We start from the raw sequence: 288,358 nt of genomic DNA, 5'->3' as shown, positions 1-288,358 counted from the left end.
TTGGGGTAGCCTGCCCTGGGCCCCAGAATCCCCAAATGCCTGAGACCAAGAAGCGTGCCCAGGAAAGGTGACCTCATACTATCAGAGCTGAATGGATGCTGACAAGTGCTACCATCCATCCCTCAGCACTAACTTTATGACTATGTTAAGCTCTCCGTAAATCTACTATCTCATTAAATCCTCTCACTACCCCACGAGGCAGATACTGTTAGAATCCCTGTTGTAGAGATGAGAAAACTATGGCACAGAGAGGTTAGGAAACTTGCCTGATGTCACACAGCCAGGAAGCAACTGAACTGGGAAAGAATCCACTGGGACTGTCTGAGGTAAGAGCCCCAGGTCATAACAGCCACGTGACACTGAGGCAACTCCCAGGAAAGCAATGAAAGAAGAGAATGGATGCATGCATGGATTGACCAGGAAATCCGTAAAGCTAGAGAATGAAGGCTAGGGAGGAAACTTAATTCATCAGTCATTGCCATCAACTCAACTACAGGACATAATGCACTAGATTGAGGCTCTTAGTAGTAGAGATAAAACAACCACATTTTAATGCCATAAAATAAAACCCAACTCAGTGCCAAGGAGTCCTAGACCCCTTTGCTTGCTTTTTCATTTTATTCTTCCAAAGACACACAAAAAAAGCTCAAAGGGTCTTTTCTGCGATGAGGAGCTACCTTTTTTTTTTTCATTCGAGGTTATACAGACACGCTGATATGCAGAGAAAATAATTTTCTAGATAAATTTTCATCCTTACTTTTCTTTCCCCATTCCTACCCCACAAAGCCCAGCATCCTGGAATAACAGTTACAAAAAAAAAATCCCACTCCCTTGTAGTTGAATGGCTGTTCTTAACTTTTACAATCGATTTTGATATCTACTCGATAATAGTAACAATAATTTTTTTAGCGCCTAATAGATGTCAAGCCCACCTGTTTATCAGCATGAGCTGATGTGATTTTAACAGCAGCTCCAATGTGGTAAATATTATAGCTTGCATTTGCCCAGTTGAGGAAACAGGTTCAGGGAATTAGCAATTAGGACCTGGAGAGGAATCCAAATCCTGGTGGGCTGGACGCCACAGTCACACCCTTCCCACCAGTTTTCTTTAAGCCGGTAGTTCTCAACCTTGACAGCCCATTATAACATCCTGGGAAACTTTTAAAAATGACCAATGTCTGGGCCTTTATTCAGATCCGAAGAATGAGAATCAATGGGGTAAAGGGACGGCATTTGAAAAGCCCGTCGTGTGATTTTTGTTTTTAATTGGGGTGAAATTTGTGTAGCATAAGATTACCCATTTGAAAGCATACAATTCAGTGTCAATTTAGTGCATTCACCATGTGGTTCAACCATCACGTCTCCCTAGTTCCAGAACATTTCCATCATCCCTAAAGGAAGCTGCACCCCCATCAGCCGTCACTTCCCATCGCCTCCTCCCTCCAGCCCCTGGCAACCAGCAGTCTGCTTTCTGTCTCTATGGATTTGCCTATTCTGGATGTTTCATATAAGTGGAATCATACAATCTATGACCTTTTGAGTCTGACTTCTTTCATTTAGCATCATGTTTTCAAGGTTCATCCAGGTTGTGACATGTGTCAGAGTTTCATTCCTTTTTATGGCTGAATGGTGCCATAATTATGGAGAATCACGGTCGTGTACTGAAGGGGAGAGTGATTTACTACCCCAGGGTGTGTCTCTTTGGCAGAGGGGTTATTTTGGGCTGATTCGTTTTGAGAGACGGCAGATATAGGAGCAGCTCTGAAAGCTGAGTGGAAATCACCCTTGTGTAAGAGACGTTTACAGGTATAAGGGAGATCTCCAATTGTGAGGGCCTCTCCCTCTCTGTATCAGGAAGAAAAGGACGACCCTAAGTCTATCAGTGAAGAAGGCAATGACTTAAATCTGTACCGCAACCAGACCCTTGTTTTCTGTGCTTTTCCTGGTCACCTCCCCAAACTGGCTCCCCCATCCCCCCCCAACATCCTTTGTCTTTAGCTGGAGATGGTATTTAAGGTGATGGCTTGAACCATTTCAGGGATTTGCTCAGTTTTCCTGGGTCTCTTCCATGCATACAGGAGATATACATGTTATTAAACTTCTGCTTTTCTTCTGTTCATGTATTTTATTACAGGGAGGTCTCAGCCAAGAATCCAGAAGGGCAGAGGGGATATTATCTTTCCCCCCATCACAATACTACCCGCCCCAATCACCATGTGAGGTTTGGGGGAGCACATGTTTGTATTTTCATTTTCAAAGGTGAGAAACTCGGAGAATGTGATGTGCACAAAATCTCAGGAAATCTGTCTACTCTTTTCCCCAAGCCAGTGGTATTATCACTACATGGCCTTTCCTTGACCAGACTCAACAAATAGACCTCTTCTATAATTTGGGGGTTTTCTCCCCTCTGTTTTTGTTTCAATAACACCCACATAAAGCTCAGACAGACCCTCCAGGGTGCTGGTGATGCATGTGTTGGAGCTGAGGAAAGGGCTGGCCTCTTGTTATGTCTTGGTGGCCGCTCATTACCCACTTATGAAGATTTAGAAGCCCTTGGCCATCATTCCTTCCTTCATTTCTTCTTTCTTGTTTGGGGCGGGGGACCAGCAGTAAATTATGCTCAGAGACTGAGATTGTCTTTGCCAATAATTTATTTACTGCAGTTTCACTGCGAGAATTATAATAAATAGCATAGAGGATAATGTCTCTTAATAAGCCAATAAAGAAATAACATACTCCAAACTAATAATAGGTTAACAATGAACTATTTTTCCAGGCCAGGGGGAGATGAAAGAAATAAAGTCCAAATTTAGTCGAGGGGTACCCTCTCTATGAGTTGGTTCTTGGGAGAGGGGTTTAGCCAATCGCAAGCTGACTCCAGCTTCTGGGGCAAAAGAAAATGTCCCTGTTGCTGGAGCACGTTGCCAGGGAGCAAAGATACGGATGTTGGCGGGCAAGGTGATTTCCTTCTGGAGCTGCTGCACAGTTCTCACCACTGCTGACAACAGTCGCTTTGCTCAAGCTGGAGCTAATGCCCCAAGGTCTTTAGAGAGCTATTTAGATCTGCATAGAGTCGCCTTGCCCAGGCGTAACACTCTCGAGTTAGGGTCAAACCTCTTGGTAGTTAAGGTCCCCTGGTCATAGTCACTCCTCCACGTGGTCTAAATAAGCCCCCAGCGCGGCTCTCAATAGCTGAGCTACTGCACGGTTGTCGACAACCACAGATACCGACAATGGACACAGCAGCGTAAACAATTTCCTCCTTAGAACAAAACAACTGCATTCCTAGACTTTTTTTAAAAAGTGAATTTGACATCATATCAAACTAATATAGAACCTCTAGTAATCACACCACAGTTGGGGGTTATAGAGGTGAACAAGGTAAACCCAGACCCTGATTTTGAGGCGTCAACTCTCTAGTAAGAAAAGGCTGAGATCAAGCAAAAAAATGTACCAGACACAGGTATCCCCCCACTTTTCAAAAGATTGCTTTTCACCACCTTGCTTTTATGAAAGATCTACACCACTACTGTAATAGAGAACAGATCTGACTCCATATTGGATCGGTTTCTTTTACTTTTTTGTATTCTATTGATTTGCTACGCATTTGTCACTAAAGGGATGCTGACTGTAGCTTAAAGTATACATAATGGCTCATCTCTGGGAACCCTGCCTCCCATGCCTGAGGATTAAGCTAAAATACCTTTGTTTAACCCACTGGGAAGCATCTTGTCCAGGCCCACCTGTGAATGACAGCAGAAAAGAAGCAATTAACACATCCCCTTGGGAGTCTGGTTGGAACCAGGAAATATCTGCAACAACTTATCACCTTTTTACTTTACCTCCTCCCCTCCCCCCCTCCCCCTTCATTCTAGGATAGGAAAGAAACTAGCATCCCAATGCTGGCAAGATGGTTCTTTGGGACACCCGCCCGTCATCTTCTCAGTCTGCTGGTTTCCAAATAGTCACGATTCCTTGCCCAACGACTCATCTCTCAGTTTACTGACCTGTCACGTGGCAGGCAGTACAAGCTTGGACTCAGTAACAGTACGTGTTTTTGCTAACTGAAAGAAATCCCAAGAGGATTTCTGCTTTTACAAAAAAAGGTATATAATTGCTTCTTCCCTTTATGCCATTTCAGCTTATGAATGGTTATATAGGAAAGCCCTGCTTTCAGATAGGAGGGTTAACTTGTAGCTAATTGTTTACAGGAGAGAAGGATGCCACAAAGAAGATATACAGGATCCTTGAGAGGATGTGATGCGGAGCCGACTTTGTCTAGGGCTCAGGGCAGTGCTTGTCCAATTTCAGGTGTATGTGCGCTTCAGCAGGGACCTTGTGAATGTGCAGATTCTGACTGGCAGATCCAGGGTGGGAATGGGAATCTGCATTTATAACAAGCCCTCAGATTATGCCAACGCTGCTGGTCCACAGGCTACACTTTGAAGCAGCAGTGGGTGAGTTGGGGCCTGGGGGATGGGTAGCAGTTATCCAGGGATGTTTCCCCTGCTGAATGAACCCTTTTGTCACTGCGTTTAGAAGGAAGAGCCATTTTCTGGCAACCTTTCAGTCCTGGACCTCAGCCTGGCAGACACTGTTGGAGAAATAGTGAGAGGTTCAGGTGTAGAAGGGCAATAGATTTCCCAATTTTTTAGAGATATTTCATAAAGTCCTTGCTATAGGAGGGTCTGGAGACATGAAATTTGTGGAGACTGAAGGAGCCAGCCTTTTAGAGAATTTCTGGTCCCACCCCCTCATTTTAAAATTAGAATCTGGGACCCTGTCCATCCTTTGGTATTTGTTAGCATTTACTGGGCACCTGCTGTGTGGCAAGTCCTATGCCATCATGTTGTTCATTTGTGCAATTCTCAGAACAACCCAGAAGGATTAGTATGAATATCTGGGGTTTATACAGAAGAAAATATAAATAAACGCTTATCTAACACTACACAGCTAGTAAGTGACACAGCTGAACGCAACCCCAGTCAGCCCAGCTCCAAAGCCATGGTCTTTGCACGGCATCTACTGATCTGAATCTTTATTCCAGCATCTGCTTACTTTTGAGCCTTGACTTGGGGAAAACACCTGGTGCTGGGATAGAGTCAAGAAAATGGGGACGAGGGGGTGGCGGATGGGAGGGGCTGGCTTCATCTCATGAATTACAAAATGCCTCTCCTACCCATGCTCTTGCCACAAGAATTCTTCCAGAACTATTTACTGTGATGACAACTTCACCTGGAACTTTTCAGTAGCGAATTTGGGAGGAAGAAAAAAAAACACAAAACTCCAAGTAGCTTAAGCAATGTCCCCATGTGTCCCTCTCCCTGGCCCTTTTTCATTTTTTCCTTGTTTCTCCTTGGCTTTATCCCCCTTGCTGTCGGCAGCTTGTATCCATGAAAGCCATGCCAAGGAGTTCAATTTTTACCTTCCAGAAGACAGGGGTGCGTTTTGTAATGTCTCCCTTATCCCAATCCTGGCACGCTCACAGGCAATTGAGCCAAATGGCTCATTTACTAGGAAGTTCATGACAGCAAATCAGACCACTAGCACTGATTCAAAAAGATACAACAGATTCCAAGCCCCAAATTGATCCTCAGGCACAGAGTGTCCCTTGTCAAGCCAGTCTTTTCTGGACCAGCCTTGGACAAAGGAAGCTGGTAAATTAATTAGAATCCGAGCTCTTTGGAGTAAAAAGTGATCGTTTTTCATGGTGGCCTGAAGGATATCATTTATCTGGCAGGTCTCCACTCTCTTCAGAATCGATGGTCAGAAATCACCAGGAGCCTGACAGGTGATGTCACAGGAAGGACACAGGGTGTGCAGTTAGATGGAGTTCCTTCCTCGGAAGCCAGCATCCTGGGCACATCAGGTCATCACCCTGGCCCTCACCTTCCCAATCTGTAAAGTGGGATGAATCATAAGTCCTGCTTTGACTCATTGTCGTGGGGGTTCTGAACACTGTGTGTGAGGCGTCCACAATGTCCCTGACCCGTAGTGGGCACTCAGCAAAGGGTGGCAGTTCCTGGAGCAGCGTCTGCGTTAGCTGGAAGAAACTCACTCTTTTTTAGCTGGTGCTGCTCTGATATTCAGTATGCACCAGGCACTGCTCTAAGAGCTTCACATGCTGAACTCATTTAAAAATTCATGGCCACTTTTTCTTTATTTTTCTTTTTTTTAAAAAAATAAATTTATTTACTTTGGCTGCATTGGGTCTTTGTTGCTGCGCGTGGGCTTTCTCTAGTTGCAGCGAGCGGGGGCTACTCTTCGTTGAGGTGCGCGGGCTTCTCATTGCAGTGGCTTCTCTTGTTGCGAAGCACGGGCTCTAGGTGCGTGGGCTTCAGTAGTTGTGGCGCGCGGGCTCAGTAGTTGTGGTGCACGGGCTTAGTTGTTTCGTGGCATGTGGGATCTTCCCGGACCAGGGCTCGAACCTGTGTCCCCTGCACTGGCAGGCAGATTTTTAACCACTGCGCCACCAGGGAAGTCCCCACAGCCACTTTTTCATGTGGAAGCGTTATCATCTCCATTTTGTCAGTACATATGATGAACCTGAGGCCCAGAGCGGTCACCCAAGGTCATAGAGCCGTCCTTGAACTGCAGGGTCTCCGCTCTCAAACAGGACACTGTAATGATTCTACTGCTTAAAACTGGAGGTACTGAAATGGGAAAAATAACAAGAGCTGATGTTCACTTCCTGCTTAATCAGCCGGGCGCCTTACGTGGTTCATCTCATTTATTATAACCCAATAAACTAAATCCTGTCATTACTACCATTTTACAGATGATGAAACTGAGGCCCAAGGAGGCTAATTAGCTTGACCCAGATTACATAGCTGGTAAGTGGATTCAGATCCATGTCTGAGTGAAGAGCCTGTATTCTCAGCCTCTGCTACTTGGAGTCCTAGACAGGCTCTGCTGCCTCGGTACTCCCTCTGGGCCATTGAAGGAGCTGCTGGATAGAGGGGCCCTCGCTGGAATGACCTCCCAGGAGTCCCGGGTCAGGGTCAGCTGCCCTGTGCTGATAGTCTGAGCCGCCCCAAAGAATGATGGTGCCTGAAAATGCTCAAAGATCATTGCATTTAGAACCCAGTCTACAGACAAGTAAACTGAACTGAGAGAAGGCCCTTCCCCAACAAAACCAGCACTGAGTCCTCCTTTCAGTCTACCTTCTCTTTAAAAGAGGAAACTTTCTAGTATTCTCTAATACTTATTCTCCAAAAATGTCTCAAATATGGGAGAAGATTTAAGTCAATATATAATAACTGTAGCATTTTTAATAATAGTGACAAATAATATGTGAACCAATTCAGCGTGCAGCCATGTGGATTGTTTAAATTCATTGTGGTGGTATATGGAAATAACTCAAGTATCCATCGACAGGTGAATGGATAAAGAAAATGTGGTCTGTTATATGGGGAGGGGGAAGGGTAAGCTGTGACGAAGTGAGAGAGTGGCAGGGACATATATACACTACCAAACGTAAATTAGATAGCTAGTGGGAAGCTGTCGCATAGCACAGGGAGATCACCTCTGTGCTTTGTGACCACCTAGAGGGGTGGGATAGGGAGGGTGGGAGAGAGGGTGACTCAAGAGGGAAGAGATATGGGAACATATGTATATGTATAACTGATTCACTCTGTTGTAAAGGAAAAACTAACACACTATTGTAAAAAAAAAAAAAGAAAGTGTGGTCTGTATACAATTATTATACTATTTAGTCTTAAAAAAGAAGGAAATCCTGACATTTGTGACAACATGGTTGAACCTGAAGGACATTATACTAAGTGAAGTAAGCCAGACACAGAAGGACAAATACTGCATGATTCCATGTATATCTAAAATAGTCAAACTCATAGAAGCAGAGAATACAATGGTAGTTTCCAGGGACTGAAGGGCGGGGGAATTCAATGGGTATAAAATTTCAGTTATGCTAGATGAATCGGTTCTAAATAAATAAATAGACAGATAGATAAATAGATAAATCAACCAACCAACCAACCAACCCAAGGACCCTCTGGGAAGTGTTGGGTGAGTCTATTACTTTGATCATATTGATGGCACCATGGGTGTTTGCAACTGTCCAGACTCATGAAATTGTACACATTTAATATGTGCAGTCCTCTGCGTGACAATTATACCTCAAAAAAGCTGGTTTAAAAATCATACTGCATCGACACAGTAGAATACTGTTCGGCTGCTCTCAATAATGTGTGTGAAGTTTATCATGGAGTGGGAACTGCATGTGAGGTAATGTTAGATGAAAAAACAAACATCAGTGGACTTCCCTGGTGGTCCAGCAGTTAAGACATTGCACTTCCACAGCAGGGGGCACGGGTTCAATCCCTGGTCAGAGAAATAAGACCTACATGGTCTCTGGAGGGCCAAAAAAACAAAGCAAAACAAAACAAAACAAAAGTTAGCGTTTCTTCTACTTTCAGTTAAAACCCTTCTTGTGCTCCTGGGACTACCGAATTCTGTTTCCTTTAAAAAAAAAAAAAAAATCAGAACTCAAAACTAATAGAGGTCATAGTCATTGCCTTCGGGGAGGGTGTCACTTGATTATTCAGCTTCCTAATTATGTCCCATATTGTCCGGTGTCTGATCACTCACCCAGAGAGTGGCTTTTACCACTGTAACGTGCCTTGGCCTGTCGCCTGGTCTCCACTTCCACTGTCAATACCTTAGCCCAGGTCACCTTCACCTTTCACTTGGGCAATGGCAGCAGCCCCCCAGCTGGTCTCCCAGACGTGAGGTCTGCCCCCTTCATTTCATATCTCACGTCGCAGCCACCGTGATCTTTATAAAACATGACCATGACCGTGGTCTTCCCTCGCTGAATGCCTCGGGTGGCTCCCCACTGCCCTCAGGATAAAGTCTGAACTTAACGTGACACCCAACTTCCTTCTGCAATCTGATTGCATTTTCAGCATTTTCTGTCTCTCACTCTACATGCCAGCCAAGCAGAAAGTTCCACAGCCCCTCTGACCTTCCAAGTTCCTTCTAGCCCTGGGACACAGTCACATGGCCTTCCTCCCGCCTGGCACACACCCCCTTCCCTCCACTAACTTGTCCTTCTCATCGGCTTAGCTGTCGCTCCCTCTTCAGGGCTTTCTGTGTCCCAGAGACTAGGTCAGCGCCCCTCCCTTGGGGCTCCATGCTCCCCCTCCCCCATTCATGGTGCCACTTTTATTTTGTTGTAATTACCTGCTAAGATGCAACCTCCACAGGGGCAACGTCTTTCTTCAATTCCAGCCGCAAACACCAGTGCATTCAGTAGGCACTCAGTTTTGCTGAATTGATGCCTCAGACAATACAATAAGGAGGCTGGTTTGGGAGTCTAAATTATCCAGATATTTGAAGGGAAGGAAACTTTGGGGGGAAAGCTTAAATGACCCGTATCTGTTGTATTAAAGGAAACTTTCCTCTGAAATGTAACTGTCTTTCCTTCTGTGCTATAAGGATTTAGCCTCTCCATAATCTGAAATGCATACAAACCACCAGGTGGTCAAAGAAACATTTAAAAAATACAGATGCCCAGGCACTACCCACAGGGATCCTAATTCAGTAAGTCTGGGATGAGGCCCAGGAATCTATATTCATAAGCAGTCCTATGGGGGACTTTGACACACACACCCACCAAACTTGGGGTACCATTACAATATAGATGAGCCCAGCTTTGTGCTTGGCAGTCGGGAGCAGGTCTGTTGCCTCCTAATTCCTTTCTTCTCTGGTCCCACATTTTCTACCTATTGAGTGATACATGTGAATTAGCTCCCAGAGCTGGAGACCCATTCTTCCTTGAGCCCGCTTGGAACAGAAATGTACACCAAGCCCATCAGACTGCAGAGTGGATGATCCTTCCTGCTTATTAACGATATTATAGAGGCAGCTGGCCGACCACGTTAGTATGACAGGTCTATTTTCATATGGAAAAGAAAATTATAGAGAGGCATAAACATTTGCTAACTAGAGAGATGTTATTATAGCTTGTAAATTGCATTCAGATGTTCAGTAATACTGGAGTTAATGGATTTCTGAGAGTTCTTCAGCAAGCCAGCCCATCTAAGAAAAAACCTTTCTTTTCTGTTTTTATTAAAAGGGTGTTGCCCAGCCTCCCGAATCAGCAAGCAGGGAATCCTGAGTTTCCAGGGGTCTGGGAGCTGCAGGGGCACAACACTGCCTCTGCTTCCGTTAAGTGTAGGACAGTCAGGGAAGCCCCTCCTGCATCCTTGCAGAGAATTAAAGAACAGAGAAGAATTACTGACCCAGAACCTGTGCTGAGCACATCTCATTTTATCCTCCCTGCAACTCGGTGAAGTGGGATTATCTCCTTTTTATCGATAAGGAAACCGAGGCACAGAAAGTTCAGGAGTCTTGCTTAAAACCTAACAGTTGATAAGTACAAGAGGTGAGATTGGAACTCATACCATCCAACCTCAGAACCCAGACTCTGAACCAGCAAATTCTAGATGCCAGGCTTAAACAGCCCTGCGGGGCAGCTACTGTCGTACCCATTTTACAGATGCATCTGCAGAGGCTCAAAAGTTCATTCGTCCAAGAGGTGGAGCCAGAATGTGAACCAGATCTGTATGACTTACCTGGACTGCCAGTCAGCAGATACTGTTTGAAATCTCCTCCATGCCAGGCTCGGAGACACGCAGTCGTGTGGGGACACAACAGACATCACCCCAGCCCCAGGATTTATACTCGGTGCTGCTCTGGGACTCCCTCTGGTGTGGCAAGCCTGTGGAAAAGATGTCAAGGATGTTGCTGTTGATGATGATTTTGTTCTCCCTCCCCTCTCTCTGCTTATCTTGATCCACATCCCTTGGTCCCAGGACACCTTGTCCTGGGCCCCATCTAGAATCTGACCCAAAGAGTCCTCCCCACTTCACCTTGAGGGCCAATTTCTGGGATATGAACCCATAAAATCCAATGGTGGTCAGCAACCCTTCCCCACTGGGCAAGCCACTGAAACTGGTATACCTGACTTGCTCCAAAAGGTCTTTATAGGGTTCGTTTGATACAAGAAAAAATAAGTTTAAGGAAAAGAACATGGAGAGTAGTAGAAAAGATGGAGCTAAGGGCCATCTACACAGACCAGATGGAAACGGTGCTAAAAATGGATGGCACAGTTGGGTTCTGAGCTTCCTAGTAGCTGATGCAAAAAGAAAACCCCAACATCGTACATGATCCACTGTACCTATGAGAAACAAACATAGTCACACAGAATGAGCACTGAGACCCAAGTGGAGTAAAGTATTCCCTAAAAAGAGAAAGGATCAGTTGTGATTTCTCAACATTCTTTTTTTTTTTTGTGGTACATGGGCCTCTCACTGTCGTGGCCTCTCCCGTTGCAGAGCACAGGCTCTGGACGTGCAGGCTCAGCGGCCATGGCTCACGGGCCCAGCCGCTCCGCGGCATGTGGGATCTTCCCGGACCGGGGCACGAACCCGCGTCCCTCACATCGGCAGGAGGACTCTCAACCACTGCGCCACCAGGGAAGCCCTCAACATTCTTAATAAAAGTACCTAGTATATATTTGTTGAAAAAAAATCAAGACTTTCCCCCACCGAGGAAACAGTTCCAGAGACCCTTAAGTTTCAAAGCATATACTAAGAGCAGAGAGAAACGGACTAGTGTGTCCTGGAGATAGATTTTTAAAATACATAATATTAAAATATTAAACAGGCCTCCTAGGGGCACACTTCCTGCCATTTCCTGTTCAGACCCTGGGCAAGCGTCCTGAGTGGTGGTTGCCCACTCCTCCCCACTGGCAGCAACAGAAAAGCCAATTGTCTCAACCTGCCCTCAGCAGCTCAGTGGGGACTCTGGGCCCTGCCTGGGCTAAGCAGAGTCTGCCCTCCCACAGGCTACGTTTTCCGTCTTCCTAGAGGGACCCTGTCTTTAAATTCATTTGTTTCTTTATTTATAAATTCAACCATGCATTTGCTTGTCAGATGCAAGCCTGGACCGAGGTGCTAGGAATTCAGTGATGAGAAGAACAGATCGGATGGGAAACACAGTGCCCAATGCAGTGGCTGGAAAACAGCAGATGCTCAAAGATCATCGTCACCTTTCTTCTTTTATTGTCTTCCCCTGGCAAACTCTGGGAGCTATGAGGCTTGCTGGGTGGTGTGGCTAGGGAGCTTTGTAAAAGGTATATCATTCCGTTCAATCCTCTCAATGGGTTAATGTTGGGTCACAGGGCGCTCCTGGGTACAAATCCTCTCTGTGTCCCCCATTTCTTCTTTGTAGGAAAAAAGGCTTCACTCAACCTCCTTGACCTTCCCTGGGTTCCAAAGGGCAGATTCAAACAGTTGCTAATCAGAAAAGGCAGGGAATGCAGAAACAGGGGAGGAGCAGTCAAGAAACAGTAGTGCAGAGCTTCCCTGGTGGCGCAGTGGTTGAGAGTCCGCCTGTCGATGCAGGGGACGCGGGTTCGTGCCCCAGTCCGGGAAGATTCCACATGCCGCAGAGCGGCTGGCCCGTGAGCCATGGCTGCTGAGCCTGTGCGTCTGGAGTCTGTGCTCCGCAACAGGAGAGGCCATAACAGTGAGAGGCCCGCGTACCGCAAAAAAAAAAAAAAAAAAAAAAAAGAAAAGAAACAGTAGTGCAGAGATAAAGCAGCATCCTAGTCCCTCCTCAAGGGATGTACATAACCATGTATCTCTGAGTTCTTCTCCAGGAAGGAAGGCCGCCCCACCCAGGTGGAGGATGGTGACCTCAGGCTGAGCCCAAGCACATAGGCCCCAGCCTGGCTGGAACCAGAAGGTGATAATTGAGATGCCTGGAACACTATGTTACCTCCCCACCAACAAACAGCCTGCATCCTTCACCACAAATTTTGCCTATAAAAAGACCCAAGAAGTTAGGGTCTTTAAAGCACAAGTTGCCCGTTCTCCTTGCTTGACCCTGCAATAAAAGTTTCTCTGCTCCAGACTCTGAGGTTTCAGTTTGTTTGGCCTCACTGTGCAATGGGCACGCGAACTTGGGTTTGACAACAGTTTTAACAGATATTATCGAACAGTGCTCCAAAATATTTGCATTTTTCACACTCCTTCCTACAGTAGGTAAAGATGCCTATTTCTTCACACCCTGGTCAAACCACAAATGACTGGCCTTTTCAACCTTTGCCTCCTTAGTGATTTGACAGTTACTCATCATGCCCTCATACAAATCCTTCTGAACAAGAGAGACATTCTAAGCTGTATTCATGAAATTAAACACCTTTCATTAAGGGCCAGGTTCAGGGTAAATTGAATCCAAATTCTGTACCATCTCAGCTGTTAATTTTTTCACCAATCTGGGCTGCCTTCTCTAGGTTGGGGCTTAGTGAGCTCCGCTCAGATTAGAAGCTTGGGTGTTATTTGCGTAGCCTGTGGCACTGAAAACAAGGCCAAGGGCATCACCATTAATTAGGTTGTTCCAACACGGAGCTCTGTGTGCTCATCCAGATGTGAATCATATTTTACCCTCTTGTATTTTCCCCTATGAGGCTTTCAGAAGGAACAATTCGTATGTCCTGGTGAGGGTTGAAGATGGAAAGTGTCTGGAACGATTATTGCATCAGTATAGAGTCAGTTCCTGGGGCCACACTGTACGTAGTTCAAGGATTCCCGAGGTAGATAAGACTTTGAGAAAGTGGGCAGGTCCATGGCTCTGCTCCTCGGCTCGAGTTAGGGAATTTCAATTCAACCCAATTCAATAGAAATGTATGCAGCCCTAATATTCTGTTTGAGGCTCTGGGATGCATTGTGAGAATACATGGTAAGCTGAAACAGACAGGTGCAATCCCCAGGTTAGGGTCTGTGCAGCCTTTAGTTGGGTTAAGGAGCTCCATTAACTGTTTAAAATCATGTACATAACTATGCATGTATGTGTGTGTGTTTATGTGTGATTGTATGTACTTTCTGGGAAGAAGGCCCATAGAGTCTACTCTATTGTCAAAGATCTCTCCCTTAAAAAAAAAAAAAAAAAAAAAAAAAAAAAAACTTATGAATCCAGGAGTAACGGTGTATCTACCTTCACCATAAGGACTTTTGGAGCCATTTCCAGGATTTTTATCATCTCAACAGCCACGAGGTTCTTGCTTTTCTCCAACTACAGTACACCCTGCTTTGCCATGCCCCCGTGCCTACTCCTTTACCATTGGAAACAAAGTCTTCCAGTCCTTAGGGAAATTATGCTAAACAATGCAGTGATTGGTGGGTACAGAGGGTATCCAAGTCTGGGTGGTAAAGGAATTAAACCGTTAAAAGTTCAGAAATATCTTTTTGAATTAGCGTTTTCGTTTTCTTCTGATAAATAGTCAGAAGTGGAATTGCTGGATTGTACGGTAGTTCCTTCTTTGGTTTTCTAAGAAACCTCCATACTGTTTTCCATAGTGGCTGCACCAATTTCCATTCTCACTAACAGTTCATGAGCGTTCCCTTTTCTCCACATCCTCATCAACACTTGTTTCCTGTCATTTTGATCATCTCTATTCTGTACCCCTTTGTTTGTCACAGCACTATTTACAACAGCTATGGTATGGTAATAACCTAAGTGTCCATCCATAGAAGAATGAAAAAAGAAGGTGTATATGTATATATATATATATATATATATATATATATATATATATATATATATATAATATATAAATATATATATACACATACAATGGACTATTACTCAGCCATAAAGAAGAATGGTATCTTGCCATTTGCGGCAACGTGGATGGACCTGCAGAGAACAAACTGGTGTTTGTCAGTGGGAGGGAGGTGGAGGGACGGATGAAATAGGTGAAGGGGATTAAGAGGTACAACTTCCAGCTCTAAGATAAATAAGTCATAGGCATGTAATGAACACACAGGGAATATAGTCAATAATACTGTAACAATTTTGTATGGTGATGGATGGTGACTGGTCTTATTGTGGTGATCCTTTCATAATGTATAAAAATATTGAATCACTATGTTGTACACCTGAAACTAATATCATATAGTATGTTAATTATAACTCAATAAAAAACAGAGACAAAGAATGACTTCTGAAATCTGATGCTACTCATATGCTTTTCTTCATTCACTCACTCATTTGCCCACTCAGTAATCAACACAGGCTCTCATTTACACACACACCATCACACACTTGCTGTCTTGTTCATTCACCATTCAGGCAACACACACTCATTTGTCCGCTTTCACACTTATTCACTCTGTCACATACTCACGCAGTCATTTATTCATTCTTCAAACCCTCACAGAGGACATACCATGTATCAGGCAACCTTGAGACTATAGAGACAAATGGCCCACGTCCCTCCCCTAAAGGAGGTCATAGTCTAGAGGGGAATCAGATGCTCAAAGTAAGAACTATAATACATTGTCTTATGTACCGAGAGAAAATGCTGTGGATAGGGTCTGTGCAAACTGCTGAGAAGACTCCAAGGTGTAAGCAACGGACTCATCCTTGGGAGCAATGAGGAACGCTTCCTAAGCTGGGTCTTGAAGAGTGACTAGGAGTTTTCTAAGCAAAGGAGAGGGACAGGCACTCTAGCAGAAAGAACAGCATGATCAAAAGTCCAGAGGTGGGAAAATATCAGAACCTGGTATACATTTAAGAGAGCAAGGTCTTCTTTCCCCAGTTATAACCTGATTTTGTTTTGACCTGGGAGTGTGGCTGCTTTGGAGAGAAAGTGCTCAGCTAATGAGCCCACAGAATATTGTGCAGCTCTTGGTGACGGGGCCCCAAGACCCTGGGTGTTTGCTTCCCTCAACATTATGTTGATTGGTCTCTAGCTGTTCCTTTTACTTGATGAACTCACTCCAGAAACACATATGGCCTTCAGCGGTGGTGACAGAAGCCCTGCCTGCAAGTCACTGATTTACTGTGAATGAAATAATCTCTTTCCATCATTAGGACTTAGTTTATGGGACTCCTGCTATGATTGAGTGCCTGCCCTTCTAGCCTTTTCCATGGCCCTGCTCTTTCTCCTTCCTGGAACTCCTGCTGCACAGGGGTGGGACAAAGAAAACCTCATAAACAGAAATTACATTTAGAAGAGCTGAAATGTACAAAAGTTCGTTGGAGTCAATACTCTTGGCAATGACCTATATAACCTCATTTTCAAAGAGTGGCCACGTGAAGATCTTGCCTAGAGACACTTCAAGTGACTCAGATTCGGGGAAATTTTGTTTAACTGGGGAGACAATATAACATGTGGAGTAAGCTCATGGACTCTTGAATCACAGAGGACAAGGTTCAAATCTTGGCTCTGCCACCCGTACATCCCAGTCAGGACTCACTGGGTGCAAGTGACAGAAAACCCAACTGAAGCTCACTTAGGGTGGGGAGAAAAAGGGTCACCTCTCCAACACTGAGAATGCACCATGCTCTTTGTTATCACCAAGATAACAAACACTGTTTGTTATCCTTCGAATGGTCTCCGTTTTCCCAGCGCTCCACGGGGTTAACTCTTACTTACCTCTTTAGACCATAGCTTAGATAGCACCTCCTCTAGTAGGCTGTGGCAAGCCACTCAGATTCACTTCCAGCTACTGGGATACAAGTGGCTGACAGCTCTCACCTAGGTCTCTGTCCAGGAAATGTCTTCAGCCAAAGAGAACTATCCCACCCAAAGTCCCTCCATATTCCTGGGGCCAACCCACATCCAATAATTATTCCACATGGCTGTGTAGCAACCTGACCTCTTTGTCTCAAGAAAGTACAACTCTTGGGCCGTCTCAGCTCCAGAGCTCGTTCCATCCAGAGGGATCATCTGAAGCCTTAGAGCTCCTGCATCACAGTTCAACTCCTCCTTTGCCTGATTCCACTTCCCTCACTCCCCAAAGGTGCTGATCTCAAGGGCATTCCCTGAGAAATCTCCTGCATGAAAATCTGCAATTGAGAATCTACTTCTTGGGGAAGACAATGGGAGACAGAAGCCTCCCTCAACACCCCATAAGACTAGGTCAGATATCAGGTCCAGGAAATTTTCAGCTGCGTGTCACCAAAACCCTAACTCAAAATTACTTAAACATTTTGATATTTATTGTCTTCCATGGAGAATCAGAAGTACAGGCTTCAGGGTTAGTCGATTCATCAGCACAATGACATCTTCAGAGACCCAGATGCTTCTCCTCTCTCCACTCAACTGATCTTAAGTGCTGACTTCATCCTCAAGCTGTTACAAGATAGCGGCAGCAGTTCCTATGTCACATCTATACATGACCATGCCTAGAAGCAAAAGAGACCATCTCTTCTAGGAAACAATACGATCTTCCCAGTATCCCCTCAGTAAGCCCTCATATCCTAATTGGCCAGAGTTGGGTCACATGCCCACTCCTGAACAAATCACTGGCAAGGAAGTTCAGGTCCACATGGGGATGGGGTCTCTGCCCCATGAGGGACTTGGCTACAGGGGAGGCTTGGATACCTGAAGGATATTAAGATTTTGTAAGTAAAGAAGCGGGACACTAGATGAAAGGTGGACCACCAAGAACAGCATCCTCCTTTGCATCCCTTGGCAGGCTATCCTTCCCTCTTATAACACCTATCCTAATGCAGTGAAGAAATCTGCTCACTCCCCTGTCTACCTCATGAGACAGAGCTCTGTGTGATCAGACAGTTCACCTGTCAATGCCAGGCACTGGAAGATCCAGTGATGAGTACATCAAAGCCTCTGCCCTTTGAAATTTACATGCAACACACAAATTGAGGGCACAGTGTAACATCAATGCTAAGTACTAGGAACTGAAATAAAACAAGAAAAGGTTATTGGAGTGATTAGGGTTCTTCTTCAGAAAGTGTGTTTCCGGGAAGACGGCTCTGATAAAATTACATTTGAACAGAGACCTGGATGAGGCAAAGGAGGGAGCCAAATCTGTGCTAAGTGAAGTGCTCTCCAAGATTAGTAAACAGTATGTGCAAAAGCCCAGAGCATGATTGCCTTGTTCACAAAGAAACAAGAGGCCAGTGTAGCTGTCAGGAAATGAGCAGGGGCTAGATTAATGCCACCTAGTAGAAACACAACGTACTCACAAATGTAATTTTCAATTTGCTAGTAGTCACACTTTTTTTAAAAAGATAAAAATACCCTTAATATATTTTATTTGAGTCAATATACTTAAAATATTATCATTTCAACTGTAATAATATTTGAAAGTCTTAATGAGCATTTTCACATTATTTTCTTCAGATTGCCTTCAAATACAGGAATACACGCCCACTGTGTATTTCACACTCACAGCATATCTGAATTTAAACTAGCCATATTCTAAGTGTTCAGTAGCCGTATGTAGGCAGCATAGAACAAGATCATATAGAACCTACTGTGCAGCTTTTACTCTAAATAAGGTGGGAAGCCACTGGAGGGATTTGAGCAGCAATGTGGATTCATTTACTTGTTTTAAAAGGATTGCTGTGGCTGTTAACAGAGATTTTCTCCTATAGGCATCAAAGAAGGAAACAGAGAGAAACAGACTCACAGACATAGAAAACAAACTTACAGCTACCAAAGGGGAAAGGGTGGGGAGGGATAAATTAGGAGTTTGGGATTAACAGATACACACTACTATATACAAAATAGATTAACCACAAGGACCTACTATATAGCACAGGGAACTATATTCAATATCTTGTAATAACGTATAATGGAAAAGAATTTGAAATATATATATATATATAAAACTCAATCACTTTGCTATATACCTGAAGCACTGTAAATCAACTGTATTTCAATAAATAAATGAATTAATTTTTTTTTTTTAAGGAAGCTATGCTTGAGTGACAAAAAGCAGCAGGGAATAACCCCTGTCCCTAAATGCAGAGGTGGCTGGACTCACAGTTGGGATGACCTACCCTAGATCCATTCCCATCCCATCCCTCCATTTGCACTGGGGGTAGGGGGCAGTGTTTGACCTCCTGCAGATGGAATTTCCATGAGGGAGCCTGGCCTACCCCGTCATTTGCTCAGCTGTCTTCATCTCAGAGTCTTCATTTGCCGATCCATAAAGGAAATCACAAATGGTAATTACTATAATTAGTGGAAAGTCTAGAAAACCAAATCAGATTCTGGGATGCTGGTGTCCACCCTGCATATTCTGGCCCAGTGCTTCTCAGGCATTTTCAGCTTATGGATCTTGTCCTCCAAAGAAATCATCTACTAAAGTCCAAATCAGGCAGTCTTCGACCTACAAATGGATTCGGTTCTGTGAAGCTTTTTGTGGGTCCATATGTGCCAAGACCCCAAGACCCCGCCATGAGTGACAGATGCACATCCTTGTAAATAAAGCCAAGCTCTATCTGCCGAATCGTCTTGCTCTGTTCCATTCCCAAAGAAGCTGCATTCAAAGTTGTTTACACACTGACCTTCTTTTTATCATAAATGACGCATGAGTCACCTTCATAAATAAACCATGAGACCTAGAGGTTAAATGGTCCCACACAACGGTTCATGCCATCAGCTGATGCTGGGCAGGGCGGACCCGCCTTTGCTCTGGTGGGTAGCTTTGTTCATTTCTAGCAATTTCCATGTTTCTACGTTGAACTACTTCTAAAACAAATAAGGGCAGATCAGAGTGTTGTTGAGTCAGCCCTAATGGGCCCTTCTGATATTTTGTCCTTCAAAGTGGGCAGCTATGATGAACATAATTTGAAAACCCTCTTACTGTTACTGTCTAAGTCTCCAAAACTCTAAGCATCAGGACTTCCCTGGTGGCGCAGTGGTTAAGAATCTGCCGGACAATGCAGGGGACACGAGTTCGTGCCCTGGTCCAGGAAGATCCCACATGCCGCGGAGCAACTAAGCCCGTGCGCCACAACTACTGAGCCTGCGCTCTAGAGCCCGTGAGCCACAACTACTGAAGCCTGTGCACCTAGAGCCTGTGCTCCCCAACAAGAGAAGCCTCTGCAATGAAGAGAAGCCCACACACTGCAATAAAGTGTAGCCCCTGCTCGCCACCACTAGAGAAAGCCCACGCACAGCAACGAAGACCCAACGCAGCCAAAACTAAATAAAATAAAATAAAATAAATAAAAAACAACAACAACAACAATCTCCAAGCATTCACATGCGCTCTCACAGTTTTTCAACAGTTTTATTGAGGCATAACCATGAAATGAACTCGTTTTAAGCGTACTAGGCAACGATTTTTAGTAGCTATATGGAGTTGTGCAACTATCTCCACCATCTAATTTTAGAACATTTCCATCACCCAAAAAAAGTAGCTTCCCTTTTCCATGCCTAGCTCCAGGCAATAACTAATCTGCTTAGTGATTTGCCTTTTCTGGACACCTCATATGGATGGACTCAAGCACTATGTGTCATTTTGTAGGTGGTTTCTTTCACTTAGGGTAAAATTTTTGAGGTTTATCCACATTGTAACAAATATCAGTACTTCATTCCTTTATACTACCCACTCACAATTTTCGCCATATCCAAGTGCCACCTATCCTATTCTTTACTTGCTATTTTCTTTAAAAATCACTGTTTTTAAAAAGCAGTATTGAAAGAAAACTAAACATTAGTACTAGGACTGGAAAACCAATACTGCTTACACTAATGGAAGGGAACTGTAAAATAAAATAAAATGTTGTTGTGGATTCTATCTCAATAAAAATCAATCAATCAATCAAACCTTATGTAATTCTAGTGGGTTACCGACCTCTTATGAGGTTCTAAGCCTGAGACCTGGTTTCAGTGTGTTAAAAGGAGAGATTAATGAGTGTCATTTGGACTTGATTTGTTTGTTTGTTTGTTTGCTTTTTGTCCCCACCATGCATGGCTTGAGGGATCTTAATTCCCCAACCAGGGATCGAACCTGTGCCCCCTACAGTGGAAGTGCAGTTTCCTAACCACTGGACTGCCAGGGAATTCCCTGGACTTGAGTTAGATGGCAAGATCCTTGGACCTAATGCTCTAAATAGATGAAATTTTTAGGGTAGGATCTTGGGAGAGTTTCTCTATTTTGCATGTGGGAGGAATATAAGTGACTCGTGGCTAGAGGGTAGACTGTGGTGGGTTTTAAGATGTGTCCACAATTTTTTTTTTGTAAATTACCATCAAGGGATGGAGTCTAATTCCTCTCTCTTCAGATATGGGCTGGCCTCTAGTGAAGAGAATGTAGCAGAAGTGATGCTGCATGGCATGTAGCTAGATCATAAAAGTGATGTAGCTTCCATTCCATTTTCTCTCTTGGAATGTTCATCCTCATGACCAAGCCACCATGTTGGGAGGAAGCCCAAGTCACGGAGAGGCTACATGTAGGTGTTCTGGCTGCCGTCCCTAAGGTCTTGATCAACAGCCAGCACCTACCACCAGACGTGGGTGAATGAACCTTTAGATGATTCCTGCCGCAGCCTTTGAGCCCCCACAACAGACGGCAGGAAGAGCATTAGGAAGCTGTCCGCCCTGGGCCCTGCCCAAACTACAGACTGGGGACCAAAATAAATGTTGTTTTAAGCCACACACACAAAAAAATGAGACAAGCAGACACTTGCCCCTAATCTCTAAGGGAAACTAAAACATCCCTGGAGAGGTAACACGATGGAGTGAAATGTGTGATAGAACTCTGGTCATAGAGAGCAATGTAGTTGGGTGGGAAGATGATTGGAGAAATCGGAGGGAGTGGATGCCGCCTACTGTAGGAAAGGCAGATGAACGAAAGTGCACACTATGGAGGTCAAATCTCAGATACTGGGGGCCACTTTTGTTTGTTTGCTTTGGCTAAATGGAGTGTTGGAGTTTCCCATTGGCTGAGTTCCTCCAGCAAGAGAAATTATAGCTGCTTCTCAGGGCAGTGCCTCACCCTCCCCTCACGTGTTACACACCTTTCCTCTAAATAGATGCTAAGCAAGGTGGAAGGACACTAGTTTGAAGGGGCTGCTTCGTGCTCCCACATGTCTTAACCTGCCCTTCTTTTTCCATTGGTTTCCCCAAATTTTGAGAATATCCTGTCTTAAGATACTCTTTCATTGTCCAAACAATCTAAGGCAAAGTGTACCGTAGGCAATAAAAAAAAAAAAAAAAGTGAAAGATCCGTTAGCACTAAACTGAGCATTTCTCATTGAAGTGTAAAAAAGGATGGCAAGATCATTGAAAAGGGAAATTATCTTGTAAAAACCTATAACAGAGTATAATCTGCAAAAATACTGAGTCACTGTGCTGTATACCTGAAACGAATAGAGTATTGTAAATCAAGTATGCTTCCATTAAAAAAAGGAAAACTTTGGTTCTTTAAAGCTTAATTTGAAGAACAGTTGTATCACAGTGATGCACAAGACCTTGGCATGGTACACAGTCATGAAACAGAACACCCTTCCTCCTCTTCCCATAACTGTCTCTGGACCCCCAAACCCTGGATAGTGCTATAATTCAACTACAATATGTGATAAATAGGCTAACCTATTCATTCACTGAGGGAATGCCTTGGAACCTGACCACTGCTTTTTTTTTTTTTCATTTATTTTTTTAAGAGGGCTTGAGTTTTGTTTTTATTTTTAGCTCAGTTTTTTAAATTTATTTATTTATTTATTTTTGGCTGTGTTGGGTCTTCGTTTCTGTGCGAGGGCTTTCTCTAGTTGAGGCGAGTGGGAGCCGCTCTTCATTGCGGTGCGCGGGCCTCTCACTCTCACAGCCTCTCTTGTTGCGGAGCACAGGCTCCAGACGCGCAGGCTCAGTAGTTGTGGCTCACGGGCCCAGCTGCTCCGCGGAATGTTGGAGAGACAGAATACACACAACAGACTTGAATAGTAAGAGAGTGATGTTCATATACTAATTGTTGTATGAACGGATTCTTCTCTGCAGCCTAGAACACTCAAGATGATAAAAGAGTAATAATGTGACATCTTACATCCTCCTCATAAAGCCCTTTTAAACACCTTTATAGCAACTTCTAGGACAGTAGATGCAATGTTCCCCCCACGTTATAGATAAGCGATGGAGACTCTGAAAAGGAAGCATACCTACAATGTGCCAGTAACCAACCACACTACGTGCCTCTGTGTAGAAGACCCTATTTTCATTAACCTGCCCAAAAGCCTTGCGAAGTGTGATCTCATTTCATAGACGAGGAAAGAGCACCTCAGAGGTGAAGAAACTAGCCTGACAGCAAGTGGCAGAACTGGGGACCCAAGTAAGTGACTTAGCATCTCACCAAACCCAAGGCTCGGTCAGAACTCACTGCTGGAGCTCAGGGCCCCAAGTCCAGTGCTCAGTTTCTGACCCAGCTGGGTGCCCCCTCTGCCTTCAAGCCATGTCTGTCATCTGGCATTACTCTGATCCGTCATTAGGCTGTGACTCTTGCAACTGGACAGATAGCTATCATCAGCCTTGACCCAGAGGAAGAACAAGGTTTCCTTTCTGCTTTTCTTGCCAGAGCCTTGCAGCCCTGCCCCAGAAATGCCAACCTCCTTTTCCCCGGGAGTTATTTCTGTCCCCTCCATCACTCATCGCTAGCCCTGTTCCAGAAGCTGGGTGGTGACGGCGGCAGTGGCGTGCAGCCAGCCCCGCCAGGGCTTGGCTGGGTGTGTGTGGCAGCCGAGATCTGGCCTATTTTGCTCATGTGATGAGCAAAGGCCTGCTTGCTATTCTGCCAGTGTGTCGTGAGAGAAAGGGAGGGGTCGAGGATGCCGCTGACATTTTTTGTCTGAAGAACTAGAAGTTGTCGCTTACTAAGATGGGGAGATGTTGGCCAAAGCAGATTTTGAGCAGGATGGAGTCCAGAGTTCAGGTTTGTATCCGTTAAGTCGAAGATGCTTGCTTAACATCCAAGAGGAGACATTAGGGGGCAAATGGATATGGAAAGAGGATGAGGCTGGAGATAAAAATGTGGGACGTGTTGTCATAGAGACAGTAATAAATGCCATGGGATGGTTGAAACAACTAAGGAGTGGGAGTTTAAAAAAGAGAATGAGTTAGAGGATAGCATGGAGCACTTCGACCTGGAGCACTGGAGGATAAGAACCAGGGAAAACTGAGAAGGTGTAGTGAGTGTGTAGGAAATTACCCAAGAATCAGGATGGACGCCAAGTGAAGAAGGGATTTCGGGCTTCCCTGGTGGCGCAGTGGTTGAGAGTCCGCCTGCCGATGCAGGGGACACGGGTTCGTGCCCCGGCATGGGAAGATCCCACATGCTGCGGAACGGCTGGGCCCATGAGCCATGGATGCTGAGCCTGTGCGTCCGGAGCCTGTGCTCCGCAACGGGAGAGACCACAACAGTGAGAGGCCCCACATACCACCCCCCCCCCCGCCAAAAAAAAACCAAGAAGGGATTTCAAGGAGGGAGCAATTAATTGCATCAAATGCTACTGCTTAATTGGGTTCGATCAGAACTGAGGATTTACATTGGTTTAGCACATCAGATATCACTAGTGACCTTGGGCGGAGTAGCCTGGTGGGGAGGTGGGGAAGAAAGCAGGAGAGAACGAGTTGCAGGAATACTTTCCCAGAGCGGCTGGACGGGGTAGGATCCAGTGGACCACTGGGGTTTTGGCCTTAGATTCCAAACCCAGGCTCTCTCTACCCTGCCAGGGAGCCTCTCCCCACCAACACGGTGCGTTCTTGTCTTGTCTGCTCAGAACCACTCCAAACTTCCTGAAGTTTGGAGTGGCGTACCCCACAGTGGGCAGGGACCACCTTTGCATTTGCTCATCCTTGTCATCCCAATGCTTGCCATTCAATAAACAGTTGGGAAAGGAAGGACTCTCTAGTGCCTTGAAGGTTTCTTTTTTTCTACTCCTTTTTACACATGTAGTTTCACGAGGAGTCTCCCAACTTCCTGCTCCCGAGGAGTCCCCAGGTTAGGGAGAGAGACAGACCCAGCACCTACTGGTGGCGGGTGTCTGTGCTTGTACCTGCACTTCTTTTAATGAAAGCCCCAAGACTTCTCTTTGGACAACTCCTCTTCCTCACTCTCAGACCACACGGTTGGGGGGTGGAGAAGGACTCACCCAAGAACTAGCTAATCAGTATATTTTTGTTCCAAACACAGTGATTGGTGTAGAGACAGTCACATGACCTGGGTCAGACCAATGAGACACAGCCTTGGGATTTTTGACTTCATCTGTTGAGTAAGTGAAACTCTTTGCTCTGGGACTGTAAGCAGAGTAGAGAAAAGGGAAGAGAGGCTCTGATGAACCCCCAATGACATCATTTCAGTCTCTACCTCCAGCTGTGTCTGAAGTCCCCAAACTGTTCAGTTACAGAAGCCAATGAGTTCAAATTCTCTTCCTTGGCTTTAACTGCTCTGAGTAAGGTTCCAGTCAATTGCAACTGTAAGAAGGCAGACTAATTTCTAGCTAGGATACACAGTGGTGATGGCACTGCAGGTGGAACAAAAGAGTAATGTAAGAGTGAGTAATTGTGTCTGAGGGCACCAGTAAACACGGGTGACAATTACCCTTGAAAGGGCAAATGAAGTCTCAACCAGGCAACCTCACTGTAACCCTCTCTTGCTGCAACCTAGGTTCTATTCACTTTACATGTAGTGTGTAAACTCCCCATGTTCTGATTTGATATGCACACAATATTGAAGAAGGAAAGAAGAGAGAGTTGAAGAAATGACAGCCTTCAGGGGAGCAATATCATTTTAAATGTAAAACTGCTGAGTGTTGACAATGGGAGTATGCAAATTATATACAAACTGTATGCATATTTAACTTGCAAATCCCTTGTGACCTTCCTACACTGTCTTCCACACACCTGGTTTGAGGCCCCAGGAGGAAATCCTGGTGGGAACTTTCAATCAACAAGTATTTATTTAATAAGCTCTTATTCTGCAACTCTACAAGGTGTTCAGACTACAAGACTTGGTCTGTGCCCTCGAGGAGGTGGCAAATGAGCCAGGGAGAAGGGAGGAACCACAAGAGACAATTAGTGCATAATAGAAGACAAGATGTAATTAAGTGCTAAATGCTGGGCTGTGGACTGGAAGCAATTGTGTGAAGTTGTAAAGAGGCCAATTTCAGCTCAATGCAAGTGAGAACTTTCTGGTAGATGGAACTGTCCCTCAAAGACAATGCAAAGCCTGCCTGAGAGAGACTTGAAATCATAAAAATAATAATAGCAATCCTAGAAATAGGAGTCATACCAACAGGGTTTGAATCCCAGCCTTGTCAAATAACCACATGACTTTGAGCAAATGCCCTTGTTTCTTCATCTGTAAAATGGGCCTTCAGAACAACCACCTTGCAGAATCATGAGCATTAGGGATGCTGCAGGGAAAGCATGGGAGAAGCCCGGACCATCACAGAGGCAGTAGGACGTCAACAAGTAAGGGTCAGGTGGATCTGAGTTCAGACCTCTAGCTCTGCCATTTTTAAGCTGTGTGGCCTTGGGTGAGTCATTTAACCTCTCTGAACATCAATAAATAAATGAGTGATGATGATGATTATTATTGCTATTAGTATTGTTGTTGATGTGCTTCCACCAATCTCATTAAGATGCTGAGAAGATACTTGGGGCAGCCTCCGGTACAGGTCATTCAAAAAAAAATTATGTGTATGTGTATATGCACACACAAACACACATATCTGTACTTGTGCGTGCATGTCTCAAACAATCAAGCCCCATCCTCTGTCTTCTTCTAGAAGCTTCCCAACAGCATGTGGGTGACCCCAAGTCTCTGATGACTGAACTATTTGAAAAATGAAACCAATCAAAAAACACACTTACATGTTCATTACATGAACATATCACAATTTATTTTTCTTCTCCATTCATTCTCTTATGAATGGACATTTGGGGTTTTTTTGTTTTTTTGTTTTTGTTTGTTTGTTTGTTTGGGTTTTTTTTTGTTTTATCTTCTCACTCAGTGAGTGATTCTGCACCCCAGAGTCACTTCTCCAGAACTCCTACAGGGATGCCCAAGCAGACACATTTCCTGAGGTTTCCACCTTCCCTTTAAAAATCAGGCTGTGTTTTTCTTAGAAAAGTAACACACACAAATTGAGGAGTTTTGAGACATTTTGTAAAGGTATAAAAATGTCAGTTTAGATCACCCACAATTTCTCCATCCACCCACAAATAAACACAACTTCCCAGACGTATGCAGACAAAAGTACCACAGGAATCTCTGTGAGCTAAACAGTGCCCAAGGTATGACCACAAAATATGTTCTGAGAGTATATGAACTCGAGGGGAACTATCAAATCAGGTGCTGAGTTAATATTCAAGAAGTACTGGGGGACTTCCCTGGTGGCGCTGTGGTTAAGAATCTGCCTGCCAATGCAGGGGACATGGGTTTGAGCCCTGGTCTGGGAAGATTCCACAAGCCACAGATCAACTAAGCCCATGTGCCACAACAACTGAGCCCACGTGCCACAACTACTGAAGCCCCCATGCCTAGACCCTATGCCCCACAACAAGAGAAACCACCACAATGAAAAGCCCACACTGCAACAAAGAGTAGCTCCTGGTCTCTGCAACTAGAGAAAAGCCCACGCACAGCAACGAAGACCCAATGCAGCCAAAAATAAATAAATAAATAAATAGATGTATTTTTTAAAAAAGAAGTACCTGGGAAACTGCAATGAGATACTGCTACCTTCCCACCAGAATGGCCAAAATGAAAAGACTGACAACATCAAGTGTTGTCAAGGACATGGAAGAACTGGATTTCACACAGTGATGGGACTTTGGTACAATTTCTTTGGAAAACTGGCAGTACCTGTTAACACTAAACATCCTGTGACCAAGTGATGTCAGTCCCATGTACGTGGCTGTTATGGGCTAAATTGTGTCCCCCCAAATTCATATATTAAAGACCTCACTCCCAATACCTCAGGATGTCACTGTATTAGGAGACAGGGTTTTTGAAGAGGGATTTAAGGTTCAATGAGGTCATTAGGGTGGACTCTAATCCAACATAACTGGTGTTTTTATAAGAAGAGAAGATTAGGACAGAGACATATACAGAGGGAAGACCCTGTGAAGACACAGAGAGAAGAGGGTCATCTCTACAAGCTCAGGAGAGAGGCCTCGGAAGAAACCAACCCTGATAGCACCTTGATCTGGGACTTCCAGCCTCCAGAACTGTAAAAAGATAAATTTCTGTTGTTTAAGCCAGCCACCCAGTCTGTGTACTTTGTTATGGTAGCCCTAGAAGACTAATACTATGACCAAGGAAAAGGAGAATCCATGTTCACTACGAGACTTACACAGTAATGTTCACAGTGGCTTTATTTCTTTTTTTAAATTTATTTTTTATTGAAGTATACTTGATTTACAAAGTTGTGTTAATTTCTGCTGTACATCAAAGTGATTCAGCTATACATATGTATATATTATACATTCTTTTTTTATATTCTTTTCCATTATGGTTTATCATAGGATATTGAGTATAGCTCCCCATACTAGACAGTAGGACCTTGTTGCTTATCTATTCTCTGTATAATAGCTTACCTCTGCTAACCTCAACCTCCCACTCCATCCCTCCCCCAACCCCCTCCCCCTCGGCAACCACAAGTCTGTTCTCTATGACCATGAGTCTGAGGCTTTATTTCTAATAACCCCAAACTGGAAAAACAAAAAAACCCCAAATGTCCATTCATAAGAGAATGAATGGAGAAGAAAAATAAATTGTGATATGTTCATGTAATAAAAAAAGAACAAACTACTGATTCATGCCACGATATGGATGAATCTCATGGGCAGTGTTGATTGAAAGAAGCCTAATACATACTGTCTGGTTCCATTTATATTAACTTTCAGGCAAAATTAATCCACAGTGACAGAGGTCAGACTGATGTTACCTCCGGGAAGGCATTAACCAGGGAAGAGCATAAGGGAGCCAGTTGGAAGCTGGGAATGTTTTCTATCTCAATCTGGATTTTGGCTACACATTGTATATTATGTAAAAATTCGCCAAATGTAACATTTCAGAGTTTCTGTTTGAGATGATGAAAAATTTTGGAAAAAGTAGTAATGATGGTTGTACAACATCACAACTGTAATTTAATGCCACTGACTTCTACAATTAAAAATGATAAAGATGGCAAATTCAGGATTTATATATTTTCCCACAATAAAAAATTTACCAAAAAATTAATCAGACTGTACACTTAAGATGTGTGCTGTTTACTGTATGGTATGCCTCTACATATAAGTAGGGAAAAAAACCTGTCAAGGAGTATTTCACAACGCCTAGATGATACAGCTGTGAGGTGCACATTTCTTTTTTTTTCTATTTTTCTTTAGGAAACCGCATCCTCAATATCATGCTGTGACTTTTGTGACTTTGAACACAGGCAGGGAGGTCTGGTTGATTTCCTTCTTGATTCTCCTTCTCCAAGGATTCTTTATTTTATCTCATTTTTTTTAAAAGTTCAGCGAATCATCTTCCCCAATGGTCTGGGGGAAGGTTTGGCAGCCTTGTATGAACGAGGGTATCGTTGGACTCAAGGAAAATCTGAAAATCTGTTGTACATACGAATCCTCTCCCTCCAACACATAACCCCTCCCCTCAAATGCATTTTTGGTTGGCTGGCTGGAGAGGATGTTTATAAAAAGGGCATAATTAACGTGGCAGGTGCCTTTGTTCCATGAAAATAATAAGAGCGGAGAAAACACGCATATAATTACTGGGCTTTTTTGGTGCTTGAGTGTTACTACTGCTGATATTAAGTAAAAAACATGACATCGAATTGTACTCTGAGTGTGAGGGGGTGATTCACTTTCAGCTGGTGGAGATGTGGGCTTTTGGGGGGACGTGAAAAGTGGACTTGAATTTTTTTTAAATAGAAAAAAAAGATTAACCCCTTCATGACACATGGGTGCGTGGCTGGATCCTTTGTGTCTTCCCTTGCAGGGATCTTCCCAGGACCACCCCTTGTAGGTCCCACCCCCTCTCACTTGGATAAGTGATGCTTTATATTCTTTCTTATAAACTCCCACTGTCACACCAGCTTCTGTCTCTTGTCTCTTCCTGCTCATCAGATAAAGTAGGGAAGAGACAAACTGAGCCCAAATATCTCACTCATCCCCTACAAAGACAGAAAGCAATGGAAGGAAGGGTCTTCCACCGCCCTGTGATGTCAAGTCCAGGTATATTTCTCCATGGGCTGCCAAGTGCACAGGGGTCTGGGCACTCGCTGACCCGTCTGTTGTGAAATTCTGCCTGCACCAAAAGGTGCTGCTGGTCTTGCCTGAGCTCTTTGGCTCAAATCCACAGAGCACATATTTCAAGTCAGATCATCTGCATCATTTAGGCATGTTTTGACCTGCAAGTGACACGCTGTGGCTTACACAGACAAAGGTCTATTTTTCTCATGTAACAGGAAGTCTAGCGGTAAAGCAGCAGCTGCTCTTCATTCGTGGCTTGATTATGCCAAGGCTGGGGTCTCAGCGACTCTCTACGACTTTCTTTCATGATTGTTATCTCGCGTTCTCAAGTGGCTGCTGAGGATCCTGGCACCTTGTCCATATTAAAGGCTGAAAAAAGTGGGGAAAGAGGTAGTGCTGGGCTTCATCTTGTCTCCCTTTATCAGGAAAGGAATTCTCAACCCAAAAAGGCTGGGAAATGAGTATTGAGGTTTCCCAGGCTCCATAGCAGGAATAAGCAAGGCAGTGGATGGGAATAGGTAGGGAGGAGCCAGCCAGCCAGCTAACCTTGGTGCCATCTTTGCTACATGCTCCAAATGCAGTGAAAGCCCAGGCATCCACATGGATGGAGGACCATGAAGCCTGCATTTCTTTTTTTTGTTTGTTTTTAACTGAAGTAGAATTGATTTACAGTGTTGTGTTAGTTCAGGTGTACAGCCCAGTGGTCAGTTTCATATATATATATATGTTTTATATATGTATTCTTTTCCAGATTCTTTTCCCTTATAGGTTATTACAATCTTGGAGTTCTTGAGTTTCAGAGCATCAGGGGTTCTAAGAAAGTTGAAGATGTATGTCTCTATTCTCATCTTCTGCTTGTGTCCATTTGAGTTCTCTGAGAAGCAGATGTCCAGATGAAATTAGAAGTGCAAGAGATTTGCTGGGGGGGATGCCTGGGAAGCATAAAGAGAAAAGGGCAGGAGAAGGTGTGGAGAGTCTTCAGACCATGGTGCAGATCTGACCCCTGTGAGAAGAGAGAGGGAAGGAAGAAGGAGTTGGAAGGAGCTCCTCAGCCTGCAGAAGGAACCAATCTTTCTGGCACCTTGATTTCAGACTTCTGGCCTCCTGAACTGTGAGAGATCACATTTCTGTTATGTTAAACCACCTAGTTTGTTGTAATTTGTTACAGCAACCCTAGGAAACTGACACACACCCCTGGTGCACCCCAGGCTTGTTCTGAGACCCTCCATTTGTTGCTTTGTAACATGCAAGGTCTTCAACTCAGATGTGTCTGAGAGACTCCCAGTCTTGCAACTTGAGGCTCCAGGTCAAAGTGTATCTCTAATATTTATTAGAGGGACCTCCTGGTCTCAGGAACCCAAATGTTCATGTTGAGCTAAGCTTTGGGTTGAGAGCCTGGGCTTTGGGGTCAGGTGATCTGAATGTGAATTCTGTCTCCAGCTGCTTGGTGACCTTAGGCATCGACACAGCCTTTAGTTTTTCTTACCTATAAAATGATAAGAGTACTTCCTTAAAGAGCTCTGAGAGGGATCCAATAAAGAACCTGCTTCACTGTATATAGCCAGTATGTGGGTGATTTTGTCATTATTGTCACTATTATTTAAAAAATGATCATGACGATGATGGTGGTATTGTTCCAGAGACCTCCTGTCTTCTTTAAATGTTCCTTGTTCTGTTCTCTTTCAATTCCTTCTTCTTTTTTCTAAAAAGCCCATGATTGACTCCAGTTGCCAGAATTCTCGACTGGCAAATTAAGTACAGGTTTAGGGGATCAGAAAAACAGGGACCCAGAGAGACAGAGAGCAAAAGAGAATGAATTAGAAAATCTTAAAGGAGAGAGTGAGAGCAAGCAAACAAGGGGAATGATTGATTTGAGCACAACATAAATGTGTGTAATTTGGAAAAATAAAATTGTACGTTGTAGCCTACTGTTAAATTGCATATGGCAGCAGTGTGTGGTTTTCAGGGCATTGGGCCTCTGCATGTCCTACCTTATTGACTGTGCCTCTTTCTCTAACCCAAAATGTTCCAATGCACCTCCATCCAAAGGAAGACTAGCATGTGAAATGGCCCTGTAGTGGAAGGAAATATGCAAAATCAAGTTGAAAAAAGCAGGCCAGTGTGGCTTGACTAAAGAGGAAAGAGAATGTTTCTCCTTCTCACTACGAGCCCTGGGAAGGATTTCATCTTTATCCTGAGACCAGTGGAAGCCTCTGGAAGGTTTTGAGCAGCAACAAGATGCGATGGGGCATTTTTAAGGATTCTCAGAGCAATTGGCAGCTGCACGGAGAAAAGATTGGAAGAAGCAAGCATGAGCTCAGGAGACCAGTTACAGCATCCCAGATGAGAGACAATGATGAGACCCACTACTGACAGTCTTGTGACTTTAAAAAAAAAAGAAAGCCCAGTCCTTCTCTCCCTCCTGCCCCACAAACAGGCTGCAGCGTGCATGGCCTCTGCTCAGAACAAAGTCTGCAGCTGTCTCTCTGCACAGGAACCAGCCCCAGACGAGCAGAGGACGGTAAATGTCAGAATCAGGCAATTTGCAAAGACGTTAAGTCCCCAGGCTCAGAGCTAGCTGCAGCTCCATATGCGAGAAGACAGGAGCATAATTTTCTTTAACGCGGAGCAGACACGAAATGTGAGGGCAAATCCCAGTACAGGTATTTGACAACTAAGATCAGTTACTTATAAGGAGGAGGAGAGAAGCTGTCAAGATTGAGGGACAGTTCTGGGCTTCGTACGAGTGTCACCTAATTTTAATCTCTCAGCGACCCTGCAAGGAAGCTTTTATTCTCCCCATTTCATAGGTGAGTTAACTGAGGCCCAAGCGCCTGAATGCCTTAACCAAGTGGAGAAGTTATGGCCATAGCTGCCTTGTCGTCGATTTCTGAGTCTCTGATTTCTAACCTTAGCCCCAGTGCTGGATAAATCCTTTTCCCAGGGTTGCATTGACCTCCAGGGAAGAGCCCCATCCCGTGATCAATGCACAGGCCTGTGTGATTCCAAAGATGATTAAGTATTAACATCTAGTTCACGCCCACCCTATGCAAGTCCCTAAGCTATGCATCATCTCGTTTAATCCACACCAAGACGCTTTATTGGAGTCACAGTGATTATCGCTCCAATTTAACAGATGAAGAAATGGTTCAGAGAGGTAAAGTTACAGGTGAACAAGCCTGCTAAGTATGGATTTGATCCAGTGCTGTCTTATTCTGCCCAGGCAGAGATCAGGCATCATGCACAGGTAACATGATTGGGGATCTCAAACTGCTTTTTTATAATTTGCACATCAATACTGAAGAGTGGCATGACAATTAAGGAATGTATCATTCTTATGTCTTCTCCTTACCGCTCTCTCCTCATCCAATATAGCCAAAAACCCCGTTGATTCCTTTTTAAAGTATAAAGAGAATCCAACCACTTCTACCACTTCCAGTGCTCACACTCTGGCCCAAGACCCCTTTGTCTCACCTGGCTGATCACAGCATCCTCCTAACTGGTCTATCTGCTCCCATCCTCGCCCCGGCCACAATGCACACATAGCAGCCAGAATGGTCCATCAAAATAAAATCAGGTCCTATTACTCACCTCCTCAAACTCCAGCTTACTCAGGGTAAATCCCAGTCCTTCACAATAGCCCATAAGGTTCTGTACAGTCTGTCCACTTCCCATTTCCTCTATAGCTCATCTTCTCTCCCTAATTCTCTCCTCACTCTCTGGCCCCCAATCATGTTCATGCCTCAGGGCCTTTGCACATGCCTTTCTCTAGAATGCTTTTCCTCCAGAATTCTGCACGCCGCACCTCCGTGTCTCTTTCAGGTCTCTACTCGCTGCTGTCTAATCAGAAAGTCCTTCCCACACCATCCTATAGGATAGACCCACCCCCCCAACACTATCTTCAAAGTCTACTTTTCCCCATAACCCCGACATAGCACTTATTTACTTCCGTGTTTTTTTAAAAAAATTGTCTACTTCCCCACACTTCAAAGTGAGCTCCATGAAGGAACGGAGAAAAGGAGCTTTGCTTGGTTCACTGCCCTATCCCCAGTACCTAGGACAATGCCCGGCACAGAAGAGGGGCTCGACAAATATTTGTTGAATAAATACATCCTCAGTAGAATAGCTCAGATGAATGGAAAGGCAACTCACAGAATGGAAGAAACTATTTACTAACCACATACCTGATAAAGGGTTAATATCCAAATAATAAAGAATTCCTACAACTCAATAGCCAAAAAGCAAATAACCTGATTGAAAAATGGGCAAAGGAACTGAATAGACATTGCTATTCATCAGTGTTAGTGCTGTTGAGCACGTTTTCGTGTGACTGCTGGCCATTTGAATGTCACTGGCTAGCAGTCACATGAAAATGTGCTCAATAGCACTAACATCATGGAAATGCAAATCAATACCACAATAAGCTATTACCTCACATTTGTTAGGATGCCTATTATCAAAACACACACACACAAAGATTACAAGTGTTGGCAATAACAAGTGTTGGAGAAAAAGGAGCCCTGTGCACTGTTGGTGGGAAGGTAAATTGGTGCAGCCACCATGGAAAACAGTATGGAGGTTCCTCAAAAAATTAAAAATGGAACTACCATATGATCCAGCGATCCCACTTCTGGGTGTATATCCAAAGGAAATGAATGCAAGATCTCGAAAAGATATCTACACCCCCATGCTCACTGCAGCATTATTTACAATAGCCAAAACATGGAAACAATCTAAGTGTCCACTGACGGATGGATAAAGGAAATGTGAGGAGAGGGAAGGGGGGAGGGGCAAGATATGGGTGGGGGGTTAAGAGGTACAACTACAATGTGTAAAATAAATAAGCTACAAGGATATATTGCACAATGCAGGGAATAAAGTCAATATTTTATAATAACTGTAAATGGAATACAATTCTTTAAAAATTGTAAAACACTATGTTGTATACCTGCAACTTATATAATATTGTGCATTAAGTATACCTGAATTAAAAAATGAACACACCCTCAAAAAAAAGAGAAAATGTGGTGTATGTATCACACACACACACAGTGTGTATGTGTGTATATATATATATATATATAATTGAATATTATTATTATTACTGAATATTATTCAGCTTGAAAAAAGAAGGGAATTCTGACACTTGCAGCAACATGAATGAACCTGGAAGACATTATGCTCAGTGAAATAAGCCAGACACAAAAAGACAAATACTGCATGATCCCATTTATATGAGGAATCTAAAGTAGTCACTCACAGAAGCAGAGAGTAGAATGGTGAGAGGCTAGGGAGGAAGAAATGAGAAGTATGAGTCCAAAAGTCCAAAGTTGCAGTTATGCGAGGCAAATAAGTTCTAGAGATCTCCAGGACAGCATCGTGCCTGGAGTTAACAATACTGTACTGTATAGTTAAAAATTTGCTAAGAGGGTAGACCTTATGTTAAATGTTCTTACCGCAAAATAATAGTGATAATTAATTGAGTGAGAGAAAGTTTTGGAAATGATGGTTACGCTTATGGTATAGATTGTGGTGATGGGTTTCATGGGTGTGTATCTCCAAACTCATCAAGTTGTATGCATTAAACATGCACAGCTTTTTGGTTTTGTTTTTTTATAAAATTTATTTTATTGAAGTATAGTTGATTTACAATGTGTTAATTTCTGCTGTACAGCAAAGTGATTCAGTTATATATAGTCATACATTCTCTTTCACGTTCTTTTTCATTATGGTTTATCACAGGATATTGAATGTAGTTCCCTGTGCTATATAGTATGACCTTGTTTTTTATCCAGTCTATATATAATAGTTTGCATCTGCTGATCCCAAACTCTCAATCAATCCATCCCCCACCCCCCACCCCCCGCCCCTTGACAATCACAAGCCTGTTCTCTATGTCTGTGAGTCTGTTTCTGTTTCATAGATAAGTTCATTTGTATCATATTTTAGATTCCACATATAAGTGACATCATATGGTATTTGTCTTTCTCTTTCTGACTTACTTCATTTAGAATGATAATCTCTAGGGCCATCCATGTTGCTACAAATGGCATTATTTCATTCTTTTTTATGGCCGAACAGTATTCCATTGTATATATCTATATACCACATCTTCTTTATCCATTCATCTGTCAGTGGATGCTGTTTCCATGTCTTGGCTATTGTGAATAGTATGATTTTTGTATGCCAATCATACTTCAATCGAGTGCTTTGAAAAAATGAAATCAGATGATGAGGACATAAAGTTTCTCCTCGTTAAAAGCCCCCTATGAAAGGGGAAAGGAAGGGAAAATGTGTTGAGATGATACCTACTGTGTATCAATACCAGCATAGCAAGCATAGCAGCTACAAGGGCAGATCTGACTCAGAGAGCCCTGGATCCAACTCCTGGCTCTGCCACTCGATGGCTGGGTAGCCTGGGGGAGAGGGGTCACCCACCCACTTTTAGCCTTAGCATCTTCACCTACTCAATGTTCATGACCACAGTACTACCACACCAGGGTGTCCTCAGGGTTTAATGCAAGATGCTTCCCCGTGCCTGATGCCTGATAAGTGGCAACAAACATTAGTTATTCAGATCGTCATACCATGTGACCTCCCTGAGATGACAAAGTTGCCTGTTTCCTGAAGCACCATCAAGACTACTTCCAAATCTAGTTTTTTTCGGAGATGAGGTAATAAGCGTGCAGAGAGGAATCCCATTAGAAAAATCCAGGAACTGGCCTAAATGAATATTCCTCCCTAATGCCATTTTTGACTTTTTCTACTTCCACTTTGAAATGATACAATATGTGGAGGCTTCACCTGAGTTAAATGGACAGCAACTGTCCCCATCATTTTACCCCTGATTCCAGCCTTTGATGGCTCAGAGTTATTCTGGAAGTGGTTTTCCCTGATAAGAAGATGATCAATGCTTAGACCGTACGCAAATAGTATTGGGGCTTGAATGGCCATGGAAAGAGGGTATCTGGGAACATGTTTGTTTGTGGTAGAGATAGTTGGTTGGATGAATTCTGGTCAAGGAATGTAGTGAGTAAGGCCCAGGGAATTAGCACAGATTCCTCGTGTTCTCATATGGACCCCCTCCAACACCCCTCTCCCTGGGATTAGCACTTACACTTAGGCTGAGACCCCTGAGCTTGTACTCATCACTTTGATACAGGATATATTTCTCCTATTCTGGCTCTGCCTTACTTGTCCATTATAATCACCATCATCTGGGCGAAAAAGCAAATGACAGAACATCCTGTATCATCTAATCCCACTCTTGTGAAGTATAGAGGTGTGTGTTTCTTTAAGCACTAGAAAGATGTCTGGAAATAGGCTCTTTAAAATATGGAAAGTGGTTAATGAGTTATTTAGGACTGCTGGGAATTTCAGTGAGGGTTTTTTTTTTGTCTTTTTATTCTTTCCGGTATTATTTGAAGTTTTTAATATCACCACGAATTTTCTGTGTAATAAAAAATAAATAAATAAAGCTATTTTCACTGCCAAAGAACCCCTGAATCCAAATCCTAGCATTAGTAGCTGTGGCCTTCGGAAGTGTCCTTATCCTCTCTGAATCGGAGCTGAATCACCTTTTATACGGGGTTAATAATAGTACCCGTCTCACAGAAGGGTTGCATAGTTTAAAATGAGTTAATATATGTAAAATGCAACTGACACAAAGCCAATTTGGTATTAGCTATGACAATCTTTCCATGAACTACATCAGGAGCTGCCAGAATCAGACTCAAGATTTAGCAAATTATGATAACAAGAGATTACCTTTCAAATGGCCCATAATTTGAGGAGCTATGCACAACCTCATATTTGTGAGAAGCCAGAGCAATGTAATTTCTCCCCCATTTTCTCAGAAAGAGTCACCGAAGAAAGTCCTACAGACTTCTTCGAAGATTACAAAAGCTGTTCAGATTCTGAAGCTAAATAAAGAAGAAAAAAATCACAGAAAATACGGAAGGTAACGAGGTTGGGACAGAAATGTGGTCTTTCATTATAGCTGCAGCAGGAATTAATCAGCTTGACACCAAGTGGCAATGTTCTTTCCCAAAAGACAGCAGTTTAGCGCAGCCCTAGACAAGGGAGCTGATAAGACCAAATGTGTGTTCGTGTGTGTGTGCACGTGTCTTGGCTCCGCCCCTCCCAGCTCTGTGACCTTGGGCAGACTCACTGAGCCTAAGATCCCTAATTTGTAAAACAGGCTTCTTCCCTAAGAGTAATAAGAATATGATCATCGAACAGATGTAGCTTCTTAGTACAATGCCCCACAGCCAGTAGCTGAACAGTCCACATTCGTTAACAATTATTTATCTGTCATGGCTTGTTCTATTCCATCTGCGTCTTACTCCTTGTATTTGCTCCACGAAGCTGAATTCATCTTCCTCTTGCGGATGCCTCTGCTTCTCCATCCCAGTCCAGTCCTTAAGACAGCCTCAGATGATGGTCCCCGCGGCTGTCAGTTTCCTCCAGATAATGCAACAAATATTTCAAACTGGCCTTATGGCCAAAACTCAACACTGCTCTAATGTCTAAAAGGCTCAAATGAACTGAGCATCATTCCCCTAGAAGACCAAGAATTCACATTCTTACTGCAAATGCATTTATTGGCTATCTTTGCCACAATGCAGTAAGGAAGAAGAAAACTGCAGATAATAGAGGTGGATGCATTCATTTCCTGTGGCTATTGTAGCAAATTACCACAAACTTGGTGGACAGAAGTCCAAAATCACGTTGCTCCCTCCAGAGGCTCTAGGAGAGATCCTTCCTTGCCTCTTCCAGCTTCTGGTGGCTGCTGGTGTCCTCGGCTCGTGGCCTCTCTCTGCCTCCCTGGTCACACTGCCTCCTCCTCTCCTGTGTGTCTGTGCTCTCTCCTTTTGCCGCTGTCCTACAAGGACACTTATGATTGCATTTAGGACCCACCAGAATAATTCAGGATAACCTCCTTAATCATAAAATCCATAGCATAACCACATCTGCAAAGACCTTTTTCCCAAATAAGTTCACATAAACAGGTTCTGGGGATTAGGACCTGTTATCTTTAGGGGCCATTATTCAGCCCACTACAGTGGGTTACATGAGACACCAGATGAGATGGGAATTAGCATCTGTTATGCACCTACTATATGCTGGATGCTTTCCTCAAAACAGCCTGCTGTGCTAAATATGATTCCTGTCCTATCGATGGTGTTGGCTTTTAAAAAGCAATACAACAAACTTAGAATAGTAGCAACATTTTTTTCATTTCACATTAAATGGTAATTAATCAGCCTGACACGAGCACACACTGTTTTTCCTGCTTGCATCACCTGTCCCCACTATCCTGAAACTGGCTAATACTTTCTTGCCTTTCAAAGTGCAGTTCAGTCCAGTATCCAGGGGGCCCTTTCCTGTACCCCAGGCTGGGTGGTGACCCTTCTTTGGGGCCCCTGATACCTGGTTTGTCTGTTCTCTCTGATCAATGACTCATTTTCTGTCCAGGAGACTGGCTTCTCTGAGCCAGGGGCTCATGCAACTTACACAGACAACACAGTAACCATCTGTAGAATTATAAAGTGACAAGACAGGGGCTCAGAAAAGTTTATATTATTTGTCTGAGATCATACAGCCAGAGTTTTTCTTGTTATAATAAATGAATCTATTTCCCTTTTAGAAAATTAAAATGTGTGGATAAAAATCTCCCACCTCCAAACAATGTTAAGAACATCAGAACTTCCAGACCTCTTTTTATTTCACATGCTCATAAATATGTCCATAAAATACACGGTATCCTCTGTGATTTTTTTTTTTTTTTTTTTGCGGTACGCGGGCCTCTCACTGTTGTGGCCTCTCCCGTTGCGGAGCACAGGCTCCGGACGCGCAGGCCTAGCGGCCATGGCTCACGGGCTTAGTTGCTCCGCGGCATGTGGGATCTTCCCGGACCAGGGCACGAACCCGTGTCTCCTGCATCGGCAGGCGGATTCTCAACCACTGCGCCACCAGGGAAGCCCCTCTGTGATTTTTTTACATAAATGGTATCATGCTGAATTTATTCTTAGGCAACTCACATTTTTACTCAACAATATGTCTTTGAGATTTACCTCTCCAGCTGATGTAAATTCATTCCTTTTGATGATCATGTTTTATTCCATTATATAAATATACCGTATTCTATTTTTTTTTTTTTTTTTTTTCCGGTATGCGGGCCTCTCACTGTTGTGGCCTCTCCCATTGCGGAGCACAGGCTCCGGACACGCAGGCTCAGCGGCCATGGCTCATGGGCCCAGTCGCTCCGCGGCATGTGGGATCTTCCCGGACCGGGGCACGAACCCGTGTCCCCCGCATTGGCAGGCTGATTCTCAACCACTGCGCCACCAGGGAAGCCCTACCGTATTCTATTTATTCTTTCTATTGATGAACTTTCAGGTAGATTTCAATTTTTTTATTACAAAGAGCAGTTTTGCAGTGAAGATTCCTGTGCACCTCCTTAGTTTCATATAGACAAGTGCTTCTCCAGAGCAGATACTTACAAGCACCACTGGGGTTTGAACCCAAGTCTTCCTGCATTGAACCTCAAGCTTCTGCTTGTGGTTCTAGCAAAAGATCACAGCTGAGGGGAAGATGGATTACCTGGAATCCTGAGAATAGAGATTCTCACAGCATCCTTAAAGGGAGAACCAATTTCAGCACATACATCATCTCAGAACTGGTCCTGCACCTTGCCTTTGCCCCTCTAGCTGTATAACATTGGATAAGTCCCCTCTTGGGAACTGTTGGCCCCTAAGGAAGATGTAGAACAAGATGATCACTAGGATCATCAGGACCCTAATACTCAGGGATACTCAGGAAGCCCCCCAATTTTGTTACTATGCTTCTAGCAGTGACCTCATGACCAAGCCCCATCTTTTTCTTTACTTCCCATGTACATTCTACAGAAGGCCCCTCCACCCCATTGCTGTTGCCTGGGTCACCCCAGCCTGGTCCCCATCTTTTCTTGCCTGGACTACAGCAACAGTTTCCTCATTCCTCTTTCTCTTTCTGCTCAATTCCTCCTCCCAGATCCTTCTGATCAATCCCTTTGAGCAATTTCAAAATTCATGCCTGATCTGTTCACTCCTCCTTTGCTTAAAATAGGCAATGGCTGCCCACGGCTCTTTAGACAAAGCCTTGGAATCCTTGACATGCTCTGTGAAGCCCTCTGGGATTTGACCCCGACACCTCTCCAGTTTCAGCTCACACCTCCCTTTGCCCCTGCCACTTGTGCCTTCTTTGCTTTCGTGTGCCATGCTCCTCCTGCCACAGGGCCTTTGCACAGGCTGTTCTCTTTGGCTGGAGTGCCCATTACCCTTCCCCTTGAACTAGCTAACTCCTACTCACCTTTTTCATATCATTTCAGGGTCACCTCCACACAGAAGCTTTCACAGAGTCTCAATCAAATTCCCCATTTTCTTAACACCCACATCTTTTTTTCTCATAACTCCTTTCAACAAATTGGAATCCTGTTTATCTGTGGCATTACTTTGATTAATGTCTGTCTCCCCCTAGACTGTATGCTCCATGAGGGCAGGAAAAATGTCTTTTCCCCTACTTTAGCCACAGTGCTTTGCACATAGTGGATGCTAAAGAAACCGTGGCTGCAGGAAGGAATAAAAAGGAGGGTGAATACAGCTGGTGCCCTCACATCTGCTCCCACGTGGCAGTAACAGGGGCTGGGGACAGATTGAATCTTCTCAGACCCTTGGTGGTTTTATTAAAAGAGGAAGATGAGAAAGCCAAAGAAGGAGAATCTCTTTACCATGTCCGCTAAAAGAATTGTTAGATTGTTAATAATTCAACCCATTTAACCTCTCTGAGCCTCCATTTTCGCATCTGCAAAATAGGGGCAACAGTTGTTCCCATCTCATAGGGCTGTTGTAACGAGTAAATAAGATGCTTGCGTGTCAAAATACTTAGCACGTTGACTGACATATAGAAAGTTACTTCCCATTGATTCTCATAAGAGCGGCTCCGTGAATGACAGCTGTTGTGAGGAACGCTTCGCTGAGCCAAGATCTGTGGATTCAGGGCTTTAAATTCACGGTACCCTTTGATCCTCACATCAGCCTATTAATTTGTCAACTTGCTCCCAAATCTGAATACTCCCCGATGGCCCAAGGCTTGAATCTGCCACACCTGACCCCACGCTACTCCGACTGGGGTCCTCAGACTTACGGCATCAGCGTCCCCTGGGAGCCTGTTGGAGACGCAGCATCTCAGGCCCTGCCCAGACCTCTCGAACCAGAATCTGAGTTTTATACGAGATCCCCAGGAGTTTCAAATTCTCTTCAGAGTGTGGGGAGCACTGAGGCCGGGCCCAGGTCACTTATGTGCCTGGCCTGAGGTCACACAGCCAGTCAGGAAACAAGGTGAGGTCTGAACCCAGAGTCTGGGAGTTGACCACTCTACCATCTGTCGTTGGGAGAACACACAATAATTGATGGAACTTTCTCATGCATTTCCTTACCTGATCTTCACAGTAACCCTAAGAGGTAGGCAGGGAGCCCTGTTTTACAGGAGACCAGGTGGTGCTCAGAAAACAAGTGACCCATTACCAAGAGGCAGGCTTTTGAGTGAAGACACAGTCCAAGATGCCATTTTCCCTTCCTGTTTTATCAAGCAAAGGAGTAGCTCCATCCTCAGAAGGGAATTTTTTAAGTGTTGGCATATCTGCTTTCTCTGCTTACCCTTATGGTGTTCCCATGAGATGGGCTGGAAGAGGTATCTCAGCTTAATGATGAGGAAACGGAGGCCCAAAGGGCTAAATGACTGGACTAAAACCATGCAGTAAGTGACAAAAAGCTGGGGAAACAGTAATAATAAGAACAATATCAATAATAATAGGGATTCCCTATTACCAATAATATCGTAAGCCAGGCATTTTGCTAGCCTTGTCTAAGTTTCTCATCAACCCCAGCATTGGGTATTGTGTTTGTGACAATTGTATACTTGAGTTAACTGAGTCTCAGGGCATTAAAGATTTAGGGAGAACCGTGCTCGGAGCCCAGGTCCCAAGATAGCAACAGGCTGAGATGACCGACGTGGCAACCCCGAAAGTCAGCTCGGTCTGTCACTTCCCAAATAGAAACATGCCTTTAATTATATCCCTTAGCACAGGGAGGGGTCTGGCGACAGATGATCCGAGGCTGCACACGGCAAGCCTTTCCAAGCAGCACATCAATGCCCTGGAGCCCTTCATCCCATTCGTCCCCTGCTTGGCAGCTGTTACTCCGTGATTGAGCTGGAGTAGCTGATATCATGCATTTAGACAAAATCGCCAGGTTTCCATGTTTTGATTTTTAAGCTCATTGATGTCTAAAAGAAAAGCAAGAAAACCTAATCTCTCGGGATCAGAGTTTGAAACTGTTGGGCTGAGGAGAGAGAAAATTCAGTTTTGTTGTGCACCAGCTATTGGGTATCATCTTGTAGCTATAATAGCACCGTGATCTTTTGGAGATAGCGTTTCATTAACTTGCACGGTGAGACAAACCGGCATCAAGTGACCAGTACCCCACCTGGCACAACCCATGAGCTCAAATAATGAAAATCCATGTCAGTAACACTGTTGTTTTGAGCAACAATGTAAATCTTCACAATAAGTCTTTATTTCCCAGCAGTAGCCCAGCCTTAGCACAGTGCCTGGCACATAATAGGTGCTCAGTAAACACTTGTGGAATGAATGAATGAATGAAACAAAGCAATGAGGATGATTCTTTACATTGGTAGTGAGTTCTCTTTTTAGCTACCCAGCACCTGAAGCTCCTTCCTTCACCCACCTCGAACATTTTCCCACCTTTTGAGGCAGAGCCCACCTCCCACTTCAGAAGATAAAAATGCCAAGTACCCACTCTCACGGGTCTCAGTGGCCGCCAAGCTCTGCCAATCTGTTGCACCAACTCCAAAGTGGAACTGGAGCTGCAGGCATCAAGAAACTGGGGACAAGTGAAATCCATTTTGAAAACGGATGATGGCTGTGGTGGTGGCTTCCTTCAATTTCCCAAGCTAACAGCACACCCAATGTCCAGGGCTGGGGCTGAGGACCGTGAAGGCTCTTAGTGATGCTGGGAGAGATGACGACTAGTTCTGCTGGCACATTTGGGTAGCTGACGCTGCTTCATGGTTCTGAAAATGACTCACTGGTCCTCTGGTCGTGAGCTTCCTTATGACACCCAGGCTTAGCTTCTGTTACCTGCTACCAAAGTCCCCGACCACTCATTCCATCCCTTATAGATGGAAGAAACGATGCTGACAGGGTGAAGTGACTTGCCCAAGGTCACACAACTGCTAAGTGACAGAGCCCGTTTACAAACTCAGGTCTAGAAATTCTAAAGCTCAGGCCCTCTGAATTTCACTGAACTTCTGAAAAGAAATGCCTTCCAGTTAAACAACTTGGCTGCTGAGAATGTAAGGTCTGGTTGCAGGAGTCAAGAGTCTTTTCCCTGATTGGTGCACATACACGCCATGTAGTCACGCGGACAAGTGGGCGTGGGTGGGTCCATCATGCAAACCCATGTGGACACTCTGTACAGAAGACAGCCTGGCCATCTGGACTTTGGAGCTCTGGTTAAAAGGAGAAATCCATGTGTCCAGCATTCATCAAAAGAATCCCTCTAACTCAGGCAGAATGGACTCAATTTTTAATTGGGTTCAAGTCAGATAATTACTCAGCTGCCCATAAAACTCATTTTAATTTATTAAATGGAGCTTCCAAAATAGCATTGCTCTGGAGTGTGGCCAACTGCATGGGCAATTTGTCTAAAGGAAAGTGTTTGGGGCTGAAACCCGCATCCTTTCTTGCCCAGCAGCTGAAGGACTTGGACAAGTGACTCAACCTCTCTGAACTACAGTTTCCTTATGTTTCTATAGGTACGATATTTTTACCTGCCCTGCGGCAGTGTTGAGGATAAATGAGAAGTCTATGTAAACTCTGGCTTGGCACAGAGAAGGTGCTCAATAAATGACACAAGGATATAAGAAGGATACCCTTACAATAAATCACCAGAAGTCAAATTACTGAGTAAAACAGCATGGAAGAGTCTTAAGAATTCTTGATTTGTATCCCAACTTTTTTTCCTAAAAGGTAGCACCAATTTTCACAGCCACTGGCAATTTATAAAAGCACCTGTTTTATGAAGGATTTTAACCAGATCCTTTCCAGTTGGCACAGGTTGTTGAACGATGGCATGTCAGAAACCAAAACCGAGGATCACATTTCAGGTAAACTTGGGTGATTCATGAACTGATAAAGGATTCACACAGGTCACGTTCAACCAAAGTGCAGGGCACAGGGCAATTGTCAAAACACCCTGCCTTTTTTTTTTTTTTTTAAATTATTTATTTATTTATTTTTGGCTGTGTTGGGTCTTCGTTTCTGTGCGAGGGCTTTCTCTAGTTGCGGCGAGCGGGGGCCACTCTTCATCGCGGTGCATGGGCCTCTCACTGTCGTGGCCTCTCTTGTTGCTGAGCACAAGCTCCAGACGCACAGGCTCAGTAGTTGTGGCTCACGGGCCTAGTTGCTCCGCGGCATGTGGGATCTTCCCAGACCAGGGCTCGAACCCGTGTCCCCTGCATTGGCAGGCAAATTCTCAACCACTGCGCCACCAGGGAAGCCCCACCCTGCCTTTAATGGTGGGTGCAGAGTGCTGTCGAGCTTCTTTGGTTGGATCGGTAACTCTTAAATTTGCAAAGGACCTTTCAGGCTTGATCCTACTTGCGCTCAGGGCAGGAATGACTGAAGCCAAGGTCTGTGTACAGAGGGGAAGGAAAGCCAAGACTTCAAAAGACGAAGCATCATTAGGGAAGAACATGGCAGATGATGGCGTTGCCTTTGTTGGAATTCCCAGAGCAAAAGGCTTTAGAAGAGCAAGAAAAATAGAAGCACGTGGGATGAATTCTGCAGCCACCAAAATCCTTTTTCTTCTAGAACGGAGAGGACCACCACTTACCTGTCCATGAAAAGTTGGAAACATGGATTGATTTACAACAGAAACCCCTGGCCATTTGTTGACTGACAAAGCTCATCGCACTTTATCTTGTGATCTGGGTCATGAACAAAAGGATTTTTGAAAACTTTGGAGCCAGACAGATCTGTGTTCAAAGCCTGGCTCCATCATTAAGACCCGTGTGTCCTGGCTGTCCTGCCTTGGGTTTCTTGTTCACGTTCCTCACTCAGCCTGCTTTGATTGTTCTCATTGTGCCTGTGGGCATTTGAGCACATAGGGGGCGCTCTGAGAGCCAGCACCAGCTTCCTTCCTGTCCTCTGCCTAATCTGCTAATTGGGAGAAAACCATTACAGGTGCCCCGGCTCTCAGCTTGCCGCACAAGTAAGAGCAGTGCCCCAGTTCTGCTGTTTCCGGTGACTGCACCTGTGCTGTCAGAGGACCTGTCGAACGTGCTGGTCAATCCATGCTTTGGAGATCTGAAGAGCGCACACCTGCATGCACGAGATCCAGGTGAATAGAGATGTGTGCAGTACAGATGTGGGCCACCACCTTTCATCCTGTCAAGCGCAAAAGTACTGACCTAACGTAATTTGTTTGGCAGCCTCTCAGCAGGGGCTGCCAACACTCCCTAAACATTAAGTGTATTTACGTCCCCCTTTGGAGATGTTCGCTTTTAACCAATGTTAAACTCTTCATCAGCCAGTTGCTGGCCAGGAAATCTGTCCCTGCTGTCGGGGGAAGAGATCCAAGTGTTCAGCTGAGCAGCACTTCATGAATAATTTTAATTTCTTTTAAAAAAGGAAAAACAATAGAGTTTGGTTGCCTTTGTTGCTCAGCGACTGCTTACCAGGGTTCTTTGAACCAATGGTTCTGACCCGGTGGGGCGGGGGTCACACCCCTGCCCTGCAAGGATGGTACTCAATAATTTATGGCTGTGGACCATACACTCTAATGCTTGGCTTTGGAAATAAGGCTGGTAGCAGGAGGAGATGGGGAAAGGATGATCTGATTGCAAACTTCTAATTAATGTATGTTTTATCGATGCTTATGAAGCCTGAAATATTAATAGAAGCAAGTGGATGCATAATTGGTATATGCCCCATAGAAAATGTGAATTATTGGACATGGACAGGAAACCCCAAATGTCCTTCTGTCAAAGACATGAGAAGGATCCTGAAGCTGCTTGAGATGATGGAGGGCTTTGTGTTGCTGGGAGTCTTGAAATCTCTGTGTACTCTGGCAGCTGCCATCAGAAGGATGTTCTTTTCAGTATCTTGTCTCTTGGATGAATATACCATTTCACCATTTCTTTAGGGGAGGAGACAGGGACAAAGAGAGATCTCGTATTAACGGCATCCTAAATGTGTGAGGGGCATTTTTCCAACCCTCTCACTCATCATCATGATGATAATACCAACCCTATTATATAATAATACCAACGCTATTATAAATCCCATTTTATGGGTGAAAAACTAAGATGCAGAAAGGTAAAGTGACCTGCCTAAAGTCACATAATTAGTGAGTGGTGAAGCTAGAGTTCAAAGCCTATTCCTTTTACACCACAGTGGTAATTGCTGCGGGCAAGATTCACTAGTGATGCTAAAAATAGTGGATGACAAAAGAGTGTGGGGGTGGGTACCCTGGCCCATCACTTCCAAGAGGTAGATTGTAAGCAAGCCACCTAATCGCTCTGTGACTCAATTTCCTCACCTGTAAAACCATAGTACCTATCTTATAAGATTGTTATGGGATTGAGCAAGCAATACATCTACAGCCTTAGCCTCTGGCATGTGATCACCTTTAGGTACTACAGTTATTATGACCACAGAGGATGAGAAATGGGTCAGAGAGATAGCACGACTGCCAGTTGTAAGAAATTAGGTTTCTCGCCTGAGTGAGTTGGAGCAACATTGCAAGGTTTCAAGCGAAGGAAAGAGAATAAGAAAGATGCAATTTGACTTAGGTTTCAGATGGCTCCCTCCAGGTGTTGTGTTGAGAATAGACCAAGAGGAAGCAAGGAGATGATTTGGGAGGCTTGATGGAAATCCAGGTGAGGGGTAATGGTGAGTGAGATCAAGGTGGGAGCAGAGGAGGCAGTGAAAATTGCTTAGATTCCAGATATGTTTTGAATGTATAGCCAACAGGATTAGTTGATAGACTGGATGTGGGGTGTGAAAGAAAATGCAACCAAAGATGAGTCCAGACAACCGGGAAGATGGGGTTGCCATCGAAGATGGGAAGGATATGGCGGAGCAGGTGCGTGGAGGTCTAGTTTGGGGCTCCTTGAACTTGAGATGCCAGTCAGACATCCCTCGGGAGAGGCCAAGTAGACAGTTCTGTCCATAAGTCTGGAAAATGCATATTCTCCAAATCTCTTCTTTTTGTTCCTAGCTGCAGTTCATTCTCTCCTGGCAAACATCCAGGAACGAAAAAGAAGAAAATTAGAAATGCACCAGCAAATCCATTTAGGTCATGCCCCACACTTTGGATGTACATTTGTAAAGAGTATTAAATTATGTCATATGACTCCCTGAAAAATGTACTCACTAGAAAGGCAGAGGATGATGACGATGATGATGATTAGAAAGAGAGACAGAAAAACACCAACCAGCTCAGAGAGAAACAAATGACAAGGAAAGAAAAAAGGAAGGAGACAAATGTTTTTAAACATCTAAGTGGCAATGTGATTCTTTGTCTTTAAAGAAAAATCAGCCTCGTGGGGCATTGGAATAACAGCCAAACGAATGTATTGGGTTTGCCTGTTTCTCAAAACTCAGGTGAATGCTGATCAAGAAATGAACTCTATCAGAAATCCCAGAAGCTTCATTAGAGTTGAGTTTCCTTATCTACCCTGGGGACAGCAGGATGACCAAGGTCCTCCCTGAGTCCCCGAAATGCAAAATAGCCCTTAATGAGAGAACACAGTGAGAGAAGAGAGGAGGGGGGAAACTTGCCTCTGCGGAGTAGGTGCCATGGGCTCAGCCGTGAGCCTGGTGCATGGTGTGCCTGGCCTTACTGAATCATCACCCAAACCCCATGACATAGGATCAACCTCTTCTTGCTAATGAAGAAAGGAAGGCTTAGAGGGTCTGAGTGACTTCCCCAAGTTTGCAGGGCTCTGAGAGGGGAAGGCTGGATTAGAACCCAATTCTTTTCTGACTTCAGCTTGAGTATTTTTCCATGGTGTCCAACAGGCTCCCTTGATGGGGACTTGGAGACCGCTGTGAAATGCCCTGATAATCAGAAATCTGAAGAGAGTGGGGAAATATACATGGGTTTCCTTGGGAGGCATGAAGGACCCTGAGCCCAGGCACCAGCTTCAGGGACCAGCAGACCCCGCCGTGCTACATTTGTAAAAGGCCTCCACTTGCACAGCTCCACTGTGAGGCCCCTCCATTCTTGACAGTGCGCTTTGTCTTTGAAGACAAGGATGATGTCTGTTTTGTCACCACTGTAATCCCAGTGTCTGGAAAAGCCACGTACATCGTAGAGGATAAATAAGATAAACAGTAGTTAAAGGCATAAGTGAAGCAAGGTCCTGAATCACCAAATATTTCCGTATATTCGTTATAGTTGTAACACTATGAAAACTTTATTTTTAATGCAGGATCCATGTTTCCACATTTATCAGGCACCTGCTATGTCTGGGCACTGCTAGAGATTCGGTAACTAACAGTGCAAATTTGGCCTCTGTCCTCGTGAAACCCACTTAAAAGAAGGAAATGCTGTCATTCACAGTGACATGGATGAACCTGGAGGACATTATGCAAAGTGAAATAAACCAGACACAGGAGGACAAATACTGCATGATTCCACCTATAAGAAGAATCTAAGAGTCGAACTCGGACTTCCCTGGTGGCGCAGTGGTTGAGAATCCGCCTGCCGATGTAGGAGACACGGGTTCGTGCCCTGGTCCGGGAAGATCCCACGTGCCGCGGAGCAACTAAGCCCGTGAGCCATGGCCGCTAGGCCTGCGCGTCCGGAGCCTGTGATCCGCAACGGGAGAGGCCACAACAGTGAGAGGCCCGCATACCGCAAAAAAAAAAAAAAAAAAAAGAGTCGAACTCATAGAAGCAGAGAGTAGAATGGTGGTTGCCAGAGGCTGAGGGGAAGGGGAAATGGGGAGTTAAAAACAGGGGGAGTAAAAGGGGTTTTTTTTATTTGAAAAGCAAAGTCCTCCAACTTCCTTGATGTTCTGGCTCCCCAGACATAGGGGGTTTGATGACTGAGATGCTGGAGGAGCTGATGTCCACAAGATAAAAGGCGGCCAGTGTTAGTTTCCTTCTCTTTTCCCCACCCCCACCTGTTCTCATCAAATAAACAGATTGGGGGAGGGGACCACTTCCACTGCTACATTCAACAGAACCCTCCTTTTTTTAAAAAAAAATGTATTTTTGGCTGCGTTGGGTCTTTGTTGCTGCGCACGGGCTTTCTCTAGTTGTGGCAAGCGGGGGCTACTCTGTTGCAGTGCGCGGGCTTCTCATTGCAGTGGCTTCTCTTGTTGTGGCTCACGGGCTCTAGAGCACAGGCTCAGTAGTTGTGGCGCACAGGCTTAGTTGCTCCACGACATGTGGGATCTTCCCGGACCAGTGCTCGAACCCATGTCCCTTGCACTGGCAGGCAGATTCTTAACCACTGTGCCACCAGGGAAGCCCAGAGCCCTCCTTTTTGACACCTATCCTCTCTTCCTACCACCACCCCCAACCCTGACCCAGGCACAGAGAGCCAGGCTTCAGAGAGGAGATGCATGGAGGCGCCCCCCTCTCCAGCCAGCCCCTCCCAGACTTCACGCAGATGGGGGTTAGCATCAATGTCCCAGCCACGGTTGTAATATTTGACAGGGACAGCCCAGTGTTGTTGTTTGCTTTCCTTGCACGTACAGTGGCCTGATTTACTACAGCTTTGGCCAAAGTGCACAGTGAAAGCGGGGCCTCAGAGGTGGGGGCCTGGACTCCCACTCAACCTCTTCATCGGGCTGTTCTTGCCCCAGCTCAGCTCTGCTTTACTCATGGCTGTAGTCTCCAGCCATGAGTCATTTTCTCTCAGACCCTGGACTGGCCATTCCCAATGGACCCAACAAGAGGGTCTGAGGTCAGCCTAGTGGAGTGATACATGCACTGGCTTAGGAATCAGTCCCACCTCAGATGCATGGCCTTGGACATGTGACTTCCCACTTCCATGCCACCATATTGGAAAATGGAGTTCTACAAGCAGGGCTGGCTTCCTGGGGTGATTGTGAGGTTTGAAGGAGATGTTTATAAAGCACATGGCTTGGCCCTTGGCAAATGCTTGACCTAATCTTTGAACATCTACTACCAGTTTGGGATACATCTTTTCAAATAATACTTCTCTTCATTTATACAAATATATATATGCTTGTGTGTTTTCCCTCTTTTTTTTAATATAAAAACTATATGTAGGGCTTCCCTGGTGGCGCAGTGGTTGAGAGTCTGCCTGCTGATGAAGGGGACATGGGTTTTATGCCCCGGTCTGGGAAGATCCCACATTCCGTGGAGTAGCTAGGCCTGTGAGCCATGGCCGCTGAGCCTGCGCATCCAGAGCCTGTGCTCCACAACTGGAGAGGCCACAGCAGTGAGAGGCCCGTGTACTGCAAAAAAAACCCAACCAAAAAAACTATATGTACATATTGGAGATTAATCCTTTGTCATTTGCAAATATTTTCTCCCATTCTGAGAGTTGTGTTTTCATTTTGTTTATGGTTTCCTTTGCTGTGCAAAAGCTTTTAGGTTTCATTAGGTCCCATTTGTTAATTTTTGGTTTTATTTCCATTTATCTAGGAGGTGGGTCAAAAAGGATCTGTGATGTATGTCATAGAGTGTTCTGCCTATGTTTTCCTCTAAGAGTTTTATAGTGTCTGGCCTTACATTTAGCTCTTTAATCCATTTTGAGTTTATTTTTGTGTATGGCGTTAGGAAGTGTTCTAATTTCATTCTTTTACATGTAGCTGTCCAGTTTTCCCAGCACCACTTATTGAAGATGCTGCCTTTTCTCCATTGTATATTCTTGCCTCATTTGTCAAAGATAAGGTGACCATATGTGTGTGGGTTTATCTCTGGGCTTTCTATCCTGTTCCATTGATCTATATTTCTGTTTTTGTGCCAGTATCATACTGTCTTGATTTCTGTAGCTTTGTAGTATAGTTTGAAGTCAGGGAGCCTGATTCCTCCAGCTCCATTTTTCTTTCTCAAAATTGCTTTGGCTATTCAGAGTCTTTTGTGTTTCCATACAAATTGTGAAATTTTTTGTTCTGGTTCTGTGAAAAATGCCATTGGTAGTTTAATAGGGATTGCATTGAATCTGTAGATTGCTTTGGGTAGCATAGTCATTTTCACAATGTTGATTCTTCCAATCCAAGAACATGGTGTATCTCTCCATCTGTTTGTATTGCCTTTGATTTCTTTCATCAGTGTCATTTGTAGCAAGGTGGATGGACCTAGAGTCTGTCATACAGAGCGAAGTAAGTCAGAAAGAGAAAAACAAATACCATATGCTAACATATATATATAGAATCTAAAAATAAAAAAAGGTTCTCATGAACCTAGGGGCAGGACAGAAATAAAGACGCTGCAGAGGTAGAGAATGGACTTGACATGGGTGGGTGGGGAGGGGAGAAGGGTAAGCTGGGATGAAATTAGAGAGCAGCATTGACATGAATACACTACCAAATGTAAAATAGATAGCTAGTGGGAAGCAGCTGCATAGCACAAGGAGATCAGCTTGGTGCTTTGTGGCCACCTAGAGGGGTGGGATAGGGAGGATGGGAGGGAGATGCAAGAGGGAGGGGATATGGGGATATATGTATGCATATAGCTGATTCACTTTGTTGCACAGCAGAAACTAACACAACATTGTAAAGCAATTATACTCCAATAAAGATGTAAAATAAATAAATAAATAAATGCCCCACGATTTTCAAAAAAAACCTGTATATATAATACTAATGTATATATACATATACATAACACACAGAATTTATCATTCTGCAAATTACTTTTGTTTACATAAAAATATCAGGCTTCTGTTTCACCCAAGGAGATCTTCAGCATCTTTCCATGCTTGCCCATGAATATCTCCTTCATTCTTACCCTGATGTCCAGTATTCCATAAAGTGGAACCCCATAAGGTGTTGATGGACATTTAGGTTGTCTTTGAGCTTTTACTGTCACAAACAGTGTAGCTATTAGCATCTTCACACATGCTTTCTTATGCCTATGTGTGAGGATTTCTCCAGGACAGGTCTTAAACAATGAGGCATGCATGGAGGATTTAGACCCCCCCTTCCCACATTTGAACATACATCATATTTGTTCTTAGTATATAAAAAACTGAATCAGATACTGTGATATTTGTGATTAAAGTATCTTTTCTTGTTTTTACTTCTCAGTGTATTATTTATTATTATTACTTGCACAATTTGTAATTGTATATACTATAGAGCTCCTATAACCTACTAGTGTAGGAAACTTTCCTAATTACATTTTAATTCCACATCTTGAAATATAGATTCACAGGAAATAGAAAAAAAAAGTACAGGGATGTCCCATGTACCCTTCACCCATTTTCTCCCAATAATAGCATTTTGTATAATTCTAGTACCATAGCAAAACCAAGAAACTTACATCGATACAATCCTCGGAGCTTATTCAGAACTTACCAGTGTTATATGCACTCATTTGTATATGTGTGGTGTGTGTTTCCATTCAATTTTATCACATGTATAGATTTGTTTAATTACCACCAATCAAAATACAGCACTGTTCCATCACCAGGCTCCTTGGTGCTACCTTTTTCTAGCCACACCCACCTCCTTCCCACCATATCCCTAACACCTGGCGACCCCTAATTCATTCTCCATCTGTATAATTTTGTCATTTAAATAATGTTATATAAATGCAAACATACAGTATGTAATCTTTTTTTAAATTGAAGTATAGTTGATTTTCAATGTTTTAGGTGTATAGCAAAGTGATTCAGTTCTACATATATATGTGTATATATATATATATATATATCCTTTTTCAGATTCTTTTTCACTATAGGTTATTACAAGATATTGACAGTAGGTCCTTGTTGTTTATCTACTTTATACATAGTAGTGTGTATCTGTTAATCCCAAATTCCTTATTTATACCCCGCTTCCCCCTTTTGGTAACCAGAAGTTTGTTTTCTATGTCTGTGAGTCTGTTTCTGTTTTGTAAATAAATTCATTTGTATTACTTTTTTAGATTCCACATATAAATGATGTCATATGCTATTTGTCTTTCTCTTTCTGGCTTTCTTTAGTTAGTCTGACAATCTCTAGGTCCATCCATGTTGCTGCAAATGGCATTATTTCATTCTATTTTATGTCTGAGTAATATTCCACATAATAATATACCACACCTTCTGTATCCATTCATCCGTCAATGGGCACTTGGGTTGCTTCCATGTCTTGGCTATTGTAAATAATGCTGCTATGGACATAGGGGTGCATGTATCTTTTCAAATTAGAGTTTTCATCTTTTCCAGATGTATGCCCAGATGTGGGATTCAGTATGTAACCTTTTGAGACTGGCTTTTTAAAGTCAGCATATTTCTCTTAAGATCCATTCAATTTGTTGCATGTAACAATAGTTTATTCCTTTTCATTGCTGCATGGTATTCCATAGTATGGATGTTACAGTTTGTTTAAGCAGTCACCCATCACAGGATATTTGAGTTGTTTCCAGTTTGGAGCTAATATAAATAAAGCTTCTATGAACATTCATATACAGGTTTTTATATAGACATAGAATATCATTTCTCTGAAATAACTGCCCATAAGACAATTGCAGGGCTGTATGGTAAATGTACATTTCGTTTATAAGAAGTTGTCAACTATTTTCCAGAGTGGCTGTTCCATTTTACATTCCCACCAGCAATATATGAGTGATCTGGTTTTTTCACATCCTCACCAGCATTTGGTGTTGTCACTATTTTTTATTTTAGCTATTCTCTTAGGTGAGTAGTAAAATCTCTTTATGGTTTTAATTTGCATTTCCCTACCAGCTAATGATGTTAAGCATCTTTTCATGTGCATATTTGCCATCTGTATATCCTTTTTAATGAAGTGTCTTTTCATGTCTTTTGCCCGTTTTCTAATTGGATTGTTTGTTTCTTTACTGTTGAGTTCAGAGAGTCCTTAATAAAAATTTCTCTTTTTAACATTCATTTTGGAATACCAGAAGTGCTAAATAAGAATTCTGGTCAGATGGACGCTGCCTGTGGAAATGGGTAAAGACCATCTTGAGCCTCATTTACAGAATTATCATGCTTCCCAAGGATGTGTAGTTCAGTCTCACGATCTCTCTTATATCCTATTTTAAACCAACAATGGACTCATTGCAGGTATGCATTAAAAATATCTGATTGAGAAAAAATTTTTTTAACTACAATGGCCAAAATTCTCTGGTGGCCAGTGCACTGCTGAGTGGTCAGCCACCTGTTGACTGAGCAGTAAGTAACCCATCTGTTCTCCACTACCTTCCATGCAAGGCCACCTGATGTGCACTAGAAGACTCCCATACATCTCCATTTTTAAAAAGACGGAAAACTATTCCTACATATTGCCAATATTTGAAATCTGTTATGGTCAAAAGCATAGGTTCTAGAATCAGACAGCTTAGGGTCAAACCCTAGCTTTGCTGCTTAGTAGTGGTATTAGGTCTACTCAGTACAGTTGTGCAGGTTGTGCACTGCACACATGCATACAGATGAGGAGGTGAGTGAGTGGGGGCTGAATTCCAGATTGCCCTGTATTTGTCAAGCTGGCTTGGGGTCGACTCCGTCTGGATCAAGGGGCTGCTTCTTTCTTATGTAAAGATGCTAACCATTTGCCAAGCTGTACACTGGTTGAGCTGTATCTGCCCAAAAGGGCATCTTGTTCTAATTCAAAAGAGGTGCCATTTCCTGATTTGCCTATAGACTAGTAAGGCTAGCAGAGGCACTGTACTGTGTTACCTTGGACAAGTCACTTAACCTCTCTGGGCCTCAGTTTTCATGTCTTTGAAATGTGGGTAATAATAGCACCTTTCTCAAAGCATTGTTGCAGGGAGTAAGTGGGTGAATTCCTATAAAGGGCTAGACATAGCATCTGGTGTATGATAACTGCTCAACAAAACTTAAGTCATTGTCATTAGTATTACTATCATTTACCAGTATAGATGGACTGGATCACCTGTGAGCCAGTTTGCAAAGCATCAGTTGGAAAATGCTAGTCCCGTGTACTGCACAGGATTGGGACAATATGGCTATTAAGCAGCGGGGCTTCAGATTTACAGTTGCAAAATGCTTCAAAATTCAAAATGCTCTCCTGATGCAGGGGCTGGGGAGATGAATCAATAAGGAGAGGCTGGAGGCATGTCCTTGGTCCTGGAGCCCGGCCAGCCTGGCTTTGAGGGCCAGACCCCCAGCCCTAGGCTCTCTCCTGCTAGCCTCCTGTGATTCTTCCTCAAACAGTTTTTTTCTATTACCTGAAAGATGGAAAATTTTCATTTCTTTTCCTTGAGAAAATCCCCACGGTACTCTGCGAATATTTTCTCTCCCAGAAAAATATCCAGAGTATCTGAAAGGGACTTCAGGGGGCGGCTTGTCCATTTGTTTCCAAACTCTAGAGGATGGAAGCCTCACATGGGAAGCATGTTAAAAATACAGGACCTCAGATCTTGTTTCTGGAGATTCTGATTCAGTGCTTCTGGAGTGAGGCCCAGGTAGTTTTCTTTTTAACTAGTCCTTTTAGGTGTTTCTAATGTTTACTCAACCCCTCTAAAGCTCAGAGAGGGATGTGACTGGCTCAAGGTCACACAGCAATGAGCAGCAGAGCCAAGACTAAACCACAGGCTTTATTTGGTGGCATTTCCCAACAGGCACTGCTTCTCTATGGTTTTTTCCCTCATCCCCATGCTCTCATCAACTTTTTATTTCCTGATGTTGAACAGAAAATCCTCTTAGTGGCTTTGCCATTGTAAAGACCTGTAAGCGAGCTTTGGGGCCTCAACTGGATGGCCTTGGATGCTTTAAGGTACACCCATCACCTCCAAACTGGAATACAACTTGCAGGCTCAGGGTTGCTTCTGCAAAGGTCATAAAATCTTTGGATTTAAGGGCAGGAGACTCATCCCTTCCTAACTGGGGATTAGCAACAAAATTGCCGAAGACAAAGACATTTGCATCTATCTGGGGCACGGCAAAGAGAGCAGGACAAATGGAGAATCTCCATGCTTCTAGACTACACCAGGAGGTGAAGGATGGTCTTGGGAAGAGAGGAATGAGAGGGGTTATCTGGGAGGCTTATCTGGTGGACAGCCCATGGGCCATCCAGCCACTTCCTGTGACATTCTGTGCATGAAATATTAACTGAAGGGGGGCAGGTATCAGTTACTGTGCTAAGCCCTGGCTGGGACTGCCTCTTGACTATGAGAAAAAGAGAAAGAGATTAGTCTTTGTGCAAAGACGACAAAACCTTTCTAAAGACAGATAACAGGGACTTCCCTGGCGGTCCAGTGGTTAAGACTCCGTGCTTCCTCTGCAGGGGGTGCAGGTTCAATCCCTGGTTGGGGAACTAAGAACCCACATGCCACTCAGTGAGGCAAAAATAATAAACAAATAAAGACAGATAACACATTCATCTAGGAAAATGCATGTGCAAATTGCTCATGGATATAGACACACTTGTGTGGACGAAAGCAAACACATGGATCTGCACACCAAGCGTGTACACATTCACACTGAGACTGGCAGGGCTGGACATGTGCACGCACGAGACACACACCCGCAAAACCACAAGTGTAGTTACACGTGTACCATATATGCACAAATGTGCTTAAGACGTGCCATCGTGCACTGAATTCTCATTTCCACCACTGGACTGTGAGTTTCTTCGGGTGGAAACAGTGTCTTATGCATCTCAGTAGCCCCAAGGCTCAGGACAGAGACGGGAATAGAAGAGACATTCAGCAAAGTTTTATTCAACTTTACTGAACACAGACCCACACACTTGAATCTGAGCTAAAACTGTCCTCGCATGGATACACCACTGAGTACAGATGTGCATTCACTCAGAGATTTTTTTTTCACCGCCTCAGCAGAAATCAGGCCTAACTGTGGATCTAAATATCGAAGTAAAATCGGATTGCCTCCCTTGCAGTCCTATTTGAGGAACAGACAGAATGCTCCCACGGCTCCAAAGCTGACAGCCAAGAAGGGAAAAGTCTACAATGGCTACTGGGTTTGCAGCCAGTGTGGGAGTCCAGCCCACCTACAGGGGTACTCAGCTGCCCTCCGGATCCAGCATTTATTTCTTTTTATTGGAGACTGTCGGATCCCTAAGCCCCTCCGGGCTTTCCCGAATACTTTTTTGTCAGAGTCAGCCCTTTCTGGTCTGTACAGGGGATATGGAAGTTTAGTTCCTGTATTAGTTTCTTGAGGCTGCTGTAACAAATGACCACGAACGAGTGGCTTAAAACAACAGGAAATTTGTTTTCTCACAGTTCTGGAAACCAGAAGTCCAAAGTTAAGGTGTCAGCAGGGCCTCTTCCAGGGGCTCTAGGGGAGAATCCATTTCTTGCCTTTCCAGCTTCTGGTAGCTGCCAGCATCTGTTGCTTGTGGCTGCATCACTCTAATCTCTACCTCCATGGCCACATCACCTCCTCTGTCTGTCAGATCTCCCTCACTCTTGTAAAGACACTTGTCATAGAATTTAGGGACCCCCAGAAAATTCAAAATAAGCTTAATTCATTTACGTCTACAAAAACGCTTTTTCCAAATAAGGTCACATTCATAGGTTCCAGGGGTTAGGACATATTTGAGCGGGGAGAGGGGTACCACTCAGCCCACTGCAGGTCCTACAGTCCCTAAGCTGGTAAACTAACAGGAAAATCTCCTCCATTTCAACTTTTTGGGTGGGAGTTTTTCTGAAAAAAACAGGAGATCTAAGACTTTTTAAGGAAATGCAGATTCAACCCTTTCGTGCACTGGCTTACATCATGTAGGACTATCTTAGACAGTACCAATTGGTTACTATGCTACTCATACCAGAAAGATATTAGTATTAAAAAAAATACTTTCGGGCTTCCCTGGTGGCGCAGTGGTTGGGAGTCCGCCTGCCTATGCAGGAGACGCGGGTTCGTGCCCTGGTCCGGGAAGATCCCACATGCCGCGGAGCACCTGGGCCCGTGAGCCATGGCCGCTAGGCCTGCGCGTCCGGAGCCTGTGCTCCGCAGCGGGAGGGGCCACAGCGGTGAGATGCCCGCATACCGCAAAAAAAAAAAAAAAAAAAAAAAAAAAACTTTCAAATCCACTACAGTCCTGAGCAGAGAGTGTGCCTGTGTTATTATGTCCCCCACTCTCTAGGATGGTCGACCAGAATGGCATTAGTGAGTGTATCCCATGCCCCCCCAGAGAAGTCCCTCTGGGGACTTCTCGTTGGTCCCTCTTTTGACCAACGAGCTTTAGCGAGCCTTAATTTGAGCACAACTCAGTCTGTTCATTCCAGTATGGATGAAACTTCTGCCATGATCCGTCCTATGATCCACACTTCCGACCCAAAAAAGGCTGGAGTAGCCACCGAGGAGTCTGGGAGGAGTTCCATGCTAGATGTGATACTGTGAGTTTGACAGTGGCTTGAGGCAAATGGGCATTTTCAAAGAACTGGTCCAGGAAGAAAAGGGAAAGATGGACAGTTCTTAGAATTCGGTGGAGACCCTTTGGAGTTATAATTAGCCTCTAGGCACCACTCACCCCAGAGGAAGTGGCCGACAGGCCATGCATGACCAGTGGCTGGATGAGGCTCTGGCCCAAAGCACACCATAGCTTGCTTAGGGAGTTTGAAGAGAACCAACAGGGATTGCCAATGTGCTGTTTGGAAACTCACCTTCATGGGAACTTCAGAATCGCCTGGGAAGAGGAAAGAGAGAGAGAGAGAGGAAGGTAGACAGGAGGGATAGGGAGAGGGAGAAAGTCTCCAAAACTGGCACCCCAAAGATTCTGTCCCCGTTGATCTGGGGTGACACCTGGAAGCTCTACCTTTAATAAAAAAGCAAACAAAACCCAAATATCCTCCTGTCCTCAGGTGCTTTGACCCAGAGCCTTGTTCAGGAGCCACTGCCTCAAGGAAGCCACCTTCATGAACAGATAAAAATTGTTGGTGCAATGCATTGCTTTTCTGTCACTCAGATTTCTTAAGGGCAAGGTCAAGTCTTATTCATATTTGAACCCTTCATTGACAGCACAGTGACTTTCACATAATGAGTCAATAAAATTGTTGAAATTGTAGATGTAAGGGATACGTGTTCCAATATGTTTGGCGATAATTTATTGAGTGACTTGGCCACCTCCTAGCTTTGCTTCACAGAGAAGCAGTCACAGCAGTGGTTAAGGAAGAAGAATCCAGAAGGAAGCAGCTTTGGTCAAATCTCCACTCTGGCAGTTACCCTACGACTTTAGACAAGCCGCTTTACTTCTCTAAGCCTCAGTTTCTTCATCTGTTAAATGGGAATAATAATAGTACTTACCACTTAGAGCTGTTGGGAGGAATCCATGGGCACAGCCCAGTGCCCAGCACCTTGGTAAGCACTCCATAATTGTTGGCCGTTAGTATTATAATTATTGCTAATTTAAATAAATTAAAACAAGTATGCACTGTCCATTATCCTCATGGTTAAGAAGTCCTTCACCATTGCATGGCAGACCCTTCTCAAGAGATTCCTCTCTGGCTACTTTGTCCCTCACCCCTGACCTTCTGGAAATTGCTAATTGTCCCCCCACACTTTGACTGCTCCTTGATGTTCTGGACTGTGCATAATACTGATCTCGCTGCTCAGAACGCCCTCGTCTCACTGTCACCCCAGTTCTCATCTGCCTAGTCATCTTCTACTCCACTTTCAAATGGCAATTCAGATGCTCCTTTCCTCCAAGAAGCCTTCCTTACCTGCTGGTTCTTTCTCTTCTCTGTAGAATTAATAATCCTCTCCTCTTTCCTAGAGATCCATACTTTATTCTTACTTGTATTTTTAAACATACCACACTGCATTGAAATGTGCCCTATTTCATTTGTCTTAGTATCCTGAAATTTAGCAGAGGGTCTAGAATGTCAAGTGCCTAGCCAAAAAAATATCGTAAATGAATAACCAATCCATGCCAACACAGGCTCTGAATTAGTGGGTTTGGAATTCATGTACTTTTATAGCATACAGTGTATCATTTATGTATTGCTGTGTAACAAGTCACCCCCAAACTCAGTAGTTTAAAATAACAATCATTTATTCTTGCTCATGTATCTGTAGGTGAGGTAGGAGCTCTGCTTCAAGCCTGGGTTCAGGTGTGCTTGACTGCTCACGCAGGTTTGGTTTAGGTTGACTGCAGGTACGTTTATTCTGAGCACAGGTTGAAGCACCAACAGCTACCAAAGGGAAGCTCCTATCATGGTGATGGCAGAGGTGCAAGAGGACCAGCCCAACGTTGAAAACACATTTCACACCTCTCTGCTTGTATTGTGATTGCTACTATCTCATTGGCCAAGACAGATGACTGAACCCATAGTCAGGGAGCAGAAAAGTGCACATTGCCCATCATGAGGCCAAGCAAGCTACAAGGACAGATTCAACACAAATGGGTCCAGTGAGCATATTCTTCCCATGGAGGTGGGAGGGAGTGGATATTTGGGACAATAAATAACTGATCTAACAAAATAATCCTCAGTCTTTTGATAATTCATTTGGCTTATCAAATGTTTTCATCACCATTTAGACACCTGTATTTCCTTGTTCAAATAACCTTATTGATGACTGCATAATTATAATATTCTGAATTAACAAGAAATTAGATTCTCTGTTCTTTGTTCCCATTACATCTTTGGTTAGGGGATGTGTATGTGTGTGTGTGAAATCATTAAACAGCCTGTGTTGTAATTCTGTGTGTCTCAAGGATGTGACATTACTGAATGGTGCAACAGTTTCATTGATTTATCAACATTGAATCTCATGCCCCCTTTCCCTCCTGGCCACCACCATCATTAGTGATAGAGTTGACAAATATTCACCTTCCCAGCCTCCATTGTAGCTGGGAGTATGACACAGTCCAGCCAATGAAACATGGGAGACATCTTCAAGGAGATCTGGGGAAAGTCTTGGCTCTCCTAATAAAAAGAAACACTTCCATTGACTCTACCCCTTTTCTCCTTACTGTCTTGAATGTGCCTGTTATATGGTTGACAAGTGTTAAGGAAATATGTAGAAAATCATAAAAATTGTAGTTGACATCTTTGGACCACTAAATGAACACCAGTAACTGTGTGCCTCATATAAATAGGGCTTTCTATTACTTGTAGCCAGAGACACCCCTAACTGTACAATATTTTAGGACAGGGGTTGGCAAACTACAGCCCATGGGCTAAATCCAGCCAACCACTCATTTTTGTAAATAAAGTTTTATTGGCACACAGCCATGCCCATTTGTTTGTTGTCTCTGGCTACTCTTCTGCTACAATGGCAGAGTTGAATAACAGAGACAGGCTGGCCTACAAAGCCTAAAATATTTGCTCCCTGGCCCTTTTCAGAAAAAAAATTTGCCAACTCCTTGCTCTAGGACAAAGGTTATAAATGATTTCTTTCTTATATCCCTCAATGCCTAGCACAGTGGTGGTACACAACAGACATACAAAAATTGTCTGATATAACAGCAATAGTATCAGCTGTCATTTATCAAGCACTAACTTTGCCAGGAGCTGTGCTAAACGGTCTTCATTTATTACTTTGTTAAACCTGCACAATATCGCAGTTGGTTGGAACTACTGCCTTCCCACTCTACAAATGTGGAGAGTAAGGTTTGGGGTCATTACATAACTAGCCCAAGGTCCTAAAACTAGTGAAGGGCAGAGCCAGCCCTCTAGTCCAGGTCTGGCAGAGTTCAAAGACAACACTCTTAACAACTCTCTTAACCTCTTGGCAAATTGAAAACAATGACTAAATCTCAGAAACAGAGGGATTTCACAGCCACCAAATAAACAGAAGGTGTTATAAATCTCCCCATGTGTGTTAGCTGAAAAGGGGTGGTTTTGCATCAGTCAGGACTTCCCAGCGGCATTCTTTCTCTCTGCTCATACCAAGGTGTGGCAGACAAAGAAAATTGTGTTGCCTGCCTGTCAACTGCCTTTTATTTTAAGACAGGTATCTTGCCTCATCTTAAGAAAAAAATCCTTCTTGCTCTTTGTGAGATTTCTCCCAGCATGACTTAGATTGAGGCATACGGCGGAGGATGAACACCACCCCTCCACTCATCTCAGAGACCAGCCTCCCGGATGCCCCAGGTGATTGAACACAAATCACTCAGCTGCCTCCGGGGGGAGAAGAAAGACCTGGGTGGGTATATGTCACACCAGAGTCTCTGCAACAGCTTGATTCAAAGGTCTTATCAGAAGGTGGGGGACATTTTCAGATCAAGTTAGTTCAAACATTGTTGGTGGAAATCCCACGGGTTTCTCTTAGTAGACTACAAAGAGATGGAGAAAATCAGCCTGAGGTTTAACTTGAATTTCTGTTCAATTCATCAATGAACACATTTTGAAAGAAAAGGGAATGAATATTCATTGAGAGCCTACTATGCACCTGAAACAGTGTACTAAACAGTACCTACTAAACACCCGAAACTTTCATCTATTGATAAATTATACATTTTATGCACCATGTGTCCAGGCATGTTGAAAGCGCTGGGCACATACTAATTCATTTAACTCTCACAACCACTTTATATAGTAGCTACTATTATTATTTATGGATATAAGGAGAAGTGAGCATGGGAAGTATATCAGTTATCTTTTGTGGCTAAGAAACAGCCCCCAGCCATAATGGCTTTAAAAATCAAGCATTTATTTAGCTCTTGATTCTGTGAGTCAGTTGAGGGTTTTTCTGATCCAAACCACTTCAGCTGATGTTGACTGAGCTCTCTCGTGCAGATTCTGTGAGTCAGTTGAGGGTTTTTCTGATCTGAACCACTTCAGCTGATCTTGGCTGGGCTCTCTCGTGCAACTTCTGTCAACTTGGGGATAGGCTGATGGCTGGGGTGAGGATGGTCTCACTCATGTGTCTGGGGGTTGGAAGGCTGTTGGCCTGGAGACAAGGCATCCTGTCTCTCTCACCATCCAGCCAGCTAGTATGAGTGTCTTCACGTGGCATCAGTGTTCCAAAGTAGCAAGAGGGGACAAGCACTTCTCAAGTCTCTATTTGCATCACGTTTGCTCTTGTCTCATGAGGCAAAGCAAGTCACATGGCCAATCCCAGAGCCCTGCAGAAGGGATGACCTAATTGCATGTAGAGAGAGAGAGAACTGAATCCATTGGGGCCGTCACTGCATCCATCTCCCACAGAGAGGTCATGTCACTTATCTAAGATCACACAGCTCATAAGTGGTGGGGATAGGATTTCAACCCAGATCGTCTGACTCCAGAACCTGCATTCTCAAATACCATGCTATTCCATAATATGTTATTTTGCTTTATTCTCAAAAAATTAAATTAAATGTAAAAATTCTAAAGAGAAGGGTTATTCCTAACTATTTTCGATTTTAAAAATGAAAATCTGAACCTCAGTGGGGTTAAATAATTTTCCTGTGGTCACACAGCTAGGGAATAAAGGAAGCCGACTCACTCGTAAAAGCTCTCTCTCTCCCCTGCATCATGCCAGTACACACCTGTGCTTGCTGAACCAACCTGTGGGCAGAATCACCAACCAGGGACCACTCTCAGAAAGTACGAGAAGGCTTATGTGGGGTTGTCAACACGGGCTGAAGTCTTCCCTAGCCACTGGTCCCAACTACTGCCCTGAAGTTTTATTCCCATTCAGGAAATTAATTTCTCCTTAGCAGAGTGGTAGGTGTTGTGGCATTCAAAAGCAATGAAACACCAATTTTCAGCTCCCTGGGTGCTTGCAAAGTGCAAAGTTATGAAACAGCAAATGCCAACACACAATGAAGTAGGTAGATGTGTGAACGGATGGAAGCAATTATGGGCAACTGGAAGGTGAGTGTAAATAGGGTTAATCAGAGAAGACTCCCCAGAGGAGTTGGGCTGGAGAAAGAGTGGGATTCAGATTGACCAAAAAAAGAAGGAATAACCTATCTTAGAGCTACACCTTTCTTAGAAAAATGTGACCACGGGATACTTAATGGTTCCGTCTCTTCACTACATGTAACAGTAGCCACTTGAAGCCAACTTAAGCCAAACAAGTAGGTTTCCAAATTTAATATGAGAATAGGGGCTTCCCTGGTGGCGCAGTGGTTGAGAGTCCGCCTGCCGATACAGGGGACACGGGTTCGTGCCCCGGTCCGGGAAGATCCCACATGCTGTGGAGCGGCTGGGCCCGTGAGCCGTGGCCGCTGAGCCTGCGCGTCCGGAGCCTGTGCTCCGCAACGGGAGAGACCGCAACAGAGAGAGGCCCGCGTACCGCTTAAAAAAAAAAAAGAGAGAGAATACAGAACCCAAGATGGCAGTGCACCAGGGAAAAACTGGAATCAAGGGATCAAATGCCACCAGACTGCCCTCTGCCTTTTCTCCCTGCTTTATTATTTCTCAGCCAACAAGCTTCCATTGCTTCTTACAAGGTGGAGGATGGCTGCCTCTCAATTCATCTCCAATTTCCCAACAGAGTGAATCTGATTGGCCTAGTTTGAGGCATCTGTGCCTCCTTCATCCAATGAGCTTCTCCAAGGGGGCTAGCATCACAAACATGGCTGCCGGGGAAGCCAGCTGGTGAGTTTGAGGGCATTGGCTTCTGGGTTGGGCAAACACCACAAAGTGGGTCTACTAAGGGTATACCGCCATCAGTATAAATGGCGGTGAGCCTGACTGGATCTAGGAAGTTTTGAAGGATGGGTCGGTGGGAAGAAAGCTAGGAACTGCTGATGAAGACCACTGAATTCTAGCCAGGGTACATTAGTCTAAGACTCATCAATAATCATGAGCCTTGAAAGGGTTATCACAGAGAGGTTTATAATCAGGAAAATGATGCAATTGAAAATTATGTATTTCTCTTGCGAAAGCAACACATATTCATTCTGGAAATTTTGGCAAATACAGAAAAGTATGCTATTATTTCCTTCCATTTTTACACTCACACAAACATGCTGGCATCTGGCAGTAGATGAGGGTCACTTTGAGAACCAAATAGTTTATCCAGAGTGGAAATCACCTATTAAGTTCTGGATCCTGTTATATGAAAGTATTATACCTTACTTGTACTCACTTGATATTATCATTACTTGGGTTTTTGGGTTAAAATGATACAAAGTGTCTTTAGATAGCATGACTTATGAGTATTTCCTCATGCCATTTTGTAGTCTCCAAAATTAAGCTATTTGATCTTAAGATCGCCATAGTGAACTTAGCCATTCCTCTTTGGTCAGACAATTGGATCATCTCACCTTGTTGCTATTATAAATGACTCTGTGATGTATATTCTCATTTCTAAAACTTCATCCCTATTTGTGATCGATTCCTCAGCAGTGGAATTATTGGGTTACAGGTAAGAATATTTTTAAGTCTCTTGACACACATTGCAAATTGTCCCTCCAGAAAAGATATGCAAAAGGAAGCATTCCAGCCAGGCATGAAGAGAGTATTAACAGACCAGAAGGCAGGCATGGGCAGGTCCATTGAATTACTGCCCATGAGTAATGGCACCAAGCTCTGTTAGGGTGGATGCATCCATTTTCACACTATGAGAGGCTTCTCGTGGGGCCCTAATACTCAAAGTCTATTGGTGAGGACACTCTCTACCCTGGAGTAGCTTTGCCAGGATTGATTGTTTCTCTGACACGTTTTTTTTTTTTTTTCTCTTTTGCGGTACATGGGCTTCTCACTGTTGTGGCCTCTCCCGTTGCGGAGCACAGGCTCCGGACGCGCAGGCTCAGCGGCCATGGCTCACGGGCCCAGCCGCTCCGCGGCACGTGGGATCCTCCCGGACCGGGTCACGAACCCGCGTCCCCTGCATCGGCAGGCGGACTCTCAACCACTGTGCCACCAGGGAAGCCCTGACACTCTTTTTTTTCACATTTTTATTTCTGGTCAGTGTATCTTTTTATAGACACATGGTCTTTAACTATTAACAACTTCAGCAAAGTCTTTTTTCAGCCTAGAAACTTGAGCTCTTTTTTGCTATCTATCTCTGCCCTGATCCATTATATTGATTTCATAGTTTGATTACCAGACAACTGCCTCTTTTCTAACATACAGGCTAGTTGTTGGGAGGGGATAGGAAGACATCTTACTTTCATCACTAATCTGCCTGCAACATATGTGTTCCTTTGGATTGTCATCATAGCCATGTGAAGTGGGCAAAGAAAGAGAGAAAAACTGAGAAGTTCTCCCAGGTGTTCAGATCTCATTAGTGGCCCTGCCAGAACTTGAACCTGACATTATTCTTTCAACATCGTCTCCCAAGGCGGAGAGATTGTTTCCAGAGCCACCAGTTAAAGAGCTGTGGGGTACAGGAAACTTGAGTGAGGGGTATGATCACAAAAAGGAGAGGAAGTGATTGAATGTGAAAGTCTTATAAAGGAAGAACCAACACCGGGAGAAGCGTGTCTGCAGTGGGAGAAAATAAAATCCAAAGACAGAAAAAAGGAGAAAACAAAGAACAAGGAGCACTTTCAAACAAGTGGATCCAGTTGTCCTTAAAGCAAATAACTCTACCCCTGCCACTCCCAGTTACGTTAGCCAAGAAAGCCCCAAATGATGTTGCCCGTGCCAATTGGAGTTGAACTTCTGTCTCTTGCAATGGGAGAGTAACTTATGTATGAATCTCACTGCCACTCCAGACCTATATACAGAAACACAGAGAAAGAGGTGGCGGAGTCCTTGGACAGGAGTGAGTGTGCCTTGATGACATCCAAGACCTTCCGGTCAGCTCAATCTGCCTTCCTTCCATCTCCCCATTGAGGTCTCTCATAATATTAATAAGAATTTTCTGAGCTTCTCCAGTCTGGCTGGTTCACCAAGCAACAAAATCTCCGTGCCAGAGTTTGTGTTCTTGGCAGCTCTACAAATTTGCCCCCTTGGGCTGAGGGAGCAAAGGTTAGGGCTGTGTTGGGCTTTAATCAGTCGTGCACAGTCCCGAAGAACAGGCAGGAATCAATGATATATTTCCACAGTCAACTTTTTTTTTATTCTCAAAACAACAGCATCAAAAGGTTCATGCCAGACTGCAGTTGAAAAAGTCAATTAAAAATATTATTTTTCCTTTTCTTGCTCTTTCATGAAAGGAATAATGAATGTGTTTACCATATGGAGATGAGGAAGAATCAGCTAGAACAACTCAGAAAGTCTGGTGTTTTGTAGTGGGTTTTTTTTCCCCCACTTTTGTAAAGAAAGCCAATTGCAGTTTCTAGGATGTGTTTGTTGGATGAAGGGTGATGGGTAAGAAAAAGGAAGAGAAGGTATATTCAGAGTTCAGGATGTGTGCAGAGAGAAATTCTTCTGTTAACTCATGAAATACATAGATGTCTCAGTTCATGACACACACAGGGCCTGCGGTACATATGGCAACTGGCTGGTGGTAACCGCTATCATGGCCCAACGGTGCCAACGGGCAGCTAGTTTGAGAACCACTGGACTAGCTTGTTTCTCCAGCCCAGATATCTTTTATATAAGCCAATAGCCCTAACTAGCCTTTCCAAAAGTAGATGATGATCTTAGCACTGAGGTTTACGTTTGAATGAATGAGTAGAGAGATCTATTCTAGTAAAGTCTTTGACCTCCATGACCTTGACTTTTGGGAAATGTGTTTCAAATGGGAGAAGGTGAGAAATAGAAAATACATGAAATCATCCCTCCATTTCATTTATTTATTAATTCACAAACTCATATTTTTCATGTGTCGAACATGTATTATAAAGTAGACACTTTGGGTATTGCCTTGGGTAAGACAGTCTGTGACCTCAACCAAGACAATTAAATTAGAACAACAAAGTGGTAGATTAGAATACATCTGATGAGTGCCATGAAAATAATAACACTCACAGGGCATGAATGGATCCTGTAGCCGTGGAAGGAGGAAAAGCAAACACAGGAAAACCGCTCGTAGGAGGATGAGATTGAAGTGAAGATGGAACCATGATTATGGAGACATGAGGAGGTGAGGCTGGTGAAACTGGCGAAGGCTAAATCAGTGATTCTCAACCTGCCCTCACGTCAGAACCATTGGGGGGGCATAAAAAAATACCAACACTCAGTTCCCACCCAAAATCAATTAATTAGAATATTTTGGTGGTGAAACGGGAACGCAAACATCAGTATTTTTTTTTAAAAAATCTCCCCAGGCGATTCCAGTGAGTTGCTAGTTTGAGAAACACTAGACTTGATTATAAAGGGTCTTGTTACTAATCTAAGGAGTATGTGCTATGAATTATTTTTTAAAATAAAATAAAATAAAAGACTCCTGATACTGTGGAGGTAATTAGATCAAAGAAAGCATTAACGTTTCAGACCAATTTTAAAAGTCTCCAGGTCATTTTGCTCTTTGAACCCTGCCAAACCGAAGGTCATCGTCTAGAAGGAGTCAGGATAACATAATGGTTAAGGGCAGCGCTTTGTGAAACAGGACCGGATTGAAGACCTGTTAGCAGGTTATTCAGCCTTCTCTCTGTGCCTCAGCTTCCACATCTATAATATTTGATTAGTAATATCTGCCTCTTTCATAGGGACGTTGTGAGATATTTATTGAGGACCTACTGCCTATTGGGCTCTTTGCTAAACCCTGGGAATATAACAGCGAGTTTAACAAATGACACAATGCTTATTCTCATGGAACTTAACTAAAGAAGAGTTGGACATTAGTCAAATAACCATACAAGCAACTATTGAAAAATTACGTAATTATAACTCTGTAAGTATGAAGGGATATACTTATTTAGGAGAAACACCAGGAACTAAGAAAATGTGTAATAGGAGTGCTCATCTGGGAACACTAGGCTGGAATTTGAAGGAATAGAAGGTAATCTGAAGACAGTGCAGAGGAAGGGGAATTTGATGGTAGTGGAAGAGAAGGGAAGTCCCAACAGAGGGATGTGTAGAAGCAGAGGCAGTCCTGAGAGGTGGGGCAATAACGGACGGAAACGACACGCGAGATTTCATGTGCAGAGACAATTCCCAGGGCTTATCAAAGAGGCTGACATGCAGTAGGTCCTCAATTTTACAACATCCCTATGAAATAAGCAGATATTACTAATAATCAGTTAGTAGCAGCAGCTGTCTTAGAATTTAGACTTCAGATAGGTGAGAAATAGAAGTGGAAGAAGAGATTCATTGCACCAGGTAATTTCTAATTTTTAAAACACTTTTCAATATGCATGATGTTGAAGGTAAAACGTCCATGCCGTTTAAGACCAGTGCTTTGTGTTAAATGAAGGTCTCAAGGAAGAAACGTTGGCTTTCATTCAAGCCCAGGGCAAAAGGCTCCCTCATGAGGGCCATGTTCGCCACCAAGGAGAACTCCTGGCTGAATGCTGAGACAGCCTTTTTCCAGAGTAAAGAAGAGTGCTTCAAGCCAGCCCGCACCCTGGGAGATTACCAGCGACTCTGGCACATTTATGGTTGTTTGCCCAAGCAACATCAAAACATGCTTGAAAGCTGTCCCATCTCTTCCCTCAAGCCCTCCAGGAATGGTTTGAGTGACAAAATGCAATAATACCCTTCCTGGACTTCCTTGGAATTCCCACTGCCGGCTCAAGATGAAGCAGTGAGCCATAGCCAGCCATGATCACTGTGTATTCCAGCAGCTGATAGTACGCATTTGATCAATTATTTTAATGTAAGTTGCACGAGGAGCTTTGTGCATCAAGGCAAGCAGATTTTGTACTTCCTGCCTACAGATTTTTATTTCTTTACTCTTTTGTTTTCTCAGTCTCTGAGGTCTGAGGTTTACTTCGCTCAAAGGAGAATGCCCATGAGGGGGTCCAACCCTGTGCCCACCTCATGGTAAGCCCATGTCTCTGCTTTCCCTCCTACACTGTAGTGTGTCTGCCAAGAGGCCATACAGAGTGTAGTTAAACAGCATGGGCCTTAGAGGCAGACAGAGCTGGACTGAAATTTAACCTCCATAACTTAACCCACTGGTGTTACCTTGGACGTGACCACTAATTCTTTGATTCTTGATTTCTTCAGCTGAAAAACAGAGATTGTACTGTGGGATTATTGTTAAATTCAGTGATTACTATGAAAACCACCTGGTCCAGGACTATTTAATAGCAGACATTAGGTTTACGGAAGTTATCTTTCTCATGACTAACATACTATTTTCTCTGTCTTGAGTGTTCACCTCTTTTCTGCCAACAAATTTCACTTGACTTTGAGGAAATGCTATTTTGCCCATGGATATTGTATTAGCTAGAATTCATCAGGACTCCCTTTTTCTGTGATGAAAATATTCATCACAAATTGGTTAAGGCAAAAGCATACAAAAGTCCAGCTGTTATGGGCTGCAGGCATGGCTGGATCCAGATGCTCAGATGATGCTGTCACAAATCTGCTTCCTGTCCTCCCTCATCTCCACTTTGCCCTGTTTTCATTGTCAGGCAGTCTCTCCCCATGTACTGACAAAAATGGCCTTTAGCAACTCCAAATTAAGACAGTGCCAGTTTAGCAAGGCTAATGAAAAGTAACTATTTCCCCAATACTTCCAGAAAAATTCCTGGGCCTAATTCTCAGAAGAAGCACTTTGATCATGTGGCCATTCCTAAACCTGTTTCGGTGGCCAGGGATGCAATGTTCTCATTGGCCAGATATGTGTCAGGAGGCACACCTGGGGTGGGTCCCCAGAGGAAACATGAGATGACTTCCCTTGAAGAACAGTACCTGGAAATGCAGACAAAACCAATTCATGTCCACTAACTATAGGCATTTTTCAATTATTTCTCCTAAATATCAAATCCCTTCCCCATAAACCAGCTGTTGGCAGAAGAGGTTCACTTTGATCAGCTGCTCAGCTAGTCGCCCTCCTCCCAGCCTCATCAGTTCCCTCATCCAGCCTTTACCTCCGTTCCAGGAGACACTGGGCCTCCAACCCTTTGCAGCCTCCACATTTATCCTAAACTGCACGGCAAGAAGAATTGCCAGTGAGGGAGATAATTGTAGCCAATCATTTGGTTTCAAATCACCCACTGCCAATACACGTTAAACCTCTCAGTAGCAGAGCCATTCCACCACTAAGAACTGCCAATTTAAGAGAAATCAGCAACTTTTCTTCCTTCCCTGATTTCTAGCCTCCCCCAAACAAAGGAGTATTCTTTACCTTGACTTTACAGTGACCTAAATAACCAACAAGAGCAGTAATATGGTTTCCATTGACTGTTTACTCTGCAGCTGATCCTAGCAGGGAAACACCAGGTACACCTTCCTCCTCTCCCCATGCCTACACCCATGTCAGACATCATTAATCAATCTGCCACTTTTTTCTGATAAACATAGGCCTGATCTCTGAATCAATACAGCATCTGGTATGAAAAGAATGGAGCTGATTTCATTCATAAGAAAGGACACCTAAACCTCTCAGTTTGGGGCATTATCTGTGTTTATGTCTCTATCTAACGAGTTTTAATCTTCACAACAATACCCCCACTTCAGGCATTAGTATCCCCATTTTACCGGTAAGGAGTGGAACTCAGAGAGGTATAGCCACTTACTATCACATAGCTACTAAAGCCATCTGATTCCACAGCCCATGTTTTATACCACTCCTCCCCCTCCCTCTCCTCCTCCTCCTCTATTCATATTAAAAACAGCAAACTGTTCACAACTGCCTGTTGCCTACTCAGCAGCAAGGGGTAGAGCAAAGGCTCAGAGCTTGATGGCAGCCCCAGGAAAGGCTGGCTCCCACTTATCATCTCCAAAGGCTCCAGGTGACTCACTCACTCACTTGATAGCCAGCCCTGCCCCCCAGGATCACCCGAGGCCACAAGGAGATGGTCCCCAAGCACAAATGTGTTACAAGTGGTCCCAGAGCTGGACCAGCCCTGCCCTGCTCAGTGGGAAGACCAATGATGCTATTTTGGTCCCCCAAACCTGCAGCAACTCTCAGGTTCGGTTTCCTGGGCAAAATTGGCAACAGCGGCGTGTCAGAGCAAACCCCAGTCTTGGCCCCTAACCCCGCCAGTGATGGAGGCAAGCAGGAAGCAGCTGGAAGGAGGGCCCTGATGCCAGAGGAAATTTGACAGAACTGAACTCTCACAGCAGGGGCTTGGAGGAGCCGGCCTGGGGGAAGGACAGGGAGGGAAGACTGGTGTCAGTACAAGCTAAGCAAAAACTAATACAAAACGCACCGTAGCTGCTACCCGCTTTTTATTTTCCCGGAACAGGTCTGATCCCCAGTTCTTCCTCTCCCTCCCTGCCACAACCTTTCTTACTAAACCCAAGAGGCTGGCGAGCCACCGAGGGTAAGCACGTGAGCTTTGCGTCTGAATCCAACATCTGCAATTTACTGCCTGAATCACCTAGAGAAAGTGCTTTAGCTTCTCTGTGCCTCACTTTTCCCATCAGTATAATGGGGATGATAATATTTCATACTTTATTGAAGTGTTTCTCAGTCTTGGCACCATTGACACTTCGAGCTGGATAATCCTTTGTTGTGGGGCTGCCCTGTGCACTGTAGGATGCGGAGCAGCATCCCTGACCCCCACCCACTACATGTCAGTACCACCCAACCATACAACACCCCCCCCCAGTCATGCTAACCAAAAATGTCTCCAGACACTGTTAAATATCCGCTGGCCAGGCATGGGGGGCAGTAGATGGCAAAATCACCTCTGGTTGAGAACCACTACCTTGTTGGTTTCTTATGAGGATAAGCCAGGTTAATATTACATATTATAAATCACTTAGAAGAGTGCCTGGTATATCATAAATGGTAGCTAAATGTTAGTTATTACTGCCATGCCTTTGCCCATGCTGTTTCTGCTACCTGGGGCACCATTCCCCCCTTTTCCACACTTCTCACACCCTCGTTTATGACAGACATTGCTAATCAATTATAGCACCGTCGCTGCTGTCCTTAAGTATGACCTCTAAATCCTTCTCAACACAGCAGCCATTTTGCAAGATCCAGGTACTTGCCAGGTAATCTTCAAGAACCAGGAACAGTGCCTGGCACCCAGAAGCAGCTCTGAGCAGTTACTTCATTCTGACCTCATGACAAGCTTATGAAGGTTCTTAGCAGCTGGAAAGGTTAAATAGTTTTCCAGAGGTCATGTGGGTATTAAATCACAGCACCAGATGTGAACCCCAATTCTTAAAATCCTCAAAGCTTATTTTTTGGGCATTGCATTAATTTTTATTTGTAGATGCGTTTATATGAATAAATCCAACTTACATGTACACATACACATAAAACTAGAAGAAGGAAATGCAACTGTTAATCAGCTAATAAGCTTATTAGATAATTCTATTTTTCAGTACTTTTGTGTATTCCAACTTCTCCACCATGAACAAGGTGAATTTAGAAACCAGTTTCAAATTCCATTTGTCCATTACTCTTTCTATGATTTGGGAAGTTACAATACATAAGCTATATTTTTCTTCACTTTAAGGTGAGAACAATAATACTTGCCTCATATATTTGTTTTTATGATGAAAAAAATATAAAACACTTAAAATATTGCCTGTGGCAAAATATCAGTGCAAAAAGAAAAATTACTATTATTAGCATTTTTCTTTTTATTGTTGAACATTAAAAAATAAGAGATATTATTGAATGCCATTACACACTAGGTCAAACTAATGTGCTTTTTAAAGTCTTTTAAAAAGTTTTCTTATTGGTATGCATTTTTTAAAGGTTACTTTCCATTTACAGTTATTACAAAATATAGGCTGTATTCCCCGTATTGTACAATACAACCTCTACATCTGTCCTGCCACTAGGTTCATCAGTACCATTTTTTTAGATTCCATATATATGCGTTAGCATACGGTATTTGTTTTTCTCTTTCTGACTTACTTCACTCTGTATGACAGACTCTAGGTCCATCCACCTCACTACAAATAGCTCAATTTCCTTCCTTTTTATGGCTGAGTAATATTCCATTGTATATATGTGCCACATCTTCTTTATCCATTCATCTGTCAATGGACACTTAGATTGCTTCCATGTCCTGGCTATTGTAAATAGAGCTGCATTGAACATTGCAGTACATGACTCTTTTTGAATTATGGTTTTCTCAGGGTATATGCCCAGTAGTGGGATCAGATACAAACTATTATATATAGTATGGATAAATAACAAGGTCCTACTGTATAGCACAGGGAACTATATTCAAAACCCTGTGATAAACCATAGTGGAAAAGAATATGAAAAAGAATATATATGTATAACTGAGTCATTTTGCTCTACAGCAGAAAGTAAACACATCATTGTGAATTAACTATACTTCAGTAAAATTTTTTTTTAATCTCAAGGTATTGAATGCAGTGGAAGAACTAGCAAAGGCAGAGACTGTTCCATTCCTAAAGTCTGACCTCTACACACAAACCCATGTTTGGGTTTGAATTCCACTGTGCTTTTATAACCTAACACAGTAAACTCCAGTTCCTCTGTACAGAAAATTAATCCAGGCTGACATTAGCTTTGCAACCTCACTAATTGCCTGCAAATTCATTTGTGGGAGGGGAAAAAAACCTTTCTCCTTCGGCTGATTGTTTCTGGCAAACAATTCAAGAATAAAGATTAGCAGCAGGACAGTGAGTCTGGGCTGATGCAGGTTGGCAGCCCGTTTCTGCTCCAGAGAGACCCTGCAAGGTATGCTTCAATTAGCCACTGTAGCTCCCAGGCCGGGAAAGGATGCATCGAGAATGCCGCTCAGTGGGCTCTGTTGTAATGCACGCAGCCCTTATGTCATTAGTATGGAAGTTCTATGCTTAGTTAACTGAATGAGCATTAACCGTGAGCCTGCTCTGCTCCTAAGCAAGCAGAGGCTTCGCCCCTCTCATCTCTGCAGCCCAGCTCCCCATCCAGGAGGCAGAGATGAGTGACTTCATCTTGTCCCTGCCAGGCAGTTCCTCGTCCTCCCTGGTGAGTCCCCTTGCTCCACCAGACTCTCAAGTGGGCACGTATAGTTGCCTCTAAACATTGGATGGAAACGCATCCTAGTGGTTTTCTGTGCATTCAGACTGCATTCTGGAAGTGGAGGTATCCTCCCTGGAAAACCTGGGCTTGACATGGCCATTTCCCATGCAAGGCACCAGATCTGCTCAGCCTTGCCCTGTGGCCACAAATCTCTGTTTCTCAATTCTTCCCAAGAACCCCCCTCACATCAATAAAGAAAAAAAAAAAAAAATCAGCCACAATCACCAAGAGGGTGAAGTTTAAAATGCTGAAGGCAAAAGGCATGTAATTCATTTTTCCTATAGGTTCTGCCACCAAGTTTTAATGGGCGGAGTCAGAGAATTCTCTGGAATGTGGTTGATGGATAAATTATAGAGAAGCAGCCAGGACGAGGAGAAAGACATGGATGATGTAGTCAGACAGACATATTTGTTCCAAGTCTGGCTCTGCCATGTGCTGGTTGTGTGTCCTTGGAAAGTTAGTTAAACTTTCTGTGCCTCAGTTTCCTAATCTGTAAAATGGAAACAGTTATACTAACCTCATAGGGCTCCTGTAACTAAACAAGAAAATAGGAGTGGAGGTCCCTAGCCCAGCTGAAGCCCTTGCTGAGTAAGCACTCTCCACCAGAGATTAAAAACACATCAGGGGGCTTCCCTGGTGGCGCAGTGGTTGAGAATCCGCCTGCCGATGCAGGGGACACGGGTTCGTGCCCCGGTCCGGGAAGATCCCACATGCCGTGGAGCAGCTGGGCCCGTGAGCCATGGCCGCTGGGCCTGCGCGTCCAGAGCCTGTGCTCCGCAATGGGAGAGGCCACAACAGTGAGAGGCCCGCGTACCGCAAAAAAAAAAAAAAAGAAAAAAAAAAAAAAAAAAAAAAACCACATCAGGGTATGGGGATATATGTATACATATAGCTGCTTCACTTTGTTGTACAGCAGAAACTAACATAACATTGTAAAGCAGTTATACTCCAATAAAGGTGTGGGGGAAAAAAAAAAAACCCAACACACATCAGGGGCTTTGGGTCTGAAGACCCAGAGGTCCGCACACAAATTTTCCTTTTCTTCCATCATAATGGTCTGAGAATGTCCCTAATAATCTTCAATGCCCTTTTTGCCTGTAACACTTTATAAGCCTGATAGGGACTTAGATTGCTTCCTGGTCTGAAAAGTTTGTTTGTTTGATAGCCAAGACATGGAAGCAACCCTAGTGTTCATACACAGATGAATGGATAAAGCAGATGTGGTACATATATACAGCCATAAAAAGGAATGAAATAATGCCATTTGCAGCAACTTGGATAGATCTAGAGATTGTCATAGTGAGAGAAGTAAGTCAAACAGAGAAAGACAAATATCATATGATATTGTATATATATGGAATCTTTAAAAAATGATTCATATGAACTTATATACAAAATAGAAATAGACCCACAGACATAGAAAACAAATTTATGGTTACCAAAGGGGACGGTAGGGAGGGATAAATTAGAAGTTTGGGATTAACATATACACACTATTATATATAGACTAGACAACCAACAAGGACCTACTGTATAGCACAGGGAACTGTACTCACTATTCTGTAATAACCTATAAGGGAAAAGAATCTGAAAAGAAATAGATATATATGGCTGTAAAATTGAATCACTTTGCTGTACACCTGAAACAAACACAACATTGTAAATCAACTATACTTAAATAAAAAATGAATCAATCAATCAATAAAATTTGTTATATCATTTAAAAAAAAGTTTGTTTGCTTTTTAATGGGATCTTCAAAAGCCAGATGCCTCTCCTGGCCCCAGAAAGACAGAAGGCATCAAGAAAGATGCTCTCTACCATAAATGACATAAAGAAGATATGATTCCACTGAAAATGACCCCAATTCTCCCCATGTTGTGCTTGTATTGTGAGGGAGCCTAAATCCATTTAACCCTGACTTGGAAATTTTCTCCAGTCATCACACGGCTCTCTCTGGAGACTTGATAAGGATATTAAATTTCCCCCAGGCATTGCGAACCAGCTTTGTCTTGGTATTTTCAAGTTTCTAAGGAATGCTTGGGAGCTATTCAGTGAGGGAAGATGTCCTGGCGTATCACAGACTCGAAGCTGATAAGCCCCCTGCCCAGAAGCCACCACATTTATTATCTTGTTCCCATCTTTTCTGGTTTATAATCAATTTCTGGGAAAGCTCTCCATTAGAGTTTGCCAAGAAATCCTCCTTAGTTCTTCATGCTGGGACACAGAGGACAGGGTGGTTGTGTGTCTGATTCTTGGTAAGGAGTGTGGCTGCAATCAGAAATCTCTCTAGGTCCCTCCACCTGGCCCCATGAGTGGACCTTGGGGAAGATGATGAAGCAAGACAATATAAGAGCTATATTTTATCCAGAGATGCAACATTGGAAGCCCACGTCTACAAGACCGTGAGAACCCCATTACTAAGTGTGACCCTAAAGGCAAAGATTCCCCTCCCCTCTCTGCACTGACATTTCAAAAATCTCATCTCAGAGAAATAAAAACACGGAGAGATATCTTATTTCAAATATCTTAAAGATTGCTATATAAAGGTAGGAAATTGGTCTCATTCATGTTAGTTGAAGAGTAGAAACACGAATGATGAATGGAATATACATGAGAGGACAATGTCCACTTGACATTAAACAGAAGAACGTAACAAAGTATCTCCAAAAAAGATTTAGGGTTCATACATCTTTTAATGCACTGAACACTAACTGTGTGTCAGGCACAGTTCTAGATGCTGGGGACTTATCAGTAAGCCAAGATGTGCATATTTCCCATGGTTCCACTCTTCTTTCCTTCCTCCGTTCATCAAGCATTTCAGTACTATCACCAAGAACTGGCAGGACACTGAGGACTCAGAAGATACCAAACAGATAGACAATTGCAAGGCAGGATGGAAAATAGCTAATGTACACAGGGCACTTCCCATGGGCCAAGCAGCATGGATGAGCTCACTTTGTCCTCATAATAAACTCTATTTGGTGTAGAATTATTATCCTCCTCTCACAGGTGAGGAAACCGAGGTTCAGATGGGCTAAGAAACGTACTCGAGTTTACTTCAAAGCAAGGAAGTAGCCCAGCCAGACGTCAAACCCACAGAGTGTGATTCAAAGTTCACTGTCTTCCACATGACTTTGGATAATTCGTGCATGTATAGCCTACTGTTGGGACGGGGGTGCTGGTAAACCACCTCTCCTAAAAAAGCTTTAATTTGTAGCATTTGCCAGTTCCCATGGTGTAAATACTCCCACCATGGCTGATTCGAAGTTAGTGTAAGTGCTGATTCATGAACTTTCTGAAATTTTCATAATTGGCTCTTGTGAACTATTAGTTAGGCCCTAACAAATGACTGAGGGTAAGTGTGAAATACGGGTAGATCCAGAGGAGAAGCCCACCTAACCCAGCTCTGGAGAATTTAGTTACAAAACTCAAGAGGAATGAGGCACAAACTCCTTTTACATAGGTCCCTGGAGCAGCCTTTTTTTTAAAATTAATTTTTATTGGACTATAGTTGATTTACAATGTTGTGTTAGTTGCTGCTGTACAGCAAAGTGAATCAGTTACACATATACATATACCCACTCTTTTTAAGATTCTGTTCCCATATAGGTCATAACAGAGTATCAAGTAGAGTTCCCTGTGCTATACAGTAGGTCCTTATTAGTTATCTATTTTATACATAGTACTGTGTATATGTCGATCCCAACCTCCCAATTTATCCTCCCCCTCACTTCCCCCTTGGTAACCGTAAGTTTGTTTTCTACATCTGTGACTCTGTGTTTTGTGAATAGGTTCATTTGTACCATTTTTTTTAGATTCCACATACAAGTGATATCATATGATATTTGTCTTTCTCTGTCTGACTTACTTCACTCACTATGACAGTCTCTAGGTCCATCCATGTCACTGCAAATGGCATTATTTCATTCTTTTTTATGGCTGAGTAATAGTCCATTGTATATATGTACCATATCTTCTTTATCCATTCCTCTGTCGATGGACATTTAGGTTGCTTCCATGTCCTGGCTATTGTAAATAGTGTTGCAGGGAACACTGGGGTACATGTATCCTTTCAAATTATGGTTTTCTCTGGATATATGCCCAGGAGTGGGATTGCTGGAGTAGCTTTTTTCTTTTTTTGAAGCCATATTTTTTTTAACATTTCCTTGAATTCTCTGAGTTTCCCCAGTATCCTTCCAACAAATTACTTCTTGCCCAAAATGATTAAAGTTGAGCTTTGTTATTGAAAAACCAAAAAATCTTATTAACAAATGCAGAGGGACAAATCCACTGAGGTCTTTTGTTACTGGAATCAGGAAAATGGTCTTCCGAAGAGCAGGAGCCAGTGTATTGATGACAATTCAATGTGGCTTCAATGGATACGTTCTTCTGACAATTCAGGGACCTGTACTCCCAGAACAATGGAAATCGTCACTCTACCAAAGGACAATCTAGCGGCAAGATCCTCGGGTGCACTTCAGCATTCGTTTATACACCATTTACTACTTGGCAGAGAAAATGAGGGAACATTATGACCACAAATAACATAAGCCGATGTTGGCAAAGCTGGTGCCAATGGAAGAGATAACGGTGATGAAGGTGAATTACCTTCAAAATTATAACAGAAGCCAACAATAAAGTACAATTCAATTTCAAAGGGAAAAGGCCTACAAACATTGTAGAAATTCAGCTAGAGAGGAAAACAAGAAACAAATGTCTGTTCCGAGGGCTACCTGAACTTTGCTGTCAGGTGGATCTGAGCTGCTCTCTCTGCTGTTTGCCAGCTCTGTGACCTTGAACAAGGTACGTTCCATCTTGAAGCTTCAGGCTCCACTTTTATGACATAAATAATTCAAAATGGCTCAGAGAAATAAAGGCAGAATATGTGGATCACTTAGTGTCATGCTAGCCCATAATTAATATTCAAGAGGTGATAATTAATGTGATAACAGTGACGATGATGATGACAACAGTGTTGATGAGGAGGAGGCTTACAGCGCAAGGTCTGCCTCGTCCAGAAAGCCCTTCCTGACCACTTTACTCCTGACCAATTTTCCTGACCTTTGTGGGTGGTCCTGATGTAGTCCTTGCCTCCGCAGTTAAGTAGATAATTACCTGTATGTGCAGGAGCAAAGACTGGGTTTCAAGTAGCTTCTGTGGCTCATGTGATAAGGAAAAGCACAAGATTTGAAACCAAATTGCATTTCAGAGAAGTTTAGCCATTTGCTCAAGATCACACAGCTAATAAGTGGCAGAGTTCAGCAAATTCAAACATAGGGCTGTCCTACTGCACAGCCCAAGCTCTCACCCTCCGCTTTATCTCTCCTTCCCAGAATGTTCTTATCTATCAATGAAGCTTAGTGTTATGCTCTTGGGACCCACTTCTGGTTGTTGATAATGATAGTCTTGTAGGTGTGTGTCCAAATCCCATGTTGACCTGTGAGAGGGACCTTTGGATGGATTATGGCTCCAGTCAAGTCAAGTGCACTTAGAGGGCGGATTCTTGCCCTTCTCTGAGCCCCAGCATGATGGATTCAGAGCAGCAGAATTAAACTGGAAATCGTCCAACAATGTGTAATCTACTGTATTGGGGGTCAAGGATGATGCGGGGGGACAAAACCTGCAGAGGTATCAGCATTGCTTGGTTGTGCCTGGTAGACAATTAGGAATCGCCAAGTATTTGCACCCCAGTTAACTCAGATTTGTTTTCCTTACTGAAAGTCGCGGATGTTTGACCTGTCCATCTGATGGATGCGTTACATTGTCTCCTTGCAAACAGGGCCAGGGAGGCTGCTTGAAAGAGTGGCTGCAGCTCCTCCAGGGTCCATACATGCTTGGCACTGGCCACGTTCTTTGGTTTCAATGTGGGCCAAGAGCTAAGGTCTCTCTTTTTTTTTTTTTTTTTGAAGTATAGTTGATTTACAATGTTGTGTTAATTACTGCTATATAGCAAAGTGATTCAGTTATACATATATATATATATATACTTTCTTTTTTAATATTCTTTTCCATTATGGTTTATCATAGGATATTGAATATAGTTCTCTGAGCTATACAGGACCTTGTTGTTTATCCATCCACGGGCCCTTGATCTAGGCTGCCAGGGCTCTAGTCCCAGTCCCACCACCTGCAAACCACGTTCCCTTATCTACATTATAAGGACAATACTCCAAATGCATAAGCCTTTTGTAAGGAAAAGCCACACATCACACGTACCCAATGGCCAACCGTCTCACTTTTCAGGCAGTCTATGTCCCCCGCTCCCCACCCGCACCGAGCGCTCAGGTTACCAGCCACCAGGAAGGCCCAGAACAGAGGGAACAGAAGGAACTCAGATGACCTCCATCCTTCCATCCCTCCTTTGACTCCACCACCCACCACGTACCCCTGTAAAACGCCCAGCTGCATCCCCCAGCTTCCCTCCGCTGGGAAAAAAACACGTGCTATGGGGTCAGAGCTCCGAATTCAGATACCTGTGCCTCCGAAACCTGTGTGTCCCATCACAAGCAGCTCTGGAGTGTGTTTCAGCATTTCTAGAACATGAATGGTAATGCGAACTGAATAAAAAGAAGGAAAACTGTGTATCAGCGTTGGGCACGTGCTGTCATTACGATACACACTACTGTTGTCCCAGATATTTTCATCTTGCATGAAGGGGCCGTGCTCTCTTAGCAGAAGTCCTCTCTGTGTCTCTCCATCTCTCTCTCTTTGCTTCTGTTTTTCTCCATTCACGTCAATTATCTCAGTCCTTGTCTATTTCCTTAACCCTGTCTTTTTTGCATATCTCGCTGTCTCTCTCTCTCTCCAGATCATTCTCTCTGTCTCTGTCTTTTTCAGCATCTCTATGTATGTGTGTGTGAATTCTTCCTTTCAGTTTCTCATACCCTCTCTATCTCCCTGTCTCTCAACCATAGTAATTAAAAGTATATCCTCTGGATCCATCTGCCTGAACTTGCACACTGACTCCACGCTTTAAGAGCTGTGTGAACTTGGGCAATTTATTTAGTCTCTCTGAGCTCTTTTTTTTTTTTTTTTTTCATTTCAAAAGGAAGGAAAACAACAGTACCTACCTTATAAGGTTGTCACGAAGAGTAAATGAGTTATTGCAGCTAGAAGCACCCAGCGTGGTGCCTGGCACAGAGCAAGCACTCAATAAATATTAGCTATTAATATTATTATCCATTTCTCCTATTTCAGGTGCATTCTCTCCCTTCCTCTATCTCTGTATTTCTGACTCTGTGTTTCTCTGTCTCTCCTTGTCTCTCTCTCTCTCTCTCTCAACTCCATCCTTCCCTCCTTCCTTCCTTCCCTTCTTCCATCTCTCCCCACCTCCCTCTTTCTCTCTTCCTCTCTTTCTGAACAGAGGCTCACTGTAGCTCCTTTCCTAGACTTGTTTACTCACATCAGGTTTTTGATCAGGTGTCGATCTCAGGCCACCCACCAGAAATTTAAAAGTAACCCTTGTGGTGCCGAGGTGAGGGAGAGGTGTTTCAGGAGCATTTACTGGGTTGCTCACGAGATGGCCCAGGTGTTCCGTGCCAACAGGAAGGATGCTGGTGCTGTTGTCCTATGCCATGGAAACCACCTGCCGTGCACCACTGTAAGATGAATGATGCTGCTGGGAAACAGAAAGATGAAGCGTGTGCAGCACAGAGAGTGAGTTTTCCAAAGGGAGCAGAACGGTCGACCATGATTCATCCAAACTTGCTTTTGAACTCAAAACTCAAATTCAGTTGCCAGTAGAAGTCTGTAAAGAATTAATTAGGGAGCTTCACAAACAGTCAAAACTCATAAATTTGTCATGTCGAGAAGCATCATTTCGCCTGTCAGACATGAAGTATGGCTGTCAGAAGATGGAAAGCAAGGAAACAGTCAAAGAAGCAGGTCTGCTGGCTGTTTCCTTCCCATGCGTAGAGGAAAGGGGCTAGTTAAGAACTTGAAGAGCTCAGAGGGAGGAAGTGGCAGTGCCCCTGGACCGTAGCTCCATGAGGGCAAGGCTGGTCACATCACTTGTGATCAGCTGTGCCCCAGAGCCCAGCTTGGTGCTTGGTACGTAGGAGAAACTTAAAATATTTTTTTAAAATTTATTTTATTGACGTATAGTTGATTTACAATGTTGTGTTAATTTCTGCTGTACAGCAAAGTGATTCAGTTATACATGTTTATATTCTTTTTTTATAAATTTATCTATTTTATTTTATTTTTTTTTTTGGTTGCATTGGGTCTTCATTACTGCACGCAGGCTTTCTCTAGTCGTGGCGAGTGGGGGCTACTCTTTGTTGCAGTGCATGGACTTCCCATTGCGATGGCTTCTCTTGTTGCGGAGCACGGGCTCTAGGCGCACGGGCTTCAGTAGTTGTGGCATGCGGGCTCAGTAATTGTGGCCCACGGGTTTAGTTGCTCCATGGCATGTGGGATCTTCCCGGACCAGGGATCGAACCCATGTCCCCTGCATTGGCAGGCAAATTCTTAACCACTGCACCACCATGGAAGTCCCATATATATATTCTTTTTCATATTCTTTTCTATTATGGTTTATCACAGGATAATGAATATAGTTTCCTATACTATGCAGTAGGACATTGTTTATCCATTCTATATATAATATTAAAATACTTCTTGAGGTGACTAAAGATTCAAAAGGAGGTAGTTGGCAAGGATGAGATGGAGGACCCCAACATCTGGCATTGAACCTGGTGTCCCTCCAATGCTCTCCACACCTTCCTGTTAAACAGGTGATGTGGAGGCATCCTCTCCTCCTTCTGAGCACTGCCTCTTCCCACTCAGCTGTTACCATGGCAACCCCAGTAACAATGAAGAGCATGGCTATGGAACTCCAACCGGTCCAGTGCCATCCTCACTTCTGTTAGCGTCTGTTTCTTCTCCATGTGTAAAAAGACTCTCATAATTGCATCTACATTATAGAATTCTTATGGAGACTAAATGAAAATTTCATTTGAAGATGGATATTAGCTACTGCTGTTTATTACTATGAGAAATGAAGGGAGATGCATTTGTCTGCTAGGGCTGCAAAAATAAAATACTACAGACTGCATGGCTCAAACCACAGACATTTATTTTCTCACAGTTCAGGAGGCTGGAAGTCTAAGATCAAGTTGTTGGCAGGGTTGGTTTCTTCTGAGGCCTCTCTCCTTGATTTTCAGACAACTGTCGTCTCCTGTGTCCTCAGTCTTTTCTCTGTACAGTACGTCCTGTGCCCAAATGTCCTCTGCTTTAAAGGACACCAGTCAGATTGCATTAGGCCCACCCTAACGGCCTCACTTTAACTTAATCGTCTCTTTAAAGGCCCAGTCTCCAAGTATATTCTGAGGCTCTGAGGTATACTAAGGCTTCAGTATATGAATTTGGGGGAGACAAAATTTGCTCATCATAGGGACCTTCAGTATATTTATGCTTTGGTTTAATCAAGCTTCCTAGTAGCTTAGGAGAAAACAAATATACCTTCCTACGGGCCCTGAACTGAGCTCATCCTGGTAAAATATTTAACCTAAAAGATGTTTTTCAAACCTGACCTGTTAGCTAACAAAGAGCCAGGCAGACCAGAGATCTAGGTGTCCGCCTTGGCTCTGCTCCCAGCTGGCTGCATCATAGCATTTCATTCAAGCATCTTGCTCTCTCTCTGGTCCTCATTCAGGAGAAGTGAATCGTACCACATGGTGCCCAAGATCCCATCTTCTATAATTATCTCTAGATGATTCCTTAAGACACTGAAAGGATCTGGAAAGGGTCACATACAAAATATGAGTTTGTACACAAAATTTTGTTTGTTCCCCTCTCTGTCTTGAGAAGTTGGTTTCTTGAGTTCTCCATGGCGGTAAGCATGTGGTAGAGGACACTAAAACCATGTGAGAAAAACAAACAAATTTGTGGAATAGTACTTTTCAGAACATCTTTTTCTTAATACTGACTTTCTGAGCCCAATGTAGTTTTGTTAATAAAACCTCAATCTCTTTCTTCTGTCTCCCCACCAAGAATAGAGGGGAAATCTCATCCTGTTACTAATAAACTTTTTAAGTCACCAAAACACAACCAGAAAGATTGCATCTGAGAGAGAGAACGAAAGACTGGGATGTTTAACACATAATAAATCAGGAGGTATGGCTATCAGACAACCCATTTCTATTTGCCATCTCCTGCACATTTTCTCCCACCCACCTCCAAACCCGGTTTTCAGTGATATACATATCATTTTGTTTCACATTCCCTCTATCGTGCATTTTCAGGGAAAAGCTGCAGTTTTCTGCAACTGCTGTTTTATGCTAATATCCATGTCTGATTTCAGATATTGACTTGCAATTCTTGAGACCAACTGTGTTCACAGAATTCCGTGTAATTTGGATACTTACCTTGGAAATAGCTTTGGGCTATCTTGTTCCAATCTTCCTGTATCACTTGAGGGGGGGATTTCCTAAATCCACTTGCCAATACCCAGAATTGTATAATCTTGAGTTTCTTCATATAAGTTTGTCCCAAGGCACCTGTCTCTTACACACCTGCCTTCCTTATGTTAACTGGAATCAGCTGAAAGTAAAGGGGACTGCTCAGGGTCGGGGAGATTGATGGTGAACTCTATCCCTAAAGGAGAGTTTCTCAGCCTTGGCACTATTGGCATTTGGGGCCAGGTAATCCTTTGTAGGGTCTGCCCTGTGCACTGTAGGATGTTTAACCGCATCCCTCGTCTCCACCCACTATTTGCCAGTAGCATCCCTCCTAGAATCATGACAACAAAAATGTCTCCAGATATTGCCAGTGTCCCCCTGGGAGACAAACTCATCCCTAATTGAGAATTCTGTCTTAGAAGTAGTCAAGCAAAAGGTGAACACCACCCCAATTTCCTCAAGTTCAAGTGCTAGATGGGAACTTGAAACAGATGCTAAAGTCCCTGGACACTATAAAAGTCTACAGTGCCATAAAATGGTTTTAAGTTAGTGGTGGTGGTGGGATGAGGTAGGAGAGAGAGGAAAGAGGCAGGAATAGGGCAAGTTTAGAATCCAAGTCAAACAGATTTGGGGTCCCCCAAGGCATCATCTGATATTGTTCCTGTTCCTCTCCCCCGCAGCGATCCTGGTGGAGGTCCAGTGGGATGTTGGAGGAGGAACAAGAGGCTGATTCAGGACTTTGAGATTCATAGCAATGGGTGATGCCTCCAGAGGTAAGTACCAGGTGGCTGAGTCTCCCTGAAGTGGCCCTCAGGGAGCTTTTGCCCTTTCATTCAAAGGAGGAGGTGCATCTCTTAAGTTTTCCACCCCTTCCCCCCGCCAGGCTGTGTACTCCAACATCTCTGAGTACCGGGAGTCGCTGTTAGCGGGTGGCATTCCTGAGCTCTCTTTTCTGCTTTAGCACAATCAGCTTCCTCTCCGGGCTGCTGGAGGGACGTCAGGAGATGTGGGAAAGGGGGACAGCCACGGTTTTGCCCCCTCCCTGCCCTTGGATCCCCACAGCTGGCACAATCCTCATGGACATTCACTTTCCAAGGTAAGAGGTTCAGGAAGATACAACCCATCATTTTCATAGGAAATGACATGCAATCTGAGAGGCATAGGCCAACTGCAAAGCTATAATAACCTGCTACTGACTATATCTCGGATTATTAAATAACCATCTCACTGGAGCCTGGGGATTGGGGGTTTTTAAAGGCCAGCCCCCAGCTCTGAAGTTGACATGACCAAGATAATTAGACCTCACCTCAAGGACCTCATTCCGCCTACCTCCCCACAAAGTTAGCAGTTGGGTTTCTTGACATTCCCGTTAGAACAGCTCTTAGACTCAGGTGGGCCATATTTCAATTTCATTGTCCTGCCCACGACAGACTCACTGTCTCGCAGGCTGGAAAGAGAATGAATTAGAAGTCTCCCGTTCTGCCTCAAAGAGTCGGTGCCCTCCTTTATGCTATGTTTAGCACTTGTGTGGGCACTTGGCTGATGCCAAATACATCTTAGCTTTAACTCCTGTTTTGAGGCGACACTTTCTTCACTGAGGGCAAAGCTCAAGGTGGAAGAACTTGCTGAGATATTTATTCCATTGTCTTCCTCACTTCCTGTAGACTGGTAAGGCTTGGTCCGTCTGGGAAAGGAGAGAGCCTTCTCTCAAACGCAGAGGCAGTCCACTTCATTGGAAGCATTGCGTGCAAATAAAGGGATTCCGGCTGGCTGTCCTGCACTTGTGTTTTTCATTTAAGCAACACGCACCGCACATCCGCTGAGGCCCACGCCCTGTGCTGGGCACGGTGATGCAGCCATGAAAAAGTCACAGCCCCTGGCCTCAAGGAATGACTGAGTTTGATGAGGAAGCAAACTAGTAAGTGGATATTACAATATGACACTGTAATAAAAACAAGAACAGGGCTTCCCTGGTGGCGCAGTGGTTGAGAGTCCGCCTGCCGACGCAGGAGACACGGGTTCGTGCCCTGGTCCGGGAAGATCCCACATGCCGCGGAGCAACTAAGCTCGTGAGCCATGGCCGCTGGGCCTGCGAGTCCGGAGCCTGTGCTCCGCAACGGGAGAGGCCACAACAGTGAGAGGCCCGCGTACCACAAAAAAAAAAAAAAAAAAAAAAAACAAGCAGTTCTCAATTGTTGAGCCTTTGATATGGGTCCAGTATGGGGCTTAAAAGGAAGGAACAGGGGCTTCCCTGGTGGCGCAGTGGTTGAGAATCTGCCTGCTAATGCAGGGGACACGGGTTCGAGCCCTGGTCTGGGAAGATCCCACATGCCGCGAAGCAACTAGGCCCGTGAGCCACAACTACTGAGCCTGCGCATCTGGAGCCTGTGCTCCGCAACAAGAGAGGCCGCGATAGTGAGAGGCCCACGCACCGCGATGAAGAGTGGCCCCCGCTCGCCGCAACTAGAGAGAGCCCTCGCACAGAAACGAAGACCCAACACAGCCAAAAGTAAATAAATAATTTTTTTTTTTTTTTTTTAAAGGAAGGAACAGAGGGTAGTCTCTGGAGTCTGACGCCCCAGTTTCAATGCCATCTTGGACACTGATCAGTGATGTAAACTTGGAAAAGTCACTTCCTCTCTCCTAGTTTCTAGATGTGGAGTCTTGGACCAGTCATGTAACCTCTCTGAGACTCTTTTTCCTCATCTGTAGGATGAGAATAGTCCCCACATCCTAGGGCTGTGTTAAGGATTGCATGCAATAACACATATAATCTAATAACTGCTCGATAAAGATTAGCTATCGTATATCAATAACTCCATGAGATGGGGCTTCTTATTATTCTCGTTTTATGGATGGGGAAACTGAGGCTCAGATAAGTTACATTACTTGTCCAATATCCCACAACTGGTTATCCTTGGATTTGAACCCCTGTTTGTAGGAGGCCAAAAGCATGCTTTGGACCTGAGTTCAATAGGAATGAACTAGAGGTTTTTGAGGAGCATAAGGATGGGGCATTTGAGGAGAGAGCTTAAGCCTCTACCCTGTGTCCTGCAGCATGGAGACAAGGGGGAAATGGCTCTAGATGCCACAAGAAAAGACAGGAGGGAACTGAGCATCCTCCCCTTGTTGTCTTCCTTCCTCTCTGCTCCCTTTTTCTCTCTTACTTCGTATCATCATCATTCTCTGTTCCCACTTCCCCACTTGAATGTCCAATTGGCTTCTTAGTCTTGAGATAAGCAAACACAGACTCGGGAGTTCTAACCACCCTTCCCAACCTGCACTTTCCCCAGCAGTCTCCCATCTCCTAGCCACTGAAGCCAAACACTCACAAGCCACATTTTTCTCACCAGCAAAACATGGCCACCCCACTTTTCTTTTTATTGAAATATATTTGACATATAACACTGTGTAAATTTAAGGTGTATAACCTGTTGATTTGTTACATTTATATATGGCACTATGATTGCCACTGTAGCATTAGCTGACACCTCGATTACATCACATAATGATGTAATCAGTTCTTTTTCTGGTGGGAATAATTAAGATCTAGTCTTTCAGCAAGTTTGATGATTATAATACAATAATCACTATACAGGGCATTAAATCTCCAGGACTTCTTTATGTACTCATTGCAAGTTTGTATTTTAAACATCACTCCTATGCCCTCACCCCAGTCCCTGGTAACCACCATTCTGCTCTCTGTTTTTACAAGTTTAGATTTTTTTTTTAGATTCCACATATAAGTGGGATTTGTCTTTCTCTGTCCGACTTATTTCACTGAATGTAATGTCCTCAAGGTCCATCCATGTTGTCGCAAATGGCAGGTTTTCCTTCTTTCTCATGGCTGAATTATATTCCATTGTATACATACACCACATCTTGTTTATTCATTCGTCCATTGATGAACACTGAGGTTGTTTCCATGGCAACCCCACCGTCAAACCAGTGACTGGCTCCTCATTTCCCTCCGCCTCCTCTACCCCCATCATCTCTCAGCTGGACGGCTGCTCAGTGACCTTCCCGCTTCACTCTTGCCCCTCTCCGTTCTGTCCCTCGCATGATATCGGAGAGCTTTTGAAAACAAAACAGATCTTGTTATTCCCAATTAGAAAACTTCTAATGATCTCCACGTACATTTATAGTAAGATCCAAACTCCTTTGCCTTCCCAAACCCAGCCTCATCCTGTCCACTCCTGCGTTCACTCCCTCTGCATCTGCCACGTGGCCTCCTAGCGCCGCCCCCCTTGCGTCCCTTTGCACCATCAGGCCTTTGCATTCAAGTTCCTTTCACCTCAAATGCTCACCCTTCGATTTTTAGGTGTCTGTTTCCTTATTGTCTTTGAATCTCAGCTCAAGCCACAACCTCTGAGAGGACTTCCCTGACCTCCCAACACCCTCTGACCCATTCCCAGCCGTTATTCTTGCATCCAGGTACCATCAACTCATGTTTATCCCGTTTTGTTTCTCCCAACCAGAAAGCAAGTATGTGAAAAGAGAGCCCTCGTCTATTCTGTTTATGTTTCCTCAGTACCTTGAACACAATCTGGCATGAAATAGGATCTAGCACCTAAGTGCTCAGTAAATATTTATATGATAAGCACATAAATGAGTGTCTTCCTCCCTTCCTCCCTCTTGTCTCCCCCTGCCTTACCTAGTTTTTCATCTCTTAAATTCAGTATTCAGAGGAAGGATATAAAAGACATGTAATGTCTCATGCTTAGTCATTTGTAACCTGTAGGTAAAATCCTAGAACTCTGCAAATGTAATGAAGAAATCTAAATTCTCAAATGTAACACGTGGATGGGTCCGCCGAAGGGTTTAGCCGCCTCAAGAAAATGGTTCCTGTCCCCATGAATATAAATGAAGCAGGGTCGCCCAACGATTACCTTCAGAGAAGCCGCAGCATCTATAATCACCATCAACATCTCTGCTCGGGCTCTGATGCACACCCCTAAATCCACTTCATTAGTTTTAATTATCCCCACCCTGAGCAAGCCAAGACTTCAGAGCTATTTTACAAATGGAATTAGCAAACTTGGAGATGGGATAACTTTCTGCAAGGTGTTTAGGCTGTAATTGTTCTCATGTTGCATAGAAACCAAAGTAGCATTCGCTTATCCATTGGCTGAATTTGTATTGCATTTTTTGAGGAAGTCTGATGAGTTTCTTCATTTTCTGGATTCACGACTATCAAATCTACCCAGACCGTCTCTAGTTCTGGCTGAACTGTTCCTACTTTCCCCTACTACAGGATGCCAAGTCCAGCCACATTTATCTCTCCCTTTCACAAACACACATACACACACCCCACCACCACCACTACGACCATCAGCAAACTACTCCAAAAACTCACCGTCACTCACACCTACACACTTACACACTCAAACACACACAGACCCCATCGCTTGCAGTAGCAATGGCAGAAAGCCACTCCGTGAAATGCACACATATATACATTCACACAAAACAACACAAAGCACATGCCCATTCTGAGCACTTTTGACCTCTGTTTATCACCGCAACACTGCAGCATGAACCATTGTCATCTTTCACTGGGACCCTGTAAGAGCGTCCCCTCGGTAGCCATGCTCCACTCAGCTCCCTCCACCTGCTCAGCTGCTAACATGCTGTCTACACAGGGAGCATTGAATCCCTTCACTGCCCCCAAAGCCCTGTAGCAGTCCCTCTTCACGTGCACATAAAGTCCTCACCACCTCCTACATGCCCCTAACTGATCTGGCCCCTGCCTTCCTTTCTTTTTTAAAAAAATTTATTTGTTTGTTTATTTTAGGCTGCGTTGGGTCTTAATTGCTGCATGCGGGCTTTCTCTCGTTGCAGAGAGCGGGGACTACTCTTTGTTGTGGTGTGCAGGCTTCTGCTTGTGGTGGCTTCTCTTGTTGTGGAGCACAGGCTCTAGGAGCGCGGGCTTCAGTAGTTGTGGCATGCAGCCTCAGTAGTTGTGGCTCACGGGCTCTAGAGCACAGCCTCAGTAGTTGTGGCGCACGGGCTTAGTTGCTCCGCGGCATGTGGGATCTTCCCGGACCAGGGCTCGAACCTGTGTCCCCTGCATTGGCAGGCGGGTTCTTAACCACTGCGCCACCAGGGAAGCCCTTGCCTTCCTTTCTGACATCATCTTGTATTACTCATTCTGCTTCAGCCACTCTTGCCTCACAGATGTTTCTGGCATCCACCACCTCCACTTCTGCCTCAGCACCTCTCTGCCTGCTGTCCCATCAGCCAGAACACACTTACAGCCCACATCCACGTGGCTCGCCCCCTCACCGCAAGCAAGCCTTTGCTCAACTCTTCCGAAAAGCGTTCCCTGATCACTCCGTCTGAAATAATCACCTTGGTGTCCTTTACCCCTCCCCCTTGATTTGTGTTCCATATCACCATCAGCTCACAAAATTATGTTATCTAAATATTTGCTTATTGGTCATGTCTCTATATTATACCTAAGAATGTGCCAGCAGGAAAAATGGAGTGAGGAAAATAAAACCTGGTTTTAACATCTATAGACATATAGAGGCTATCCTTCTGCAGAAACTTCCACTAAGTAGAGGGAAAATATTGCGGGGAAACCCAGCCAAAAGAAAGTTGTAAAACAGGCACAGACATAGATAGATGATAGATATGTACATACATACATACATAGAAAACATGGATTCATATATAGAAATAGAGATATAAACAAAAAATATCATAATTAATAATTAATGCCAGACCATCTGCTAAATATATTACATTTATTATGTCAAGCCCTTATCGAAATAATTCAACATAATAATTATTGTCCCCATTTTAGACAGGTGGAAACTGAGGCTCAGAAAGATTAGGAAACTTCCAAGGGTGATTTCACTGGGAAGTGACAAAGCCTGCATCTGAACCTGGACTCACTTCATTTCAAGTACTTTTGATCAGGCACCGGTGTGATCTGCCTGGATCCATTGACTTCACTCTTTCTTATTGAGAGTCTGCCCTTCCTTAGTAGAGAAACCTAGGAGGAAGATGAAAAGCACTTGTAAAATCGTTTCGCCCATCACTGACTGCCGGGGGCTCCCTAAACAGAAGGATTTCGTATGTGTTTGCAAATGCCAGTCCATTCTGGAGTCTTTTGTTTTTTGGAAAAGGGGGTGCTGGGATCCATGAGAACTGAGATGTGATTTCATCGTCATGTTCCTAAGCTCACAGTAATTACGCATATTTAACTCTTCTGGTTTTCCTAGTACTAAATGCAAAGGAGTTAAAAAAATTCCAGAAGTTGCCATGCACCATGTTGATTCAGCAGGAAGATTTAGACTCTACATAAAGACAAAACAAACAAACGAAAAAACCAAGAGGCTTACACAGGCATTATGAATGAGGTTTTGAGGTATTCCTAGATTCACTGCCCATATATTTATAAAGTACCTACTATATGCTGGGCACTGAGGATATAGAAATGATAACACCTAGCCTCTATTCTTAAGGACATCAGACGGGATCCCCTCTAGCAGACCCATAGGGGACACAACGTTGCTCAACAACCAGGCAAAGAGATGAGGGGCATCCCTCCATCAGTTAACCCAATACAAGCTCAACTCACTGAGTTGCCTTATTGGTGGGCTTGGTGGGTGAGCATGGGCTTGAGACAAAACTTGAATCCAGTTCTATGGTTCACCTGCCAGAAGCATAGCCTTCCTCATGCTGGATAACCCCTCTTAAGCTTCAACTTTCCTGTAAATAAAATTGAGATGGTGTTGACTACCTGTTGGTGTTGTCGAGAGAATTAAATGAATAATGATACAAAAAGCCATGCACAGTGTCTGGCTCATTGTAGGCACTCAACACATGGTCATTATTGAAAGCAAATTTGGAAGGAGAGAAGGAAGGAAGGAAGGCAGGAAGGATTTTATGTCAAGAAAAGTAAAATGGCAGAAAAAGGCAGAAAAGTAGAATGACTTCAAAAATGCTCTGACATGCATGCTTTGGCTAATACCTCCACTGTAGTGAGGGAAATTAACAAGAAGCCTATTTCAGGAAATCTAGACAGGACTGAAATGTACTTTTATGGGTGACCTCAGAATTTGATTGTACTTTCCATTCAAGAAATGTCCAAACGTCCTTCATCCATTATCCCAATGGCCACATCCCTCTTCATCACGCTTGTCTGACTCTAGGAGGATTGCACCAAAATACCACAACATCTGTACAACAAATACCAAAATGCAAGCTTCAATTTGTCAAAGGTAACAATGTCCAACTGTTTAATCCAGAAATCCCCTTCTAGAAAATACTATAAGGAGATATTCTAAAAAACAAAGCTTTGTTTTCAATGTGATTTACAATATAGAGAACAAGAAACGACCCAACTGTCCGGTAATAGGGTACTGGTTAAACAAATGTGGGCACATTAATATGATGGACTGTTATAGGGTCATTAAAAATATGTTTATGAGCATTTTTAATATCCTGATGAAATACTTATTCAACAATGACAAGCAAAATAATGAGGATGCAAAACTGTATTACTTTAGTCTCAACTCTGTAGCAGAAAGAAATGAAAATACACTAGAGGAAATATGCTGGAGTGGCCGACCCTTTGTGTTGTGTTTAAGAATGATGTTTTGTTTTGTTTTGTAATATATTTCATATTTTTGCAGAGTTTAAACTATGGCATGATGTAGATTTTTTTCTTCATCTCATTCCATTGCCAGTAAATAATCTACCCACTGCTGTTCTAGGATCCTGGCCGTCTTCACCTAGGAATATGAAGGTGTGGATTGAGAAAGGTGGAGAAATACAGAGACTCATTCAGAATTACGATAAACTGGAATTATGCTAAGAGTTGATCAGTCATTACCAGGAGAGAGCTTGTCTTAAAACTGCTTCCTGAAGCTGAACTCTTTATCCTTTCCTCTCTCAAACAGCTCTTGAATGATCTCAGATTTCCACCCATCCCCAAGCTCAACAGGGAGAAAACTGGGTGGAACTTAAAAACTGACATCCTGGAGAAAGGCTGGGAGGAAGAAGTGGGGTGCAAATTAAAAAAACCAAGGGAGCCACTGGGGAGGAGAAGGAGGGAAAGAAGGCCACAAGAAAATGAAATGTGTCCGAAACCATCTACCTAACAGGGTCAAACAGATAACCAAGCTGTGTGAAGCAATAGGGCTTAGTGGGGATTGCAGCAAACTAAAGAAAGAGTTCATACCCTGTGGAATGAGAAGAACTAACTCAATTGCAGGTGACTGTTACCATGTAGGAATGCAAGCCCAGGGTTTGCCAAGCTTTTCCCATTTTTCAATCCAGAAATCCATATTTTTATGTAAAAAAAAAGCCTCTTGTTTTTAAACATTGGCAAATATTTAAACATTTAAACTCCATTTACAAAGACATGACATAAATACAATAAAAATATTACAAGTTGGTTCTTTTTGGTTGGTGGTCACATTGGATGTTGTTACTTTTCTCTACTTTTTAAGTAAGAAAAAAGAAACAAAGACAAAATTTAAAACACCTACAAACCAAGTAAAATATTGACAAGCCATATTCCACTTTCAACCATACCGTAGTATAAGAATTCTCTTTTACCTACATGAGGTAGACCTGGTGTGAACCAACAGTCAATTAAAAAAGAATCACAAAGATGTTCAATTATTTTCACTGTTCTCAATGTTTTTTTCAGGAATGGACATCACTATCCCACCCTTCCAGATTTTAAGGGATGACAAAACAATGAACATCCTTTAACAATCAGAAAACAAGAGAAGACTGGGAAAAAATGAGGCATGGAGTGAAACTTGGCGAGGCTCCCATCTCTCCAGCCTTCCATCTTACCGGTCTCCAGCTCTATGAGTGAGCATCGCTGTTGTGTTTAAAAGACACATCCAGATTAATTTGTTTGACAAATGAAGAGAAGTGTGAGGCTTGTCATGTCAAGGAGATGTTAATGTTGTCACTGTCTTTATAAATCATTCACACCTCTCCTGAGACAATACAAGGTTAATCTGCGGGTGCCTCTGATTCGGCAGCAAAGCTGAGAACATATCACCATTTTGCTGAGGAGTTCAGGTAAACAGATTGTGGGAGCATCTACTGGGCCAGAAATAATGGGAGTCTTACAAATATAACACAGGAACATCACAGTTCCTTGATGTGACTGCCTCATTCCAAGGACTGCCATCTGGTAACCAAGGGAAGATAAGAACCGGGCCATCCTACAACTTGGCTAGTGGGATCCAGGTGTCCTTGGCTATAATGACTCACCTTCCATTGACCCATCACCCCAGGGTCCTCCTAGCCCAGCACATTGGTTAAATGATTCTGCTAATGACTGTAGAACTGATGATAACCATTAACTGTAATGATAACCATTAAACCATAGATTTAATGATAACGAATACCCATGTGAAGCCAATGATGTGCTAATAGATGAACTTAGATTTCCATTTAATATTGCAAATCTTGACACGGGTATTGGCAGCCCCATTTTACAGGTGATGAATTCGAGATTAATGGGTTGAGATTCTCCAAGCCACCAGCTGGAATTTGAATGAGAATTCTAATCCCATTGTCCCAGCCCACCTCACAGAGACTGTCTGGATGGTCAAGACCACAGATGTGAAAGCGTTTAGTCAATTACAGGAAGATGTTTTCCAGATATTTGCTGTCTGTTTCCCAGAAGATCAAATCCTTCATCAATTTGATCCTTAGGAGAAAAAGTTGTTTTAAAATACAGCTTCAAAAGAAACTGTGGGCTGTGGTAGAAAAAGGGAAGTTCTAACATCAGACAAATCAGGAATTTGCATCCATGACCAGCCACTTCCTTGCTGTGAGATTCCAGGAAACTCTCTGAGCCTCAGGCGTCTCCTCTGTGAGTGAGAGATGGTCTAAGGGTTAAATGGAACTGTCCAAGGAAAGCACCTGGCACAGCAATTGACACAAGTGAAGGATGGTTATTTTTTTTCCTAATGGGAGACTGGTAGGACTGTTCCCCACAGAAAGCACCGTATGAGAGCCCAATGTCAGTCCCTGAAATCATAGTGACCATTGGCGAAAATACCAGCCTTATGCCTTTCTCTCCTCTCTTTTGATCCAAGGAGGAAATTCCTTAGAATCTTGCTGCCCAAACTGTGGTCAGTGCCTTGTAGCATCAGCGTCACCTGGGTCAAGGAAGCAGGATGGAGGGAGAGAGTGATGGAGGGGTGTCTTCGCATGGGGTGGGCAGGGAAATCCTTTCTGGGGCATTTGGGATGAGACCTAATGGCAAGAAGCCCACCATTTACAGATCTGGTAGAAGGTGTTGCAGACAGAACAGAATGTGCAAAGGCCAAAGTCAGGAGTAGCTTCAAGTGTTCAAGGAACAGAAAAAAAAAAAAAAAAATGGTGTCTGGATTCACAGGAGAGAGCAAGGTTGAAGGGTAGGTACAAGATGAGGTTGGAAAAGGAAGCAAGAGCCAAATTAAAGTAGTTTCTCCCAGTGCTTGGGGGAGATTTCCAAGCTTACCAGGTTAGTCTCAAAGACACACACACACACACACACACACACACACACACACACACACACTTTGTAAACTTTCGTTGCACCTTGAAATTCTTCTTGACAATTATCGCAATATAACCAAACAGGTATTCATATATTTATCTGTTTGACATCTGGCTACGTTGCCAGCCTATAATCTTCTTGAGGGCAGGGCTCTCTATTTTGTTCACCATTATATCCTCAGTATCTAGCAAAAATGTAGAATGTGGCAGATGGTTGATTACTTTTTAGGGGTGAGAGAGAGAAAGAAAACACCCAGCTTACAATATGTTTCATCAGATGGTAGTTATTAAATTATTTTAATATTCTTAACTAAATTCCCTTTGAATTGTATTTTTCTGTGCTATGAAGGAATTGGGTTCCATTACCACAAAAATTTAAGAGGATTTCTTTAATTTGAGTTATATGAACCTGGGTATAAAGCAGCTATCATTTTTCTTACACTGTTATCACAGTGAAAACAACTCAGAGAAATTTGTGAAAATTTTGAGGAAAGCACAGAAAGGTTTCTGCAGTGCCCTATGTAAAAGCGTGGACGTATTCAGATGATTTGCGGCATATTTTAAATCTTTTTTTAAATTAATTTATTTATTTTGGCTGTGTTGGGTCTTCGTTGCTGTGCGAGGGCTTTCTCTAGTTGTGGCAAGCGGGGACCACTCTTCATCGCGGTGTGTGGGCCTCTCACTATCGCGGCCTCTCTTGTTGTGGAGCACAGGCTCCAGACGCGCAGGCTCAGTAGCTGTGGTTCACGGGCCTAGTTGCTCCACGGCATGTAGGATCTTCCCAGACCAGGGCTCAAACCCATGTCCCCTGCATTTGCAGGCAGATTCTCAACCACTGCACCACCAAGGAAGCCCTAACTCATTTTTTTGAGTTACAATTTTCATATACAATGCATGCATTTTAAGTGTACAGTTTGATAATTTGGACAAACATGTACACTTACATCATGAAAGGGCAAATACGAGTTTAAAATGTTGAGGCTTCCTTCTCCGTGTTGGAAATAAGGGATGAGATTTCTCCCCAGTCCCACTTGTTAGAGTGTAAATTTACTTTCACAAGCTTTTAAGCTGAAGTTCTTTGTCTGTCTCTTTGAAATGTGTGTACCTCTTTTTAAAAGCTAAATAAGTCTTTCCAGCTTTAGGTAAAAGTAATGTCTTTCTCATGGACCTGTGAGCCATCTCTTTGAATACATAATCATCAAAGAGGACGGAGGTAGAAGCCTAACTCCAAGGATCAAAACTACCCTTGTCGTAAATATGTGAGAAGTTTATTTTCCCTTTGGATAAAGCCAATTAGCAAACACAAATGGCCACCCAGTTACCAGGTGAATCTAGGATGGATGATGTGTGATGAATGGTGCTATCGGGTCCTCTTCCTTGAGAACTACTTATCCTTTATCTTGAGGATGTGTATGGAATAAGTCATGTATCCTTGGCTATAGAAAAGGGAGAATTTTTTTTTTGCAGTCTCCTTGTAGATTGCCTGTGATATGTATCACATTCCAGTTTAATGCTTATTCAATAGTAAAAATTGTTTTCTTTCTCTTCTGCCTTTGTGGAGAGATTTTCTGGGTTGGAAAGACATTTTGCTTTAAATTATACTTTTTCCAACAGTTACCAAAACCCTAATCAAGATATATAACATTTTCATCACCCAAGAAGCTTCCATGTGACTCTTAAAAATGAGTCCTCACCCCTCCTCCCCAGGCAACCATTAAAGTTATTTCTATCATTATAGATTAGTTTGACCTCTTCTAGAACTTCTTATAAATACCATATGGTATTTACTCTTTGATGCAAGGCTTCTTCCACCCAACATGTTTTTGAGATCCAGCCATGTTCCTGCATGTAGCAGAAGCTTGTTCCATTGCACTGTAGAGCACTGCTCCAGAATTTATTTTTGCAATCACCTGTTGATGGACAGTTAGGTTTTTGACTCTTACGGACAAAGCTGATATGAACATTCGTGTACAAGGCTGTTTGTGGCCCTACATTTTCATTTCTCTTGTATAAATAGCTAAGAATGGAACTGCTGATGGGTCAGGGAAGGACTGAGAGTTTGGGGTTAGTAGATGCAAACTATTACCTATAGAATGGATAAACAACAAGGTCCTGCTGTATAGCACAGGGAACTATATTCAATATCCTTGGATAAACCATAATGGAAAAGAATATAAAAAAGAATATATATATATATATATATATATATATATATATATATATATATATATAGGTATAACTGTGTTACTTTGCTGTACAGCAGAAATTAACACATCATAAATCAACTATAATTCAATAAAAGAAATAAATTTTTAAAAAAGAATGGAACCACTGAATCTTATGAAAATGCTTAACTTTCAAACTAACTGTCACACTCCTTTCCAAAGTGGTTGTACCATTTACACTCTCACCAACACTTAGTATGGTCAATCTTTTTAATTTTACACCTTCTAATTGATCAGTATCTTGTGGTTCTAATTTGCATATTTCTAACAAGTTGGACATTTTTATGTGTTGTTATTGACTATTTGTAATTTTCTTTAATGAAGTATCTATTCAAATATTTTGCCCCTTTTTAAATTGTTTTTGTCTTCTTATTGAGTTGTCAGGATTTTTTTTATATATTCTGGAAACAAGTCCTCTGTTGGACACATGTTCTGCAAATATTTTCTCCTCTTCTTAATAGCCAGTGTTTTTTGTGCTCAGTCTTAAGAAATCTTTACCTGTCTAAAAGTCATGAGATTTTTCTCCTACATTCTCCTCTTAAAGTTTTATAGTTTGGGCTTTTACATTTAGGTCTATGATACATTTTAAATAAAATTTGGGGTGAGGCAGAGGTGGAGCTACACATTTCCCTCTTCTAAATATCCTGTTTTTCTATCACCGTTCATTGAAAATGCATTCCCTTCCCCAAGTGAGTTATGTTAGTGCCTTTGTCTAAAATTGATTGATTATATCTTTAGATAATATTAATTATATATAAATATTATAAATACAATATATAAATGTAAATGTGCAAAGAAAATCAGTAATTTACCACTAGTCGTCCAACATAACTAGTAGAAATGGAGTCTGTGCTCCTTTGACAGCCATTTTTTACTCTCACCCTCAGTATGGTGTATACCAGGAAATTCCACATTTATTATCTCTTTTATTTCTTTCAATGACCCAGTAAGGCAAATAATCTACAGATGAGGAAGTTGGGGCTCAGAAAGAAGGAATTAATTTTCCCAATTCCTTCACCTGGTGAGTAGAAGCTCTGAGCTTTGAGCTTGAGTTTTTCTGATTCACATCCAATGCTCTTTTCTCCAACCCCCCTTTGAGAAAGCCCAACAGCCCTGGGGAAATTCAGCAGGAGAAATGCTACCTTTGTCTTTCAACATCTGGCATTGATGATTTACACCATCAATATGTCTCAGCAGCAGGAAGGAGAAGTGGGGAAGAAGAGGTATTTGGGCTCAGGGTGAGCATGGAAATAGACCAGGGTCTACAATGGTGGGTCTCACAGGCAGGGAAATACTGTTTGCACTTGGAGTGGAGATCTGTTTTTATCACTATGCTGGATTGGATTGGCCTGAAAGGGAGAAAATGTTACCCATTTTATTTCACAAACTGCTTTCGAAAGCAGACAAGTTTAGCATTGGCAATTTTGGTCTCTCCACAGCAGGAGCTGTTTTCAATTTTGTCTGTAATAGTTATCCTTTCATAAATAACACCAGTGTCGATTAGTATAGCTTTATGGTAAATCTCAAGTCAGATAGTGTTAGTCTTCCAACTTGATATTTTTAAATTTTTTGAGTATTTTTAGACCATTGCATTTCCATATAAGTTTTTGAATCAGTTAGTTAATTTTTACAAAAAGTCTTTTCATATTTTCATTGAGATTGCATTGAATCTATAAATGTATTTGGGGAGAATTGACATCTTAACAGTATCGACTCTTCGGATTCATGAATACGACATATCTTTCCATTTATCTAGGCCTTCTTTAATGTCTTGTAGCATTTTTAAATAATTTTAAGCATGTGCGTCTTACCACATATTTGTTAGATCCATCTCTTACTATTTTATAGTTTTCAATGCTATTATAAATACTGCAAAAAATTCAATATCTCATTTTTTGTCACTAGAACAGGACAGTCATTCTAAACTGTCCTGTTCAGTTCTTGTGGCTGTTTTTTGAGATTCTTTGGATTTTTCTTTGGATCTTCTCTGCAGCTGGCCATGGTATTTGTGAATAAAGATAGTTTCATTTCTTCCTTTCCAATCTGTGTGTCTTTTATTTCATTTTCTTACTTGATTACACTGTATGTTGAATAGCAGTAGTGAGAATGGACATCATTGTCTTGTTCCTATCTTAGGGAGGGGAAACATTCAGTCCTTTGCCATTACATCCGATGTTAGCTGTAGGTTTTTTGTAAATGCTTTTAACAGGTTGAGGAAGGTCATTCTGTTTCTGGCTGGTTTGGTGTTTTTATCAGAAATGGATGGTGAATTTTGTCAGATGCTTTTTCTGCAACTATTAGGGTGAACATAGAGTTGTTGTTATTTCTTCTGTCGGCACATTGATTTTTCTAATGTTGAACCAATCTTAAATTCCTATGATAAACCTCACTCATTCGTGATGTGCTTTCCTTTATCTATTACAGGACTCTATTTGCTAGTATTTTGTTAAAGGTCTTTGCTTCTGTGCTCATAAGGGATATTGGCTTGTAGTTTTCCTGTAATGACTTTGAGGACATGACACATTTTAAAAGCTTTTGATACATTTATGCTAAACTGTCCTGCAGAGAGGTCATTTTGATCATTGTCCCACTAGCTTTATGTCCGTGCCCATTTACTAACACCAACACTGAATAGCCACATGTTTTTACTGTTTTAAAACAATCAATTAGTGTGAAATTCAAACTTACTATTTGAATTTATTTTTCCTTGATTCTGTTATTGAACATTACTCATCTATTTATCCATTGTATAATTTCTGTGTGTGTATTGCTTGTTTTCCTCTCTCTTTTTTTCTCTTATGATATTGGTCTCTTTCCTGTCGATTTGCAAGATGTCCCTAAAACTTTAATTACTATCCCTGGCTTTTAATTATTTTATAGCCCTCACCACATTTTTTGCCTGCCTTCCTTACTGGATTTTGAATTTTCTGAAATTACTGTCTTACTGACCAGTGTGTGTTCATGGCTTGATACAGTGTCTAGGGCCTAGTGCAAATTTCACAAATGTTTCATGAATGAATAAGTGAATCACTCTTATATCTTCTTTCACTTTGATAGTTTTGTTTGCTGTGAATTATGTAGAATTCATATGTAGAGTATATTCTTTGAAATCTATATTTTGAAACTAAGTATGATTTGCCTGATTGACTTATCATAATTCAAAAGGGATTGTTGAATTTTCTATAAACATGAGCAGAAATGATTTATTTGACTTTAATGATACACCTGTGCAGGCCAAGCTTGTAATTTAGATAATAAATTAAAATATCTAATCATAATGATGTAAAATTCTGTTAACTAAGAATATGTTTGCATAGCATACTATAAAAAGTTCTATCCTTAAAAAAAAAATTTTGCCTGTAAGAAAAGAAATGATAGACACACTGGCCTGCAGGAAGGGAGGAAGGATAACACCTTGGCCCAGAAACTTTGTTTACATTCCTATTCAAACATGGTCTGAGTGTGTCCCATTGAAGGAGAGACATGTGGATCAATTTGACCCTAAAAGGACTCTGAAGAAGAAAGGGAAGGAGGAGGGGGAGAAGAGGATGAAGAGGAGGGAAAGGAGGAGAGGGAGGTGAGGGAGGAGGAGAGGGAGGAGGGTGGGGGCCTGATAAGCAAGCCTAATATAAAACAATGGAAAAGTCATTTGCCTTCAGATTTACTGCAATGAAACCAAGCTGTGGGGTCTCAGACAGGTTATATCATTTTCCTGGACCTCAGTTTTGTCATCTGTAAAATGGAAGTAATAATGGTTCCTGAAAGCACGGCATCTGTCAAATCACCCAGCAACTTTAGATGCTCAGAGAATATCTCTTTAAGCAATTAACACTTGAGACCAAGTCAGACATACAAAAATTACATAGAAGAATATCTCAGGTTGGGTTTCCACTCAGCAAATGCAAAGGCCCTGGAGCAGAAAAAAAATGTATTAAAGAAACAGAAAAGACAGTGTTGCAGAAGCATAGAAAGTAGGAGGGAGGGAGCAGAAAATTAGTTTGGGGCAGGTTCAGGTCATGTAAGACTTTAAGGGCATAATTAGAAATCTGGACTTTATTCCAAGCATAACAGATAGATTTTAGGGGGCTTTAAAAGGTTTTAATGCAAGAGAGTAACATGATTTGACTTATCCCAGAGTAGTCATGAAGGAATTTGTTCCCTAATGCTTGCTGGAGGGATTAGTACAGCAGATGCAGGTGGAAATGCTCTCAGTTAAGAACTTGGTCAGTGGTAGTTATCATGTTGCTCTCATGGGTGTATCAATCTGGCCTTGACCAGTGCACAAGTTATTGCTGAAAGGGCTCACTTCCCTGAAGCCCGCAGAAAGTTCCAGCCAGGCCAGTGGCACCCAGCGCCCCACAGCCTGGGGCAGCTGACTCAGGAGCTGAGCCATGCAGTCCAGCTGAGCTCATTAAAGATCCCCAGCTTCGCTGATGCAGTTTTGAAATTTAGTGATTAGGGAGCATCCTTTACCTGGTGGTGAGGCATGACCTGCTGCTGGGCTGTGCCTGATTTCCTGCCCTCCCAGGAGGAGGGGCTGATTTTTCCCCGCCTGTGCTCACTTGGTTGTTTTTCTCACTGAGACAAGCCCTGCTATGGCTCTTTCAGTAGCTTCTACAGAGGGCAGGGACCACGGAAGCCATCTGCCTACTTCCCGAGTCATGGACTCTTCAAGGGTCCAGATGGGGATCCCCTTCCCCCCATCTAATCATAATACCAGAAATAAGCTACTGTTTTTTCAGCACCTACTATACTCAGTTACATTGCCTCTTTCAAACCTTTGACCACGCTTCCCAGGAGGCATTTTTCTCTCTATTTTACAGATACTCAGAGAGGTTAAGTAAGTTGCCTAAGGTCACACAGCTACCAAGTAGCAGAACTAGGATTCAAATTTATTGTTTTTAACATCACAGCTCATGCTGTGCTGCTTCTACATCTCTTCTTCCCCATTCTATAGATGAGGACAGTGAGGCAAGAATGGAAGCAATTGTTTTACACCAGATGCCTCAGTGTGTTTTTTAAAAGCCTTTGTCATGGAAGGCAGAAACTGGCATCACAGTATGTCTACAGACTCCTTGGAGGGCAGGGCAAGTTGACCTCTGAGCTTCCTTCCAGCTTTTAAGTTCAGAGATTCTACTTCTGGGATGGTTTCTGAAGAAATCTACAAAGCAGGTCGTTTCAATAAAACTGAAAACCTATCCAAATCAATATTTATTGACTCCTTATGTGCAAGGATTTTTAACTTAGGAAAGACTCATATACTATTACTCCTGAGCCCACTTTTGTCCAAGATGGAGTAACACAGCTCAGATTTACCCTTGTGCCAGAAATAACTACAAAAACCAGACAAGACAAGAATGAGTGTTTTTGTTGGTTTTTTTTTTTTGCGGTACGCGGGCCTCTCACTGTTGTGGAGCACAGGCTCCGGACGCGCAAGCTCAGTGGCCATGGCTCACGGGCCCAGCTGATCCACGGCACGTGGGATCTTCCCAGACCGGGGCACGAACCCGTGTCCCCTGCATCGGCAGGCGGACTCTCAACCTCTGCGCCACCAGGGAAGCCCGAGGGTTTTTTTTTTTTAATTGGAGTATAGTTGCTTTACAATGTTGTGTTAGTTTCTGCTGTACAACGAGGTGAATCAGCTATATGTATACATATATCCCCTCCCTCTCTCCCTCCCACCCCCATGCCACCCATCTAGGTCATCACAGAACACCGAGCTGAGCTCCCTGTGCCATACAGCTGGTTCCCACTAGCTATCTATTTTACACATGGTAGTGTATGTATGTCAATCCTAATCTCCCAACTCATCCCACCCTCCCCTTCCTGCCCCTGTCTGCATGTCCATTCTCTACGTCTCCATCTCTAAAATAGAGAAGAACAAGTGGATTTAAAGACAGTGGACTGCAGGCAATCAAGCACCGTGATCCTGATGAGGCTGGAAAAAAACAAGGTCAGTCCTATGAATCTTCCTGCTTTGAGAGAGTTTCCAGGAGGCAGCCCAGGGAGGGGGAAGCCGGGAAGAGCTTTACAAGCTCTCTGGGTTGAGGAGATGGAGCTTGAGTGTACGGAATACAAAATAGCTAGAGTGTGCAGGATAGGGTACCAGACTGCAGAGAGCTACATGGAGAGACGACACCAGAGATCTGCAGAGGGTCCCCTCAGTATTGAGCACATGGGTGGTAGGAAGCTACCATAGGCTGGGGAAAGAATCACCCAAAGGGATGAGAGGAAACGGTGCCTGGAACTCTCACCAGGCTGGGATCGGTACCTATTTTCTACCAGTTGGACTGGAAAGCCTCATGATTCGTGGGGCATTGGGTAGAATCCTTCAAAAGAGTCTTGCCTCAAAATGCGTGATGCTGTAAATCTTGAATAGAAAGGGACAAAGAGAAGACCCCTAGACCAAATAGCACCATGAACATTTCCCCCTCTTCCTCCCATATGGTTTACCTCAATAACTGGAAAGTAATTCAGGAAGCTCGTAACATTACTGTGTGTAAGATCTTAGTGAAAATTTCCCTTTTGCACTAGTCTTGACCTAGAACAAAGGTGGCTTTTTGAGAAGCAAATAAACAACTTTGGGAGGTGAATCACAAACACAGTCATTAAGTTTTATCTGGAACAACTTTTACCAGGGCTTCACAAAGATTCGTTTCTATAGCGCAAGTGATAGGATGGACTGCATGTAGTTTTTCTTCGAGGGACAGAGTAGCTACCTCCTTGCTTGCTGTAGGTGATATTCGACTGCATGCCCTCCTGCTTTGCTTCATTCTCTAACAAATCATCACCACTGTCACTGTAATTATCAGCATTGCCTTTATAATCATCATCATCATCACCATCACTACCATTTTCTGAACACTGATTATGAGCCAGCCTAAGTACTAAGGATGCATTAAGTATTTTCCATGCCTTGTTTCAAATTCTTGTCATTCTAAATGGGTAGTTTTACTGCATTTACAGGTAAAGAAACTGAGATTTAAGGAGGCAAAGTAACTTGTGTAAGTTCACCTAGTAAAAATCAGAGTTCAAACACATAGGTTATGACATCATAGAAAAACTCATACTTCAGGATGCTAAGATTCTTTTTTTCCATCTCGGTCCAGGTTTCCCAAATCGCCTAAACGTAAACACTGGCAGAAAAATTATTTATTTTCTATTATTGTGACTTGAATCAGTGCAACATTTTGCTCATCGGCATTTGGACCGTAAGCTTAGAAGTCATTCGAGGATATTGAAAATGCCTGTGTTCCATTTCAGAAACATTCAGCCGGTATTGCAAAACATTACTGCTGCTTTGTGTGGTTGCCTATTTTTTTCCATGATACATTTTGTGTCATGATGGTTTTCTAACTAACTGGCTTTCCAGTGAGAATTTCCATTTGGAGTTCTTCTGTGGTGTGCAGATGGTAATAAAATAAAGCTTCCACCCTCATCCTCACGTTTAACTTTTATCACTACACTTCATAAACAGTGAGAGCTCTCACAAGGGACTCCTGGGGTCATATAAATTGCTGTAATTTCCGTGGTTTACCACTTGGACCTGGAGTGATTTATCTTTATACAACTAGGGGCTGCTGTGGAATCCATCATCTGAGTGGAGGCAGGAAGCCAACAGGCCTGTGCTCATTGAGCAGCTAAATGTGAAAATGCATGCATGGTACACATGGAGGTCAGGCTAAGTTTGATTGACTCTTAAATGAATGTGCCCCTGGGGTGCACCCTGGAAACCACAACTGCTAATGAATTACTCCAGCATGCAAGCCTCACAAGGATTGGGACTATTGTAGGCCGAATGTTTGTGTCCCCCTAAAATTCATTTGTTGAAATCCTAACCCTCAATGTAGTAGCATTAGAAGCTGGCAATGTGGTGGCACTGGGAGGTGACTAGATCATGAGGGTAGAGCCCTCATGAATGGGATTAGTGCCCTTATAAAAGAGGCCCAAAAGAGCTTCCTCACTCGTCTGCCATATGAGGACACAGAGAGAAGATGGCCGTCTATGCATCAGGAAGCAGGTCCCCACCAGACACCAAATCTGCCAGTGCCTTCATCTTGGACTTCCAGCCTCCAGAATTGTGAGAAAGAAGTGTTTGTTGTTTAAGCCACCAGTCTGTGGTATTTTTGTTACAGCATCCCGAAAGAACTAAGACAGAAATCTTGTCTGTGTTGTTCATTATTCAATTCCCATCACCTCACTCAGTGCCTGGAACAGAGTAGATGCTCCAAAAATCCTTTTCCAACATGTTATTATGAAAGTTTTCAAACACAAGAAAGTTGAAAGAATGTTAAAGTGAAAACCCATATACTCACCACCTAGATTCTACCATTAAAATGTTATTATAAAAATAATGTGTACATAAATATGTATAACTGAATCACTTTGCTGTACAGCAGAAATTAACACATTATAAATCAGCTATACTTCAATTAAAAAAGAAATGAAAATGTTATTATATTTGCTTTATCACTTATCTATCCCATTACTTATCCATCCATTAATCCAACTTATTTTCCAATGGAAAACATTTCAAAGTAAATTGCAAATTATCAGTATACCTCCCCCTAAATATTTCAGCATGTGTACCAATAACTTCAATATTTGTTCTCAGCGTTTTTCTCTTTTGATGAAAATTTACATACAGCATAATGTACAAATTGAGTACATTTTCTGGTTGCTATGGGCTGAATTGTGTCCTCCTCTCCAGTTCTTATTTTGAAGTGCTAGCCTCCAGTAACCCTGATATGACTCTATTTGGAGATAGGGTCTTTAAAGAGGTAATTTAGTTAAAATGAGGTTGTTAGAATAGGCACTAATCCAATGACTGGTGTCCTTAAAAGAAGGGAAAATTAGAACACAGACATGGGAAGACCATGTGAAGTCACAGGAAGAAGATGACCATCTACAAGTCAAGGAGAGAGGCCTCATAAGGAATCAACTCTGCTGACACCTTGATCTTGGACTTCTAGTCTCCAGAACTGTGAGACAATAAATTCCTGTTGTTTAAGCCACTTCGTCTGTTCTACTTTGTTATGACAGCCCTAGCAACCTAATACATTGTGTTTTGACAAATGCATTCATCTGTGTAACTCAAACACCCATCAAAAAATAAAACCTTATCCCCCAGAATATTCTCTCATCCCCCTTCCCAGTCAATCCCCACCCGGGCACTATTCTGAATTTTTCTACTCTTAGTTAGTTTTGTCCATCCTAGAACTTCATAAAAAATGGAATTATGCAGAGGTGTTCTTTTTGTAAGGCTTCTTTCACTCAGTATAATGTTTTTGAGATTCATCTGTGTTTTTTCACTTATCAGAACTTTATTCCTTTTATTACTAAATATCATCCCATAGTATGAATGTTCCACATTTTATTTACGCCTTCTCCTATTGATGGACATTTAGGCTGTTTTCAGTGTTTAGATACTATGACTAAAAGTGTTGTGAATATTCCTGTACAAGTCTTTTTGTGAACAAATATTTTTCTTTCTCTTGGATAAATATCTAGGAATGGAATGGCTGAATCTTACGGTAGAGCTAGGTTTAGTTTTATTTTAAAAAGACAACTGTCAGGATTCTTTCCAAAGTGGTTGTACCAGTTTACATCTTCACCGATAATGTCAAGAGTTCCAGTTGCTCCAAATCCTTATCAACACTGGGTGTTGTCTCTGTAAGTATTTGAGGAATAAATAAAGATGTTGATTATTTCTGTGTCCTGAGGTGACAATACCCAGAACTCCTTGGAGGAGACTTCCAATGGAAGAACCAGGTTTCTTTCTCACAAAGGAGAGGACATGAAACAATGAGAAGATTATGAGATTTGGAGATGAGTCAGCTGGGTCCAGATCTCAACTCTACTACTTAATAGCTGTGTGATCTGGGCAAGTCATTTAAATTCTCTGAGCTTCATTTTTCTTATGTGTCACAAGGAACTACGACCAGCATCACAGGATTGCTAAGTATTAGATGAGAAATTCTATCTAGCAGAGTTGAGCACAGAGCCTGCCCATGGTGAAGTTCAGAAGTTGACCCTTTGGGACCCAGATCAGTTACTCTGTTCTCATTTTGCATCTTTTCTTGGGTCTCTTGTCCCTTTCTCCCACCCACTTGCCCATTAAGTTCTTTCTTGCCTTTTCTTCTCCCTCCCTGATGCCTCTGTAAAAACCAGAATCATTGGTTAGAACCCTGCACACCCAGTAGCTGAAAGCATCTTTTGAAAGCGTCGAAGGAACCAAGTCACAGAAAAAGACCTAAATTAGAATTCAGCTCCATTTTTCATTACCTGTGACCCTGGGGATAATTGGCCTTCATTTTCTTACCTGTAAATTATAGACAATAAGACCTTGCCCCATGGGGCTGTTGGATGTGTTCAACCAAGCAAGTGTCTAAAACACCTAGTGGCATAGAGTAGGTGGTCAGGAAATGGGGACCCCTTTCCTCCCGAGGCCTGAGGTCAAAAGACACTTTGCATGCCTGAGGTCTGACCTCTCTGCTCACCCTCGACTCTGCTCCTGATTCATTCGGGACTGATGGAAGCCCCATCGTCTTTTGTTCTCTCTTTTTTGATCTTCCTATTCAGGCCCTTGACATTCCATTGAGCATTGAAAGCCAAGACTCCTTGTGTGTGATCATACCCCAAGCCCTGGAGGGGGTGGCAGTGTGTAGTGGTAGAGAAATAGATGAGAAGAAGGAAAAAGAGAGGAAGAAGGGTCCATTTAGCACCTGTTTCCATCCTAAGCCTCAAAAAAACAGATTTCAGCAAGTTCCCTTCCCTGGGCCCCTTCCCTATCCTAATGTCATGAAGGCCTTGGAGATACACCCAGGGCATCCCTTCTCTCTTCAGTTAAAGAAAAGCCTCTTCACATTTAACAAATGATTCCTTTGAAATGAAAATAAAAGCCTTTCATTCAATGATCATTCCATTTTATTATTATTATTAATGACTGGTGCTAATTAAGCTCCTCTGGATAAAAGGTTAACATTTCTTAATACAGAGCAGCCACCCAACCTTTTAGCAATTTTCAGAACATGTTCTCCGTGCTTTGTCTAATTAAAGGAACATCCAGGAGAGGGGTTCACGCATTGTCAGGGTGATCTCAGCGAGGAGGGAGGTGGCCCAGCACCACTCACTAGCTCCTTCATTCGCCACGTTCCTTCTAAGTGAGTTCGTAAAGCTACACTTCTTGAAACTGCCTGAACTTTACACAGTGATGAATGCTTGAAGTCTCCTAGACTCATAGATTTTCACTGGATAATTAGGAAATGGGGTCGATGGAGCGCTTCCAAATTGTACTCTTGGGTAGCCCAGATAGCTTAATTTAAATTGCTGGAGAATTTATGTATGTGGTAGGGTGGAAGGTTTTGGAAGCAAATGAAACTGCATTAGACCAGCTATGAATAACAGCTATGACTTTTTCTAGCTTGTGACCTCAGACGTGTCATGTCTCAGAGTCTCCGTTTCATCATCTGCAAAATGTAAATAATAAGACCAACTGCAGATAGTTGTTATAAAGCTTGGAGGTGATACATACAAAGCATCCACTATAGTATATAACAGGTGACCTCAATGGAGGTCACCATCATCATCATCACCATCATCATCGTCCACCAGAGAGTTTCTGACCTTTAACTGGCAGCCGCGATGAATCCACATGACACTATGTTAAAACATTCCTCTGGACTTCTCTCCAAGGGTAGGCCAAACGCTATGCTTAATGCAAGAAGGGTGGAGATGTGTAACCTCTAAACATCTGTGTAGGGTCAATTTCTTTGTCCTTCTTCTTCCCAAGGACTAAAAAGCATGCACAGTGACTTAACACATATTTATACATTATTTATGTATGGAAGACAATGGTATTGTAACTTGTAACACAGAGAGATATAAAGAAGCCTTGTTAAGTCAGAATTCTACAAAGGGTGTGCTCTTTACCTGGTTTTTCTCCCTCTGGGCACCAGAATTATGGCTGTGATAGTCAGGGAGGTTGACCTGGACATGACATCTAGTTTAACAATACCTGTAAGAATTCTAAAACCTGGGACTTTTCAAAAGCTAAAGGAAGGTTTAGACAGAATGTCTGAGCCTTTCCACTGGCTTCTAAGGAGGTCCTGATTCCTGCTTTTTCTACACACCTCAAGTCACAGTGATGGGCCATGAAGTCCCCCACCCTTCTGGCCCAAGGAGGGGTTGGTCAAGTTCAAGTTCAGATTAGGTCATGTTGCCCATGGTAGAGGATCCAAAGGAAAAAATATTCATGTCATACGCGGGCCTCAGTCTCTCTTCTCCCACTCCAATTATGTGCCATAGTGGTTTTGACCAAAGGTTAAAAGCTCGGGTACCTACAGGTGCCAAGCAGGTTACAGAAATGAATGACAGTACTTTCTGGAAAGCACAGCTACTGCTCAGTGTCAGCCAATTGTGGCCAGGTGAGAATGTGCAGTGTTACCAGATAGTCTTATTTTTTAGGATGAGTTAAGAGATCAGATTTTGGTAAAATCTTCAATTTTTTAAACTGTTGGCTAATCACAATAATAAAAACACTGTAGAAGTCAAACAAAAATATTCAAGGGCCAGATTCAGCTCTTAGACAGTGAAGAGGTTAGCCACTGGAGTTAATCAGAACCCAGTTCAAATCTAAATTTTATGATCTGATGACCTTGGAGGTACTTGCTTACCTACTCTAAGGCTCTGTCTCCTCACCTGTGAAATAAAGGTAATAATGGTGCCTACTTCATCAGTTGGTACTCAGATCAATTACCAATATACTAACAAAGTCCTAAGCACAAGGCCTGGCACATAGAGTTAAATTAACACTAGTTTAATAAATCATTGACACATCAAACTGTGGGGATGGAATTCAAGAATATCAGACAAAGTTTACCTCCCCAGGCCCCACTTGATGATTAATTGTGGACCATCCAATCTTATTTCTTAGTTAGTTTACTCATATGTCTCCACGTTGGCAGAAATTCTGAGCCAGCCTTGTCCCCGAGAGCTGCTCATGAAAAATGATCTCTTCCCTCTTCAAATCTAAGCCAGTTCCACACCAATAAATGGCTTATATCTGACCCTCTATTTTGAGATAAGAGGAGGAAATGGGCTGGTGATGGGTCAGTTTGAAAGGTCTCCCTTCCTCCCCGAGTCCTGGATTTTCCCCTGGGAACCTACTCTGTCCATGTCATCATTCATCTTTGTCTCTGCATCTTGACTTATCTTGGGAAGCAGAGTCACTGGATCTGGGATGTAGGAACTGTTCCCCTGGGTGCTGTTCACATTTTGTATAGAGGAGAGGCATTGCGGGAAAGAGCCAGCTTGTGGGTCAGGAAAGGCCAGAAATCTCTCTGTCCTGTGTGCTGTAGGATGTTTAGCAGCACCCCTGGCCTCCACCCACTAGATGCCAGTAGCACACACATGCACACATATACCAGTTGTTACAACCAAATGTGTCTTCAGCCATTGCCAGCTGTCCCCTGGTGGGAAGGCGTGGGGGACAGATTTGCCCCTAGCTGAGGAGCACTGCTCTAAATCCACACTCCTGCCATTTCTGGAGCAATCACTGATCCAGAAAATCTCCCTGCATTAAAATTGCCAGGTCATAGGTGCTTCCTATGGAGGATCTGGGGTGAAGCTCCCTCCAAAAGGAGACAAAGACCATGAGTAGGAGAAGTGCTCCCTGGAAAGAATGATGTAGAAAGAAGCATATAATGGGCTTTGGGGTCAGATGGACAAGGGCTCGAATTCTGGTTCACATTCAGCTGAGCAACGTTAGGCAAGTTACCTCACCTCTCTGGGCCTCACATCTTTCCTCTGGAAAATGAGGTTAACAGTACCCTCCTCCAGGGGATATTGTCCATTTAAAATGTGATAATTTCAGGAGTAAGGGTATCACTATGTCATATTGTCCTGCTAAAGAAACAGAAATAACTATTGCTTCATAGGGAAGATGAAAATGCACTATAATCTTTAAAAAGAAGTTAGCAGCTTCTGTTCGGTGTTTTATGTATTTAGACCTGGCCCCACTGATTTAACAAATGGCCTAGTCACAGCAGGAAGGTGAAAGGGCTGTCTCTTAAATGAAATATTTTCCCTCTGGTGGTCTCCTACCTTCCTTCCTTCCTTCCTTCCTTCCTTCCTTCCTTCCTTCCTTCCTTCCTTCCTTCCTTCTTTCTTTCTCTCCTTTCTTTCTTCCTTCCCTCTCCAGGCCACCTGGTCAAGAAATCATCTATGATCTGTTTAGTATAAAAATACACAAAATATCTGACTTCTTTCATTTTCTTTGTCTGAAGCACTGGGTCTAAAGTCAAAGGTCCCCTAAGCACTAGACTCATCTCCTCCCCCACTCCTTAGACCACTTCCCTCTCTCCGTAAATATTTTTGAGGGCCTACTATGTGCCAGGCATTTGAGGCAGATGGGTGAAAAGATGGCACCACCTTCTCTGCATAAACCCACAAACCAGTGAGGAAAGGAGATAAGTAGATGGTCAATTACAATACATTGTGATCACTAAAAAATTACCTCTTGCTTGAAAAAATTGGTTGGAGTCTGTACAAGACTACAACTTTATGCTAGCAAGGAAATTAAAGGAAAGTGTAAGCAAAAGAAGAGGAAGTCGAAAGTAAGATGAATATCCATGACACACATATCGAACAGGTTACTGGTAGCCTGCAAATTGAGCACTGAGCCTCCTAGTGGCCAATGCAAAAAGAGAAATAAGTTATGGGACAGTTTGGTGTGGTCAGCAGAGGAGAGGTATATAATCCTGCAGGGAGTCAGGGAAGATATCCTGTAGGAGGTCATATCTATGGATTTATGCAGATAAATAAAACAGGGAAGGGTGATGTCGGCAGACAACATAGCACATGCAAAGCCTGGAGGCAAGGTCTCCAAGTTTGCCCTCATAGCAACCTTCAAGCTTGTGAACAAAGCTCAGGATGCTGTTGCTCTTTCCTTTTCTTTCTACCTGATGGGATGAGCTTAGTACCAAATTTCACAAAGAATCCTGCCAGCGATCTGCCTTCACTGTTCCCACAGCAAGTGGTTTTAAAAGGTGAGATTCAGTGAGAGCTCCACTAGCTGCAGAAGAAAAGCACATTCTGAAATTTTGCCTTTGCTTTTTGTTCCTGGCTTGGCAGAGTAGAGAATACACAGAAATCGATTCAGAGGTAAATGCTCGGCAAATAAAGCATTAACAGTAAAAGAAAACCTCCCCTACCCCCGCCCTGTGCTGCCTGGATTGCAGGTTCCCATTGTTACTGATGTGGGGTCTGCACTGCCCATGAACCACCCTGGATGTTGCCTGACCACGCCCCTGAGAGCCCCTAAATGCATGCCCAGTGCGGACCAAGTGAAAGAGATTTCTTCAGCTCACTTCATGTTTATGCATGTGCCCCAAGCAGCCAACCAGCCAATCAACCCCTGGTACTCCGTTTCCATCTACCTTATGCCGGACATTGTGCTGGAGCCAGATTGTGAAGGACCTTGTAAGCCTTATTTTGTGGATCAAATTGCCCAGGAGATGAACTCGGAGTGGAGATTCGCACGCAGGAGGTTTACTGGGGAGTGCTCTCAGGTACAACACCTGGGAGGAAGAGGGAAGCTGACTGGGTAGATGGAGCAGGTGAACAATGATGCGGTTACAACAGAAATCTCGGTTGATATCACAGGGGGCGCCGTAGCTGTCCCAAATTGAAGCAAGGGAGACAGACTTTTGTACCTCCACACTGGCCAGTCTTGGATGGAATCTTCCCCTGAAGAGGGGTATAACCTTGGAGGAGGCAGTATCCTGTGTAGGGAGGGACTCAGCTGTGAGCTCTTGGTGTTGCAGGGGGTCAGGACAGCACACCACAGCATCCACTACACCATATGAAGAAGTTGGGATTTTATTCTCAGAATGAAGAGAAGTTATTGACATGTTTCAGTCAAGGGAATGGCATGATCTGATTTTTGTTGTTTAAAGACCACTCCAGCTGGGTGATGAAGTGATGTGGGCAAGGATGGAAGCAGGGAGACCAATTAGGAGGCTATGGGAGATATCTTTGCCAGAAAGGATGGTGATGCGGTGGCAATGGATGGTTTGAAACAGCGGGACACGGTGAATGACTGCCTGGGGGAGCGGGGAGGACTAAGGCTTGAGCATCTAGATGGATCACAAGATAATGGACCCTGGAGAGAGGTTGGATTTCAGGTGGGGGCTGTGTAATCCATATGGAGCAGAGAGAGTCTGAGGTCCCTGGGAGATGCCCAAGAGAAAATGTTACGTAGTTTGAGTGTGGAGCTCAGGAGAAAAATCTGGGCTAGAGACCAAAAAAAATAGGGAAAATCCTCAGCATAAAAATGACACTCGAGGCTATGGTGTTAAATGAGCCTTCCTAGGAAGGATGTGTAGCTTGAAATGGAAAGGGAGTCCATGAGAGAAGCCTGGGGAAACTCATGTTTTAAGGGAAGAGCAGGTGGGTGAAGGCCAGGAAAAAAGGCTAAGAAACAAACCAAGATGTCAGTCAAACACCAGGAGAATATGGTAATAATATAGCTAAATTTTATTGAATACTTTTGCAGAGGTTATTTACTTTTGTATCTTTGACGATGGAAGAAACCGAGGCTTACATGGGTGAATTAATTTGTTCAGGATTGCCCACTCGACAGGAATAGAATAAGGGGTTAATCTCAGAGTATCTACCTCTGTATCCAATGTCCTAATATACTGCTGTAAAGATGACAAGACCATGGAGAGCTTTTCAGGAAGGAAGGAGTGGTCAAATCTGGTAAATATTGCGAAGAGGAGAAGCAAGACGAAAAGTGACAGTGTCTGTGATCTCTTCAGCAAGGAAAGCACTGGTGGCTTGGTGAGGGCACGTCTACTGGGCTGAAGAGCACAGAGGAGTGTACTGAGCCGAGGAGGAATGATGAATTACTGTGAGCTTCACTGGCCATGAAGTTCTGATGTAGGTTCATCCACCTTACTAGGTTTCCCTGCCAGACTTTTGTTTTAGTTTTCTCTGTGCTTGGCTATCTTGTTGACCAGAAGTTCCATATGAAACCTATCGGTTCATTTAACACTATTGGGTGCCTGCAGAAAAGACAAGGATGGACCCAAGTAGTCCAGGAGAGCGTAAATCATGAAAGAATGATAGGCAACACCTTTAACTCCACCAGCCTTAGGGTATATGGTCGGGGACGGGTCCACTGTCCAATGGATTTCATGATAATCCTCAGGCTCCCTTTGTATTGCATTTACTGTAATATTGCTTTGGTTTTTTTTTTTTTTTAGTTTGGAGAAAATTCTTATTATTCTAACCATAGTAATAACACAATCATATTTATTGATTCAGGAAATATTTCTAGAAATCCAATTATATGCTAAGTGCGGGGGATACAGGTGAAATCAGACAGACGCTGTCCTGAAGGAGCTCACACTCCTGTTGAAGGGGGAAGGAACATAAGGAAATAAATGTGATACTAAGTGGTAAGAAACAATGAAGGTGAACGAACTATGGGTTCGGTGGGGATCTCAACAAAGGGAGTGGAATTAACTTGATGGGGGCAGGGAGTTGCTGTAACACAGAAAGTTTATTGATTGACACAGTGGGGTCTTGACTCACAAAGGTCATGTGACACTCAGATGGACTGGGGGGAGCGTGATGCATTTAGGAGCCTACGTAGTTCCTCACGGCTGGACTGAGAATTTTGTAAGGAAACAGCAGAAGATGAGGGTGGGGAGAGAAGCACCTCCCCACAGGATGCAGCACTTAACAGTTTGCAAAGGTCCTCCACCTCCATTATGTAAATGATTCTCCAAGGCATAGAGGAAGGAAACTTACATGGATTGAATTACCTAATAAATGCCTAGCATTGGGTTGGAATTTTTAAGTCGTCCTACCTAAATCCCACCACATTGCCTAAGATGTAGGTACTAGTGTTTCTGCTTAAAAATTAAAGAAAATTGACACCCAGAGAAGGTAATGATTTGTTCAAGGTCAGAACACGGAGATTTTAACCTAGGACCATCCGACTCCCATGCCTGTTCTCTTTTTATTACATGATCCTGTCTTTTTCCTATGCTTAAATATTCTTAAGTACAGGAGGAGAAGCATACTATTATATACCTAAAAAGTGAAATGAATCATTATATACCCAAAAAGTGAAATGAATCATTTATGGAGCGATAGCTGACCTGTCCTTAGCACAGCATGATTTCAAAGCTATTTTCTTTAGGCACCTGGTCTAAGAAAAAAGAAATGTTTCTTCCATATAAATCTTTAACACCACTGAAATGCGAACGGTCAGTGAGGGGGTGGAGGTGGAGTCTGGGAGAAGACTAGATTTAAATCACTTCTTGAACCTTGAATCTGAAAGTACAAGCTTGTGATGTGGACTTTTAATAATATGGACAAATGCGGAATTCCACAATCTTTTCATTTTAATGGACTGATTTTTGAGGAATATTTCTAAACAGGTCTGTGACATTCAGTTTGCAGGCAAAGAAAGAGAAAGAGTGGGCAGAGGACGGGAATCCATTAAAATAATAAAGTATTCCTGATATTATAACCAAGTCCGTGAGGAAGATTCATCATCCATTCATTCTTCATCATTCATTCATTATCCCCTATAATATGTGGGTCCTCCTGGGTACCAGGCACCACTCAAAGCATGGAGGATCAATCATCGGACAACACAGACAAAAGCCCTGCCCTCCAGGAGTTATATCCCAGTGGGAAACACCATGGAAGTTCTAAATGTTTTGCCGTGAATGTAAACGGTAGAAATGAGATTTAATGACAATTCAGGTTTCTTATCTTGTTGCTAACTAGCTGCCCTCTCATGCTAAGACTACTCAGCCTTTCTTTTTCTTCATCTACAAAGTGGGAGCATTGCAGTTCTTCCTTTGTATTGCACTGAGTTGTCAAGCAACTCATTCTGCTTGAAAAAGCATAGACTGCTTTACTCCTGAATACACCAAACAGGAGAAGGAGGAGGGGACAGGGGAGGGGGAGAGAGAAGGGGAGAGGGATAGGAGAGAAAGAAGCTGCAGTCGCACAGCAGTGGCAGTAGTCATAGAAAGAGTAGGAGTACCAACAGCAGCAGAAGTGGCGATAATAATAGTAAATGTTCTCAAAGAAAGAAATTTATCAATGGGACAGACTAGAGAGTCTAAAAATAGACCTACATATCTCTGGTTGATTGATTTTTAATGAGCAGGCTGAGAAAATTCAACAGAGAAAGGATAGCTTTGGAAAAACTAGATAGCCACATGAGAAGAAAAATGAACCTTAAATCTAAACTTACACCACAGACAAAAATTAACCCAGCATCGGCCAGAGGGCCAAACTTTATAAAGGCTAAAACCATCAAAAAGTCTGGAGGAAAAATAGGAAAAAGTCTTTTTGACTTTGGCATAAGCAAAAATTTTTTAGAAAAAATGCAAAATGCACTATCAAAGAAGAAAAAAATGGATAAATTTGACTTCCTTAAAATTAAAAATATCTGCTCTTCAAAGACACTATTAAAGAATTGAAGAAGAAAGCTACAGACTGGTAGAATACACTTGAAATACAAACATCGGACAAAGCACTTGTATCCAGAAATATATGAAGAACTCATAACTCAATAATAAGTAAAGAAATGACCCAATTTTAAAAATAGGTAAAAGACAGGGCTTCCCTGTTGGCGCAGTGGTTGAGAGTCCGCCTGCCAATGCAGGGGACATGGGTTCGTGCCCCGGTCCGGGAGGATCCCACATGCCGCGGAGCAGCTGGGCCCGTGAGCCATGGCCGCCTGAGCCTGCGCGTCCGGAGCCTGCGCTCCGCAACGGGAGAGGCCACAGCAGTGAGAGGCCCGCGTACCACACACACAAAAAAGGTAAAAGATGTGATCTGATATTTCCCAAAAGAAGACATATTAGTGACAAATACGCACACAAAAAGTGATCGATGTCACTGTCAGAGATGCAATGAGATATACTACACAGTTATTAGAAGATTAATATACTTCAAAAGACTAATCATTCCAATGGTGAAGAGGATGTGGGGTAACCAGAACTCTCACATATTTTCATACATAGTTAGTGGAAATATAAGATGACAAGACCACTTTGAAGAACAATTTGACAATTTCTTATATAGTTGAAAATATACTTACTTACAACCCCATGATTTCATTCCTTACTTAAAAGAAGTCAGAACGTATGTTCACACAGACTTATAAATGGATGATCACAGGAGACTTATTCATAATGTCTGCACAATTAAAACAACCCAAATGTCCATCAACAGGTGAATGGATAAACAATTATGGTACATCCATACAATGGACTAATACTCAGCAAGAAAAAAGGAACAAACTAGACACACAATAGGGATAAATCTCAAAAACTACACTGAGCCAAAGAAGTAGACAGAGAAGAGAACATACTCGGTGATTCATTTATCTGAAATTCTGGAATTCTCAACTATAGTGATCTTGCTCCCCTGGGGGGCATTTGGAAATATCTGGAACAATTTTTGGTTTGTAACAAGTTAGCATATGTTACTGGCATCTAGTGAGTAGAGGCTGGGAATGCTGCTAAACATCTTTTTTTTTTTTTAACATCTTTATTGGAGTATAATTGATTTACAATGTTGTGTTAGTTTCTGCTGTATAACAAAGTGAATCAGCTATATGTGTATACATATATCCCCATATCCCCTCCCTTTTGCGTCTCCCTCCCACCCTCCCTATCCCACCTCTCCAGGTGGACACAAAGCACCGAGCTGATCTCCCTGTGTTATACGGCTGCTTCCCACTAGCTATCTATTTTACATTTGGCAGTGTATATATGTCCATGCCACTCTCTCACTTCATCCCAGCTTAACCTTCCCCCTCCCTGTGTCCTCAAGTCCATTCTCTACCTCTGTGTCTTTATTCCTGTCCTGCCCCTAGGTTCTTCAGAACCTTTTTTGTTTTTAGATTCCATGTATATGTGTTAGCATGCAGTATTTGTTTTTCTCTTTCTGACTTACTTCACTCTGTATGACAGACTCTAGGTCCTAAAATGCACAATTCAGCCCCCCACAGCAAAGAATTATCTGATCCAAAACGTCCACAGTGCTGAGGGCAAGAACCCCTGGTTAAAAATTCGAAAAGAAACATGCACCCCAATGTTTATTGCAGCACTATTTACAATAGCCAAGAAATGGAAGCAACCTAAGTGTTCATCCACAGATGAGTAGATAAAGAAGATGTGGTACATATATACAATGGAATATTACTCAACCACAATAAAGAATGAAATAATGCCATTTGCAGTATGAGATTATCATACTGAGTGAAGTAGACCAGACAAAGACAAATATCATATATCGCTTATACATGGAATCTAATAAACTGATACAAACGAACTTATTTACAAAACAAATAGACTCACAGACATAGAAGACAAACTTATGGTTAGCAAAGGGGAAAGGAGGGGATAAATTAGGAGTTTGAGATTGACATATACACACTACTATATATAAAATAGATAACTAACAAGAGCCTACTGTATAGCAGAGAGAACTATATTCAATATCTTGTAAGAGTCTACAAAGGAAAAGCATCTAAAAAAGAATATCTATATACACATATATGTATATGTGTATATATATATATACATATATATGGATCATTTTGCTGTACACCTGAAACTAACATAATATTGAAAATCAGCTATACTTCAATTTAAAAATTTTTTTAAATAAAGAAAGGGGCTTCCCTGGTGGCGCAGTGGTTGAGAGCCCGCCTGCCGATGCAGGGGACACAGGTTCGTGCCCCGGTCCGGGAGGATCCCACATGCCGCGGAGCGGCTGGGCCCGTGAGCCATGGCCGCTGAGCCTGCGGCTCCGCAACAGGAGAGGCCACAACGGTGAGAGGCCCGAGTACCGCAAAAAAAGAAAAATAAATTAAATAAATTTTAAAAAATAAAGAAAGTAGATTGGTGATTGCTCCTGGCTAGGGGTGGAAAAGTGAAGCTTGACCGCAAAGGAGCACGAAAGTGAAGAAAATGTCTTATATCTTGATTGTGGTAAAAAGAAGCATTTTATTTGATGCAAATTATACCGCCATAAAATTGATTTTAAAAAATAGTAAATGCTCATCTTAAATGTCACTGCCTTAAACCCTCACTTTAGACTCGGTTCCCTTTTGTGCAATCTCAGAGCACCATGAACATTTCCTGGTAGTTACATTTATTCGGGAAATCGTTTGTTGAAAGATTGTCTCCCCTGCTAGACCTTGCAGGTCAGGACATGCCTGTGTTGACAGTGCCAGGAAGAGGACCTGGCACAATGCAGGGTTTCAACACGTTTTTTTTCGTGAACAAATAAGTGAATAATTCCCATCATTGTTGTTGTAAAGTCAATTGCCCTCCAGGGATCTCGGATCCCTGATTATTAGCACCCTATTCTTTTGAAATTTTGTCTTATTAAAATTGCTGCTCTGCTCTCTTGAATCTAGCTCATTTAAATCTGACTTCCCTTCCACTGCCCCCAAACTCATGTGGGACAGAACTTAAAGAATGCAGTTGACTTTAGTAAGTGCAGTTCCAAGGTCATTGATCTCTCTACTCTATCGGGGTGGCCGTGTTATGAAGGGGGAGGGGCATCGGTGTGCTGTAACAGTGATTAGTACTATTACTACCATTTTGAAACAGAAGCCACCTAAAGCAGTTTCTGGAGACCTAGAATGTGTCTGGGTCTGTTTCTCGCTTTTAAATTTTATTCTGGAGTCTCCTAGATCCAATTGCCCCGAGACAGTAGAAGGACCCTTGTGAAACATCGTCAGCCCTGAGGCAGCTCATGACTGACAGCTCTTTGCAGATAAGGACCGGCAACCATCTGCCAGGTGGCCCCGGGGGCTCCTGCCAAGGAAAGAGGGAGCAGGAATTGAAAATAGCTGAGTTTACACAAACACACACATTCTTACCAACCCCTCCTAGCATGCCAAGATGTCGAGCTGGAAAGACCCAATCTGAAAAGATTGGGTCTGAAAAGGGTATTTCAGAAATAATTGCACTGGAGCAGACCCGTTGGGTCCATGCCCCTTAAAATCAACCTCACCCCCCATCACATATCCTTATCCATAAACAATAGATGGGGAGCTCAATAGAAACCCAGTTTATACTGATGCTTTGTTCCCCTTGACAGGTCTCTCCAATCCCTGGTGGGATTGTCCTTTCCCTTGAAAGTGACTCTCAAGCCTGGAATTTCTGGGAAACAGCAGGAAGATGGGCAGAGCTTCCTCCAGTCAGGCTCCCCTTCAGAGCACTCAAACCCAGGACCCTGCTCCAGTTCCCCTGGGTCCCCACTGCGGTGCCCCCTGCAAATGGGTCATGCTCTGTATTTAACAGATGTCTTCACGCTGCCACCAGGACCAGCCCAGGCCTCCTGGGCTCTTCAGACATGTTGAGAACACAGACCAGTCAACTTTATATCTTGTGTAGATTTATTGACCTACGGTACTTCCTAAAACCATGGAGGCAGGCGACGCTCCTTCTCCAGCAAGACCAAGAGAATCAGGAATATAATACCAATTGTGTATTTAATGCTTCAAGCAGTTTTCTAAGCATTTAATAAGCTTTGCCTTTCATTTAAATTCACAAAAGCCCTGCAAGTTATGTATTTATTGTTGTTGTATTGTTGTCATTTTACAAGCAGGGAGACTAAGGTTCAGAGCAGTTAATGAACTTGCCCTTCCATTGCCAGGTAAATGACAAAGCTTTACTGGGGCATGTATCTGTCTTGACTCCAAAACCTGAGCCCTTAAATGTATCAAAAATAACAATAGCTGACATCGAATGATCACTTTACCATATGCCAAGTGCTAAGCTAAGCATTTAACATGCCTTTCTCACTTCTTTCTTGCCATTATCCCGGGAGGTATGTACCATTATATCCATTTTAGAGATGAGGGCACTTAGGCCCACAGCAGCTAAGCACGTGGCCCAAGGTTTCATGGTTGGTAAGTGGAGCAGAAAGTTTTCAGACGCCCAGGGTCTAAGCTCTTAACCACGGCCCTATGGAGACTTCTATGAAGTTTTCATAGAGAACTCTGGTCTACTGAAGTGTCTCAGAATGTCTCCCCATGCAGCCCAATTCCTGTCACCAAAAAGCTTACATCCAATAAAAATATCAAGTCAAAAGAAAGAGAGAGAGAAAGAATTTGATACCTGTATCCTCAAGGATACAGTTCAACCAGATGTATATGATGTGTATGATTCCTGATACTGAGGTGCATTTCTGATACCCCAGCTTAGGAAGTCATGGTTCTTGGAGCTGAAGAGAATTGTCCAGGTGGCCAGGTGAATGGGCATTGGGGCAGGAGTTCCAGCGGTCCTGACCAGTGGCCTCTTAAAACGTCTTTCTCTTAAAACCTTTCACATATATTGAAACAACCTCTGATGGAGCCAAGTCCCAACAGCCCCAGCTATTGCCATACTTCTGTCTCCCAACTGTGAGTCTCGAGGATGCTTGCATTCTCCTCCAGCATCCTCCATCAGAATCCCAAGTTCCTCAGGATTTATATAACACTCAGAAAGCAATGAACCTCTCCTCTTTCCCCTACCTGTTACCCCATCACAGGTTCTAGAGCCAGTAACTGAAAGAGGACACCACGTATCTCCAGCCCTTCTTCTGGATGTGTAGAAGTCAGCTGGAGAGAGAGCAGGGAGGTGAAGAAAGAAGGGCCAGTATGTGCAAAGCCCTGATGCCTGGAAGCACTAGGACACCAGCATGACAGAAGTGTGGTAAGTGGGCTGGGAGTGTCTTGTCATTCCTTCGTGAAAGTGCAGACTGCAGTGTGGCTGTCCCTGGTGTCATCGCTCTTGATTAGAAACAGATTTCGCATTACTCATTCCATCCATGCCTGGACAGCTCTTCTAGATAGCACCCGCCAGGAGTGACTGTAATGACTGCTTCCAGGGTGCCTGATTCAGCTCAAACCCTATGCTCACCAGAGGCCACTGGTCAGGACCACTGGAACTCCTGTCCCAATGCGTACTCACCTGGTAATCTGATCAATTCTTTTCAACTCCAAGAACCATGACTTCCTAGGCTGGGGTATTAGAAATGCACCACAGTATCAGGAATCATACACATCTTGTTGAAGTTGTGCCTCTTTCCCTTGCCAGCTGTATGACCTAGGACAAGCCACTGTCCCTCTCCAAAATCCAGTCTCCTTACAATGAACGAGGGATTATATTGGGTTGGCCAAAAAGTTCATCTGGGTTTTTCTGAATGAATGGAATGGAAGGTTTACATGGAATGTTTCGAAGATTCAGGTAACCCAAGTACCTGGTGCAAGAAGATGCCAAATATATGGTATTTAAGAACTCTCCTAGATAATCTGGGATTGACATGTACACACTCCTATATTTAAAATAGGTAACCAACAAGGACCTACTGTATAGCACAGGGGATTTTTCTGTAATAACCTAAATGGGAAAAGGATTTGAAAAAAAAATAGATAATATGTAATATTCTGTAATAACCTAAATGGGAAAAGAATTTGAAAAAAAATAGATAATATGTATATGTATAACTGAAGGACTGTGCTGTACACCTGAAACTAACACAGCATTGTAAATCAACTACAGTCCAATACAAAATAAAATTTTTTTAAAAAGAAAGAAAAAAAAAGACCTACCCTCGATGACCCAGTGCACAGAGGGAGTGAGACAGAGATTTAGACTTTCTGAAGCTCAGGGCAATCTCCTCTTAGAAGGGGACACAGAGGCTTTAAATCCCTTTTTAGACTTTTTTTTGAACTTTGATTTTTTTTTTAATATTGTTATTTATTTATTTATGTATTTATTTATTTGGCTGCACCGGGTCTTAGTTGCAGCATGCAGGCTCTTAGTTGCGGCATGCAGGCTCTTAGTTGCGGCATGCAGGATCTAGTTCCCTGACCAGGGATTGAACCTGGGCCCCGTGCATTGGGACCTCAGAGTCTTAACCCCTGGACCACCAGCGAAGTCCCTCTTTTTAGACTTTCCAATGCATGGAAAACTTCTGTATAAATTTCTGAATGAAAATGGGGAAACAACTTCTTTTCTTTTCATATATGTCTTTCAAACATGCATCCCGAAAGACCATTGCTGTAAACCTGTCATAATATTACAGCACCTTATCATATAGTCCTCAGTCTTTGTAATTATCAGTATATAACAGCTGTGGCAAAGAATCCAAATGACTTGCTTTAGGGGACTCCAAAGGCAGCTCCCAGTGCTGTCAGAACTCCCTGAAGCGTTCCACTGGTGGAGAGATTGCCAAGGGAAAGGCACATAAAACCATGGCCTTGATCTTTCACTTGTCCCTGTTCTTTATATGATGTCAGGAAGATGATAGTGATGAGTAAGGCCACAGAACAAGCTGAAACAGCATGGGGAGAAAGCTAGCAGCAACACAGGGTGTGTGCTGGGATCTAGGTGAGTAATTGAGCAGGTGGTCCATGAAGGAAGACATCTCTTGGAGGGCCAGCCCTCCAAGGACCACCTTGTCTCCCTAATCCCAATAGAATCTTGAAAATCAGATACTTCCTTCGCATGCTGTGCTCCTAAGAGTTTGTAGGAGCCCTCCAAAGGTCAAGAAATTGTAAAAGTCTTGATAGACTCTGAAAGAAAGGAAAGCATTTTAAATTTCACAGAACTTGCAGTTTCTCAGAGCAATTGGAATCCTCTCCATGGTGACACAAGACCAGCTCCAGCAGCTCCCTTCACTTGGGACGGTCTGCAGCTGTTCTGGTCTCCCTGTCTGCCTCCTTTTCTTCCTCTCCAGTTGTCAAAGCTCCTGTCCTTGCACTGAGGTACAGGAACCAAGTTCTCTGCCTTCAGACAGACCTGGGGTCAGACAGCTGAGGCACCACCATCTCCCAGCTGTGCCTCCTCAGGTTAGTTTCTTCATCTCCCTGAGCCTCAGATCCTCATTTGTAAACACGCAGAGCATAATCATGGCATCACCCTCTTGGTTTGCTGTACAGATTAGATAAAATATGGATGAAAAATCAGTCCTTAATACATGCTAGTCTCCTAAGTACTCCCCCCAGGACAGTATTCAGTATCCATAATAATGACGATAATCTAGTATTAAGAAACCACTATGTACTAGGCTCTGTGCTAAACACGTCACAGTCTATTGTCTTATTAATTCTCACAACAGCCCTATGATACAGGTGCACTTTTAGAGCTGGGCAAACAAAGTCCCAGCAAGGTTATGTAATGTATCCAAGAATACAGATGGAAAATGACTAAGTAGGGGTTCCAACCAACCATCCGACTCCAGACCCCCTACCTTTAGCCATTACCATCACGGTGCATAAGGAAATAGCACTCTCTTCTCTTCCCTCCTTGATTTTCTTTCTTCCTTCTGATTTCCTCTAATCTACCTTCTTTCCCTGTGTTAACTATTGATCCAGAAGTCCTTTACACCCGTAAAGCACTTTGGGATTTTTTAAAAGCATTCATGTAAAGTTACGTTATTTGTAAATCATTCAACACACTTTTATGAACCATCTTCTGGCTGCCTGGCACTGTCTGGAGGCACTTAGTGACATACGAGCCCCGACAAGTCTCCTGTCAAGCAAACAGAGCCAAACTCAAGATCCCCATCGGACAGAATTTAAATAAGAACTAAACTCAGAGAATTTGAGTCTCTAAACCACACAAGCTATGTGCAAGCTTGCAAGAATTTGCATTCTTTATAACTGACACCTGGATGCCTGGCTCTCCTCCCAGCATTTTTCACAACCATGTCCACACAAATTAACAATAATGACCTAAACAACAAGGTCAGCTAAGTTCTCTTAAACATCAACAATGTGCAAGAACTGTTCTAGCCACTTTAAATCCATTATTCTCCTGCAGAGAACTCCATGAGTTAAGTACTCTTTTTATCCCCATTTTACAGAAAAAAGAAACAGGCTCGGAGAGGTTAAATAGCTCATGGGTTATGTAGCTAATAAGAGATAGACACAGCATTCAAACCCACGTCTCCCTGATTCGAAAACTTATCCTTTTAACCTCTACACTCTGCCATCTCTCCAAAGCAGTTAAATAAAAGATAAGACTACATCTTAGTAAGCACCAAACGAAGAGAGAGGCAATTTATATTCTGAAAATTCAAAGAGAGGAGACATGAGTGAAAGATGGCAAAGGTTGGAAACTGGCTCTGTTACCTGGGAAATTTTATTTCATCTCTAGGATCCTCAGTTTCTTCAATTGGAAAATGGAAATAATAGTACCCATCTCAGGAGGTCAGCATGAGGATTTAAGAGACATATGAAAGAGCACAGAGGGGCTTGGTGCATGTTTTGACGTAGAAGATTTGCACTGGAGATCCTCTCTTTGGTCTAAGGAGCAATTTTTCTTTGGAGGCTGCCTCTCCCTTCCTGTAGTTGTGAATCCAGGTTAGGGATGAAAGGAGCCCTAAGACATGTCTGAATATGAAGATGTGTCATCTGACTCCCCTCAGCTTGCCTGCGGGAGCAATCTGAAGGCCTCAAATAATTGTCTCGAAAGAACCAATTCAGAGAAAGTACATTATGGGAGGCAAGAAAATTGCCTAATCCTCGTGCTGCTGAGTCCTCAATTTGCAGAAGCTCAGAATCAAAATAATGAGTAAATAAGCACTGGATCCACTCCAAGCCAGTTCCCCTGTGAATGCCTGCCTGTCAGTCACTTACCAGAAGGCTCCACCTTTCAGAGTGGAGAAGTTCTTGAGGCCACCTGGGAACAGCTATGAGGTCAGAGAAAGCAGAAATGGAGTGATAAGAGCACATATGGAGCCAATAGAAAGACTTGGGGTCTGAGGGGGCTAAAGTCACAACACAGCCACTCACCAGCTGTGTGACCTCCAGATAATACTCTCCACCTCTCTGGGCCTCCCTGCAAAAGGATTATGTTGCTAAAACATAAAAGGAATCTGAGCACAGACGGTGCCCGTGGTAGGTGTTCAGTAATTATCAATGCTGCACTGTGATTAAGAGGAGAGGCTCTCAGGTCCACATCCCCTCCCACCCCTTATTAGTTATGCAACTTTGGGCAGGTCACCTGTGCCTCAGTTTCGTCATCTGTAGAAGGAAGGCGGGATCGTACCTACCTATGGGTTGTTGAGGGGATTAAATGAGAAAATGGGGGTAAACAACTTAGTAAAATGCCTAGCATATCTCAAGTAATCAATAGACAGTACTTATTACTGTTGCTGTTTTCATTAACCATTGAATCTAAATTTTAAGTCCTTTTGGTTAGTGGTTAAGCGCATGAATTTTGAGATCAGATCAACTCAGGTTTGACTCTAGGCATCACCCCTCCCTAGGCGGGTGAATAACTTAGGACGATTAATTTCTTGAGACCTTAGTTTCCTCATCTACAGAGGTGGGAATGATATTACTATTACTACCTTGTAGGGTTACTATGAGACTTTCATGGGACCATCTGTTAGAAACCCAGGGTGGCTGTTGTTAAGAGGGGGGCTGCCCTCAGGCAATTCAGACCTCCTAGGTGAGGTTCCATAATGAGGGGAGAAAATCTCAGTGGGGTGGGGCTCAGGAAGGATAGGGCTGGACCCTCTGTCCTTTGGAAAGTGGCCATGTCTGCGTGCTGCATTTGCAATTCAGTTCAGCAAACATTTATTGAGCACTGACTATGTGCTGGGGTACTAAGATGGAAACAAGGAGCTAGCAAGGAGTTCCCAGAAGCTCATGGGAACAATAAGACCCATAAGGATTATGGGCAGGAGGGCAACTAGAGCACACTGAGTGTCCACTAAGGTCTTGTACCATGCTGGGTGTTTTATGTACTATGACCCACTGAATTCCCATAATAACCCTTTGAGATGGCGTGTTATTCTCCTAGGGTTGCCATAACAAAATGTCACAACATGGGTGGCTCACATGACAGATATTTATTTTCTCACAGTTCTGGAGGCTGGAAGTCCAAGATCAAGGCATTGACAGTGTTGGTTTCTCCTGAAGTGTCTCTTCTTGGCTTACAGATGGCCACCTTCTTGTTGTGACCTTACAAGGTCTTTTCGCTGTGTGTGCGCATTCCTAGTGTCTACTGTAACCAAATTCCCTTTTCTTAAAAGGACACCAGTCCGATTGGATTAGGGCCCCACCCATATGACCTTGTTTAACTGTACTTACATCTTTGAAGGCCCTATCTCCAAATACAATCACAGTCTGAGATGCTGGGGGTTGGAACTTCAACATATGAATTTAGGGGGATACACATATATGTCATAAGAGGTGAGAAGTACTATTATTTCCCCATTTTACAGATTGAAAACAGTCTTGGAGATGCATAGGAACTTGTATCCAGTCACATGGCTGGAAGTCACAACCAGGTCTTTATCATTTCAACTCTTGAGTTTGTTCTTTACATTCCTGACACTGCCCAAGTATGAAGGTTAAGGGGACAAATATCCTAAGAGATGTGCAAATAGCTGTGATTTGAAGGGACCTGAAGAGTGTTTCTTTTCCCCCATAGCTGGGCACAGAGGCTAAAATACTTCTATGAGTGCACTTATAGGGATATCTGAGTTCACTAGGTTTTATCCCAAAGGAGTTACCAAAGGGCTGTCCTTGATTACCTCCACCGACATTGAGCTCATTTCCTCACAAGATATAATATCTATATCTTATCCCAGAGACCCCAGAAAAATTATAGCATTTAAGTAGGAAACTTACCAACATATTAGCAGGTTCTCACTCATCAACCCCCTACATCTCATTAAGTAGCAGCACATTGTCACCTATCCGGGAAGTGTGGCCAAAAGATTTCACAAAACTGACCATCACACCCTCCTCATGTGAGAAAGAGCAAGTGGTTGGCAGCCAGAACCACTTAGGTCTGAATCCTGGTTTTGCCACTTAGTAGAAAATTCCCATGATCCTATTCATGGGAATGTAAAATGATGCAGCCTCTGTGGAAAACAGTATGGCAGTTCTTAAAAAAAAACAAAACTACCATATGACCCAGCAATTCCACTTCTGAGTATATACCCCAAGGAATTGAAAACACTGTATCAAAAAGATAATTGTACACCCATAACAACATTATTCACAATAGCCAAAAGATGGAAGCAACCCAAGTGTCCATCGACAGAAGAGTGGATAAACAGACCATGGCATGGACATGCAGTGGAATATTATTAAGCCTCAAAAAGGAAGGAAATTCTGCCACATGCTACAGCATGGACAAATCTTGAGGCCATAATGCTAAGTGAAATAAGCCAGTCACCAAATACTGTATGATTCTACTTCTTAAATACAAAGTTGGGGGGAAAAAAAATCCCATGACCTTCCTAAGTCTCAGTTTTCCCACCTGCAGAAAGGAGCCATGGAGTCATGGAATGGGAGATTGAACTAAATGATCTCTTGGAGTTAAAGAACTTGGCTGAGGGAAGCACTTGCCACCAGGGAAGCCCAGGTTTTATTTTTTATCATATAACAATGCAGACATTTGAGATAAAGCTAGGAATATTTTTTAAATTCTATCCACAGAGATATGAAAATTGATTTAGTGTCCAATTAAAACCCCGTAGGGCGCTTCCCTGGTGGCGCAGTGGTTGAGAGTCCACCTGACGATGAAGGGGACACGGGTTCGTGCACCGGTCCGGGAAGATCCCACATGTGAGAGACCCGCGTACCGCAAAAACAAACAAACAAACAAACCCCGTAGGTTCAAGGTCCTCCTATGGACGGGGAAGTTTTACAGATGTGTATTTAATGCATTATTCATGGGAAAGTGGTATGATTTATTTATGTTTACCTGTGAGGATGGGCTGAGCAGGAGCTACTTTAAACGAATAGTTTTATGGCCTTGAAAAATAAAAGAGGCTCCATTTATACATTCATAATGAAAGGGCCACCAATAACTGAGGATAATGTAGGCATGACTGAGCCTGTCCATGCGGTTTGTGAGGAATGGATCTTCTGGATTCCTGGGGGTTCTGAGAATGGCCCTGGAGGGCTCCCAGGCTCACAGGTGACAAGTGGCATCACATGGGCTTTGCTGGAGTCTCTGTACCAAAAACACTGGGAGGTAATTTCAGAATCTGAAGCAGGAAAGTCCACTGGTTTGAGGTTAGGTCTGCAGGTGGGGATAACATCAGTGCCTGGACCTCATGGGACAATGTGGGGAAGATGCCAGCAGGCAGCCAGCACTCGGTACGTGTGGCATAGAACTTGGAAACCTGGCAGCCACCTGGCAGGGCCGGCAGCACTGCCCCTCCCCCCACCTTCACAGCATCACTGTCAAGAGCACTTGAACACATACCTGGATGTAAGCAAGTTCTTGACCCTGAGCCCGACATTGAACTTCCTTCAGTGCCAAGTTTACTCATCTGTCAAGTGGGGTAATAATAGCAATGATCTCATAGGATATTTGCAAGGATTAAAATAGGAACATATGTCTTAATTTGGGTCGCACTACATCACCGTTAGTATCCCCCCTTAGCAGATGGGTAAGGGGGCCTCATGCCCCAGTCAATACCATGATTCTGGCATAATTTAACAGTGTCCCATTCATGCTCCCTGTGTCCCTGTTCAGATAATTAATCATATGATTGTCCTCCAGAGAAGAAAATCGAGGTGAGAGAAGTAACCTGCCCCAAATTACACGATAAGGCCTGATGTTCAACTCCACTCCTTTCTGCTTCCAGTTTGGAAATGACCTCCCAGTGTTCTTGGCAAAGAGTTTCCAGCAGGGCTCTGTGCAGTGCCAGTCACCCGGAAGCCTGGGAGCCATGCAAGGCCATCCTCGGAACCGCTGGGGTTCTCGAAGCTTCACTCCTCACATGCCACATAGGTGGGCTGAGCCATGTCTACGTTATGCTCAGCCACTAGTCACCCTTCCCTTCAATTATGAACATAAATACAAATGCCATCCCTCACCCGTTGAGGATTGTTCCTGGAGCGTTAAATCTCCAGCCCATTTGCCCACAAAAGGCACAGGCCAAGGATGCCCCAGCGGGTGGACAGAGAAGTACCCCAGGGCACCAGAGGAAACCATCAGGATACACGGGAGCAGAGACCCCAGCCAAGGCCAAAGGGTGCGCGCAGGGCGCCTCCAGCATCTGCTACAACAGGTCCAGTGGCAGCATCTGTAGTCCAGCTGTTGTAGCTCCCCGGGAAGTACCTGTGATCTGAGCTACTGTCCTAAGTATTCCCTGAGCCAGTATTTATCTCATATGATCCAGGGAGACCGTGGCCTGAGATGATGTTGAAGGGACAGCAAAGCCTGGGAAGGCATTGATGGAGCTTCTGAGTTTATCCCAAGGGCAGTGGGGAGCAACTGATGGGTAAACCGGGGCTGCACATGATCTGCTGAACACTTTCAAGCAATTGCTCCGGCTGCTGCATTGTAAAAAGCAAAAGCCCTAGGGATGATCAGTACTCATCGAAGTGAGGAGGAGCAAGGAAGAAGCAGGTGCCCAGGCAGGGGGTTGGCATGTGTGAAAGCTCTGCCTCTCCATCACTACAGAACCTCATACCTGGGAGACCAGAGAACACACACAACCCCAAGGGGCCCAGAGTTCAAGGGAAAGGAGCACCTGGAGATGGTCCATGGGCAGTCACATCTCCATGGCAACACCCTCGCTTTCCTGGGGCCCAAAAATCAGGAGGGTGAGTTTGGACCTTCCAGCACCTTCTGGAGAATCACTCATTCATTCATTCATTTGTTCGTTTGCTCATCCAATAAATATTCACTGAGCTTCTCCTAGGTCCCAAGCTCCATGAAAATTCTGGGGCTACAATGACAAACTGAACACATAAGGCGTGTCCTCATGGAGCTCATAGTCAGCCTTCACATTCCCACTGACGACAAGCCCATCTTCTAGGCCAGGATCCTGGAAGCTCCCAGGAGAGGGGGGAAAGTCAGCCGCTTTGGGAACAAACTCCTGGTGCCTTTAATAGACTTCCCTGTGCTTCCTGAGGTTCCAGCAGCCTATCCTGCTGACCAAGCACTTTTTCCAGAAAGGGACAAAGTCTGAGCAGGGGCCTCAATGTCATGTGTACATTCAAAGGGCTCAGCACACGCGCCTGCTCCTGGAAATAATCAGTCAAGTCCCAGGCAGCATTCAGCCTAGTGAGGATGCAGAATCAAACTGCCACAAGGAAAACAGAACAGCACATGAGACGCTAGTATGTGCTATGCTCTATGCCAGTCATCTGAGGCTCTTGACTGCATTTAATCCCCCTAACTCACCCTGGCTGGTGCTGCTGGTGGATGCTGTGTGTACTACCCAGATCTCTCCTTCAGGACTGAGGCACACCTGCCTCCAGCTACTGGGGGTATTATTGGCCAAGTTCTTTCCCAGGAATCACACGCCAGATGGAAGAGAACGACCTCACCCCTGGGGGCAGCCTGTATTCACTGCCTGGCCCAGCCCTCCTGCCTCCAGGTGGGACAGCTCTGCAGAATCATCCCAGCTCCAAGTACTGATGATGTTACCAAAACCAGACCTGAGCCCACTTGCCCACGCATGGTAAAGCCAATCTACTGACACCAGGTAGAAGGAAAGTGCAGCATTTGCTGTAAAGGCGTCATACAAGGAGAAGGGGTGGCTCAAAAACCCTCAACTCCCCGAAAGTTTTCAGCAAAGCATTTTTTAAGGCCAAGTGAAGGAGGAGCATCTCAGGGTAAGGGATCAGCTCGTGCACAATTCTCTGAGTGGCTGATGGAGAGGTAACAGGGCAGTGTCCTGGGGGTTAACATTATCAATCCTTAGGTGCCAGTAGGTCTGGGGGCTGTGTGCTCATGATAATCTAGTAGTTAATTTCTTCCATTTGGTGGTGGTTTTAGCATATGTAAAACAATGCAGGAAATATGCATCAGATACTATTATCTGATACTTCAGAGAAGAGCAAAGGCAGAGGGTATGGGGGAGGGGTCTGCCTTGGGAAAGCCCGACAGGGTCCTGCTCAGTTACAGTGATCTTGTAATCTCCTGAGGTACCGGTTGCAGCCGCCTAACAGTTCAACTCCTGCTGCCAGATCCTGCTTCATTTACCCCCCAGCAAGTGTTGAGCCCTAAAATTCTCCCCAGTAAACCTCCAGGCAAATCTCCACCTCAGAGTCTGTTTCCTAGGGAACCTGATCCTCTTATTATATCTATTCTGCACAAAAGAAAACAGAAGCTCAGAGAGGTGGTATGATTTGTCCAAGGCCACACAGCCAGGAAGTATACATGGTGCTTGGGGTACTGGACCCCAACTTCAAAACTCCTTCAAAGGGCTCCATCCTCTTGCTGGAATCTACTCCTTTCCTTCTTATTCCAATAAATGCTGGTTCAAAGGCCCATGAGTTCCCTCCAATGAATCTCCTTAATGCATTCCTCCTCCTTCCTAGCACTTCTGCTGAAAGAGCAAAACAGGGATGCCCTTTCTAACTCTCCTGGCCATCAGGTTATCAAGACAGATGCTTGGCAGACAGGAAATAATGTCAAAATCAGGTTCAGAAATGCTCTGCAACCCTCGGGGGCAAACCGGTCAAAAAGATTTATTTTTTCCAAATCAAATTGAATCAGACTCTGAGTTCCATTTGCCAAGGTAGTGAGAAATGAAGTCTCGGTCATGTTTTGCTGTCCTTCCACTCCGTGAAATCCTCCAAGTAACCTGGTGCCCAGAGAATGGAAGAGAGGCATGGACCTGAGAAGGATGTGGGTTTTAGAACCAGTGCCAATTTTTTTGTTTTGTGATGCCCGTTGAACCCAGTTCTCAGTGATCTTTGGATGCTGATGCCTCAACGGGCTCAAAGAAGCCATTGCCAGAGGTCCCCTCTCACAGACCGCAAGTCCGGCCACAAAGGCTCTCAACACTTCAATCATCTTTCACCCTTGCACAGGCAACCTGAGGGGGTCACAGATCTTCACCACCCATGGAATTGCCCTCAAACTCCATTCCCTGTCTCATCCAGGGGCACCAACCCCATCACTACCCCCGGAGCCACTTCCATCTCATCCAATCCTTAAGACTTTTTCCCTTTTAGGGACTTCCCTGGTGGTCCAGTGGTAAAGAATCTGCCTTCCAGTACAGGGGATGTGGTTTCAATCCTTGGTCAGGGAAATAAGATCCCTGCCACGCCACAACTACTGACCTCGTGTGCCTCAACGAGAGAGCCCGTGTGTTGCAAACTACAGAGCCCATGCGCCCTGGAGCCCGCACACCACAACTGCAGAGCCCACATGCCCTGGAGCCCGTGTGCCACATCTAGAGAGAAGCCCACACGCCACAACAAAATATCTTGCATGCCACAACTAAGACCCGATGCAGCCAAAACAATAAAGAAAATAAATAAATATTTTTTTTATAAAATATTTTTTCCCCTTTAAAAAATCCACTCTGGACTTCCTTGGTGGTGCAGTGGTTAAGAATCTGCCTGCCAATGCAGGGCACATGGGTTCGAGCCCTGGTCTGGGAAGATCTCACATGCCACGGAGCAACTAAGCCCGTGCACCACAACTACTGAGACTGAGCTCTAGAGCCCGCAAGCCACAACTACTGAGCCTGCATGCCACAACTACTGATGCCCACAAGCCTAGAGCCCATGCTCCACAACAAGAGAAGCCACAGCAATGAGAAGCCCACACACCGCAACAAAGAGTAGCCCCCGCTCACCACAACTAGAGAAAGCCCGTGCAGCAACAAAGACCCAATGCAGCCAAAACTAAATTAATTAATTAATTTTTTTTTAAAAAAAACCACTCTGTCACCTCAAAAGGAGTTAGATTTAGAAAATAAAGTCTTTCCAGGAGCAAAGAAGCCTCATGCCTCCATTATTCAAAGGCTTGGTTGGTGTCTTCATTTCTTATAGCTGCCATAATACAGTACCACAAACCTAGTGGCTTAAAAACAACACAAATTTATTATCTTACAGTTCTGGAGGTCGGAAGTCTGAAATGGGTCTTACCAGGCTAAAATCAAGATGTTGACAAAGCTATATTCCTCCTGGAGGCTGTAGGGAAAATCTCTTTCCTTTTCTTTCCAACTTCTAAAGTCCACCTGCATCCTTTGGCTCGTGGCCCCTTCTTCCATCGTCAAGGTTGGCAGTGTAGCATCTTTCTCGCTTTCTCTTTCTCTCTCTCGCTCTCTGTCTCTCACTGCTTTTTCCCTTGTAAATTATGGACTTTGGATGATGATGATGTGTCCATGCAGGTTCATCAGTTGTAACAAATGCAGGGGATGTTGATAATGGGGGAGGCTATGCATGTGCGGAGACAGAGGGTAAATTGGAACTCTCTGCACCTTCCTCTCAAGACTGCTGTGAACCTAAAACTATGCTAAAAATACAGTCAGTCCCCTACCTACGTACCTTCAAGTTGCGAACTTTCAAAGATGCGAATGTGCGTTTACATGTCCAACTATGTAAGTTAGTTCTATTTGAGGAGGCACTGTTAGTTTTTGAGGCACAGGACCCTAACGTAGAACTGTACACGAAGGTGGCAGCAGCCGTTCAGAATGCAATCCAGTGCTACCATGTCATCTATGACGAGAAAAAAAGAGCTACTAGCCAGACATCCCTGGATCATTTTTTCAAGATCATAGATAGAATTGAATCCAGCAGGGAACCAGAACCTGTGCCATCAACGTCAGGTGTGAGTGGAACTGCAGCTTGCCCTCCGTCTCCTATTGCTGATGATCCTTCATTTCTACCATCTCCCACCTCCTCCCCCTCCTCCAGTAAGTAACTCTTCTTGCCTGTTCCCTCGATGCCAGCTCCTGTGTGCCAGCTGTTGTACTGTACTACTGTACTTTTCAAGGTGCTGTACTGTAAGATTAAAAATGTTTTCTTTATTTTTTGTATTTGTTTTTCATGTATTATTTGCGTGAAAAGTATTATAAACTTATTATAGTACAGTACTATATAGCTGATTGTGTTTGCTGAGTACCTAGTCTAACACTGTTGAGCTTACGAACAAATTGGACTTATGAACGCACTCTCAGAATGGAACTCGTTCATATGTCGAGGACTTACTGTAATGTCGATTAAAAAAAAACTATTTTTAAAAAAATGAACAATACCTCGTTGGAAATCTTTTACGTTGGTTCCATGTGGAGATGATAATATTTTGGATATATCAAGCTAAATAAAATACATTATTTAAATTTCATCTGTTTCTTTTTACTTTTTTCATGTGATTAAGAAAATTTGTTACTGTATAAAATTAGATAATTCTGTAAGGATCTAAAATTACATTTGTGGCTCACTTTATATTTCTCTTAGTGCTGGCTGATCAGCTGATTTCTACAGAGGCTTGCTTTACCCATAGGCCTTGCAGGATGTTGGCTGCTTCACTCATCTGTAACCCAACGCCAAGCACCGTCCCTGGTATGTAACAGATGTTTTAGTCAATATTTGCTGGATGAAGGAGAGAGTAAGTGGGGGAGCACTTGGCCAGGCTGGGAATGGTTCTATGATGCTGCAGTTCCTGCTGTTGCTCATCTGACCCTTCTGTCTTCAACTCACATCCTCTCTATGAAATCAGCATTCTGCATACTGGAAAGATGGAGGGATATTTTGGCCTCCTCTTCAGGATCTATCCTGGAAACATGTCTCCCACTGACCAGTCCAAGGAGCTTCCTGCACCCACTCCTACCTCCAGCAAAGCAGCTCCCAAAATTACCTAGTCCCTTCACACTCAATATCATATTGATGGCCCTTTCTACTCTCCTTCCATTTCTGAATGGTACTCACATAGGAATTCATATTTCCACGTATAAGGGAAAGACCCAGAAGAGAATTGTCAAGGAGCTTGCTGCAAGATCACAGGGAGTATTGAATTTCCCAGATCCCATGCCCAACTGAAAAGTGCAAGCAATCAAACATCTTTGTTCAACCAGGGCGAAGAAAATAGAGAGTAGTCAAACCTGATCTGTTTTGCTATATATATTTTGTTTTATTTCATTTTTCTGATTATAAAAGTAATACATCATCATTATAGAAAATTTGAAAGGTAAAGAAAAATGTGAGGAAGCAAGAAGAAATATGCCCTTCAATCCCATCATCCAGTCAGAGTCAAAGATGGCATATTTCCTTCCAGGTTTTGTACTTAGGATTCTTTACATAACTTACAGAGTGTTTTTCACAATTTCGCCATCCTACATTTGCATTCAATGTTGTAGAAAAAAAAAAGTCTAAAAAAGAGTGGATATGTGTATATATATATAACTGATTCACTTTGCTGTACACCTGAAACTAACACAATATTGTAAATCAACTATACTCCAATAAAAAATATTTTTAATGTTGTAGCAAAAATATGTACAATATCATTTCAAACTCTTCATGGGACAAGTTAGACGCCATATATGGAGGAACCACAATTAATTAAATTTTGTCCAGATTGTGGGTCCCTGGGTTGCTTCCAGCTGATCAGTATGATAGAACCTGGCTCTGCATCTTTACTGAGAAATCTTTGTTCCATCTTATGCTATTTTTAGAGTAGAGAAGGATAGGATCATGTGTGAAGCCCTTGGTATATCCAGCAAGACTTGTAAGAAAAGAAATGGCCTTACCAAAATCTGCCCAGTTGTCACATTTGTCCTTCAGTCTCCATCCCTAGGGGTGGCCGGGGACACCCATAAAATGAGTAAGAAATAACTAATTCTGCCTTTTCACAGGCCACACAAAGATCTCCTGGATCACTGTGCTCAGGACAGATCACTCCAAGAGAACAGAGGGAGAGGGAGTGTCTATTCACCCTCAAAATGCATAGGGAAACTTGTGAGAGAAGCCAAAACTTTTTGTTGCAGGAAATGGTACCAAAACTGAACTCAAACTATCCTCAGGGGAATGGAATTTATTGGTTCACATGGCTTAGAAAGGATACTTTGGAAAGAGAAAGAAGAGCTGTAGGAATGAAGCCCCCAGGTAATGGGACTGAGCTTTGACACTGCAAAGAACCTCTTTCTCTCTCCTTCCCTCATCAACTTCTCACCTCCATTTTCTCTCCTTGGCTTCATTAACTTCCACTACAGTATGGGTCTTCTCTACATGACAGGAGAAAACGATACCTGCTAGCCCCTACAACTTACTCCTTGATATTTCCCCCAGAAACAAGACTGTCTTTCCTTCAGCATCAATTCCAGGAAAGAATGTCCATTGGCTCTGCTAAGGTCACATGCTCACCCACTGAGCCAATTACCGATGCCTGAGGAATAGAGTTCAATGATTGGCCAGAGTGAGTCATATGCCAATCTCATTGGCCAGATCTGTTATCCCAAGGAGAGAGATGCAAAAACCTGCTGGATGGTCTTCCTTTTTTTTCTTTCAGTAGCTACTTTAATTAAACTTGCTCACCTGTATCCAGAGGCTCCAAGAACATCAGGTTATGACAACAAGGGCATAGACAGTTGATGAGAGTTGTCAAAGCTAGAAGATTTTCTTTAACTTTGAATTTCACTTTTAAAAATGAGAAGATGTTGGAAGTGTAACTGATAAACATCCGGACGTCCACCTTCAGTTGATTCCAAACAGCACATAATTATGCTATCTACCTGGAGATATCATATGCCAGACAACAAATGTTTCTCTGCAATTATCTGATTTTGCGCTGCCTAATTTAGATGTTCCAGTTGTCAGGAAAGAGCACGTCTCCATAAATATAAAATTATGTATGTGTATCATCCGGTTATAAGACAATCAGTAAACTGGGTATTTAAGAAAAGTAATTACTATGGCATGCTGTTTGGAGGCAGATTACCTAACCAGGTAATGAAATAACTGAACATGAGTTTCTATTTAAATGTCGTTCATCTGCAGATAAGAAGATATTCTGCAGCTTTTAATTAAGTCATAAAATTTCTCAGCTTTACTGTGCATTAGGTGGAAGGTGGTTCTAGTTCTTTCTCTTGTACAACGGGAAGAACTGAGGTTTACTTCTCTGGCACAGAACCCAGAAATAGGAGTTATGAAATCTTCAATAAAATTTTCCACATCCCTTTCACACTGGCCTTATACAAAAAATGAAATTACTTTTATAAACATAAAAACCTGACTTGAAGTTGACCTCAGAACTGAGACAGAAGAGTGGAATGGGCAGAAATGTTTGCTGAGCACCTACTATGTGCTGAGTACTGTGCAAGGAAAGCATTTCCCATATGTTATCTCACTATAACTACCCTGCCTTTTTACCCAAGCCTCAAAAGGTCACCCAGCTTGTGAGTGGCAGAGCTGGACTTTGAAATCAAGCCTACTGGTCTCCAAGGCCCATGTTTGAGCTGCCACAGCATGGGTTCCTAGGCTGGCAGCTAAAAGGGATGGATGCCAATGTTTCCTTCTAACTGTCAGTTTCCATGATGCTAATTTTTGTGGCTCTACCCATAAATGGCACCAAAATAGCATCTGTGAATCAGGGCTCAAGGGAACCAAATTCTGCTGGATAGTTCTGTCATCTGTTGTATTTTTCAAGGCAAAACCTGTCGGAGCTATGTCATTTGCTGCAGACATTACACCCTCCCTTGAGGATGGCAGGCGGTAGAGCTTAGTGCATGGACCAGAGTTCTCAGAGTATGGATTTTGGACCCCGACCACCCAGACTCCACTATTTCCCATCTGTGACTATCGCTGGGAATATAGACAAGTAATTTCTCCCCTCTAAGTCCCAGAACTCTCACCTGTAAAATGAGGTCAAATATATTCCTCACCTCATATTTACTACTCTGAAATTACTAAACACAGTGCTAAGCCTTGAGTATACTGACATACATACTAGTGAACAAAGAGATGCAGCCCTGCCTTCATTGAGTTTACAATCCACATGGTGAGAAAAATGTATGGGTTAGAAATGTGTTTGGCTTTAATTAATTGTTTTTAAAATCCCAACATTATCTTGAAACATAAGTGCATTTGTGGCTTGCAAAATAATCTCATAATAAGGAAACCTAGCAGCAGCTCAGTGATATCATGAGGGTCCCTGGATCTTCCTGTCTTCTGTTATTCTCAGTGTGAGAATGAGGTCTTGCTTCATGGTCACAATACAGCTGCCACAACTCCACGTATCACATCTCCACATGACTGTTTTTCAAAAAGAAGGAATCTTTCTTTTATGAGGGAGAAAAATCTTTGCCAGAAACTCCTGGTAGAACTTCTCCTTAGATGTCATTGGCTAGAACTGGGTCACATGCCCACCCCAAAACCAATCCCAGGCAAAATGAATTGGAATTTCCACAAATAACCTGGACCAACTGTGATTCATCCCCTGAGGCTGAACACATTGCCTCTACCTTTTGCAAGAAAAAAAAATTTTAAAGAGGGAATGTTTGCTGGGCAAAAAACCCCAGCAATCCAGCAGTACCTGCCACAACGGGCAGATGAGATGTGTCAGATGCAGCCTGGGTTGAGTGTGAAACAATTACCTGGAGATGCTGAGAAATAGGCTGGCTGGGGTTCCAAATGCTCAGTGAGAAAAGGAGACCAGAATATGTACCTGGCAGTCAGAAGTAAAGGAACAACACAGGGAACATCAAACTCAGATGCCTACAGAAGCCAGGTTGGTAATAATACTTGGCGGAGCCCCTGGGCAGATGTCAAGGCAAAGAAAGGGGGCCTATCCCATTTGTCTGAATGGGGCAGCAGCTATTCAATAATAGCCAGTTACTGCCAGTGGGAATTCTGGCCCAGGGCTGCTAGAGCTTCTGAATTTTCAAGAGAAACCAGAAATCTAGACTTCAAAAGGAAATCTCCCAATTTTTAAGTGTTGGTAATGAATTTAAAATAACATTAATAAATTGGCAATCCAAACAAAATATCTGCAGGCTAGATTCTCTTCATGGTCCTACAGTTTGCAGCCCCTGGGGCAATCTTATCTCGTCTTTTCCTGAAGGCACTCTCAGAGCAAAGCTGAGTATAGGTGCAAGGGTTCCCATCTCCTGCAGTCTTAAATGCTGTCGTGTTCCTGGCCCATAATTATGCCCGGAAGTTATGTATTTCCACTCTTTTTAGCACCTCCCAGCCATAGAGCTATATTCCATTTCTGTATCATCCTTATCCTGGTATCCAGAAGAATCAAGAAGGAAAGTCCTGGAGGCCACTCAAGACAACCTCTTGAAAAACCATAGTTTTTTTTAAGTGCGTTCATCATTAATATAACAAATACTGATGCAGCACCTGCTATGTACAGGCACTGTCCCAGGAGCTGGAAATACAGTGAAACCAAGGCCAGTGGCCCCTGCCCTGCCAGAGTTTTCCTTCTCTGTGTCTTTGGGGGCCCCTGACTCAACTCTCTGCATCATTTTTTCCAATGTGGTATGGTGCCCACCCAGGAACCCCCAGGTTCTGACTCTCTCCTTGCTATCCCACCATCACTTCCTTGGTTTCCTGGGGAATTCTTTACCTTCTGGTCTACCTTTCTATGCTCATCTTCCTAACTTGGGAAAACATAGAGTGAATTTTTTTTAATAAAAAGCAGAAAGGCAGGAGGAGAACATTCTTTCCATCACCATCAAACATCACTCCTGGGTGAAGCCAAGCCACAGGGGCCATCGTTATTCTTAAAGGGCCACCCATGAGGGCTCTGGGAAGAGACGCAGAGCAAAGTGTGCTCCATGCCAGCACTGCTGCAGCTCACTGCAAGGTATAACGACTACCGCCCACTCATGGTTTATTAGAGCACAGTTGATGGAGTATTTGCATCTCGCTGGGGGATTCTCCAAGTCAGCAAAGACTTAACCCAATGCATCTCGACACTGACTACACATTGGAATCCTTAACTGATGCCCCACCAACATCAATTAATTCAAAACCCTTGAGGATGGGGCCTGAGCATCAGCATTGTGTAAAAGCTCCCCAGGCTGAGAACCAGGTTGCAAACCCAAGAGAATGAACCTGTAACAAAGCTGACACTCACACATGAAAAAGAGGTTTTCAGACTGGGGGCTTCCACTCACTGAGTGTAACCTTGGAATTGCAAATCAGCCACAGATTGGATCAAGCAATTAAGCTCTCTAGACTCAGTTTTACCATCTGTAAAATGGGGATAGTAATAAATAATAACTACCTTGCCAGATTAAGTGAGGTGATGAATGTGAAGGTCTTGATTCATGATGAAAACTATTATTAATTGCTTATTAAGTGGTTATCTTCCTGCTCTCTTCATGGGGAATCATCTGTCAGGTAAGACCAGTCTTAACTCTCACGTGGCTTAGGTGTGAGTTCCAGGCTCTGTGAGAGAGAGAGAGAGAGAGTGTGTGTGTGTGTGTGTGTGTGTGTGTGTGTGTGTGCAGTCTTTTATGCCTGTCTCTCTCCCTAATGCACCTCAACCAAAATTTCATCAAGTCCTGTCATAGGGAGAGTTTTGGATAATTTGGAAGATGCTCACAATTCAACGTATCTGCTGAGATACATGGCAGAATTATGAGTCTTTTCCCCTCCGTTTGAAACTCTTCCTAGAATACGATCATGTTTTCTTTAAAACGAAAAGTGAAGAAAGCTGCAGCTCAGTTATTTTTAGTCACCTCTACTGTCTAGAGAGACTCTGAATGGCTTTGTCACCTCCAAGCAGAACTAAGAGAAGTCAGTTTTCTCCCAGAGAGTCCCGAGGCAGCTGGAGCTGACAGTTCTGAGCCAGCAAGGGTTCTACAAGAGTGTGTAGAGTGACATGGTTGGGGAGAGGCCATTATTAAAGGCCAGTGAGAGGACTTTCAAAAAGAAACACAATATTGTGGAATAAAAAGAGGAAAGAAAACATTAATAGCTTTCTATATTTTCTGCTGCCTTTAATGTCACCTCTCTGATGACTCAGTCAATCTGGTGAAAAATTAGAATTTGAAGTTGGCATTCCAGAATCCTCAAAGTCCAAGGACAGAAGGTCTGCCTCACACAGGCCAGTGAGAGGCAAAGAGCATACTGGCCTTGGAGACAGACGGGCTTGGGTTTCAGTCTCAGCTCAACCATGGACCAAGCGAATCAATGAATCTTCCTAGACTGTCAGTCTCCCCATCTATAAAATGAGGACAGTTATAAATCATACCTACTTTCCCAGATTAAATGGGATGATGAATGGAATGGCCTTGACTGGTGTTCATTGTTCACTTGTTCATTTATTCAACAAATAATTACTGAGGGCTGATATTCAGCATTCTTCCAGAAGCTGGGGCTTATAGCCATGAACAAAACACAGTTGCGGGGTGGAGGATTTTAGGTAATGTGGCCAGAGAAGTCTTCACCGAGGAGTGGGAGAGTGGGTCTTGCAGAAATCTGGCCAAGAACATGTCAGGCAGAGGAATCAGCAAAGATGCTGAAGAGGAAACAGATTAGGAGAGTGTGAGGACCATCAGAGACCAGAGCGGATGAGGGAGGAGAGAGTCAGGGAGAAAACAGGGGGCGGGGCTCCATGAGGCTGGCTAGACAGTTGTAAGGATTTGGGGTTTATCCTGAGCTGGGAGCTGTTGGAGGACTTTGAGCCTAGGAACAGTGTGACCTGCTTACGCTTTCATGTGGTCCCTCGGGCAGCTGTGGAGAACAGAACAAAGGGAGGCAAGGGAGGAACCCACTCTAAGAATCCAGACGAGAGAGATGCTGGTGGCCAGGACCAGGGTGGTAGCCCAAGAGATGGCGAGAAATGGCCAAATTCTGGGTATTTTGCAAATATAGGGTATGAGATAAAGAGAGAAGTCAAGAGCAACTCCAAGGTTTGGGACTTGTTTTTATCTTTTTCAGTATTATTCAGAAAGAGCTTAACCTCAAAATAAAGAATAGACCTTCCCAAAAGGAAGTTGGTAGCCTTACTCTAGCATCCAACCATTCATTGACCCACCTACATACCTATCCATCAGCTATCTATCTACCCATCCATCCATCTATCTATAGCTATAGACGTAGATAATTAGATTATTTTTCTACTTTAGTCATGAACTTCCTGAAAACCAACATTAATAAAGTGTAATAAACAAATATTAGTCAATAGACCAGCCTCCTTGCAACCCTAACAGTATGTTTGTACCTGAACAATAGGTTCTGGGTGGAAGGGTTTCTCTTGGGTTTAGTTTCTGCTCTAAGTGTAAATTTTCCTAGTATTCCCCACAAGGAATTCAGAGTTCTCTGCTATTCCAGTGATACTTTCAGAAACCCTAATGAAATAGTTTTGAATGGAAGAAAGCTCTTCAGGAGGCAGCAAGGTACCAAGCAATGCCAATGTTTCATCTCGTTGCGTGATCTTTGGGTCAGGCACTCAACCTCATGCCTCAGTCTCCTCATTGGTTAAAAAGGGACCAACGATGTAATTCCTCATCTACCTGGAAAGACAGCCAGCCCCCAAGATGGCCCCAGCGATTCTCATCTCCTGGTGGTCATACTTGTGTAGCTCCCTCCTACATTGGATAGGCTGAGCGGTGACCTAAAGGATATTACAGAAATGTGTGACTTCTAGTGTTAGGGCACAAAGGACATTGCCACTTCTGCCTTGCCCTCTCTCAGACCACTTGCTCTGGGGGAAGTCAGACATCATGTTATAAGGATTCCCAAGCAGCCATAATGGGAAGGTTTATGTAAAGAGGAACTGTGCCCTCCTGCCACAAGCTGGCACCAACTTGTCAGCTATGTGAGGGTGCCATCTTGGAAGTGGACCCTACCACCCCAGTCATGCCTTCAGATGACTGCAGCCCAGCTGACATCTTGACTTCAGCCTCCTAAGAGACCCTAAACCAGAACCACTATTCTGAGTCACTCCCAAATTCCTGACTCTCAGAAACTGTGAGATAATAAAGGTTTACTGATATTTTAAGATGCTAATTTGGGGCATAATTTTTTAATGTTTTCATAGGACTAACGTCGTCCTCCATCAATAATCAATGAAAGCACAGTTCTTAGCCTGATGCAGATGCCTCACTCTGACTCACAACCCCTGCCTTGTCCTCTGGCCTCATCTCCCAGCCCTCCCCATATGTACCCCCTGATCCCAACCCACCAGACCAGCTCAAGTTTTCTGAAAGCAGAAAGCATTCTCACCTCTGCACCCTCTCAGTGCTATTCCTCCATCCCTCTGCAATGCCCTCCCCAAGTGTTCTAGCAAGTGCCAACTGTCTCACAATCCAGCTCAAATGACAGCTCCCGCCTTCCCTAGGAGGAAAGTGCATCTCTGTGTTTCCATAGCACCCTGTAAACACCTTTATCCATCCCTGTCCTCATCACTGAATACTGTAATTAATTACATACTGCTGATTCCTGCACATGACAAGAACCACATCTTATCCATCTTGGTATCACTCCCATGCCTGTTACATAGTAGGTTCTCAGAAAATGTCCATCCATTTAGCCTCCATAGTCTAAAAATATTCAGTTACCACTCGCTGCGCTCCTATTGGGTGCCAGCATAGTATATCCAACCTACCCACACTTTGAGGCAAGAATTTTACAGATAAGGAAACAGGCTCAGAGAGGCTAACACTTTGCCCAAGAACTCCCAGCTGCCTAGTGATGCATCCAGAATTGAAACATGGGGAACAAAATGAATTGTCTACAAGCACTTTCAGCTTTCAGAGTTTTCTCTGATTTATCTCTCACCACAACCCTAAAGGTAGCCGGTAATCAAATGAGAGAAACGTATGCCCAGAACATTTGCAACGATAAATCCTGTGTCAGTGCAAGGGGTGATAATTGCCCTTGACAGCCTCAGCCTTCTTGCTACAGACCCAGAGGCTGAGATCCAAATTCCTTGGGCCCTTTTGTTTCCAAATATCTTCAAGCCCCCACCAGTCTCTACGCAGCAGTGACCCCTTCTAAAGGAGCTGTGACATTTCAGTGGCCACCCCTCGGATGAGCTGCCTGCCCCGTGACGCCTGCAGAGAGGCAAAGGGAACCAGAGGGAGGTATCCCGCCCGGTGAGCATTGTTTGTGTAACATTTTAATTGATTGTCCGGCCACTGCCATTTCATTTGGTAGTCACTGTGATCGCATCCATCCTAATGAATTTATCTGGTAATAACGTGGATATCGTATGCACTGCTGCTCTGCACCACCCCAGCATTTGTGCCGGCAGAGATCGGTGACACGCTTGCCCAGGAACTGTGCCAGCTTGAAAAGGTTTGGGGGTTTTCTTCCACCTTTTTCAAATGACTCAAGTGTTTTCGCTGAGCAGTTGTGTCTTTTGCGTCTCTGACCCAGAACCATTTTTATTTTCACCCTTGAACAAGTCCCCAGTGCCTACCTGTTGGTCCACAAAGAATGTACCATTGGTGCCTTCCTCTAAAACAATGCCATCTGATAGAACTTTCTGCAGCGAAAGTTCTGGAAATGTTCTGTATCTGTGCTTCGTGAAACCATAGTCACCAGCAACACAAGTTTACTGAGCACTTAAAATATGTTCCCTGTAATGGACCTAGAGATTATCATACTAAACAGACTTGTGGTTGCCAAGACAGGGGTGGGGTGAGGGAAGGACTGGGAGTTAGGGATTAGCAGATGCACACTATCATATATTAGATGGATAAACAACAAGGTCCTACCGTATAGCTCAGGGAACTATATTCAATACCCTGTGATAAACCATAATGGAAAAGAATATGAAAGAGAATGCATATATATGTATAATTGAATCACTTTGCTGTACAGTAGAAATTAACACAACCAACTATACTTCAATAAAACAAATTGTTAAAAAGTAAAATTAAATTAAAATATGAAAAGAAAAAATATGGCTCCTGTGACTGAGGGACTAACTTTTAAAATGTATTTCATTTTAATTAATTTTAATTTAAATAGCTACACATGGCCAGTAGTTACCACCTTGGACAATGCAGTTCTAACAGGAGACTAGGTCAGGGCTCATCTCATCCTCACAACTCTCAGAGTATGTGGGGGTGGTGTTTGTATTCCCATTTCACAGACTAAGCAACTGAGGCCTGGAGAAGTTAAGGACTTTGCCCAGGGCCACGTAGTATGTGGGAAGCACTCTGGTCATTCATTCAGCAGGACCCTGACCAGGGGTTATTTTAGGGCCTACGTTTACTGAAACGCGTACCTCAGCGTCCTTGTTTGCAAAGGTCAGAGATCCTAGAAGGCAAAAATATTGATCATGTTCCCCTTTTCATCAACAAAACCAACGATGAAGTGACTGAGAAGAAGGTCCTTAACTTTATTTTTTATTTTTTTATTTTTTTAATTTTTTATTTTTTTGGTGGTACACGGGCCTCTCACTGCTGTGGCCTCTCCCTTTGCGGAGCACAGGCTCCGGACACGCAGGCTCAGTGGCCATGGCTCACGGGCCCAGCTGCTCCGCGGCATGTGGGATCTTCCCAGACCGGGGCACGAACCCGTGTCCCCTGCATCGGCAGGCGGATTCTCAACCACTGCGCCACCAGGGAAGCCCGGTCCTTAACTTTAGATGAAAAGGAAAGTCACGTCTCAGGATGCCTGCCTTGTCAACTCAGGGCCTCTAAATGCCTTTCTAATAAAGGCGACCATAAACACCTTTTTGTACCCAGAAGCCTCTGCCAGCTAAGGAAGAGAGAATTCATTGTCAGTGGCAGCTCTGTCGGGCAGGGTAATTAGACCAGTCTTAGAGCCCTACCACATTCTGCCCTGGCAGTCATTGGCCTGGGGTTCTAGAAACCTAAAGATCTCCTTGGCAAGTCTGAGCCCCACCCGCAGCCCCAGGCTGTGACTGTTGGCTGAGGAAAGGAAAAGCTCTGAAGGAGTCTGAGCCCAACCTCGGCTGCTCTGAATAGTGACCCTTGATCCAAGGCACCATTATCCCCACTTGGAACTCATTTTTGTGAAACTCAACTCTGGCCACATCACACCTGCACTTAAAATTCTTCTATAGCCCCTTTTTCCCGCCTCACTGTTTGAGTTGGAATGTCTTACCTAACCTTCTCCTGGCCCTGGGACTGGGATTTACATCGTCAGCTCCCCTGATTCTCAGGCCTTTGGACTCAGGCTGAATGACATCACCAGCTTCCCTGGGTCCCCAGCTTGCAAACAGCAGACCATGGGATGTGTCAGCCCCCATAACGGTGTGGTCCAATCCCTCAAAAACAACCTCCTTTATTGATTGATATGTAATATATATTAATATATGATATTATCCTATATAAATTATATAGGTATACGTAAGTTATATATTATATATAGTTGTTATATTTAACTTTATGTTATATAATTATATATTTAATTTATATATTATAACTATAAAGTATAACAAATATATAATACATAAAGTATATATTACAAATACATATATACTTATATATAAAATATAAGTATATAATAATAGTATATTATAATATCAGATGTCATGTAACATATTACTAAAATTTGTATATAAATTATATACATAAAGTTTAAAATATTAAAATATATATATATAACTCCTGCTGGTTCTTTTGCTCTAGAGAACCCTGACTAATACATTAGTTATCCTTCAAAATCCAAATGCCAGACCACCTCCTCTCTTGTTCTGCCCCCACTTTTCCTACTGCCCAGAGAGTTATTTCTCCACCCACCTATCCTTTTCTCTTTGAATCCACCTTTTTTCTTTGATTCCCCTAAATGCACCATCAGCCCTCCTTGTACATGGTTCCTCTGTATTCACGCTTCCACATTCGCAGATTCAACCCAACCAACCAAGAATAGTGCAGTACGGTAGTATCTACTAGTATTGAAAATCATCGTGTATAAGTGGACCCAGGTAGTTCAAACCCGTGCTGTTCAAAGGTCCACTGTATTTGTTTGAGCAGATGGTGGAATCCAGAGTCCTTGCATTCAAATGCTGGTTCTATTCCTTCCTCCCCATGTGATCTTTTTTTAAAAATTTTATTTATTTTTTATACAGCAGGTTCTTATTAGTTTTCTATTCTATACATATTAGTGTATATATGTCAATCCTAATCTCCCAGTTCATCCCACCACCACCCGTACCCTGCTTTCCCTCCTTGGTGTCCACATGTTTGTTCTCTACATCTGTGTCTCTATCTCTGCCCTGCAGACCAGTTCATCTGCACCAGTTTTCTAGATTCCACATATATGCGTTAATATACGATAGTTGTTTTTCTCTTTCTGACTTATTTCACTCTGTATGACAGTCTCTAGGTCCATCCACGTCTCTACAAATGACCCAATTACGTTCCTTTTTAAGGCTGAGTAATATTCCATTGTATATTTGTACCACACCTTCTTTATCCATTCGTCTGTCGATGGGCATTTAGGTTGCTTCCATGACCTGACTATTGTAAATAGTGCTTCAATGAACATTGCGGTGCATGTGTCTTTTTGAATTATGGTTTTCTCTGGGTATATGCCCAGGAGTGGGATTGCTGGGTCATATGGTAATTTTATTTTTAGTTTTTTAAAGAACCTCCATACTGTTCTCCATAGTGACTGTATCAATTTACATTCCCACCAACAGTGCAAGAGGGTTCCCTTTTTTCCACACCCTCTCCAGCATTTGTTGTTTGTAGACTTTCTCATGATGCCCATTCTAACTGGTGTGAGGTGATACCTCATTGTAGTTTTGATTTGCATTTCTCTAATAATTAGTGATGTTGAGCAGCTTTTCATGTGCCTCTTGGTCATCTGTATGTCTTCTTTGGAAAGATGTCCATTTAGGTCTTCTGCCCATTTTTGGACTGGGTTGTTTGTTTTTTTAATATTGAGCTACATGAGCTGTTTATATATTTTAGAGATTAATCCTTTGTCCGTTGATTCATTTGCAAATATTTTCTCCGATTCTGAGGGCTGTCTTTTCGTCTTGTTTATGGTTTCCTTTGCTGTGCACAAGACTTTTAAGTTTCATTAAGTCCCATTTGTTTATTTTTGTTTTTATTTCCATTACTCTAGGAGGTGGGTCCCCATGTGATCTTAGATGTTTTTCTTTAAACTTTCTGAGCCTCATTTTCTCCAGTTATAAAATGGGAATAATACTGAAGATAAAATAAGCCTCTAGTGGTGGTTATGAGGTTAAGATGAGAAAATACATGTGAACTGCCTAGTACAGTGTCTGACGCATGGTGCGGATCAGAAGAAGGTAGTTATGATGATCTTGAGGATGAAGATGATGATGACATTTAAGGCAGCCTCCAACATTCATACTTCCTAGGTTTGAACAAGCTGCACTTTCATACATTATGCATCCTTATCCCTAAGTCAAATGTGTCCACCAAACGTTCACTTTCACACATCACGACAAGTTACCTCTTTTCAGCACCTCTGCTTGCCAGCCAGCAGCTCCAGCACCATCACTGTCTTTGCCAAGATGGTTATTTAGCTCTTTCATTAAAATTTACTCTTATTAGTTTATAAAAAGTGATTGAAGACAGAAAACTAAAAGCAATATTAACACGGGATCATATCTCCACTGAGACTGAAATGAGACAATATTTAACTTCATCAGATTGAAGCCAGCTAATCGTGCCTTCAATTGTGAAGGAGGAGGACAAAATTAATGTATATATTGATGTTGGAAATATTGCTTCCGAGTGTGTCTAATGAATGAAAGGCAAAATCGTTATGCTAAGTGAAAGAAAAACAGACACAGAAGACCACACATTACATGGTTTCATTATATGAAATGTCCAGATAACGAAAATCTATAAAGACAGAAAGTAGATTAGTGGTTGCTTCAGGCTGGGGGAAGGAATGGAGAGTGATGGCAAATGGGCATGAGGTTTCTTTCCCGGATGATGGAAATTATTTAAAATAAGAGGGTGGGACTTCCCTGGTGGCACAGTGGTTAAGAATCCACCTGCCAATGCAGGGGACACGGGTTCGAGCCCTGGTCCAGGAAGATCCCACATGCTGCAGAGCAACTAAGCCTGTGCGCCACAACTACAGAGCCTGCATGTTAGAGCCCGCTTGCTGCAACTACTGAGCCCATGTGCTGCAACTTCTGAAGCCCGCGCGCCTAGAGCCTGTGCTCCTCAAGAAGAGAAGCCACCACAATGAGAAGTCCCCGCACCACGACGAAGAGTAAACCCCCCTTGCTGCAACTAGAGAAAGCCCATGCGCGGCAGTAAAGACTCAACGCAGCCAAAAATAATAATAATAAAATAAGAATGTGGCAATGTCGCACAACTCTGTAAATGTCCTAATAGTCACTGAATGATACATTTAAAATGGGTACCTTCTATGGTATGTGAATAATACTTTGATAAAGAAAAAAAGCAAGGGGACAAAAACAAAAAAAGTAGTAACTAAAAAATGTCATATTCATAAATTCTTTAGGGAGTGTCCTTATACATACATATACATATACATAATCTTATACCATTCTGTCTGCTACCTGGTTTCCACACTTGGCGTTGGCAAGTGTTGCTCAGGGAAGTATTTATGTTGTCTTGGGCTATAAATTTCTGGAGGGCAAGAATCTAGCTTTTTCAATTCTGGACCCCTAGCCCATTGTCGGTACTCAGTAAATTTTGCTGAACTGAAGATAAATGAACTCCCTTCCTGCCAAGAATTGCTGACGGAGAGGCTTCAGACAAACAGGACTGTCGGTTCAAAGTCTGTGGTCTGCCCCAATGTAGCTCCCTCATCCCAGTTCAGGGTTTGCTCTTTAATTCAAGCACTAGAAGCAAATGCATTTGCAACAGTTTGGTTGGATCTGGCAGCTTTCTGGTTGCTTTATGTCCTGCCAAGCATAATCACCAAATGGACAAGTCACTTGCCTTCAGTGCTTCCATAAATGGTGGGTTTGCAAACAGCTTCCAGAGGCCACCATTTGGTGTCCGTGTGTTGCAGGAAGGGGGACCCCTTCTAGGGCGCAAGAGTGGGCTCTCGTCTAACACTCGGAAATGAATTGTCCAAGGAGACACATGGACTGACAAAGCAGAAGACTTTATTGGGAAGGGGCGCCCAGGCAGAGAGCAGCAAGGTAAGGGAACCCAGGAGAACTGCTCTGCCACCTGGCTCAAGGTCTCAGGTTTTATGGTGATGGGGTTAGTTTCTGGGTTGTCTCTGGCCAATCATCTCGCTCGGCCCATATTTGGTCTGACTCAGGGTGCTTCCTGGTGGACACACGTATGTGTGCATCTCTCAGCCAAGATGGATTCCAACATGAGGGCTTCTGGGAGGTTGCGAGGACATGTCATCTCCTCCCTCCTCCTTTGGGCCGCTCCTGAATTCTTCTGGGTTAATTTTACAAGACAAACTATGGGCTGATGTCTCACCCCTCCTTTCAGCCCCTCCCAAATTCTCCCAGTTAGTGTTTGGTGGCAGCACCATGTTCATTATTGGGACCTCCTGTTGGGAGACAACTCATGCAAGTGTTTATCATCATGCATGGCCAAGGCGGGTGGTTTCAGTCAATGGCTCCCTAACCATTCTCCATGGCTCCCCAAGCTTCTGTGAGCTTTGGATGGGCTTTGGGGAGCCTTTAAAGTGCCACGTTTGACTTTCAGGATCAACCACACCCCACATCGGGCCCCCCATCCCAGACCTGCCCAATCCCAGCAAGCCCATCTGTTGCCATGAGAGCCCCATTCAATGATGTCTGACTAGGAAGGGACTTGTCTTAATTCTCCACCCTGCGCACCATTGAATCACAACCAGAACACAATCCACAGTAGCCCGTTTGCATGCTAACGGGGACTTCTGGGCCCAATTCCGTGAGAATTGCTCTAACAGAGCCGGGGCATTCTCTTTAAAAGATTGACATGGAGGAGAGACCAGTTGGTAGTGAGAACATGCAGGATTTACACAAAGGAGTTACAAAGTGTAGCTCAACGTAAGGAAAAGTCCTCGAAACCAACAGATCTGTTCCAAAACTCAGGAATGCAGAGCGAGGACCAGGACCCCAAGGACGTGTGTGGTTTCACCCTCCCCAGGCAGGTGACACGGGGCAAGTCAATCCCCATCCCGGAGCCGCCATCTCCTCTTCCTGATAATGGACGTGACGTCACAGCCCAGAGATGGATGCCCAGATGTTTCTTCATTCGTTTGTTCAAAGCGGGGCAATGTCTTTAGCAACAAAGCACTGCTGCTCTCTGAGGGTCAGCAGGGGACTAAGAGCCCGGAGATTTATAAATGTCATGGCTCTCTCTGCCCGGCAGGAAAGAGCCTGGGACTGAAATGTGGCCTCTACAGACGCAGCAGGATCTGTACCCACACGTGTGTGCCAGCAAGGACTCCCAGGGGGAAAATATTTGACTCAAACTCAGAGTCACTTCAGACAGAAAATTTGGCAATTAAGGAGCTCATTTGAAATAAGTAGTGATAATAAAAGCGAACACTGATTACACCACTCATACATGCCAGGTCTTGAGCACTTAATAAGCATTATATCGTTTACATCATCCATATTTATGGAGGGCTTGCTATGTGCCAGGTACCATCTGCAGAGGCAGCCATGAACAACACAGACAAATATCCCTGCCTTTGGGAAGTTTATATTCTCCTGGTGTATTTCAGGAATGGGGAAGAGGAGAAGAAAGGAGCGGATAATAAAGAAAGTGCACAACCAAAATATGAAACATGTCAGGTTGTTCCAAATACTAGAGAAAATGTATCAGGAGAGAGGGAACGGCAGGGTGGAGTGCAAGTTTAAGTGGGGTGTTCAGGAAGGAAAGACCTGAGGTGAGGGGCAAATATCTGGAGGAAGAAGATTCTGGGCAGAGAGACCGTATAGTTACAGAATTGTGTGACCTTCATCACAATCCATTTTAGAATACTTCCTTTAGCCCAGAAAGAAATATTATGCTTATTAACAGTCACTTCCTGTTTCCTCTCTCCCATCCAGTTCCTGTTAACCACTAATCTGCCTAAATGGACACGAGGTTTCTTTCTGGATGACTTTTGTAGTTAAAGGATGACTCTAGCTGACATGGAGAGAAGAGATGGTGGGGAGGTGTAAGGTCAAATCTAGGGGACCAGTTTACAAGGCTGTAATAATAATAATAAAAATAATATTTAAAAAATATTTAAAAGATAAAAAATAATAAATCAGGCAATCCTCACCTCAGGGGAGATGGGGACTCTTATTATGCCCATTTTACAGATGAGCAACCTGAGGCTCAGAGAGGTTGACTTACCCCAAGTCTCATGCTAGGAAAGGGAAGGGAAATGCCAGGAATTGGCACCCAGTCTATCATCCTCTGGCACCTGACCATCACTAGTCTTGCCCCAAGGGCTGCAGCAGATTAGATCAGTGTTCCCAGTTTCCCCCTCCCTCGATCATGTGATTGGCAATGGCAAATGGGTAGCTGGACTTTAAAAATATTTAAAAGTGGGCTTGCCCTCTTCCGCCTCTGCCAGCACAAGTTGGATTAAAATTCCAGGTGGCTACTGGTCAAGGAGCACATGGAGATGTGCAGAGTCTCCAGTCTGGAGGCAGGCTCAGCCAAATCCAGCCTCCATTCGCCAAACCCAAGTGACCTACTGACCTACCTACTATTTTTCTACAGAGTGAGAAAAATAATATTTGAGATAGTAAACTACCAAGATTTGGAGCATGTTTGTTGCATACAGTTATTGCAATAGACACTGTCTAATCGAAGAACAAACCCCAGATATTTGCAGCCTGTTCTGAATAAGAAAACCTCCAGCTTGCTAGCGGTGGGTGGTTTCCAGAGCTCTTTTGGACCCATTTTCTCACCTAGCCTGAGGAAGCAAACCTAGGAAGTAGTTGTTTCTTATTCCCTGTTTTATAGGTCGGGATGCTCAGGTCAAGGACAATGCAGCTGCCCCCCCCCCCTCCACCTTCGTCCAGGTTGACTGGGCAACCCAGGTCTCTAACTGCACATCTTCCAACCTTATTTCCAGCTCTCTTCTGCCTTTCAACCCCTTCCCTTCCGCTGAAGTGTTCATTATAATTATTTTATAATTAGTTAGCTAACATGCCAAAAGGAATCCAGCACAAATGTCTGATGGCTCAGACCTTAACAGCTCCCACTAAACTCCATCATCCCCCCCACCCCCGAGCTCCCACGGCTCCAAGGAATTTTCCACACAGAGCTATCACGCTGCATTTTAATTGCTTGGCTTCCACCTCCACCTCCCCCACCAGACTGGAGATTTTGAGAAGGAGAACCCAGCACTATTCATCTTCAATACCCCGTGATTTTCACACACTCTGACCCAGAGAGAAGACCAAGTACCATTTTTAATAAATTCACACCGAGGCAGCAGCTGGCTTTCCAATGTTCAGTTCACCTCAATATGCATTTAATTAAGTACTGATTGTAAAATGGGGACACCAACACGCCAAAGAGGAGTGTGCTGTTTTGATCCTGCCATTTTTATTTCCTTATTCTAGCACCAGAGACATTTTACTCTACTCTGCAGTAAAGAGTTTATCAGTCAATATGCCAGTAAACTCTACGTGTACATGTGAGCATCTGTGTATGTGTTTATGTATGTACCTGTCTGTGTTTGTATGTGCATTCATGTGCATGTGTGTACAAACATGTGTGTATATATGTGGCTATGTGCATGCATGAGTATTGCATTGTGTGCATATGCACATCTGTGTGCATACATGTGTGGCTGTGTGTATATATGGGCGTGTGCATATGCATGTCTGTGTACACACACATGTGCATGCCTATATATGTTTGACGTGTGTGTATACCATGTGTGTCTCTGTACATATGTATATCGGTGTGCACATGTGTGTTTGTGCCTATACATGTGTGTGTGTGTGCATGTATGTTCATACTCTCTCCATCTTCCCTTTTCTCCTCCCCTTCCCACTTGCCTCCACCTGTCTCTGTCCCCTAAAGTTGCTCACTGTTCCGATCAGACACAATCAGACAAACACAAACCATCAGTCTTTGGTTCAACTGTTAGTGACTTTTATTCATTCTACGTACAAATGTTTGTGGAGAACCTACTATGTCCCAGGCACTGTCCTAGGTCCTGAAGACAAGGCCGGGTTGGGATGGGGGTGATTAAAAAGATAGAAATCCTTCCCTTACTTGCATCCCGGTGATTATTTCTGCCATAGAGTACTGGTAGAATATAACCAGCCGCAAGTAAAACTAATAGGACTGAAATGACACACACTAGAATTTGTAACGGGCTGAAAGTTGACAGAAGAAAAGTATTCTTGATACAATTTAGATCTGCAAAATTTGACCCAGGAGATTTGAACTGGATAGAAAGGCCATAAAAGAAGGAAACAAACAAACAAAAACCTTAAAGCAGCAGAAGTTATCAGCAACAGAAAGTCAGTATAAGGAAAAAGATGGAAGAATCACATGCTTGTTGTAAAACGTAAACAGAAAGTAATTGATCCCATGAAAATAATGTTATGATAAATAAATATTTGATGGGGAAAAATGGAAACGTTTTAGTTGAGCCGTAGAGAAAATTAAACCCTGGATTAAAATGGCTTAATGGAATTTGCTCCATGAAACACTTTGTTGCAGAAAATTAATGTTGCAAGAATTGCCACATGGGTGTGTGTGTAAAAATGCACATGAGGTCAAAACAAGGGGAGAAAATGGGGAACAGCACACAGTATTCTTCACCTGTGTCACAAAATTCATTGATAGTCTCAGCTCCTTGGAGGACTCAAAGCATGGGATTGGAGCGTGGTCAGAGGCTACTGGTTTAGCCTCTCTACTCAGCACTTCTCAAAGGTTTTTGTGCATTCAAGTCACCCTGGGGCCTTGTTAAAATGCAGATTCTGATACGGCACGACTGACTGGGGCCCTCAGGAGATCTTGCATTTCTAACAAGCTCCAAGGGCATTCAGAGGTCGCTGGTCTACAGACCACACTGTGCATTGAGGTCTCTGTAGACACTGCTGCTCTGGGACCAGAGCACCCCTCACCCCTCCCAGGGTTCAGATCAGCTGTCCGCATTGCATCATCCCTTTCTGGAAAAGCAGCTGCTGTAAAAAAGTCTGCTTTGGAGAGACTGGAACCAAGATGGCAGAGTAGAAGGACATGCTCTCACTCGCTCTTGTGAGAACACGAGAATCACAACTAGCTGCTGGATAATCATCGACAGGAAGACACTGGAACTCACCAAAAGAGATACCCCACATCCAAAGACAAAGGAGAAGCCACAATGAGACGGTAGGAGGGGCACAATCACAGTAAAATCAAATCCCATAACTGCTGTGTGGGTGACTCACAGACTGGAGAACACTTATACCCCAGAAGTCCACCCACTGGAGTGAAGGTTCTGAGCCCCACAGCAGGCTTCCCAATCTGGGGGTCTGGCAACAGGAGGAGGAACTCCTAGAGAATCAGACTTTGAGGCCTAGTGGGATTTGATTGCAGGACTTCGACACGACTGGGGGAAACAGAGACTCCACTCTTGGAGGGTACACACAAAGTAGTGTGTGCATCGGGACCCAGGGGAAGGAGCAGTGACCCCATAGGAGACTGAACCAGACCTACCTGCTAGTGTTGGAGGGTCTCCTGCAGTGGGGGGTGGGGTGGGGTGGGTGGCTGTGGCTCACCGTGGGGACAAGGACACTGGCAGCAGAAGTTCTGGGAAGCATTCCTTGGCGTGAGCCCTCCCAGAGTCTGTCATTAGCCCCACCAAAGAGCCCAGGTAGGCTCCAGTGTTGGGTTGCCTCAGGCCAAACAACTAACAGGGAGGGAACTCAGCCCCACCCATCAGCAGTCAAGCAGATTAAAGTTTTATTGAGCTCTGCCCACCAGAGCAACAGTCAGCTCTACCCACCACCAGTCCCTCCCATCAGGAAACCTACATAAGCCTCTTAGATAGCCTCATCCACCAGAGGGCAGACAGCAGAAGCAAGAAGAACTACAATCCTGCAGCCTGTGGATCAAAAACCACATTCACAGAAAGATAGACAAGATGAAAAGGCAGAAGGCTATGTCCCAGATGAAGGAACAAGATAAAATCCCAGAAAAACAACTAAATGAAGTGGAGATAGGCAACCTTCCAGAAAAATAATTCAGAATAATGATAGTGAAGATGATCCAGGACCTCAGAAAAAGAATGGAGGCAAAGATTGAGAAGATGCAAGAAATGTTTAACAAAGACCTAGAAGAATTAAAGAACAAACAAACAGAGATGAACAATACAATACCTGAAATGAAAACTACACTAGAAGGAATCAATAGCAGAATAACTGATGCAGAAGAACGAATAAGTGACCTGGAAGACAGAATGGTGGAATTTACTGCTGCAGAACAGAATAAAGAAAAAAGAATGAAAAGAAATGAAGACAGCCTAAGAGACCTCTGGGACAACATTAAATGCAACAACATTCGCATTATAGGGGTCCCAGAAGGAGAAGAGAGAGAGAAAGGAAACAAGAAAATATTTGAAGACATTATAGTTGAAAATTTCCCTGACATGGGAAAGGAAATAGCCACCCAAGTCCAGGAAGCACAGTGAGTCCCATACAGGATAAACCCAAGGAGAAACATGCTGAGACCCATAGTAATCAAATTGGCAAAAATTAAAGACAAAGAAAAACTTTTGAAAGCAGCAAGGAAAAAATGACAAATAACATACAAGGGAACTCCCATAAGGTTAACAGCTGATTTCTCAGCAGAAACTCTATAAGTCAGAAGAGAGTGGCATGATATACTTAAAGTGATGAAAGGGAAGAAGCTACAACCAAGATTACTCTACCCGGCAAGGATCTCATTCAGATTCGATGGAGAAATCAAAAGCTTTACAGACAAGCAAAAGCTAAGAGAATTCAACACCACCAAACCAGCTCTACAACAAATGCTAAAGGAACTTCTCTAAGTGGGAAACACAAGAGAAGAAAAGGACCTACAAAAACAAATCCAAAATAATTAAGAAAATGGTCATAGGAACATACATATCGATAATTACCCTAAACATGAAAGGATTAAATGCTCCAACCGAAAGACACAGGCTTGCTGAACAGATACAAAAACAAGATCCATATATATGCTGTCTACAAGAGACCCACTTCAGACCTAGGGACACATACAGACTGAAAGTGAGGGGATGAAAAAAGATATTCCATGCAAATGGAAATCAAAAGAAAGCTGGAGTAGCAATACTCATATCCGATAAAATAGACTTTAAAATAAAGAATGTTTCAAGAGACAAGGAAGGACACTACATAATGATCAAGGGATCAATCCAAGAAGAAAATATAACAATTATAAATATATATTCACCCAACAGAGGAGCACCTTGATACATAAGGCAACTACTAACAGCTGTAAAAGAGGAAATAGACAGTAACACAATAATAGTGGGGGACATTAATGCCTCACTTACACCAATGGACAGATCATCCAAAATGAAAATAAATAAGGAAACAGAAGCTTTAAATGACACAATAGACCAGATAGATTTAATTGATATTTATAGGACATTCCATCCAAAAACAACAGAATACACTTTCTTCTTAAGTGCATATGGAACATTCTCCAGGATTGATCACATCTTGGGTCACAAATCAAGCCTCAGTAAATTTAAGAAAATTGAAAGCATATCAAGCATCTTTTCTGACCACAATGCTATGAGATTAGAAATCAATTACAGGGAAAAAAACACAAACACTTGGAGGCTAAACAATACGTTACTAAATAGCCAAGAGATCACTGAAGAAATCAAAGAGGAAATTTAAAAATACCTAAACACATATTACAATGAAAACACGACGATCCAAAACCTATGGAGTGCAGCAAAAGCAGTTCTAAGAGGGAAGTTTATAGCTATACAAGGCTACCTCAAGAAACAAGAAAAATCTCAAATAAACAATCTAACCTTACACCTAAAGGAACTAGGGAAAGAAGAACAAAGAAAACCCAAAGTTAGCAGAAGGAAAGAAATCATAAAGATCAGAGCAGAAATAAATGAAATAGAAACAAAGGAAACAATAGCAAAGATCAATAAAACTAAAAGCTGATTCTTTGAGAAGATAAACAAAATTGATAAACCATTAGCCACACTCATCAAGGAAAAGAGAGAAAGGACTCAAATCAATAAAATTAGAAATGAAAAAGGAGAAGTTACAACAGACACCACAGAAATACAAAGCATCCTAAGAGACTACTACAAGCAACTCTATGCCAATAAAATGGACAACCTGGAAGAAATGGACAAATTCTTAGAAAGGTATAACCTTCCAAGACTGAACCAGGAAGAAATAGAAAATAAGAACAGACCAATCACAAGTAATGAAATTGAAACTGTGATTTAAAATCTTAAAAAAAAACACAAAAGTCCAGGACCAGATGGCTTCATAGGTGAATTCTATCAAACATTTAAAGAAGAGCTAACACCCATCCTTCTCAAACTCTTCCAAAAAATTGCAGAGGAAGGAACACTCCCAAACTCATTCTATGAGGCCACCATCACCCTGATACCAAAATCAGACAAAGATACTACAAAAAATGAAAATTACAGACCAATATCACTGATGAATATAGATGCAAAAATCCTCAACAAAATACCAGCAAACAGAATCCAACAACACATTAAAAGGATCATACACCATGATCAAGTGGGATTTACCCCAGGGTTGCAAGGATTCTTCAATATATGCAAATCAATCCATGTGATACACCATATTAACAAACTGAAGGAGAAAAACCATATGATCATCTCAATAGATGCAGAAAAAGCTTTTGACAAAATTCAACACCCATTTATGATAAAAACTCTCCAGAAAGTGGGCATAGAGGGAACTTACCTCAACATAATAAAGGCCATATAAGACAAACCCACAGCAAATATTATTCTCAATGGTGAAAAACTGAAAGCATTTCCTCTAAGATCAGGAAGAAGACAAGGATGTCCACTCTCACCACTATTATTCAGCATAGTTTTGGAAGTCCTAGCCACGGCAATCAGAGAAGAAAAAGAAATAAAAGGAATACAAATTGGAAAAGAAGAAGTAAAACTGTCACTGTTTGCAGATGACATGATACTATACATAGAGAATCCTAAAAATGCCACCAGAAAACTACTAGAGCTAATCAATGAATTTTATAAAGTTGAAGGATACAAAACTAATGCACAGAAATCTCTTGCATTCCTATACACTAATGATGAAAAATCTGAAAGAGCAATTAAGGAAACACTCCCATTTACCACTGCAACGAAAAGAATAAAATACCTACTACCTAGGGAGACAAAAGACCTGTATGCAGAAAACTATAAGACACTGATGAAAGAAATTAAAGATGATACCAACAGATGGAGAGATATACCATGTTCTTGGATTGGAAGAATCAATATTGTGAAAATGACTATACTACCCAAAACGATCTACAGATTCAATGCAATCCCTATCAAATTACCAATGGCGTTTTTTATGGAACTAGGACAAAAAAATCTTAAACTTTGTATGGAGACACAAAAGACCCCGAATAGCCAAAGCAGTCTTGAGCGAAAAGAATGGAGTGGGAGGAATCAGACTCCCGGACTTCAGACTCTACTACAAAGTTACAGTAATCAAGACAATATGGTACTGGCACAAAAACAGAAACATAGATCAATGGAATGAGATAGAAAGCCCAGAGATAAACCCATGCACCTATGGTCAACTAATCTATGACAAAGGAGGCAAGGATACACAATGGAGAAAAGACAGTCTCTTCAATAAGTGGTTCTGGGAAAACGGGACAGCTACATGTAAAAAAATGAAATTAGAACACTCCTAATACCATACACAAAAATAAACTCAAAATGGATTGGAGACCTAAATGTAAGACCGGACACTATAAAACTCTTAGAGGAAAACATAGGAAGAATACTCTTTGACATAAATCACAGAAAGATCTTTTTTGATCCACCTCCTAGAGTAATGGAAATAAAAACAAAAATAAACAAATGGGACCTAATGAAACTTCAAATCTTCTGCACAGCAAAGGAAACTATAAACAAGATGAAAAGACAGCCCTCAGAATGGGAGAAAATATTTGCAAACGAATCAATGGACAACTGATTAATCTCTAAAATATATAAACAGCTCATGTAGCTCAATATTAAAAAAAAAACAAACAATCCAGTCCAAAAATGGGCAGAAGACCTAAATAGACATTTCTCCAAAGAAGACATACAGATGGCCAAGAAGCACATGAAAATCTGATCAACATCACTAATTATTAGAGAAATGCAAATCAAAACTACAATGAGGTATCACCTCACACCAGTTAGAATGGGCATCATGAGAAAATCTACAAACAACAAATGCTGGAGAGGGTGTGGAGAAAAGGGAACCCTCTTGCACTGTTGGTGGGAATGTAAATTGATACAGCCACTATGGAGAACAGTATGGAGGTTTCTTAAAAAACTAAAAATAGAATTACCATATAATCCAGCAATCCCACTACTGGGCATATACCCAGAGGAAAAAAAACATAATTCAAAAAGACACATGCACCCCAATGTTCATTGCAGCACTATTTACAATAACCAAGTCATGGAAGCAACCTAAATGCCCATCGACAGATGAATGGATAAAGAAGATGTGGTACATATATACAATGGAATATTACTCAGCCATAAAAAGGAACATAATTGGGTCATTTGTAGAGACACGGATGGACCTAGAGACTGTCATACAGAGTGAAGTAAGTCAGAAAGAGAAAAACAAATATCGTATATTAACATGTCCCCTGAGCTGGCAGGAGGATTCTTAACCACTGCACCACCAGGCAAGTCCCTAGAGTCTCTTTAAGAAAGGGAAAAAAACAAGTCAAGCGTATTTTTCCCTTTTCTCAGCTTCCAACAAATCTCAAATTAGTTTCAAAGTACTCAGACTTCAGAAGGGTGGGAAGCTCAGAGCCCTTGGTGATGGGCCTGAGTCTGCAGTTTTAGAACATCAGTTCCCCCTGGGAGGGTGGGGGGGTAGGGGGAGGCAGACGCAGGCCATAGGTGCAGGACAAAGGCAGGGCTCACTTGTGAAACTCTTGGTGAGAGGGTCCTCCATAGCCCAGAGGACACACCTCCCACACAAACTGGGACCCACTGGGCTCTGGTGGGGAATGTGATTCCAGACAGGAAAGCAGACTCAGAGCAAGGCCTATGGAATTAGACTGACCCAGGCTCAAACCCAATCCTGCCACTTCCGGGCAGTGTGACCTTGCCTGAATCACTTCTACTGTGACCCTCTGCTTCCACATCTGTAAAATGGAGATAATAGAACCTACTTCATCAGGCATCATGAAAATTGAATGGGTTATTGCTATCAGCTGAAGGTTTGTGTCTTCCCCCACCCCAGATTCATACATTGAAACCTAATCCCCAGTGTGATGATATTTGGAGGTGGAGCCTTTGGGAGGGGAATAAATCATGAGGCTGGGGCCCTTATGAATGGGATTAGCGCCCTTATAAAAAAAATCAGCACCCTTATAAACGAGACCCTAGAGAGCTACCTCACCACCTTCTACCACCATATGAGGACACAGTAAGAAGATGGCCATCTGTGAATCAGGAAGTGGGTTCTCACCAGACACCAAAGCTGTTGGTGCCTTGATCTTAGACTTCCCAGCCTCCAGAACCATAAGAAATAAATTTCTGCTCTTTCTAAATCACTGAGTCTATGGTATTTTTGTTATAGCCACCTGAATGGGCTAAAACAGTTATTATGCACAGAACGCTTCGTATAAGACCTGATCCATGGACGGACACTATCTTAGCCAGAGTTCCCACTCTACCTGGAAGTCAACTCTGAAACAAGAGCTTTCAGGTAGGCCATTTATTTGGAGAAGTGACCTTAAGGAACAAGAATAGAGGACAGAGGATAGTGAAACAGTGAAGGAGAGAAGTCTATAAAGTGTGTGTCCTCAGGTTGGTCACCACCGTGCAGTAGGGTTCAGTGTCACTGTGCTGCCAGCAACCAGTTAAACCCCCATCCATGGATACCCCAGTCCAATGTCCAGTTCCTGCATGAGACCCTACAGTTTCACCCCCACCCTTCATGGCCCTATCTGCTCACCTTCAGAATCTGCCTGACTTCCAACACAGATGACAAAGAGGAAAAGGAATTAATACGAATTGAGCGTGTGACAACGTGCCAAGTGCTTTATGTGTTTTTTGCAAAATAACATTTGCAGGTATTAACAATTACGTTTCCAACCACCTCCCCAAACTTCTGTTGGTCCGTCTGCAAGTTCAGGATACTAAGGCTTGCCATGTTCATTGCTTTGGGAAAGGGGGTTATAGCGGAAATCCAGGAAGGGGAGAAGAATCTGTTCTCTGCTTTGAATCTGATTTTGAATCTCGTGGCAGATACAAGAGTTTGAGAGAATCATTTCTGAGTTTCAAAATCCTAGGTTTTAAGTATCAGAAGTCAGGCCCTTAAAAGACTCTGGGCATAGAAACGACATCATTAATAATAGATTTAGGAGAATTTATAATCAATCGGAATGAGTTTTCCTGCCTTCAAGGAGTTGGAGATTGTCAGGGTGAAGGAAGGCAAGGAAGATTTTATGTTGCTGTATCTCTGAGAATGGGTCTTGAATCCTGCCCCATGGCTTTCCCAGGTCCAGTCCCAGGGGAATAGGATCAAAAGAAAGAGGACTGGTTTGGGAAACTGAGAGCAGAGACCTATATCTTGCTCCCCAGGTTAAGGTTCGGAAAAAGCAAGTCCTAAAATGACCCCCAATAATTCCTACCTCTTGGAGGTCATGCCCTTGTGGAAACCCCTCCTCTTGACTGTGCATTGGGATTATAGACTCATGTCTCATGAACAGAAGATGGCAAAAGCAACGAGATGCCACTTCCAAGGTCAGGTTACAAAAATACTTGCTTCTGTTTTGGGCTCTCTCTCTCTCTCTCTCTCTCTCAGAAGCCAGCTGCCATGTCGTGAGCAGCCCCATGGAGAGGTCCACATGGCAAAAGACCGATGCCTCCAACCAACAGTCAGCAAGAACTTGAGGCCCACATTCCGTCAATGAGGTTGGAAGCAGAGGTTTCTGCAGCCCCAGCTGACACCTTGATTGCAGCTTCTTGGGAGACCCTGAGCTGGAAGTACCAGCTAAGCCACATGCAGATTCCTGACCCACAGAAACCATGAGTTAATAACTGTGTAGGTTTTTGTAACTGATAAATTTGGGACAATTTTTGATGCAGCAATAGGTAACTAATACAGCATGAAAGGTATCCAGACTGAGGCTCTGAAGCAGCCTATGAGCCCACATTTTCCTGGGTTTGGCTCTGGAAATAGCCAGATCATTTCCTTTGGGATAAGATCAGTATAAACATGTCAATCAGAACCAGGAAAGTGAAGAGGCTCTGCCATCGGGATCAGGCATGTGAAACAGAGACTCAACTGAGATCCAGAGAGGGAAAGGGGTTACAATGACTGTATGGTCAATTCCTGGCCTGAGATTCCCACCTGCCCCAAAGACATCATCTCTTTCACACCCTCAATAGTCCAAGCAGGTCAGTTTTATTAGTTTTACTCTTAAGGAAACTTTGTTCAGAGACTTAAAGCAACTTCCCTAAAATCAATAGCTAGAAAGTGGGGAGCTGTGATTCAAACAGAGGTCATTGGCTCTGAACTCAAGTGCAGAGCTGCTACACCATGCTGCTTTACTTTCCTTCCCTGGTCCTATAATGTCTGAGGGGTGAGGCTGGAATCTGGCTTCCCTATCCTGACTCTCGGGATTATGCTTATGCCCAGACTCAATTTGGACTCTCATTTGAGGCCCTAGCTTAGCTCCAGGCCTGAGACTCCAACTCTTGTTTTCTGGGACTGTTATTTATTGGCCAGCTGATTTACTCATTTGTCAGCAAAATGATCCCCCTTTTCAGAAAGGAGAAGTAACTCCCCAGACACTCAGAAATCAAGCAGTTGCCTGGTTCGAATGATCATGGTCTATGAACTTATTAACAGGGAACAGATCAAAACTACTGACTCGAAGGGTGATGTCCCCCAGAACTCACTTGGTTCGTCTCCCTTGCCCCTTTTCAGAAGCCCCCTTGTCTAATTTCAGCCATTGACTGATGGAAAGTAGGGATAGATTATCAAGGCATTTGAGAGCTGCTCTAGCTGCAGCATGAAAAATACCTCTGTGTAGAGTTCAGGGCTTTCAAGCTTATTGGAAAAGTGCCAATAAACCATTGCATGCCTCTATCAGTCAGCATGGGTTAGATTTTGCTACAGTAACAAACAGACCCAAATCGCAGTGGTTTAACACTAGAAAATTTTATTTCTCTATCATACCACGTGTTTCCCTGGGTTAGCAGGACTCTGCTGCATACAGTCACTCAGGCACCAGGCTGTTGGAAGCCCCACTAGCTAGTAGCTTCACCATCTGGAATGTGAGGCCTCCTCATTTGCTACAGCTGGGAAAGAGAGAGAAGCACATTCCATCTCTAAAGCACTCAGCAAGCAGCATGATCCCTGGTAACTCCAAGCGGTCTGGGAAATGTGGTTCTCCACGTGTCCAGGAAGGACAGGAGAGCCTGGCTTTGGGGAGCACCAGCAATGCAGGCCACAGTGCCACCAGCATCTCCACCAGAGTCATACCCCTGTCTCATGAGGTTGACACTGCACATGCACGGGAGACATTCATAAACCTGAAGTTGCCCTAAAAGACCTTCTTTTTCTTTCTTTTTTCTCCACAACGAAACAAAATATCTCCTATCCTTGTGGAGCCATGGAACACACCCTCCATTGACTCAAGGATACAACCGTGCTTAGGCAACTGGCACTTTGTAAAATCAAAGAATGTTGCCACTTAGAGGGCCCCCCAGGATTATTAAGGCTTAAGTTTTATTGGGGGCAGTTGAGGACATAAAGATCCAGAAACAGATAAAACAAACCCAGAATTAAACTTTTATTCATCCCTTTAGCAAACATTTTTGAGAGCCTGCTACATCCCAGGAACTAAGTTTTAAAAATAGGGAGACAGAAATAAATAAGAGACTAGCCTTGTCCTCAAAAAGCCCATGGAGGCAGGGTGGGGAAGATTGACATGGGAGCAAATAAATAACAGTGAACAGCACTGTGTGTGTGCATGTGTATGTGTGTGTAAGAGAGAGAGAGACCAATTCTAGGTCCCATGATGGAACAAAGGAAGAGGAAGGAGGAGGGTACATCTACTCTGCAGAGTGGGCCTCAGGGGAGATTTGGGGGAAGAAGGGATGCCAAGTGAAGTTTTGAAGATTAGCAGAAGCTTGTTAGGTAGAGGTTGGGCCAGCAGTCCAAGCACAGGGCATGATGTGAGTAAAGGCAAATTTCAGACCCAGTTATGACATCCAGGTTTCTGACATCACGTTTGACATTCCTTCCCCTACCTCCCAGGATCTAGCACAGTGCCTGATACACAATAAATGTTCATCAACACATGTGAATATACCTCATATTTATCCAGCAAGTTGTTACTCTCGTGTTGTAGCCACAGGATAAAGGATCTGAAATCTCATGACCTGAGCCTTCCCTATCCTGCAAGTTGCTTCTCAGGTGTCCTGGGCAGGTGAGGCTGGGGAAAGAAGACATCCCAAAGTGCTGGTCTGGGCATTTCACAGCATCCTGAGGCCTCACCTCTGGCAATCTCCCCAATCCCAGGGCCTCCATACTAGAAACTCAGCATGGACCACTCATGCATTTTCCTCCTGCGGAAAGGTGACTCATTTACTCTCACGTCTGTCTGCTTGTTAAGCCTTTTGTATCTGTATTTGCTGCAATTTAACACAAAATGTTTTGCTTAAACAGTGTAAATATAACACAGAAAGGAGGGGAAAATCTCAATTCAATCACATTTAGTCTGGTTGGACAGAAAAAAAAAGGGTTTTAGCTACTGAAGGTAAGAGAAAGGGAAATTGTTTTCATCACTGATATTTTAAAAAATATCTTTAAAGGGACTTGCCTGGTGGCGCAGTGGTTAAGAATCCGCCTGCCAATGCAGGGGACACAGATTCGATCCCTGGTCTGGGAAGATCCCACATGCCACAGAGCAACCAAGCCCATGCACCACAACTACTGAGCTTGCACTCTAGAGCCTGCGAGCCACAACTATGGAAGCCCTCGAGCCTAGAGACCATGCTCCGCAACCAGAGAAGCCACCGCAATGAGAAGCCCGTGCACCGCAAAGAGTAGCCCCCCCTTGCTGCAACTAGAGAAAGCCCACGCACAGCAACAAAGACCCAACGCAGCCATAAATAAATAAAATATCTTTAAATTATTCTTATTAGGAGTAAAACACAGTTGTTTCCTTGGTGCCAGGAGTAGATTAGAGGATGCAACAGGCTGTATCTCTAGGACAGCAGAGAAAAGGAAACCCACTGCTTGGTTATTTAAAGGAAAAAACAGTTCCCCTCTAGACTGAAGGGACTCAGTGCTGTGTGTCTACCTGAGCTCCAGGTAGGGTCTAATCTGTGTTAAAGAAGTTATTGATTTATAGAGATGATAGATGTTTATGGTGAGGGGAGGGGTTATTTCTTATCTAGAAGGAAAAGGAAACCCCTGTCCTCACACCTTCATAAATTAGGAAGTGTCTCTCCCATCCCTCCCCATCCTCCACTTCATGTCTCTACCTCTGTCATTTCTGGACCATGTTCCCTACTCAGAATAACCAGTACAGGTAAAGAGATGTTATTGTTTTAAAAGAAAGAGATGAAGAGGATGCAAGGAAGGACAGAAAGGCAAAGAGGGGAGAAAAGGGGGAGGAGAGAGGAGGAAGAAAGAAAGGGAGGGAGGGAAGAAAACAGAGAAGGAGGCAGGGAACTTACCACTTTTCAGGATCTACTGGAACCCAACAGTGTACATAGTACAGTAAGTCCCCTACATGTGAACCCTCAACTTGCGAACTTTCAAAGATGCAAACATGCGTCACTTGTCCAATCACATAAGTTAGTTCACATGTCTGGTGTACATTGTCATGTGCGTGCATCCTCTACAAGTGGTTGTGCTTTTGTGTACTTTACTGTATAGTACTGTATAGAGTACAGTAGTACAGTATCTTTATTTCAAGCCCAGGGTGTCCGGAAACAAGAGTAAAAGCAGCAGTGATGTATTGATAGCTGGTACTGTACTGTACTTTTCAAGGTACTGTACTGTAAGATTTAAAATGTTTTCTTTATTCTTTGTGTATGTTTTTTATGTATTATTTGTATGAAAAGTATTATAAACCTATTACAGTACAGTACTATACAGCCGATTGTGTTAGTTGGGTACCTAGGCTAACTTTGTTGGACTTATGAACAAACTGGATTTACAAACACGCTCTCGGAACAGAACTTGTTCGTATGTAGGAGGTTTACTGTAGTTTAGAGTAGACACGTGCCTCTTGGCCCAGTCTCCAAATGACCTGTCTGTTACTGGCTGGTACCAAATGAGTCAGTAGCAACAAGGGCACAGCTGATGAACGAGTGTCTCTGCAGACGCTTGGCACACATACTGCCCTAGTGAGAGACATTGATATGCTTAACACAGAGTACACAATGACCACACTCGTGATTTCCACACCCGTCTTTCTCACGAGACTGGAAGCTCCTGGAAAGTAAGAGGATGTATTACCGAACCAAACTTGGATCCGCTCGCCTATACACAGTAAAGTCAATCTACTGACACCAGGTTGTGATTAAGGAAAATGCAACATTTATTTCAGGGCACCAAGCAAGGAGTCCAGGCAGCTAGTACTCAAAAAACCTGAACTCCCTGACAGCTTTCAGAGAAAGATTGTTATATTATTTTATTTTTTAATTTTTTTGGCTGCACCATGCAGCTTGTGGGATCTTAGTTTCCCAAGCAGGGACCCAACTTGGGCCACGGCAGTGAAAACGCTGAGTCCTAACCACTGGACTGCCAGGGAATTCAGGGAAAGTTTTTTAAAGACAGAGTGAGGGAGGGAGGTTATGGGGTGTGTGATCATCTCGTGCATATTCTTCTGATTGGTTGGTGGTGAGGTAATCAAGAGTCAACATCATCAACCTTCTGCTTCCAACCGGTCTGGGGTCTACATGCTTGTGGGCAGTATTCAGTTAACTTCCTACACCTGGTGGGGGTTTCCATATCTGCAAAACAGCTCAAAAGACATGGCTCAGAATATTATCTATAGTCCTTGAGGAGGAACTAAAGGTGCTTGACTTTGTTTGTTTGTTTATTTATTTTTTGGAGTAAAATTGCTTTGCAATGTTGTGTTAGTTTCTGGTGTACAATGAAGTGAATCAGCTGTATGTATACATATGTCCCCTCCCTCCTGGACCTCCCTCCCGCTCCCCCCATCCCACCCATCTAGGTCGTCACAGAGCACCGAGCTGAGCTCCCTGTGCTATACAGCAGGTTCCCACTAGCTACCTATTGTTTAATGGCTAAACTATTATTATTATGTTTAGCTTGACTGTTTTCCTTTGTTTCTGCATTTCCTCGCTTCTCTAATTAAATTTATTCTTTGGAACTTGGGGAAGGCGTAGGAGGCTAAAGTTCTTCCATAAACAAGAGGCAGGCAAGGATATGTAGGCATCTGTCCTGGAAGGCCCCTGAGGTCCTGCTTGGTTACAGATGGTCTTCCTCTCTGATTTGCTTAAGCTCCCTGAATGTCTCCAACAGCCCATGTCTCTTGTCTCAGCCCTGGCTGGTCCTTCTATCTGGGCTGACTTCTTTCTTCTCATCTTTGCCGCTGAGTTTTAAAATTCAACTCACTCATCATGACTTCCTCCAGGAAATCCATTCCAATCTTCAGGCTGGAAAGTGGACCTCTGTGTTCTTGTCCCTACAGCACATCATCATGACCACTTTATTGTTCTATTTCCCCATCTAGATGATGCACTTGCTGAGAGCAGTGGCTGAATTCTATCCATCTTTTGGTGCCTCGCTCCTAACCAGCTTGAGGCCCAGGTAGACACCTGATAAATATTTATTGAATGAGTAAATGGTGTCCTTTTCCGATGTTCTTTTTTTTCCCAACTTTTGAATTTCCCTTCCTCTTGTCTGCCTCTCTCTCCCTCACCAAAATCAACCTAAAGTGACCCTTTGTTGTGAAATTTGAATTCAAGATGCCTTCTCTGGTACCTTGGGGTTCCAGTCATTGGGAAGCTGGAGGCCTTGTTTATACACAGACTTGGCGTATTCCATGTTCTGTATAGGGGATGATTTTAACAACATCCTTATCACCAGCCCACTTTCACTCTAAGGCTCCTCCAGCTCTGCAATTATTTCACAACGTTTTTCTAATCAACGTGGGGCCCACAAGGGCTCATAAAGGACATTTGTCTTTGTGTTCCTCCTTATCCTGAGTTTTCAGAATTAAACTCCTCTTGGAGTGCCAGCCCTCGTGGGGGAGAGATTACCTTCCATTCAGTGAGAGAATAAAGGTTAATCAGTAAATGGGTCTTCTGAATTAAGAAGATACTCACAGGGGAAAAGAAAACAGAATCCACGGAACAGAGAGTACTTTTCCAGATTGATGAGCTCCTGCACTTGTGAGCCTCAGAGAAAATGATGATGTCAGAAGCCCTTTCTGACTGTGTATGAGAGATTTAGCAATTGTCATTAAATAAAGATAAGGGCTAAAGGAAGGAATTGGGTGTCTGCTATGTGCCACGCTGAGATAGAAGCTTACAGGCATTATTTTACCTGGTTATGATAGCCTCCAAAGTGGCCCCCAATGTTTCTTGCTTCCTGGCATTTATACCCTTGTCCAGTCCAATCCCATATTGAACAGGCTGACATGGATGACCAATAGGGCTTTGAAGAAATTACGGAATATGACTTACAAGGCTGGATCTTGAAAGATATTGTGGCGGCCTCCTCACTTTCTCTTGGCTCATTCACTCTGAAGGAACCCAGACACCATGTTGTGAGGACACCCAAGCACAACAACCTGCAAGGGGACTGTCAGAACCAACAAAAGAGACTTGATCTTGAAAATACCTCCTTTGTTTTCATTTCAGGAGTATTTGATCCTGGATAAATTTTTCTTCGTATGAGCTCTTAGAATTTTCAAACCTGCAGTCCCTGAGCCCTGAAAAACTTCAGATGGATACAGATGTTACCCAAAATTTTGACTCCAGCATCATAGATTGATGAAACATGAAAATTACATAAATCCACAAGTTAGCTAAAATAAATGGGAAAGAAGAGTTTTGTAAGACAGCAGAGGTACCAGCTAACCTTCTTTAATAGTGATTATCTATAAACAGTGCTAATCCTGTGAACTGAAAGAAGAAAAATTCAGCCAGAAAGCGCTCAATCTGACTCCCTGTTGCTTTATCAGATGGTCCAGGTTAGCTCCAAAATTATCACTGGATCCTCTTTACATACATTCCACTACACCAGTGACTCTCAACCCTGGCTGCACATTGGGGATCATCTTGGAAGTTCTTTTAAAAACACCAGTGCCAAAGAAGATGTGGTACGTATATACAATGGAATACTACTCAGCCATAAAAAAGAATGAAATAATGCCATTTGCAGCAACATGGAGGGACATAGAGATTATCATACTAAGTGAAGTAAGTCAGGAAGAGAAAGACAAATATTATATGATATCACTTGTTTGTGGAATCTAAAAAATAATACAGATGAACTTATTTACAAAACAGAAACAGACCACAGACAGAGGAAACAAACTTATGTTTACCAAAGGGGAAAGTGGGGGGAGGGATAAATTAGGAATTTGGGATTAGCAGATACAAACTGCTATAAATAAAATAGATAAACAAAAAGGGCCTACTGTATAGCACAAGGAACTATATTCAATATACTGTAAAAAACTATAATGGAAAAGAATATGAAAAAGAATATATAATATCTCTCTATATATATATATATATACGTATACCTGAATCACTTTGCTCTACACCAGAAACTAACACAACATTGTAAATTAACTATACTTCAATAAAAATTTTTTTAAAGATTTCAAGAAAACCCCCCCATCAATCCCTGGTCCTCACCTCAGATCAATCAAACTAGAATCTCTGGGGATGGTGCCCCAAATCAGTATTTTCAGATTCCCCTGGAGAGTTTAATACACGGCCAACATTGAAAATCTCTGCACCCTAAGATTGGGGTTGGCATCTCTAAAAGGATAATTTCATACTGATTCCCTTTCTCTGAGAACTACCTCCCATCTCTAAGGTGAGCTGCTGGCAGCCCTGTCTGCAGGATGTGGCCCTGATAATTATCATACAAGGGGCAGACATCAGGCTCAAGCAGGACCAAATGGATTCTCTACCCCAGGAATCTTGATTTTGGATTAGGAGACAGTCATGTGACAAAGGCTGGGGGAGTGGCCATCTTCTACTTTGAGTTCCTGACCTCAGACCTTCAAGTAGCCTTGCTGTGGTTGAGTCCAAGAGATTTCCTGGGATCCTTCAGCATTCAATGGCATTCTTTGGGTGGAAAGTGATAGAACTCAAACCATCTTGAGCAAAATGACAGTAGTTACTGAATTACATACCCATAAGTAGAGAGAAGGAGCTGACCTCAGGCACAACTGGGCCCAGAAAGGGAACAAAGTTATAATATCCATCTCTCACTCATCTGCCATCTTTCCAACACCTATATCCGTGTGTGGGCTTCATGTTCTCTTCCGACAGACAGGTTTGTCCCACATGTTAGGAAATAGGCTGCAAGCAACGACACCCCATCATTTTAGCTCCAGAACCCCAGAGGAAAGCCCTTTCTTCAGCTCCACATCAAAAAATCCACAGAAAGTCTTTGGACCAGAATTGGAAATATGCTCACCCACCCATCCACCCACCACCAATCCCTGTTAGCAGGGAAATGGCTTATGGTGATTGGCTGGGCTTGGGTCACCTGACCAATCTCTATGGCAATGGGAGCAAGGTCTGTAATTGACAGCCTCACCGGAGGCACCTGATTTAAAGAGAAGAAATAGAATAGGAGATGATGAGCAGATATTAATCCTTCTTGGAAGAAATCCCTTTTTTCCCTTGCTTAAGCTCTCCTAGGTGACTATTCCTTGCAATCAAAATACCTTAACTGGGTATGGCTATGAAACTATATCAGGAAGAATCCTTATGATAGAACTGTTCTACCAGTGACTCTATCAGGTCAATATCCTGGTTGTGATTTTGTTTGAATTTTGCAAGGTGTCACCAGTGGGGGAAAGAGGGTGGAGGACACATGGTATCTCTCTGTATCATTTCTTACAATTGAATGTGAATCCAAAATGATCCCCCAAAAAAGTTCAATTCAAAAAGAAACAAAAAACTAGAAAACAACATAAAACAAAATCTTGAACGAAGACCTTGCCACCAAAATTAAATCCAGGCAGAGACTGGCCTCTTGATGGAATCAAATGGAAACCAATTCATGGGCAACAGAATACCACCAATCATCAGAAAAAACAGATCCTTTTTCTCCTAGATCTTTTCCTTTAATGACAAAAAAATGAAGTCCTGACAGGCTCCCTGCATGGCAGCATCAATTCACATCCACACAGTGATAATTAGAGGGAAAAGTTCAAGAATGTCCCGAAGGCCACAGTTCACATGCCATAAGACATGCCAGAATGTGATAATCAGCTCAGAATTAGCACTAATCCTTCATACATTTCTAAGCACATCAAATATTAAAATACAATTAGGCACTGGGTAAGGGCCTAAAAGTTTTGGTGTTAACTTTTAACTGGGTCAAGGAACCAACCAAAAGAAAAAAGTTAAAATTTGAGGGACTTCCTTGGTGGTGCAGTGGTTAAGAATCTGCCTGCCAACTCAGGGGACATGGGTTCAATCCCTGGTCCGGGAAGATCCTACATGCCATGGAGCAAATAAGCCCGTGCGCCACAACTACTGAAGCCCGTGTGCCTAGAGCCCATGCTCCGCAACAAGAGAAGACACTGCAATGAGAAGCCCATGCACCACAACGAAGAGTAGCCCCCGCACGCCGCAACTGGAGAAAGCCCACGCGCAGCAACGAAGACCCAATGCAGCCAAAAATAAATAAAGAAATTTATTTTTTTAAAAAAGCTGATAATGAAGGATCAGTTTTTCCTTCTTAAATTGGGGGCAGGAAGGAGTGACAATTTAGTGGCAAGCAAAGATTTTGAAACCAAAGTCTTGGAGTCAGACTCTGACTCTCTCCTGGGCAAGTCACTGCTATGAATCTCATCCATAAAATGGACATAATGCTAGTGATCCTTATCATAGGTCTATCATGTGCACCTAAAGCAGTTAATAATGTGTGTGTAAAATAATGTGTATATTGTATACACACATATATATATGTGTATATGTGTGTGCTTGTTAATATATGTATATATATAAAATGCTTGGCACACAGCAGGTCTTCAGAGAATGGTTAGTTTTTCTCCCACTGGGAAATAGCACAAAAAGCCTCCTGATGTGATGAATGTGTTTTATGAAAACATAAAAACTGGGGTTACACTTCCCATTTAATTAGGAAAAATGTTAAATATTCCTGTTGTAGATATTCACACATATGACATGAAATATTATGATAGCATTTGGGTCTTCTCCTCTTGACAAGGAAAGAAGGAGAGTATACTGGTAAGAAAAATTAAGAGACTATAAATCCTTCCAAATACTTGCATAGCCATACAATTGCCCAGCAGAAAAGTTCTTAATGAATAGCCTCTTAAGAAATTAAATAGTTGATGGCTGACGCAGACATCTTTGTGGCTGACTTATTTACAAGGGGAGATAGCCACAGGTGGGATTTCTACATACTTTTCTTGTCCCCAAATTTTATTGGAAACACTGCAAGTGAAGCAGTAGCACTGCCATTTCAGGGGAGCCGAGTTGCTGCCTCTCTACCCCAAGTTAGTAAAGAAAAAAAATGAAAAGGGAGGTGCCATCCACAAACCATTTTCAACTCCTTGAAGCACTGTGCTTTAAGAAATAGAATAAAGCAGCAGGAAATAAATTGCTTAATGCAGTATCATTCCTCCCCTTCTCCTCACTAATAGGGCCCTAACTTTATCCAGATTGGCCACCTGCCTGGTTTAAAACTACATTCTCCAGCCTCCCTTGAAAGTGAATTGACCATGTGACAGTCTAACCAATAAGAAGTAAGCAGAACTTACTGGGTGGGTGAATTCATCTCTTGCTGGATAACAAATTACCCTCAAAACTTAGCAACTTGAAGCAATGAACATTTATTATCTCATACTTTCTGTGGGTCAGGGATCTGACCCACAGAAACCTCAGAGGTTCCCACAGGAACCTCTCCCAAACCCCACCTCCAGACCGTGAGCCTCAGGAGGGCAGGAGACTACGATGGTTCCATCTGGAATCCCCTATGATCTAATATAAGGTAGAGACTGAATTGACACAACAGACTTGAGTTGAACAAGAGCCAAACAACATCCAGCTGTTAATTTGCCAATCTCCATGGTATAAATACTCCTGCTGTGGCCATTTCAAGCTACTTGATTTTGGTACTTACCAAGCACCAAATAATTGCGTGCCTGCCCCTGAGCCAGAGCCAGAGCATCAGCCAGAAGTCAAAACGGACATGAAGTCCATCCTCAAGGAGCCTAGTTATAGCCTGATTGTAGGCTTTGCCAATTTCCATGGTGTGAATGCTCCTACCATGGCCATTGCATGCTACCCATCACCAAAAATGGAGTTGGGGAGAGCTGCTGGTTCCAGCACACCACCCCTTTACAGGCTTGTGGGGGAGATAGACAATAAACAAGCAAGTGAGGAAATTAAATAATAACCAGCTGGTCTATGAAGGAAATACACAGGGCTCTGTGACAGAGAGAGGGACGTCGCATTTAAGCTGAAAACTATGCAGATGACTCTTTACTTTTCAAAGAGGCCATAATGCAGTTTTTCTCTTTTTTTTTATTTTTTTTTTATTTTTTGTGGTACGCGGGCCTCTCACTGTTGTGGCCTCTCCCATCGCAGAGCACAGGCTCTGGACACCCAGGCTCAGCGGCCATGGCTCACGGGCCCAGCCGCTCCGCAGCATGTGGGATCCTCCCGGACCGAGGCACGAACCCATGTCCCCTGCATCGGCAGGCGGATTCTCAACCACTGCGCCACCAGGGAAGCCCCATAATGCAGTTTTTCAATCCAAATTATCCTCTGCTATTTATCACCGAGACTTACTGGAACCAACAAATCCTTTTTCCATCCTCCCTCCAGCAGCCGCCTCCCCAGACGGGGCTGTCATGGAGGACCCGACACCTGTGGGCTCTGTCCTAGAGGAGAGAGGATCCCTTCCCCCCACAGGACTTGACAGCTGAGGGAGGTTAAACAGATTATGGTCCCCCGGCTTCCTGCCCCTCCTCTTTCGCACCGGCTAATGTCTCTGATGGCCACCGTCGCGGGACTCACAATGAATCAAATCAATAGTGTCACTGATTAGACTGATGTCAAACCCGCGAGGAGCTGGGTTTTCTTCCTCTACTTTTAACAGGTATCATGTAACTATGGGGTCCCAGAGAAATGCTTTATATGATTTAATTTTATGTATTTACTAGCACTGGGAAATGTTCCCATTGGCCTTATTCTGTTCAGATGAATCCAAAATGAAGACTCAGAGAAACAGTGAAAACTTTGATTTTTTTTTTTTATTCCCTATGAGAGCGAGTCAGTGGCATGAATGGTTACTCCTGTGGATACTGGCAGCACATGATCTGGGTTTTCATTCTGGCTCCGCCCCTTACTCATCGTAAGGATGTGAGTAATCCTTTCACATCAGCATGCCCTTGTTTTCCTTGTCTGTAAAATGGGGATCATAAAAGCCAGCTCATAGGGCTGTTGGGAGGGTTAAATGAAACAATACATGCACAGTCCTTAAAAGAATGCCAGACAGATTTGGTATTATTATTCCATTTCCCTTCTTGAGTTTGATTTCTCGAATACCTACTACATGCCAGGTCCTGAACTAGGAGCTTTGCTTATATTATCTTACTCAAAAGTTTGAGATTTTGTTCATCATGGCTTTTTCTGCATGAATTTTGATTTGTTAAAATATTGCATGAAAGTATGATTTCTCTTGATTGCTGAGTTTGGGGGCACCTCCTTAAATTTTGCACCCAAAGCAAATGCCTCACCCACCTCCCCCTCATGTCAGCCCTGGTAGGTACACAGTGAATGTGAGTCCACATTTCGATGCCTCTGCATTCCCTCTCCCCGCTGCCGTCTACTCTTCAGACACAATTTTATTAATCACACCGACTTCCAGGTATGAAAAGAGAATCAACAGTGAAATTGGAGAGGGCAGAAGAAAACGTTCATCCTTGGTTCCCTGCTCCCAATCTGTTGCTAGGAGCTTCAAGAAAAGGTGACTTTGAAGGCAGAACTCCTGCCTGATGGGTGTCTTTGCTGTGATGGATGCGGCTGGGGCACAGACAGCCCTGCCTGGAGCCGGGCACAGCCCTCCCTCCACGAGGGGGTGTGTGCAGGAGGCCAGAAGTCTCTTTTTCCCTCTCAGGTATAGTCGGCACAGGGCCGATGGTCACGGCCTAGTGGAATGTCAGACTTCTTAGGATGAAAAGAGATGGTCGCGGCCAATAGTAGGGGCTCATTCATTCCCTGGTTCATTGTTTGCTGCTCCGTGGAATGTAGGCTCCGGACAAACAGGGACTTGGTCCGTTGCATTCACTGCCTCAGCCCCCATTTGGCTCCCTAGCATATGGCACAGAGCTGAACCTCATATATTTCCCGAGTCAATGTTGAATGAATCGTCCAGTCATAAGCAGAAAGTAACAGAATTAAACATGCACTCGGGACTTCCCTGGTGGTCCAGTGGTTAAGACTCCGCGTTCCCAATGCAGGGGTCACGGGTTCAATCCCTGGTCAGGGAACTAGGATCCCTCATGCAGCACCATGCAGCCAAAAAAAAAAAAAAAAAAAGCTGGATCACACAAGGCCATGTAGGTGGAGGGCCGGATGTGCCCTCAACATCCCCCCCACACACACCTCCCCCAGTGTCCTTACAGGCCTTTGTGTGGGGAGGTGCATGGAATGATGGGACAGAGCTTGGGAACTGATTATAATTGGGAAACATAGAGTCTTTAGAAAAGGCTGCCTCTGTCCACAGTTTAGTCCAGAACGCTACTTTGACTCCCTGTATGGGAAGGTCATCACACAACCACTGAACCCTCCTGAGAGTCTGCCAGTGAAATAGTCTGTCTTCACCTGAGTCCCAAGGTGGGATGGATTCCATCAGTGCAACCTGGGTGGGCTTCACAGGTGATTTTGTCCATCTTTAAAAGGATGAGCTTGAGCCCACGTCTTAATATACATAAATGCACCAAACATAGCGTGTGCCTGTAAGATGAATGAAGCTACTCTCTTCACATTATTATGCACACAGTAAGTGTGAGATGCATGTGTCATGGGTTGAATTGTGTCCTCCCCAAAAGATATGTTAAAGCCCTAGCCCCCAGGACCTGTGATGTGACTTTATTTGGAAATAGGGTCGTTGCAGATACAAGCAGATTATGATGAGGTCATTAGGTCATATGATTTAACTGTATTTACAATTATCCAATACTGGTGTCCTTATAAGAAGGAAATTTGGACACAGACACCAACACACAAGGATAGATGCCACGTGACGACAGAGGCAGAGATGGAAGTGAGTGATGTGTCCACAAGCTAATAAGGAATCCTGAGGATTTCCAGTGACACCAGAAATGAAGAGAAAGGCACAGAGCAGACTCTCCCCTAGAGCCCTGAGAGGGCGCACAGCCCTGCTGACCCCTTATTTCAGACTTCCAACCTCCAGACAGACAGAAAACAAATTTCTGTTGCTTTAAGCTACCCTTGTTTGTGGTCATTTGCTATGGAGCCCTGAGAAACTCATACAGCATGTGAGTTAGTATTATCTCTCGGTATGATTTGCGTGTGCGATACACCCACTGCTTCAAATGACCCCCACAAGGGCCAGGACACAAATATTCACGCCTTTGACTCCTCCACAACCTTGAGGTGTAAATTCCTGACACCAAAGCTCATTTTACCTTTTGACCTGCGTGAAGCTATTTTTATTGCAACTTCCAGGCCTGGTTTTGTTGGGCTCCGGTTAACAAGGTAGCTGAGCGCTTCCAGAAGGTCTCGACAGAACAGCATAATTAGTCTCCTATGTTTGCTCGAAGGCACCATTAAACAGAGCTCCCACCTGGTGTCCTCACTGTGGGGTTGGGGGACCACCTACAGCAGTGGCCTCTGGGATGCTTGCTCCAGCAGGGACCCCTGTGTGGATGCCCTGGACCAGTATCTAAGGGGAGAGTTCAGGCAACAGCAACTTCCACAGATTCCCCTGGAGATTCTGGGGCTCCTCAAAGCCCCACCTCATTAACCCTCATGCACAGAGCTGCCCAGACCTGGCACCATCTTGGTTCTGGCCACAGCTCATGCACTTTTGGAAAAGAGGATTCTCCCCCAGAGCTTTTCCTTCCTCCCTGTGGTCCTGGAGCGGATGGTGGGGCGGGCTGTTTCTGAGGAGTGACCAGGATTCCCCAGCCCGATTTACACTGAGGGAGACTGGAGACGTGCTCAAGGTGCCATGAGGGATGAGATGGCGAGAGGGGACGAACAGGGCAGGACCGTCTCCAGCGCCTTCCCAGCCTCCCTTTGGGAGAACGCCTCTACCTTGTCCTTACAACCAGCCAATAAGAATGTTTTCTAGACCTGGTTGATCCTTTGATTAGATTTCCAAAAATCTGGGGCGGTGAGCAGGCTGGGGGCCGCTTGTATGTTTGGTACCATGTCTGTACAGCCACTGTCTATCGGAGGCAGAAGAATCCACCCAGTAAATCCATTCGCTTAGCAAATATTGGTGGAGGACTGAGAACAGGTGAAGGCCTGTCCTAGATACAGTGGACACACAGTGAACTGGTTTATCCAGCCTTTGCTTTAGTTGGACAATAGCGAGAGAGGACACGGCCTGATTTCCGAGTGAGAAACACTGGAGGAGGGGATGGAGTCATGGGACGGGCTGGCCTGGAGGGTCTCGCTGAGAAAGTGACACATACCAGAGACCTGGATAAATCGAGGATGGTGCCCTGGAAATATCCGGCTGAAGAGAATTCCAGCATCAGGGAAAAGCCAAGTGAGGGCCCCGAGAAGAGAGCACTGGGCATGTTTGGGGTCCAGCAAGGAGGCCTGTGGCTGGTACGGAGTGAGGTGGGGAGAGGCCGGGAGGAGGTCAGGTCCCGGAGTGGACAGAGTTCAGACCATGAAACGTGCTCTTGTCCAGGTTAGAGGCTGTCCTGGAACGGGCGAGGGCAGGGGTCACGGAGAGTTGGCAAAATGGGTGGATTCGGGATGGATCTTGATTAAGTAAACTGGGGCTCAGAGAAGCTGCGATGCTGGCCTCAAATTATGCCAGCCTCCTTTGCTTTATTTTTTTCTATTTGCATACTACACATGCTACTTGTTTATTTTTATCATATGTTATACACAAACACACACACCCCACACTAGCATTTAAGCCCCAGGAGGACAGGTTTTTTCCATTTTGTTCACTAACGTGTCTCTAACGTCTTCCACAGTGCCTGGCCCATAGAAGTAGCTCAGTAAATATGTGTTGAATATTGGCATATTGCACTTAAAGTCCCAACTCCACACCCCAGCCCATCTGATGCTATGTGACTCAGCCCTCACCCTCACGTCCCACCTCATCCTCCAGGACTGCCCCATCTCTCACCGTGCTCCACAGTCACAGGCTCCTCATTGTGCCTCAAACACATGAAGAGCATCCTGACCTCAGGGCCTTTGTACTTGCTGCCTAAACATTCTCTTCCCCTGCCACCTTCATGGCTTATTCCCTCCCTTCTTCATTCAGGCCTCTAGTCAAAAGTCACATTGTCAGAGCAGCCTTCCCTGACCCCTACATCTAAATAGTCCCCCCACCCCTCACCCCTCCCCTTTCCTGTTTTATGTTCCGTCCAAACACTTATGTCTCACTGACCTTAATGGACTATATTAATATGTATGTTTAGCATATCTCCCCTTCCATTCGCTACCAGAGACACTAAAGCACTAAGCTGGCAGAATTTCTCATAATAAAGTGCAAGATGCTAAGACTCCAGAATATCCTGAACAGGGCCTCTCCCCTTGTTATCCTGCTTCCATAAAGGATGTCAGGGGAGAGGTTGTCTGAGCCTCTCCTGGGGAAGATTTGACCCACTGCATTCAACAGATTGTCAACATGGCCACGTGGAAAGTGGTCCAGCACTCTTTTGCTGCTTCTGCAGGACTGCCCAAGGGTCTCTGGCAGCCACTGCTCAGCCCCAGCCATACTGGAATATGCATGCAAGGTTGCCAGATCTTTGGGTTTGGGGTTTTTTAAGTTGCAAGTCTAGATTTTTATGTGGAATCTTCTAATTTTTAATGCTGAACCTACACACTGCAGGGCAACAATCAGCTGGAACTGAGAGCTGTTGCCTGCTCTGAAAGGGGCATGAACTCTTCAGTCTACCACAAGCCTCACCCAGAATGTTTCACTCATTTGCCTTACCTGTCTGGCCTCTGACAGTATTTGTCCTTTCAGCTCCTGATTTAAGAGTCTTAGTCAATGCTAAGCTAGACATGAACTAGCCATATAAAATGGCTGCCACTAAAACACTAAAAATGAAAAAATTGTTAAGACTTATGTTATCTTAGGTTGCATCAACAGAGGTATATTGTTCAGGAAAAAGGAGGTGATAGTCCAAGTCAGGTTCCCACCAGGGAGATCTCACACCTGGAGTCAAGGCCACGATTTTTTTTTTAATGTTTATTAAATATTATGGTAGTTTTTTTTTGTGTTTTTTTTTTTTTTTTTGCGGTACGCGGGCCTCTCACTGCTGTGGCCTCTCCCGTTGCGGAGCACAGGCTCCGGACGCACAGGCTCAGCGGCCATGGCTCACGGGCCCAGCTGCTCCGCGGCATGTGGGATGTTCCCGGACCGGGGCATGAACCCGTCTCCCTTGCATCCGCAGGCGGACTCTCAACCACTGCGCCACCAGGGAAGCCCCAAGGCCGTGATTTTAAAAGAGATAAAGACTATCAGAACTTGTTTATAGGAGAGCGGTCAGAAAGGTTGAGGAACTGTCTTTATTCTTTTAGGTTAAAAAAAACTTTCAGTGATATAAGCACTGTCTTTAGATGTCTGAGCAGCACTCATGTGGAAGAGAGACAAGAGTTATCTTGTAGGGCCACTGGGAGAGCACAATTAGACCCAGTAGGTGGGAGATACAGAGAGATAAATTTCACATCAGCAATTTAAAAACTGAATTTTCTCCTCATCAGAGTTGAACTGCTTTAGAATGAGAAGGAGTGACTTCCTTGTCACTGGCAGTATTCAAACCGAGGCTGGACACCATTTAATGGGTATATCGTAGAGATGTTTCAGGCATCAAAAATAAGGTTGGAAGGAGGACAGGGAGGGAAGGAGGAAGAGAGGAAAGAACAGAGACTGGAGAAGGATGGATGGATGGATTTACTGAGTGCCTACTATGTGCCTGGCATTCTGTCTATAGCTAGATAATCTTTCCTTCCTCTTCCAACATCTAGACTCCGGATCAAAACTTTTCCCATCTGATCACAATGAACATATAATCTCAGGGGAAAGCATGTCCCACGTAGCCCATCAAATTGCAAATGCAAGTTATACACAAATTCCAAAGGGGTTGCAGTTGGGTGTCTTTCGGAAATAGCAATGGGAACCAGAGTGGAAAGCAGGTCCAAAAAGTCTCCTCCGCCTCATTCCCACTTTCCACTTCTGCCTACCACGAGAGCGGGGAAATGACTGCTCACTTGAAAGCCAGGCTGGTAGAGACACGGCCAGAATACTCCATTACAGCAGCACATGCTGCTTCCCTCACTCCGATCCTGAGCTCCATTAACGGGGAAAAACTTGTCTTGTTTTGTAAGACAAGCTTGACAGCTGTTCATCGTCTGTCGGTGAGAAGAGGTAATGAGAATTACTCAGCAACTGAGTGTTAACTAAGACAGTCTACAGCATAACAAGAGGTCCCCAAGATTCACGGGGAGAAAATTACATCTTGCCTATCCTAGTGTGCATCTGGCTCCATCCCTGGGGCAGGACTTGGCCTCAGATCATGAATTATAAAAAGGAGAAGGACCACTGCAATCTGTTTCCCTACAACTGTTTTACTGCCCTACGAGCCATTGTCCAATTCACTGCCAATGGGATCCTTGAAAAATGAATAGCAGACATCACTCCCCTGCTCCAATCTTCCCATAACACTCAGGATTAAACCCCAACTCATTCATCTGTCCATGAAGCCTTTCATGATGTGTCTCCGGCCAACCTCACCACCTTCATCCCAAGCCCCTCTCCACCAGGCCACCACTCGCTTAAAGGGCATCTGTCTGAGTTTGGATTCCCCCAAAGTAGACCCTAAGACAAGGATCTGGGCATAAGTAGTTGACTGGGGTGGTGATCCCAGGAAGCAAAGGGAGGGAGTGGAAGAGAGAGGGAGAAAGGAAAAGAGGCAGAGTATAGAACAAGTTAATGAGCAGGTTACCCACTGGGTAACAGAGCGTGATGGGGCTGGAGACCACTGGAGATTATGGGACATGCCTTCGTGTTTTCCCATCCGAGGATGAGGAAGCTGGGATATTTACCTACAGTATTCATATCCTAGTGCTGCCATAATGAAGTTCCACAGAAAGGATGGCTTAAAACAACAGATATTCTCTCCCATTTCTGGAGGCTGGAAGTCCAAAGTCAAGATGTCGGCAAGGCTATGCTCCCTCTGAAGGTTCTAGGGAAAAATCCTCCCCTACGTCTTCCAGCTTCTGTTTGTTGCTGGAAGTCCTTGGCATTCCTTGGCTGGCAGCTGCATCTCTCCAATCTCTTCCTCTTCTGTCACATGGTGTGTCTCTCTGTGTCTTCACATCATCTTCTTAAAACAACTCCAGTCATTGGATTTAGGGCCCAGCCTGATCTGCTTAACTAAGTACATCTGCAAAGACCCTGTTTCCAAATAAGGTCACACTCTGAGGTTCCGGATGGATATGAATTTGGCGGGGGGGACACTACTGAACCCAGTACCTCCGCCAACTCTCTTCACTCCTCATCCAGGCAACGTCATGTAGTACACCAGCCCGATGGCCCGGTTCTGTCCACCTCATCCACTCGCTGTGGCCAGACGGGCTTCTTCAACTTAGTGCCATCAAGCTTTCTCTCACCTCAGCCCCTCACTCGTGCCATTCCCTCTGCTTTGCAACACTCTTCCTCCCAGTATCTCTGTGGTTAATTTCTATTATTTTTCAGATCTTTAGTGAGCTCCTTTCAGCAGTTACAAGTAACAGAAACGCAACTCAAATTAACTTAGCCCCCCCCCCCAATAAAAGTGGGAAGCACATCGATCGGTTCCTATAAAAGATCAGGCTTCAGGCAAGGCTAGATCTGGGGTTTCAGAGTATGCCATCAGTGTTCAGGCTTTCTCCATCTCTTGGACAGTCTTACTCCATGTGAATCCAGGATGGTTGTCAGAAGCCCAGGACCCACGTGGTTATGGGTGGAACCACATTGGGAAGACAGCATCATCCTCCCTTCTGGCTCTGGACAAAGAGCCCAGAACAGATTCTTGTTTCTCTCAGACCACATGCCTGTCCCCGAGCCATCGATGTGGCCAGAGGAGTAGAGAATTCTGACTGACCGGGTCCAGGTCTCACACTCACATCTGAGGCTAGGGGGCAACCACATACAGTCCACATGGAATGAATGGGCTTCCCCCAAAGCACCTCTGTTATTAAAGAAAGGGGTAAAGGGCCAAGCAAAAGTAGCAGGTGTCAACTAAAAACTCTCCACTTGTGTGTTGTTTCTTCAGTGAGCATTCTCCCAACCCTCCCTTCTTACCCCAGATTAGCCCTATGTCAGTCTTCTCATGAATCCACTGCTTTTCCCTCTTAGCTATAAGTTGTTTATTATGCATTTGTTTAATATCCGCCTTACTCCCTGGACTAGGAGCTCCCTGAGGGCAGGGATGCTGCCTGGATCCCACACCTATCAGTGCTGGCCCTGACCACAGCAGATGCTCAGTAAACACCATCAGTGACTTTTGTAAAGGAACTCAGTAATTATTCATTCAGATAAGTCACGGGAGCAGTATTCAGGTCTCGTGAGTCCCAGCCCAGCACGTGGAAATTTTCAGAAACAGCCCTCCTGATGGCAGCTGTGGTTGGCATTGCTGGAGCATCACCAGAAACCCAGCCTGGCATCACGGCTCAAAAGCCCACTTGCAGACCATCCCCCCCTGAGGTTTGACCTCCAGCATCTGCCTGTCTCTTCTTGTCACTCAGACTGGCTGAATATAAACATCAGAGCTTTTAGCAGCAAGAGAGCCAGGTTCAAATCGCAATTCTGCTACTTAACACTTCAATGTTTGAGGGCAAGATCCTTAAAGGCAATGAGACCCCACTTCAGTGTTGCTTTTTAAAAACTATTTTCTCTACCTTCACCTTTCATGAATATGCTGTATTTTATGACTCCTTATAAAGCCTTCCTGGAACATGGCGGTGGGGGGGGGTATAAATAAAATGTATCTGCAAAACAGAGATAACATTTACCGTGCAAGGCTGCCGGGAGGATTAGAGATAGTGTAGGCAATGCACCTGGCAGCGAGGAGCTGCTATTGTCATTATTATCATTATTTTGGGTGAGGCTGAATCTCAGCACCTGCCTCCTCAGACATCAAGCAGGAAGCCAATTTCCTTGAAAATAAAGGTTACAGATGTGAAAGGCTTATCCAAAAATACATAAATCATCTCTCATCAGGACAAAATCCAGGGGTATAGTCAGGTCACAGGAGAGGCCCTATGCTGGTCTAGTTTGACCTCCCCCCCAGGAAGGTCAGAAAGGTGTTTTTAAAAAAACAGAGCTCAAAATATGTGAGGCAAAACTGATAGAAATGCAAGAAAAATAGAAAATTTGTAATTATAGTCAGAGTCTCTCAAAAATTAATCTAACAGGTAGACAGGAAATTAGCAAGCATATAGAAGACTTGAACAATACTATCAACTTAACCTAACTGACATTTATAGAAAAACTGGGTAGTCTTTCATACTCAAAAGAACTTTGATCCACATGTCACACCATATGCAAATATTAACTCAAAATGGATTATAGACCTAAATATAAAACCTAGAACTATAAAATTTTTAGAAGAAGACTAGGTATAATCTAGTTTTATCCTAGAAAACTAAAATAAGATCTTTAAAACCTTGGTTTGGGCAAAGATTTCTTAGATATGACACCAAAGGTATGATCGATAAAAGAAAAAAGTTTGATGACTTGTACTTTATCAAATTTTTAAATCTTGACTCTTCAAAAGACACTGTTAAAGAAACAGACTCACAGACATAGAGAACAGATTTGTGGTTGCCAAGGGGGAGGGGAGATGGGGGAGGGAAGGATTGAGAGTTTGGGGTAAGCAGATGCAAACTATTATATGTAAAATGGATAAACAACAAGGTCCTACTGTATAGCACAGGGATCTATATGCGATATCCTGTGATAAACCATAATGGAAAAGAGTATGAAAAAGGATGTGTGTGTGTGTGTGTGTGTGTGTGTGTGTGTGTGTGTGTGTATAACTACTATACAGCAGAAATTAACACAACATTGTAAATCAACTATACTTCAATTAAAAAAAATTATTTTTAAGACAATGTTAAGAAAATGAAAACCCCAGCCACAGACTAGGAGAAATTATTTGCAAGATATATATCTGATCATGGACTTGTGTCCAGATTATACAAAGAACTCTCAAAACTCAAAACTAAGAAAGTAAACAACTCACTCTGAAAAATAAGCAAAACATTTGAACAGACATTTCAATAAAGAATATATATGGATGCACACACCCTCTCACCATACACAAAAATAAACTCAAAATGGCTTAAAGACTTAAACATATGACATGACACCATAAAACTCCTAGAAGAGATCAGGGGCAAAACATTCTCTGACATAAATGGTACCAATGTTTTCTTAGGTCAGTCTCCCAAGGCAACAGAAATAAAAACAAAAACAAGCAAATGGGACCTAATCAAACTTACAAGATTTTGCACAGCAAAGGAAACCATAAAAAAAATGAAAAAGACAACCTACAGAATGGGAGAAAATATTTGCAAATGATGTGACCGACAAGCGCTTAACTTCCAAAATATACAAACAGCTCATACAACTCAACAACAAAAAAATGAACAACCCAACTGAAAAATGGGCAGAAGACCTAAATAGACATTTCTCCAGAGAAGAAATACAAATGGCCAATAGGCACACGAAAAGATGCTCAATACTGCTAATTATTAGAGAAATGCAAATCAAAACTACAATGAGGTACCACCTCATACCGGTCAGAATGGCCATCATTAGAAACTACAAATAACAAATGCTGGAGAGGGTGTGGAGGAAAGGGAACCCTCCCTCACTGTTGGTAGGGATGTAAGTTAGTACAGCCACTATAGAAAACAGTATGGAGGTTCCTCAGAAAACTAAAAATAAAGCTACCATATGATCTAGCAATCCCACTACTGGGCATATATCCAGACAAAACTCTAATCCAAAAAGATACATGCACCCCTATGTTCATAGCAGCACTATTCACAATAGCCAAGACATGAAAACAATGTAAATGTCCACTGACAGATGAATGGATAAAGAAGATGTGGTACATATATACAATGGAATACTACTCGGCCATAAAAAAGAACGGAATAATGCCATTTGCAGCAATATGGATGCAATTAGAGATTATCATACTAAGTGAAGTAAGTAAGAAAGAGAAAGACAAATACCATATGATATCACTTATATGTGGAATCTAAAATATGGCACAAATGAACCTATCTACAAAACAGAAACAGACTCATAGACATAGAGAACAGACTTGTGGTTGCCAAGGGGGATGGTGTTGGGGGAGGGATGGAGTGGGAGGTTGGGGTTAGCAGATGTAAGCTATTATATATGGAATGGAAAAAAAAGAATATATATGGATGCAAATAAGCACATGAAAAGATGCTCCATATCATTAGTCATTAGGGAAATGCAGATTAAAACCACAAGATATCGCTATATACTGCTATTAGAATGGTTAAATTTAAAAGATTGACCATACCAAGAGCTGGCAAGAATGCAGAGAAACTGGAGCCCTCAGACACTGTTGGTAGGAGTTTAAAATGCTACAACAATTTTGAAAAACAGTTACTTGGTGTCTTAAAATTCAGACATGTCCCTAACAGATGATTCAGTCCATTCTACTCCCATGTTACTCAGGAGAAATGAAAGCATACAGCCATACAAAGACTTGTACACAAATGTTAATGGCAGCTTTACTTCGAATAGCCAAAAACTAGACATCCATCAATGGGTAAATGGGTAAACAAATTATGGTACATGCGTGCAATAAAATACTATTCAGCAATAAAAAGAATGAACTATTGATACACTCAACAGCAGGACTTAATTTCAAAATAATTATGCTGAATAAAAAACGCTAGACAGGGCTTCCCTGGTGGCAAAGTGGTTGAGAGTCCGCCTGCCGATGCAGGGGACACGGGTTCGTGCCCCGGTCCGGGAGGATCCCACATGCCGCGGAACGGCTGGGCCTGTGAGCCATGGCCGCTGAGCCTGTGCGTCCAGAGCCTGTGCTCCACAACGGGAGAGGCCACAACAGTGAGAGGCCCGCGTATCGCAAAAAAAAAAAAAAAAAAACCCGCCAGACAAAATAGAGTACTTACCCTATGATTCCATGTATATAAAACCCTAGAAAATGTAAACTAACCTATAGTGACAGAAAACGGATTAGTGGTTGCCAGGAGCCAGGAGTACCAAGGATGGTGAGGAGAGAGGGGTGAAAAGAGGGTACAAGGAAGCCTTTGGAGGTGATGGATATGTCTGTTATCCTGATGATTTCAAGGTGTGAATATATGTCAAATTTTACACACTTGTACCCTTTTTTCCCCAGATTTATTAACGTATAATTGACAAATAAAATTGTATATTTTAAAGTATAGCATGATGATTGATACCCATATATATTGTGAAATGATTACCATAATCAAGTTAATTAACACGGCCATCACTTCTCATAGTTACCTTTTTTTTTTCCCTTGGTGAGAATACTTAAGATCTACTCTCTTAGGGAATTTCAAGTATTCAATACAGTATTGTTAACTACAGCCCCCATGCTGTACCCAAGATTCTCAGCACTTACTCACCTTACAACTGGAAGGTGGTACCCTTTGACCAACATCTCCCCATTCCTCTCACTCCCCAGCCCCTGACAACCACCATTCTACTCTGTTTCTATGAGTTCAGCTTTTTTTAGATTTCACCTACCAGTGATACCACACAGTATTTGTCCTTCTCTGTCCAGCTTATCTCACTCAGCATAATGCCCTCCAGGTCCATCCATGTTGTCACAGAGGGCAGCATTTCCCTTTATTTAATGGTGACTAATATTCCATTATATACATGTATATGAAATATATATATATATTTCACATTTTCTTTATCCAGTCATCCATTGACAGACACTTCAGTGGTTTCCATGTCTTGGCTATTGTGAATAATGCTGCAATAAATATGAGAGTGCAGATTCCTTTTCAAGACACGAATTTCACTTCTTTGGCTATATACCCAGGAGTGCCATCACTGGATCATATGGTAGTCTTATTTTTTAATTTTTGGAGGAGCCTCCATACTGTTTTCCATAGTAGCTGCACCAACTTACATTCCCACCAACTGTGCACCAGGGTTCCCTTTTCTCCACAGCCTTGTCAACATTCCTTATCTCTTGTCTTTTTGATAAAAGCCATTCTGACAGGTGTGAGGTGATATCTCCTTGTGGTTTTGATTTGCATTTCCCTGATGATTAGTGATGTTGAGCAACTTTTCATGTACCTGTTGGCCATTTGTATGTCTTCATTAGGAAAAATGTTCATTCAGGTCCTTTGACCAGTTTTTAATTGGAATATTTTGATTTTTTTGCTATCGAGTTGTATGAGTTCCTTATGCATTTTAGATATCAACCCCTTGTCAGATATATAGTTACAGATACTTTCTCCCATTCTTCGGTTGGCTGTAGCTCCAGCGGTTACTTCACTGTACCAGACTCCACCCCACTGTATGCTTTAAATATGTGCAGTTTATTTTATGTCATTTACACCCTGTAAAGCAGTTGACAAAGGTCCCCTCCAAAAAAGTTGTACACTTAGGACTTGTGCATTCTATGTACTAAAATTACACCTCAATAAAATCCTATTTTAAAAGAAAGTCATAGACAGAAACTCAAGCATACAAGAGCTCAGAGAACACGGCACTCCTGAGCTTCACAATGAAATGTATTCAAATAAGAAATGAACGCAAAGAGCTCAAGAAAGGACACGCCTGGGAATAAGCATTGATTTGTTTAAATGTAAGACTAAGGCTAAACAGCAGTGGGAATTATGGTTACAGAACCTAATTCCAATGCCATGACCTTGAAAATGTAAACACGTATTTTACGTAATTAAAACCACGGGATTGGGAACAACAGACAAGAGAAATGTGAACATGTTCTCTCACCTTTTACAGGAGAGCCCTTGCTAAAGTGAAACAAGTCACTGAAAAACAAAGATTCTAACCTCGAAATGATTGCATAATTTTCCCCTTCACTTTAGAGGAATAACTTTGGGATGAGAGTTATTTCTGGTAAAGGAGTTGCTATCTAAACTTTGACAATGTCTTCAAATTCCGTTTAATTTTCTTCAGGTAAAATTTAAAGTAATTATTTTTGTTAAGAATAAGGTGAAGAACAGGCTCACACTTAGTAAAATAATTCCCATCTATCCTTGCACTGACCTTCCTATTCCGATGTCTGTGTGTATTTGTGGGGAGATGCCTACAATGATATTCACTAAATATTAATTATGTTTTTCTGGACAGGGTGAAACGAAGTGAGTTATTTTCCTTTCTTCCATATATCTCTCCAATGGCTTGAATTTTTTATAATATGGGTGCAACATTTTTACACAAATCATAGTTATTAATCTTGTTTAACAAAATAATCAACAACCAAAAAAAAAAAAAAGGAAACAGGTGCAGCTTTGAAGTCAGGCAGAGATGTGTTCCCATCGCAGCTGTACCACTGACTCCTGGTGGGAATGGAAACGTCTTTCAATCTCTCGGTGCCTCAGTTTTCTCATCTGTAAAACGGATGTAACACAAACACTGAATCCTTTGGGTTGAAATGGGTTTAAACGGGATGGTGTGCGAGGTACTGAGCAAAGGACCCTAGTGGCAATTCCACTAGCCAGTGGAATCCTGTCTGGAAATGATGTCAAAAATCCCATGATGGTCTCAGTTCACAACACATGAGGCACAAATCATATCTGAATTTTAGGGAGGAGCTATGGACAACATAACGAAAGCAATATTTAGCTGAGACCAATAACATCTTCAGAACTGCATCCCATCCACTTGGGGGCGCCAGAGATGAAGATCCCTGTTTCCTTTGGGTTCCTATTCCTTGGACCGTGAGTAGAGTTTCTGGAGCTGTCACATGCACACATCAAGCTGGGGTGTTATTGAAGATAAGACTGACAAGTTCCCACCATGGGTGACTAGCCTCAGCATACGGAGGTATTTTTAGCAACTGATCTCCAAACACTGCCAGATGTTTCCTTGATGTTCACAACGGGCCATCTCCTTGAAATCTGCCCTGGTACCCACTCTGGGTCTCCAGAACAGCTTGGAGAAGAAGTGACAGCCAAATGACTGTACTTTAGACCATTGCAATAATTTTGACGTTGGAGCATCTGATTTGTATTCATCTCCATGGAGGTATCTTGTTGCCTTAGCAGGTAGATATATTTCAGGAAAGTGATTTTGTAAAGTAAATACAACTTTTCCATTGACTTTCTTATACAATTGTAGAGAGGTTTGCCCTGGAGACAAACCAAAAAAGCAATTCAGTATTGAAAAAAAAGTACCTCGGTGGCCAGGTGCCAGGCTTTTTGTTGTCGGCGTTACGAGAACAGATGATTTTTGAAGAGTTTTCAGATCTTTGCAGCACTTTGTATGAAATCCTTTTTCTCTCTTGCCAGGCAAGAACTACCTTCTTCAGGCAACAAAATGATTTCCTGGATCACATAATCTCCTGAGAACTCCGTTTTCAAATTTTCAAGTTCAGCTCTATTTCTTCATTTCTATGAAAATGGCTAGCTCTACCAGAGGTACACTGTACCAGTAGGGACCACCTTTGTAAAAATGTGCTCCAGTGCCCCCAATTTTTCAGTGTGTGTAAAAAAAAAAAGTTCTAGGGCTAATTGCCAATTCCATGTGCTCTAACTTTCATAAAACTGTTTTTCTTAAATGTAGGAATACATGTGCCTGAAAAGATCAGTTAGCAATTCAACAGAAACTTAATCAAGTCAAATACCCTAACATCGGGCATCCAAAGAGCTGACATAGCCCAGGATTGGGCATATCAAGAGAAGGCTTGTATAGAGACTCCAAGAAAAAAAAAAAGGAATTTAACAGCTTCAAGTCCCCTTCATTCTGCAAACAAGGCAATGATAGGAGTCCTCAGGGCCTCCCAGTGCATGGTGAACAGGACAAGAGGGAAAGGATGAACTCACGAATGGAAGCTCTGTATCATGTTTCGGGAAAGCTAACAATGTTATGGATTGAGGATATCAACTTTTGGTGGAGCTGAATCACAAAACTAGGGGGAGTGATATAAAAAAAGAAGACTTCTTGGCCCCCAAAGAGCCCCAGCTAGGGGCCATGATATTTACAATTCCACCCCTCAAGAGGCAGGGAGGAGACAGGCATCCAACGGCGCGAACGATCTCAGAGAACAAGGGAAAGTAACGTGGCAGAGGGGGGACCAGCTGTTATCCAGCACCACTGGGCATCATGACTTGATCCTGGGTCCATTGCAGTTTGAAGTAGTCTCCATTTCTTATGAAAACACACTCACTCCAAAGCGCACGCCAAGTATCACACAAAAGTGCCTGCACCTACGCTCTGCTAGTGGGTCAGCTCTGTTCCCAACTTGCTCTCCACCTTCCTCAAACTTCTCCCACTTCCTTGGATCCCGTGTGTCATGTGCACAAGCCATTCCCTCTGCCGGGATGTTCCATCCCCACACCTTAGCGCTGCATCCCTTCCTCCGCGCACCCTCCCAGACCACACTTCCCACTGACTAAGAGAAACACAGCCGGACCTTAGTTGAAGCAGTGAAAACAGCTTTTATTCGGTAAATACTACTGAGAGTACGAAAAAGAGCAGAGCTCCGTCCCCATTTGTGCAGAGGTAAGTGGATTTCTAAAGGGAGAATGAGGGGGTGGGTGGGAGGAATGGAGGGGGCTTGTGCAGAGACAGGGACATGAAAATTCACAAAAAGTGGGAGGGAGGGTTGGTCCACATAAAACCCATTCGGGTTTGCTGACTGGCGCTGCTGGAAGTGAGGCTCCAACCCTCCCACAGAGGCAGGGGCCCTACGTTCAGGTGTTGGCTGAAACAAACAGTAAATTCTGTGGGCATCCTTAAGTTTTTCTCAGGCAGCACTTTTAGGAAAACTGCATCCCAGGGATGCAGCCATGAGCTGTTAAAAAGCTATGGTGGTGCTTGTTCAAGTCCAAGGCCAAGTTTGTTCAAGTTCAAGGCCAAGGTTGAGGCCTAATGGGGAAGAAGGCTCAGAGTAGCCTGGCTAGAACGTGGTCAGGAGAGGTCTTTGTCCCCATCTCCTCTGGGTTAAGTGCCTCCCCTCACCCCATGCTCCCCTCCAGTACTACCTCCTATGCCAAGAGGGCCTGTGGGCAGTGGCAGAGGGCCTGTGGGCAGTGGCGGGTTCCTACTAGACCTTGAGCTCTGGGGGGCGGGGGAGGGGCACTGGGTCTGGTTCACTATCCAATTCCCCACTTCCTGGTCTTTTGAAATGTTGATTTCTTCTGAATGCACCATCCAGGACACACATGCAATAAATGGATACTCCCCAGAGCAGCTGCAAGGGTTTTCCTCCCCTCCAACCCACACCCAGCCAGCCAGACACTTCATCCTCCGGTCCCCCCACTGTCCCATTCAGGTCCAACTCTGTGACAACAACTTCTAGATGCAATTGTCCCTGCCTGGGCAAACCTAGGCCAAGTATGTATATTAGGAGGATGGCAGTTTTCTTTTCTTTTTTAGCTGAGGTGTAAACATTATGGTGAAAGCATCTGATCAAATCCAAGAGGGCCCAAAGCTCCAGGAGCAGAGTAGGACTTTCTGCATTTTAACAGTCTCTGAGAAGTCCACAGGGGCAGACCAAAAAATGCCAAGGAGCAGCACCGTATGTCTGGGTGAGAAGGACTTCACCGCCATTCTCAAGAGCCAAAGCTGAGAAATGTAAAGTCCCTGAGAGGGGTAGCACTGGTGAGGGAGGGGGCCCAGCTGGAGGACAGTGTGCAGGTGCAGGCAGGACCAGGAACTTGGGCGGGGCTGCCTCACACACCTGGGCTCAGGTGTCACTCTGCTGTTCATTGTAAAGGTGTCCCCCTCTTTCAGCCTCTGTGTCCTTCACTGTTAAAAATAAACAGGGAGGACAACAGTTATGTAGCTGTGTGGTTGGGAAGATAATAAGAAAGGAAAACCAGAAAGCACCCAGCACAGTGACATGTCACCTACCCTCCAATCCTTCCTTCCGCTTCTGTCTCTTGACAAATCCCCAGGCCTAGACCCCCATTTCTGCCTCCCTAGAGCGTCAGGGAACCCATCTGACCTCTTCCCAAAAAAGAGAAAGAGAAGGACAAAAAGAAAAGAAAAAAGGAGAAAAAAAGATGTATTTACCGTGTCTTTTCTAGTTTTAAAATAGTACATGCTTATTGTAGAAGTATTTTAAAATATAATAAAGTAAGAAAAAAAACCTCTCATAATCCTTTATACATTTTTCTGTAGTTCCTTCTCACCTTCCCAGTCACATATAAGAGATTTCATACGAGTTTTTAGTTTGCATGTGGCTCTTTAATCCATCCACAATTTATTTTATATGTGACAGAATGGAGCTCTGAATTTTTTTTCTACCAAATAACCACATGTCCAGTACTATTTGAATAAGATACCATTTCTTTTGTATTTTTACTTTCCCCAAAACTTATGTGGTCCTACCTTTTAAAAAAAATATTTATTTATTTATTATTTATTTATTTTCCTTATTTTTTTTTTGGCTGTTTCAGGTCTTAGTTGCAGCCCACAGGATCTTTCGTTGTGGCATGCGGTTTCTTCGTTGCTTCTCTCTAGTTGTGGTACGCAGGCTCCAGGGCGCGTGGGCTCTGTAGTTTGCAGCACACGGGCTCTCTCATTGAGACGCGCAAGCTCAGTAGTTATGGCACACGGACTTAGTTGCCCCGTGGCATGTGGGATCTTAGTTCCCTGAGCAGGGATCAAACCCGCGTGCCCTGAATTAGAAGGCAGATTCTTTACCACTGGACCACCAGGGAAGTCCCTGGTGGTGCTACCTTGATTATCAGCTGCATTCTTGTTATCTCCACACTGTTTTCTGGTTTATCTGCTCTATATAGTAGCCTCCTGCCTGTAAAGAGCAAAACTCTAGAATCAGACAAGCCAAGGTTGGAAACCCAGCCCACTTACTACCTCTGAGAGCTTGGGCCTGTCCTGTAAAATCTCTGAGCCTCTGTTTCAATATTTGCAAAATAGGGTTAATAATAATCCATAGGCTGCTGATGACTAAGCATTTTGCACAATTCCTAGCATAGTCTGAGAATTCAATAATACTAATTCACTAAAGTTATTATTATCCTATTGCTTTGTTCTAATGCATGATCGTAATCATTCGTTCAAAAACATATTTTTTTCAATACCTACTATGTACCAGAAACTATGCTGAGCATTGGTGTCCCAGGAAAGAGCAACAAAATGCTTCTTGCCCACAGCTTGGTGTCTGTTACCCTTATGGTATTTTAGGACTGCCACGGCCCCCATATACATACACTCTATTCCTTGATAATTCTGCTTCTCACTGGAACTTGGCTAAAGTACCTACTAGGGTGTCCCAGCTATTTTGAAAAGCATTGGGGGTTTTGTTGCCAAACCTTTGGGAAAAGCAGATGAGAAATAACCATAAGAGACACAGGCAACAATATTTACAGAAACCTATTATTGGCATTATTCATCGTACTGGGTATAGAGTTTCTGGTGCCCTGGATCCATTGGAGCTAGAAGCACTAAAATAACCTCTTCCTCCCAAAAGACACCTTCTCCCACAAAGATTTTACTTCCTGGTACTTATGCTGAAAGAAATCATACAAAATGCACATGATTCTCACACTCCCAGCCAGAAAGGAGCTCCTGCCTGGATGAATCCCTTTTGCCTACAACCCCAGAGACTGTAGGACCTTAACTATACTTACACCCCTACCCCCCTGGGCAGAAACCGTTCCGAGCAAACAACAAAGGCCTGGAAAACAGGACATGTCTGAGACATGCCCTAACCGCGAGCAAACAACTACGGCGGGGGATAAGAATGATTAAGCCAAAGAGTTTAAAGGTCGCCCCAGCCAACCATAACTCATGTGACTCAACCCCCCACCACAAAAACACGAAAATGTAAAGTAGGCATCCGACAGCTAACCAATCAAGGAACTAGAGCCAAGTCCCCACTCCGGTCCGGAACAAACAAACCAATCAGAAAAAAACCCTTGATATATCCACACTTTGCATAATGAAAAATGAAAGCTACAAAATGTATGTGATTCCGCTTGGGGGGGGTTCCTCTTCGGCCTCCTGCGTGAGGACCAAGGAACCCCGGTGCACCGGCTCCTAATAAACCTCTTGCGTGTTGCAACGACTCTCGACTCTTGGCGGTTCTTGGGTGAGCTGGGATCCCTCGGAGACCGTTCAGGCCTAACAAGACCAGGAACTTATCTCTGGGTGCCAGGAAAGATGACATGATGGCATTTCATCCCAGCAGGTACTCCACACTCACACAAACAACATGGGTTCTCTTCCAACTTTGGGAGAGAAGACATAAGCTCTGGTCTCTTTGTGTTGCTGCTTTCCCAGGAAATGGAGCCCCAGCCATCAGTGTCTCCACCATATGCTATAAACTGATGCTTAAAATCAATGCAAACATGGAACTCACCCATGCAAACTCTCCCTGGGGGCTGGCTCACTTCTCTCGCCATGAAGCTATTGTTTGTAAATTAAACCAATTGGAAAGGCAGTAAGTACACTTCTACAGAGGGAAATCCCTACCATTCTGATATGTACCAGAAAAGCCAAATGGAATAAAGCCCAAACTTGGGTGTCAGAGGGAATTAGCCCAGAATGATAAACCCAGCTGGTGAGCTCAAAAGCATACGTTGAACAAAGGTGACGGACGCACAGGTCCAGCTGTGTTTATGGTCCTCCCTGAATGGACAGAAGCCTCAAGAATCTGGCTCTGGGGCAAATTTCTACCTCATCCTGCACATACAAGAGAAATAAACAATTGAAAAGAATGAATTGAGTGGCCGTTTTCCCATTGTAGCTTTTCACATTACAGCTCACGTAGAAAAGTACCATCTTTATATGACGCCTGGCACCTTGAAGGCACATATGATGGCTTCAAGCACCTCAAAGGAAGATATTACATTTATGATTTCTCATTTATTTCTCTTAAGAACCTGATGGCATAAAATGAGGAAATGAAGTGCAGAGAGATTATGTAACTTGTCCTTCCTGGCCCCTATTTGAATGTTTCTGGAATCTCCAACTCATCTTTGAAGACTCAGTTCAGACACCCCTTCCCTGATTTCCTTGTGCCTCTGAGTCTTATAGCTCTTATATACACCCTGTGATAACAGATTCTATGGTAGACTGAATGCCTGGGTTTGAATTCCAGCCCCACAGCTTCCAAGGTCTGACTCTTTGAGTGAGTTACTTAAACTCTGTAATTTTATTCTAAACTATGAAAAGGGGGTGATTTTAATAATCCCTATCTCATTCAGTACTGATGAAGATTAGTTGAATTAATACATGTAAAGCACTTAGGATACAGCCTGGAAAATAGTAAGCATTCAATAAATGATGACAAGACGATGATGATCATTAAAGAACTCATTATGCTGAGTTCCCTGAGGACAGGAACAGTCTCTTAATCATAAGTGAAGGACCTTGTCAGTCCTGTTACATACATCCAAGTGCCTAAAACAGTACCTCTCAAGAGAAGACACTAAATATCTGTTGAATCATTGGACAAATAAGTCAATGAACTTTTCTCTTTGTCTCTGGTGCCCAGCCTCAAGTAGGTGCTCAATCAACATCAGTTGACTTATTAAATAAGTTCAAAAATGACCAACCTCATGGGTGTCTTAAGCTCCCAGACACTCCTTACATCTCTACTCTCAGACTGGCAGCTCTTGTCAAGAAGGGTAGAGACTTCCACTCCCTGACAAGGCATTTGCAAGGAACAACAGCCCAGATTTATGGGCCTTTCCAAAGACCCAGCCTTGGAGAGCACCCCAGCATTTAATAAGCACCCTTGAGTCTAGCTGGACTCCCTCTGTGAGATGTCATAATTAATTTGGTGCTCTTTGGCCTTCTAATACACTTTCAATAGGAATAAAAGCAACTTTGATCTCCCTTCAAGCCTATAAATAATTCAGCTCCATTTGTGTGTCACTGAATCTCTTTTAGTAGGAACCGTACAAAAGTCAGGGCCAAATAAATGTCTCTTCAATGTTTGTGCATAATGTCAAAGAGTATTTTTAGGGTAAATGGTGTTCAGAGAAGAGATGAAGAGAAAGAGTGCATTAATTGTGCTCAAGTGCAGATATTCTTGAAAGGGTAAGTGTGGGTTCCCCTGACAGCCCCCAGGCTAGACAGCTCCTGCCTGCATTGCTAACCTGGAAGGAGGTTAATGAGGTTCACACTGCCCGTAAAATGGAATGGTGCAGCTTAAGCTCTTCCTAAATCCAGAAGTGGTGCCAGAACAATTTTCATCCTAGTTCTTAAGTTTGCAGATTCTAGCAGGACTTTAAAAAAAAAAGCCTCTTCCTGCCCATGAATTAAAAGCCCGGAGAGTGCAGTAGACAAGATCGTGGGCTATGTGTGAAGCCACATAGCCAGACATCTTGGCTTGTCACTCTGGTAGTGTGATCTCGGGCAAAGTACCTGAACTCACTGAGCCTCAGTTTCTCCATCCATAAAATGAGATAAGAACAGAATCTAAGGTTCCCAAAGGGTTATTATGAAGATTAAAATAAATAATGCAAGTACAAAGATTGGCACAAGGTAAGTGCTCCTTAAAATTAGATATGCTTTTAAATATGTTTTAGGTTGTGATTTTCAATGGCTGTTTCTCCAAATACGTGATCTGGTTATGATTGTCGAGAATTTCTCAAGAATTCTGGTTTGTTGGTGCCACTCTTTCTTCTTTTCCAGTCTGTTGCTTTGTATATATTTTCATTTATATCCTCTGTTTCCCTCTCCTTCTCCCTCTCTCTTGTCAATTCATGGGACTTAGGGCCAGAGGAGAGACAGCTGGCTGTGCTCATTCCTTATCCTGGTGCTATCCCTTGAAATCCATTATTCAGGGAATCAGAGACCCACAATGTCTGCTCACCTGAGGATAACCAAATCCCATGCTTAGAAATAATATCAAGGGCAAGGTACCCATTTTGCGAGTGAGGATATTGAGGCTCAGGAAAGGATGTAACTCCCTTAAGAAAATGCAGCTAATGCAGGAGTCTTAACCTGGGGTCCACAGACCCTCAAGTGTCCTGGGTAAAATTTAGGGAGTCTGTGAACTTGAATGGGAACAAATTAGAAAATGATTTTCAATAACCTCTAGCTGAAAGTTTTTTATCTCCTTCAACTGAATGTAGGCAACCAAGCACGATAGTATTTACCTTATTGTGACTGTGTCACCAAAGGAAACCACAGATATTTTTCCCATCACAATTGTTGTAAACATTGCAAAATATTATTTATGCTCAGCACAAGTCTGAAATATTGACAGTAATTAAATCTGCGAGTAGATACACAATATATATACAATAGATACAGTTATTTAATGCACTAACAAAGAAGTATGTGTGTTATTCTATCCCAGTTTGTATTTTTTTTAATGTCTTGCCAGCAATAAAATTGGTTCCCTGTGTAATTCTGATTATTTTATTCATTTAAAAAACAAATTTTTTGAGGAGCGATCTGTCTTCACCCAACTTCCCTCTGGCCCACCCACGCTCCCCAAAAGGATAAGACAGCTAATGAATGGCAAAGCTGTGATCCAAATGAGTTTGCCAGAAACTCTGAGCACAAGATCTCTCCACAGAGTAGGCTGGAGCCCTCTCTATCTCCAGGCCCACTCTGTCTTATTCATGCTACACTTACAATCTCCTAGCCTTCCTCTATATTATTATTCAGGCCAATTAGGAGAGTAGGAGGAAGAGGATAAAGAAGAGGGAAAAAGCAACAAGAACCCTGATGGTACACCTTACAATTGACCCAGTTCTTCCATATGACTTAGTTCACAAAAACCCCATCTAGTAGGTACAGAGGATCAGAGACACCAAGGGCTTTGTCCAAAGCCACACAGCTAATGAAGAGTAGACCCAGGACTCAAGCCCAGTCTGTTGAACCCTAGACCACTGCCTTGTGTTCCGTCATCCCTAACAGTTATACTCATCTCCACTAGCCCACGTGGTCTCTTCCCTTAGCAACCACTCTCGCCTCAAATAATTGCACCTAAATTATCTTATCTTTATCTTTACCCAAGATAGTTTCTACTGTGTAGTCCTTGTTATTTCAAAACTACACAGAAGTTTTATGGAGAAGTCATAATGTCAAGAGGATCCTATCTGTGGCACCTGGGCAGGAACCTCCTTTGCTGGCTGGGGAGTAGTGCATCAGTTAGGATAGGCTAGGTGATGCTGCAGTAACAAATGACCCCAATAGCCCAAAGCCTTGACAATAACAAATATTTGTACCTCATTCATCCTCTCTATCCACCATGGCCAGCAGAGAGCTATGCTCCACATCTCTTCTCTCTGGGACCTAGGCTGCCGGAGCAGCCACAATCTGAGACATGGCTTTGGCAGAGGGAAAAGAGAACATGGCTCTTAAATCTTCTGCTTGGAAGTGACTCATGTCACTTCTGCTCCCATTTCATTGGCCAAAGCAAGTCAAAAGTATGACATCATTGAGGAAGGGAAGCATCATTCTCCTTCAGGGAGAAGGACTGAATATTCCAGTGAATAATTCAACTGGCATAAGGGAAAAGCCCATAAAAAGGTGCTATGTTTTGACTACAATCTAGAAATGTCTGCAGGTTTGACCTCTGGTGCATCAATCACATATTTACAAGACTGACACTTGCCTTGTCTAATTGTATGCATCATAGTCTTAACTATTGTTATGATGACAAGTTGCCTTTTTAAATTATTGAAAAGGTACAGCTTTTAGAGAATGTGTTTAGAGGAGAAATTAATCTCTCCTGTCCCCTTCTACCTATAGTTCTGGCAATGCCTCCAAGACTCTGACACTCCTTGGTCATATTTTCTATTATCCCAACCACAGCCAAGGACACACAGTGGGTATTCAAAACAGACACAGACCCTCGCTCTGAAATGCTGCTGACGAGTGAAGATTGCTTTCTGCTCAGCCAACACTGGGAACAGAGAGGCAGACTGCAAACACACTTCTGAAACCCTGTTCGCTAATGAAAGAACCGTGCTGGGCTAATATTTGTCCCCTCTGAATTTAAATATCATGTAGAGAGAGTGCGGATGTAGCAAGATGGATAGCAGAGAGAACTAAGGGGCTGTGTCGCCAAAACAGTTTTCTTCTTTCCCCTTGATTGACGAGAAGGAGGCCAGGCTCACTTTTATCTCCGGCAGGCCATGTTGGAGAAATGTTAATGATGTCATCAGGTGATGATGCATGTTCTCATACCTTCACTCACTGAATCGTGCCAGATCTATCAAGCCCTGTGCAAGGTGGATAGCAGAACAAAGAGCTTGACTGAAGGAATGATCCCCTTATAATCAACTTGCTGAGACAACACCATGTAATGGGGTGATAGGACAGAGTAAGAGTCTTGAAATTGGTGCCCATGAGCCCGATCTAGCCTGCAGGGTTATGTGTGTGTGTATGTTAAGCTCACACATAGTTTCTTATTGGTTTTTATTTTTGCTAATTTTTCCCAACATTTTATTATGAAAATTTTCAAATGCACAGCAACACTGATTCATTAACATTTTACTAAGCTTGATGTATCACTTACATACCTTTTCATCCATCCCTCCATTCATCCTTTAATCCATCTTATTCTTAGTTCATCTCAAAATAAATTGCAGACATCCATACACTTCCTCCGAAATACTTTGGGATCATTGTCATTAACTAGAGTTCAATATTTGTTAATAGATTTTTGTATACAATTTACATACAGTGAAATATACACTTTTTCAAGTGTACATTCACTAGGTTTGAACAAATGCAAGTATCAGTATAATCCAAACCCTATGAAGATATAGAATATTATTACCATGCCTGAAAGGGTACTCACTCCCTTCCCAGTCAATCCCTGCCCTCACTGTAGGTTAATTTTGCTTGTTCTAGAATTTCAAATAAATGGACATATGGTAATGTGCTCTTTTATGTCTGCCTTCTTCTAAACACAGAGTTGCTGAGATTCATTCACATTTTGTACATGTATCAGTAATTCTTTCCCTTCCACTGCTGAATCAAATTTGCTTGAATCAATATCTCTGTTTAATGCCCTCTCTACAAGAAATCTTTGAGAACTAAGTATTGAGTTTTAAAGAACATACACTGATGTTTCTAATTTGATGACATCTAAAAATCAGGATGTTTCACCTAAAAATCTGGATTTCTGGTTCCTTTTGGGAATCTGAAGATTGGGCAACACTAAACTCACCTTCTCCCATGGCAACGATGCTCTGGGCTGAGGGACAGTGCCAACTTTAGATGTGACAGGTGCTCTCTCATTTGCCACAGTCTTTACCACTCCCTATCGTCCCCCATCTGGGCAACTTCACTTACACCTGCTTGCCCCTGGAGACATACGATTTTCTGACTCCTATTTATAGTGACCAAGCACTCCAAAGTGATTATGGAGCAAATTAACAAAGGAGAGAATAAGTGAACAAACTGTGTTTCATTGGCTACATTGTGCCAGAGATCCTGCATTACAGAATGGATAAGAGTCCTAGCCTTGGAATCAGTTACACCTGGGTCTAAACCCCTCCTCTATTTCGTATTGTCTCATAAGTTTCACTTCCCTTCACATCCTTCTCATGTAATATGGGGATAAATATGCTAATTTATCAGTTGTTGGAAGAATCAATGAACTAACATATTTCAACTGCTCAGCACCACCAGGATGGTAGCTTATAATCATCTATTTTATTGTTATTATCATCAATTGGTCCTCCACAAGAAGGAAGATCAACTCATCTTTCATTTCATCTTTCCAATGCAGCAATTTAAAGCCTCTGAATCCTGAAAGAGTATGACTGCGGCTAATGATGGGGAGGAGTTTCCTGATCCTTATGCCCTGCTTTCTAATTAGTCAGCATCTCAAGCATGAGTTTACTCCCAAGGAGAAGCCATCACAAAAGTCTAGAATGCAGTCAAAAGAGCAGGAATGTCCTTTTGTGTTTTAGAGGACTTGGGACAAAAAGCACTGGAGATCGCCAAAGACTGAATAAGATACCTCAAGGGATAGAGAGTTACAGAAGAAAAGATCCAGAAATAGACCCCAGTACATACATGATGTTCATATATAATGGCATCACATTCATATAAGTGGGAGAAAGATTACTCCATAAATGGTAACAACTGGAAAACCATCTGGAGAGATATAAAGTCGAATTCTTATTTCACACCTTTGAGCTAAAACAAATTCCAGATGGAGCCAAGATTTAAACGCAAAATAATAGAACCTTTAAAATACTAAAAGAAAACGTGGGCGATCTTTTTATAAACTCTTGATGACCAGAAAACATTAAGGATGACTTAAAATTCAGACTCCACATATTTAAAGAGGTATATTTGAACAAATACAATAAGCAATTTCTGCCTTTAAAAAGCACAAAGTTGAAAAAGATACAACAAACTGGGGAAAACAGTTGTGTGAACCAAAGGAAAAGGCCGTTTCCTAAATATAAAGAAATTCTAGAAATCAATAAGAAAAAGATGCACAACTCAGTAGAAAAATGGACCAAGGATCCTTCATTTGAAAAGAAAATATGAATAGTTCACCATGCTGTACATTACATCCCCAGAACTTGTTAATCTCATAACTAGAAGTTTGTACCCTTTGACCAACCTCTCCCCATTTCCCCACCCTCCAACCTCTGACAATCACCATTCTACTCTCTGTTTCTATGCATCATGTGGCTTTTTTCTTTTTTAGATTCCACATATAAGTGAAATCCTACAGTATTTGGCTTTGTCAATCTGATTTATTTCACTTAGTATGATGCCCTCAAGGTCCACCCATGTTGTCACAAATGGGTGAATTTCCTTCTCTTCATAGCTGAGTAACATTCCAGTGTGTGTGTGTGTGTGTGTGTGTGTGTGTGTGTGTGTGTGTGTGTGTGTGTGTGTGTATCACATTTTCTTTATCCATTTATCCACCAATGGACACTTAGGTTTTTTCCATATCTTGGCTATTGTAAATAATGCTGCACTGAACGTGGATGTTCAGATGTCTCTTCAAAATAATGACTTCATTTCCTCTGGATATGTACCCAGAGGTGGGATTGCTGAGTCATCTGGTAGTTCTATTTTTAATGTTTTGAGGAACCTCCATACTATTTTCTATTGTGGCTGAACCAATTTACATTCCCACCAACAGTGGCGCAAACTTTTTAAGTTAAAAATGCACATACTATGTGACCCAGCAATTCCACTAGAAAAAGTTATCATATTTGGACTTGTGTGAAATTCTGTAAATACAAAGATTATTTGCAATATTGCTTGCAATAGTGAGCATAACCTAAAAACTATAAATAAATTATCAGTAAGATAGATTGTAGTACATGCTTAAAATGGAATACTGCTTTTGTAGCAATATAGAACAGTCTCTAAGATACATTGTTAAAACTGACCAGGAGGGTGGGGCAGGTACAGAACGGTGAATATAGTAAGCTGGTGTAGGGGATGGAGGGGGAGCAACAGATAGAGCATAATGTATAGGATATAAGTGCACAGAATATATCTGGAAGCACACACAAGAAACCCAATACCAATAGTTGACTCTGGAGAGGGGAACTGCATTGCTAAGGCAGCATACCCTTTTATATAACACGTGCATGTGTTACCTATTCCTTTTTTAAAGAAATTTATTTAAAAGGTCGTGCAGGGAATTCTCTGGCAGTCCAGTTGTTAGGATGCCACGCTTACACTGCCAGGGCCCTGGGTTCTTTCCCAGGGCACTAAGATCCCACAAGCTGTGCGGAGCAGCCAAAAAAAAAAATGTAGTTCAATTGCCATCTCTGGGTCATTTAAAGAGGGATGACTATTTTAGCCAACTACCATAAAGAATAAGCAAGCATCATTAGAATGGTTCCAATAGATTCCTTTATAACTTGGGAATTCTAGGAATTTCCTGAAATACGTCAGCAGTAGCTAATTTAATTGCACTCGAGATGAAGGAAGTATTTCTATTAGATTTGTAGAAGCATAACATGCTTTTGAACTTCAGGTCCCCAAGTCTATTAGCAGATGGCTGAGGGAGGCTCTCTGGATCACCCAGCCCCCTGCCATGGCCTTCGGAACAGGCAGAACTCCCTTCCTCACGGCACTGATGACCACCCAATTCCCAGGGGCCATCACAGAGATAGAGAACAGAATGTAGTTCTTAACATAAATGGAATTTGGAGCTATTTTCAAAGCTAGAACACATTCACACTGTAATGTGAAGGCATTTTTAGCTTCCAAATGGTACCTGACATTTCAGGGTTTACTATCTGCCAAGCCTTTACATGGATTATCTCTTCTAATTCTCACCAAGAGATTTTGGGGAGGGGGGGGTCTGTCATTATTTCCACTCACAGGTGAGGAAACTGAGGCTCAGAGATGTTTGTCCGAGGTCACAATGCAAGACTCAAAGCCAGGCAGTTTGACTTCAGAAATCCAGAAAACTTTATACTGCTTCTCTCTTTTTTTTAAATAAATTTATTTATTTATTTATTTATTTATTTTTGGATATGTTGGGTCTTCGTTGCTGTGTGCGGGCTTCTCATTGAGGTAGCTTCTCTTGTTGTGGAGCATGGGCTCTAGGCACGCGGGTTTCAGTAGTTGTGGCATGTGGGCTCAGTAGTTGTGGCTTGTGGGCTCTAGAGCTCAGGCTCAGTAGTTGTGGCGCATGGGCTTAGTTGCTCCGCAGCATGTGGGATCTTCCCAGGCCAGGGCTCGAACCCGTGTCCCTTGCATTGACAGGCGGATTCTTAACCACTGCGCCACCAGGGAAGCCCCCTTTATACTGCTTTTCGAATCACAAGGCGTCACCTCTCACCAGCTACTCATCCTCCACACACATGAATTTTATGTCTTTTTTTTCTTTCTTTTTGTTGCACTGGGTCTTAGTTGCAGCAGGAGGGCTCCTTAGTTACAGCATGTGTGCTCCTTAGTTGCGGCTCACCAGCTCCTTAGTTGTGGCATGAGAACTCTTAGTTGCAGCAGGCACATGGGCTCTAGTTCCCTGACCGGTGATTGAGCCCGGGCCCCCTGCACTGGGAGCTCAGAGTCTTAACCACTGCGCCACCAGGGAAGTCCCTATATGTCTTTTGCTGTGCTTTCTTCTAATACACTAGATGGGGTGGTAGACAGAATAATGATCTCCCAAAGATGTCCACACCCTAATTCCCAGAACTGGTGAATATGTCATGTTACATGACAAAGGGGAATTAAAATAGCAGGTGAAATTAAGGTTGCTAATTAGCTGATCTTGCCGGGGGGGGGGGGTCTTATCCTAGGTTATCAAGATGGGTCCAATGTAACCACAAAGATCCTTGAATGTGGAAGAGGAGGCAAGAGAGGAGGTCAGAGTTACGTCATTGAAAAAGACTCAGCTGCCCATTGCCGGCTTTGAAGATGGAGGAGGGGCCATGAGCCAAGGGATGCAGGCAGCCTCTAGAAGGTGGAAAACAAGACAACAGATTCTCCCCTAGAGCCTCCAGAAAGAAATGCATCCCCACTAAAAACCTTGATTTTGGCCCACAGAGAGCCTTTTCAGACTTCTGATCCCCCCACCCCCAAACCATAAGATAATAAATTTGTGTTTGGCTGTTGACCACTTGAAATGTGGCTGGTGTGACTTAAAGACTGAATTTTTGTTTAATTTAATTTTAATTAATTTAAAGTCATGCAGCCACATGTGGCCCGTGACCATCGTGTTGGACAACAAAGCTCTAGGTGACTACAATTACTGGGCAGCTCCGCCTCCTATAAAATGAATCACCCCCTCCTCTCTGTTCTCCTGATGCCACTTAAGTCTCCGAGCAGCAGGGTTAGAGTCAGCCCTGGAAACACAAGAGGGACAACACAGTGGTCAGGAGCTAATATTCTGTGACAACCACTTCCCTGCCGTGTAACCTGGTTTATCAGTCAGGGCTCTCCAGAGAAACAGAACTGGTAAGATACAGAGAGAAATATACAAATGGAAGTTTATTATAAGGAATTGGCTCATGGGATTATGGAGCCTGAGAAGTCCCATGACCTGCCATTTGCAAGCTGGAGCCCCAGGAAAGCTGGTGGTGTAGTTCAAGTCCAAACCCAAAAACCTGAGAACCAGAGAAGACAGTTGTATAAGTCCCAGTCCGAGTCCAAAGGCCAGAGAATGAGGCTCACTGATGTCCGAGGACAGGAAAAGATGGACGTCCCAGCTCAAGCAGAGAGAGCAGATTCGCCCTTCCTCCGCATTTTTGTTCTATTCAGGTCCTCAACAGATTGGATGATACCCGCCCACACTGGTGAGGGTGATCTTCTTTCTACAGTCTACTGATTCAAATGCTAACCCCTTCCAGAAACACCCTCACAGACACGCCCAGAAATAACACGTTACCAGCTATCTGAGCATCCCTTAGCCCAGTCAGGTTGACACATAAAATTACCATCACACGTGGAGCAGATGACTTAACCATCTTAGAATGTGATGGTCCATATAAAGGGCCTTGCACACAGTAGGTTGTCAATCCAGGTTATCCACTGTCAGGAATGTTATTGTTCTCTTTTACGATGCTTCTGTCTTCCACAGTTGGATGGTGGGAGTACTGATTCATCCTGGTTCCTCTCTCATCTCCACCGTCACCTAGCACAATGCCTGGCACACAGTAGGTCCTCAGTTTAAGTGTTTGAATGGAATTGAACCCATTTAAGTCTCGATACCTTTAAATGATTAATGTCGTATGTGTGGTTTTAGGTATTAAATATGCTGAGAATAAGTGTGCCGGTGGAAAAGATGCTTTCCTGTAGCTAAAAGAGGCTGGATCGAGTGTGCTGGGGGGAGAGGTAATTTCAAAGGCACCTAGAAACTCTCCTTCTCCCTTTACCATCACCCCCACTCCAAAAATTACCTCTCCTACAAGCCCATGCCTGTAATAGCTTTACCCCCCACCCAAAAAAAAAGATTTAAGGGTTTTGTTCCACAAAGAAGATTAAAAATACCAAAGAAGGGATGAATTAACTTAAATTCACACTTAACAGGGAAGCATAGAGTTGGCAGGAACCTTACAGGTTGTTCAGTGATTCGGAACCTTGCAGCAGGTTAGAATCTCCAGAGCAATTCTACAAATTACTAATGGAATCAGCATCCCTGGGGGTGCGCCTGGCATCCATATTTCTAAAGCTCCCAGGTGACCCGAATATGACACCAGGGAATGAGGACCACTGGATTGTCCTTTTTTATTTTTTTTTGAGGGAAAATTTATCTAACATAAAATAACGAACCATTTGAAAGGGAACAATGGCTTTTAGTACATTCACAGTGTTTTGCAAGCAACACCTCTATGTAAATAGTTCCAAGACATTTTTCATCACCCCAAAAAGAAGCCCAGATCCATTAAGCAGGCACCCCCATTACCCTCTTCCCCCAACCCCTGGAATCACTAATCTATGTTCCGTCTCTGCGGATTTACTTATTCTGGACACTTCATAGAAATGGAATGACACAACCTGTGCCCTTTTGTGTCCGGCTTCTTTATATAGCATCTTGTTTTCAAGGTTCACCCATGCTGTCACATGCATCAGTACTTTATTCCTTTCAATGGTTGAATGATATCGCATTGTACGGATGGACCGCGTCTGTCTATCCATTCATCTGTCAATCGATATGTGGGCTGTTTCCAGTCACCTCCTTTGAAAGATGGGGACATGAGGCCCAGAGGGGAGAGGGGCTTGCCTGAGTCACACTGTTCTGGGAGGCAGATCAAGGCTCAGACCCTCGTCTCTGGAGGCACTGTCAAGGTCACTTCCAACTACACTGCCCCCCGCTCCTGAGTGAGTTTGTCAGAAGGCCACCTGTGTGTACTCTGAGAGGCGCTCCAGCTTCTCCCCGGCTTCCCCACAGGGAGAATTCCTAGGAAAGGCAGCAGGGGCGGGAAAGGGGAAGAGAGGCAGATGGGGTCCCCACTCCCGCTCCTCGTCTCTCTGTCCCCTGCCCTGGGTCGGCTCACGTAGCTACTCTGAGTCAGGCTGGAGTCCCCCGGGCCTGAGATAAGACCTTCAGAGTGACTAATGCATCTGGGGGGTGGTCCAGGGTGTGAGGCAGGAAGGAGGAGAGCCCAGGAAAAGTGCATTAAGAAGCGGGTCATTGCTGTGGGCACCTGGGGTCCACACCTGGCCAGCCACACTGAGCAATGATGTAGGAGACACCTCTGAGTTGCCCCACCTGACATGAGAAGACGCTGGAGTGTTTAGCCTCCAATCCCCATCCATCATTCTCCCTGGGACTTTACCTCCTCGACACTGGTGCCTCACATGGGGGGCTGAGAGACAGGCCCCAGGCAGAGAGCTACAGGTGCCAAGGTGGGCACAGGAACAGAGTAGGTGACAGGGAAAGTGATGGGTACTGATAATGTGTGCTCTCCCCTCTAGTTTCCCATCTGTAAAATGGGTCTTAAAGGGAGATAGCACATAAAGCACAGAGGCAACCCTCAACAAGGGTTCAACACTTGTTCTCCTCACCTTCACCCCCATTTACTCAGCAAACATTTATTGAGCGCCTACTATGTGCGAGGCATCTTACTAGAGGCTCTGGATGCAGAGAGAGCTCAGAGGGTGTCTTAATCCATTTGGGCTGCTGTAACCCAATACTATAGACAGGGTGGCTGAAACAACAAGCATATATTGCTTACTGTTCTGGAGGCTGGGAAGTCTGAGATCAAGGCTCCAGCAGATCTGGTCTCTCGTGAGTGATTCTTCCTGGTTTGCACTGGCTGTTTTTTCATTGTATCCTCACGTGGTGGAGAGAGAGAGAACTAACTCTCTTCCTCTTCTTATCAAGACACTAACTCAATCATGGAGCCTCTACCCTCATGACCTAATCACCTTCCAAAGGCCCCACCTCCCAATACTATCACATTAGGGCTTCAACATATGAGTTTGTGGCGGGGTGGGGGGGTCACAGGCAGTGGGTCTACAGCAGAGGTAATCCCTGCTCATCCCACAACTTCCTTCTCTACGTCCTCTCTGAGCCAGTCGCTAAGAGGAATGGACTTGCTATAGCCACAGTTCCTTCACCCAGATCCACAGATCACTGCCAATCTCAGCTCAACTGTTCTGATGGTCCATGGGCCCCTCGCTCTCCCCGCAAAACCTCTGAAAGTTAATTCAGGGCAGATGGGAACGGTCAGCCTTCAGCCATTTTCAATCTTGGAAACCTCCAAAAATAGCTAAACTCTAATGCATATTTCAGGTTAGACTTGTTTATTTTCCCTCTTTCTGAGCCAGCAAGCTAATTTCCCCAGAGGGGGAAGGAAAGAAAAGGCTGCTTTCAGAAAACAGAAAAATCAGCTTTAGCTTCTCCCTTGATTGCCTGTGGGGAGATGTCTCTTGTGCCCCCCATCTCAGTGCTCTCAAAGAGGCCCAGAGAGCATATGGTCTTTCTTCTCTGTGGGCAAGAGGTTTGAAAACACCCAATCCCAAAGCCCAGCGGATGCATGACTCTGGGCACAGATTTCCAGACCTCTTCAGCTTGCAAAGGGAGAAGCAGGAGGCAGAAGCTAGATGCCAGCCTTGGTCCTTTCTGAATAGCCAGACTGGGGAAAAAATAGTAATAATTACTGTGCTTAAATTCCAAAGTGAGGAAGGACCCTGGTAGACCAGGTGTCTGCACAGCTAGAGCCTAGGATGGAGTGATGATGAGTTGGTCTTGGGCACAGTATTAGCAGAAAAATCTACTGTTTGGATGTATTACTAACATAGAAGCTCAACTGTATTCAACCAGAATGGAAGGTGGTGAAAATACAAGCAAGAACCCTTGATTTCTCCATCTATTAACTGTTAGCAATTTGTGAATCACCTGAAGGCAGAGAGGGTTGTAGGTCCAGACATCTGCACAGACTTTCCTTCTTCTAGAGGAGCCACTGGGATAAGTACTACCTTACCAAGACCCCCAGGTCCTTCCACCCTGAGGCCATTTATGGCAATGATGGAAACCTCATTCTCCTATAAGGGTTTCATGACTCCAGAACATCAAAAATGACAATGCAGAATTTGGTTCCAGAAAGAACAAGACAGTGAGAAAGTATCAGGCAGTGGTCCTTACCTTGGAGCTTCATAAAGACTTGGGGTGGGGTGGGCAGTCTCTGTCTCTCTCTCCCAACTGCAGAAAAATCAAGAAGCTAAACTCAACATCCAGGACATGCATAAAGAAGGGGATTCAATGATCTAGGCAGTCTGGCCAAATCATCACCTTTGGGATCAACTCAAACCACCACACAACTTTTTCCTTCAGAGCCTCTTGAAATTCACAGGGTGATAAAGTGACCAAGGCCACTAGGATCTGGAGCTGTCTTTCTGTTTTCTAGAGACATTCTGGAAGGCATGACCTCTGAGAAGAAGGGTTCCAAAACCTTAAGGATAGGAGCAAAAGCCAGGGTAGTCTGACCCTAAATGGATTGTTCCTTTTTGAATTCAAATTATCAGACATATACTACGTGCCTGACACTGTACTAGTCACATCCACATGTGCTGATTCCACACGGGAGGTATTAATATTCCACTCTTGGCAAAACCTCGTAAGTTAGGTAGATTTTGTACTTTTAGTCTTAATTTACATATGAAGAAAATTAGACTCGGCATGTTCAAATGACCTGTCCAAAGTTACTTAGGTAATATGTGATGGGATCAGTGTTTGAATCCATATCCAAACTTCAATGAACACTTTCCACTTCACAGTTCTAGAAGACATGGAAACTCCATGAAAATCACAGAGCCATGCTTGATGTGTTCCCACAAAGCCATTTCTTCTATACTTCTGCTCATCATTGCTGGGTGCCAAAAGAAAGAATTTGCTCTTCTTTCTCTTGTCCCTCCTCTGCCTGAAAAACTCATTTGCATTAGGTCTTAAACAATGCAGTTGGCTCATTCTCTTAGGCAACAGTGGAGGATAGGGACTAGCTTTTTCTGGAACCTGACAATGTCTAAATCAAAACTTTTCCTCCAGTAATAGGCGGTCAGGGTGGACCTTGTCCAATTCTTTTTTACTTCCAGGACAGTTGGTGTCTGTTCCTCCCACCCTGCTTTTCTAAACAACTTCCTCTTGGAGAAGGGATGACACATATGCATGTGCACTGTTTCCTCCTTTGCCCATGGCAGACATTTCTAATCAATCTTGACATTCCATTTCACTGATCCTCACCTCGACCTCAATCTTCTCTGTTAAGTTCCAGGCATCCACTACCAACCCAAAGGAATTGACTTTCCATCCTTTTTCTTTTTTTTTTTTTTAGTTTTTTCATTTTTTATTTTGAAATAGGTTTGAACTTACAGAGAAGTTGCAAGAATAATACTGTTTCTCATACACTCCTTATACAGATTCATCAATTTTTACTATTTCTCCACATGATTTAGCATTCTCATTCTCTACACACACACACATACACTTTTTCTGAACCATCTGAGAATAGATTAAATATATCATGTAACTTTATCCCTTAATACTGTAGTGTGTACTTCCTAAAAACAAGGACATTAACCTCTGTAACCACCATACACTTATCAAATTCAGGAAATTTGACTGTGTTACTTTAATCTACAGTCCAGTCCGTCCTTTTTCTACAGCAATGTTCCATCTAACGGTGTTTTCAAACCACCCTTTTGCACCGGAAAGATAATACCATACCTCACCCCATCAATCTGCTGAACGCCGGGCTCATTTTAGAAAAGCCACTTCCTATAATAGAATCTGAGTGTGGAGTACTCTGTTAAACCATTTAACCTGACAAGTATTAATTAAATACAAACAGAATTTGTCCCGATGTGAATTCATAACAAGTTCATTCCATGTGACTTCACCTAAATGTTAGAATTTCCTATGAAAATTTGAGGAGAATTTCAAAACATCTCGTGAGATAAAGGCCATTGCCAAGGGCATTTTGTTTTTTTGTTTTGTTTTGTTTTTGCGGTACGTGCGCCTCTCACTGCCGTGGCCTCTCCCGTTGCGGAGCACAGGCTCCGGACGCACAGCCCCAGTGGCCATGGCTCACGGGCACAGCCGCTCCGCGGTATGTGGGATCTTCCCGGACCGGGGCACGAACCCGTGTCCCCTGCATCGGCAGGCGGACTCTCAACCACTGCGCCACCAGGGAAGCCCGCCAAGGGCATTTTGAAAGCAAGTGTACCAATTATGGGTTAAACTAAAAGTGTGAGTCTGAATCTCCCCACCACACAGGTCTGCACGGAGCGTCAGTTAAGTTACGTGATGCAGCAAAGTACATGAGCTCCAAACTCCAGGGCAGATGTGGCTGCATTATTTATACTCTGTGTTCAGCATTCCTCACAGACAGAGGCACCCGCTCACCATGACCTGTGTGGGGGCTTCCTGCCTTCCTTTCCTAAATGCAATAAGAAAACAAAACTCCCACAATCAGAACTTGTCACTACCACTTAGATAAGACCCAGAAGCCAGAGTTCCTAGAGGTGGAGATCACAGACTTGGAAAGGACTGTGATAAGACTCAGCATCATCAAAACCCACCCAACACAGAGGCCACCATGACCCAAAAGGAGGAGAAAAAGAAGGAGGAGGAGGAGGAAGGGAGGGAAGGAGGAAGGAAAGGAGGGAGGGAGGGTGAAGGGGACGGGAGGGGGAGGAGGAAGAGAAGGGGAGGAGGAGGAGAAAGCCATTCAACACACTCTCTCTTCTATGTGGGTTCTACTCAGTAAATCGTGTGCTGATTTTTCTTGTCTTTTCCTCTAGGGAGTTATAATAAAGCTGTAATTTTGCATATGGCCTCGGTTTAGCCACATATGTTCAAATGAAAGATAAACTCTCAAGGAAAAATCATCCTTTTCAAAAGTGAAAGCTTACTTGAAATGTAAATGTTGCTTCAATCCTAACGGAAAGAATTCTTCCGACTCATACTGGAATTCAGTCTGTTCCTCCATGTGGCCTTGGTACCCACACTCTCCACTCCTGTGCCCCAGGCAGACATCACTAATCAATCCTGACTCTCTTTCACTCTGGGGTGGAAAACAGCCTCGGAACTGCCCTCTACACAGGGCTCCAGGAAGCCACTATCAGTCGGTGAGAGTTGGCATGTAAGATAAAAGCTGTTTTGCCATTCTACCATCTAGAATTTATTTATGTGGCTGCCAGGTGCTCAACTTTGACTTCTATGGACCACATATAATCCCTCTCTTCCTAGTTTCAAACTTGTCTATCACATTCCTTGGTTATTCTCCAACACCCCAGCACCAGACATAGACTGTCAGCAAGAGGGACCCAGATCATCCCTGCTTTTTCCAAAAGCTCGTCCTTGAATCTATTCAGCCTCATCTTACTCTACTGATAAGATCTCCCTTATCCCTAGACCTGATGTTTTCCCATTGTCCTCTGGTCCCTGGACTCCTTACATTAGCACTCTCCAACTATCCCCTCACACCCTTGCCCTTGTTGACTTGTCCTAACCCCCATGGAAAGAAATCTTTTGACAAAGTCAGCCCATTGTAGAAACACAGTGATGAAAACTGAAATTCCAGTTTTAGCAAAGAATCTTCACATCCATGATCTCAGGGGATAATCCAAATCCTTTTGGGAAGCAAGTACTTAAAGACCATGAGATTTGACAAAAAACAGAAATGGATCCAAACCTTGTCTCTGCCAGTGACCAGCCTGGGGACCTTTAGCATATCACTTCCCCTTCTGAGCCTCAATTTCTTCATCTGGCTATTGGAGCAGAACTTACCTCCCAGGGATGTTGTGAAGACTAATGAGATAATGCACTCAAGGTGCTTATCACAATGTCAGGCAATCAGAATACAATGGCTGCAGTGGTTTTTAGTTAACAGAACCTGTCTTAGATTTGGGGTCTGAGAAGGGGACCCTAAGATAGGGATTTGAATGCAAACAATGTATTTGTGAGGTGATCCCAGGAAGCACCAGAAGGAAATGAGACAGGGAAGGAAAGGAACCCAATAAAGGATGTGTTTTGAGTAGGTCTCCACTGTGGGCAGCTGGGGCTCCATCCCAAGCGAGACTCTAGGAGATGTTGTAGAACATTCCCCCAGAGATATCCCACCCAAGGGACGTTTATGCACTAACTCCTGTTCCTATTGGTTGAGGGCTGCTTCTGATGGTGTTGTCTCCCCCCAGTCCTGACGCATTGCACACAGGACAAGCATGCTCCTAAGGGGGGGGGGGGGAAGCCCTCAGGCACAGCTGCAGGCTCCTTGCAGACAGAAGCTGTTGCCGGGAAAAGTGAGTGGGGGGGTGCGGGGGGGAGAGGCCAAAGCCTCTGCCCCAGATACCCAAGGTCACACAGACACCGAGTGGCAGTGCAGCGGGAAAGAAAAAGTATCGTTCCAGGTTCAAATTGTAGCTTCACCACTTGCACAGGTATAAAATAATGATATTGATACCTATATGGTGACGTTTTAGGGGGAGTGAGTAAGCTCAAGAAATGTGATGGGAACCAAACTGCTCAGTGACCTTCCCTTTTCTTCTGACCCCGATGTTCTTCCACTAGAATAGGTAGCCTCCCTGAAGGCAGCGAAACTTGTTTTCTCCATCCACCCACTCACCCATCCATCCATCCATCCATCTAATAGTTACTGAATGCCTCCTGTATACAACTCCCACATAGGAGATAGAGATACTCCTAGTGAATAGACATGGTCCTGGCCCTTCTCCTGGATGAAGATATGCAATCAAATAAGCAATTAAGGACTGCAGGTGATGTAGAAGCAGTTCCTACAGCCGTGTTTCTCAAACTTTCATGTGCCTGGTCTCGAATGGGGCTTCAGATTGGACGTTTCCAACATGCTCTCAGCTGATTCTGATGCCTCACAGTTTGAGTAGAGAAACTCTGCAGAATTCATAGGGGAAGCAAAGGAGGAATTCATTCATTCATTCATTCATTCATTGCCTACTCATCAAGTTATCAAGACACTGGTTTCCTCTGCTTCTGGACAGAGGAAGAAGCTATGACTCTCACGAGTTGGAAAGGATCGTTCAAGATGATTTAATCCAGACACATAGGAAGGCGACTCTCTTACCATCCCCAAGTGAGGGCCGTCTAGGGTCTTCATGAAGCGGTAGAAACACCTCCCCTCTCTGGATACTTGAGTGGCCAAGAAGTTTTTCCATGGCCCCAGGTCTTGCATGGGGCTGAGTAGAGGAAACTTTATAAAACTAACACGCCTCCTGTAAGCTTGGAGTAATCTCTTGCTTGCACCTGTGGGACCAGAATCAGAATGCAAGCTCAGTACAAAGTGGGCATGCACTGAGGCTGCAGCAACTGAATATCTAAGCCGGGTAATAAGGGGAGCAGACTTCACCATGCAGATTTCCAATCCATCCCCTATATCTTTTTTCCAGAGAAACTTTCTAGTTGCTTCCCTTTTTTTGAACACATCCATCTAATTAAGTCTAAAAGAGCTAGCTAGAAGTGCATGCAAATGGGGTGAGATTTTATTTGAAGCTCCCTGAACCTAAATATAATAATAGGAGCAGAGAATCTGCCCTGAACAGGCAGCAGAGACCTCCAGGGTCAATGAAGATTTTCAATAAGCGATGTGTGTATTGTTATTAAACATTTCATCATATAAGATTATGACGTAATTTGTGGGAGAATAGGGGCTGACACCGAGAATCCTGTACTCTTAGAATAAATCCCCTCCTTTTGTTTTCGCTCAAATTAGCTTGAATAGGTTTCTGTGTCTTGCAACTAGAAAACTCTTGATTAAGAGACAGTTTTCCAGATGGTCCAGGCCAGGCAATGTTCCCAGCTCAATGGACATTTATTAATGAATGAATGAGCAACACTGTTATCCCAAAGAAAGTAATTATGTGAAATTTTTGGTGTCAGCAAGACACAAAGGAGGTCCTCCCTCACCCTCAATATCTTACTCTGCTGGTACTGCCCAGCTTCTGGCAAAAGGAAGATGACAAATTCAGCACTGGCAAAAGGTGAGGAGAATTGATGTTTGGAAAGATCTCTGAATCCAAAGATATGAGTCTGGGTTTTCGTCTCTGCTGCAATACCCAGTGACCAAATGACCTTAAATAAATGACTCAATCCTCAGAGACTTCTCTGGCAGTCCAGTGGTTAAGATTCTGCCTTCCAATGCAAGGGGCACGGGTTCAATCCCTGATCTGGGAACTAAGATCCCACATGCTGTGGGGTATGGCAAAAATTTTTTTAAAAAAAGACTCAATTCTCAATTTTTCCTATCCTAACATGGATCTGTAGTAGAAATGTGTTGCCTGCCTATTCAGCATCTGTACCCACTGCCTTCTCCCTAACAACATTAATATCCTTTGAGGGAAATTGACTCCAAGCCAATCAGCATTTTTAGAGCCCCCTCAAGCCACTGTCCCCAGTTCAGGAGTGGGCATGTGACCTCTGCAGGTGCAACTGAGGTGAACCTCCAGGCTCCTGCATGGAATGTGGAAACAAAAACACTCTTTCTGCTCTGTGGATGTGAATGAGAAAGCATAAAGTATTGTTTGTTGTAACCATATTGCAATCAAGAAAGAAGCCAGCTTGAGAATGAATCTGACTTGCAAAATAACTGAAAAAAAAAAAGGCAGAGAAATTAAGTCATAGTAATGATCACACGGCACCCAAAACTGTTTCTTCCTCTGGGTATTTCAGTTCTATGTCAGTAAGTTCCCTTTATTTTTATGTCCATTGGAGTTGAGCTTTCTGTTACTTGAAAATGAATGCATCCATCCATGGATTCCCAATTTTTTTAAGTGCCCTTATACACCACAGGATGGTTTGTAATGTCTGGACCAAAATCATATGATTTACATGAAAGGACTACGTAAATCCTAAAGTTCTGTAGCAAGGTAAGAGAGGGTTGCTATTGCCCTGAAGACATCTGGAAGGAAAAGAGTTAATCTTTCCCCTGAGACGCCAAAGATAATTTAGTTAAATGTAATGAAAGAGGCAGAATGAAGGATTCATTTTGATAACAATTGGCTTTGAGAAGCAAAAGCCAATTATTTGAAGTTTACTGATTATTTATTTGGTTCTGTTTAAGAGGATCCAGCAGGCTGAGCAGGATTTGCCCTAACTGGATTGGTCCAGAGAGAGCTGGGAAGCAGCAAGTTCACTCTCGGGAAAATTCCATCTCAGTATACAAGTTGGAGGAGGCAACCAGGAATTCTGTCTCCTGAGAGATCCACGCCCCCACACCTCCCGCACCCCGGGGAAGGACCCACCGCCTCTGCTGTTCAGGGAAGCTCTGGTGTGAGGACGGTGCAGAAAAGCCGGTGGGGGTGGGCTTGCTGTTGGTCTTCCTATCAGTGGAAAGGACTCTGGTTCAATTCCACACTCTGTCACTAAACCTGCACGACCTTGGACATCTCCAAACCTCAGTTTCTTCACCTGCAGAATGGGAATGATAGCGCTTGCTCTGAGCCACATCATGGGATGTGTTAGCAAGAAGTGGGTGCAATTCCATCCTTCTTGCCATTCTATGGGAAAGGAAAGCGAGAGGCAAGACCTAGAAAAAAAAAATCATGGGGGAAGTGAAGGATGCAGGTGACAATTGCGTGGATTTTACATTATACCTTGGACAAAACTTCTGCCAGTGCCTCTTATCTTGTCATATAGGCATTTGACAGTCATTTCACAAAAATCCACTGAGTTCCTATGATATTGCCAGGCACTAGGTACAGATAGAAACAAGACAGAAGAGACCCTGCCCTCATAGATCTTACATTCTAGAAAGGAAAAAACAAGCAATAAATATATACACAAATAAAAAATATTATCTCATCTCTGGAAACTGTCCTTGCTCAAAACTCATCTCTGAAAGAGGCCGCCCTATTTAATATGTAATCCCACCCACCCCACTGGTATCCCAATCCCCTGCTTTTTTCTCCATAGTTCCTAACTCCTTCTAACATACTAGATAATTTATCCACACATATATGGTATATTTTCTGTCTCTCCTGTGAGAATGTAAGCTCCATGAAGGTGAGAATTATTGGGTTTTTTTTTTCACCAATGTAGCCCAAGTTCCTAGAACAATCCCTGGCATATAGTAGGTGCTCAGTAAATGTTTATTGACTGCAAAGGTGCTATAGAAAAATAATGTAGGGTAATGGGATGGAGAGTGATGGAACAGAAGTGGGATTGGGGGCTTCATTTAGATAAAAGTCCAAGAAGGCTTCTCTGAGGAGGTGTCCCTTCAGTTGAGAGCTGCCTGGTGAGAAGCATGCAGCAGATACGAAGACCTTGGGAAAGCATCCCAGGCAGTGAACATGGCATGTACAAAGGCCCTGAGGCAGGGAGGAGCTTGTGTGTTGGAGGGCTAGAAAGCCAGAGAGGCTGAGGAAGGAGGGAGAGGGGAGAGTGGTGGGAGACAGGGCTGGAGAGGTACAGTGGGTACACGAATTTCAAACCCTGCTAGTTAAACATTCTACAAATTCTCCACTGAATTGCAAAGAGTTATAAGCCACACACATGCTTATCAAAGTGCCTGGAATATAAAGAGGAGGTTCTTTGAGAAATACTTATTAGTCCAATTGACTCTCATTTTTGCAATGGCCAGTTGGCTGAAGAATCAAAGGATATTTAGCCTTTCAAAGAAATGACCCAGGTAAGTTATGGCAATCTCCATCTTCACATAACTAAAGGGCAGTTATAGAGAAAGGGGAACAGAATTGTTCCAGGTGGAAAGAAAGTTCAATGGGTAGAGGCCACAGGGAGAGAAATCCCAGCCCAATATGAGATGAACTTCCTTACAAACTCCACAATGGTGAAATTGGGGTAGTGAGTTTCCCACCACTGGAAAAGTTCAAGCCAAGTTTGAACTTCCACTTGGTAGGAATACGTAGAAGGAGCCCAGGCACTGGGCAGACTAGATTACCTCCCAGGCATGCAATTTGATGACTTTATGATAATTTCTTAATCTTGCCATCCAAACACACTAGTGTTTGATCTTGCCTTTGTTTACAAACTCCATCAGTAAAATCCTCACAGAACGCATCTACCAGTAAGGTAGCAAAGACTGGATTGCATAATAAGGGACGAATGCACCCATCCTTTGTTCAATAATACAATATTTCCCTTGAATAATGCATGAGCTGCTTTTCATTTCGGAAATGAAAGAGTCTATAATCCCACTGTGTGTCAAGCGAATATTTTTAAACATTTATAAACGGGAGGCAAAGACAGTGGTAAGAAGCTTAAGGACAGCAGAAGCATGCATAGCTGAGAACCAGTGCTGGCCGGGGGGCTTCCATTACATCCCCCACTGTTGAGGTCCCCAAGGTCACGCAAGCAAAGACAAGAATCCAGGTCAAGACACCCACTCTACAGGGCTTTCCCCAGGCCATGCTGATTTCCAGTCTCCAAAGAGGACAGTCGAGGATCAGCCCTACAGTTCAGTGCATTGCTCCCAAATTATTTTAAACTCGTGCTTGCGTCTGACTGGTGGGTAAACTCATGGGGAGAGTGCCAGAGCAGCAGTGCCTACTTGATGTCCCCTTATTTGCTAGTATTGGAACACAGATCCAGCACTCAGCTGAAGAACTACATCTCCCAGGCTCCCTTGCCAGGTATGGCCACATGAGATGCAAACAGATATAAGTCAGGGAATGGAGACAGGGGACTTCCAGGAAGGCTCTTTAAATGGAGTCGACACCCCTACAAAGTGCCCGGCTTTGCTCTTTCCGTCCTCCCCCTTTCCTGGTCCACAGGAATGGACCACTCTGATGGATGGTAGGCATCTACCCAAACCTAACCCCATGGGAGGGGGCCGTTGCCAAAAGAAGAAGGATGATTGTTTAACAAGGTCAGTGTAACAGACGTCCCCTCTGTATGGCTAGGCCTGGGAAGATGCAGAGAAGGTGAGGGTGGATCTGTTTGGATTTATGAATGAGATGGGGAAGAACATTCCAGAGGGTGGCCACAACATGGGCCTAGGCATGGAGGTGGGAAAGTGTGATGCTGTATAGTCACCCTTCATGCCTGTGAACGGGACCAGAGGACCAGGAGGCCAGAGGCAGGTAACAGCCAGATCATGGAACGCCTCTAACACCAAAGAGTTTCCATCTCTCCTTGGCTGGTCTCTCATGCTAATGACACTGCGGTCCCATCTGAAAGCACTGGGCCACTTGAATCCTCTCTATTCGAAGAGGAAAATGACAGGTGATGTCGTGGTTGTTCTTTGGCTTCCAAGGCCAATGGAGAGTGATGCTTTTTACTTTGAATATTCTCTTAGTGAATCTCTTTGTGTTCCATTTTAGAAAATGTTAGCAAGATGCGTGAAGTAGCAGTTGGAAATAGGGTGAAAGAAAGAAAGAGAGAGAGAGATAGGAAGGAAGGAAGGAAGGAAAGGAGGGAGGGAGGGAGGAAGATGGAAGGGAAGGAGGGACACAATAGCAGCTAACATGGAAGCCTTAAGCTAAGCACTTGTCTGACCCGCAGTTCATTGATTCCTTATGACAATGCTATAGGGAAGGTAGGACTATTCCAGCTCTATTATTGCAGAGAAAACAGGCTCTGAGAGGCTATGGATTAACTGAGAGTGCACAGGCGAGGCTGGAGAGCTGGGCTGCAAACTCAGCTCTGCCTCACACTGTAATAGCCAATTCTTCTAACCACATGCCTCTCTCTAGATCTCTAACTTCTGCACGTGACCAGAATAGTTATGTGCAAGAAGAGAAACAAGGAGATTGTTGAGCTGGCCAGAGAGAGGACAACTCATCTCCCATGAGCCACATATTATTATAAATCCAGACTTGCTGATTTCCTGCCCTCTACTGCCCTGTCTCTCTGAATCAAAGTTTATGGTCCCATTTTGCAGATGAGAAAGCTGAGGCCAGACAGTGTTAAGCCACTTGGAGTCCGTATCCAAGTCCATTGTTCTGTTTCCTGCACCCCAGCTGCTCCCCACACTGGCCTAGCACACGTGACCCAACTCCCCAAAACCATGGGTGGTGTTTATTCTCTGCCTGGCAGCTCCTGAGCGCTAGTCAGAGGCCAGGTGCATGGACCAAAGGTGCACACAGAGTGATCAGCCTGGAGCTGGTGAGGCTTCCGTGCGGGGGGGAGGAAGCCCATCCTCCCTGCTGGCTTCATCAGTCATGATGCTGCAGTATACAGTGGCACCCCAGGAAGCAAGGCCTCCTTAGCAGGGGGAAGCTGCTGCCGGTGCTTCAAGTGTTAGCTGCAGAGCGAGCTGGTTTCAGCAGCTGGTTATCCTCCTGACTGCCCTGTCCACAACCTTGTCATCTCAAGGCTTTTTCTCTTCCTTTCTAAAAAGATCGACAGGCCCCCAGAAACTGTTCCCCCTGACAACTCAGGATACAATTAGGACTGGAGACACCCTGGGTGTAGATGTTATTGCTGAGATAATACAACAACTTCCAAATGTTGAGCCCCAACCTCTGCCCCAGACTACCTTCTGGACATGGGTAGGGAGGAGAAGTGTAAGTTTCGAGAGCTGGGGTCCAGCGGAAAGGAGATAAAGAGAGCATTGGAATCCACTGAGCCTATTCTTCAGCTGTTAAGGTAATACCTTGATAGAATGAGTCAGGTGCTTTGCAATCTTTGTGTTATTTAATCCTCTCAGCCTATCCTATGATGGTGACGTCATGCCCATTTAACAGACAGAGAAACTGAGGCCACCTGACTTGTTTATGACCACACAACCGTGAAACAGCAGAGCCAGGATTCAAACTCAGGTCTGTTTTAGGCCAACATCTTTTCTCTCTCTCTCCCTCTCCCTTTCTCTCTCTCTCCACATCACCACACTGGAGGAGTTTAGTGAGTTACCATCCAGGTACACTGCCAGGTACCTCCAAGGTACTTAGTAAGCATTACTTAGCTAAGCAGCTGAGGAAATTTCCACATCTGTGTTTCCCAGGTAAAATGCCTTATGATGGTACAATAACTTTCTGTTTCCAAAGCACTTTCACATGTCTGAGAAGCTGGCTACTCAAAGTAGCGACCAGGAACCAACAGCACTGGCATCACCATATACTTGTTAGATAGCCATGCAGAGTCTCGGGCCCCACCCCAGACCCACTCACTCAGAATCTGCATTGTAACAAGACCCCATATGATCTCGGGCACAAACTTAGAACCCGTGATCCAATTAGCCGAAGAGGGGCTTCCCTGGTGGCTCAGTGGTTGAGAGTCCGCCTGCCGATGCAGGGGACATGGGTTCGTGCCCCGGTCCAGGAAGATCCCACGTGCCACGGAGCGGCTAGGCCTGTGAGTCCTGGCCGCTGAGCCTGCGCATCCGGAGCCTGTGCTCCGCAACGGGAGAGGCCACGACAGTGAGAGGCCCGCGTACCGCAAAAAAAAAAAAAAAAAAAAAAAAAAAAAAAAAAAAAAAAAAAACCCACACACAATCAGCCGAAGAGAACGTCCTTGTTATAACCAGAGCCGTTAAGTGACTTATCTGAAGACACACAGAAACAGCATGCCCTGAGTTTGCACGCCAACCCCTCACTGCCCTGCTGGCCTCCTGAGCTCCGTTTCATTAAGAAACTGGCTCCCCTAATTGAGTCCAAGCTCCCGATCACATCTTCCAAGTAGAAGGAAGCTAAGTTGTGGGGGACACTCAATTAGTCTCGTTAGCCATCAATGAAATAAAACAAAGGGTGGCACTTAGAATACAGTGACGGAGCCTCTCCCACAAGACAGGCAGGGGTTTGGTCATTAAAAACAGCTTCCACATTTCAGGATTGGATTGTGTATAACGTATGTATCATAGCAACAGGGAGATGGGCTGAGTCAGCATTTCTCTCTCGGAACCATTTTTTTCCAGGGATTATAATGAACCCAGCATGTGGCAAACGCAAACTCACCCTGTTCTTCACTGCAGACAGTGCCTAGGGTTCAACGACTTGTGGATGTTCATCTGCAGAGTATGGATAAGTAGCATTTTTTTTTTCCATTCTAGTCTTTTTCTATTTGCAAACAGAAAAGAATAACTCAGGGAACATTTTAAGTGGAACGAGAAGACTTGTGGCTGATTTTGAGTTTTACTGCTGCTCGGAAATCAGTCACAGGATTTTCAGGGTTTATGATGTTGACTTGGCTGCGGGTCAGGCAATGCATTTGCAGCTTCAAACTGAATCGGAGAAAGGAAACACCAGCGATCAGCCTCGCACTTTATTTTCATACCTGAAATCAACCCTCCCAGTGATGTCTCCTTTTTTCAGATGAGGAAACTGAGGGTCAGAGAGGATAAGCAATTTTTCTCAAGGTCACACAGCTAATGGGATGGAATACGAGGCCAGGTCAACGTGACTCTAAAGTCCAAGCTTTTTCCTTTGCACCACAGAGCCTTGTGCTTTCAAAGCACTTATCAACGTTTGGTTTAATTAATTGTTCCATGTGTATTCAGCAAGTGGCCTTGCAAGAAGAACAAGAGACAGCCTTTGTTTCCTTGCCCACTGTACTACGCACCATCTATTGACTGCCTTCTGGGTGCCAAATCCTGGAAGGGCCTTTGCCTAAAAGCTCAAAAATCCAGAGATAATAAGTACCTGCACATTTGTGCCACCTCCCCTCACCCGTGGCAGACAGTCATAAAGGACTAACTCATTCTTTTCCTCTGTACCCAGACACAGTCTCAGAATCTTTCTTAACACCATGCTACAGGAAGCTACTGACAAACAAAGCTGAGTTATTGTAAGAGGTTTAACCAGATGTGCTGGGGCCAGTTCATAGCCACTCCTAAGAGCAAACTGTGCATATCACTTCCCAATTCCATAACAGGATTTCTTTAATCTGTTTATTCAGGGCTCAGAAGTTTGTTTAAGGTTGGAATTTTTACTCAGATTTTAGCAGCCACTCATACACAGTATGACTACTGAATATCACAATCCTTTTTTCCACAAACACTTACGAACACCTACTAATAAATCCAGAAATGCCCTTTGCAACCAGGGTCTAGCAGGTGTGATGGAGTGGTGACGGGGAAGAGGGGGGGACAGCAAATGAAGCTTAATAATAATAATAGCTAACATCAGTTAAGCAGCTGTTATGTGTCACCTACTGTACCAAGTACTCATACACTTATTATCTCATTTAACCCTCAACATCACGGTAAGAGTAATACTGTTATCATCATCCCATTCTTTAGAAGGGAAACTGATACAGAGAGAAGTAAAGCAAACTGCCCAAGAACACACAGCAAGTAAGAGGCAGAGGAGGATGCAAATCTAGACGTCTCACTTCAGAGTCCATGCTCTTAACCACTTGACAGAAGAGGGTTTGCCCAAACTGGGTTTTGAGAGACGAGTAGGAGTTTATTTGATCAACGAAGGGAACATGGAAGACTTCTGAGCTCAGAGGCAGAAAAGTGCATGTCCATTTTGGGGGCACTCTGGTACTTTGGATAAAAGAGAGAAGGGAATGTATGCTGAGCATCCCAAACACAATAATCCTGATTCCAGCAGACACTACATACCACTCAACATGTACCGGGCACTGCTCTAAGTGATGTGTATGCCGACTCACTGACCTCCACAACAGTGCTGGCCGGGGTCTATGCACTTCCTCATCTTACAGTCAACCAAAGACCACCAGAAACACACCTGCAGTTAGAAGGTTGGCCTGACTGACTCATTGTAATGAGGGAGAACACACACCACGGGGAAACATAAGGTACATCTGTAACAAGGTGTTAGAAAGGATTTATTATAGGATTCAGGCTCATGTTGGGTGATTTGGGGAAGAGTTTAAGGAAGTGGAGCTTTATTCTGGATTGGCAGTATCAGGAAGTGAATGTAATTCTATGGCAATTTTAATAAGTCTCATTGGAAGATGGCAGGAATGAACTGAGACTTAAGCTGATTGGCAAAGAAACATCAGTCCCTCAGGTCAGCCAGGATAAGGGATTGTTTGGTCATTTTTGTGATCAGGACAATGCTCATGTTTTGTCTGTGTTTAGACATGATTACAAGGTGGTCTTGTTTTTGTCTTGACCCATTATGGTTACAGAGGTTCCTTTTCTTTTTTTGTAATTCATTAATGTATTTTGAAATGCACCTGACATGTAACATCATGTGAGTTTAAGATGTACAGCAGTGCCGGTGTGATACATGTATATGTTGTAATATGCTTGTCACTGTAGTGTGAACTAACACCTCTACCAGGTTGCGTAATGATCAGTTCTTTTTTGTAGTGAGAACAACTAAGATCTAGTCTCTTAGCAACTGTGAAGTTTACAATACAGTATTGTTGGCTGTAATCACTGTACTGTGTGTTAGATCTCCGGAACTTATTTGTCTACTAGTTGCAAGCCTGTATCCTTAAACAGAATCTCCCCAATTCCCCCTTCCCCAGCCCCTGGTAACCACCGTTCTACTCTCTGTTTTTACAAGTCACAGAAGGCCCTTGTCTGATGCTGACGTCCTGTGAAATTGTTCATGCTCTCAAGCAAGCACATCAGGGTCTAGCTGTGAGCCGGGCCGGCCCCAGGTAACCCCAACATTTGCTCATGGTACAGGCCAGCTCCTCGATGTCAGGGACTGCTTTTCTCTTTCTCAGAACTTGCCCCAAATCACATAGCTGGTTAAATAACGGAGCTAGGACAAAAGTGAAGGCAGACTGCCTCTAGAGGGTTTGGTTTAAACCACTGCATCCTCTTGCTTCTCTTCCTTGATGTTGCAGGATCCCAAGAACTATGACAGATGGAGGGGAACACATTTTCTAAGCGTCTGCTCTTATCAGGCACTGACACAGGTCCTTTTAACTCCTTAAAATCATCCACCCTTGTGTTAGTTTCCTAGGGCTGCCATAACAAAGCACCCCAAACTGGGTGGCTTAAAACAATAGAAATGTATTCTCCCACAGTTCTGGAGACCGGAAGCCAGAAATCAAGGTGCTATTAGGGCCTTGTACCCGCTGAAGCCTGTAGGGGAAAATCCTTCCTGCCTCTTCCAGCTTCTGGTGGCCCCGGGCATTCCTTGACTTGTGACAGCATCACTCCAGTCTCTGCCTCAGTCTTCACGTGGCTGTCTCCCCTCACGGCTCTGTGTGTCTTCTCCTCTTATAAGGACACTAGTCATTGGATTAAGGGCCCACCCTACTCCAGTATGACCTCATCTTAACTTGATCACATCTGCACAGACCCTATTTCCTAACAAGGTCATATTCACAGGTACCAGGGGTTAGGATTTCAGCGTCTCTTTTCTTTTTTTTTTTTTTTGCGGTACGCGGGCCTCTCACCGCTGCGGCCCCTTCCGTTGCGGAGCACAGGCTCCGGACGCGCAGGCCCAGCGGCCATGGCCCACGGGCCCAGCCGCTCCACGGCACGTGGGACCCTCCCGGACCGGGGCACGAACCCGCGCTCCCCGCATCGGCAGGCGGACTCCCAACCACTGCGCCACCAGGGAAGCCCCAGCAGCGTGTCTCTTTTCGGCTTACAATTTAACTTGTAACAACCCTTGAACAATGCTCTCCATTTCACAGAATCAGGTTTGGAGTCTCAGAGAGGTTTAGTAACTTGGGCAAGGTCACACAACTAGGACATAGCAGAGCCAGGATTCAAGCCCCAAGACCTTCACTCCTCACCCACCACCTCAATATCTCAGAAAACCGCACCCCTGGAAGTGAGATGTGGTGGGGACGGAAGGCGAGGAGGCACCTCCGTCCAAGGACTGAGAGTTTGTTTTATTTTCTTTTGTTTCTTAAGAGTTTCCCTGCAGGAGAACAGTGTGGACCCAGGAGGAAATAGGCGGGCTCAGACACACCCTGGCCACCAGCAAGTCCCCAGCACAGCCCCGAGCTGTACAAGAAGGAAGCCTTGACGGCAGCCTGACATTGACAAACCGCCAGCCGCTTTTCCAAAGATTCCCAGAGCTCGTGTTTCCTACATTTATACAATTCAGTTAGGAATCCCGAAATGTGTAAACCTTGGCGTTCTTACTGCACCATAAAAGAAACAAAGTATTAAATGCAGACACATTTCCTTAAATACTGGCACTTTAGGGACTTCCCTGGTGGCTCAGTGGTTAAGAATATGCCTGCCAATGCAGGGGACACGGGTTCGATCCCTGGTCCGGGAAGATCTCACATGCTGCAGAGCAACTAAGCCCATGCGCCACAACTACTGAGCCTGCACTCTAGAGCTCACCAGCCACAACTACTGAGCCCGCATGCCACAACTACTGAAGCCCGCACACCTAGAGCCTGTGCTCCGCCTAGAGCCCATGCTCCACAACAAGAGAAGCCACCGCAATGAGAAGCCCGTGCACCGCAACTAGAGAAAGCCCACACGCGGCAATGAAGACCCAACACGGCCAAAAATAAATAAATAAATTTATTAAATATATATATATTGGCGCTTTAGTTTCCATTCACTTCCAATATGACAGGCAATCTTTTTTTTTTTTTTTGCGGTACGTGGGCCTCTCACTGTCATGGCCTCTCCCGTTGCGGAGCACAGGCTCCGGATGCACAGGCTCAGCAGCCATGGCTCACAGGCCCACTTGCTCTGAGACATGTGAGATCTTCCCGGACCGGGGCACGAACCCGTGTCCCCTGCATCGGCAGGCGGGCTCTCAACCACTGCGCCACCAGGGAAGCCCCAGCCAATCTTTTATGATGACTCCTCTGAGGATGACAGATCCCGTCACTCCAGGGAGGCCATTGCGTCAGGTGTCGGGGAGTCACTGGGATTCCAAGCAGAGGGCACAGAGGATCAGCATAATTCTAATTACTATGATGACAATGGCTTTGTCCGGTGTCGTTCCCTATTCCTCTTCAGCTCCCCATCTCCCTTCCCAAGCCTGCTCACAGCTGCTGTGGCCAAATTCAGCAAAACCCCATTTTCCTCTTGCTGTTTTCCTGCCTACAGAGGTTGATCTCAAAGGTCTGTCCCACCATGAGACAGACCAAGATGGCTGATACGGAGACACAGCCACGATAAAGCATCCAGCAAAAAAGAATAAGGCAAGCGAAGTTTTAATACATAATTGAGCGTAACGCCTCCCTTCAAGCCCCTGCATTGGCCCCTCCAGGTTGTACGACCTCGGACAGGTCATCCAGCCTCCTGGAGCTTCGGTTTTCTCATCTCTAGAAGGGAGGTGACAGCACCTGCCTTGGAGTTCAATGAGCTCACTCATACAAAGGGCTCCACATGGCATCTGGCACACAACCAACATCCACTCGACACCAGCTCCCTTTCTCAATGACTGAAAGCCGAAGCATGGGATCGCTCCAGCCAGGAAGCAAACACAGATCGTGTAATTCATCTCCACCACTGCATCTCGGCAGCCCAGGGTTCCAGTCCATTCTACCTCCTGCCTATAAACAGGTGACTCACCGAGGGCAGAAGAGCAACACTGGGACGTGGTAAGCTGGCCTGGCTTCTGCTACACCCCTCGGCAGGAAGTCCAGCTCATCAACACAGGGCCGCGATGTGTGCCCCAGGATGCCCTGATCTCCTTTAGAGTTCCCATGCAGTATAGTATGATGATTAGGAGTCGCCTTGCCATGTTCAAATCCCAACCCCACCGCTTACAAGCTGTAGGACTGTAGCAAGTCACATGGTTTCTCTGAGCCCTCGTGGATCAAATGAGGATAAGAGAGTAAGTACATGGTGAGAGCTGTGCTAATACAGTAGCCACCAGTCAATCCTGGCTCTTTACACTTTAACTCATTAAAATTAAAGAAAATTTGAAACTCTATCCCTCAGTCAAGAGAGCCACATTTAAGTGCTCGATGGCTATATGTGGTTAGTGGGTACCCTATTGGATAGCACAGATAGGGAATGTTTTCATCATGGCAGAAAGTTCTTTTGGGCAGAAAGTTCAGTCTTAGTTTATTGTGAGGTTGAAGTCAATTGATGAATATATGGTGCTTAGCATACATCTGGCAGATAGGAAGTGCTCAGTACAATGGAGTTACGGCTCTATTAGATCACTTAATCCTGTCTAAGGGGGGGGGGCAGCATTGCCCCCACTTAGCAGATGAGAAAGCTGAGGCTCAGAGTAATGAAAATAACTTGTTCAAGTTTTTGCAGCCACTAAGTAGTAAAGCCAGATTTAAACCCTGATGTGGGAACTGTTCTCGTAGCACGGAGGCTAAGAATCCGCCTGCCAATGCAGGGGACATGGGTTCAAGCCCTGGTCCAGGAAGATCCTACATGCAGTGGAGCAACTATGCCCGCGTGCCACAACTACTGAGCCTGTGCTCTACAGCCCACGAGCCACAACGACTGAGCCCGCATGCCACAACTACTGAAGCCCACACACCTTAGAGCCTGTGCTCCACACCAAGAGAAGCCACCGCAATGAGAAGCCCACGCAACATAATAAAGAGTAGCCCCTGCTCGCTGCAACTAGAGAAAGCCCACACACAGCAATGAAGATAAATAATAAATAGAAAATAAATAATAAATTAATTAATTTTTTAAAAACCCTGATGTGTATGATTTCAAAAGCAGTGTGTTTTCCATGGGGCAAGGGACCTCTGTGCAATGGGAGGAGAGATTGGAGAGAAGGGCGGCAGTGATGCAAAATGAAACAAAACCACAGCTGAATCCTCAGAATCCAAGAGAATACAGTCCACTCGGCCTCAGAGAAGAGAAACCTAACACCACCCCTCCCCAGGAAGATTGGCCTCAGTAATAGGACCTTGGGCTGGTCCCAACCCCTCTCTAAGCCTCAGTTTCCTCTTCTGTAAAATGGGTTGTTTTGAGGATAAAGTGGGACAACACATTTCCAACCAGAGTAGGTATTCAAGAAGGGTTTTTTGAATCTGTAGAATGACAACCAAGGAGCTGAATTTTAAGGACCACCTTTAGGTCTGGTCCTACCCAAGACAGCCACATTGGCTTTTTGACTGTCTGTGAGAATCAGAAAGTGGTCAGCTCTGCGCTCTCCAGGAAACAGAAAAGTTCACTGCCTCTTGGTCCCTGGCCCTTTAATTTGTTAATCTTTGTAAATCAAGGTTCCATCCAAGCTCTCTACAGAAACAATTCCTTGATTAAAATCTGACAGCTTAATTAATTACTGCTTAATAGCTCAACCTTAATTATACTCGACACCATTATTTGATAATATTCATAGATTTCCCATGTGGCTACACACACATATCTTTAATCAACTGATTACAAATGCCTGAACTTGACCTCCATCCTCTGGAAGATGTCTGAACATGAAAGACTTCAGTTAATACTAATGCCAACCTCACCAAGGCCAGCTCCCAATCTAGAATTCACTGATTAGAAAGTTCTTCCAGAATCCACCAGAAAGACTTCTCACCACATGGTTTATTCCCTTTCCACCTCAACACTTTTGCAAGTTTTAGAAAGTATTAAATAATGTCACTGGAGCTTATTTTCACCTGAATAAGATACTCACAGCTTTTATTTTTAACCAAGAGAATGGGTTGGTTTCTAAATGAGGTGAGAGTCGCTGAAGTTCTTCGGATGTGGTGGGAGAGTTGTGAGAGTTACCATAGAAGCAAAGGAAAAAATATGAGCCTTGAAGCCATGATGACCTGGGCTTGAATCTTAGGTGCTTTTTTTTTTCTAAATTTTTTTATTTGGCCGCATCGGGCGGCGTGTGGGATCTTAATTCTCCAACCAGGGATCAAACCCACGCCCCCTGCAGTGGAAGGGCAGAGTCTTAACCACTGTACTGCCAGGGAAGTCCCAGAATCTTAGGTGCTTTTGAGCTGTGTGATCTTGGTTCAGTTTCTTCACCTCCCTGATCCTTCATTTTGTGAAATTTTTGTAAAATGAACCCCTTCATTTATAAAATGGGAACAATAATTCCTAATCCTCGTGTTACCAAGTCAGGTCCCCCGTTGCCCACTGTTTACATTACTCTCGGGTTGTTGATGTCAAGTTTAAGGGGATGGGGAAGTGTCTGCCATGTAGTAGGTGCTCAATAAGTGTCACACAGGAAGCCAGCAACTATTGCAGAACTCTGCTTTGTCCAGTTGCCCATGGAGGTCACTCAGTGGGAGGAAGGGGTTATATCTCTGTATTTGGGGGTTTCTGGGGAATCAGCAAACAGAAGGGCTGTCGGAGCTGATAACACCATTAGATTCTGTCAAATAAGCCAGCCCCTCCATGGATATGTCTTTGTGAGGTGTGGCCTAAAACCTTCCCAGAAGTTTCCAGAACTACTTCATGAGCTGTGGCCTGGCCCAGAGGGGAAAGCCTACACTTTGAGTTGAGATACCAAGCCTCCAGGCATGAATTTGTGTCCGGTGGCATTAAGCAAGTCCCTTACCTCCCGGAACTGAGTTTTCTTATTTGTTAAAGACACCAGCCCCTTCTTTCCAAAGACCTGCTCCTATTATAGAACCATCTGGAATTTTTTTGGTCTTTTTGGGGTTTTTTGCCATGCCATGTGGCATGTGGGAACTTAGTTCCCTGACCCGGTATTGAACCTGCACCCCATGCATTGGAAGCTCAAAGTCTTAACCACTGGACCACCAGGGAAGTCCCTGGTATGTATATTTAAATTGAAATATAGAATATATTATATATGATACACACACACACACACACACACACACACACACAAACCAGGTAGTGACTATTTTGACATAGGAACTTTTTTATATACTGATTTCTGGGCCTCAACCCCAAAGACATTGATTCCATGGGTCTGCAGTGATTTCCAACAGTCTGTTCAATTTTCCAGGGAATTCTGATGGGCAGCCAGATTGGGGAACAAACAGGGTTGCCAACCTCTGGTTTCCCATCCAACTGGAAATATTGGCTCCGATTCTTTGCCTAAATCAGGAGACCTGTGTTAGTCCCCTTCTTTCCCTCAACTCACAGTATCTGCCAAGTGAGTGAGATAAGGAGATAAACTAAGATGCTGAAAAGGGCAGGGAAGGATGTACCCACAATCCCCCACTCCCTGGGCTCTGTGACTACTCAACTCTTTAGATTCCTGTTGCTGTTTCCAATTACTCTCGGTATTAACCATACTCATTATTGACACAATAGAAAGTCTACCCAACACACTGGCCATTTCCAGCAGTTAGATTGCTCTCATCAGTAGGGGATTTTTGTTTCTCCCCAATATTATTTCCCATTAATTTTGAAAAGCATTTTCGCTGGATTTTTTTCCCCATTAGTTTCCCAGCATGGACCTAATAGCGACCAAGAAGTACTTTCAAAACCCATTAACTTTATCTAATGGAAATTCTCACAATATCACAATTGCCAAAGGTCTTTTTTATTCTGGAGTTAACCTTGGGGAGCTTTTAGATGTTCTTTGGGGCAGGCACAGAGGGCCAAGGAAATCTTTCATCTCTACATCCTCGGAGAGCTTGGCACGCTTGGCTAAGTATAGAACTGCTCATTCCTAATTTGTTTCTCTGGGTGAGTATTGAATCGACTGTTGTATCTCACAAACGCACACTAACCTCCAGCAACACGGGGCACTGAGGGGTTTTGTTTAATATTCAACTTTGAGCAACTCGAGTGCTTACACAGTTTTTTCTTTGTTTTGATCACTCCACCTGTGGCTCCCCCAGATGTCTGAGTTAAGAACGTTGTATACAGAAAAGTCATTGTCATGGCTGTTAAATAATACAGGACCAATTTTCCTTGCTCTGCTGGGTATATTCATGATCCCCTAGAGGTCAAGCGTGGAGAAACTTCCAAACAGAGCTGCTCATTTGGACCTGGGCAAATTCAGTGGCCACTCTTGTTATGTAGCAAACCTGTCAAGGTCTGCATTTCCAATATATTTGTTCTTTTGTGCTTTTATGCTTGTTAAGTCAACACTCAGGGGCATCTAATATTGCTTTTTTCCCCCTTTTTCAGCATTCTCCATATTTATGGGGAAGGCTTCTATGCTGCATGTTGGAGGGAACCTCTATGGTTCTGAGCAATATCTCTGGTGCCTAGATGTTTGTAGTCCTTTGATTTGAATGAAGGTTTTTAAATGATAATTATTAGGGGCAATGTTCTATTTTAAGAATCCAAGAATGTATAAAAAGAACATAAGATTCTAAGAGCAAGCATGTTTGATTGAGGAGGAGGGGGGAATCCCTTGGATACTAGTTTCTCCCCTCTTTCTTGTTAATACCCCATTGCTTATTGTGAGAGCTGGGTTGTCAAGGTGATGGGAGTGATTTAGCAAAGATGTCACAGTGAAAAGGCATTGCCTATCCTCCTGGGGCAACTGGGAGGCATTATTAAGAGGACAGTAAGTTTCCGAAGATTTTGCAAAACTGATGGGATCCCTATTTTGTTTTATCACCTAGGGACCCCAGGGGGCCCTCAGCTACTGGGATGGGGGCAGGAATCGCAGAGCCAGCAGCCACTTGCAGGGATGCGGGCACTTTCAAAGTGGAACGAACCAGATGTTGATGGCACACATGACTGCACAGGCGGGAAATGAGCAATAAAACAGGTGTCCGGAATTGGAGAGGACGCAGGAGATGCAGCGGGACCAGGGAACCCTCCTTTTCTGATCAGGACTGGGGAAGCGGGAGGCATCTTGGATCCTGAGCCAGGCCTGCCTGATGCAAGACGGCTCAGGTGGGGGTAGATGACAAACCGTCCCACTTTGCCTGGGACAGAGTCATTTCCCAGGATGCAGGGCTTTCCATTTTAAAACCAGAAAACCAGGATGAGTGGGTCACCCTAGGTATGGGAGACAGTCTGACATAGTTTATAAAGCACTGTCTTTAAAGTCAGACAGACCTAGGTTTGAATCCCACCTGTGCTATAGCTAAGTGACCTTGGGCAGGCTACCCCCCCCCGCCCCTTGTCTGTAATATGGGGATGATTTAAGGTGCATCCATCACAGGGCTGTAGTAGGATAAAAATGGATGCAAATGAAATATGTAGATTCGGGGAGGAAGAAATTTTTCTCTACCCTTCTAGATGCTTTTGGCTGATCTAAGAATTAAACTGACATAGAAAATGAAACAAAAGTTTAATAACATGTATACATGGGAGAGACCCAGAGAACTGAGTAACTCACCAAAATGGACAAAACCCTCACCTTAAATACCATCTTTTAGCTAAAGACAAAAGAGGATGTTGGGGGCTTCCCCGGTGGCGCAGTGGTTGGGGGTCCGCCTACCGATGCAGGGGGCGCGGGTTCGTGCCCCGGTCCGGGAAGATCACACACGCCGCGGAGCGGGTGGGCCCGTGAGCCATGGCCGCTGAGCCTGCGCGTCCGGAGCCTGTGCTCCGCGGCGGGAGGGGCCACAACAGTGAGAGGCCCGCATAACACACACACACACACACACACACACACACACACGCACACACACAAGAGGATGTTGGGGGTAGGGGTTTGGGACTTCAAAGCAGAGGAAGGCAATTGACATGGAGATGGAAAAGCAAATGTGTGGTAAACAAGTGTTTGCTAGGCCAGCAGAGACAGTGGGACACAGAGAGGACTCTTAACAGACTTTGCTGGCTTCCTCCCTGTCTGCACGCCTAGTTCACACTATAGTGATCTCTGGTGATGCTCCCTTCCTGGATCGGGTCCTCTAGCTACATTCTTTTAGGCAGTTAGGAGAAGGTCAAAAGTTCTTCCTAAGGCTTTTGGGCCTTGATTGTTTTCAGCACAAAATAATCCTCAAAGAGACATTTTGGGGTGACAAACTGTGCTCCCCTATAGTAGCATAAGGCCTGGAGCTGAATAAGCATCCAGTACATGTTTATTCTCATCATTCTGAAGAAGTGAGCTACCAGGGTGCATTCTGAATGCCTACCAAGCTCAAAGGGAGGAATGAAGCCCAGATGTGGGGATGCAGCCAGACACCGAGACAAGGCAATCAAAAGGCCATGAATGAACGCAAATCTGTGCTGAGACTGGGCCACATAGAGATCCATGTTTATACGGGGAAGGGGAGTAGAACTTGTCACCCCAAAATATGCCTCTCTGGCATCCAGATTACTTTAGGCTGATTATTTTTAAGCAACAGCAGACACAGGAGGAGCTCTGAGAACCCAGTAGCCAGTCGAGGTTACCTTTTGTAAGAGAAATTTACATTTATAAGGGAAATCTCCATTTGTAAAGGTGTCTCCCTCTCTGGACCGAAAGAAAGAGGACTAAATCTCCAGAAAATCTTATCAATGGAGAAAGCAACTGACTTAAATCTGCATCACAACCTTACCCTTGTTTACTGTGTTTTCCTGGTCCCCTCCCAGAACTGGCTCCCCCATCCCCTTCCCCAACATATTCTTTTGTCTTTAGCTAGTGATGGTATTTAAGGTGGTGGCTTAGACCTTTTCAGGGAGTTACTCAGTTTTCCCTGCGTCTCTCCCATGTGTACAGAAGGTATACATGTTATTAAACTTTGGTTTCTTTTTCTCCTGTTAATCTGTTATTACAGGGGAATCTCAGCCAAGAATTTAGAAGAGTGGAGGGAAAATTATTTTTCTTTCCCCCACTACAGGTTACACTAAGTACCATTAATTAATGTTCACAAAATGCCTCCTAAGCTCCAGGCATTGAGTGCCTATTGCAACAGGCTGATTGCTTTGATTGCCTTAGTTAATGATCTCCCTCCTTGCACATCTTTCCAATGTGACTTTGCAGCTTCTCCCATCAAGAGGTAGATTCTATTTCCCCACCAGCTTACCCAGGCTGGTCCTAGCACCCGATCTGGCCAATAGAATGCAATGGGCTGGATGGCATTCTAGTTCCTAGCGGAGGCCTTAAAAGGCTTTGCAGTTCCAACTGTCTCTCTTGGGTCCTTGCTTCCACCATGAGAGCAAGCCCAGGCTAGTCTTCTGGGAGACCATGTGGAAAAGAACCAAGAGACCTCAGCCAATAGCCAGCCAACCTCCAATAAAAGCCACCAAGCTGACCCTCAGCTGACCACAGACACAGGACAGAGCCCCACTGGGAGTCAAAGAACCACCCACCCCCCAAATAGCCAACACACAGGATCATGAGCAAAAATAAACGTTTATAGTTTTCAAGCCGCTTAGTTTTGAGATGGTTTGTTACACAGCAATATCTGTCTGCTACACTTACCAAGTAACCAATGTTTCAAATATATTATTTTTATCCTTGCAACTAAGAATTTCTAATTCTCTTTGTTCTAATAGGTTTCATGGCAGAAAGGAAACAAAATGACTTGCCTGAGGTCACTCATCTGGTTAGTTCCACAGCCAGAATTGAAATTAGTTCCATTTAATTCAAAACCCATCTTTTTGTGTGCCTCACTCCATGCTGCCTAAGACGATGCCAAATCTGCCCAAACCCAAGGTTGTCTCTATATTTTAGGAGAGCTAATAGAACAGGTCTGGACATCAGCTACTGAAGCCAGACTCCTCAACATCCAGGCCAACACAATGCGATCACAGCCCAATAGGAAATAAGCATCCCATGAAGGCTGGGCAGAATATTAAACCTCATAAAAAGCACTACAACGTTGAGAACAATGAGAGGTGTCGGAATGGGCAGAGCTGGAGTTGCCAATGCAAGATTTATGGAAGAAACAAAATCCGTTTGATCAAATGGGAAATGAAATTGCAGAGTGTAGCAGAACATTTCCAATAAGCGGTAAATAGACACTCTCCAAAACCTGTTAAACAGGATGGAAGTCAGGGATCTCTGTTTACACACTTCCTCGCTGTTGTAGGCATTCTACACATACACACACACACACACACAAACACACATATACAGAGAGAGGCAGAAATAATCGTGAAATGTACAACACCTAGACACACAAAAATACACATGCAAAGACATATAAATATTCACAGAGACATGCCCACCCTCTTATGCACAAGCACCTGGGCTTACACACACATGCAAACGCATTCACCTGTGTGCACGCACTCACATTCACCTTCACCACCCCAGACAGGCAGGAGGAAATACCCTGCCTACTTTGGAGTGAGTTTCTCCCTAGAGGATTTGTCCTCAGAGTTAGAGCATTTCACCTGCAAACCATGCCAAGGAAGAATCTTCCAGTTGATCCTTTGACCCTCCCCCCCTCCCCCAGCAAGAAAGCTCAGCCCTCCCTGGCCCCTAGGGCTAGTCCTTACCTCAGCAAGAAGGGATTTTTTTTTTTACAAGTAATAAATTTTATTAGAATTTGAGTATCTGTTAAAGTAGCAGGCAGCTATATAACTTACTATAAAGCCACTACAATTCAAACATTGTAGCATTACTACATGAATGAACACATATACAAATTAAACAGAAAAGAATATCCACCATAGTTCTAAGTATGTCTGGGAAGTCTGATTGTGATAAAGTGAAGTTGTAATCTTTAAAATTGATGCCTAGAAAACTGCACACCCATTGAAAACTAAAGTCTGTACCTCACACTACATACCAAACTAAATTACACCAGAGCAAGAAGGGATTTAAAGAGCCCTGGGCTGAACTATATTCAATATCCTGTGATAAACTATAATGGAAAAGAATATGAAAAAGAATGTATGTATATGTATAACTGAATCGCTTTGCTGTACAGCGGAATGTAACACAACATTGTAAATCAACTACACTTCAATAAAAATATTTTTTTAAAAAATAAAATAAAATAAAGAGCCTTGAGCCAACTGCAGGGACTAATTGAGAAGTAAGTGCTTTGGGTTCCCCTTTGGGAAATTATGCCTGTGCCCCATCCTCAGGCTGAAATGGGAGTAAAAACATTAGCTTGGACATCAGGAAGACCAGGGTTCAAATCCTGCCTCCGCTACTTCCCAGCGGCATGAACTTGGGGCCAATTACATCAATATGCTGAACTTCAATGTCCTCAGTTATAAAATGGGGACAGTGATTCCTACCAAACAGGGATTTGTAAGGATTAAAGGTGATCATGTGTCTTAGTGCTTGATTCAGGACCTGGCACATACTAGGTGTCTGTAATTGTTGGGAGAGGGAGTAGATATTTTCAAGGCCAATTGCTCCATCCATGTACAGCCTTAGTTTTTTGTTTTTTTTTTTCTTCCAAGTATAACATAAACCTAGTCTACTTTGCATTTATATTCAATAACTTTTCATGCATCATTATTTGGATATTTTATCCAAAATGATCCTTTTTCCTTTAATTCTCTCCATGTAAATGTCTTGGGTATGAACATAGGCTAATTTCTTCTGTCCTTGGGCATCCTCTTTTCTGGGTGACCATATATGTGGTTATGATCATTTAAAACCATTCAGCAAATTGATTTTCCTAAACCCAAATTCTCTTTATAGGCAATATTTCAAGACCAAAAGCCTCCCGAAAAAAAGAAATTTAAAAGCTGCCATCTCAAAGTCAGAACCAGACTTTGCTCTTAAGAGAAACCTGTGTTTAAAGGTGGCCCTTAGGGACTTCTCTGGAGGTCCAGTGGTTAAGACTCCAGGCTTCTAAAGCAGGGGGTGCGAGTTCGATCCCTGGTTGGGGAACTAAGATCCCACATACCACGTGGCCAAAAATAAGTAAGTAAAATTAAAATAAAGGTGGTCCTTGAAAAGGCTGGTTTTAAATTCTCATTTTAATATTTATTCCGTCAACACCACAGACATTTCTTTTTTTTTTTTTTTTTTTTTTTTTTTGCGGTACGCGGGCCTCTCACTGTTGTGGCCTCTCCCGTTGCGGAGCACAGGCTCCGGACGCGCAGGCCTAGCGGCCATGGCTCACGGGCTTAGTTGCTCCGCGGCATGTGGGATCTTCCCGAACCAGGGCACGAACCCGTGTCTCCTGCATCGGCAGGCAGATTCTCAACCACTGCGCCACCAGGGAAGCCCACCACAGACATTTCTGAGCACCTACTATGTGCTAGGCCCCGTAATCGGAACCCAGTTCACAAAGATACATTGCTTCCAATACATTTTCAATGGAACCTAAGTTTTCTGATGCTGTTACAACCCTTCCCGGAGAAAGGAGATCAAAACTGACTCTTCTAGGCACCTATGCTGGGATTGGGTGACCTCATTTTTTTTCTGACACCAGTGCTGGCATGTAGGAGTTTGTTATCCCCCCAAAATGAGGAAAGTAAGTCACAAAGAGTATGCGAACTGCCTGCATTAAACAGGGGCAACGTGGCAGTGCAGGATTTGAACCTGGGCCCTTTCCTCTCTGCCTTCCTCTCTGCCACATTCTACACTGACAGGTTCCTGGGAGGAACAGCTAGCCTCCCCCCAGTAAGGATTCCATCGCACAGAAGATTCTGCAGCGTCTTCCTAGTGGCAAAAAGCATTGCGATGGTGAAGAGCAGAGAATATCTGGTGAAGAGGAAACTAAGCCGGGAGGATTTGGTCACTAGTCACTCCCCCTTCCTCCCCTCCAGATTCTAACCAGCAGATAATTCACACAAGGAGAGAAGAGGGCATTAAAGTACAGTCAATTCTTGTGGCCCAATATGGTTATATTCTATAAAATCACCACAAACACTGAATCAGCAAACACTGCCCCTTTGCTCCTGGGAGAGATACTTCGGTCACAACATTTCCACCACCCGATCACTGCATAACCTTGTTTTACCTGGACTTCTGTTTAAAGACACCTTATTTAATAAATATTTTTGTTTCATAAAAACTGAACTGATGGCCCCTGTAACTCGTGCCTGAAAGAAGATTATCTAACAACTATTTTCCCTATAAGGCATGCCCTACCCTTCCTGTGCGTAGGAACGCAGTCGGCACTTCAGCTCTACCCTTGGGGGCCACTTTAAACAGCAAAATCACCAACAAACAGCACCAAAATGCCCCCCAAAATGACAGCAAAAATCACCAAAAACAGCACCAAAATGCCAAAAAACTAAACAAACAAAAGAAAAACCATGGCACTACACAGACAGCAAAAAGGACACTTGGTTAGAGTATGGACTTTTTCCAGTTCATCCTCAGCTGAGAGCGTACCCATCGGGTGACTCAGAACATTAGCACCTCCTCATGTCCACAAACAAACATGAATGCGCCTCGAGTGTTGACTGTGGGATTACAGATCAATTTGAGCCAGTAGGTGAATTCACAAATCATGAGGGGTGACTATACTAGATTTGGTTATGGAACAGTTTTGAAGAACGCATCAGGCTCTGGCCCACCACCCCATCCATCCACCCTACGGCAGGCAAAGAAGACAGGAGAGTGTGGACCTTCCCAAGGCTGCCCCCCAGGTGGCCGGGGCACTGAGCCCTCTCAGTCCCATGAGACATCAGTGCCAGAAAAGGAGCGAGACCAGGGAGCCAGCTTCTTGCTTTGCTTCTTGTCTCCACCTGTAGAGGATGGTACTGCTCTGCCTACCAACATGGCCCAAGGAAGTCAAGCTCCAGCTACTGGGAAAACCACTCTTCTTTGCTCAGTGAAGAGGGAGTATGGCGTGAAGAAGGAAGGGAGTACCCCTCTCCAGGATCTCCCTGAAAAGGTGCGGTGTTGGCAAAATCCCTATTTCAAGGGCCCTTAGTCAGCTTGGGCTGCTATAACTAAACACCATGGACTCCAGGGCTTAAACAATAAACACTGACTTCTCACAGTTCTGGAGGCTGGAAGTCCAAGGTCAAGATGCAGGCAGATTCTGTTCCTGGCAAGAACGCTCTTCCTGACTTGCAGATCACGGCTTCTCACTGTGTTTCCATGTGGGGAGAGAGAGAGAGATTGAGAAAGAAAGAAAAAGAAGAAGGAAGAGGAGGAGGGAGGGGAGGGAAGGGGGAGGAGGAGGAAGAAGAGGGATGGAGGGAAAGAGCCTTCTAGTGTCTTCTTCCTCTTCTTATAAGGATATTGATCCTTACAAGGATTCCCACCCTCATGACCTCATCTGACTAAACACAATCACTTTCCAAAAGCCCACCTTCAAATACCACCACGTTGCAAGTGAAGACTTCAATATATGAATTTGGGGGGGGGGGACACAAACATTTGGCCATGACAGGCCCAGACAGAACATGAGAGAGGAGGATAAAGAGCCATCCCCCCACCCCCACCATTCCAGGAAAACAAGTCCCCATTACAAGAACTGCTCAAGTTGGAGACAGCTTTTAGAAAACCCAGGGGACGAGGCAGCTGCCTTTTATGATTTTCGGCACCAGCAGACCCGAGATCCATCATCAGCCTCCCCGGGGGCAAGTATGTTGCTTTTTTAATTTTGAAAATGGCTTTGATCATCACTTTGAGGCCGAGGTGTGGAGGATAGAAGAAGGATTTCGGGTCACTGCAAAGATCCTGTGAAAATAGAACACATGGCCGTCATCACCATCACGTCCCTACTGTTACTTGCAGACTTACTATGTCCAATCAGTTAATATATGCTATTGGCTCTCATTTTCACAAAATCCAAGCTTACATTTACAGTGGGTTTGCTGGGTACCTGGTGCTGTGCAAGGTGCCGTGATGCCTCTGTTTTTAAAACAACCGCCCAAGGCAGGCACTGCTAGGGAACAGAATATTGACCAGGTTAAGTGACTTCTCCCCAAGCTGGTTGGCCATGGAGCTGGTTCTCTCAACCTCAGCACTCCTGATTTTTAGGGCTGGATAATTCTTTGCTGTTGGGGGTTGTCCTGTGTATTGTAGGATACCGAGCAGCATCTCTGGCCTCAACTCACTAGAGGCCAGTAGCAACTCTCCCAAGCTGTGACAACCAAAAATGTTTCCAAACATGACCAAATGTCCCCTGGGGAAGGAGGATACAAAATCACCCCAGGTTGAGAACCAGTACAGTAGAGCAAAGATTTGAATCCAGGCAGTCTGAACTCTGGAGCCGGCTTCTCTAACTGCTACGTGACACAAACTCCTTACTGTTCATCTCCAATCTTCGCCTGAAACAGAGGTTCCCGGAGGGAAGTCAGTCCCCACCGTCACACGTGAATCCAGGTCTGACCGCAAACCAAACCCTCTTCCCAGCCACCATGCAGCATCTATTTTGAAAAGAGACCCTTGATGCCTGTACCAAATCCTGGGCTTGAATTTGGGCAGGAACTAGGAAGGATTCACGCTAATAGCCATGTCCCAAATCACATGGCTAGGAAGTGGCCAGCCTTGGATCCAAACCCAGGTCTGCTGTTTCCAAACATGAGCAGGTTACACTCGGCTCTGCTGCCCCCAACTCACGGCAGCTGCCTCCCCTCCACCTTTCCATTCCCTTCCCTGGTCAACTACAGCCAAGTTTCACATCCAGCGATTTTGCAAACATCCCCTTTTCTTGTTCAATGGCTGATTCCAATTGCCAATACCTTATCTGGGTGGTAAAAAAGAGAGTCCAGGTGACTTCAGGGATTCAAGAGTGGCAGGTTGGAAACTGCAGTGCTTGGCTGGATTTTTTCTTTTTTTAATTTTTTTTCTATTTCTTTATTTATTTTTGGCTGTACTGGGTCTTCGTTGCTGCACGTGGTCTTTCTCTAGTTGCGGCAAGCGGGGGCTACTCTTCGTTGCGGTGCGTGGGCTTCTCATTGTGGTGGCTTCTCTTGTTGTGGAGCACGGGGTCTAGGCACAGGCTTCAGTAGTTGCAGCACGTGGGCTCAGTAGTTGTGGCTTGCAGGCTCTAGAGATCAGGCTCAGTAGTTGTGGCACACAGGCTTAGTTGCTCCATGGCATGTGGGATCTTCCCGGACCAGGGCACGAACCCGTGTGCCCCGCATTGGCAGGAGGATTCTTAACCACTGTGCCACCAGGGAAGCCCACTTGGCTGGATTTTGAGCTGCACTGGGCAGGAGGAAATCTAGGGCTTATCAGATGTCCTCCCCCCACCCCACGATGGTGACTGAAGAGGGAACCGTGCTTGACAGTTCAGTTAGCTCTTTAATTACAAAGAAAGCAGAGCCCTCAGAAGTCGGTCAATCAGTAGGGGAAGAAAGAAACAAGTCTGGCTTCTAATCAATGGCTGTTCCAGTCTCTTCCATCAGAGGCTTGATCTGTCATTTTCTATTGTCTGGAGTTAATGAGTCAGTTTGAATTAGGCCTTCCATGGCTCCCTGTGATAAAGGGAATTTGCTCAACTCTGGGGACTGCTCTATCCTTGATAGCATCGCTCAGTATGTTTCTTAGAGAGCTTATAACTATGACAGTTGCCTGCGTATCAACCATGTGTTGGGCAGTACATCAAGGACCCTGTGTGTCTTAACTCTTCTGAACTTCATGTCAACTCTGGCCTCCTGGTCCTGCCACTTACCAACCAGAAGGACTGGGGCCTTCCATGTCCTTGTTTTCTCATCTGTAAAATAGGGATCATAATAGTTGTTGTAAAGATTCAATGAGTAATTTTTATAAAGTGCTTAGAATGGTGCCCGGCACATACAACTGCCTGTAAATGTTTGTTCCGTGTATTATTGTCCCCTGTTTACAAGCAAGGAGACTGACGTTGATGGGGGTTAAGGAACCAGGCTGAGGCTCAAAAGTAGGCAGCCAGAGAGCTGAGACTTATCCCTGGTCTGTTTGGCTTCAGAGCTGAGCTCTTACCACTGGACAGTGAAAGGGGGAGGGAGGGAGGGATAAAGGAGCCCCATTTTGCGAAGCAAATGCCAAGGAAGCGGGAGCAACAGAACTGGCCCCCACACGAAAGCCAAGAGCAGATCCCCAGCAGACATGCTGCACTCAACTGGAACAGCTCGACCCAGAGGAGGGAGCCCCCGTCCCAGGGTCAGGGTGACCTAAAGGGCTGCCACAGGAGCTCCACACACCCATGAATAAAGTCCAAACTCTAGCTTGGCGTGAAGGCTCTCCTGGACCCTTCCACTTTCCTGGCTTCATCCTCAAGTCCTCTGCACCCTCCAACCACTCCCTACTCACATACACACACACTGGACCAGCAATCTGTACTCATACCCACCAGTCTTTTGAGCTCCACGTCTGTTCATACATCCTCTCCATTCTATCTGAAGTGCCTTCCTCTTCCCCATCCCCTGAAACTCAGTTCAAGAGTCACCTCTTCCAGGAAGCCTTTCATGACCACCACACCACCAGCTGGGCTAGCCACCTTCAGCAAGCTGCCACAGTGTTTCCTTCCTTATCTTTCCAGGTTGTAACTGCCCTGCAATTACAATTCCTGATGCAATTGTCTGTCTCCTCCATGGGCCCTGGAACTCCTCCAAGGCCCAGCCCAGAGGCCAGCCCATAGTGGGTGCTCAGGAAATGTTTGCCAATAAATGAATGAATGAGTTCTTGTGGGATGGGTAGACTATTCGGATGCTCTTCTCTGTGAAAGTGAGATTTCACTAATTCTGTGGATCTATACAGGCCATAAAACCCACTAGCAGGTAGTCTCCCAGGGAAATACACTGACACAGAGTAGGTACACTCAAGCACACCACCACAGCCAATGAGCTCCCCGAGACTGGGCATATCCAAGCAGAAAGGACACTTGTTGGGGGAAATCAAAGTTAATTTCTGAATTACCTAAGTGACGGATGATATTCTAATGCTTTCAGTCTGCCTTGATTGACTCCAAATCTTCTGAGACAACCTTAAGGATGATGATGATGGTGATGATGATTTTGATGGTTGATGGTGTTGATGATGATGGTGGTGATGATGATGGTGATTATGGTGATGGTGTTGATGATGGTGATGGTGATGATGATGGTGATGATGATGGTGGTGGTGATGATGATGGTGAGATAATGATGGTGATGGTGATGATTGTGATGATGGTGTTGATGACGATGATGGTGATGAGAGTGGTGGTGATGATGGTGATGATGGTGATGATAGACATAATTTAGGAGGTACCTATATGTACCATGCACTAAAGTTGGTCATTTACATATAAAGCAATCACCAGCCCTGTGGGCATATATAATGCACAACTGCAAAAGTCTCTAAAATTTGAATAATCAGTTCTTCTGTTGGGGGAGGGAAAGATAATCTTTGTATACAGTCTTTAATTAAACCTCACTTTCCTGATGCAATCTTCGACCCTATATTTCGGGCACTTTCATACATATTCTTCCATTTTATTCTTTTCTCTCACAACTGAGTGACAGACAGTAAGCTAAGCCCAGAGATCTTCCAGCTAAAGTTAAAGATCTGCTGTGCTGGATGGCTTTTATGATTTTATCTTCTTTTGTTTTTCCCCCTTTGGCTCAGTTGTGTTTGTTTATGAGACTCATGCTCCTCTACCAGTAGGATTAGCACTTCTTCTGTCTGCTTGGTTTTATACAGTAATCACAAAAATCCAATAAAATATTAAAGTCCCTGGCATAAACTGCTGTGCGGACAAAGGTAGAGACCCTCCTGGAGAGGAACTGCCTGCCAAGAGGCATTGCCACACAGCTGTCAAGACGGATTTGTCTCAGCTGATGTTCAAAACCCCAAACTCACACAGAAGAAATAGTGTATGGGCTTTAGTGTAAATGCCTACAAAGCACAGTTTGTCCCAAAGATGGAGATAGGAAAATCAGAACTTCCAGTATAGTTCTTATATCCATTTGTCTGATGAGATATTGTAGCTCAAAGCAGTCAAGTGACTCACCCAAAGTCACACAGGCAAGGAGAAACAGAGCGGGATGTGAATCAGGGTGGAATCCAGCACCTGTGTTTACCAACAGTTGATGATGTTTATCGAGCACTTTCTATGTGATAAATACTGTTGTAAGCACTGTCTGTCTTTGACTCAATCATCACAGCACCCCCAGAACAAGTGCTCCCCTCTTACAGATAAAGACACTGAGATGCAGAGAGACTGAACAACTTGCTGCAGTCACCCCACAACAAGTAGTGGAACCACTACTGGCCCACAAGCCTCTTTCTCGCTTAAGGTTTCTCAAAGTGCATGGGCAAGCCAAAGTCTCAGCACAGACGCTGAGCATAAAGTGTTCCCCCTTCGCAGAAGAAAGACTGAGGCTGTGGCCGAGGGGAACCACGTGCCCTGGGGCTGGGTTCACTGCAGGTGTTTTCCTGCAGGGAAGCAACTCCACCATCAAAGTCTTGTGTATCAGAAGCCGACCTTGCAGCTCAAGGATGTCTGAGCCAGGGCAGGAGCTGCTTTGCTAAGGGCATTGCTCTGAGAAAACCCTTCTAGAAACGCTTCTCCTGCACGTCCCCTTCTCAGGAGAAGCCGTCAGGCTTCAAAGAGCTGAATCAAGAACTTAATTTAATGCTGCAGAAAGCAATGCTGTGTGGGTCTCTATAGGCTCAACTATAATAGCATTTGTGCTTTGACCATTAAAGCACCAAATGTAAGCCACTGGCCTCTCGGTGCAAAAAAAGAACAAGAACTTGGAAGTCGGGAGAACTTAGATCAAGTTGGGGCTTTGCTACTGACTCACTGTGTGACCAGGGGCCAGTTACTTAGCGTCTCTGAGCCTCAGGTTTCTTTGTACACTGAGGGTGATGAATCAGGGCTTTTCGAAGTTCCCTGCTGCTTCCAGCATCCAGGGCTCCTGTGCTACTCACTGAATACGCATCAGGAACTGGCTTGAGCTTCTGTCTGCAATTGCGGTTTAGACCGATGTGATTGGGACCCAAATGGGGAGGTGGGGGGGAATCCTGAGAGAGAAAAATAATACCCTGCAGGAAAGTCTAGAAAAATCTCTACCCATAGTAGTGATTGTGCAGTTACCTGAATGGCCCTCAATATCTGACCAATTACGTGGAATTGTTACTGAGTCCAAGCACGCTCTGCTCGCTGCAGGACAGGCCAATGAATCAGAGAAGAGGTGTTGAGGCAAGTAATACCGGAAAGCCAGCAGACGGAGAAGATGGCAGACTAGTGTCTCAGAAAAACCATCTTATCCCGGTTTGGATGACAGTTTCTTTTACAGCACAGAGAGGGGGAGGAGATGAGGAAGTAAAGTAAAAAGGCCATAAGTTTTACAAATATAGCTTGGAAAGGCCAGCCTCAAGGCGGGGATGTGTTAATTTCTTCTTTCTTGTAGCCATCCACACTGGACAGGGTCTGGACGTTTCCCTGAACAAAGGCACTTTGGTTTAACATTCAGGCAGAGGGGCAGGGTTGCCTGAGGCAGGCCATTATGTATAGACAGTATCATTTTAGTGAACAAAAGCAGAGGAAAGCAAAGGTTAAAGTAAAAGAAACAGGGACTTCCCTGTGCAGTGGTTAAGATTCCGCCTGCCAATGCAGGGGGCTCGGGTTCGATCCCTGGTCCAGGAAGATCACATATGCTGTGGAGCAGCTAAGCCTGTGCGCCACAACTACTGAGCCTGCGCTCTAGAGCCCACGAGCCACAACTACTGAGCCCACGTGCCACAACTACTGAAGCCCGCGCGCCTAGAGCCGGTGCTCTGCAACAAGAGAAGCCACTGCAATGAGAAGCCCGCTCACCACAACCAAGAGTAGCCCCCACTCACCGCAACTAGAGAAAGCCCACGCACAGCAACAAAGACCCAACGCAGCCAAAAAGATTTTTTTAAAAAGTAAAAGAAACATCCAGAGTGTAGTCAGACTGGCTATTCTCTGTTACAGAATGATCCACATCACGTTGTCCTGTTATTATTAATAGATGCCACTTATTGACTACCCTACTGCATGCCATGCTACTCAGTTTACTCCGCACATAAATCTGGGAGATAGATGCAGATTAGGCCCATGAGCAAAATTAAGGAAGTGAGGCCTAAAAAGGCCAGTGTGCCCAAGGGCACATGGATAGTAAATGGCACAACATATAGGTCTAGACCCCAAGTTTGTGTGACCCGAAGTCTGTGCTCATTCCACTACTTCTCCCTGTGATCTCAAATCTTGGTCTGGCAAACCAAAGCTTTAGAACAGCCCATATGTTTCGTATTCATTCAACAGGTTTCCACTGAGCACCAGGTTATGGTGCCAGGTGCCACGTGCCTCATTAGAGACACAGCAATGGTAAAGACGAATCAGGATCCCTGGGTTCACTGGACCTCGACTGCTCCCACAAGGGGGGACAATGCGGTTCTAATAAGATACAATCGTGGTCTGAATGTGAATGAGACGTCGGCAGATATACGCAGGAAGCATTCGTTTCCATTCCCATAAAAGAAGACACTTGGTGGGTGGCAGTAAATGTGTCACGGGGTGGGACCAAAGAAAATCGTGCTCGAGCCACATCCATAGATTTACTGCAAAATGGAAAACATTACTGACTGCGAAAGCGCTGAAGATACGAAACTGAAATTGAATCACGAACACAAATCACGTCTGAGTTTCAGAAAAGTTTGAAGTTTGTCTGCATGAAATTTATCCGGAAGATGGGTGAGATGACGAAGAAAGGGAGAAATGTGTGTGTTAACACGTCATTCCAGAGTATTTCTCTCAAAAGAGCGTGGGACCTAAGAGTAAACCTTTTGAACACTTATTTCCTGATTATTTTACTCATTCATCCAACAAACACTTATGATATTGGGGAAAGGGAATAAACAAGACTTGATAAAGAAGCCTAGAAATGGACTGGGGTGGAACATGATATAGATTCTGTAATAATAATACTTACAACACTATAATGTTGTAAAGGCTGTGGGCTCCAAAAGAAAGAAGCAATTCGTTCCTACAAGTCTTCCTGGAAGGAGAGACATACGAAATAGGTCTCAAGGGTGAATATGAGGGTGTCAGGGCAAAAAGAGAAACAAAGAGTAATGCAGAAAAAGGAAATCAGAGATGCAAAAAGAGGGAGGCATGTTCAGAAGTTAATGAGAGGGTCAGGATGGTGCCGTGGATGGTGGAAAGATGGGAATAAAACAGGGCTTATCAGCCTCAGCACTAACTGATAACTGGGGGCACATAATTTTGTGTTATGGGGGGCTGTCCCGTACATGATAAGATGTCTAGCAGCATCCCTGACCTCTACCCACTGGATGCCAACAGCACACACACACACACACACACCCGCGAGGTGTGACAACCAAAAACGTCTTGAAACATTGCTAAAAGTCCCCTGGAGGTGGAGGTGCAAAATCACCCCCATTTGGGAACCACTGACTAGAAGCATCAGCAGACCAGACTGGGGAAGGGCCTGAGGTCACACTCTAAAATTTAGACATCAGAGTGTCATGAACATCTTTTATTAAGCAGAGGATAGAGACCATTTTTATTTTTAGGACAATCAATCTGTCCACCGTTGGGTGAATGGGTGGGGTAGAAAAAGACCAATGGCCGGAAAATGGACCTTGCTGGCAGAGTTCAGACAAGGTATGATGAACCAAGGTCTTGGCAGCAGGAATAAAAACGGAACTTTGACTTAAGTGACTTTTCTAAAATAGAATCCACAGAATTGGGGAAAAGAGGATGAGGACTTAATGGGACCACCTTGTCTGCAATCCAAGGACAGCTGTCCTATAAGCAATATGCCAACTGGCAAACTAAGGTTTGTAGTTCTATTATCTAAAAATACTATGTTTTGCATACTATATAAGCCATCATACAGTCATTCAACGAACATTTGCTAAGCACCTACTATGTGCCAGGTCCCAAAATTTAAAGCAAATCACAATAACACTCTTGCCAAGCACAGCACTAATAAACATCTCACATGGGTTATCCCAATAAACCATGAGAGAGGTATAAACAGGATCCTCATTTTAAAGAGGAGAAAGATGGTTCTTATCGAAGTGAAGTAGCTTGTTAGTAAATGCAACAGCCAGGATTCAAACCAAGGTCTGTTTCTCCTAGGGGTTCATATCTTTAACCGTGGGAATTTCCTGGCAGTCCAGTGGTTAGGACTCCATGCTTTCACTGCCAAGGGCACGGGTTCAATCCCTGGTTGGGGAACTAAGATCCTGCAAGCTGCGCAGCGCGGCAAAACAAAAACAAAAACACACGTTATCTTTAATCATGCTGCTCTACACCATTTTCTACCAAAGGTTCTAGAAAGCAAAGAGCACTGCTTAATCCCGGTTTACAAGGACAGCATAGAGAAAGGGAGGGGAGGGAAAGGGAGAGGAACAGAAGAGAAAGGAAAAGACCAGGGGAGAGGAGAGGAGCGTTAGAGCATCTTAGCTTCTATTACACTCAAGCATGTACAAGGCAGAAATTCATACACAATATAGCATTTAATCCTCTCTCTCCCCAATACCCACGAGTACAGAGCTTTGGTAAATAAGCATCCATTAATTGTCCCAGCTCCATGTTAATGCCTGCTTTGGTTTTGTTTCTATTTCTCCCTCAACTATGGCTTCTATTCTGCAGTTAAAACCTCTTACCAAGTGACCTGCCTCTTGGACCAGCCCTCGGGCTGCCTGGGGGCCCTCACAGATCAAGGGAAGAGGATGACAAAGCCACCCTGTGAAGACCTGTGTGTCCTGCTCTGGGAGCGCCCGGACGCCTGCTTAGATGGGAGTGCTGGGTCTTTTAAAATAAGACAAAATAAAATAAGGCGCTAAAAATCTGCCACAGTGCACCACGTTCTGCTCCTACAAGATCCTGTCCTGCTCCTACAAGATCCTTCCCTACTGTGCCCTGTTCACCTGGCCAACCCCTTCAGAGGGGCCCCCAAGGGGCCCCCAGCCCCTCTCCCTAGACACACATATCTCCTTCCATCTTCAAGCTTCTTTGCATACAATCCTCTGTGCCTGGAGGGCCCTCCCTGCCACGCCCCATCCCCAGCCTCTACACCCTGCCCCCTCCACTCACCTCTCAGGTCTAAGACCACACATCACCTCCTCCAGGCAGTCTTCTGCACTGCCCAAGCCTGGGTGGGGACTCTGCTCTGAATGCTGTGTTTACCCCCTTGGCGGCGCTTACTTCAATAATTTATCATTGTCTAGTTCCTCATGTGTCTCCCCCACTAGGCAAAGATCAGGGAACTACAGCTAGGGGCCAAATCTGTTTTGGTAAATGAAGTTTTCTTGGAACACAGCCATGCCCACTCTTGGACAGACTTTCTAAGGCTGCTTTCGAACTTCAACAGCAGAAATGAATAGCAGCCACAGAGATCGCATGGCCAGCAAAGCCTAAAATATTTATTATCTGGCCCTTTGTGGGAAAAGTTTGCTGCCCCTTGTTCTAGACTGTGGGTTTTCTAAGGGAAAGAATCCTGCCTGGTTCGTTAGTGTATGGCCACCAACATCTAGTGCCAAGCCTGGAAGACAGAAGAAGCTCAATGAATATTTGATGGTTGTTGAGTGGGTCTAAGTGTTAAGCTCTGTGACCATGTGACAAAGCTGGCACAAAAGATACACATCAGCAAGATGGTACCAAACGCTAAGACACAGTCTGTTATCTGAAGCAAAATCAGTCCAGAAACATACACACACACACACACACACACACACACACACACACACACAGACACACACACACACACACACAGACACACACACACACACACACACACACACACACTCTTGGCCTCTGAGCAAAATGAATAGCTGGTATGTTGGGTTCTCAGTTGCAGGATATGCACACAAAGAGGTTTGATGAAGGTAACTTCCTGCTACCATTTTTCTTTGAATAGTTTTTTTCCCCTCCAATGTTTTGAATAAGAACAATCAGTTGTTGAATTAAACCTGAATTTCATCAGCCTAGAAATTTGAATTGAATAATTCAGACTTTCTTGAGGCTTGGAAGGTGGGAGAAAGGGGAGTAGAGCTTATACCATCTCTAAAGGATAATAAGCATGGCCTCAGGTCCTCAAATCAGCAGCATCCCAAGAAATAAACCCTTGCTCCACCTGTCCAGCCAATAAACTGAAGCTCCTCTTTCAGGAACTAGTTCCTACATCACTGCCTCCTTGAAGCCTTCTCTGATCCACTTCTCTAAATAGTACCTCCCTGTTCCAAACGGTAACAACATTTTGCTCATCCTTGTATTACAATCACTTCTCAAACTCGCCTGCGCATCTGGACTATGAGCTCCCTGAAGAGTTCCTGCCCCTCTACATTCCCAGGTATGGAGTAGGTGCCCCACAGATGTTCATGGAATGGTTGAAAGAAGAAATGAATAAGGCAGAGGGGGGGAAAGGAGGTGGTTGAACCAAATGAGTGAATGCATGGATGGGTGGACCAGTGGGTAGGTGAATGCATGAGTGTAGAAATGAATGGATAGGTGGATGGATGGATGGATGGATGGATGGATGGATAGATGGATGGGTAGGTGGATGGATGGATAGATGGATAGATGGATGGATGGATGGATGGACAGGTAGATGGATGGGTAGGTGGATGGATGGATGGATGGATGGATAGGTGGATGGATGGGTAGGTGGATAGATGGATGGATATGTGGGTGGATGGATGGATGGGTAGGTGGGTGGATGGATGGATGGATGGATGGATGGACAGGCAGATTGGATTAGGTTGGGTTGGGTTGTTTTGGGTTGGGTTGAAGTGACTGGACTGAAGTTATGAAGGAAACGAATAATACCCTCAGAACTCTCAACAGCTAGTATCCTACAGAGGTCCGTCCCCACATCTCCCCCACCCCCATGCCTCAGGGTTCCCTCTTCCAGGGAACCTTAATGGTTCCACTCCCTAGAATGTTTCTTCCCAGCCCTCTCACTGCATCTCTCCATCATTTCCTCACTTCTCTTGTCTAGAGACTGTCCCAACTCTCCCTGACTCACCAAGTCAGCTTTGCCCAAGGATCCAAGAGGGCAAAGCTTTCTTTGTTCATGGGATATGAGCAAATGGCTAGCTTCCAGCTCCCCCAGGAAGGCTGGAGAGAGCCCACCTGCTCACCCATGACGGATCTAATTAGAGCAGATGTTTTTCTCCGTGAATTACAGAGCTTGGTTCTCCTCACCTGTCCCCTCCTCTGGAACAAAACAGTGGCGCCGTGATGGAAAGTGAGCTCTCTCAGGGACAAGGCTGTGGGTTCTACCTCTGAAACTCCTTGTCCTCTAACCAGCTTTCAGTTCCAGACTCAACTGACCCATAGAGGCAAACCCGTTTCTCAGGAGCAGCCCTGAAACCCCAGGACGCTGGGGAACACAGATTGAAAACCTTTGCTCTGGCAAGAGAGCACTATTTGGAAGATGGGACTGCAGAGGACCAGCGAGGGAAAGTGACTGCCCCATGGTTACCTCACGAATCGGGACTGGGAGCCGGAGCCCAGACCTCCTCCTTCACAATACAATAGTGAATAGTGGCACTTTGCCACTACAACACTTCAACATGTCAAATATTGCGTGATTTCCTTGGACATCCCTGGATGAAATTCAATACCATGTCCAAGGGAGGGGCCTTATTTCAAGCTCATTTAGCATTCAGCATCAGTTGGAGCTGATTAGAGTTCTGATTATAACGCTGAAATCATTTTTACTTCCAACCTTTAGTAATTTATATCAGGTGGGCATTAGTCAACAGGGACTTAAAAGGAAATTGTAAGCAAATCATAACAGAAAGGAAAGTTCACACACACACACACACACACACACACACACACACACACACACACATTTACATACACATCTTTCTTTCATTCGTTTTAATTAGGTTGGCCCAGATTGATCTGGAAAAATTTCCAGACCCACAGTGAATTTCTCTTTTATGATTGTGAAAATCATGAGGTTTTTCAAAGAATGGGACTCCAGGGATAAATCGAGAGAAGAGGCAGCTTTGGGCTCCTCCAGCAACAGCAGGGAGACAAAGCCCTTGATTAAAACCAGAGACAACAGCCAAAGTCTGACAAACATGCAGTCTGGATCCCATTTCTGTCCTTCTCTCGCTGTGTTACCTTAGGTGACTTACTCACCTTCTCTGAGCCTCCACTTTCAACCTTGCACACATATCCCATTGCACAGCTCATTCTTTGCTAAGGAGCCAGATTTTTCCAAGACATAAATGAATCCAGGCACCCATCTGATTAAAAGCCTTCAACATCTTCCCATTTAACTTGTAATAAAACCAACACTCTGCAATGTGTCCAACCAGATTTTGCCTTATATCGTTGTATGTTAGGATTACATTTGGCTACATGTAATAGAAACTTAAATATATTTGCATAACCAAACAGGGGCATACTTTTCTCACATGACAAGAAGTCCAAGAGTGGTCCAAAGAAGCTCCACAACAAAGATACATCAGGCAGATACTAGCAAAATAAAGGTGGAGTGGCCATATTATTTAGTACCAGACAAAATGATCTTTAAGTCAAAAAAAGAACGATTAGGGATAGAGAGGGTGACCCCAGAACGGTAAAACATTCACTTCACCAGGATGACACAGTGCAAAGAGTACAGGCACCTCATCAAATAACTTTACAATATACCAATGAAGTGCTTCTTCCACCTTTGCTGGTTGCAGGAAGAAATGACCTTGGGTGTCCAGGGCAGCCCTTGGATTCTGTGTCCCCAGCCTGTGCAAAGGGTCCAAGGAATGACAAGCCTTCCTCATCTCCCTGGTTATGACTCATTCTTCTTTACTTGAGAAAGAGGCAGCTCGGGGTCAAAGCTGCTTCCCCACTTGCTTGAGAGGGCAGGTGTGTTAGGATGAGTCCTTACCTTTATGGTCTGGGGCAGAAACACAGAATAAAGGAGCAGTTCCCATTGGAAAGGCAGAAATCCTGACTTCGTGGAACCCAGTATTTCTCTAATTTTTTTTCTTAACACCTTCAGATCTACAGAATTGGGCAAACAGCCCAAACCTCAGTCAATCCTTTCATTTCAAAGATGAGGAAACGGAAAACCCAGGGAGGTGACACGGCTTGCCCTAAGTCACGCAAATAATATGTGCATATCGTCATTAATATTCACACAGTGACCCACAAGAGATTTTGAAAACAAATGACTCTAAATGTTAAATAGCAAATTCCCACTGAATAAAGAAAAAAGCCTCTATCAAACAGCCCTGATAAATTAAAACACTCACTCCAGTAAGTCTGCTTTGACTCTGCAAAGGACCGGCAAACAAGAAAGCTGTAACTAGCCGTGCATGGCATTGAGATGGCAGATAGCTGCTGACTCTGGTAATTCATCATCGAATTAAAAGCATTACATATGGGAAGAGCAAAAATCTAATTCCAGCTCATTTCAATGAGAATTGATCTAAGAGTTCATTACACAAAGTAATTTTTACTAACACAACTTTGAACGTGTCTTCAAATGATGATTAGACTCTCTCCTGATAGCTGAAACCTGTAAGGTGAAATTTGCATACAGATGATGGGATACTAAGTTGCAGATTCCTTGTGTTCACTTTAACAGGTTTGGTTGTTTGGGTTTTTTTTTTTTTTAATGTTTGCTTAATGTTGCAGATGAAAGATAGAGAGGGCTGGGAAACCAGAGTTTGGGGTTCTTTTAAAGAAGGATCTCAAATCCAAGTTTATTTGACTCTTAAGAGCTGTGTGACCTTTGTCATGTAACTCTGCTTCTCTGAGCCTGGACTTCTTCACTGATGAAGAAGATCTCTATCTCTCATTTGGTAATTTACTAAGGAAATGGATGTAAAGCACTTAGCACAGTTTAAAGTTCTTGATGAAATGTAGCTTTTAAAAAAGCTTTCCAAACCCCAGTTTACTAGTCTGTGATATCAAGATAATAATACCTACATGGTCAGGTACGATTTAAAGAGTGAATGTGTGTGGGGTGCAATTACTGTTAGATCCAACCCTCCTTACCCCTTTGGGTGGGCTTGAGTGAATGCCTCCAGGATCCAGATGCCCACCAACTTGTGTCAAATTGGCATCAGTGCTGGGGCTCAGACACTTGGACCCAGAGACACATAACTCCTCAAGCAAAGGAAACAATTCTTCCGTCCCTTATTAGATAGGCTTTCTGGACTCAAAGAACAGATCTCTTGCCCAATTCAGAAGTTCTCAACCTTAGCTGTTCCTTGGGATCTTCAGGGATGGGGGTGGGCTGCTTTTAAAACCCCAATACCCAGGCTGCCCCCAAAACCAATTAAAACAGAATCTCTGGGCAGGGGACCCAGACATCAGTATCTTTATAAACGCCCAGGTGATTCCAGTGAGCAAACAAGTTTGCAACCACCGCAGCTAATGGGAGAGAAGAGAGCACCGGGGTGCTAATCATAGACACGGGTTTCCCCTGCACTTAGGCCCCAAAACTTCTGCTAGTGCTTGAAGCGTAACGTGATCAAAAGACGAAGGAGCCAGAGTTTTTGCCCCACTTTCCAGTAATAAAGTAACAGAGAGTTCTGGAGAACGGGACTTTGTGGTTAAAAGAGAAGGTCACAAAATCTCTTTAGATCACAAAAAGGCCTGATTTCAGTCCGTGCCTTGGTCAACAGAAGAGAGAAACAGAAAAGAGAATGACTCCCCTTCTTCGACTTTTGTCCTCCCAGACTCAGCACCTGTGAACCCCACAATGTGAAAGGGGAAACCATCCATGGCTCCATGTTCCTGCAGTGGGAGGTGGGCAGACATGGGTTTGAGGGCAGTGGGGAGCCTTAGAATGTTCTATGCCCATGAGTGATCTAGTCGAATTGACCTTTCTGCAAAGTCACTATCACTACAGAATAAAGACTGGATCGGATGGGTGTGCGGCCAGAAGCAGGAAGACCAGTTAGGAGCTGAGGGTGGGCGCAAGGTCAGACATTTCTAGGACAGTGGTTCTCGAACCTGAGTGGCCTCCGGGTTCCCTGGAGGGCTTGTTAAAAAACAGATTGCCCGACCCCACCCCGGAGTTTCCGATTCAGCAGCTCTGAAGCAGAACCTGAGACTCTGCCTTTCTAACACGTTCCCAGGTGATGCAGACGCTGCTGGCCGGAGAGCGTTGAGCGCTGTTGCTGTCGACGGCAGTGATGTGAAGCGGAGGATGTTCAGAGAGAAGCTTCATAGTTCTAGGCTGGTGGTTCTGGGTCAAAGTTTCACGCTGGCTCTACATTTAAAACCACCCAGAAAGGCTGGGCCCTAACTCACCCCCTACATCGATTCGATTGGTCTGGGGTTAGGCCCAGACATGAGCATTCAGAAGCCCCCAAGTGATCGTAGGATGAAGTGAGAGGTGAGAAGCAATCCTCAATACTCAAAAGTGTGATCCGTGGACCAGCGGTAGCAGCCTTATCCAGAAATGGAGACTCTCAGGCTCCATCCCAGACCTACAGAATCAGCCTCTGCATTCTAACAAGATCTTTGGGTGACTCCTCTACACGTGAAAGTTTGAGAAGCACTGATACATATAGCATTGGCCCCAAACGGGATTGCAGAAGCAGCTGGAAGCATGGGGGAGATGAAGCCTAGTCCCCAGGGTGAAAACCAGAAACAGAGAGAGAGAAACCCATTCCTTTGGTCACATGAGCTATAATGACGCGCACTGTGTGCCCAGCAGGTGCTGAGTGCCAAGGGCAGGCACCTGGCCTCAAGGCTGTCAAGACATCAAAATAATAAAATGAGAGGCCTGGAGATGTTACTTTAAAGCTCCAAGGTACTTTTTTTTTTTTTTCGGTACGCGGGCCTCTCACTGTTGTGGCCTCTCCCGTTGCAGAGCGCAGGCTCCGGATGCACAGGCTCAGCGGCCATGGCTCACGGGCCCAGCCACTCCGCGGCATGTGGGATCTTCCCGGACCGGGGCACGAACCCGTGTCCCCTGCATCGGCAGGCGGACTCTCAACCACTGCGCCACCAGGGAAGCCCCCAAGGTACTTCTGATGACAGCCTGGGACAACCACACGTGAGCTGAGACAAGGACTTCGTTGCAGCACCCGGCAAGGCAGGCACCTGGCTGGCCCTCTGTACACTCTTACTGAAGGAACAGCGTGCTCGGCTGCTTTGGAGCAGGATCACCACCAGCAGAAACGGGCGAGGCCCCGGGAGCTGTAAGGGGCTGGAGTGCATGTGAGGGGCCCGAAGTCTGCCGTGCCCTTGGGCTGGATCTAGAACAGAGGCTGGCAATGCTCTGAAAAGGGCCAGATGGGAAATATTTTAGGCTTTCCAGGCTGTGCTGTGTCTGCTGCAGTGACTCGATTCTGCCCTTGTAAAAACGGGAAAGCACCATGGGCAATCGGTAGACAAATGGACATCCCTCTGTGCCAACCAAACTTCATCCACAGCGACAGGCTGAGGGTGGACTCGGCCCACGGGTTGTGACCCGATCTGAGTGGGGACGAGGGGAAAGAAGCTGAGATGCAGCCACAAAGGTGGATCGGAGGTTGGGAAGAGGCCACAGGAGGCCTTGGCCACCAGGCAAAGGAAGGGAGACCTTGACTCAGCAGCGAGGAGCTGGTGCAGGACTCGGTACAGCAGAGTGAAAGCAGCCCGGGCCGGTGACTTGGCAGAGGTGTGTGAGGTGAGATCAGGAGCTGGGGAGAGGGCTAATGGTGGGGGACAGTTAGGGGATGTGGGGATGGTTCCCAAGAGAGCTGAACAACAGAGAACCAGAGCAAACAACTGCAGAGGAAGCCTGGCAGGGGACATAAGCTTTGGTGACGATCCACAGGGCTAAGGGTAGGGAAGGCGAGAGAGTTGCTAAGTGTGTTTCTCGTCCCTGGGGTGATGGGGAGGATGCTGTGGCCTGAGACAGGGGAGCTAGCGCAATCTGCGGACGGGTTGGGAGCCGGACCTGGGAGCTCGGGGAAGTGTGTGGAGCAGAGCCGGACCCACAGCAGCTTGTCGCCTCTGTCACACCTGAGCACCCAGGCAGCTAGAGAAGACATTCAAGAAAAGGTTAGAATACAGGGCCTTGCTGAGGGCTGCTGTGCTGCAAGATGCAAATCTGGGAGATGGAGCTTGCTCAGGGCTGGGGGTGAATCCTAGCTCCCTGGGGTGAATCCCAGCTTCCTGGGCCTGAATCCCAGCTCCCTGGGGAGAAAGGTACCTCAGAGCCATATCCTCCAACTTTGATGTGCCACAAAAGCCCTGGAGATGCTGTGAAGGAAGATTCTGGTTTGGTGGCTTGGACGGGGGCCAAGTCGCTGCATTTCTAACAAGCACCCATGTTAGCCACGCTGCCGGCCCAGGACCACACTCTGAGAAGGGAAGCCTGGGAAATGGTTCCAGCCTCCCCCTTGCCACCGTTGTCTCCCAAACAAGTGCAGGGAGGCTCTTTAAGTTACAATTTGTTGAGTGGCTATTATGTGCCAGATGCTGGAGATACTGAGAAAGGAGCAAAAGCAGCAAAGATTGGAGTCCTTGTGATGTGGCAGGCACTGTTCTAAGAAATTCACATCTGTGACTCATCTACTCCTCACTATGGGCCAGGAGGGGTTTCCACTAGTGGCCCATCCGCCATACATTTAGTGACATGAGAACAGGCAGGCAAACTCCAGGGCCAAAACTCCATCCCTCAAGCTCAGAGGGGGAAGCAAGCGGCCCCTCAAGGCAGTACCATGAGTCCCAAGCTGGCGCACTCTCCGCCAATCGAGGCCACCTCTCCCGGAAAATTCAAAACGAAAGTTTTGAAGTTCTTCGATTACGACGCTGGACCCAAGGCATAAGGAATGTCCTAAGTCCAGTGGGCTGGGGGCTGGGACACCAGCGCTCAGACGATTCTTCAGCTTTCCTTCTAAAGCACTAACTCAGTCCTTAGAAGAGACACCTCCAGGGAGTATCTCCTGCAATGCAAATAAATAAATGCCCCCAAATAAAAGGGGGAGAATTTAGGGGAGAATTTTGTGGCTGTTGAGTATTGCATGGGCATCATTTTCAGAAGCGGCCCTTTGTTACGGTCCTGGGGCGCAGTCCCCGCCGCGCGTTGCGATGCTGCCACCTAGTGGTGATGAGGAGACCTGCTGCGGAAGTCGAAGCGTCCAAACCCCCGAAGCGACAAGGGGAGGCTGCATCCTATTAACACCAGTCTGGGCGGTGGCTGTTTTTAGCTGGGTCTCTCCTTCTGTGCCACTTTCATCATGGAAACTGGCTCTCTAGACCCAAAAAAAGCTGCGACGTGCTCTGCAAAAGCTGTTCGAGGGCCAATTTTAGCTGCATTTCTTGGAATTTGGGCTCCCAGGAGGGAGGAGGGACGTACAGTTCCCAGGAAGTTGGGTATCTTTTTAAAACTAGTACCGGGAGACCAGTTCTGGCCATGAGAGGTGTGAGATCATAGATCCCCCTGGGTTCCAGCTTCTGTAAAGGAATATAAATTGGGGGGGGGGGGGGGGGTTAGCAGCAGCCACTGTGTCCTGGGAGGTTTACTGTGTACTATTAAGAGCTTTCTTTACTTGAACCACCTCATTGATGCCTCGAAATAACCCTAAGAGGAAGCATAGAGTTACACCCATTTTACAGATGAGGAAATCGAGGCTTGGAAAAGTTAAGTGACTTGGCCAAGATCCTAGAGCCGGTAACTAGCAGAGCCATGATTTGAATTCTAGAGTCGGCGTGTTAACCCAGAACCCAAACAAAGCAATGGATCAAGAGTTGAAAGTCCTGGGTTCATCCACACTCTGCTGTCAGCTCACTTGACACTGGAGACCTGGCAAGGCATATCGGTTTCCTTTCGTGGTCAACCCCAGTTGATGGCTAGCAACACACAGAAGGAGTTTGAGACTTGCTGTGATTGATTAGTGATGTCTGCCTTGGGTGTAGGAGTGGAGAATGACAGCACATTTAGCCTAGGCTTGGGATCCTGCTGTGGGCAATAGAGAGGCATTACAAATTTCTGAGCAAGGAGTGTTTTCATGAGACTACTCAGGTCATGGTGTGCAGAGTGGAGATGAGAGCAGAGAGCCTGGGATTCTATGAGGCAGTATTTTCTTCCAGATGTGGAACTGGGCAAGAGGCAACCTACCCAGTAAACGTAATAAAATATTTTTACTGTTTCCTCCACTTCTTAAATGGTTGTTTTAACTCTAATAATCTCATGCAAGAGCTCCAAGGAACTCTATAGACACTTTCTCCCCCAACTATCCCTCATTATATCTTGTTCTCTCATAACTGACTCATTAAAACTCTTGGGGGGGGTGCGGCAGGGGTAGCAGACAGGCTCAAGGAATAACTAGAATAAGTGAGAATGATTTGATAACCACCCAGTTAATTTTAAATGACTACCCACGGTGCTGCAGCACTGACATGTCTTCTCTGGGGGCTGCCTATCTGAGAGGTGAGGAGCAAGGTGGCCAGTAGCCAGAGGCCACCTCCAGATGTCCTCCACACAGAGCACCACCGGCTGGTCAGCACCTCTGCTGTTCAGAAAACAATCCTTGGTGGCCAAGCTGGCTTCAAGGTATCAACAAGATGGACTAAAAATCACAAAACCGAGATGCTAGAATGAAGCTTAACACATTACCTTATCAAGTGTTTTAAACATCTCTATTATTTTCCCAAAGTACCTTAGAGGTTGGGGGGGTCCATCTTCTCATTTCATATTGAATCCCTCCTACAGCATCCATAGTGAACCACAGTAACTAAGGTGTTCAGAAGTCCAGCATATTCTCCTCCATTCCCTACTTCTATAACAGAAGCTACTCTCAACCATTGATGTGGACATAGGACCCAGGTCAGACCTGGCCACACTCACACTGACTGCTTCTAGCGGTGGGCATATAGCCCGAGCTGAGCCAATAAGAGTCCTCCCTTGAGGCATTCTCTTGCCGTCAAGGTTGTTAAGCTGGGAGGATATGGAGTCAGGACTGATGGCCACCATCCTCCCCATTATATGGACCAAACAGTGGGAGAAAATGAAGCCAGCACAGAGAAGCAGGTCCAACCTCCAGAACGGATGGTGTCTGTAGCTCCTCCTTCAATTCTGTGGACTATCTGAGAATTCTTCTTGACCGCAAGAACAGTATATTTCCTCCACTGCCAATTTCAGTGGGGTTCATGTCACTTTCCATGATCTGACAGGATATACCATCCCTGAGTCTTTCTCTCCTTTTCTTGATCTCCTCCAGTGATGGAGGCTCGCTGTCTTGACATAGTCCTTCTTCTTTGAGGCACTTTGCCAGAAAGCTTTTTCTTAGAAGGAGACAAAATTTGCCTCACAGGGCATATACGTATACACATATACACAAATACAAACACACATATACACGTGTACATACACACAGAGACGCACAGACATGTGCAAGCGGATGCACACACGTGACAGCTTCTATATACATGTGTAACATACACATACATGTATAGGTACATGGAGGCACATTCATAAACACACAAAGACCCACATACATGCACACATATACATACACACAGAAAGAAGCACACAGATACACAGGCACATTACATCCACACATACATAATTACAAGCACATAAAGACACACATATACACAGCTATATGCATACACACATACACAGATATGTACATATAATATACACATGCATACAGATACACAGACACATCTGCGCACACAGAGACATACACATACATGCATACACAGAGATGCACACATGTACACACTATACAAACACATACCCATACACTCAGAGACATGTAGAAATACACACACACATACACACACACACAAAGACACAGAGACACACACATAAACTCAACAGACACATACACACACAAACACATACACAAAGACACAGAGACACACACATACACTCAGAGACACATACAGACACACAGAGACACACATCAGGGCTCATTACATAAGCTGCTGAGGACAAAAGAACCCTCAACTCACGTCACACGTCACCTGGAATGATGACCCCACACACATGTTGGTCCACTCTCCCTCCTATACAGTTTTCAAACCACTTTCCCTGCAAATAAGACCCACCCCCCAAGTTAAAAAAACCAAACCGGGTATTTACTGCCCACCTCTCACCACCTCCAGGGCTGGCATTGGCTTCTCCCATCACCATGGAAACCATGACACCGCCCCCAGCAGTTGCCATTCAAAAAGTTTGTGCCCTTCAAACCCATACAAGAATGTCAAAATGACATCGATACCTTCCAGAGGGGTGACCCTAATTTTGAAGGCAGTTCCAAGAACTCCTTGAAGGGAGAATGCAGAATGACTTTGCTGGCCACACGGTGAGTCACCAGGAAAAGAAGGCAGTGCTGCCAGTCCATGTGCCTTTGGAGCCCTATTTTTTAATGCTGCAGGCAGTCCTGACAAGTGCCTTGCTTTACATCCTCAACGATTGTCTGTTAAAACATATAATCGAGTTCTGTTCTGTGTGACGTCCCTGGTCAGTTACAGCATTTTACATCGTAACATAGGCCTTAGGAATACATTCTTGATTGATAACATGGTGCTTTCAAGAAATATGGGTGCTCTGAGGCTCAGAGAAGTTAAGTCAACAGCCTAAGATCACACAGGAGAGTCAGGATTTGAACACAAGTGTGACCCTGAGGCCCCCACTTCAGAACTCTCCCTTCCTGGGATGGTAGTTGATGTTTTAAATCTAATGCAGGACCCTTAGCTCTTTCTTCATGTCCTTGAGGGGCCCTCACCCCAAACTCTACACTCCACCCTTCCAAACTGCTTGCATTTCTCGGCATATTCATTTCCTAGGGCTGTGATAACAAAGTACCACAAACTGGATAGTTTAAACAACAGACATTTACTGTTTCACGGTTCTGGAGGCCAGAAGTCCAAGGTCAAGGAGTCGTCAGGGCTGGTTCCTTCTGAGGCTGTGAGGAGGAATCTGTTCCTTCCTCTAGGGCTTCTGGTTTGCTGGCCACCTTGCTGTTCTTGACCTGTAGAAGCCTCACCCAGTCTCTGCCTCTGTCTTCACATGGCCATGACTGTGTCAAGGTGCTCAGCAGCTGGCAAAAGCCTTTTGGGAGTCCCGGTCCAAGAGAGCCCTCTGGGAAGACCTCCCAGGAAGGGGCCCAGCTGGCAGCAGAGGGAAACGCTGAGGACACTAAACCAGGGTCCTGGGGATTCGACTTCCAAGGCTGCAAAGTCTCTCCATGCAGGTGGGTGAGGCAGGTAGAGTGGCTGGTGCCTGAGAGTAACCCTGTAGCTCTGAGTGGGGAGCAATGAAGATCTGCTCTGTCTCTAACTCATTCACTGCACGCACACTCACACACATACACATAAACACACTCACACACTCACACACAGATACACATATACACAGACACACACATACACAAACACACTCACCACATACACCCACACACCTACACACAAACGCACACACATGTACACAAACAGAACACACACAAACCTACATACACACATTCACACACACACAAGCACACACACAAACAACAAACTTGCATACACATAGGCATGCACATACACACACACACAAATCTGCATACACATTCACATACACACATACACATATGCACATCTAAACACATACACATGCATGCACCCCTCCTCTGCCCATGCTCTGCCAGCAGTTCTCAACCAAGATGTGCTGCATTGCAAGCAGTCGTGAGGTGTATTACCAAGTCATCTATTGCTAATAATAAAGTGCCAAATGTTGCAAATGTATGTATGAATAGATTCAAGGTTATTCCTATGAAACAACGGATTCACTAATTGCATTCTGATTAGGTGCCCTCAGTGGGAGAGGAAAGGAGGGAATTTACAGCTGGAGCATAAATGAGGGTCTGTCCACAGGTGATGGAACAGGAAGCCTGGCACAGCCTCTCTGGACCTCCTACCCCTATGAGAGACACACAGAAATGCCAAACTCTCTTCTTCATAACAGACACAGATGCACAAACTGGGGGTGGTCCTGGGGAAGGAAAGGAGGTACGCATGGCCAGCAGAGATCAGGAAAGATTCCTAACCTCACCAGTGACCCAGAAATGCAAATTAGAAAGAGGAGACACCAATATTCATCCATCCAACTGACAAACCAAGTGCTTTTGATCCTAACAGGTATTGGCAAGGGTGAACGGGTGGAGAGAGGGTTTCCCTCAAACGTGGCAGAGAGGGGATGTAATTGATATGACCATTTGGGGGGCTTTGCAGGATCTGGATGCCATTACCTTTCCAACCTCAATTCCTACTACTCTCCCCCTGCTCATTCTGCCCTAAGATGTCCTTGGACTCACCAGGTATGTCCCCACCCCAGGACCTTTGCATTTGCTATTCCCTCCACCTGGAATGCTCTTCCCCCAGCTTTCTGTACGGCTCATTCCCTTTAAGTCTTTAGTCACATGCCGCATGTGTCCCTAACCACACACATCACCTCCCACACACATACACACACTTTCTCTCTTTCTCTCTCCCTCTCTCTCTCTCTCTCTCTCTAACTCTCTTCCCTGCCTTCTCTTTTTCCATAGCATTCACAAATCACCGGATATACATGTTTTATGTATTTTTTGTTATCATCTGCCTCCTCCTAACACATGCCCACAAAGAATGTCAGCTCCAAGGGGGCAGAGATTTTGTGATTTCATTATTCCCTACTGTGTCCCCAAAGCCTGGAGCAGGCCTGGGCTAGATGGGCAATACATATTTGTTGAAAGAACTAAGATTTTAAGTTCAGTTAACTTTTGATTCCACTTTTAAGACACCATCTGTATTTGTCTCCTATTGTTGAACAAATTATCGGCCTAACACCCACATATTCGCTCCCGGTTCCACAGGTCGAGTTCAGCCGGGCATGGCTGGAGTCTCTGCTCAGACTGAAATCACCGTGCTGGCCGCTGTGTTCTTCTCTGGAGCTCAGGATCCTCTTCCACTCTTATTCCTGTTACTGACAGAATTCAGTTCCTTGCAGTTGTAGGACTGACGTCCCTGATTCCTCGCTGGTTGTCAATGTGGGGCTCTCTCAGCTTCTAGAGGCCACTTGCATCCCTCTCCACATAGACTCTGCATCTTCGGGAGAGCACAGCGTATCATACTGTCTCATGCTTCAGATCCTTCTGGTTCCCTTCTGCTCCCAGCCAGAGAAAACCCTCTGCTTTTTAGAGAGCTCATGTGATCGGATTACGCTTACCTGGATAATCTTTATATCTGAAATTAACTGACTTGTGGCTTTAATGACATCTACAACATCCCTTCCAGCCAAATCTAGATTAGTGTCTGAATAACCCGGGGACTGGAATCTTGGGATAAAACCTTTCTGTGCCTCTGCTTCCTCCTCTGTAAGATGGAGAAGCTAATAATACTACTACCCCACAAGGACTGTGTGGATTAATTAAGATAATGCATGTAAAGTGCTTAGTACTATGTTGGAACAAAGGTTATGCTAAATAAAGAGCAGCTGTCACCATCACTATTATTATTATTATTATTATTATCACTATTATTATCATCATCAACATCATCACTGTTATTTCAGATGTGCCAATGGGGTTTCCTTATTTTTCCACAGGATATGTGTCAGTATGCCAGGATTTGGTATTTCTGTACATCCAGATATGACACGTTTTACTCTGCTGTAGATAGAGATATGGGACGTCTTTACTGTTATTTATACCAATAAGGCAAGTGTCACGGTGGGTTACATAGACAGCCATCAGGCACTTTACGGCTATTTTTAGGCAAGCGTCTCTGGATGTTATGTACACAGTTAGGATCTGTGTCTATTTACTCCTCATGAGCCACAGACCTGGCAGGTTTGGGTTGGTTGCATAGGCTTGGCTCATGCTGCTGACATAGACAGTGATGCAATCTCAGAAAAGACTGAAAAAGACTTGAGACATAACAAGAGTAATGAGGGGGTTCCCTGGATGCAGGACTGTTGGTCTGAAAACCAAGAAAGTCCCAGGCAAACTGGGGCAAGTTGATTACCCCAAACACAACCTGGGCAGGCGTTCCCCAAGCACTGCTCCTGCATACCCCACACAGGCAACCGCATAGGAGCACGGACTCCAGAGTCAGGGGTCTGGGCTCAAAGCTCAGCTCCACCCCTTCCTGGTCACGTGGCTTTGGCAAGACCAGCTGCTCAGTTGTAAAATGGAGCTAATAATAGAAGCCGCCTCATTGGTTATGAAGATTAAATGAGTTAATAGATAGAAAGCGCTTAGAATCATGTCGAGCCCATAGTAAGCATTCAGTAAACCTTCGTGATTATTTTTATATCTTCCAACACCTCTATTATCTATTTAAATATTTTTTATATCTCCACACTCTTAAAAGGCATAAAATGCAATTATTGTAAAAGGAAATCATACATCCCTACCCTAAATGGAAAGCTGGTACTGTTAGCCATAAATAGAAGGTAACTGGAAACATAAATGCAAAACTATTTAGCAAATAGAAGCAGCTCAGGCCCCACTGATGGGACGCAGACACCCTTTGGAAACCCAGATGTTCTGTACAAGTGGAGACAGGCTCAGAGACAGGGAGGGACAAGATGAGGTTGAATCAGGGCTGAGAACGAACGGATTTGTGACAGGTCTGTGGACGCTAAACACATCACACAGTGCCCCCCGGGCCATCAAGAAAGAGCCCTGAGGAAGCATTTGGTCCTTCACAAAGCAGGTATCTAAACTGCCTCTACTCCATTCTCACCTAAGTTGATCCTTAGCAGATAGGTTAGGGTTGCTGTTAGGGTATTCCCTGCACTGACTGCCCCGTAGGACAAGGCACTTCACCTCTCTGAGCCTCAGTGATCACCATCTGCAAAATGGGCATTGTGATGCCTGCTTCTCAGGGTCCCTAAGAGGATCAGGTGGAATAAAGGTAAACATACTCTGTGACTTTCAAACCATTCCAAAAACGTTCATGTTTACCATCTGGGCTTTCAAACACCAAGAATCATTCTACGGACGCTTTTCGTCACTGGGTAGAAACTATCTCCTTCCCCTAACCTCATTTGCCTGGATAAGCTGTGAAGGATATATAATCAGAGAGCTCTTTACAAGGCCGAGAATGAAGGGATGTTAATTTTACCACTTTTAGGTAATTGTTGTTTTTTTTTTTCCGGTACTTGAAAACCTGGGCTCCCACTTAAAAATACTTGAAACGTTGAGCTTGAATCACAGTATGAACTTCAAGTGAGAGACACGTAATACAATTAGGATAGCTCCACATTATCTCTCATTATTGAATAATATGTTCATTAATAGCTTTCCCCTTCCTTTACCATAACATTCCCCTGCTAAAAACAAACACCAAGACCCAGGATGACTGAGAGCTGAACTTGACCTCAGAGTGGCCAGCAGCAGCACTGTGGTCACGACCAAATCCATCCTGGGGCCACCTCTCTGAGCTTCTTATCCGGGAGCTCTCACCCATCAGGCCATATAGAGACATCAGAGAATGAAAAGCTTCACACATATTTTATCTGGTGTCACCCTCACCACATCCTTGCAAACCATGCATTATTACCAGGATTCCCCCATTCACAGATAAAGAGACTGAGGGTCAGAGAGGTCCCTTGATTTGCCCACCCAAGCCAGAACCATGAGGAAATGTTAGAACCAAGATGCAAACCCTGCTCTCCACCCTACAAATGTGGGTGACGGTGTGTGTGTCCTTTCCCACAAAATAGGTAATCTTCTGTGTCACCTCCTCCCCCTCCTCCTACTTTTCTCCCTCCTCTCTTCTTCCAGCATGGGCACTGAAGGCAAGGAAGGGGGTCCTTCCTTAGGATGATGACAGATCAACTGTGCATGTCTATGTGCTGGGAGCCGCTACCCAGGAGGGCTGTGCTTACTCCCTTATGGGGCTGAAATTGTCTTTGTGAAAGAGCTGGGAGTCATATAAATAGCTCAGGTACATGCCATCAGCCACCTTCAAGCTCTGATGTTACCTACTCTTCCCCTGAGATGATTCAGGGACTCGGGGAACAAACGGCCTCAACTTGCAGGAGCTTCTGTCCCATGACAGTGAGGACGCCATGTCCAGAAATCATCTTCATCCTGCTCCTGGGCTCTCCCTCACTCGCCCCTTGGAACCATCCTGGTCCATTATTCCCACTTCATAGAGGAGAAGCTTGCAGGGCACAGCAAGGCCTGCTCTCCAGTTAACAGATGGGGAAACTGAGGTCCACAGAAACTGCATCAGCAAACGTGATGGTTAATTTTGGGTGTCAGCTTGGCCAGGCTATGGTGCCGATTGTCTTGGTCAAACACTAGACCAGATGTTGCCATGAAGGGATCATGTAGATGTGATTAACATCCACAACCAGTTGACCTTGAGTGAAGGAGCTTGCCCTCCATAATACAAGTAGTTCATCCAATTAGTTGAAGGCCTTAAGAGCAAAAACTGAGGTTTCCTGGAGAAAAGGGAATTTTGCCTCCAGACTGTAACGTTAAAAACTCTGCCTTAGGACTTCCCTGGTGGCGCTGCGGTTAAGAATCCGCCTGCCAGTGCGGGGGACACGGGTTCAAGCCCTGGTCCGGGAAGATCCCACATGCCACGGAGCAACTAAGCCCGTGTGCCACAACTACTGAAGCCCGCAGGCCTAGAGCCTGTGCTCCGCAACAAGAGAAGCCACTGAAATGAGAAGCCCGCGCACCGCAATGAAGAGTAGCCCCCGCTCGCCGCAACTAGAGAAAAAGCCCATGAGCAGCAATGAAGACCCAACACAGCCAAAAATAAATAAATAAATTAATTAATTAAAAAACAAAACAAAAAACTCTGCCTTAGTGTCCAGCTTGCTGGATTTTTGGACTTGCCAGCCCCTACCATTGTGTGAGCTAATTTCTTAAAATAAAAATTTAAAAAATTAATACGTATATGTATTTAAATATAGGTTTATATTTTTTAATATATTTAAATATGTAAATAAATATAAATAGATATCTATTTTTATACACATACACTAGTGGTTCTGTTGCTCTGGAAGACCCTGACTAATAGCAAGTAAAGACAGACAAAGACTAAGAGGGTGGAGAGGACAAGAGCGTTTATATGCATGAAGCATATTCTATGTGCCAGAAGCTCTCGCCCATATTATCTCGTTAAACCTTTACCCACCACGCATAAAGGCAGTTTTCACCATTCCCCAGACTCAATGGGCCTACGTGACTTTCCTAGGGACCTTACCTGGGAATCAATCCCATGCCATTTGCCTTCATTATCCATACTCTCCATACACTATCCTACCAGCAGGAGGATGGTACCTAGGAGTCTGGGCGCATCATTCCTTTCCAGGATCCCAAGAGGAATTCTTCCTCAAATCATACTATGAAAAGTCATCAAGGTCAAAAACCAAGTTGAACTTTTTTTTAGAAAAGATGGAAAACCCAGCTCAAACTCTCTTAAACAATAAAGGGAACATCTTCGTTCATGTGTGGGAAGCCCAGAGGTAGACCTTCACACATGGGCTGAGAACGGGGGTGCCAACAACATCATCAGGGTCTCCACCAAAGGGTCCCCATCGTTCCTCCGGATGGCAACCTTTTCCAGCTCTACACCATGGCCCTGGAAGCCTCCAGCTTTCATCACCTGAACTGCTAGCAGCTGCTATAGTAAGAGAAATCCTCCGCTATAGTTCCAAGCCTTGGGATTATGACTCTTGGGACTGGCTTAGCTCTCTTCTCTCTTGCCTGAACTAATTGAGATGCAACCCAATAAGGTGGTCAAGAGCCACACTGACAAGGTTCAAACCCCTGCTCACTTACCTGCTTGGGACCTTGGGCAAAGCCTTAACCCCTCTATGCCTCCATTTTTCCATCTGTAAAACAGGGCCAATAATTGTATTTCCCTCAAACGCTCGTGGTGAGGATTAAATGGATGAACATACATTTATAAAACACTTAAACCAGTGACTAGCACATAGTACAAAGGATATGGAAGTGACTGTTAATTACTGGAGGGCATTCCCTGGCGGTCCAGTGGTTAGGACCCGGAGCTTTCACTGCAGAGGGCCGGGGTCCAATCCCTGGTCGGGGAACTAAGATCCCACAAACTACACGGCACAACCAAAAACTAATAATAATAATTAAATTAATGGAGCCGGGGGGGGGGGTTTGAAATGTGCAAACTTGACAGGCCTGGGGTGCCTACCCTTATTTGGAAACTGGATCTGCCCCAGCTGAGTGGCAAGGATTAAAAGAGGCAGAGGACAATCTCTGAAAGGAAATGGATGTGCTGTTAGCAAAAGAAAGAAGAATGGAGAGCAGAAAGGCCAAGGCAGCCGCTCCCTAGTAGAATGGCCCCAGTGAAATGTCACAGTGCCTGATTAGTTTCTTTCCTGTTGGGTACAAACCTGGGGTCAAAACCTCCTTAAACTGGAAAGATAAAAAATTATGTGCAAGAATAAAACGGAGCAGGTATTCTGTCCTACTGTTACAACTTTCTTTGTGTTTCTACCCACTGAAAATGAAACCAGTGAAATCAGGCATTTAAAATCTACCTTTGACTCAGTCACTCATTCAACAGACATTTAATGAGCCCTCCAGATGGATTTCCCTGAAACTGACGAGGGTTAAGCATCAGGGGCCCTCTCTTACATGGGTCCCTTCCAAGGCCTTCTACCTAATCTGATATTTGTAATTGTAGATTCTGTTACCTTAAGAAGGCTCCTCAACTGTATAAACTTCAGGCTACACAAAATCTGGATTTGTCCTGCATGAGGTCCTATTAAGTGGCAGGTACTACAGGTACAGAGATGAATAAATGATGATCTGCCTGCAAGGAGCGCCCTCTACTGACGGGGACTGAGAATGACCCTGAGGCGCATTTCCCAGGTGAAATATTTGCTATGGAAAAAAAGACTCTGCTGGGAACATATAATCAATCAATACCAAAAAATAAGTACAAAAGAACAGGATGAGGCAGTGAAGAATGACTGGAGGAGTTCTTTGGGTCATTGGTCAGGAAAGGCTTCTTTGAGGAAAGAAGCTGGTATGTAAATACGGAGACTCTGAAGCTGTGCAAAGAAGGGGGGGACAGTTCCAAGCAAAAGGAACAGCAAATGCCAAGGCCCTAAGAAAGGGGTAACCTTAGTGACTGAGGGAACAGAGAAAAGGCCAGGATGGCCAGTACGAAGTGAGTCAATGGCATAGACTAACAAGATGAGGTCAAAGAGTAGGAAGGGCCTAGATTATGTAGGATTTTGCTGCCAGGTGAGAGGGTTGTATGTTGGAAGTGGAAGCCATCAGCGTTTTAGGCAAGGGAGAGACATGATATCACTAACATTATAAACAGAGCTCTGGCTGCCGTGGACAGACCAGATTGTTGAGTGAGAACAAAGAGCAGTCCAGTGGCTTCTGTCCTAACTGTTGGCAAACATCCTCAAAGTTTTACAACCTACTGTTATAGGTTGTGGGGAAACAGACTTTTCAGGTGTTATTGGTGGCAATGCAAAAGGGCGCAACTCCAGTGGAGGGGGGGTTTGCAATATCTAACAAAATTCCATATGCATTTATCCATCAATGCATAACCCCACTCCTAAAAATCTATCCCAAAAATACACTGGCAAAAAGACAAAAAAATAAGTGTGCGTGCGGCTATTCACTGCAGCATCATTTGTGACGGCAGACTGGGAATCACGTATATTGGGGCATTAGCAGGAGCTGGTTGAATTAATATTAAACATTGACACAACACCATGCACTACTCCAGCTGCCAAAGGAAGGTAGAATGTCTTACGTTCTGCTCCAGAGTGGTCCTCATGATGTATTCTCAAATGAAAAAAATCAAGGTAGAGAAAAATGTGTATATTATGCTGCCATTTACCTAAGAAAGAGGTGGAATATGAACATGTTTTTTAATGGGAAAATAAATCAAAAACAAGAATAGCTATCTACCAGGGGAGGGAAGAAACAGTTAAAGAGGGGAGAGAGAGAGAAAAACTAGATTTCAATGAATAAATTGTGTAAATTTGACTTTATAATATTATAAATATTTTACATACTAAATTTTTTAATTTAAAAAATAATTTTAAATTATTTATTTTAATTCCTAAAAATTGAAAGAAAACAAAATGAAACACATGAGCCTCCTTGTATATTGAGTTAGTGACATAACCACATGAAAAGAAACTATTCAAGTGAATTTTAAAACATAGTGATTTTAAAACATCCCTAGTAAGATATACATTAAGGCAAAAAAAAAGAAACCCTCAAACTGTTTTCATTAATCAAATAATCAATGGCAGTGTTGCAATCATTTTCCTAAGATCATTCTTCGTGTGTTATGGAATAAAGCAAATGAGTAATGATGTTGATTTCTTTGGGAGTCAGGAATTTGGATATGGAAGAAAGAAGACACTGGTATAAGATTGAAGAAGTTAAGTAAAAACCTGCTGGTCCTGAGATTGGATTTGAAGTCTCAGTATAAACTCAAGATGTATTTTATTTAAAAACAAAACAAAACAACAAGGCACCTCTAGCTCCCAGACTGTGGTCTCTAAGTACCCTTCCCCACCAAGAGAAGCCAGGGATCAACGCACAGATGGCCGATTCCATGTCGGGAGCAGAGAATAGCAAAGAATAGAGGCAGAGAAGTAGAAAAGGAAATTATAAAGTAGCTGCCAGTGAATATGTGGAAGACCAAGAAAGTGAACACCAAAGCCAAGAGAAAAAAGTGTTCTAAGAAGATGGGAGTGTTGAATGCTAGTGGGATGAAAAGTAAAATGACAGCAATGCTGACCATTGAATTTGGCCATCTGGAGGCCACCAGTGGCCTTGACAAGTGTGGTCTCAGTGGAACAGCAGAAGCCTGATTGGAGAGGAGAGAATCCAAAGTATAATTATTAAGAATACCAGGAAAATTATAAGATTGTTTCAGAAACGTCTGATGAAATAAAAAATAACACAGCCAAAGGAAACAAATCCAAATCCTGCCATCTGCATACTCACGTCTAATAGGAACCTGGCATTTAGAAAAGGTAAGTGAAAAAGACAAGTACTTTTCCTTATGCTTTTCATCAAAACGCAGGCATCATTTCTGCACATGGATATATTTAAGCAGGGGAGCATTATCCCGACCACCCTGACCCAGGTGAGGCAGTGAGCACCCCATCTCTGAAGGTGACTAAGAAAGGAAGATCATCCTTCAGGGATGCTAGAGAGGTGACCCAGTTTGGGGTTTTGAAATAGGGCTTTACATGCCATGGGGTCCCCAGAGCAGGAAAGTGATGGGACCTAGCAAACAACAGGGGCTTAATAAATGTTCTGGGCTGATCTGTGGGTCTTCCCAAGTGCCTCTCATCTCCTCCAGCCCCAAGATCTTGTAAGTCCATGGTGTCTGTTTTGGATAAAAGAACTGCCTATTTGGATTCCCATCCATGGAGCGTTTCTCCAGCTATTTCTCTCCACTGGCTTCTCCTCCACTCTATCTACCAGAGGGTCTCCTGCACATTCTGCTGCCAGGATTAGCCACTGAAAAACAAGCAAATAGGGCCCTTTTATTGACACTAGCAGCTGCACACTACAGCCCAGGGCCTGTGTGCAGAGTCCAGTCATGTGGTTTGTGAAGCAAGCCCAGAGCACATCTGTGCTTCCTTCTCTTATTTACTCACAGAGACGGAAAGGGAAAATGACCAGTTGTCAGTGTGTCCTCTGAATTAGCCAGGATTCTCCAGAGAAACAGAACTAATAGGATATATATAAAAATAGGGAAAGATTTACTATGAGGGATTGGCTCAATTATGGAAGCTGAGAAGCCCCATGATCTGCTGTCTGCAAGCGGGAGGCCCAGGAAAGCTGGTGGTGTGGTTCCAGCCCAAACCCACAGACCTGAGAACCAGGGGGGTCCGTGGAGTAAGTCCTGGTCCAAGTCTGAAGGCCTCGGTTAATGGGCGTGAGGGATCTCAGTAGGGCAGTAGCAATAGTTGCACAACTCTGTGAATTTACTAAAAAATTGTTGAATTGTACACTTGAAATGGAAGAAATATGCAACATGTAAAATATGCCTCAATTAAGTTTTTTTTTTTTTTTTTTTGTCACACCATGCAAACATGCAGGATCTTAGTTCCCTGACCAGGGATTGAACCCCGGGCCACACAGAGAAAGCACTGAGTCCTAACCACTGGACCACCAGGGAATTCCCAAGTTATTTTTTTTTAAGTGTTGGCACCAAGGGCCCCAGTGGATAAGCTGGAGGAAATTCAGAAGAATAGAAAAGAGACGGCCCTGGCAGAGGGAACGACACCCATCAACTCAGTGGCAGCATCCACGGGAGCAGTAGCAGCCCCATATGTGGAAGCCTGGTGAGCACACAAGAGCACCCTGGTGTCCCGCTAAATGTTTAAAAAGGATTTGGGGCAAGATAACATCCTGTTTTATTATGTTGGTGGGAGAAGGCAAGTGGAGAGGGATGGGTCACCAGGAGGACCAGGATACCATTTGTACCAAGTTTAGAGTAACTCAGATTTATGCTTGTTTTGCTTGAAAACTCTGGGGAAAAAAAAAAAAATGGTCCAGGATGTCATGACCATTTCTCTGAGATTGACTAGTGGTGATTGGCTGGAGCTTTGTGTTGAAATTGATTAGTGATGTCTTCTATGGGTACAGGAGTAGGAGCAGCAGTATGTGTGATATTTATTTGCCAACCCTGCTTAGACAATCAGAATCATTGCCCTGGTATGAGTGAGGTGGCATAAGCATGAGACACCTGGTGGGCAGGGAGAGCAGGATCATCCTGTCCTGGATCCAACAGAGCAGAAAACCTGTGATACTGTACAAAGGGAGCTTCCATGGTCTATTAATGCCTCTGAAGCCTAGAAGAGGATCTTTTTCCCTTAGAGCTTTGTTCACACAAAGGAAATGCTTTTTAAAAAAGTGATTCACTAAAACCAGAAACTCTAAGGAACTCTATTGACACATTTAAATTGCCAAATTGTCATTTCCATAGAAGCAAGGAAAACTACAAAGCAATAAGTCTAGCCCCATCTCCCCAGCCCATTAGTGCAGTTGGGAAAATTTTCCCAACTCTTTATTTTGAAAATTTGTCATCCTATAGAAAATTTAAAATAATATGATAATGGACACCTAGGTTCATCTAGATTTACCAATCATTAACACTTTGCCACATTTGCTTATCTCTGTCTGGTTTGTGTTTTTCTTTTCTGAACTATTTGAAAACAATAGCATTTCATCCCTGAATACTTCAGCATATATTTCCTAACAACAAGTACATTCTCCAACATAATCCATTGTGTAATAACACCACTAGCACACCCAAGAGATTTAGCAGTCATACAATAATGTTACTTTATATGTGGCTCATATTAACATCTTCCCAACACCCCAGTGATATCTTTTTAGTGATATCTCAGTGATATCACTTTTCTTTGTTTAATCCAAAATCCAATCAAGGTTGTGTATTTCACTTTGATGTCATACCTCTTTAGTCTTTTTTAACCTAGAACAGCCCCACTACCTTGTTTTAACTTTCATGTCACTGACACTTTTTCAGAGTCCAGGCTAGTCATCTTGTAGAAGGACCCCATCTTTCTGAAAGGGGCACAACCCTTCAGAAAGGCTTTAACATTTCCATTTCTCTGTAATATAAAAGACTCCTCCCCAACTTCTGCCCGTGATTATGAGATTTCAGTAAGCACCCTATGCATGACTGAGTTCATTCTGATTCTTCGGTTAAGGGTGGATTCGAGGCAGCTATCTATCTCTTCTCTACATGCTCCCCTCATTCAACGTCATTGCCAACCACAAGGCAAGTTCCATTCAAAGTCAAGTCAAGGCCATCTGGCTGTCCACCGCCTACCCAAAGAGGAGAGAAAATTCACTTAGGTTTGGGGCCGTTGATACTGTTTTGATGCCTTTCTAAAATAACCTTCTTGCTTCTTTATTAATTCCAGTGGATGTTTCATAACAGGTGACAGCTTTGCCCTTTAATTGTTGAGAGATTTTAATTTTGCACTGCTGTTTGCTGTTCAAAATGATTTACCTTAGTTCATAAACACTTGCATCACAGGGATTTCCTGTATGGCTAGAAAAGTAAACTCATGAGCTGTGTGATTCAAGTGTGCGCGTGCGCGCGCGCGCGCACACACACACACACACACACACACACACACACACACACCACTCTTATTAGCACAGTATCTCCTAACATCAGAAGGTTCATACCCTCTTCACAATGTTAGGCAATATCTGTAATTACTTAATATTTTTCTTTAAACCAATTGCTTTTCTTACCTCAATAAATAACTTTTCCAAAAAGACCTTTTATCATTATTACAGTGTAATAATTACCATAATCAGCCATAAAAATAAATACAATGAAAATCTAGCTACTGGAGTCCACAGAAGGCTCTGCACCTGAGGACTGTTCTGTCTTGTTTAAGTGGAAGATCAGTAAAAGTTAAAGACAGATGATGCCAAACTGAGACTTTTGGCTTCAAATAATCAGAGGAATGAGAGGAGATTGAAAGAGGATTGATTTTCCTCTACAGGGTTTGAAGTTATGTAATGTCAAGTCTGGAGACCCCTTAGAATGATCTCTCATGCCCAAAGAATGGCACACACTCTTCATAGTAGAATTATTTACAATAGCCAAGACATGGAAGCAACCTAAGTGTCAACAGACATTATATATATATAATGGAATACTACTCAGCCATAAAAAAGAATGAAATAATGCCATTTGCAGCAACATGGATGGATCTAGAGATTATCATACTAAGTGAAGTAAGTCAGACAGAGAAAGACAAATACCATATGATATCACTTATATGTGGAATCTAAAATATGACACAGGGAATTCCCCGGCAGTCCATTGGCTAGGACTCCACACTTTCATTGCCAAAGGCACGGGTTCGATCCCCGGTTGGGGAACTAAGATCCCACAAGCCGTGGGGTGCGGGCAAAAAAAAAATATGACACAAATGAACTTATCTACGAAATAGACTCACACACATAGAGAACAGACTTGTGGTTGCCAAGGCAGAGGGGAGTGAGGGAAGAATGGACTGGGAGTTGGGGATTAGCAGATGCAAACTAGTACATATAGAATGGATACACAACAAGGTTCTACTGTATAGCACAGGGTGCTATATTCAATATCCTGTGATAAACCGTAATGGAAAAGAGTGTGAAAAACAATGTATATATATGTATAACTGAGTCACTTTCCTGTACAGCAGAAATTAACACGACATTGTCAATCAACTATACTTGAATAAAATAAACTAAAAACAAAAAGAAAGGAAAAGTATACCATCCAAGTCGGGTATTTTATTAGTTTCCTGTGGCTGCTATAATAAATTACCAGAAACTGGGCAGCTTAATATGACAAAAATGTATTCTCTCACAGTTCAGGAGGCCAGAGCCCAAAATTAAGGCGCTGTCAGGGCTGGTCCCCTCTGAGGGCCATAAGGAGGAATATGCTCCATGCCTATCTCTCCACATCTGGGGGCTGCTGAAATCTTTGGCGGTCCTTGGCTTGAGTGTGTAGATGTATCAATCCTGTGTCTTCCTCCATCATCACATGGTGTTCTGTGCTGCATCTTCTCCTCTTTCAAATCCACCAGTTGGATTTGGGGCCAACCAGATCATCCAGGATGATCTCATCTTGAATTCCTTAATTCAATTTTGCACCTGCAAAGACCCTTTTTCCAAATAAGGTATAGCTCAGTGGTTCTGGGTGGACATATCTTTGGGGGGCTGCCATTCAGCACACGGCAGGTTTCCAACACCATTATCCCAGGCAGGAACAACTTCCATCGCACACGAGGTATAAGAGCCGACATTTACAAAGTGTCTTTCCATGTGCAGACACTGTGCAAAATGATTTCCACCCATTAGCTCGTTTATCCCCCTCATAATTTGTTCCACTTCAGCACAGGAAAGTGTGGCCATCATTTCCCCAGCCTCTAAGTGCCCGCAGAACAATGACATGTGAATTAATAAGAGGCGCCATCCAAAAGGGGAAGTGAGCACCGCCCCGCCTCCTCCGCGATCCATGCGCCTCTGACGATCCATAATTTGATCACTTTAAAGGAGGTAAGTAACAGCCCTGCTTCAAAAGAGGCATCCCTCTTATGTTCTCCACGGCTTTCATTCTGCTGGGGACAAGGTTTCACAGTGGAACTGGGGTTTGTTTCTTTAAAGCTCTTTTAATGATGCTAGGTGTGGAGTTTGCCCAAGGTGGGGGAGGGGCGGGAATAAACTAAATTTTTCTTGTATTCCAAGTTTGGGGATTTTCAACAACACTTGGTGCCACGTGGAAGTAATAGTAGTAAAGTAATAATAAGAGCAATAATAAAGGCTAACGTTTCTTTATGGAGTACTCTTATAAGCACTATACACGCTCACTCATTTCAACCCCACAACAACCCCGTATGGTAGATACTAAAGTTACTCCCCATTTTACAGATGAGGAAGCTGAGGCTCAGTGAGAATAAGTAACTCCTTAGAGGTGTAGAGCTAGTAAAGAGCAGAGCTGGGGTTTAAACCCAGGAAGTCTGGCTGCAGGAACTTGTCTGCACCACCATGCTGTTCTACAGCAGGGTACCAGGACAGTTCTGAGTCACTGAGCAAGGAAGAAACCAACAAGAGTCAAAATTATTCTTAAAGCCTGTATATAATCTATAAAGTAGTGATTTTGTGAATACAACCATAAAAAGGCATTTTTGAAGTTTGAGCTAAACCATGATTTTTGTGCCCCACCCCCTGTCCCTGGGGACATTTGGCAACATCTGGAGGAAAGTTTCAGTTGTCACTAGATGCCACTGGCATCTAGTGGGAAGAGACCAAGGATGCTGCTAAACATCCTACAGTACACAGGATGGCCCTACAGCAAAGAACGAATGCCCAAGGTAGCAGCTGTGCCAAGACTGAGACACCCTGAGCTAGACTAAAGGAAAGAACAAAAAGAGAGCCTGCGTGCCCAGGTCTGGGCAAGGTGACCATCAGACCAGCACAGCCTTGGTGTGGAGGGTGCTGACAGCTCCCCCTCGCCTGCAGCCTCTGCTTTGTCTCCCATGGCAGAGACAGCTGGTGGCCGCCAACAGCCATCATCCCTTCATGCACAAGGAAAAGTCAGAAGTTTTACCTGGACCCATGGCCACACGGGATAAAGGCTGCATTCCCCCACTTTCCTTGCCATTAGAAGTAGCCAAGGGGCTACACTTTGGCCAAGGGGACAGAAGTGGCCATATGTCACAGCTTCCAGGACTGGAGACATCCACTTCCAGGAAGATGGAGCAGACATGCTTTTTCCTAGTCCTCCCAATGAGTGCAAGTAAAACCTTGGACATTATATAAAACAATTGTAAGAAGATTCTGGAAGGTGAGGAGAAGAAGGCAGACCAGCTATAGACCTCAGTACCCAAGGAAGAACATGGTGGTAGTTCCCTTGGTTTTCTTTTTACCTCATCCCAGAATTGAAATCAAAGAAGGCAACACCTTGGAAAAACCCACAAGCACAGTTTGAAAAAACAAAAAACAAAAAAAAAGCTCCAACAAATGCCTGCTCTCTCTAGCCAAAGCTCCTAGAGGCCTCTCTCTGGTCCTTGTGTTTGAGCCCCTGGCTCTCAGAGCCAGCCCATCAAATCCTTCTCACACTTAGAATCCCTCTAACTTCATCTTCTGCTACATGGAGCTACATAAGACACAGCCCGTGCTTCACGGGAGCAAACAACCCAGAGGGGAAGACAGGCAGGTCGGGGAACATTATAATTAGGGGAGACAGTGGGCTGTAGTACAGCGGGGACATGCACACACAGCCCAGTGGGTGAAGAGGTCAGGAGGCATCCCTGCACACCTGACACCTGATTTGAGGCTGCGCAACCTAGGAGAGCTGGGCAGGCACTGGTCTCAGCTCGCAGGTAAGAAAATCCAGGCAGGGGCTTCCCTGGTGGCGCAGTGGTTGAGAGTCCGCCTGCCGATGCAGGGGACACGGGTTCGTGCCCCGGTCCGGGAAGATCCCACATGCTGCGGAGCGGCTGGGCCCGTGAGCCATGGCCGCTGAGCCTGCTTTCCGCTCTGCAGCGGGAGAGGCCACAGCAGTGAGAGGCCCGCGTACAGCAAAAAGAAAGAAAGAAAATCCAGGCAGAGAGAACAGTGCCTGCAAAGACCCAGAGCTGAGAGAGAAGCTAGTGAGTGAACCAGATACTGCCCAGGAACTACCAACATTCCTTGCGAGCAGCTCTTGAGGGCACAAAATAGCAAATACCCACGGGGACCTTAGCAGGAATCAGGTACAGTCCTGGGCACCTCGAGTGTATCACCTGGTTTAATCCTTGCAGGAACCCCATGAGCTCCGTACTATTATGAACCGCTTTTTCCAGCTTGTCCCCGCAGCCTCCTGCCGACAGACCATTTTGAGCGAGCTGCCAACGTTCCCACTATGTGGTCACCACAAAGATAAATATTGAAATTTCTGGTCCTCAAGATTTTCCTTCCCAGCGCACATTTCTGGTGCCACCGAAAATATTTTGACATCTGCTGGTAGCCAGTTCTAACAAGTACTTTTTTTTCTTCCCTGTGCTCTACAGAATGTGAAAATTAAGCCTAAGGAGCCGACCTTGCTAGTTTGACTGGGAAGGGCAATGGGGCAGAATGCAGAATGGTTAGAGCACAGCCTCTGGACCAGACTGCAGCCAGAGTGCTAATCCCAGCTCTTCTGTGTGACCTTGAACAAGTAAATTTGCCTCTCTGGGCCTTGGTTTCCCCACCTGGTATAATGGGGGCAATAATTGTGTTGTTGTGAGAATGAAATGACTTGATGTAATAAAGCAGGGCTCGGCAAACTTCTTCTGTAAAGGCCAGATAACTATTTTCAGTTTTGCAGGCCGTAGGGTCTCTATCACAACTAATCAATTCTGGCCACTATAGTGTAAGAACACCCAAAGATAATATGTAAATGCGGGGTGTGTCTATGTTCCAATTAAACTTTATTTACAAAAATAGGCCAGGGGCCAGGATTTGGGTTATGGGCCTACAGTTTGCTCACAGAAGGCCTGGCTTCACATCCCAACTGTGTCTCTTACTAGCTGTATGACCTGATGCAAGTTACTTAACCTCTCTGATCCTCAACTTTCTCATCTGTAAACTAGAATAAATAGTAGAACCTACCTCCTAGGGCTAAAGGGAAGCTTAGCAAAATACTGTTTGCAAATCAATTAGCACAGAGACTATAGTGCACACGGGAAAGACTCCGCAAACATCAGCAGCTGTTATTACTAATAAAAACTGCTGCCTCTTTTCTAAAATCTTTGGGCAGGGACTTCCCTGGTGGTCCAGTGGTTAAGAATCCACCTTCCAATGCAGGGTATGTGGGTTCGATCCTTGGTTGGGGAACTAAGATCCCACATACCCCGGGGCAACTAAGCTCGCGTGCTGCAACTACTGAGCCCACGCACCACAACTAGAGAGAAGCCCACGCGCCACAATGACAGATCCCGCGTGCCGCAAGTAAGACCCGAGGCAGCCAAATAAATAAATAAATATTTAATAAATAAATAAATAATTTTTAAACAATAATCCAATCAAATCAAATCAAATGACTCTTTGGGCAGTGTCAGCCCTCTCAGCCCCAGCCCACCCTCCAGCACTCATTGGACTGCATTGTAATGACCTGCTTGTGTACCTCTTTGCTTCTCCACCACCCTCTAACTGTGAGCTCCTTGAGTCTAGGGTGGCATGCCCTGGTACACAGTAGGTGCTCAATAAACACTGCTAGAATTAATGACTACCTGGATCTCTTTCCTAAGCAAGGTGCCCTGTGTGCAAACTGGAGCTCAGTACCACTGGGGTACACTGGGCAGACAGTGCAGAACACACCTCAGAGTTTCCCATCTAAGGGGTGAGCAATCTGGGGTATTTTCCACCAACTTCCAGGCCTTGTTTGCTGAGAGGTGCTTCCAAGGATGTGAACTCCCTGACACTCTCAACCTCCCCGACACACAGGCAGATCACACTGTCAGCCCAAAGGGCCGTCGGGATAGAAACACAAGGAGGTGGAGGCACGATGCAGATGGAGATAGATGCTGAGGGTTAGGTAGGGCATCGAGATTTTCTGCCGTACGCGCTGGAAGGACACAGTTGTCAACTGGTATATCTCCTCATAGTGCAGAAGAGTAAGTCCCATTTTGGACTGATCATTGATTCTGGCAGCATCAGCTCTGATTTCATAACCATATTTGCTCCATTTAAGATACCATTGCCTGGAGCTTCCCTGGTGGCTCAGTGGTTAAGAATCCGCCTGCCAATGCAGGGGACACGGGTTCGATCCCTGGTCTGGGAAGATCCCACATGCTGCGGAGCAACTGAGCCCATGTGCCACAACTACTGAGCTTGCACTCTAGAGCCCGCGAGCCACAACTACTGAGCCTGCGTGCCACAACTACTGAAGCCCGTGCGCCTAGAGCCTGTGCTCCGCCACAAGAGAAGCCACCACAATGAGAAGCCCATGCACTGCAACGAACAGTAACCCCCACTCGCCACAACTAGAGAAAGCCCGCGCACACCAACAAAGACCCAATGCAGCCAAAAATAAATAAATAAATTTATTTAAAAAAAAAAAAAAAGATACATTGCCTGTAAGATGCACATTTGGTATAATAATAGCTTTTCCAGACTTAAAAAACAAACTACATTAAATGCACACAAAAGGTATTCTATTTTCAGATCTGTTAAAGGGTTTAAAAGAAAGTATCTCGGGCTTCCCTGGTGGCACAGTGGTTGAGAATCCGCCTGCCGATGCAGGAGACACGGGTTCGTGCCCTGGTCCGGGAGGATCCCACATGCCGCGGAGCGGCTGGGCCCGTGAGCCATGGCCGCTGAGCCTGCACGTCCGGAGCCTGTGCTCCGCAACAGGAGAGGCCACAACAGTGAGAGGCCCGCATACCGAAAAAAAAAAAAAAAAAAAAGAAAGTATCTCAAACTCTAGACAATATGGCTCTGTCCTGCTGTCCCCATAAGATCATTTGTACCCTTCTGACCCTCTGTCCCAGTTTGGGCTTGGAAAATAGAGTTATTTTGTTTGAAATCTGTTCTGGCTCTGAAGTTCTGTGGTTTTCTATTTCCTTGCAACATCTTTGTCATGGCACCACAATGCACATTTGTATTTCAAATACTACCCCTGCCTACTCCACACCTTAAAACAAGAATCAAGATCCCACCTCACGTAAAAACAGGCAGCTTCAGCCCGCTGTGTCCAGGTACCCTCCTGCAGGCAACAGAAGGGTCTGCCGTTCCTCGTTCACCACGTCAGTATCTTTCAAACGCACATTTATTAATTAGATGCATTAGGGGCTGGCTAATTTTGTTACAAGGAGAAGAAGAACATTTATTAATTGACTGCTGCTCCTAGACGCTGCACCACAGCTTCAGATGTACCATTTCATGCCAGCC

At 44.0% G+C, this 288,358-nt stretch overlaps 1 long non-coding RNA gene across 1 annotated transcript; it reads right to left on the bottom strand.

Annotated features, from left to right (window-relative positions):
• Positions 1-52,340: 52,340 nt before the first annotated feature.
• Positions 52,341-219,877, bottom strand: LOC131741594 (uncharacterized). The gene is made up of 3 exons (XR_010836484.1): positions 219,712-219,877; positions 214,761-214,817; positions 52,341-52,457 (listed from the first exon to the last, which is right to left on the bottom strand). It is a non-coding gene; the product is annotated as an uncharacterized lncRNA (long non-coding RNA).
• Positions 219,878-288,358: the final 68,481 nt, after the last annotated feature.

Source organism: Kogia breviceps, chromosome 14 (genome assembly GCF_026419965.1).
Source record: "Kogia breviceps isolate mKogBre1 chromosome 14, mKogBre1 haplotype 1, whole genome shotgun sequence".
NCBI classification, from domain to species: domain Eukaryota; kingdom Metazoa; phylum Chordata; class Mammalia; order Artiodactyla; family Physeteridae; genus Kogia; species Kogia breviceps.
Note: the sequence above shows the minus strand (reverse complement) of the source record. Positions and strands in the feature narration are given on the sequence as shown.